The 269,106-nt window shown below is 44.6% G+C and overlaps 6 protein-coding genes, 3 long non-coding RNA genes, 3 other non-coding genes and 2 pseudogenes across 21 annotated transcripts; 5 read left to right on the forward strand and 9 right to left on the reverse strand.

Moving 5' to 3' along the window:
- The first annotated feature begins 20,582 nt into the window (after positions 1-20,582).
- On the forward strand, positions 20,583-77,823 carry TMC2 (transmembrane channel like 2). Its single transcript, XM_065583658.1, has 19 exons — positions 20,583-21,942; positions 27,604-27,937; positions 29,998-30,153; positions 32,041-32,131; positions 33,138-33,219; positions 33,356-33,462; positions 41,656-41,754; positions 46,525-46,667; positions 48,114-48,261; positions 52,103-52,291; positions 54,552-54,731; positions 56,521-56,673; positions 58,284-58,412; positions 63,510-63,577; positions 64,550-64,789; positions 67,430-67,555; positions 72,226-72,304; positions 73,444-73,564; positions 76,586-77,823. Exons 1-19 carry the CDS (start codon positions 21,879-21,881, stop codon positions 76,816-76,818), a joined length of 2,742 nt encoding a protein of 913 aa, XP_065439730.1. The 5' UTR covers positions 20,583-21,878; the 3' UTR covers positions 76,819-77,823.
- A 15,533-nt stretch (positions 77,824-93,356) lies between these two features.
- On the forward strand, positions 93,357-98,280 carry LOC135981390 (uncharacterized). Its single transcript, XR_010598382.1, has 3 exons — positions 93,357-93,605; positions 94,333-94,529; positions 95,311-98,280. It is a non-coding gene; the product is annotated as an uncharacterized LOC135981390 (long non-coding RNA).
- Positions 98,281-100,676: 2,396 nt separating this feature from the next.
- On the reverse strand, positions 100,677-109,529 carry LOC101950039 (small ribosomal subunit protein uS2). Of its 2 annotated transcripts, none has more exons than XM_005278575.4 (7): positions 109,375-109,529; positions 107,262-107,430; positions 105,039-105,157; positions 103,174-103,419; positions 102,021-102,149; positions 101,623-101,806; positions 100,677-100,818 (listed from the first exon to the last, which is right to left on the reverse strand). In XM_005278575.4, exons 2-7 carry the CDS (start codon positions 107,392-107,394, stop codon positions 100,727-100,729), a joined length of 903 nt encoding a protein of 300 aa, XP_005278632.3. In that variant the 5' UTR covers positions 107,395-107,430; positions 109,375-109,529; the 3' UTR covers positions 100,677-100,726. The 2 variants fall into 2 exon arrangements, with proteins under 2 accessions (XP_005278632.3, XP_005278631.3); XM_005278574.4 differs by having other exon boundaries at positions 100,677-100,821.
- LOC112060325 (small nucleolar RNA SNORA62/SNORA6 family) lies at positions 102,819-102,978 on the reverse strand. The gene has a single exon (XR_002889645.1). It is a non-coding gene; the product is annotated as a small nucleolar RNA SNORA62/SNORA6 family (small nucleolar RNA).
- On the reverse strand, positions 104,050-104,208 carry LOC112060331 (small nucleolar RNA SNORA62/SNORA6 family). Its single transcript, XR_002889652.1, has one exon. It is a non-coding gene; the product is annotated as a small nucleolar RNA SNORA62/SNORA6 family (small nucleolar RNA).
- On the reverse strand, positions 105,240-105,399 carry LOC112060327 (small nucleolar RNA SNORA62/SNORA6 family). The gene has a single exon (XR_002889650.1). It is a non-coding gene; the product is annotated as a small nucleolar RNA SNORA62/SNORA6 family (small nucleolar RNA).
- Positions 109,530-114,354: 4,825 nt separating the features above from the next.
- On the reverse strand, positions 114,355-125,214 carry SLC25A38 (solute carrier family 25 member 38). 8 transcript variants are annotated; one of them, XM_005278571.5, is made up of 8 exons: positions 124,813-125,214; positions 124,095-124,171; positions 120,987-121,108; positions 119,883-119,967; positions 119,118-119,297; positions 117,836-118,004; positions 116,906-117,072; positions 114,355-115,563 (listed from the first exon to the last, which is right to left on the reverse strand). In XM_005278571.5, exons 2-8 carry the CDS (start codon positions 124,161-124,163, stop codon positions 115,441-115,443), a joined length of 915 nt encoding a protein of 304 aa, XP_005278628.1. In that variant the 5' UTR covers positions 124,164-124,171; positions 124,813-125,214; the 3' UTR covers positions 114,355-115,440. The 8 variants fall into 8 exon arrangements, with proteins under 8 accessions (XP_005278628.1, XP_023963818.1, XP_005278629.1 ...); XM_024108050.3 differs by having other exon boundaries at positions 124,095-124,240; positions 124,813-125,093; XM_005278572.5 differs by lacking the exon at positions 124,095-124,171 and having other exon boundaries at positions 124,813-125,192.
- On the forward strand, positions 125,088-136,660 carry LOC122173199 (uncharacterized). 2 transcript variants are annotated; one of them, XR_010598381.1, is made up of 4 exons: positions 125,088-125,224; positions 130,966-131,121; positions 131,501-131,687; positions 132,286-136,660. It is a non-coding gene; the product is annotated as an uncharacterized LOC122173199 (long non-coding RNA). The 2 variants fall into 2 exon arrangements; XR_010598380.1 differs by having other exon boundaries at positions 130,966-131,687.
- A 4,893-nt stretch (positions 136,661-141,553) lies between these two features.
- Positions 141,554-163,940, forward strand: LOC101949152 (caspase-14-like). The gene is made up of 7 exons (XM_005278570.5): positions 141,554-142,207; positions 144,278-144,375; positions 147,283-147,438; positions 152,762-152,990; positions 154,776-154,898; positions 160,898-161,007; positions 163,722-163,940. Exons 1-7 carry the CDS (start codon positions 141,781-141,783, stop codon positions 163,827-163,829), a joined length of 1,251 nt encoding a protein of 416 aa, XP_005278627.3. The 5' UTR covers positions 141,554-141,780; the 3' UTR covers positions 163,830-163,940.
- A 5,148-nt stretch (positions 163,941-169,088) lies between these two features.
- Positions 169,089-170,882, reverse strand: LOC101936377 (C-C chemokine receptor type 8-like; annotated as a pseudogene).
- A 14,041-nt stretch (positions 170,883-184,923) lies between these two features.
- Positions 184,924-186,970, reverse strand: LOC135981952 (uncharacterized). Its single transcript, XM_065587131.1, has 2 exons — positions 186,394-186,970; positions 184,924-185,399 (listed from the first exon to the last, which is right to left on the reverse strand). The coding sequence occupies exons 1-2, from the start codon at positions 186,968-186,970 to the stop codon at positions 184,924-184,926; spliced, it is 1,053 nt and encodes a 350-aa protein (XP_065443203.1).
- A 405-nt stretch (positions 186,971-187,375) lies between these two features.
- LOC135981953 (uncharacterized) lies at positions 187,376-193,355 on the forward strand. Its single transcript, XR_010599170.1, has 2 exons — positions 187,376-188,594; positions 192,982-193,355. It is a non-coding gene; the product is annotated as an uncharacterized LOC135981953 (long non-coding RNA).
- Positions 189,360-192,365, reverse strand: LOC101936113 (C-C chemokine receptor type 8-like). The gene has a single exon (XM_005278707.5). The coding sequence runs from the start codon at positions 192,327-192,329 to the stop codon at positions 191,262-191,264; it is 1,068 nt and encodes a 355-aa protein (XP_005278764.2). The 5' UTR covers positions 192,330-192,365; the 3' UTR covers positions 189,360-191,261.
- Positions 193,356-216,538: 23,183 nt separating the features above from the next.
- On the reverse strand, positions 216,539-218,257 carry LOC101948597 (C-C chemokine receptor type 8-like; annotated as a pseudogene).
- Positions 218,258-269,106: the final 50,849 nt, after the last annotated feature.

Consider the following 269,106-nt stretch of genomic DNA (forward strand, 5'->3'; position numbering starts at 1 on the left):
ACCTTTCTACAATGGCAATGCCACTGAAGTCCAACACAGATTCTCTTCCTAAACCCAAATCAAAAACAGGGGTTTGAGTGGAGGGGGGAGGAATGTCTGGCTTTTCCTTGTTGGACTTTGTCATTATGATCAATATGACAAATAGGAGTTTGGTAGGGAATGGATCAGAAGGGATTACGTATGCTAGAATGTAATAGGGATGGGTGTATCCAATGGAACTTAAAGTTCTGAAACCTTCCAAAATCATTTTTGGTGTTTGCAAATCTTGTTTGAGTTCATGAGCCTTCCCCCTCCCTGCATCATTCAAATCCATGGGGACTTCCCCCACTTTCCCAAGAGCTTAAATTTAAATGAACCACAGCAACACATTTTATTACCTAAAGGGAAGCCTGTGCTCTTTATTAGGCTATAAAGAATTCCACAAGGGCTAGACTACCAGAAGTGAATACCTTATATATGATATAGATTTATTTATTTTCCATTAAATTCTCTCTGTAATTCCTCTGCACTTCTTCCCTCCCCAATAGAATGTGAACCAAACCACTTCTGAGTGTGACTCCAACTCATTATTGTTCCAGATGTAAAGAAATTTGTTCCATCTACAAATGACTTTTTGTAGATTAAGGAGGAGAATAACATGATGTAAGTGTCCGCTGAAGAGCACAGTGTGTGGGTGAAATAAATTTGATACAGGCTGCAGCAATTCCAAGAATTAAATGGCTGCAGCACTCTGTATACAAGCAGAGTCCTTAGATACTTAAAGGTTCAATACTCCATAAACAGAAGTATCACATTTGCTGATGTAAGCAGGGTCTGAATGAGTTCTCCCCTGACAGCTAGCTGGGAGGAGGAGAGACTTCAGGAGCAAACTGTATTTACATTAACACACCTACTCTGCCAAGATATCCAGCAGATAGAGGTGTGTTGCTCTACTTTGATCAAAGTTGATCAACTTTGGCTAGTGTTGGGTTATAAATCACTTTAGTACTGAATGCAGTGGTAGTGAAATGTTATCAAAGTTGTTGCCTTCATTGTATGAATGAAGAGGAGCAGAACTGTGCTTAACCTGTCCCAAATGAGGGGGTCACCCTCAGCTGAAGGGACCTCGTTAAGCCAGGGGCTTGAATGCCAGTCCCCTGTGAAAGTGAGGGGGTGGGGACAGGTGCCCCAGCCAGGAGGTGTGGACTTTCCCTAAGCTTCCCCGGTCTGATTTAACTTGTTCCTCCCCACTGTTCAAAGATAAATAGGCTCCACTAGGAGCCTTTTATTATTTTGAAGTGCTTAAATGAGAGCTGAAATCACTTGTGGTGGGACTGTGTTTCTGCCCAGCCTGCAAAGAGTTGAAAAATCACTAAGGCTTGGTCTACACTAAACCCCCAAATCGAACTAAGGTACGCAACTTCAGCTACGTTCGAAGTACCTTAGTTCGAACTTACCTCGGTCCACACGCGGCAGGTAGGCTCCCCCGTCGACTCCGCGGTACTCCTCTCGCCGAGCTGGAGTACCGCAGTCGACGGCGAGCACTTCCGGGTTCGACTTATCGCGTCCAGTCAAGACGCGATAAGTCGAATCCAGAAGTTCGATTGCCAGCCGCCGAACTAGCGGCTGGGTATAGTCGTACCCTTAGAGACTGATATGCAGAGGTCACAGCAGAGAGGCAGGTGGCAGCAGAAGGTGACCGACAGTCAGCTGGTGAACAGAGCGGAATGAGTGGCTGGCGGATCGGCCAGCCAGCACAAGTGCTCAGATCGCGGAGCTAGCAAGGTGCCTCCTTCCACAGGTGGGAGGTGAACTCACACAGATGCACCTCTGAACCCCGTATCCTCACTGACCAAGGACAACCACTGTGAGTGGGGTATGGTGAGGGAGCAGAAAGGGGCACAGAAAAGGAACTTAAACTCAAGAACATGAGGCAGAAGACACTGCCCCATGCACTTTGGGGTGGGTGTGCTGCTCAGTTTTATGATTATGAATCCTGCTTGTGGCATTTTCCCTAATTAATGTTGGGTGATTTTCCTCCTTTCATTAAAAGTTTCTTTTCTACACTCACTCTGGTGCTTATGAGTGGGGAAGTATTGCCTCTCAGAGGTGCCCAGGGGTGGTGTGTAATTTTCCTAAGTTACTGGGGTGGCGCTCGAGATGGTTCTGTGTTGTATTGTTGAAAAGGAATCCCTAAATATTGAACCCGGCCCTGGTTGCTGCCAGCTCCTCCAGACAGAAGGGTTACACTTAAGAATTTACACATCCACACCAGAGAAATTCTAAATCCTGTATGTTCAAGTGGAAGCAAAATTAACCACTTGATGAGTTGATGGCTGTCCCAGTTTGGTAATGCACTTTTTCATATTAGTGTGGGTCTCAAAGTGGACATAGAGCGACTGACTTTAAGAATATCCTCCCCTTCTCTGAAAAGAGCCTAAGTTCTTTTCCTACTGAACAGGGAATGATTCTGTGAGCTGGTGCTATGTACCCTCTAAACTGAGTTATCAAAGGAGCAAAAGGAAGCAGCTGTGCTACCACCACTTTCTGAAAGCTCAAAATAAATTAATTCCTGTTGTCTTTAATGATGATTGTGTCGAACTATGGGATCAGCCTGGTGTTTCAATATCTGCATTGTTTGTTTTTGCCAAATTTGACCTTGAACACTTAATTATGAACTCTTAGCCTGTGCTCAGTATCTAGACAAATTATGGAAATTGGTGCCGGAGATCTCTCCTGAACACCAGGCATTGTAGAAGAGCCATTTGCATTTCACTCTCTGCAGCTATGGGCTAGCTGGTGTAAATCAGTGTCACTCCATTGAAGAGAACAGTGATAGCCGGTGTAAATTGGGCCAGGCTTTGAGGGACTGACTACCCTAGGCTGCAGTGTCTGGATAGGTGGGAAATGTGATGAACAAAAAAGGGAAATTTTTAAAACAATCCTAAATACCCTTTTGAGGTGTAATGGATGGAATAGATGCTTGGGACAGGAAGAAATGTCTCTACACAACAATACGATAAGGTACATCATTAATGTGCAACTGACAATTTCTCCCCCCCCCCCTTTTTTTTTTTTGCTGGAAAACTTTGCCTTCTAGTTTGACCAGCTTCCCTAGAAGAATTGGATTCCTTTTATAAAGACTAACTGATTGGTTTGAGTGTTAACTCTTCCCCAAGCCCTAATCCTTTCACACTTCGACTTCTCTCTGGTCTCAATGACTCCAACCACACACCCCACTCAAAAGGAGGTCACCCTCTAAGTTTCTTCACTGGCTCCCTCTCTTCTAGTGCATCAAACACAAACCTCTTGTTGTAATTTTCCAAGACCTTCACAAGTTAGCCCTGCTCTACCTATTATCACAAAATTGACTCCTTCCTTCACTCTGCTAATAATGCTAGCTTCAATTACCCCCTTCCCTGGCAAGCATTTTCATACTTTCTCCCATGCTGCCTCTGTCCCTTGTGAGTTGGAAAAATTCCCAGTCAAAATCTAGAAGGCCATCTTGTCTTCTTTCAAGTCCAAGTCCCTCCTCCAGCTCATCTCAGCAGTAATGCTACAGCAAAGTACAACCTGATAATGGCAAGGTCGAAAGAGGGCTGTGATCACAACTGCCGACTGGCTACAAATTGTGCACATTTTTCTTACCTTCCCTGCACACCTCATCCCCCGACCTGCTTGTTTGTCTCATCCACATATTACATCTTGCCTTTTGGGCTGAATGCTCTTTGGGACAAGGTCTGTCATTGTTTTGATGTTTGTACAGTGCCTAACTCAATGGAGTAGGGTGACCAGATGTCCCGATTTTATAGGGACAGTCCCAATTTTGGGGTATTTTTCTTATATAGGCTCCTATTACCCTCCCCACTCCCGTCCTGATTTTTCACATTTGCTGTCTTGTCACTCTACAATGGAGCATCAACCCTGTTGGCCTTCAGGTGCTACCACAATATAAATGTTAAATAATAATAGAATAAAAAGGTGGTCTGTGCATTAAGGTTCAAGGAGAATCTAAATATCACAGCTTTTCTATTTGTGTTTTTCATAGGTTTGTGGGTATGTGTTTCAAGGTGCCATTTATGGGGATAAAATAAATGCTAGATCGGTCTTCTTATGGTATTTGTACCATTCAGATAAAGAAACCCCATACGAAAAAGATCTTGTGACTTTCCACCCCATAAATTGTGCCCCGAGACATTTTTAAAATACATACAGAACCTGCACACCTGTTCACCGATTTCATCTCTTCTCTCTCAAACTGGAATTATCTCTGTAACTCAACTAAAAAGAAATTCAAGTGTCATTTGAGATTCTCCTGGGACAAAAACATGCATCTGTAATAGATACATCCTAGTACAACAGCCATCACAAGTTTAAAATTTATGGTACTGAAAGGAAGAATTCACCTCAGAAAGGTTTACTTTCTAATGGGCATAGTTGGCATATTTTGAAGCGTAGGATACAGTAACGTAGTTATCTCTTATGAGCTTTAAGAATCAGAATATCTCATAGTCAAAGCAACATTAAAATAATGTTCCTTAAGACAGTGCATTGGAAACAGAGCTGCGTGGCTAATTTAACCTTCAACACAGCCAAAAGCAGTGCAACCAGTTCTGAGAGAAGAGGCTTTGAATTACTGCTAACAATCTCAAAAGAAAGCAGGTATTTGAAAAGTCACTTTATTAGAAGTAAATATAACGGACTCTGTTATCCTCAGGTTACAGTCACACACAAGAATCCCAGTCCTCTTTGCTGAGGCCTGGATCCCACAGCCATAGCCAATAAGTAGCCTTTACTACTCAGTGTGAGCAAGGGTGCCAGAATCTGTCCCTCAGTCTTTTTGTGCCTTAGTTCTGTTATTTATAAAATGGGGATAAGAAGACTTCCCTGCCTCGCAGGAGCATTGTGAGGATAAACTCATTAACATTTGTGAGGCTCTGAGATACTACTGTGATAGGGAGCAAAGAAGTGCCTAGACACTCATGTACTGTAGCGAGTATGTTTTCAATACTTCTGTCTTTAAACCCATACTTGGAGGTGCGGCCATTGGTTTCTTTGGTGATTACAGAAACAAGCAGCCGAGTTCTGTGCTCCGTTACATGGTTGCAATTCTGGAGTAATTCTATTAAAATAAGCAGAGTTACTCCCAATTTACACCAGTAGAACAGATCTGACTGTGGCCCTAAAGCTCTAGAAAATGCTCCTTTTTGGTATCAGCGCAACTTCCAGAGTGCTACAAGTAATATTGTCTTTACATGCTAATTGCCCGGGGATGCCAAAGCATAGCTCTGTGTGCGCGCGGGGGGGGGGGGGGGCTCTTTTAAATCTTCAGTTTGGGGTGTTAATTTTTCTGTATGCTATTAGTTTTCAGACTTGTGTTGGAGCTGTAGAATCATTTTCTGGCATAGATGCAGTGCATTTAGGGGGTAATATTCATGGCATCAGAATAATATTGCTATTGTGTATTTAAGTAGACATTTAAGGAATGTCACAGGGTGGCAGGCCTCTGCAATTCAAGTAGGTGCAGTTCCCCTGTGTCAGAGCAGATAATCCCAATTGGGCCAATTAAGGGGGTGGAGCAGGAAGGGGATCTCCAGAGAGAATCTCCTATCGTGATCCCAGAGGAAGGGAGTTGGGGCTGGATACAAAGACCCAGCTTAAAGTTGTGTTTTTCTATTGGGAAGAAAACAAAGAAAATAGACCAGGCCCTGCATCTTCTCCAGTGCTCAGACAGCAGGAAAGGACAGTATCTTAGAAATGAGGGACTGAGCAAAACTCTTCCACCCAGCCTTAAATTTGGCAGTTTGCTTTTGAAACTGTTATAAACTCAGACTGCGAGATGGACTGTGATCGAATGAGACAGACTGTGTGGGGTTGTTAAGGGGCCCTGACGAGGGGAAACAGAGAGTGCCACAGAGTGACCTCTGGCCATGAGGGGGTGCTCAGGAGATGGCTTCCCTGGTACAGGGAAGAATTTGAAAGAGCGCTTCACAAAATAGTAAGGGGGATAAGCTTATACCAATTTTCAAAATGGGTAAAATTGCTGAAGCCCACACAAAGACCATGGCAGAGCTGGGAATAGAACCCAAGGTTCTGGTCCCCAACTCCAATAACTAGCCCATACAACCTCCCATGCCACTGGGATATGCAGCTTTTGTGTGTGATTAGACAGGTGTCTGATAACAGCAGAATATCACTAATTGCAAGTATACACCAATGCCAGGAAAAACTATTCTCTCAAAAGACAAAAGATTGTTAAAACTGCTAACATTTTTAAAAGGTTTTAAAACCAGTGAGAATTTGAAATTTGTGTGCTGCTGCGTCTTGAAATTTTTATCAATGTACTCAGATTGCAGATGCAAAGATGAAAAGCCATCCAGTGCATTGGAAATAAAGGATGACACAGAAAAGCTTAACGTACACTCAGATCAAGTAGCCAATTACACCATTGTTTATAAATTCTGAAAGACTTTTGTATCCATGTTATTTCCCTGTTGATTGCAAGTTATTTCACACACCTTGATTTTCTTCCTTGTCTTTTAAGAGAACAATCAAATATGGCTCCGTTTTATTTATTGATGCCTTGGGGCTCCAGCTTCATCAGCTGTGTGTGCAGGAGTCTGCATAGTGCAGGGAATAATGTGTGTTAATTAACTGATACTGCGGAGAAGGCAGAAGCAAAAACAGAACACATTGTTTACTGATGCCCAGCAAAACATAGGGCCAGATCTTCAGGTGTGTAAGTCAATGTAGCTCCATTGACTTGAAAAGGAGATACACTGATTTACACCATCTGATGATCTGGCCCCATTGTACCTATCTTTAAAATAATTCTTACCGATTTTAATGCTGGATTTAGATATTTATTTAAATGAGACTGTTGGGTTACAGTCATTTCAGAATAGGAGAGATGTGTGAGCTAAGGTATTTGACAGTGTCCCTTGAAAAGGAGCATTTTGATTCAGGGAAAATGTTTCAGACAACAATGTTTCAGACAACAATATTTCACTCTTACCTTGTACCTTTCATCCAAAGATTTTAAAGACCTGTACAAACAGCGAACTGAGCTTCGCTACATGCTTGTGAGGTAGATAGTTTCTCCTCTGTAAAATGGGGAGAGAACGTGAGGCAGAGAGCAGTTAAGTAACTAGCACAAGTGTAACCCACTGGTCAGCATGTGTTACAATTTTCCCTCTGTGCCCAATTCACAGACAACGTGAATCTGTTGTAGTTCCTAGCTATAGAGCCTCACTGTTTAGGTCAATCTGCATTTAGTTAGGGAGATCCCCAGTTCAATACCCAGTGCCAGCCAAGATGGCTGACATCACGTAAGCATGGTCTCCTTTAAGATTTGAATTGCTGTGGACTTCAGATGCACTTCCTCTGTCCAAAGGAAATGCATGACTCACTTAGGGTTGCCTCCACTGAGGTACAAAAAACAGGACCTTAAGTTTTTCATAATTTTTCTTGCCATTTTCACTAATTGTTAAGAGTATTTGTGTGTTTGTTTGTTTTTTAAAAAGGTTTTGATCCTTTCTAGCTCATGTTCCCTTCCAACTTGGTCTTTAATGCTGTTATACATTCCTGGAGTGACAGATTGCAATTTCATAAAAACAGGAGTTTGGCACTGTTGCAGGTGCTCAAGCAGAAGAAAGAAGTTCTTATTCAAATCACAACATCAATGGGAACAGAAAATATCTGACTGGTCAAATACAGAAAATTGCCTTTTGTAAGAATGTTTTGAAGCATATAAAAACAGCTTTATGAAATCACAAATGTGGGAGGTAAAAAATTGCTGATAACAGTAGGTATAGTAGTGTGACTATGACACAAGACTGGGAACCGAGAGATCCAAGTCCTCATCTCAGCACTGACTTTCTGGAGTAAGTCATTTCATTGCCCCGTACCTCAGTTTCCCTATCAAAAAAACAACAGTTTCCTTATCAGATGTGTGATGTTAGACTAAATTCATGCGTTTCACATACATGTAAAGTCTTAACAGCAGTATTTTAGGAACATAAAATACCACCTATTAGAAACTATTTTAGCACAACTTAACGGGCTAAAATCTGAAGTCTTAGCTAAGCCCAAAAGGGACACTAATTCAGCAGGTCAAAAGGAGGGCATTTCAAGTTCCTTTTGTGTGCATAGAGGCACACGCCTCAGAGAAAGTGCTTTACAATTCCATAAAGCCAAATAAAACAAAATGTTCTGGTGTTTGTGGAAGAGAGAATGTACTTTAATAGCAAAGCTTTTTCCAACCGGAGCTACCAGAATTTCTCATCCTCTTACACAGAGAGGATGGAAACTCCCAGCCAAAAGGGAGAGAGTTTAATGGGGGAGGGGGATTTCAGAACCCTCATATAGAGTGCTTAACCCCTTCTGCCGAGCTGTACTGGAGGATTCTATGAGCTCACAGCAGTGCTGTCTGATTATAGCTGTTTTCACCAACTCTGCCTGTGTGGACTGCTCTCTCAGTTTAATGACTAAAACTAGCTCAGACTGGTTTTGGTAAGAGAGAGGCTTGTATTCACAACAATCCTTATACTAACAACAAACCCACAGGCATATTATAAAGCTAAAAGTGTAATTGAATGTTTCACCGCAAACAATTGTTTGCTAACAAATTGCACCAAGAGCAAGCCAATGCAGTGAGAGTATAAACGTTGGGGGGGGGGGGGGAAGGGAGCCGCAGCTCTCCATACATTCAATGCAAAATATAAAAGATGGCACCTGGGGTAACAGGTTTTCTGAAGTGACCTGTGTCATGTCTCAGACCACCTCCTCCTCTTCTACCTTCCAGATCTTCATAATTACCTCAGCTATTGTCTAACCCACTGAACAGAGACACAACAAATGGAACTGTGCTATAAATGGAAGTGCCTGCAGAATAAATCTCCAATGCAGGAAGTGCAGCCAATTGCCCTACAAACTGAGTGAATGTGACAACTTCATTCAGGTAACATGTAAAACATGGGAATAGATTCATCTACTACTACAAAGTGGGTTTCAGCAGTGTAAATTAAAGCACAATCTGCCCCATCATTCTGCAATACATTTCTCAAAAAAAACCTGTTAGACACACAGAGCTAAGCCAGGGATTCACAACACAACCACAAGCTGCTTGAAACTGATTTAATGTCATGTTTTGTTACAAATGGTTAGATGACCCAAAATTCATAGAAAAGATTTGTAGAGATTCACCAGCCTCTCAAGCAAACCTGAGCTGATTCATTGTCTTGTATCAAAATTGTGCAAAATTCAGTTTCACATCCTGAGTAACGAAGTAAGGGCCATTTACTTTAGATGTTAGGGTCATTCAAACCTGAAATTCAAAGTGAAACTTTGGGGTGCAAACCCTTGAGGATGAACCCCTCCCCCCAAAAAACAATATTCACAAAAAGCAAAACTTCTGAGTTTACTACTTTCCTAGTCACAAAGTTTGCAAAGCTCTAGTATGGCAGATGCATGGCAGTGTCCATTGCCTATAGCTCAGACTGGAAACCAATGCTTAGTTTCTGCCTGAAGATGAATATTTTTGGTAACTATTTTTCATTCACAGAGTAAAAAGTAATTGTATAAACATGTCTCACTATTAAATGGTGGACTTCAATACACATATAGTCCCACAAACTGTTAGAAACCATACGTGCATATGCCATCAACAAAAAATAAAAACAGGAAATCCCTACTTTAGTTCTCATCCAACCCTGACAACTACAAGCAGGATTTCACCTTCTCTGTATTACCTCAACCACATCCACAATACAGATACCCCTCCCTCTGCCAAAAAATTTTAATTAATTTTTAAAAATAGGTTAATATGGTGTCTAGGTTGTACATTAAAAAAAAATCACAAAAAGTCAGGGAATGCAGGAGTTCCAACAGTAATATAAAATCAGTTGCTGTGCACGTTGTATTTCTGTATTATTGCATTTCTGGTTAAAAAGAGCAGTGTAATATAGTACTGTTTATATTTTTAAAATAAAAAAACAGGCTATGCAATACAAATCAAGATAATCCTGATGAACCCTCACTTTTGCATTTCCTGATTATTATTATTTTTTAACTGTGCAACATGAACATTGCATTAATTATACACACACACACATTCCAGTATGATTTGTTGAAATTAATATGGAAGGGAAATGATCAAATCATTAATTTCCCCTATGATCCAGTGCATTCTACTGGTAGAGCAAAGAATTTGGGGGCTGGATTCCTGAGTTCTAGCCGCTCTGTCACCTATTCACTGTGTGATCTTTGGGCAAGTCAGTGTCTCTCCACTTTAGTATATTTATAACATAGGGCTAATACTGCGCATCTCCTCCGGAGCATTGCAAGGCTTCCTATGAACATGATTTGAGGGTTTTGAACAAAAGATGCTATACAAGCACAAATTATTAATACTAATAACAAACTATTCTTGGGCCTATAAATAGAAAGCTTTTTTTATTGGAAAAAAAAGAATCAAAGGACAATGAACACAGTAAGATATTCAGCTTCCCTGCATAACGTCCATATAGAGCAAGGGCTTTTCATAATCTAGTCACATCCACAGACAGCAGCACCCCTCAAGAGTTGTGAAAATTGGTCTCTCTCTTATCATAAAATCTCCGCAGGCATTTTTGGTTCATATGCACAGAATGAAATGACTGCTCAAAAGCAGGTAGATGCATACCCTGTCAGGGAAAGCTTTTTCCATTGGACATTTCGTAGATATTTGATCTGCTGCTGAATCACGGCAGCACAATTCCCACTGAACTGTATTAACTGCACATCATTTCTGTGGATATCATAAACAATCTTGGAAGACTGCTCAGGCAAGCAGACATGCTGGTCTGTTGTCTTGAGATCTGATACCACAGCTCAGTATTAGCACATTTAATGAAGGAAAGGGAAGGGATGATGACAAAGGAAACCAAAGTGTAGAGGCAATTTAGAACATTGCCCTCTAACCTCTCTGGGCTAAATTAACCCCATGACTGCAATGGAGTTAGTGCTAAATTCATTTCTGGTTTGTCACCTGTCCCTAAGTGTTCCATTGAGTCAGCAAGATACTTAAGCCCATGCCTAACTTTAAGCATTTTAATCACCTCTCTGAAATCAATTGAGCTACTCAATTGCTTAAAGTTAAGCATGTGCCTACCCTTAAGCATGTGCCCTAAATACCTTGCTGAACTATGGCCAAACTTTCTGCTCACGGACAGTACTCTCCCCTTGTTTGTTGTATTTTTATCATTTGATGGCTATGCTGCATTTCTGACCTCAGTTCACAGCTTCAGTGCCTCTAAAAATCCCACATTTGCAGCCTTCAGTAGTGATTTCTTACTGTGTATCTAGCTCAATCAGGAGACAAAGAAAATGGGGCTCTTCCCACTCACCCCATTCCCAGTGTTGCCTCCATACAAATTCATTGAGCAAATAGGGTCTCTCCAGAAAAGGGATTGTTTTTATATATTTCAGCATTCAGCAGGAACATCATCTCCTCTCTCGCTTGATGCTGAAATAGAATACAGGCCTTGCCTGTATTTTGTTAAACACAATGGAGGCAAGATGCAGTTGGGGGGAGGGGGAGGAGAAATATAGCTTGAGATAGTGAGATTTTTTTAAGTGTTCTTGCAAAGAAAATTAATATTAATATTAATTAATATTTCATATACTGACATATTAAATTATCCCTATATTTTAAAAGGCCCTCACCCAACCTCTCAATGTGTGTGCAAACAACTGCATATGCCAGAGGAGAATGGTCTAGCAGGGCAAGGAAGCATCAGCAGTTATCCTATGGGGTGGCAGTCAAGGATATTCTTTGCTTATGGCCTATTCTAAATGATAAAACTACATTTCAATCAGTCAGTCAGGGCTTGATTAAGGCATAAGCACTATAGGCCCATGTTGAGGAACCCTGGAGTCATGTGATTACATCAGGGTCTCAGCTTTTGTTTACACCCACAGAGAAAAAGTTTTGCCCCCTTAAGAAAAGCTTGAAAAGGTGACCTGAATGTAACCAATTCAGGAACATCTTCCTGAGTCTGCAGTCAGCCTGAAACAGTAGCTCAGAAAGGGGGAAAATGCCCCATGCTTCTCTGTGCTAACTCCAAGGCACCTCCACCCACCTGCCCTGCTCTGAGGTGAGGTGCCCTACCCTCTTCTGCTGCTGCTACTCTACCTGTCCAGTGAGGAAGGGAGCCTTAGACTGCCCAAATAAGTGTGATGGATAGGGGGGTTTACAGCAGACAGTTGTTGCGTGGGTGGCACTTACCACTCCAAATGAGGGGCAGGGCCATGGGATCCCCCTTGTTGTGGCAGGCCTAGAACCCCAGATTGCCTTAATCTGGCCTGGTTTATGCTGTGTCTTTGTCAATAATGGGTGGAAACAGGGAGTCAGAGAATTGGTGGTGCATAGTTCTGGAACGTATGTTGCGCAGAGATGTGCGTTTTAAAAGTGAATTGACTCAATAAGAAGAGATGAATAAATAATTCTTGTCTGATTAATTTTACCTCACTCTGTTTGGGAATTGTCCATGAGTTAAATCACCATGGTACTGAATCTAACTGGAGGGTGTAGTGCTGGCCATCCCTGACCCAATGTCAACAGGGAGACAAGCCACTTTCCTGTCAGAGTGTGCACTGCTTAGAGGCTTGATTTCTTTGTTGATTTAAGTCCAACTGCTCTCAACTAGCCTTACATGGCCTGACTGGGCTTCCACAGTCACACAACATTCCCCAAGTGGCAATGTGTCAGACACTCCATCAGAGACAGGGTGCGAGCACAGCCCATGCCAGTTATGTGCTGCTCCCCCCATGGGCAGATCAGTGTCCCCCAGTTCCACTCCCAATGTCAATTTTGGGGGTGGAGGGGATATAGAGTAATTGCCAACAAAAAGTTGTCTCTGGAGCACCAATACACCGACAGTTAGCCTGAGGTTTCTGGCCTTTGACAGAGTTGGCTAATTAATCTGAAGAAACTAACGCAATGGAATGCAAAAATCTCTCTAAGGCTGGGGAATGGGAAGTGTGCCAGTTGCCAGCATTACCTCATCAGTAGCCAAAATGAAACATTCACTGTCTTGGGCAGGTTTTCAGATTCCTGCTAGTGCACGTTTTAGTAATGGAGGAAAAAAAGCCAGGGATTGTTTCCCAGTTCTGCCTTTTTCTGTTGTACAGACTCTGCTATTACTGATGAATTTTGTAATTCCTTAAAATCAGCAGGGTGAAAACAACACTGCTTTAAAGGATGAATAAATAGGTTTATAATAATCAATAGAACCCAAAGTGCTATGTACAAAACACCAGGCACTTGAGGAACTGCCAGACTCTGACGGAAATAATAGGTGTGAGAGGATGGATTATGGAAGACGAGAGGCTTATTTAGAACTAATGGGCTGAGAACGGATGGGTAGCAAAAAAGAAAACAGCAGGAAAGCACATTTTGAAAGGTGAAGGTAAACAAAGAGGAGTAAGAGCATTAGATGAAATTCCCTTCAGAGTAATTTCTTTGGCCTTGTGTACACTAAGGAAATTATCTACGAATGCCCTGCCATTGCTCACACCAGCTGAGTTCCCTCAGTACTAGCAACAGTGGGATCCCTGGTGTGAATGGTGCGCCAACCACAGCAGCAATTTTAACAGACCTTCTCTAAGCAGGTCTAACTAAGTGTTGATAATGCTAGTGGCACCTGCCAGCATGTCTACACTAGGGCTTCCCACGTTGCTAACACTAGAGTTGATCTAGTATTCAGCTGTGTGGAAAATTTTCAGAGCATGTCCCTAGTGTAGGTGGGGCCTGAGAGTCACTGCCATGTTACTCCTGCAAAGCAGCAGAGTTTCTGTTGTTTTGCAAAGATGACACTTTTCCTGAAAGAACAAGTTAGCTTTAAGGAACAAAATCACATCAGAAGTTAAGAAACAAAATAAAGAAGGAAGGGTGTAGTTGTTTCAGGTTCTACACGTTTAGACTTCCAAGAGCCAGGGGTTCAAATCCTGGCAGGGCTGATTTAAGATGAAATCTTAAAAAACAAGGTACTGTCTGCTCTGATTGGATCTTTCCTGTGGTAATTTTTGAAGAGATGTTGTGCCTTTTTGGCCAAAGTTTTCCCCAGACTGCCCACTGTTGTTCAGTGCACGATACTCCATTTACTCCTACTCTCCAACTCTGTGGTGGCTGCATTTCACTGGTACTATCAGAACTTGCCATAGTATTTTTGGGCCTTAGCTGCAGAACAGATTTACTGGCCCACCTTCCCATTCCCAATTATCTCAGGCAGCGGGATTATTCTTTGGAGTACCCTCGAGCTTTGTTAGTTTCAAAACAAAACAAAGAAGGGGTGGAGAAAAATCTTTGAGTAGCTCACAGCTGCTCCTTGTAGTATAGGTGGAGTCCAGCTGCTTATGCTGAGGTCTGAGCATAGTTCCTAGCTGCATTCAAAAAATACATTCAAAGAACAAGTTTCCAAATAAGCTAGAGGTCTGAAATCACTGTAACCCCTAGAGGGTTGTGTGTGAGTTTTAGCACTTAAATAGTGGCCCTTTACAAACATTCAAAATATCCCTGACTCTGATCCTCAACTTCTCTAGGAGCTCCACAGAGATTATGTTGAGCATGAACAGCAACTTTTTGTTTCTAAATTCATGTTCTAAGTAGGCAACACCATCTTTGGACTCCCTTATTTCGGTCTATCTTATTTCTAAATCAGTTGCTATTGAAATACCCCCATCAGTAAGTTAGATGTGATGCAGCAAGTGGGGAGAGCTTATGGGGAGTAATAAATAGATCTTTTGCACTTTAAAAAACAACAACATTCCTTTAAAAAGAGAGCCTCAGGTCTCAGAACACATGACAAATCTTTCCAAATTGAGTAACGTGCTATGTAAATTTACTGCCACAAGAGGGAACTCTTATTGCATTATTACAGGGTTCACTACATGATTAGCATTGACCAGACCCATCCGCATAAAGTGCTAGAAATACACTCATGTTTGTTCTATACCGGTATCATTTTAGAGTCTATCACATTCCTCCCCTTTCTGTGAGTTAAAGGCTTGCGACAGATTCACAGCCCTGAAGGCTGAAGTCCTCTCTCTGTGAAATAGGTACAGTAGCCAGGCAGCCTTCTCTCTATCATCTTCCCAAAGCGAAACGTAAAGATCAGGTTATACATGAACAGCGCATGTACAGAGCATGTTGTACAGGGATTCGTTCCTACAAAGTAACCAAGCCAATCCCAAAATGTGCAATGCAGTGTATAGCAAATGCAACGTAATGTGTAAGTGTATATAAAGGAAGAGTTTTATGTGCAACTTTGGATGTGTGGCACACTCTATACCCACTCCCTACGTTTCAGTCTGATCAACTCAGTATAGCTTTGCTGTCTGCCAAATAAAGATAAATAAGTGATGAAATCTGGAGACCAACTGAGTTTTTGAAGGCCAAATGGAAAAAGAGGTCTCAAAAGGGAATCCCAACAAATATGTGCCAGAGATCCCTGTAATCCCAGAGAAAACATATGCATTACATATATCCTTATGGACACACACACACACACACACACACTCCTTTGCATCAAGTCACAGCCTACAGTCGAGGTAGAATAACAACACCCTGCTCCAGCAGGAGCTTCTAGAATTCTTGAGGCAGACCCTCAGCTAGTGTAAGTTGTAATATCCCCACTGAAGTCAATAAAGCTTTGTCAGTTTACACCAGAGTCTCAGGCAGGCATTATGCCTTCAGGAGCCCGAGGGAAGCACAGCTGCAGGGCTGCTCTTGGCAGAGGTGCAGCGTGTGCTTCTTCTTTTGAACCCCTTATCCCCGCCATTCCCACAGTCAGTAAGCTTGCCCTATGCCTTGCTATGTAGAAATATTAATTTTCCTGGGGGAAAAAGCTTTAGAGAAAAATGAAGAAAAGTACTGTTCGTTTTCATATATTTTTTTTTTAAATGCAGCGGCATATTTAAATGAGGCAAGAGCAGCCAGCCTCCTCTTCCTTCCCCAGGAGAAAGTGGGGAACTATAGCAGCAGGGCTCTTCACTTCCTGGGAGAACTGGGGTGGTGGGGTTCAGCTGCTGTTCCAGGAAAGCTCAGGAAGGAGGCGAAGTGGGGCTCTTGCGCTGTCCCTACAGCATCCATCATCCGTCTATCTGAGCACCTCCCAGGAGTTAACAGAACAAAACCAACTCTCTCCTGGGAGACCCAGTGAGCCCTAGCACTGGAGGTTTCCTTCATTCCCCAAGAGATCTTATGCAAATTAAGGAGGAGCCCCAGCATAAGAATTCCTCCAGTCGGATGCTTCCTAATGGGACGTTCTCGCACAGAAAAAAGCGTCTAATTCAGGTGTTTCTATTTAAGTTTTCTACACAAAAGAGATTTCTGCATATTATGTTTTCTACATGTAAATCCCTCACATGGAAAGTGTTCTACACAAAAACCTTTCCACATGAGTCTGACTCTTCATACATCATGAATACAGTTTTCCCACACAGAAATTGTATACAGTCAAGTCCCTCACATGGGGGTTTCTTTTCATTTACTAGGAGATCTGGGGAGCAGTCTGAATGGTTTTCATCATTCCTTTATTCTCTTTCTCTCCTGGTACTTTGGAGCTTCATCAGCGGAGTTTTTAAATTCTTCAAAAGGAAGATAAGGGAAACTTTAGGCCAAAAAAGGAGCTTCTTACAAAGTTAGAGGGGAGAGTGGTGAGTGGTAGTGATGAGTGAATGGGTGTCAATATCCGGCTGAGAATGGAAATGTTCATACCAACTCCAATTAATTAACTATAGCACGGCACCATAGACCGATAATGGAGAGTGCTTTGCAGCTAAATACAGCTCCCTGAGCACAAAATCTCTTCCCCCACCCAATATATCCAGATCATGACTTCTATTCATTTAAGTCCTAATTCAGGAGAGCATTTTCACTGTACACTTAAGCCCATGCTGATTCAGGACAGCTCTTATTCATGGAGTTTAAACACATACTTAAGTTTGCTCTGAATCAGGAGGCTACGGAGGCTAACATCTTCCAAATGGATGTGAAGTGAAATCTAAAGGCATCTCTTCATGTAGTTATGTCATTTCAGACAGACAGCAATATTAGCAATAAAAGTGGGGGGATTTTTTAAAAGAGAAATAACTTTATCATAGCCTTCCACATACAATAAAATGGGGTTTTGTATAATTTTGTCGGGTTACATTTAACAAATGATTTATTTCTTCCTACTGCTACTATTCCAGTGCATGCATGTACCACCCTCCCCCCCCCCCCCCCGTTTCTTTTTTGTTTGAATTCTGCCAGACTATCTGTATTGACATCTTTCTAACTGTAATTGTTATTCAAATAAAAGAGACAGTAATAGATTATACTGGAGCTCACTTTCCTTTTATTGTTTTCATTCCTAGGAGGTTCTCAGCTGCTCTCTGGATGAGATGAGCTAGTGACAGGAACAACAACAACAGAAAAGGCTAACAGAAGAGAAAGGAAGTATTTGATGGCTCCCCTTGTCTGTTCCCTGCCCTTTCTCATCAGTCCTAGAATTTTGTGACTGAGTTGTTTCCACAGAGACATATGGCACAAGGAAGTAGGGATTTGGGAACTCAGCTGTTATTCAGAATGCAGCATTTTTAAAAAGCTATACTAGCTGCTCTTAATCCTCTCAGTGGAATTCACTGTGCAATCCATAGAGGTAATTTAATGCCCACAATGTACAAACAACATATATCATTTATAAGAGAATTTTGAGTATGCCCTTTCTACAAAGCTTCCCCCGCCCCCTCCACAATGCAAGTCAGTTGTTAATAGGCAATGATTCAGGTCTCCAAAAGGAAAGTTCTAAGTGCTAAGAGCTCAGAAATTTCGTTGTCATATTCCGCTAACTTAATCTGACTCTCTACCTCCACGTATACAATGAACGCCATTAAAAAGTCAGCATTTACCAAGAGTTACCATACTGTTATTTCTGAGATAATTTCAGGGTCATTTCTAATTCTAAGTATAGAGAAATATAACAGCATATCAGACATTACTGTATGTGAAGTTGGCAAATAATGACTTTTTGGTGATGACCACTGTGAATATCTGTACATGTGCACATGTACATGCACCCCAAGGCTGGTTTTGCAAGACTCAGTCAAGATTTGTTTTGCAAAATCCAAGCAGGACCTGATCAAATCTAAATTTCATTTTATCCTAATAAAGTTCAGGGACATTTGGATACATGATTCTGCCCATCTCCAAACACATGTATATTTAATAGATATTCAATAATACATCACGGTTTACATGTAACAAGGGAAACAGCCAAAAACTGTTTCCCTTGTTACATGTAAACCGTAATGTATTAAATGTGTGTGTGTTTGGAGAGGGACATAATATATACGCATGCGCAATATGGCTGAGTTCATGTTGAGGAAGCATTTCTAACTTTTGAAGTGTCTGGACTTTGGAGAGCTTGGTTTCTCAAACTTAACAAGGCATTAATGCTTGCTTTTGCATTTTACAACTTCAGTGCCTCACCAGAATAATAGTACGCACAAATCAAGTATTATTGGGAAACCTTCTCAAGCACAGATCACTTATGAATGAGATGAATATTGAATAAATATAACAGGGATTAATTAGCTAAAGCTCTCTGTTTACCAGACAGAAAGGAAATACTATCTCATTAAATATTAAGAGGCATGTTACATGTGTTTCCAGGATCCAGTTACGCTTTCTTCAAAACACAAACAGTTTTTCATTTAAAACTTGGATGTGGGTGCAAAGTCTAATGTCCCAGTATATTAAACCTATAATGTCACAAGTTAAACATTATTAGTCATCAAAAAGGAGAGAGACACCTAAGTAATATCAAGCAGAAAAATTAGAATTCTATGAAATGTTCATGCTCCATTCACAAGACTGACATTTACATAAATAATTGTTTAGGTTCATGATTGTGCATTACTAATTTATACCTTGTGCGGAGCAAACTTAGAGGTAAAAGAACAATCCTTTCATTTCCCAGCCCATAATTCTAAGGAAGAAATAAAGTATGCAAGACATTTTATCCTCTTAGGGAAACCAACCCAATACACTAAGAAAAATAGAGGATTCAAATCCTCATTACTACACAAATGTAAAATAAATTAGCGACATCATACAATATACATAGAATATTTTGTGGTCTGTTCTCTACTCTATGATTCTGTAACGCATGCACACCACTGTAAAGTGAATCCTGGTATGCAGGGTGCCAGACCTTTCGTTCCCGGATTTATGCCACTTCATACTGCTAAAATAAATTAATCCTTCCTCTCTCAAGGTCTTTGACTGCTAACCTTGTGACGCCTTTGCGTCCATGTGCATACTATGGAGATGCTCATAGCACTTCCCCTGTCACTCTAGTAGGAAAGAGATATCTGTAATACCTAAGTACTAGCAAGAGGGAACCCCTGGATATCAAGTAGTCTGTCAAGTTATTTTTGTATGTGAAGCAGTTATGGATTTTCTCTGGGTAACCCTGGAGATGCGTTAGATTCTCAGGCAGAGGTGTAGCTACAATTTACACACACACACTAACCAATCTGTAGCATAGCACTAATCTCCCATGGCCAACGTCATATTACACACAGTGTGATCACTAACGCAGCAGGTGCAGTTGGACTGGGAGCTTGTGTGTGTTAATCAACAGCCTCATAGAGAACAAAACCAACAATGCTCCCAGGAGATTAAAAATTGTGCTCACACCCCAAAAGGGACAGAACTCTTCCATTTTTATCATGCTCTTGCCGCTGCATTTCAGCCTTAGGAAAAAAGCTTGCTCTAATTCACGAGGAGGATAATACTGATCAGGACATGATTATTTTCTTCATGCAAATCTGATCCAACGCTGCTAAAGCAAACGAAGTAGAAGATCAGGTGAAAGGGCCATTGTGACGCGGACAAAATCATGGAGGGGAACTCGATTAATCTGAAAGGGAGGCAATCACTGAGGGGTAATCACTCAGATAGCGATTAATAAATCCCTTTGATAAAAAAAGTAATTGTGTGCCATTGCCTATGCCTTCCTACACACGCGCTAACAAGTTTAATGAGGCAGATACTGCAATATATGATGATCACTAGCTTTGAGGAGAACAAGACTCCCATTTCTAATGTGTGATTACTATTGATGTGAATTGGATTCTGGTATTATTTCAGTTTATAAAATCATCAGATGACATAGGCTAGGCTAAGCCTCTTTCCTCCTCACAGCATGAGGCTGTGGAATTACCTAACTTCGTAGTTTAATACATTTGCACGTCTTTAGCTTAATGACTGGAGATGGTACATGCGCACAGAGAGAGAGAGGTGCAGCAGGTGCCATCTATGAGCAAGAGAGTGAGCCCTTGAATTGCTGCTTCTGTGAAAGACAGCCCTTCTGAACAGCCGCTTTCTCAGGAAAAGGTTATACAGACAAGCCCTGAAGACATCAAATCAAACTGCATTTCTAGTGAACCTTCCATGCCATGTATTCCAAGGCACTTTTGAAAAATATGTAATTAGATGTGGCTGTGCCAAAACAGAGCTTGAGCCTGCAGCTACATTTTAGATGATGAATGAATTATCAGTTACTGGCTATGTGATTAGGTGGAAATCTTGATGCTTAACCCAACAGTGAGGTGGTCATATGACCCTGCTCTCAACAACTATACACTCAATAGACACCACCACCATTAGGCAGAACCAGTGATACACCCAAAGGAGTATATGTGGGGCCAGTGCTTGAAAATAGATGGTAGGCATCCATATAGGCACCATCTTGTTCTCCAGAATCTCAACTTTCATTTTAAAAAGTTAAGGCTCTAGTTGTTATGGTTGGGAAGAAGACACTAGGTTCACATTTTTGAGGTAACGACGCAGAACCTGCAGAGAGCCTGGAACAATAGCTCTGAGAGGCATGAGTGGAGCCCCACTGCTTTAACGCCCAGTCCTGTGCGTCAGTTATTAGACTACATGTCCTCTGTAGGAATGTACATGGAAGACAATAGGGGACCCAAGATGTGTGCCGGAGAGGCAAAGCATTGACAGGGTTAAGATGGCCATTTCATGTTTCTCCCTTATAAATGGGGTTACATAAGTCGATGCAGGTAAGAAAGATATTGCAGTTTGGAACTAGGTACTCCCAAAGCTTTAGTGTACATGCTTAGGTCAAAAATGGACATGACTTGTGTCTGCATTTCATAGGATACTGCTGAGTATCCATCAAAGGGCTTTCCTTCATGTTTAAATAATGTGATGTAATGTAATGCTGACAGGTGCTTTTCACACCGAAAAAGGATCGGAGCAGAAAGTGTTTGGATTGGATTGTTGCAGAGTGTGTGTCTCCCCTTCCCCCAAGTTCAGACCCTGAAGTTGCTGTCTAGCATGCAAATGATGTCAAAGTGAACTAGCTACAGCTTCATGGACTGCTCCCTTTACTGCGCAGCAGCATGGAGACAAATAATTGGGCACTGAAAGAGGGAAAATAACCTACTGATAATTGGTGTGTTCACAGCACTAGGGCTACAGTGTTTGTGGCAAAAAAATATATATATATATCATGGGGAGGAAAAAGAAATGTGCATTACAGGTCATCATGGAAGATGGTTAGTATGAACACCAACCATTTCAGTTTTGCAATATTGTACCAGTTTTACCAAACATTTGTAAAAATGTGTCTTCGGGCTCCACTTTGTGTGTGTCAATACAATTGATATTCTTTTGTGTTGGGAACTTTTATTAATTCACTTGCAAAGAGTTAAGAAATATTACGGACTTCATAGCATAAAATACAGTAGCATATAATTAAAGAGGGCACTCTGCGGTCCTCAGCCAGTACTTAAGAACTACAAGCGTAAAACATTGTATGTGAAAATCCCAACAACAAATTCAATTATTCAACATGCTTTGTCTTGCAGTTGGAATGGAGATTGACGGACAAGTGGAAAGTGACTCAGAGAGCGAAGGTAGAGTGGAGAATAATAGCTGCTGTCTTATTTGAAATACACGATGAGAGATCTTTTTTCTCCAAAGGTTCATTTTGTGATTTGACTTGCTACACAGTGGTAATATCTAATGAGGTATGCATGGTTATATTCAGTGTTGTTGTAGCCCTGTTGGTCCCGGGATATTAATGAGACAAGGTGGGTGATGTAATAGCTTTTAGTGGAGTGAAAGCTTCTCTCTCACCAACAGAAATTGGTCCAATAAAAAGATAACCACACCCATGTTGCCTCTCTACTATGCATAATTAGATTTCCTACCTGGGTAGTTGACTTTGATGAGGAGGAGGAGGATGTTGTGCAAGAGAATGCTCCTAAACCTGGCTGTCCCCTTCTCTCCGTGTCCCTGAGAAGGGATGAGAGCTGGAGTGAAGCTTTCCTTGGTCTGACACAGTAAAGCAGGCAGCACTGTGTTCCATGTGTGGTGCGATGCGAGTGAATTTATAGGATAATGCAAACATCTAGAAACCGTCACCTTTCACTGCTTTTTTATGTAATTCTCGTCATTACAGTAAGGTTGAGTCTTTGTTACATATGACTATGTGAGGAGAGAGATAAAGCCAAGATAGATTTAGGACAGACTAGCAACTCATGGCAAAAATCAGGAAAAGCCATAGACCAGATTTAAAATAAAATAAAAAATACCCTCACAAATACAGTAAATAAAGAGACATTGCTAAGGGCTAGCATTGCTGGGGTAGTGGATGGTTCATGGTGATAGACAGACCCTTTAGACCACAGTTCAAATCCAGCTTAGGTAAATAGTAACTGAAAATAATCATCTGATGGCCTCTATGAAATCAATTGATGGTCTCAGTCTAGTTTCCAGTGGACAAGGGAGCCCACTAGAGCTGGTTGATTTCCCCTCCTTCTCCCACCCCCCACCCCCCCATTAGAAGCAAGAAGCCTTTTCAAAAGAGTTTTTGGTAGTTTCACAATTTCCCAGTTTTTCATCTAAACCAAAAATGTCAATATTTTGAACTCTGTTTTTTACCCTTTCTCCCCACTATTTTTTTTTATTTTAATTTTTGTGTGCGTACCACTAAATGCAGCAAAACAGGTGATCTGTAGGCTTTTGTTTTACCACTTCGTCTTTTCTTCCTCTCCCTCCTTCCTCTCCCTCCCCCCATTTTCCCTTCTGCCACTCTAACTTTTCAGAATGTTTCCACCTTTGGAAACATTCTAGAGAGGCAGAGTTTGTTATACCAATAAAAACTAGCAGGATCTTATTAAAGGGGACAAGATAAAGATGCCACATTTATTATGATAATTTGATTTATGACCAATAACTAATATCTTAATCCTTATACACACATTATACCTAATATCTATACACACACACACACATTCACACACACACACACATCCATCAGATGTTCTGCAGCTGCTGCATAGTTACCAGTCCTGCTTGAGTCTGTAGCTTGGGTTCGTAGCTTGTGGCGGCTAACTGGCCAGGAAAGCCGGGCACAAGGACGAGCTGGGTCTCTGTTGGGCATGCATCGATGCCCTTCCATGTTGGCAGCAGAATGTTACCCTCCTCCAAAGTTTTCCATCTCACCCATCCTTTTTGTAGGCTTTAGTTTGAATCCAGAGTCTATAGGTCTTGCTGTGTCACGCTGCCTTCAGGTTTGGTGATTGATCACCCGTCAATTGCAGACATGACTTTCAGCCTTGGACCGGGCTTTGATCTTCCTTCTATTGTACCTTTTCTTTTTAGGGTGGATTTTTTTTTTTTTTTAACTTTGTTAGGGCTCTTGTCTGCATTTTCAACCATTGGTGTTTGAACTCTGTTTCATCAGGACAGGCTGGGGCTGGAGGTTGATTCCATCATCCATACATACCTCATTCACACATCTAAACTAAACTAATAAGATTACAGCAGGGTTTGCAAAAATGAAGGTTGCAGCAAGCTCTTACAAAATGGAGTAAGCGTTTTTAAAATGGGGTTTGAATTACAATATGGCAAACAGTGAATAGAAGTTACAATATAGGCAAGTATAATGGATGGCAAACAGTGAACAGAAGTTACACTGTAGGCAAGTGTAATAAATGGTGAACAGAAGTTACAATACTGAAACAGTGCAAGTCTCAGTGATTTAAGCAGGAATTGGATTAATAGTGAAACTTACAAAGGCAGCTGACTGAACAGCTATGGCTCTTAACAAGCATCTTAACTGTTAATTAGCCAGTTATTGGGGTAACCGGTTTTATGAATGAATATTGTTTCATTCATAAAACTTTACTTATGAAGTTACATTAATAAAGTGAACAATTAAAAACAATTTCATTCATCAGTTCTACAAGTTACAGACTTTTCATTTTTCCTTTTGCCACTCTAACATTTCCAGAGTTGGAGACATTTTGAAAATTAGTGGCAGAAAGCAAAAATGAAAGTGAATGAAACCTTAGAGAGTGTTTGTTTTAATCTTCTTTTTGCCACTGAGACAAAAAGGGGCTGGAGGAAAAAAATTAACAATGTTTTGGGGAAGATATGTTGCAATATTAAAAAAGAAACAAACGTTCTCTTTCAAACGCTGCGAAACAGGAAAAAAAAACTTTTAAATTATATTTTTCTTTTTTGCAAAATAATTTTTTGATCAGCTCTAATATCCACATCACACCTGTCACAAATTAGTGTGTCTGTTGACAACATGAACAAGAAAATGAATAGCAGCAAAGAGTCCTGTGGCACCTTATAGACTAACAGACGTATTGGAGCATGAGCTTTCATGGGTGAATGCCCACTTCTTCGGATGCATGTATTCACCCACGAAAGCTCATGCTCCAATATGTCTGTTAGTCTATAAGGTGCCACAGGACTCTTTGCTGCTTTTATAGATCAAGACTAACACGGCCACCCCTTCGATACAAGAAAATGAATGTGCATAGAGACTGGTCTACCTTTTCCTCCCTAGATCATTCCCCTCCAGCTTATTGAAGGCAGAGCATGGAGAAGCTTCTACTGCCTATACTGCATTTGTTCTGCACTGACATGGGACTTAAGTCTCCAGGGCTAAGAATCAAGCCACTTTCATGTGCACTAAATTAACATGCTGTTGTCTAAAGTATAGCCAATTGGTTCACCACACTTGAGATTCGATATTAAAAATGTTCTAGAGACCAAATCAACAAGCCTAGCCAATTTCTTGTCTAGAAACAGCAGTACAATACAGGAAAGAAAGAGTTAATATGTAACCAATGCTTCCGAGAAGCAGTTCTCACAGCATGCACTCCACCTTACATAGAAATATGCTTTCAAAACCAGTCACATATATTGTGAGGTTGTTTACAAACTAAAAAGCGCTTTATAATTCACACAAGACCAAAATTCACCAATCAGCTTTTACCTTGTTTTTTTGTACCATGATGTACCCTTCTCATTTTCTGTTTTGGAACCCATATTCCAAGGGTTAGGGTGATGAAAGCACTCCTTACCTGCACCAGGACATAGAATGAATGTGTCTTGTGTTTGATAGCTTTGGCAAATATGAAACCTAAGTTCAGCTTTGCAAAGTGTTGTGGGATACTTGGCATGGATGAACAGAATTATTGGAAGAACATGATACAAGTCAGTTAGCATAATGACCCAGCACTCATATTTAACATAACATATACAATATTAGAACCATGCACATAATACCTATTAATGTGTGTGGGGAGATAATCTATAACATAGGTGTTGGCTAACAATGCAATTTTTAAAAAGAAAATTAGAGTAAATTAAACAATTTGCTTTCACAATTCTGGCATATATTTAAAGGTCTATAAAGGTGGATAGAAAGCTAGCTAGATCATCAGGCTCAATGGGTAGTGATCAATGGCTCCGTGTCTAGTTGGCAGCTGGTATCAAGCGGAGTGCTCCAAGGGTCAGTCTTGGGGGCGGTTTTGTTCAATATCTTCATGATCTAGAGGATGGTGTGGACTGCACCCTCAACAAGTTTGCAAATGACACTAAACTGGGAGGAGTGGTAGATACGCTGGAGGGTAGGGATAGGATACAGAGGGACCTAGACAGATTAGAGGATTGGGCCAAAAGAAATCTGATGAGGTTCACCAAGGACAAGTGCAGAGTCCTGCACTTAGGACGGAAGAATCCCATGCACTGCTACAGACTAGGGACCGAATGGCTGGGCAGCAGTTCTGCAAAAAAGGACCTAGGAGTTACAATGGACGAGAAGCTGGATGAGAGTCAATAGTGTGCCCTTGTTGCCAAGAAGGCTAATGACACTTTGGGCTGTATAAGTAGGGGCATTGCCAGCAGATTGAGGGACATTATCATTCCCCTCTATTCGACATCTGGAGTACTGTGTCCAGTTTTGGGCCCCACACTACAAGAAGGATGTGGAAAAATTGGAGAGAGTCCAGCAGAAGGCAACAAAAATGATTAGGGGGCTGGAGCACATGACTTATGAGGAGAGGCTGAGGGAACTGGGATTGTTTAGTCTGCAGAAGAGAAGAATGAGAGGGCATTTGACAGCTGCTTTCAACTACCTGAAAGGGGATTCCAAAGAGGATGGATCTAGACTGTTCTCAGTGGTACCAGATGACAGAACAAGGAGTAATGGTCTCAAGTTGCAATGGGGGAGGTTTAGGTTGGATATTGGGGAAAATGTTTTCACTAGGAGGGTGGCAAAGCACTGGAATGGGTTACCTAGGGAGGTGGTGGAATCTCCTTCCTTAGAGGTTTTTAAGGTCAGGCTTGACAAAGCCCTGGCTGGGATGATTTAGTTGGGGATTGGTCCTGCTTTGAACAGGGGGTTGGATTAGATGACCTCCTCAAGTCCCTTCCAACCCTGATATTCTAAGGTCAGAAGAGACCATCATGATCATGTAGTCTGACTTCTTGTACACTGCAGGCCACAGAATCTCTCCCACTCACTCCTGTAATAGACCCCAACCTCTGGCTGAGTTACTGAAGTCCTCAAAATGATGATTTCAAAACTTCAGGTTACAAAGAATCTACCATTTACACTAGTTTAAACCTGCAAGTGACCTGTGCCCCATGCTGCAGAGGAAGGGGGAAAAAAAAAACAGGGTCTCTGCCAATCTTACCCAGGGGGAAATTCCTTCCTGACCCCCAAATATGGTGATCAGTTAGACCCTGAGCATGTGGGCAAGACCCACCAGCCAGACACCTGGGAAAGAATTATCTGTAGTAACTCAGAGACCTCCCCATCTAGTGCCCCATCTCCAGTGGCTGGAGATATTTGCTGCTAGCAGTCACAGACTGGCTACATGGCATTGTAGGCAGTCTCATCATACTATCCCCTCCATAAATTTATCAAGCTCGGTCTTGAAGTCAGTTAGGTTTTTTGCCCCCACTGCTCTCCCACTAACTCTGTAAGAACAGGGTCTGGAAATGATTTCTAGCTTTCAGCTCCTAGGATCCATTGATGCACAAACATGAGTTTCACAATCATCAGTGGACACTGTGTGCACATGACCAATGCTAAATGCAGTTCTCAGCCTGCTTCTCATCCAAAGTCTGTAGAGGTCAACGTTAGCTTGTTCAGACTCCAGTGGGGTTTGGATTAGGCATTCTGTCTGTACTTTTTGGATAAAAGGCAAATCTTTATTGCACCAATATAGAATGTTTCCAAAAATACTTGTTTTCATCAATTGCAGAGGATGAAGAGGGGGAAAAGGCAACCAGAAAGCAGCACTCCAAGGAAGCTATCAAGTCAAGTGGACGTGAAAGGAAAAAGCAAAAGAAGAATGGGGAGGAAACTGAGCTTGAAGAGAAAGTTGAAGCCCCAAGGCAAAAAAGAACTACTAAGAAGAAAAGTCACAAAATGAATGACAGTGATGGGGAAAGTGAAGCAGGGGAAACAAGTGGGAAGAAAAAGAGAGATAAAAAGGCTTCTAGCAAAGACCAAAAGGAAGCAGAAAATAAAGAAAAGCAAACAAAGAAGAAAGGGAAGGAGCAGGATAAGAAACAGAAGAAAAACCCAGCAGAGAGGTACTCTAACAATCCCCAGACAGAAACCTACATAGTAGAATCTCATTTTTGTTGAATGTCAGCTTCCTGGGTAGCAGGTTCATGAACCTGTGGCATATTGGTGTAGGTTACTAAAAGAACAGTAAATTGTTACTTGTAACAAAAATGTAACCCTGAGAAACAATAGAGTTGTTTTTCTGGTTAAAATACAAGCTAGATTCTTTTCAGAATCTTCTTCTACCCCAAATATGATCATAGAATTAAGTATGTAATGGATTCCTAATGTGCAAGTATTGGAGCAAGAAAGAGTCCTTTTAAGGAAGACAATTGAAAGTAAGCCAGAATAGGGCACCTTCCTTTGGCTGGACACATGATAATCCTAAAAGGTTAGAATGGATCTCTTAGGTTTTCCAGACTATTCCCCTATTAATTTTCCTTTGTTCTAATCCTTTTCTTCTTCACCCAGACTTTTTATTTGCTGTGATGCCTGGCTATCATATTTCTCACCGTGATCGTATCTGGTTAACTGTAAGAACCCCACTGGCAGTCCACATGATACTTATGAAGATGGTTGAGTCACTTTACAACAACAAGAAAAGATCTGCAAGACTGAATTGGAGTTATGGTTGAATCCCCAAAACCACACCTGTTTCCACTAAGTTTTTGTTAATGTCAGCTCATGTGATGCCAACTCATGTGCTGCCAGTGAAACTTAGGTTAGGTGACAATAAAACAAATTCATTTAAGGTCTGATTTTTGCAACACTTCCTTTGAGCAGTTCTTAGGCAAGGAGGGTCAATAGGACAACTCAACATCAAGGCTCTAGAATTGAGCCTTTTATAAGTGAAGGCCAAGACAAGATGCATGTGCCAGATTCTCAGCTGGTATAAATCAGCATAACTCCACTGAAATCACTGGAGCTATGCTGATTCACAGCTGAGGAGCTGGTCTGGGACTGATCTGGATCAGGTGTTTATATAAAGCACACACATCAACTCCGAGGCCACTGTTCTGAGAGGACTTGTGTCCTGGGTGAAGGTGACTATTTTTATAATTGAAATGTGGCAGGCAATGTCTTTCATCTGGTAACCTGAAGCATGTGCCCAAAATCTTCTCCTTGACTTGAGCATCTTAAAGAAACTGGATCATTTTGACTACCCCATCACTGTGTGGATTTATTTGGTAGCACTGTCACATTTGAGCCAGAAAGGCGTACGTTCAAGTTTCCTCCCTTGGTTTGGGTTCATCACATGTAGTGTTGATATTGAAGGACAGCACTGAGTGGGGAAAATATCATCTGAACTCTCACTAGTAGATATCCAGATTGAAGTTAAAGATCCTGGAGAATTTTTCAGAGAGACAAATAAATCAGTGTCCTAGGTAGAGTTTTCCCATGAAAGTTTCATATTTCAAAAAAATTTCCCATCACACATGGGACAAAGTCAAAAATTTCAAATGAACCAAAAATCAAAACCAAATTTGGATCAGATAATTCAAAGTGTTTTGTTTTGATCATTTCAAAGTGATTGATTTCAATTTCTTTCCTTTTAAAAATGTTTATTTAATAACTTACCATAAATTAACTTAGATTTCAAAATGAAAGCTGTTTTGAACCAAAAAATGGAACTCCTTGTTTGGAAAAATGTGACATTTCAGCAATTTCAAAATATTTAAAAAAATAATACTACTACTTTTTTTTTTTTTTTTTTTTTAAAGAAACAGGCAATTTGTCAAAACCAACCCTTTCCTGAAAGTTTTGAATCTGCATTTTCTGAAAAATAAAAATAATAAAAAAAGTAAATTTTGTCAAACAATTCCCAACCATCTCTAGTCCTGACCAACATTCCTCCCTCCCACCCCCAACATGTTATGGCATACAAAGTTCTCTCTGTTATTGCAGAGAACATAATGACTGCTCCATTTTTTGTTCAGTTATCGAACACTGCCTACGTCTAACTCACTGGTCTGCAGAGTGCTTTATAATCCCTGAAGTATATGAGGTGCTATATACAACTACATTTTATTACATTGTTTTTGTGATTCCCCCCCCCCCCCCCCATTTTACTCTACTTTCGTTCTAGCTCTTCTTCCTCATCTGCTTCCAACTCATCTGATGAAGAGTCTCTGTCAGAGGAAGAACTGACGAGGCTAAAGGAACAGGTAGAGGAAAAGAAAAAACTAATATCTACCATGAGGAACAAACCTTGGCGTATGGTGAAGAAATTAGCATTGCTCAGGTAGCCCAGTGCATTCCCAGCTATTTATCGTTTTCACAATAGGAACCACTGAAGCTAGAGTGTGTGTTTAATAATTGTGGATGCACATAACGTTTTAGAATTACAGTTTGCTGCTGTTATCATCCCAAGAACCCAGCTTTGGAAAAGCAACCAATGGGACTTAGCCAGCATGATTTGGTTTAAATGAGAAGCGCTTAGAGGCAGGATTCTGTTGTCAGTCTCTGTAACTAGAGAACAGATGATAAGCAAAATCTGTTCAACTGATACCCAGGCTGGGATCATTCTGCCCTTTTATTTAAAGGCAGAGAATGACTTTCAGACTCCTTGTTAAAGCTAACTCTGTGCCCTTCTTTGCTTATTCATGCCTACTGTTATATAGCAATCAGAGCAGCTTGTCTCCATCTTACTTTACACTTCCTGGAGCATTACTGCTTGCAGGTGACTTGGAAAAAATACAGTATTGTTTACAGCCAAGAGAACATTGCCTGTCATCCCACACTGTATGGGTTAGCAATGCAGATTTCACTCCTCACAATAACCTTGCAAAAAGTGCCATGAACCCACTGTAGGGTGAGAAATTAGTTCACTATCTTGTGTTTGCCTAGAGGCTATTCACAGCCCCAGCCACTCATGTTGCCAAAGCAGACAGTAGCTGTGGCATCTCCCCTCGTCTGCTCCTTTCTTTCACTCTGAAGAGCCAATCTGACCTTCAGACACCTGGCCCCTCTCATATCAGTAGCATACAGTTTGATTACCACAGGGTAGTTATAGCAGCCTGGTCCTTCCCTTTGCCTCTCCTGACCTGGGTTCTTGGGGGAGGTGGGAAGGGGACTTCAGCTCTCTGTACTTAAATTTCCTCATCTGTAAAAGGCGACTGACTAATCATTTTTGATCTCTCAGGTGGGTTGGGAGGGTCAGTCTATTAGTTGTAAAGACCTGGAGACCCTCAGCATGAAAGTTGTTACAAAAAGGCACAAATTATTACATTATTATATAGTGTCCTAGCAGCTGAGAGGTTGCCTGGAATCATGTTTGACTGCACACTCACCTCTGTCCCCAAAAGAACTGCAAAGAACAACTGAGAGTGAAGGAGGACACATATACCCACTCTAATTTGCTTAATCAAACTGCCCTATTACCTTGGCTGTGCAAGAATATTTAATGAATAGGTTGCAGTACATAATAATAATAATACTAGTCTATCCAATGATCTCAGAATGCTTTACAATTAGTTAATTGGAACTTATAAACAGCTGCTGTGAGCTAGGTAAGTATTAATCCCATTTTACAGATGAGGAAATTAGAGCATAAAGAATATAAAGTCAACATTTTCAAACATGGGTACCTAAATACAATTTTGGGGACCTCTCTTTAGGCATCCAAATTTTGAAACATATCTACAAGTGACTGGCCCAAGACTACACATTAAGAAATCCAGGAACAGAACCTAGACCTCCTACCTCCCAGGCATATGCATGTAACTACAAGATCATCTTTCCTTCCTTCCTTCCTGACAGCTGCACTGTTAAGAAAGTATAGAAGGAAGAACCAGACTTCTTTCATTGATAGGGAAGGAAGACCCAGAATATGAATGCTGTTGGAAAGGGAACCAGGTGACCTTAGGTCTATGTATGAGGAAACTCAAACAGGGATATTAAGTTACTTTTTCCAAAAAACACACCAGAAATCTTGACAAAGCTGGGAATAGAATCCAGGTCACCTGACTCTCACTGTCTTCCTCCCTTTGATAACAGCACAATTCACAGAAATTAAAAGTGACTATACAACATTCTCTGCACCCAGTGCCATCTTGGGGAAGATTCTTTCAATGTTTTAGATCAGGGCCAACCCTAAGCAAACACAATCACTTTTGTATTTTTGAATTAGGGAGGCACAAGCTTTTGTAGAGAAGTTTGAAGGAGCATTGGGAAAGGGAAAGGGAAAAAAATTCTACGCATACAAGATGATGATGGCAAAGGTAAGTGCTGTCATAATGACAAAAAGAAGAGTGGATGCTTGGTCACTAGTGTATTTTTGGCTACAAGCAATAAACTCACATTGGGCAAAATAGCCACCATTACAGAAGCTGAGATAGCACTCCCCATATGTATTTTAATTCACTGAATAGCTGCATTTTTCATGGTTCCTAACCAAATTCATGCAGGATATGAGCCAAATTCTGCCCCAACTTAAACCGCATGCAGCCTCCCTACAGTACAGGAGGATGCAGAGCATGTAAAATCAGGGCAGAATGAGGGTCTCTGGGTGTGGTCTCTGACAGTTTAAAGTATTGATTGCACTAAGGATTGGAGACACAGCCAAATCCAGGCATAGTACCATTCGTTTCAGTGGAATTGCACCAGTTTACAAATTGGACCACTGAATGGGAAGATGACCATGGAGAATTGTGACTTCATTGCAAGACTGGAGTCAGTAATTAAGTTATTGCTTCCATGGAGATTCCACTGATTTGAGACTTTTAAAAAAAATTGATCATGTCCTGTTCCCATTGATGTCAGTGACAGTTTAGCCAGTGAGAAAAGAATCAGACTTGCTATTTGTCAAACAAATCCTTCTTTTAAATAGAAATGGGCCCAAACCAAAGCCTCACACACAGATCTGGGTCTGCAGCTTCAACCTCTCTCTCCCTCTCTCTCAATGGGTTAAATCCCAACACTAACTCTGATCCTGCAGAAACCTAACAAAGTTAGGATTCAGGACCTGAATTTGAACACGTGAATTTGGAAGCGTTTGGATTCAGGGTTTTGATGTGGATCATTACAGAAGTAAAAAAAGGTCAGACCCAGACCGAAAACTCCAGAATTTGGTTCAGGCTCACCTCTGGCTTTAAAGTTTGCCACCAATTTTTAATAACTCAACTAATCACTAACTTTAGAAACTCCTTAGAGAAAGCAACCCCAGAGGCCTCTCCATGACCAGCCTAACATTATATCTCTAGTTGCAACACTGTTTTCTTATTTCAGAAATGGGTGAAATTTAAGAGAGACTTTGACAATTTTAAGACACAGTGTATACCTTGGGAAATGAAGATAAAAGAAGTGGAGAGTAAGTGCAACTTCCATTTAGACTGAGACATGACTAAAATATTTTGTTGTACAGTTTTGTGTTACTTCAAATAATCTCTTGGTCACAGAGAATCTTACCTACCCACAGTACTAACCACTGCCTCTTTTTGTTTAAGGTCACTTCGGTTCCTCAGTAGCTTCTTATTTCATATTTCTGCGATGGATGTATGGAGTAAATCTGGTCCTTTTTGGTTTAATATTTGGACTGGTTATAATTCCAGAGGTAAGAGCTTAGGCCCCAATCCTGCATTCAGGTTCATGCAAATAGTATCTTCTCCATAATAAATGTCAAAATTAGATTGATGGCATATTGTTACTTGTTATTTCCAATTGTACTTTGTTACTCCCAGTGTTATCGCATCTGGTAATGTCACATCCAGTCATGTCATCATCCTTATCTTAACTCTTGATCAATTTCTTATCTTCTGCATCATTCTCATTTTGACATTCACTAGGAGCAAGATACTGCTCATGCAGGCATAGAGACCTTGGGCTGTCTTACTGATAGATCTGTGGATAATGTCACTTCAGGATGCTCTATCTTCCTGGAGTGGCAGAATAAACTTCAGTTTTACTTAGCCTTAGTTAAAATATGGTAAGAGATACACCTTATGCACCTATTTGGATTTATAGTAGCAAGTTAGGGTCCTATTTTTGAAAATGTTGGGTTTTGTGACTATGTCCCTAAATCCATATTTATCACCAATGGGAGAGATTTTCAAAAGGATCTTAAAAGCCTTAAGAGCACAATTCCCACTGAAGTCAGTGCCCCGTAATCATTTAAAGTGCTCTGATGGGCTGCTCCACTCACCACCAGGATGGTGCCTCCTCCTGGTTACTCTGGGGAACAGCTCACAAGTTCATCACCCCTTCCTGTGGTTTCATGGTGTCTCTCAGTCTCTCTTTCTGGGTCAGCAGCCCAGACCCTGCTCTCACTCCACAAGCTGCTGCCTCTTTGTGACTTGACCCTTTAGCCAGGTCACCAAATGTTTCCCCTTTTGGGGTTGGAAAGTCTCTTCCCACAAACAGGCTCAGGCAGCCTTCCCAGTCACTGCTTTGTCATGCCACTCCCTCAGTGGCTGGCAGGGGAAACTGGGCCCACCCTCTACTCTGGGTTCTGGCTCAGGGACCCTCTAGCCAGCAGTCAAGGCCTCCTTTCGACCTTACTGACTTTCCCTGACCCCTCTGCTTCCTTCCTGACTCTCCCTCTGTCCCCAGGTTTGCCAGCCCAAAAGTGCCTCCCTTCTCCCAGGGAGTAACTGCAGACTTTCCCAGCAGCCCCTTTTCTGCTGCCAATTTCCTGCCTTTATAGTCCCAGCCCAGCTCATTCCTCCTCACCTGGGCTTCCTCATTCAATCAGGGGATTGCTTAACCACTGGATTCCCCTCAGCTATGACCTGTTGCGTTAATTAGCCCCCTTCTCAGTCTGCATTAATCCTTTCAGGGCAAGTGTGGGGTGAATACCCTTTGAAAAATCCCACCCTTAAGCAACTAAACATGGATTTGGAAGCCTAACTTTAGGCTCATATTGCTGTAATTTTTGGGCAGAGTGAAAAACAGAACTCAGGAATTCTATTGGCTTCAAGTATAGGCCATCATATCTCTAAGAAATCCAGGATGTACATTCCCAAAAGTACATAAGAAAACCATAGTGACAATACGATACTGTCAAACACATTTCTTAACCCTGACATTCTTGTAAAAAAAAAAAAAAAAAAAAAAAAAATCACAGTAAAGGGAATATACTGGTAATATTTAATTACATGATTGCCTATTAAGGAGTTATAAAATGTAGGTACAAAATACTTAATGATGTGGTTTAAAAGTTCTTACTGGTACTAGTGTTTTTACTGGTGTTGATTTGACATGGCTGCTTGACTAATAAAGTGGTAAGTCTGACCAAGTTTTGCATAGTTTCTCAGGTGTTTCCAAATTAAGAGGATGCATAAAATAAATAAGATTTGCCAAATCCTCTAACAACCAATAATTGTTGGTTTCCAAAATACCCGTTTTCCACATCTTAAGTCAGCCAGTTGTTTCTTCGTGAGAAAGTTTTCTTGTTACTCTTTCCCATTGTTATTTGGCCAAAGAAGAGTATTGTGGAAACAGTTAGTTATGACCCTTTTAAAAATAGATGTGTGTATTTAGCTATATAACTTAGAGAATTTTTTCACTTGACCAGAGCTCGGAGAGCTGGGAAGCTCAGTTTCTGTGTGTTGTGTCTTTAAGGGCTCTGCTATCCACCAAGACTGCCAGATGTTCTTGTTCAATGCAGGTTATTACAGAGGAAAGACAGTGTGTGGTCTTCTGATAGATATTGCACTTTTTTCCCCTTCTTTAAATTTTGTTGTTCGCTTTATCTAAAATAAAAGCCATTCAGATTGAAAGTATCCTCTGAGCACGGAAAGGCATAGCCATTAAAAGTGAATAATACAAATGCATTTTCTTTCTTTACGAATTGTACATTTCCGTACGATGAAGTAGTTGTGCCGGTTGTTTATACAGTATGTATTTTATTCATGGTGCATTAAACTGTTACAGTGTATACAGGGGATTGGCAATAACCATTTAATTATAAATGGCTTTAAAACTAAGTGTACAACCCTTGCAAAACAAATGCATTAGAAGCGATTGACGTAGTCCGTCTGCTTCGTGCTGCAAACGTATTCCAAACCATTTATGAGGCATTTAGACTTTGCTGTGCAGTGGCCATATCCTACTTATAAATATATTAACTCTTTAGGACTCCTTCATAGACAACCCTTAAATTAAAGTGTTGCCAATCAATTCTGATAAACCCTGATCTTGCTGCAAGTCCTACCCTGCAGAATGCTATTGGGAGATGCCATGGAATTATTCTGTTCTCATGTCACCTTCCTGATGCCAGCTGCCCTCCTGACCCCTGCCATTTACAACTGCTTAATGTCGAGATTATTTCATAACTCAAGAACTGTATAAATATAAAGCCTATCTGTAAGCATGAACAAATGCCCCTCAGCTGATCTTGGCTTCTCTTGAGGGAAGAATACTGCATCAACTGATCAAATGAATCCCTTTGTTGCATTAGAGAGATGTAACCCATGAAGTTCAAGGCAAAGGAGCCTTCTATCCAATAAGTGAAGTTTAAATTGAAGTTGTTGCTGTGCAGACATGCTCCTCTCTCTACCAGCTTCCACTTCCCAGGCAGTATTTAGCCAGACTCTCAGTGTTTTCAGATGGTGCTCTGACATGGAGAAGAAAAAAAAAAAAATTCTAAAAGGTACGGTATATGCTATTGGTAGGATTCTATGAAGCACTCATCATTTGTCTTAACTCTGACATCACTGGGTGTTATGCTCATACAAAACACACGGGATCTTTATAGAGGAAGGTAAATACACACAGCGTTTATTGAGAATACCACAGTAGCATATGCTTTATAGCCACACACACACACACACACACACACACTCCTGCAGTGATGTTTATAGTTACCAGTCCAGAGTCTGGATCAATCTAGTGGCCAGCCAGATTGGTCGCAGAGGGGAGCGGGGTTCTATCGGTCGCGATCCGATGCTCCTGGAGTGTGGCAAGATGAACCCAAAGTCCTATGGCAAAGCACCCTGTTCTTATAGGATTTCTTCTCTGTTGAAGCCTATGGATTCTGCTGTGTCACTTTGTGACCGGTTACTTCTTAATTGGTGTAAACATTCCAATACACCTCCGAGAGGGTCATCCTGTTCTTTGTTCCGATTTAATCAATTGTCTTTAGGGGTGCCAGCCTTTACCTCAGGGTCGTCAATCTGCCCTTCCTTATGGATGCGTGTTGATGATTCTTTGATGTCCTTTAAGTTTCTTCACTCCTTCTTCCTTGACTCTGGCTATAACAATGGCCTTTACACCTTATCTTTTTCTAATGCATACATTCCTCATTCACACAAACAGATTGAGAATACAAACAGTAGTATTTTATATTGAGCAAAAGGGCATTGCAAATTAAACCTTGCTAAGTTTTACAATCAATAACCAAGCCAATTTACATTGAGACCCAGGCCTTCAATGTTCCTCTAAGCTACTTAACATAGACACAATAGAGAATCCTGTCTCTTACTTCCCAATTTGTAATACATATAGGAAACCATAGTAGCTTTATAACTTATTCTAAAACAAAAGGGTGACCATAATTAGTCATAAGGATTGTTCTGGTCTGTCATTCCTTTCTGCTATTCAAAAAGGGTGGCTGACAGGATGAAATCAAATCATACATTAATTCTCATAGTACATTATAAAATTCAGCTCCTACATGGGAATAGAGTTAGGCCAATGCTGAGCATTTTGAAAATATAACCATAAAAACTATCGATATCTTTGCCAGTCCAAGCCCAACCCCAGCAATGCTCTGCTTCATCCTCCACTAACAATTCATTTGTGTGCTATTCCACCACTACATCATAGAAAAATTTTGTTTTAGATCAGGGCCAACCCTAAGCAAATCCTTTTAAAGGGGCATCAACAGAGAAAAGTTAGATGAAAGGATCCATAGCATCCCCCTGTCCCCAAACATTGCCATTCCTTCCATTCCACCACCAGGATCTAGAGAAGGCAGTTCTGGAATTCTGGAGCACTAGAGACCCAGATCAAGCAGTTTTCCTGATTTACAACACAGAAGAAAGAGCTGAATGACACCAAATATAGCCAAGCAACATGAAGAAACATCATCTATCCTCGGGTTGCACTTTACACCACCAGTTTAGTAACAGATGAAAACAATAAAAAAAAAAAAGGCAAGAAGTTAAACCATCCCATTCGTAGTTGCTGCATTTCATAATCTGTATGTTCAGAAAGCATTAAGTCATTTTCACAGTAGCCCTAAACCAACTCCTGGTTACCAGTGTTCATGTACAGAGATGTGCCAACAATGTCAGCATCTCTGAACAATGAAAACAAAGGAGTATCTGGAATCCTGCACGTACTCAGATCAGGTTTTGACTACCCAGGAGCATTTGATTATCCATGAGTCATCTGCATGGCAGCCAATGACTCTTATTGAATGAGTCTAGTTCAGGTTACATAGAGAACATTTTATCCACAGCATCACCACTAGATTACTAAGAGAAAAAAGGGAGACAGAGGGGGAGGGCAAATTCTGCTCTCATATACACTGAAGTAACTCCATTTAAATAATTGGAATTGCTCTGAACATAAGAACAGCCGTACTGCATCAGACCAAAGGTCCATCTAGCCCAGTATCCTGTCTACCGACAGTGGCCAATGCCAGGTGCCCCAAAGTAAGTGAACCTAACAGGTAATGATCAAGTGATCTCTCTCCTGCCATCCATCTCCACCCTCTGACAAACCGAGTCTAGGGACACCATTCCTTACCCATCGTGGCTAATAGCCATTAATGGACTTAAACTCCATGAATTTATCCAGTTCTCTTTTAAACACTATTATAGTCCTAGCCTTCACAACCTCCTCAGGTAAGGAGTTCCACAAGTTGACTGTGCGCTGTGTGAAGAAGAACTTCCTTTTATTTGTTTTAAACCTGCTGCCTATTAATTTAAGTTGGTGACACCTAGTTCTTGTATTATGGGAATAAGTAAATAACTTTTCCTTATCCACTTTCTCCACATCACTCATGATTTTATATACCTCTATCATATCCCCCCTTAGTCTCCTCTTTTCCAAGCTGAAAAGTCCTAGCCTCTTTAATCTCTCCTCATATGGGACCCTCTCCAAACCCTTAATCATTTTAGTTGCCCTACTCTGAACCTTTTCTAGTGCCAATATATCTTTTTTGAGATGAGGAGACCACATCTGTACGCAGTATTCAAGATGTGGGCGTACCATTGATTTATATAAGGGCAATAATATATTCTCCTTCTTATTCTCTATCCCCTTTTTAATGATTCCTAACATCCTGTTTGCTTTTTTGACCGCCTCTGCACACTGCGTGGACATCTTCAGAGAACCACAATGACTCCAAGATCTTTTTCCTGATTTGTTGTAGCTAAATTAGCCCCCCATCATATTGTATATATAGTTGGGGTTATTTTTTCCAATGGGCATTACTTTACATTTATCCACATTAAATTTCATTTGCCATTTTGTTGCCCAATCACTTAGTTTTGTAAGATCTTTTTGAAGTTCTTCACAGTCTGCTTTGGTCTTAACTATCTTGAGCAGTTTAGTGTCATCTGCAAACTTTCCACCTCACTTTTTACCGCTTTCTCCAGATCATTTATGAATAAGTTGAATAGGATTGGTCCTAGGACTGACCCTTGGGGAACACGACTAGTTACCCCTCTCCATTCTGAGAATTTACCATTAATTCCTACCCTTTGTTCCCTATCCTTTAACCAGTTCTCAATCCATGAAAGGCCCTTCCCTTTTATCCCATGACAACTTAATTTACATAAGAGCCTTTGGTGAGGGACCTAGTCAAAGGCTTTCTGGAAATCTAAGTACACTATGTCCACTGGATCCCCCTTGTCCACATGTTTGTTGACCCCTTCAAAGAACTCTAATAGATTAGTAAGACACGATTTCCCTTTAGAGAAACCATGTTGACTTTTGTCCAACAATTTATGTTCTTCTATGTGTCTGACAATTTTATTCTTTACTATTGTTTCAACTAATTTGCCCGGTACCGATGTTAGACTTACAGGTCTGTAATTGCCGGGATCACCTCTAGAGCCCTTTTTAAATATTGGTGTTACATTAGCTATCTTCCAGTCATTGGGTACAGAAGCCGATTTAAAGGACAGGTTACAAACCCTAGTTAATAGTTCTGCAATTTCACATTTGAGTTCTTTCAGAACTCTTGGGTGAATGCCATCTGGTCCCAGTGACTTGTTAATGTTAAGTTCATTAATTAATTCCAAAACCTCCTCTAGTGACACTTCAATCTGTGACAGTTCCTCAGATTTGTCACCTACAAAAGCTGGCTCAGGTTTGGGAATCTCCCTAACATCCTCAGCCATGAAGACTGAAGCAAAGAATTTGTTTAGTTTCTCCGCAATGACTTTATCATCTGTAAGTGTTCCTTTTCTATCTCTATCATTGAGGGACCCCACTGGTTGTTTAGCAGGCTTATGCCGGTGTAAGCAAGAACAGAATTTAGTCCAGAGAAGACATTAATTGGTTGCACGTTACTTTAGATTCCTCCATCCTGTGTTTATTCCTGGAGAATAGACCTTACTTGCGATAGTCTCCAAATCCATCTCTCAGCCCTTTTTAAGACTTTCCCCTTTATTTAGGGGTGGTGGTGGTTTGGTTTGGGTTTTTTCTTCATTTTTAACAAAGTACCCATCACAACTACAACCACATTTTATGGACTTTATGAGATATTTGGTAGATGAACATCAAAATACACCTCTACCCTGATATAACACGAATTCAAATATAACGCGGTAAAACAGTGCTCTGGGGGGTCAGGGCTGCATACTCCGGCAGATCAAAGCAAGTTCGATATAACGCGGTAAGATTTTTTGGCTCCCAAGGACAGCGTTATGTCGGGGTAGAGGTGTAGTAGCAGTAAAAGGGTGGTGGTTAAATAATACAGGGCCCAATTCTCATCTCACATGAGTTTTGCGCTGGTCTAGTTCTAGGAGTTACTCCTCATTTACACCAGTTTGAGATCACAATCAGGTTCTTAGATGAAATCCTGGCCCCAGTGAAATCAACGGCAAAACTCTCATTGACCTCAATAGGACTAGGACTTCACTCTTTGCCTCTAGGCATTTTTGTGAAAGTGTTCATCTTCTTCACTCATGTCATTCACAGTTGATTCCAGATCTGGAAGTTTTTACCCTTCCTACAAGAACTAGCAAAATCAGGGCCAGTAAAACTTCAACCTACTGCTTGAGAGAGTCTCTCTTTTTACTACTATTTTTTAAATTGTAGAAGAAGTCATTCTAAAATCTCCCCAATTCTCAGAGTAATTTGCAGCAAGTCATTGTAACATGGCAGCAGAAAAAACTCTCTCACCATGTCAAATCCCAATTCAGCAAAGCACTTAAGCTCAGTTAACTTGACTTCAATGGCACTATTCACATGCCCAAAAGTTAAGCTGATGTTAAACCAATGTGGTGAATCAGAGCCATAACCTACAGTATACACACACACACACACACACACACACACACACACACCATGAAACACCAGATTTTTTTGCACTTTTGATAGTCCTGGGAAGCATTAGGAAGCTTATGGGGATCATTAAATGTGCATATGCTATTTCAGGTTGAGTCACTACTTGCAATCGGAGTTCTACAACTTTTGCTAAATAATCCTGTTTGTGAATTTGTTCCACGTTTTAAAAACTTCCCTTTGTCCTATTGTATCTTATTACAAGAAAAATATTTAATAAATGGAGAAATGAAAGGTGATATACACTCTGCTATACTATAAACATGTCTTCATAAACCTCTCCTAGATCTTGATGGGAATCCCATATGGAAGTATACCTAGAAAAACTGTACCCAGAGCTGAACAAGCTACCGCTATGGATTTTTCTGTCCTTTGGGATTTTGAGGTAGGTATTGTACATTTAATTCCAAAGTAGATAAGATGTGTTAATATGTAAGGGAACAAAATTCATCCCTGATGTAACTCCATTGAAATTGCTAGGTTTACAGAGATTAATTTGGTCCCAGATGTTGATTAAATCATTATTTTATGGTTTCTCACACACACACTTTCCCCCGGACAAGGACATGAAATGACTCCCATTGACATCAATGGGCTTTGGATCAAGCCCCAAAACATTTTGGATCAAAATCTATTGTGTGTGCGCACGCGCGCATTTGTTTGCATATGGATTTAGCAAATTTCCATACATAAATGTGTTTGGAATGCACATACTGCACATCCATATGCAATTGTTGGTTCTGCAGGAAAAAGCTGCTGCTTTTTTTAAAATTCTAAAATGGGTGCACGTGCACAATTCCAGAGCACGTGGCTGTTCAAGTTGTAGATTTAATTCTCATTTTACAATAAGATAAAACATAAATAAATCCACTGAAGTCAATGGAATTACATCAGTCCTTCACTCGGAGAAGTGAAATCAGAATCAGACACCTATTCTCTCCATCCCTTAAAAAAAAAATTATCTGTAGCCCTGGGAAACTGAAGTTCTATATATCTCAATCCTTGGCTTCTTCTATTGGAATTACAACAGGCAGGCCTATTAGTTTGATTTGCAATAATAATTTTGTAGTGAGGATAATTGTCCACTAATAAGTGGAGTGAAAGCAACTCATTTCACATATGCCATAGAATAAATCATCAGATAGTAGTGACTTTTCGCACTACTGACGTAGGTTCACATAAGTGACCTAGACTTACTGGCAAGGAAAGATTTTGGAAAAATAAAGACAGCTTAATAATTACATCTCTGCTGCACTGCAAGTCAATATAGACCAATTATCACATAATCATCATTTTACATTTATATAGTGACTTTCATCCTGAAAAAAATGCAGAACTTCTGTACACACAAGAATCACTTCACCAATTACTAGTGCATAGGTTGAGCATTGATTCAGAGGGAAGAGTTCCACTTAGTTACCAGCACCACTTCCTATAGCAGCTCAGGTTTTCCCATTGGGGCCAGAATGTCAAACTCATGTGTGCACTGACTCTAAAATTTAGGTATGTCTAAGCAGAAAGCATCTTCACATAAATGGCAATGAATGGAGAAAGTTAGCCATGAAATGAGGGGCCAAAAGAAGATTGGGGAGGTGCTCTTGCCACTTATCAGAAATAAAGTGGCAAGCACTATAGGAAGTTGCTGAATAGACAAAGTGCAGCAAACTAGGAAATGAAATATTCATTATTCTAAATTTCCAAGTGTGTCTAGTGAAACGATGCCTCTGCTTTTTGGTGCCCAACCTGAGGCACCTGGGAGGATTCAGTTTTCAGAAATTTCTGAGCCTCCATTCTCTGAAAATCAGGCCCCCTGAAAGGAGTTTGAAGTTGGGCAGCCAAAAATTCAGGTGCTCAAAAAACAAAACAAAACAAAATCAGTAGTTCCACTTGAAAATTTATGCCAACATGCTTATGTGCCTTTAGGAAACCATCAAGGTACTAAATCAGTCCTCAGAGAAAACTAGCAGGAGGGTGACTAGGTTCTGTTCTGTATGATACCTTTCCTGAGGTCAGATAACAAAAGATGGTATTTCTGGATGTGTTTTTGAGATACTAGCCAATGCTGCTGAGAACTACTATTGAAGGTGGTACTTCCAGAAAGATCATCATTAAAGTTTTCTAAAAACCACTAATCTGAAAGTAGGTCAGGTAAATGAATCCAGTTTATTAGCAGGTCTTCAAATGTCTGTTTTGAGCAACCTGATACAGCTGTGATATTGTCTCACTCATTTTTAATTGAGGATCTTACTGGAGTTTTAGACTTACTCTCCCCACTCCCTAGCATGTAAAACTTACTGAAGCTCAATGCTAATTATTGGCAATCTGAGTATGTTTGCGTAGAATGAGCAGTGCATCTTTAAAAATTAAAAAAGGAAGGTAGCAGCAATCTTTAGTCTGTCTTGTTAGGGGGATAAACCCACTTCAAGACAGAGGGTAATTTTTTGCTGACCTGCAGCTGGTATTTTTATCTGAATGTCTATAGGTTCTGCACATAACAACTAAGTAAATTTGTTCTAAGATGGGGCCATATGTGACCATGCTAGGACAAAGAGCAGATCTACATTAAGCTTCCAAATTTTTGCCTTTTGCTTGGCACACATCTACACTGTGCTGCTGTGACTAACATCCACAGAGACTCACCCTTTATTACTATAGTGTGCACCATACATGTGGTGCAATGGGGGGGAAAAAAAACTTGAGTACATTTAAAATGAAGAGAAGAAGCATCATCACCACCAATCCCTGTAAAGTAGATTTCTAAACAGAAAAATATTTTTCAACACAGTAACGAATAAGTGAATATTTTGGCAGCAAATGGGTTACATAAGTGATGACAGCAATAGAAAGGAATAGATCTAATTTGAACATAAGACTACATGTATCACAGAAGGAAAATAAAAAAAACCCAACAACATGCAGTGTGATGTTCTGTACAATTTTTGACCAGGGACCAGAAAACTAAAACATTAGGAAAGTTATTTTCAGGCTCGAGTTTCACCCTGCACTAATGAACTCCAGAATGGTCCTCTTTATATTTTACAAGGCTTTTTACTCGAATCCTCCCCACCATACACAATATAATTGGTTACAATTTCCAAGGGACTGTGTTGCTGCCATACCAGCTGCTGTGTTGCTGCTCTGCTCTCAATAGCTCCTCAGTAATGGCAGAGACATGCGAAAGGTCGTGCTGTACCTATGGCATTATACTCAGATTTGTAGTGTTCCCACCACCTGCTGGAAATCATGCAGAAATAACTCTGCAGCCAATGTTGTGGCCTGGATTACTAGAAATCTCCCATTAATAAACACATGCATAACTAACAACTTTTACTGAATGCATCCAGCTCAGCTGGGGATTTTACAAAGAACTGATTAAACTGGGTCTAGTGTACAGCCTAGGATATTGCTTTAGTTGTTCTGAAGTCCTGGTCAAAAGCACAGATGGGAGCTTTCCAGAATGTTGTAGCCAGGCAGGGCTGGATTAATGCAGAGGCTTTAGGGGCTGCAGCCCAGGGCCTCGGGGGCCCCGCAGGCCGGATGCAGCCCGCTGCTTCTTTTCATCCAGCCCGGCAAGTCTCCGTGCTGCGGGCAGACACTGGTCCCCAAGCCTCAGTGTCCTCCTTCCCGCCCCCCCAGGGGCTGGAGCCGCAAGCACTGGCTCGCCGATGTGTCCCTGCGGCCCCTAGGTGGGGGGCATTCAGGGAATCTCTGCGCACTGCCCCACCCCCAGCACCGGCTCTGCAGCTCCCATTGGCTGGGCACCGCAGGGGTGGGGGGAAGGGGGAGCCCATGTCGGCCACCTCGGGGAGCAGAGCAGCACGGAGCCAGGGATCCTACCTCAGCCCTGCTGCGCCGCCACCCAGGAGCTGCCCAAGGTAAGCACCTCCCGGCTGGAGCCTGCACCCCACACCCCCTCCTCCACCCCAACCCCCTACCCGAACCCAAACTCCCTCCCAGACCCCCACCTGCAGCCCAACCCCCTGTCCCAGCCCTGAACCCCCTCCTGCACCCAAACTCCCACACAGAGCCCATACCCTGAACCTCCTGCTGCACCCCAAAACCCTGTCCCACCCCAGAGCTCACCCCCTGAGATGGAGCTGCACCCCCTCCCACAACCCAATCCCCTGCCCCAGCCCTGAGCCCACTCCAAACCCCCAGGGGCCCCACAAAATCTAATAGCTTCGGGCCCACAGGAGAGTTAATCCAGCCCTGTAGCCAGGTATCTACTATCCGGTAAATATTCAGCTAAAGGGCAGAACAGCCAAAGCAGAAGAGATGTACAATATGCTACAGTACACGTCAACATGGATCGGCGATTATAGAAAAGTGGGGAAGAATCTGCCAATGCCCAAAGAAATAAGATTTTCTAGGAACTCAATGACTGTCCGCTTGTGTATGTAATAAAAGACAACTCCATTTCAGAAGAGACCAGAACATTTCCTGAGAGCTGATAGTCCATCAGAGTAGTGGTTTCATGGAAAAGACCAAAGATCATTTTGATTTTAGACTTAGTGCGTAATTCAAATTCACCTAAGCCATAAAAGGAGATGCTCTGGGGTTAAAGTCAGTCATTTTCCAATTAGAAGAAAAGGTTTCAAGTGGGTGTGATGGGACCTGGGGGATGGGAAGACACTACTGTTTTGGATTCACCTCAGAGTTTTCAGAAAATTGGGATGTTTGGTCCAGGATTATGTTAGTAACCAAGAGTGACATGAACTATGAACTACATCAAAGAGGCGTGTAAGACAGGGAGAAGAGAGTCATCCCCAGACAGGTAGACAGGTTCAGCTCAGACCTCAAATTTCACCCTCTGACATGCTTCCACTCACCTAGGCAGGTTCTTCTGGTCAGGAGAGAGAGAGAGAGAGAGAGAGAGAGAGAGAGAGTGAGTGAGTGAGTGTGTGTGAGAGAGAGAGGCATTTGATAAGGATAGCAATGGAGTGGTGTTTCAGAAGCTAGTCGCTAAAAAGCCAAGATTAACTCAAAAATGAGGAACTAAAATACTTCATCATTAAATTGACTATTTTAACTTGCAAAATTTACAAGAAAGGGTTAAAATAATCCAATGGCCTTCATTCTTGTATGAGAAATGCACGTAACAGACAAGGAATCAAACTTACTGGTGGGATTTTTTGTTTGTTTCATTTTTCTTTAGGGTTATATCAAATATTCTGCTCTTTTTTATGGCTACTACAACAATCAACGGACAATCGGCTGGTTAAAATACAGGCTACCGATGGCATACTTCATGGTTGGAGTTAGTGTATTTGGCTACAGCCTAATGGTTGTTATAAGATCGTAAGTATAGTTCTTTGGTTTTAGTGTTTTTTCTCCTCTTTCTCTGAAATTTAAACTAATCTCTATTGCATTTCACCTTTCTCCTCCACTTATTGTTAAAACAACAGATTTAGAGACATGGCATGGCACTTTCAGTCCAGTTCCCAGGTGATTAGAATCCATATGACAATTTCAGAAGACTTTTAGGGCCTACTTCACCAAAGAGCCTACTCTTGCATTCCTTGCACCCCCAAAACCTCACACTGACGCCAATAGGAGCTGTGTGGTCTTCACAATGACTACACATTAGATCCTAACTCTAATGAGCAAAGCAGATGCATACCCAAACCAACCTGCATTGGGCAGAATAATAATGTTTTGCACTAATCTATCACCTTCTAGTCAAGGTTTTCAGAAAGATTTAATTTAGCCTCCCGAAACACTGGAGATAGAGGTTATTGACCTCATTTCACAGATGGAGAGTTAAGTGACTTGCCTGTGGTCACACAGAAAGAAGTTCTATTCCTGCTTTTGAACAGATTATTTGCTGACTCCACATCATGGGAGTTAACCACAAGACTACCCTTCCTCCCCATAGGAAAGTGTAAGCTAAATGGATTTTTATGTTTATTGAAACAGGCATGTTGCTATTCAGTGCACACAAAATCTTGAGTCCTTTGTTGGAATGAGGCACAGAAATATATCCAGACACTCAGATGTGCTGTACATTTACAATATTACCATAAAATCTCAACATCTGTTGTCTCATCTATACTGGAGGGATTTATGCTAGAAACTCTAATAGGAATCACAAAATTTTTCAGGGATCAAATAGAACAGAGGAAACAATAGAAGACATATCTGCTCCTGTGTTGATTAACAAGTATGCTTCCCTCCCACCCCCACATTGGTTTACTGCAAGTACTCTACTCCAGCATTGTGTAACCATTGAAATCTCTCTGGAACATCATGTAATAGCTGGTATATCTGACAGCACCAGAAATTTGTTTTTCTTAAAATAAATAGCATGCAAAATAGCTCAGATATAGTTTGATGATGATGGTGATATTTATTTGTATTGCCATAGTGCCTAGGCATGAACCAAAACCCTATTGTGCTAGACACTATACAAATAATTCCTCTCCTGGTCCATTTATGAATCCTCCTAAATTTCATTGAAGTTACTGTTATTAAAGATCCTCCAATATAGCTATCATTTTGTAATAAATAGTGGATCTGCATCATGATCTATGGACTCAGCCCTCCTTAAACCAGAGGTATTTATTTAAAGAAAACAGCTACAACCAGACACAAAGCAGATACTGTCACATAACTTGAGTCCCAGCTTTGTTTTCCTTATTTACCAGGAATCACAACTTGTCTGAATTTCTATATAGCACACTGGGGCATCTAGTGGCTGAATAATATACTGCAAGTAAACACATTGCCATTTGTGTCATCGCACAGGATGGCCAGAAATGCCAACGAAAACACAGGAGATGGGGATGACAACAATTTCACTTTCAGCTGGAAAATGTTCACTAGCTGGGATTACCTCATTGGCAACCCGGAGACTGCAGACAACAAATTTGCATCTATTACAACCAGCTTCAAGGTAATATCCAAATGACATACACTTTCTCTACAGGGAGTTCCCTGCCTCTGGAGATGCTACCAGAATCCACCTTAGCAGAATTTCAAGGGGAAAATTAGACAATAACCTGGATACCTATATAGCATCCCAAAGTGCCCCCTGGGATAAAATGATTAATCATGGTGATTCTAAGTTCATATGTTCTGTGCTGAACGGATCTCCATATTTAGGGTTTGGAAGACTATAGCTGTTTTACTTTCCTTTGGAGAATGGAGTAGGGAATATCAGTGAGGAATAAGTGAGTGGTTTACAATTGCAAGGGACGGAGATACTCTTGTGGAGCTTGATCTTTCCTATATGCCCTCTCCTGTGTTTCAGTTAGAGATGCAGCAGAGTTGAGAAGTTTGGTTTCAGATGCTAATTTCCCCCAAATTCAACAACAATATAGGATCCTCCACTCCTTCCCAACTCAGCATGCAGACGATAGATTCTTGCCCAAACTCATGCTCTTGCTGGCATTTGCTTTAGTTTGCTGCCTTGGAGACTCCGTTTAAGAAATAGGATTTTGCTTATAAACAGTTCTATATTGAACTTCAGCCTATGAAGGAGCTTGGATTGTTATCCCCAGGGGTGCTGGAACAATTTATATAGTGAAAGCTATTGAACCAAACTGCAAACCCTACATATGATGAAAATCACTTTAAGCCGGGGGTGCAGCAGCAGCACCCCCTAGTTCCAGCACCTATGGTTATCCCTAGGGCTTTTGCCTACAAGGCTTCTTGTCTCTCCTCCTTGCTCTCTCTCACCTCCAATCAAAGGTCTTATCTTCCTGAGCTAAAATGAGACCCAGCTGTTCTGGCTGCCAAAAAGAGCCTGTGGAATTGTGCTGCACATTCACACAAAGTACTAAATCCTGATACTCTATCACAGAGCTCATTAGGGAGATTAGCCCTAGCCATGATGCATTAATATGAACTTTCCTAAATGCAATGGGATTCAGATCCAAGGATCTGGTTTGGAGTCCAGCTCTAATTCCAATATAGAGGTTGTGTTTGTTTTTATTTCTAATATAACTCTCACAGTCTGCCAGTACACAAGCTGAACTTGAATGAAGGGGATTTGGCAAAAATTCTTTGTTTAGCTTATTACATGGTTTATGTAAAAGAGAAGACAGACAAGGAGTTTGTGTACATTTGCATTTGGGTCTTTGCTCCTATGTTACGCAATACCAGCCGAATTCTGATTCAGTTATACTGGTGTGAATCACAATAACTCCACTGATGTTAATGGAGTCATTGTGAATTTATACTGGTCTAGTTGAGAACAAAGGTTGGCCCATATTGTATTAATTCCAAAGAAAATTGTTATGGAGAAAGCAATTATTGAGAAGATCCACTATAGAGCTGGTTGAAAAATGCCAATTATTTGCAGAAAAAAAATTTATATCCCATGAAAAGTTTTGGTTTTTCCAATAAAAATCCAGAAGCCAAAAATGGAAAAAAAGTTGTCCATTTTTCAAAACCATTTTCTATTTTAAAACATCAGGCATTGCTAATCATTTTTGGTTTTGAAAAGCAAACATTGAACATTTTTACTGAAAACCAAACCAAAAAAAGATGATTTTTTAACTGTACATTGTTACCCCCCAAAAAATTCAGCTTTGGAGTTATGGAAAATTTCCATTAACATTTTGGTCAAAAAGCCATTTTTTCATTTAACAAAGTTTCAATAAAAAGAAGTCAAACAGCTAAGATGAACTCTGTGCATAGAAGAGCCCAATATAAAATGTATTGGGTAAAACATTTCTAGAATTCTTGAGGAGCAAAGAGCAATTTAGGTATCAGCACACCTGAAATGTTTTTACACACTGAGAAAACCAACTGCATAGATCATTGTGGAAGGAGAAGTCAGTAATTAAAGGTTATGTTCAGTTTCCTAAGATACAAATTCTTGAGCTGAATCCTACATCACAAAGTCCTTGAATTTCTTGAACTTAATCGTCTGCATTACTCACACTCAAAGTAAAACCTTGGAGAAGGAGGGAGATCACATGTGCATCAAAAACAGAAGGATTTTTGCTACAACAGAAGAGCCAATTTTAAAGGTGTATTGATTTAGGGCTTATAACGTCTAACAGTAGACAAACAGCATCTGGAGTGCTTGCATTAGTCATTTTAGTCTTCTTTATTTTAATATTTGCTGTTGAAAAGTTCATCCTTGAAGCTGGTAAAACTTTTGGGAACTCTCCAGAGAAAATTATTGGCTCAGGCTGCCAAAGTAGTGGGTTTTTTTGTTTTTAATTTCTTTTGGCTCAATCCTGAAAAACCTGGACCATTTCCTTTATTGTATGAGTAAGCAGGTAGGTAGGAAAGATTTAGGATCCTAACAATTCAGAAAAATGCAACATCAAGTCGGGGTAAGTGGCTTTTAAAAAAAGATCGAGTGTGGGGAAAATCCCTTGTAATGCTTTGAACCAATGGTTTTACTCAGCTATAATTGAAGCAAACATCTTGGACAGAAATGTCCCTGGTTTTGAAAAAAACAAATTTGTTCCACAAAGTGGTCTGACAAGTGCCCATACAAACATTGCAGTAAATGAATAAGGCAAGGGGAGGGTGCTAAGAAGGCAAATGTGCTACAAACTCAAACTCAGACTGTGGAGAACAAACTGAACTAACGTGACAAAGAATCTGAAGGAAAGACATTTTTCAGTTGCTTAGATACCAATGCTAGGAGTCTGGGCAACAAGCAAGAGGAATTGGAATTTCTCATTGATGAGCAGAAATTTGATATAATTGGAATGTTAAAATCACTGGTTACAATCTGTTTAGGAAGGTCAGAGTGGGTAAAAGTGGGTGGCACTCTACATTAATGACACCTTTTTTAGTTGATAACTCAGAAGGGCGGGCTCTTGAATGCATTTGGATTAATATGCTAACTAACAAAGGACAGGAGCGGGTACTGGTGGGGATCTGTTACAGACCACCAAATCAAACCAGAGAACAGGAGGAGTTACTCCTGAACACCCAGCTATAATGTGTGAAAAGAAAAATTGTGCTACGTATGCTGGAGGTTCCATGTGACCAGTAGTATAACATTATTAGAGTTTCTAAAAAATATATTTATAGAAAATTTTCCAATGCAAATAGTATTGTACCCAATGAGAAGAAACTTAATTATGGACCTCACTATAACAAAAATAGAATTTCATTCTTGGACTGGAAGTTGGTGGTTGCCCAGAGACTACTAATCATGATCTGATTACATTCAATCCAGGCAACCCACCCAGAAATAAATATATGCTTCAGAAAGTCCAAATTTTTCCCAAAGCTGAGGAAAATTTTGAGTAAAATTGAGAGGAAATCTTTAAACATAAAAATGTAAATGAAAATTAGGAATTCTTTAAAAAGAGTTTATTAGATGTCCAAAAAACCATGATTTCACAGTCATAGCTCTCAAAAATAAGATTGAGAAGTGGCTTGATTAGAGGGTATGAGTACCTTTGTGGGGAGGAAAGGGTACTAAACGGTTCTTTAATCTAGACGAGAAAGGCATAATGAGAACCAATGGCTGGAAGATGGAGGCATAAATGTTTAACAGTAAGGGTTAACAACTACTGGAATATTGGAACAAATTCTCCATCTCCTGATGTCTTCAAATGAAGCTGGGATGCCTTTCTGGGAGACATGCTTTAGTCAAACACAAGGCATCATCCTCAATAACAGCATAGGGTAACTGGATGAAATTCTATAGCCTGTTATATACAGGAAGTCAGAGTAGATGATCTAATGGTCCCTTCTGGTTTTAAACTCAATGAACCTATGTATCTGCTACAATTCTTTAAATGTATCTACTTATAAAGGAGTCTATTGTGGATGAGCAAGAAAGTAACAAGGATGAGAACATCCATCTGAGAAGATTCCTTCGGGTTCTGGCGAATGTGCTTATCATATGTTGCTTGTGTGGAAGTGGCTACCTCATTTATTTTGTGGTTAAACGGTCCCAGACTTTTTCAAAAATGCAAAACATTGGCTGGTATGAAAGAAATGAGGTAAGAAGAGTTTGTTTCTGATTTTCTGTAATATTGACTTTCCTTAGAAAGAAGTGTAATTGTTAGCATGAAGATAGCTGCTAAAACAAAAGATTGTGGGTTCGAGTCCCACATCAGGATTAAGGTTAAAATGTTCAAAAGAACCAAAGTGTACATTTAACACGGGGCCAGGGGAGTGTGTCTCAGAGTTTGAATCTTGGGCCTGGTCCACACTAACCCCCCACTTCAAACTAAGATACGCAACTTCAGCTACATGAATAACGTAGCTGAAGTCAAAGTACCTTAGTTTGAACTTACCGCGGGTCCAGACGCGGCAGGCAGGCTCCCCCGTCGACTCCGCATACTCTTCTCGCGGAGCAGGAGTACCGGCGTCGACGGCGAGCACTTCCGGGATTGATCTATCGCGTCTAGACAAGACGCGATAAATCGAACCCAGAAGATTGATTGCTTACCGCCAGACCCGGAGGTAAGTATAGACGTACCCTTGGGCTTGTGGTACAGGGCTAAAAATAGCTACGTAGACATTCCTGCTTGGGCTGGATCCGAGGCACTGAGACCCACACACCTTGCTGGATTTCAGAGCTCAGATTCCAGCTCAAGTGGGAACGTCTACACTGCTATGTTTTAGCTCCACAGCCCGAGCCACACAGGCCTGAGTCAGTTGACCCAGGCGCTGAGATATTCTGCCACAAGGTTGTTCCCTCCCCTCACCCCCAGTGTAGACATAGCTGAAGTGACTTAAGTAACTACGTCCCATTCATTTTCAATGGGGCTTACGTGACTTAGGTGCTTTGGAAAATTTTACCTCAAGTCTCACACCGGGTATTGAGATGCAGTATTGTACTAGAAGGGTTCCTGGACTGTTAGAAGTGTCCTCCCTTCAGATAAAAAGTTAAACGGAGATCCCTTCTGTCCATTGCTGATAGAGCTGGTTGAAAAATAGAATCTCCACCTCATGGGAAATGCCGAGATTTTTGACATTTGGTTTTGTTACCTTTTGAGGCAAAAAGTTGAAATCTTGGAATTTTTCACAGAATGAAGTATTCCTGGATGTGTTGTGACCTTATCAAAATGTTTCATTTCAACTTCATCATTTCAACTTTTTTGTGTTTTCAGCTTTTGTTATAATATTTATAACATAAAAAAGTTGAAATGATGAAGTCCAAACTAAATGTTTAGATCATTTCCTGTGAGAATTTTGACAAAACTGATACATTCCTGCAAAACATTTCAATTTAGTAGAATCAGCATTTTCCAACAGAAAAATTTTAACCAGCTGTAACCTCTGAGGCTTTTCTGCTGATATTTTAAGATCTCATGGCATTTTTCCCCAAAAGAAAAAGGGATATTCCTGATGCCCAACTTCTGGCCAGTGTTCCCTCTCTCAGTAAGGTAGGTACTAGAAAAACCTGTATATTCTGTCAGGGACTACACAAATGCAACTCCCCCTAAACTCATTGGGCGTTGTACATGTGTGACCAATGGCAAAATCTGTGCATCATTGCTGAGTTCATAAGAAAACTGAGTTCCATTCGAGTTTCCATGTTTCCATTCGAGTCAGCAAAATATTCTTTAAAAAGTGTGAAGGCACATTTTTAAAAAAAATAAAAGATTATTTTACGCACAAGCTGACAGCTTAGTTTCTATGATATTCTTGCTACATTAAAATAGGAGCATTGGACCTCATTCTGAAAGGCCTCAGCTCTCTAAAGTAAAAGGAAGTTGTGGTTAAGTAAGCTCCTCACAGGACTGGGGTCACAGGAGCATCTTCTGTTGGCCTCATCCCTCTGATAATAACATAAGTGTCCTGGCAAAATGCACAAGTCATCCCAGGTTATTCAGACTCTGGGACTGTAGGAGGTAAAGTAATTAGATATGCCAGGAATTGAAGTCATTTTAGCTCAAAACACCTTCATAAGCCCATCAAAAGCTCCAATCACTTGCTGACTAACTGCCTGCAGCCGCTGAATTGTGCAGATGTGTCACTGTTTAAGCCTTATTACTGTAATTGGACTTTGTTAATAAGGAGCAGGGACTAATTTGGTGACATGCTACCATATAGCATAACTGTTTCAGCACTATATATGTTAATATATTTCCTGACCTGCATTAATGGAAAATCGCAAACTCTGAAAAGAGATGTCAGCTTCCTCTTCATAGGAAGTGAAGTGGCCTTGATATATGAAATATTGTAAGACCTATTTTGATAAGTGCTGAAAATAACATTGTTGTTATTAACAGTAGTATTCTCATTTGGCAGGTTGAAATTGTTATGTCCTTGCTAGGAATGTTTTGTCCTCCACTGTTTGAAACCATTGCTGCCTTAGAGGAGTATCATCCTCGCATTGGATTGAAATGGCAGCTGGGACGTATCTTTGCTCTGTTTCTCGGGAACCTCTATACCTTTTTATTGGCCCTAATGGATGATGTCAATGAAAAGGTAAAAAGCATTACAATGAAAGAGAAAACAAGACTCATAATACTGTATGTTCTAGAATTCTTATAGCTAACATGAACAAAAGGCTCCCTTACAATAGGATATTACTGATTTTTTTCCATTCATATGTATATAAAAGGTATTTCACAATCATCCCCTCTGAACAACTGGTTGGAGTTGCCATTAATCTAAGACTTTCATGCATGGATTCCAGTTCATTCATTATTCCAAATGAAAGTTTTAAACCAGTTTGGAAATAGAATTTTACATTACCATTCTCAGAAATGAGTAACTTTGAGTAACCCTACTGAGCCAATCCAGGCTACCAGAGATGCACAAACTTCTATTATGCATGTAAACAGAGGGATTGTCTTCTGTAATTGCTGAAGATTAGAACAACTTGAATATTTTTATCTGACACTGTTTGCAGTTTCTACTAATGCACCACCTCAGTTATAATTTTTATATCTATCTTTAATGTTTTCCTATTAGAGTGTTGCTGGCTGATAAAGAGCATAGAAGGGGATAAGCATCTAAAAATGATCCACTGAAAAGCACTTTAAATTGAGAACAATAAAAGGAATCTGGAAAGTTTATTCTGCCCTGAAAATGATAAAGTGAGCAATCATAAATGTGAAAAATCAGTAAAGACTCCCTCTGAATCCTTGTGAACAACATCCACAACAGTGCAATTTTTCTGTTAACAATGGCCAGATTCTGATGCCTTTACTCACCTTGCATACAATCTTACCACAGAAGAAATCCTGTTCACAACCAGAGAGCTGCCCATGGAGTAAGGTGCTAATTAGCATGAGCAAGGGGATCAGAGTTAGGCCCAATATGAGCACTGCCAGCAGCGGGCTCTGCAAAGGCAACTTTTTATTCATTCAAACCTTATTTCCAGCTTTCTCCATTCACACATGACCTGTTTAAAAAAGTGCTTTCAGTGAAGGCAAAAATCCACCCTTCTAAGCAGAACACAAGGCCTATGCACCACTTACGCCCTAGTATGAACTTTTCAATTATTGTGCTGAACAAGATTAATTATATCCTGAGCTACAGTGGTTCTATACAGCAGGGGAGACTGGAACCATCTCTATTAATCATCAAACTGCTATCCATCCTGATAAAAAAAGGAAATAGAATGAGTTCCCTAGGACAGTGGTCTCCAAACTTTTTTGATCGCACACCCCTATCAGTAAAAAATTTTTGAGCATGCACCCTCTGCCGCGCCGGCTCTATCATTTTTGCCGAAGCAAAAAAATAAATAAATAAAATGAAATGAAATGAAGCCGCTCGGACTCCCGCCCGAACTGCCGAAGCCACGCAACCCCCAGGATCCTACTGCGCACCCCACTTTGGAGACCACTGCCCAAGGACTCATCTAGTACTCCCGTTTCAAATGCACTACAAAATTTTGTGGGCAGTAGCAGGGTCCACACAGCCAATTAGTGCATGGCAGGCTAGTGTGTTGTAAATTCACAGCTTGGCTTGCTGCACACTAGGTTTCTACATAGATAAGCCCAGATGCTATTATTATTTGCTTTGTGAACTACTGCTAGTGTTGGAACCCAGAGGCTACATTTGTTGTAGGTCACTATTTACATTAAAGATGGCACCTACATATCATGGTGGTAGCCATATTAGATAGATTAAAAACTATACAGCTTGAGCCTATCTGGATTTGGGCTGGAGCCTGAATTTGCCCTACATGTAGGCCTGCTCTGATCTGGTGTGTTGGTTTAGGCCCAACACTAGAGGTTTTCAGCTGCATGTGTCTCTTCTGTTTTAGCTGACTGAAGAAGTAGTGATAAAGAACATCACACACTGGACCCTGCTTAGCTACTATAACTCATCTGCAATGAATGACAGTGCGGTTACTCCACCTCCCATTGATCCCGCAGACATGCCTAGAGGTCCTTGCTGGGAGACAACTGTGGGCATTGTAAGCAGTTTTGGGGACCTCGGCTATGATAATATGTAGAAGTTTCTTAGCGGATACTTTTTTGGTTGTTTTTAATTTTACCAAAGTCTTTGAAGTTTTCTGCCCAAATGACCAATATGGGGTGCTTTAAAAAAAAAAGACTTCCATGCAGCAGCAGCATTCATTGGCTTAAAACCACCTTCACCAAAACAAGGACAGTACACCAGAGAAGTAGATCACATCATGGAACAGACCACTCTAATTCCCCACAGAACCTGGTTCAATACAGCAAAAAAGCCACTGACCACACATCCCTAGTTGTCAACCACCACCCCACACTGGAGCCCATACAAGGTATCAAACAATTACAATCCATACTTGATGGGGACCACATCCTGAAAGAAATCTTTCCTGAACTCCCTCTCCTGGTCTTCAAAACAACCCCCCAACCTCCTCATCATCTGAAGCAAGCTCTCCACAGACCAGGACCCACCAACTCAAAGTGCCACCAGCCCCTGCCATCACACCACATGCAAAGCCTGCAGACATATTTCCATTGCTATGATGATCAATACCCACCCCCCACAACACACCTTTCAAGGTCCATGGGTCCTACACAAGCCTATCATAATATATAGTGTACCTCATCCAGTGCATCAAATGCCCCAACAATTATGTAGGTGAAATGAGACAATCGCTATGCTCTCAAATGAACTCACACAGAAAAATAATGCAAGACAAAACCAGTATATCACCTGTGGGTGAACACTTTTCACAAAACAATCACTCTATATTGGACCTCTCAGTTCTCATCCTCAAAGGAAACCTGCACAACACCTTCAGAAAATGAGCTAGGAAGCCCAAATTCATAAAAAAAACTCTGCTAGACACAGAAAATCATGGACTCGATAGAGACCCTGATTTTATGTCTCATTACAACAATCTGTAACCCGCTAACTCTCCTTTGTGCTACAACTGCAGAGGTATTACCTGCCCACTTAATTTTGAGTGGTTTCTTGCAGTGTGTGTTAACTCCTTATGCTTAACAATCAGTACCACCTTGTATTTGGCTCTGACAATCTGATTAACTTTCCCAGACTTCCAGAAGAGGTTCTGGGGAGCTCGAAAGTTTGTATCCTTCACCAGCAGAAGTTGTCCCACTAAAAAGAGAATACCTCACCCAACTTTTCTCTCTCATATCCTAGGCCAAACACAGTTACAACAACACTGCAAACAATACATAAGGGAGCCACAGAATTTAGATGATCTGATGGTCCCTTCTGGCCTTTGTCTGACCTCCTGTATATCACATCCCACCAACAGCGCCCAGCATCTGCTCTCTAAAGCCAAACAACCATAATGAGAACAAACAACTGAAATTAGACCTAAATCAAAATTAGACCAAGAAGGCCAGCCAGCAATTGATAGTTGGTGGCTGTAATATAGCCTGTGCTTCTTGAAAACACACAGATGGCGAGCATTACCAAAAGTCAGAAGACAAGGAAAAGACCCAACTTCTATTCTGTTTAAAGGTCACTCATGGAGAGAAACAGATTAAGGGAGGATACAGTCTTACGATGCACCACTTAAATTACAGTAGCTAATTTCTCTTTCCTTGTGTTCAATTGCAGGAATTTGTAAGACTCACTGTGTCTGATATTATGGTGACCTACGTAACCATCCTGGTGGGAGATTTTATTCGTGCTTGCTTTGTCAGATTTGTGAACTACTGCTGGTGCTGGGACCTTGAGGCTGGATTTGTAAGTCAGAGCCTTAAAGCTGAAAAGATATAAGCAATTTTTAGCCATTTATTTACATTTTATAATGGTGTTTTTTTAAATGCATCAAGCCTTATTACAATCTAAGTTGATATTTTAATTCATGAAGTGTGTCCATGCAACATTTCTCTGCAGGTCAATAAAGCTCACCTTAAAAAACAAAAAACAAACCACCCTACTCTAGTCCTACTAAGATAAGGACTGACTGAGCCCTGCAAGATTCAGTCCATTTTGGTGTTCATGAACTAAACCATGCAATTGAATTCACAGGGAATCAATTATGTGTTCACGTGCAGATTGAAATTCACTGAGCTGAACCTTCAAGTCCTCCCCATTTAGATCCCCTTCTCAAGCCCCAGGACCTCCCTATTGATAGTGCCCACTATGGATGAGGCAGGATATCTTAGTAACAGTATGAATCCTATGCAATATTATTTGTCCTTGAATACAGTGTTCCTTCTGCGGTATGTACACATGCAGTTTCTTCCAAGCTGAATAAACAGTAGGTGCAAGAATTCACCTCAGGCAACATGGAGGAGCATAATGCACACCACTTATATCCAGCCTTACTTAGACCATTGGAAACTACATCAGCCATGGCAAACCACTCCAGTAGCTAGCCCAGGGACCAGCTTAAAAACTGTGTGTGTAATGGCATGGATTTACCTAAACTATAGAAGCAAAAAACAACCAACCACTAACAAAGGAACTCTGAGGTTAAGAAAACGTACAATCCAGAATCACTTTGAGCTGAGAGGAAGTCTCCCAACTTACAGCTAGCCACAAAAAGAAAGGAACTGAGGCAGTTAGGACTGCCTGTCCTTTTATAAGCCCAGCTTTGGTGCTACAAGAGTGCTCATTTGGCCTGTCAGAGGCTGGCTAGCTCTTAAAGGCAAGCTGGACTCAACCTTGACCATGGTCTAGTAACTAGTGATCCCAGCTGGTTGTGATGGAGCTTAATTAGAATGACTGACCCCGGCTGCGGAGGACAATTTAAACAGAGCTGAACTCAGGTCAGAGGGAGGAGACTCAGGAGAGAGGAATAAAGAGGGTTCTTTCCCTGGGGAAGTCAGGCTGGAAGAGACCCACAGGGATCAGGTTAGGGTCCTGTGATCCCTGGGGAAGACAGGCAATGTGGGGAATCCTGCTGGGGAAGGAGCAGCCTACAAGAAACTGTGTAGGGCCCAGGAGTAGAGGCAAAGCAGAAGAACAGAGTGGCCTGAGAGAGGCAGAAGAAGTTATTAGTTTAGAGATTTATTTTGAATTTGTTATCCTGGAAGGGAACTGAACTTTTAATTGACCTGGCTAGAGAGCTAGGCCATGGAAGACCCAGACAGAGAGAGGCCATTATGGGGCCAAGAAAGTGGACTGCCTGCAATGCTGTTTCTAGGCACAAAGGGGTGCACAGGAGGTAAGGGCACACTAGAACATGGCCCCAAAGACAGTGCTTTCCAGAATGTTCTTGAAGCTCAGCATTGCTTCCCACACCTGTGAATATGCCAAGGCAACTCTCTCAAACTTATCAGTTAGTGATGAGTAACTTCTCTGTCATTGAGCTCCGATTGCCAAGTGAATATCAAGGGATTGGTTCCCTTTCATCCCCTCACAGCTCATTTCACAACCACCACAATGAGCTGAACCCGACAAGGTCTCAAAAGCCCTAACAATTCCAATAGAACAAAGAGCAGATTTCCTTCTACAGTGCACTTTCTGCTGGTCAACAGACACATTTCACTAATTAAACTTATGAGGGTATCCCACTTACAGCACAAACCCTTAGGGGTACAGTCTATACGCCACGGGGCTTAGCATAGCTGCCACTGCAGTGAGACAGAAGTGTTTACCTCTCCCACTGTCCTGTAGAGTGAAGTTGGGGTTAGGGGGAAGGTTGCTTTCTGCTTATCCAATAGCCCCTTAGGATGATTTCTGTGGGGAAGGGTGCAGCACTCCCTCCTAATGCAATCAGAAGAGAGCAACATGGGTGACCGCATATTTTTAGACTACTAATAGGTGCTTGAATTCCCCTTGCCCCATAGTGCTTTGCACTTATGGGACACTAATAGGAACATTCTTAGTCTTTCAGCTCTCAAGGACTCTCACAGTTTCATTTATGTCCATCCTGTGATTTTTGCACTTAAACATCTCGTGCCATCAAGATTTTCCTCCCAGTCTCGGCAAACTGCCTCCCTGTTCCTTAAAGTTTCCCATATGTGTGGCTTGATTTATTACGACTGGACACTTTTTATTCAAACTGTATGCCATGGAGCCATCAGTTCTGCATTTAAAAAAGGGATGTGTCAAGGCTTCAGTGCCTGCTATAGCAGGTCATACTTTACCCTAGGCCTTCTCAATCTCCCATCCAGTACCCTTCCTTTGTGTACTCTCTTTCAATAGTAAGGAAGTGATTAAAGTTTTCCCAGAGTTAAATACCCACACTTCTCTTTTGCTGCCACTCTGAAAAATTTGCCCTGCTATGGAATTTGGGCAAAGAATAAGCAATCTGAAGAAGCCAGAGATTCAAACTGTGTGTGTGAACCATGTTCATGAATCTTGATTTTGTGGAAATCTCAGCTTTTATGCCCCAGCCTCCATTTTGACTCCCCCCCCCCCCCCACTTTCTTTTTGTTAGACTTGTTTGATTTCCTGAGAGTTTTCCTCAAAACAACCTCTAAAATGCTATTTGGGGGGTTCCTTTTATCCTTTCGGGCTGCTTTATGAGAAGCCCTCCAAGAAAGCTATGAAGTACGTCTCTTACATCCTTCAGGCACTTTTTAATAAATAGATGTAAAAGAAGCCATTTTTTTCCTATTCACCATCTCTCAGTGACACTTAAAAGTTAATTATATGCTCCCTACTTTCTTTGTCTCTGGCCCTTGATACACTCATGCTACGGACTGGTTTTGTAACCCAGAAACAAACTGCATTCAGAATTCATCACACACTTACCAGGCTTAACAAGCTAAAGCAAGTGAACCTTCAGAGGCTTGGGGTCTAATCCCTTGCCCACGGAGTTCAGCAGGATCAGTACAATGCCCTTGTTTGCCAAGGGCAAAATTGTGGCTTTAAGCAACCACCCCTAAAGGAGGCGCTGTGTTTTGTAATCATGGCTCCTGCTACAACCCTTATAGCACTCTGTCCCTCATGTCATGCTAGCTCCACTGCTGGGTGCAGAAGGAGGGCAGGGCCGTGACCCTGTTTTCATACTCTTTCTCCTGTCCCAAGCCTTTGGGAGTTTCTTGAGCCCTATGATGCTAGAAACCGTTGGTTCTTGGACTGGGATTGTTCCTGGCCTTTGCACAGGGGCAACAAAGAATGGTGGGTGCTTTTTCACACTGCCCTTCCCACCCTGACCTCTGTGCAGTGCCAGACACAATCTGGCCCAGGAGTTGGAGCTTCTACTTTTTGTTTGTTAGCCATAGCCACTGAGAGATATTTCACTATGATTAAAAGGAGGTCTTATAATGCAAATAAAAATACAGGTTCTTCCTTCTTATTGGTACATGTTGGCTTATTTCATTTCCATGAGTACCTTACCAGTCCTATATTGTGTGGAGTTTATGCAGTGCTAACAGAGCCAACCAGTTTCTGTTTGGAAAGCACAGGATGAGATGCCCCCTTAGACATGAGCGGTCATCAGATGGCTAAAAGACTATTTCCTTCTCAAGCAGTATACCCCAAAGCAGTCTGTCTCTGGAGGACAGCAAAGAGGAGGAAGACCATCAGGTAATTCTTTGTGCCTGATGCACACTACTAAAACAAGATCATTTACCCATAAGTTCAAAAAAAACCGCTCCCTGAACCACAGGAACTGAATATGAAGTCCAAGAAGAACCTGCTGTTGCTCACATGCTCCTCCTTTTGTTGTCAAATTCAGTGAAACTTAATATTCAATGCAGAGGTTGGGGTTGACTGAGAGTTAAGCATCCTATACCAACCTATGTTACCAGATGAAAGGCTGGGACATTTATCATTCTTCAAAAGATCAGAGCTGTAACTAGATATTTTAGTGCCCAGGATGAGCAATCATATTTGCAATGTTTGGGGGGCTATGGGGGTATGACATGTGCCTCCCAAGATTTCTGCCTTCCATTAGATGCAGAGGTTTTAGGGCTCACAAGTACTGTGCAAGTTCATGGGGAAATTTAAAATAGGCATGAAAATTATGGGACAGAAAAAACATTGCATTATTGGAAGTTGACCCCTTGCTCCCAGTCACTACTGAGTGAGTCATTTCTGTCCCACTATGTATTGCTAAAACTACCCAGAACACAAGGCAATTCTATCTTGTCTCTCTAAATATCAAAGGGCAGGTGAGACGTAATATCTTCTATTGTACCAACTTCTGTTTGTGAAAGACCTGAAGAAGAGCTCAGTGGAGCTTGAAAGCTTTACTCTTTTGCCAAAGAAGTTGGTCCAATAAAAGATATTACCTTACCCACCTTGTGTCTCTCAGATCCTGCAACCAACATAGCTACACCACCACTGCGGACAACTTTGGTATTTAGGTAGTTCAGTACAAAATGACACCACATATTGGACAAGCCACAAGTCCTCTCAGAACTACCCCTCTCTCTGCCGTTCCTCTCCCCCGCCCCCCAACCCTCACCTCACATCCTGCTTCTGGAAAACCTAAGCAAGTGGTTGTAGTCAGGGTATTTTTCACCCTCAACCTTGTTATAACCACTCAAACATTAAACATCTTGCCAAGATGTAACTAGGCCAGTGGGCAAATACAGCAGCTGGAGAAGTAAAATAAACCCACACACTGTGTAGACCTTTTCCTCATAGCTGACTGTATTATTCAAAGATTCAAAACAAGAGTAGAGTAACTCCAAACACTTGGTAACCACCACCAGAGGCCTTTCCAGCTTTCAGCGAGAGAGGAGAGGTGGCCCACAATGTACAACTTCCCCTTTGTTTTCATAGCTGCACAGGTTACCTACTCAATAGACAAGCAATCTGGGCTGTGCTTGGAATCTCCTAACACACTAGGACTTAATGAGCACCTTTATACCTTGGCAAACCAAGCAACAGCAGATAATTTATGTATAAATTATTTTCCCCTCTCGTTTCATATAGCCCTCCTATGCAGAGTTTGATATTAGTGGTAACGTGTTGGGCTTAATCTTCAATCAAGGAATGATCTGGTAAGATATCTTTGCTTTCCCCCCCACCCCACCCCCCGCAACCAATCAAGAGATTGGTAATGCAGCTAGACTTTCCAAACTGGATGGACTGATTTGCATGGGTTTTTGTTTGTTTTAAAGAAGTTTGACTTCTGTTCCTTGCTATTAAAAAACAAAACAAAAAACCCAGCTCATTCCTCACCTTCACGTACAAATATTTGGCCGATTTTAAATGGAAATTAGTACTGCAGACCCTGACCTACTCCTTTTATAGGATTATTTTTGGATGATAAAATTGACCTTCCCCCCCAGATTATAGATCTCTTAAGGATGACACGATAACCTAGTTTGATTTTTCTGTTGGGGAGGGAGATCTGCATGCTTTGAGCGTGTTACCAGGTGGTACAAGTTTGACCATTAACAGATGCATCAATTGGGTGGAGCTTGGGCTGGAATAAGGCAATCGGGGGCCAGAGGCACAACCCAACATGGGGGACCCACACAGCCATCACCAAGCAGTGGCCCCCTTCTGCCTTCACAGTGTTGGGAGCAGTGGCAGGTGTCCCCTCAAAGCAGCAGCGGAGGAACCTCGTCTGCTCTGGTGATAAATAGCTGGCTCTAGTGGTTACTACTGCCCCCTCTGCTGGAGGCAGTCTGCAGACTTAGGCAGATATCTCTGTACTAGTTACACTCCGTTCACATTTTCATGGTTTTCTTTCCCAACCATGAAGGCTAGAAACTTTGTTTTAAATGAAAGGTTAGATTCTGATGCACCCATGTCTCTACACATATGCCAGCGGAGGGTGGATGCTCTTTCGGGAGTGGTCATTTTCTGCATGTGGGGGGTGGAAGGGAAACGAGAGCAGCATAAACTGACCTAGCTGGAATCATATCCATGTATACCTGTCACCTACGCCAACGTGTTTGCTGATCCTGAAGTAGAACCCTCGTCTAGGTAATAGTGCTCTCTGTTTTTTGTTTTGTTTTTTTTAGGATGGGATCCTTTTATGCGCCTGGACTGGTTGGTATAAACGTGCTGCGCTTACTAACCTCCATGTATTTTCAGTGCTGGGCAGTTATGAGTAGCAATGTCCCTCATGAACGCGTGTTCAAAGCATCCAAATCCAATAATTTTTATATGGGACTCTTGCTGTTGATCCTGTTCCTAAGCCTACTGCCAGTGGCCTACACCATAATGTCCCTCCCTCCTTCCTTTGACTGTGGACCATTCAGGTATGAAAGAACGACAAGCCTGAATTATTCTTCTGCTTTTATGCAAAAAAAATAGTGTAATAAGTTATACGGTCCTTGTTGGGCAACATGCCTAATATTTTTATTCTGGTCTAGTTACATTCTTCTTTAGAACATGCACCAGTGCATCATGACCAATACTGAGTTGCAAACAAACAGTCATCTGGGGTGACAAACCTACTCCTAGATAGCAGAATTCACTGAGTCTCCTGCCATCTCCAAAACCAAAGTATCCCATAAAACCCCGACACCTATTCCTGACGTTCCTCCTGAAAAAGTGCAATGGGAACCAACAGAGGATTTTAGAGCATATCCATGGAGGATGAATGTCTGTGTCTGAATATGATGCCCTAGAATAAAAAGTCCTGGACACACATTTCAATGTTATGCAAACAAAGAGGAGTCCCAAACACCATCTTTCAAGTGCTTCCCTATAGTCAATAGCTACCGCAACATGTGATCATTTTTGTATTTGGTGGAGGAATAACAGAAACCAGATTGTTCTGAGCTTCTCTGTTGCTACTTCATTAATAGTATTTCTCCCTGTGTTTCCAAACCAGCACCACATAGAGTGTTCAAGGGACTGGATTAATATGCCCATGAGCTTGGATTTGATTTAGTAACATTATTTCCTGGTGCACACTGAGCCTGACTCAGCAAGGAGCCAGATTGGAACAAATTGTTTCTTTAGTTGCACTGTCTTAGCTTCTTCAATTGCTAATGGAGAATGTCAGCAGAAATCTGTGAAGAGCTGGAGAATGAGAGAAAATACCAAGATTTTCTTAATTTAGAGACCAGACTAGCAGGATTTAATTATCTTGCCCTTTAAAAGTACATCACAATATCCAGCCCTGTGTTCTCAATCCTGCCCGCACGTACAGAAACACCCATTATTATGTAACTTGCATATCAGCAGCTACTAGGTGGCTAAGGGGAACAAGAGAGGAGATACAGAAGCTTTCATGTTGAGGTTGCCAGTTCAGTCTAGCATAGAAAACCAGCAACTGTGACTTGTTACCATCTGATGATTGTTGAGTCGTTATGTTGAAATGAGTTAGAAATCTTCTCCCAGGCAGGGCTCTAGATCACAAAAGCTACCAGACTATCTGGAAACTTTTTGGCAGACTCAGGAGAGATGACTGAACTACTTTCCCCCTTTTTCCTCCACCCGCCCCCCTGAAGTGGACCCTCTGTTTCCTAGGCTGATTTATGTTAGTGGAACAGTGCAGGAAACTTCATTCCTCATGCAGTACCTGGTTTATAAAAACACGAGTACTTCAATCCCCAGAGCCACTGAGCCAACACCTTTCACAGACATGACAGTCACATGCAGGGCAGGCCCTTGGTGTTTTGCTGCCCAAGGTAGAAAACATTTTTCATGCCCCATGAGCAGCCAAGTGGGGGGGTCCCCCCACTGAGTGGACACATGAAAGTAAAAAGTCCAATAATATCAACTATGGTACTTGCATACAGTCATGCACTACTCTCAAAGACAGAATCTGTATATAGGCAGATGTGAGTGGTGTACCTGAACCATAAGAGATTTTTCAAAGTCCATAAATCAATTCACAACAATCCCCAAGCGTTGTCTGAAGCATTAAAGAATTATTTCAAAACTTGAAGCCTCTCTTTCAAAATTCACTCGTATCTGCCTTGTTCAACCCTCTCAGCAAAGCTCCCACCATAATGTTGAGGATTTGGCTAGTAATGTACCATACTTGACTAATGCAGATGGGTGAAATTGTGGCACTGGTTCAGCTGGTCTGTCTGTCTCTGTTGACACTTGTCATGAGGATGGACTGTGACTTCTTCCAAATTGGAGTCCAGAATAATTATTTTAGAACTTAAATAACCAAGAATACAGTGAGTCTAAGGATTATGAGTAGGGCTAATACTACCCACAGAAATGGTCACTATTTGAATCCAACACTGATTCGCAGAATTGTAAGTGTTGAATTCTACGAAAGAAACCTCCTTGCTTATCTAGCCCATCCCCTTTCCTGTGTATGATTATTTCATTTGCACACAGCAGATTCTCTAATGCTTTATTCAGTCTAGTTTAAAATTACTCCTTCAGTGGGCTTCCTATTAAGTGATAATCACAGCTTGCTATTTTTGATCTTACTTAGCCGTTCTTGAAGTTGGCTCATTAGTTAAGAAAGCATTGATTTGCATAAGCAGAGCTATCTCCACAACAAAAAGGCCATCTTCAATGTGATATGAAAGTCACAAATCTCCGATTTTTTTTTTTAAGTCTGTAGGATTTGTGTGGATTCAAGGGAAATAAATAAGTAGAGCTCATGAAGTAACTTGGAGAGGTAACATATACTTATATATTAGTGCTTGAAGTAAGTTACCTTTGTAGAGGTCATTCACAATCAATACCACTAAAGACAGGTAATTATAACTCAAGAAAGAGTGGTTGGACTGAAAGATATTTGTAAATAAGTCACTTCAACAGTATTTTAATATCTAAAGTCTGAGTAGCAAACAACATGTTGACAAGACAATGAAAGAATTTTATTGTTCTTTATAAAAATCTTTTAAAGTTGTTTAACACGGCACTACTGTGGCCTTTCAGTAACCAGCTACAATGTGTAATTGGTCATTTTATCTTTCCAGTGGAAAGAAAAGAATGTATGATGTCATCCAAGAGACCATCAAGCAGGATTTTCCACTTTTTATAGCCAAGATCTTCAGTTATGTGGCAAATCCGGGACTGATTATACCTGCAGTTCTGCTCATGGTGTAAGTTATATTTGCAATAATACAGGTAGGAGGGAAGGGAGACTTGAGAAATCATGTAAAAAGCGACAAAAGAGTCCTGTGGCACCTTATATCCTAACAGAAGTATTTGAGCATAAGCTTTTGTTGGTGAATACCCACTTCATCAGATGCATGTGGTGGAAATTTCCAGAGGCAGGTATAAATATGCAGGCAAGGATCAGTCTAGAGATAACGAGGTTAGTTCAAATCAGGGAGGATGAGGCCCTCTTCTAGCAGTTGAGATGTGAACACCAAGGGAAGAGAAACTGCTTTTGTAGTTGGCTAGCCATTCACAGTCTCTGTATAATCCTGAGCTGATGGTGTCAAATTTGCAAATGAACTGAAGCTCAGCAGTTTCTCTTTGGAGTCTGGTCCTGAAGTTTTTTTTTTTTTTTTTGCTGCAGGATGGCTACCTTTAAATCTGCTATTGTGTGTCCAGGGAGGTTGAAGTGTTCTCCTACAGGTTTTTGTATATTGCCATTCCTAACATTCTGACTTGTGTCCATTTATCCTTTTACGTAGGGATTGTCCAGTTTGGCCGATGCCAGCAATGCCCCTCTGCTATGTACAGTCTATAAAGGTGTCACAGGACTCTTTGTTGCTTTTTACAGATCCAGACTAACACGGCCACCCATCTGATACTTGAGAGATCATGAGGTTTTAATGAGATACACAGCCTTTTACCTCTAGATTGCAACTAGATAGCCTAGATCAGCAGTGATTAGCACATGTAGCTTTAAGGACCGTTGTGATTATTTGTGGTTTCTATATTTTTAATGTCTGGAACATTCTGCATGGCAGAGTTCAAAAGATTTGCTGCTTGAAAGCAGCTGGAGTTGGCTGCAGTTGGAATTTAGGAATGAAGTAGCTTGGAACTAAGAACCCTTCTCACTGCTTTAACTTGACTATTTTTTGTTGCTTTATTGCTTGGGTGTTTTTCTGAGCCAATTAAAGTGGCATATAAGCCAACTGTGCCTTTCAATTTATCGGATTTTCAGAGACATAGCAGCTACCATCTGAAAGTTTTTCAGTAGCTAGTGTGAACAAGCATCTACATAGCTAAAACTACCACTGCCGTTGATTGTGCCATAATTAATGACTGCAAGTGGCCACAGCCTTGGTTTAATGTCTCATCCACTTCTTTCTCAGGAATTATTAGGTAGCCTTGAATCATTTATAGTCACTGATTTCCTGCCTCCCTCCTTATAATCCATTAGCTCCTACCACGCCCCCTGCTATTGTACATACAGTTAGATAGATCCAAACTGGGGCCAGTCCCTTACATTGATCCTGCTCCAACATATAACAAGATTAAAAAGAGAAAATGCAGCTGCCAGCATTTCACTTAGCTCTGAAATATACTGCATCTCTTCCTCCTAAATGAAGCAGATAAGGCAACCTGCAATGCGGCCTTAATACAAAAAAATAACCTCTGCAAACAGTAGCTGGTGAATCATAAATTTATATTAGCTTGGTTTTAGTGGCAGGCAGCCACTCATAAAATGTGCTCTCCCTTTCTAAGAACTGAATTAGTTTGTTCCCTCTCCACCCCCTCTCCTCTCACAATTCCCCCTCCTTTTCCAGAAACAATTTTAGATGTCTCCAATTCATTTACACTCTGTGTCTCAATTGCCAGAGAGTACATTGTAGATATTACACTTTAAGTGAAATTGTTGTGTCTCGGTTTCCTCTCTCCTTCTAGTTGCCTCATTTTTCAGGGGGAAGCTATTTTACATAAACAAGGTTTATGGATAGGTAACCAACCCTCACTTGGGCCAATAGTAGGATTTGAACTCAGGACCTACAGAGCTGAAAATCTGACCTTTACTGCTGGAGTTAAAGAACTCACCCCCTTATGGAACGCAGTAGCAGACTCAAACCTCTAATGTGGACCAGCCACTAGCTTGGGAGAGCAATCCACACACAGCTAGTGCAAGTTACTTATATTGCCACAAAAATCAACTGGGGGATGAATCACATGATGTGTAAGATGCAGTTTCTCAGAGATCCTACTCCACCACCCTTTTTCCATGGTATTCCTCCGCTTCCTTCCCTCCATCAAGTCCCCTTAAGTGAGGATCAAAAGCTGTATGATCAGATCAGTCCTAAAATGCCCACCATAATTTCACTCAGAGCCATAAGGTGCAGTGAGGAACTGGAGCAAATCCAGAATAACTGCAACAAATATATGAGAGAGGGAACACAGGCTGACAAAATGCCCCAAGTAGCATGGGAATGCATTAATATCCTGATGTGAACTTGGTTAATTTTTTTTCCCCATCTATTGATTCACTTGTTAAATAAGTTGCTAAACGGGGAGAAGTTCCAAGATTTGAAGATGGTTACTGCTATTAATGAAGGGATTGAAAAGGAAACTGGAATCTGCAGAAAGGAAAATTGATTTACTCAGAGTAACTCAAAGATCTGGAGAATAAGGGACAGAGAAAACAGAGAGCCTGTGGAGACCACAAGGGCCCTGAAGGAGCAGATTCCAGTGATCTTTTCCAAAAACATGGTTCCTTCAGGCAATTAAGTGCAATCAGGTCAAAACCAGACATGCATGGAGGGCCTTAGAACCAAAAGCAACAGATTAAAAAACAAAAAACCCCTAGGTTAATCATAAAATTCAATTGTGTAGCTATGAAACTATTATCTGCTTACAGATAACCAAAAGATGTTTCCATGAGCACAAGGAAAAAAATTCATTTTCTAAAATGCTTCATCACTAATCTACAGTAGATGGAGGTTTGCTTAATTACGTAGGAGAGAGCTCTGCAAACTTAAGTATGTTCTTTCCAGACAGACCTTTTATATACACATTATTCCCCCACCCACCCAGGAAGCATATATAAAAAAGGCTTCAAAAGAAACTAGTCATCCTCGACAGACTTGCCCTGTCTAGCAGTGTTTGGATTCACTCTTTTTAAATCTACCCTACAAAAAGCCGCCTAACTTGGTTTCCAGCTCACTGAATCTGAGCCATAGCTACGCAGTCAAATTATGAACTGTCAGGAAGCTTTGCTGTTCCAATATTACTTGTTATAAACTAGAATTTTTTTTTAAAAGCAGTAGCAGCAAATTGATGGTGCTTTTCCAGGAATGATTTGGAGTCACTGAGCAGATGATGTTTGGATTTTAAAGGAATAAAATCATTCTACAAAAGCAGTAGGAGACATTTTTGACAACCAAAATATTACTGGCTGGCTGGCGGCAGTGGGGATGAGACAGTCCCAGACATTTCAGCATGTTTTAAAATATGTGCCTCTCTGTGAGCCAAAGGCTGCCTGCCACTGCCAGTACATCTCCTCTGATCCCTTTGACTTTTGATTCCCTCTAGTGTGGCTCCTACCTTTAATTTTATTTTATTTTGGGGGGGGGCTTGTCCTCTTTGTGAGAGAAAGAATCAAGCCCAAAACTCACGACTGTACTCAAAACTGGCTCTAGTTTACACTGGTTTCCCAACCTGTGCCTATTAGTAAGAGTTCAGTTGCAGGCTGTGGACTGGAGCAGTGCCCTGTAGAAGAGGCAAGACTCTTCAGTGGCTAGCCTCAACTTGGAAGAGCTTGGCTCAGTTCCCTGCTTTGCCACAGACTGCCGGTGTGACCTTGGGCAAGTCACTTAGCCTTTGTGTCTCCATCTGTAAAATGGGGATAACAGCACTGCCCTAACTCACAGGGATGTTGTGAGGAAAAATATGTTAAAGACTGCGAGGTGCTTGGGTACTACAGTGAAAGAAGCCATACAAATATCCACAATGGACATCAGCACACTATTGTTCTCTATTATACTGTGTGTGGGGCTGCTGTGAAAGTAATGACCGCTCAAAACAGGCCATGTTCATCCCTAGTGTGAGACTCTCTTGAACTTAGCAGAGCTACACCAGAGAGAGTCCTTTGGCGGTTGGTCTTTATCACAAGATGACTGGGAAGAAGATACTGAAGTTTTCACTGGCCCACCATCACTTTTGCACAAGAGCTGCGGGCTTTTGGAACCCACACAGTCTGTGACAGGGAGGCTTCCTTTATTGCCTGGGGGAAGAGGCAATTTGTATAACAGTTTCCAATTTAACTCCCATCTGAGTGCAGTGGCTGGGGAAGGGATGATGGAGCGAGTCAGGGGAAAACAGATTGAAGGTCATTTGTGGAAGGTAGAATAGGGAGGAAGGGTTTTTGAGACTTAGAGTGTTGCCAGTGAGTTAGCCTTTGTGCCCCCCCAAATCCTGTTTGTAGCCAGGGATAACTTTACAGCTTTTTAACTAGCGATACCTAGTATCTGTAAGATATCTAGTAAGTGCCTCCTCCTCTCTCCCTCCCACCCAACCACAAACACACAGCAGTGACTTGACCATGAGCATTCTCCCAGTTCACAGATATTGCAGCTGTTCCCGTTGGTCCTGCTACTTGTGCTGTGCATCAGACCGCACCCCGATTCTAACACAACTCTTAGATTTTCCAAAATTGGCAAGTAACATGTCAAATGTAGCAAACCCATGCAGCATTGCTTATTTGGGAGGTTCTCCGTGTAATTCACGCCTTTGAAAAATATCTTCAGTGTTTTTTTCATTTGAGCACATCCCTTGATGCATGCACATGCAGTAGCTGTAGGAGTTCTCTGCTTACCTGTCAGTATAAGATCTTTTTTTTTATTTGTAGCCTAGCCATCTACTATCTGAATGCTGTGGCTGAAGCATATCAGCATGCTAACACCGAACTGAAGAAGAAAATGCAAATGGTATGTATGTGATTTATTCAGTACAGATGTTTCTAAAATACCATGCACTGGCATTTTGACCTAAAGTATTATTTTTAAATAGCTTTTCATTTTAAACCATGTTATGGAACTGCACGATTAAAAAAAGTGAATTTTCTTTATTGTGCATTTCACTTTGGCAGTGTTCAGTAGCTAATTATAATACTGTTCAGTAATGCTTCCTAATAAGTGAATATTAACTCATGCTAAAATTACAATGAAATTTCCCCACAACTGTATATTATGCCCACATAATAAATTCAATGCCCAAATAATTCAGTGTGATTAATGTTAGTATAGTGAATGCCAAAAGGAGGCAGAGATTCGCCAAGGTAGATAAAGTGCTACCAACGTAACATGTAGGCTTTATAAAAATTACAAAGCAAACAAAGACTTGCTAAAAAGAACAATGACACCTAGGTCTTTGTTATATAGCACCTTTGACCTGTTGCTCTCCAAGCACTTTACAAAAGGAGGTCAGTATCGTTAGCTCCATTTTACAGAAAGGCAAACTGAAGTACAGAGCAGTGAAGTGACTTACCCAGCAGGCCAGGAGCAGAGCTAGGAATAGAACCTGGGTTTCTTAAGACCCAGAATTAGAGTCTAGCCCTGCAAGAGGCTGTATCTGCCATTTTACTGGTACAACACAGAATCTTAGTCAGAAGAAGAATAAAAATTGATGCCACATAAGATATATTCCATGGAATACACCTAGGGATTGATGTAACATTAAGGGTGAGAGTATGAGCACTCAGGAATCAGCAGCCTCCAGAAATTAAGGCTAAATGTCAACTTCAGCTGTGCCCATGGCTTAAAATACAAGCTATATGTGTCTATAGAATTTCTCAAATATGATATGGACCAAACCTCAGATACACTGTATGTGGCCTTTAGAGGTACATGAGCTCCTTAAAGCTACACAAATCAACTCCATAGCGGGACAAGTGATCATGAATCAGTACAGAAAGGGCCATGAAAGAAAAGGCATTGCTACTCAGAGAGACAGAGACCTCTCTTCGTGCATAGGTAACTCCCCCTCAGGAAACACATGACACCAAGCAGCTATTTCACAAATCACGTCTCCAACTGCAAATGAAATCTAACCACTTTCATTTGTGCAGCAACGCGACGAGGAGAAAAACAAGAGGAACAACAAACCTACTACTAGTTCTGCAATGCAAGACTTAGACGACTTGCTGGCTCCAAGTGCAAAGAGTGTGAGTCAGCCCAAACCAACAGAAGGTAAAACATATTAGAGAGATTTTTGTCACAGTTCAGGGAACTGCATATATATATTTCCCCTCAGTGGTCCAGCAAGAACACCCACTCTCAGGCTCCCCGGGCTGCTGCCGCTTTTGAGCGAGACATGCATCTCTCTCCCCTTGTGACCAGCAGGGCCGGCTCTAGCTTTTTTGCTGCCCCAAGCAGCAAAAAAAAAAAAAAAAAAAAAAAAAAAAAAAAAGCATCGCCCCCCGAGGGCCCCCGCCGAGCACCGCGCCGCCCCCCCCCAGCCAAGCGCCGCCGGAACCCCCCCCCCCGAGCGCCGAGCCCTGCGCTGCCCCCCCCGCCGAGCGCCGTGCCGCCGGAGCCCGCCCCCGCCCCCTGCCACGCGCCGCCGTAACCCCCCTCCAGCACCGCCCCCCCGCCGCCGAGCGCCGTGCCGCACTCCCCCCACCGCCCCTTACCAGGTGCCGCCCCAAGCATGTGCTTGGGTGCCTGGTGCCTGGAGCCGGCCCTGGTGACCAGGTATCTCCAAGCTGAACAGTTCCCTGCCTGCACGGTGTTATTCCCAGCAAGAGACAGATTGAAGAGAAAGCAAGCAGGTATGCTTAGGCAGAGACTGATAGTGTAACTGTGGGCAGTTACACTATCACACGGCTTTTTCTAAGCAAGGTAGAAGCATTGCAGAGGTAGGTGCGTTACAGAGAAAACATCAAAAACCACCTTACTAGAAATCATCTCCCTCCCCCCGCAATCTCCATCAGTCCTTCCAGACCTTCCCTAAGGATTGGGGCTGGCCCTGTGTTAGTTTAAACTCAGACTATTGATTCAAAAGTCCTTCCTCTGTCTGTTGGGGCCTGCAGAATCTAGTTTGTGTCTTTGAACTGTGCTCCTGTAACAAGTGATCAGTAGACAAAATGTCATGCCTGGGAGTAAAGCTGCAAAAGGCTGAGCTAGTTGGTGGGAAGCTGCAATCCCCTCCTCCCCAGTACTTCCTAGGAAATCCACTTCACACATATTGTCCCTAACATTTCCCCAAGGTTTACATGAGTCAGTCTCCTAGAAACGTTACATACAACCCTACAATGCCACATAAAAATGGACTCCTAAAATACTTAAACTTAATTCAATGAGGTTTGTCCGGGCTATTGCTGGAAATTGCCATCGGTCACAATTTTTACCATGGAATGGCTGTGAACATAAAGAAATTGAGCTGAATTCTGTCCTCAGACACACTAGTGCAAGGGGGTTGGATGAGCATAACTAAGGGCAGATTTTGTCTAAGTTTCCCTGCAATACTGGAGGAATAAAGAAGTATATTTTTAATGGGCATATCCTGTGCAACCTTAGGCTATATCTACACTATGGACCTTACAGTGGCACAGCTGTACCGCTATAGCTGAAAGGTCTCCCATGTAGCCGCTCTATGCCAGTGGGAGACAACTCTCCTGTCAGCATAATTAAACCACCCCCCAACAAGCGGCGGTAGCTATGTCAGCAGGAGAGGCTCTTCTGCCAGCATAGTGCTGTCCACACCAGCGCTTTTGCCGGTGAAACTTATGTTGGCCGGGGTGTATTTTTTCACACCCATGACCAACACAAGTTTTCCCGACAAAAGTGGCAGTGTAGAGAAAGCCTTAAGAAAGGTCTTGGAATCCCTCACCTTAGCCCAGTGCCTGGGGAGAACTGCAGAGGAATCCTTTCAACACAGCTTCTCAAAGGGAAGTTATTATTGCGATGCTACTGATACAAGATGTTCCCACTGGGCAGCAGTTTGACGACTCCACAGCAATCCCAGCTCCTCTCAGACTGGGCAGTAAAAGCAGAATTAGGAATCAAATCTGGATGGGTGAGAAGAGTTTCTAAATGTCCTCCAGTATTGCAGAGTTTCAAAAGAAGTTACTTCTATGGAATAGAACCATTGAATGCAATATTACTTATTGAGGATTTAAAACACATAGATTGTAAGGCCAGAAGGGACCACTGTCACCATGTCGTCTGACCTCCTGTATAACACAGGCCATAGGAATTCATTGAATTAGAGCATATCTTTTAGAAAAAGCATCCAGTCTCCATCATACTGCCTGGAAGTGTGCCAGCAGAGCAAGCTAAGCCTATGCATACAGCCAGCTATTCCTACACATGCCATAACACAGGTCATTCTGGAGAAGTACAAATGAGTCTTAATACAGAGGATGGGCCCCAAATCACAATGCTTTGATCTGGAGTTGCCCAATATTTTGGAGAGTTTGGATTGAGGGTTTTGATTCAGGCCCAATCTCTATTTATCGTGTCAGGTGAAATTGCCTTGAGAATATTCTGGGGGAAAAAACCCAGTGAATTCTGAGCTAGGCAGTATCAAGAATTTGAAGTGGAAACATGTTTTAAAACTGCTAAAAAGAGGTCCTATGCCAAGCTGAGTAACTCTTGATGAAACTGAATGGAGCGACAGTGCATAAAGAAGGTTGATGCTATTGATCATTTTAACTTTAGCTGGTGGTTACAGTTAAACACCTTAGCATCTCTTGGATCTCCCCCCCTCCCCCTTCTGTCCTACTGAATTTGAAATTTCTCAATCAGTTTGATATACATCCTTCCTTAGAGGAGGGATTGTGTCTTTATTTAGGTTAGGAAAGTACCTTGCATGTTGTGGATGTTAATGAAAATAGATAAAAACCCAATATTACAAATGCATAATAAGCACAAAGGTAGAGGTGTATTATTAATGATGAAGTAAGGACACTGGAACTATTGCCTTTTATAACTGTCAAAATAAAACTGCAAAGGGAACTTGGGCAGACAGGCTGTAGGTACCTAAACTGGATCTTGGCCGGAATACGGGTGCTAACATCTGCACTTTTGGTTTCTCAGTGTAGACTTCTACAAGAACACAAGTGCATACAGATAGGTTTATTGTGTATAAATAGGGTGATGGCAGGAGCAACTATTGAGGGAGGTGAGGAAGGAGTGTTTGCTTTAAATGAAATGATTTTAATCATCTTGGCTTGTGTCTTTAATCTTTTTTTTTTTTTTAAATACAAGAGAACAAATCAGACTCTACCAGAAGAAACAGCCCTGCAGGGAAAGAAGGAAGTATGGCAAGAAACAGCAACCTTACCAGCTCTGGGAGAGGAGAAATGCTGGCACCACCACCTTGTGTGACAATAACACGACCGCCGAGGCCTAGTTTAAGGGCATCTCACCATAGACAATCAAAACCCAGGGCTTACCAGCAGGGACCGTACCCTGGAATGGGCAGGGGGCAGCTGCATTAAAACATCTAATGTAGTTTTGTTTGAGGTATAGGTGTATTGTTTATTTCCATTATATCAGGCATGTTATTCAAACAATTCTAGTCTTATTCAGAAATTATTGCACATGGAGCCAACATTTAATGATCAGTCTCCAACCAGCTTTATTTAATAATCAGGTAGCACATTTGAGGCAGACAGTATTGATAATTCTTGCGTGGCTGGTACCTATCCCCAGGTTCAAAATCACCTGCATTGTGGGTACATCTTTTGGTGTTTGATATTTGCTCGTCTCTTGACCGACTTTCAGTTTGTAGACCTAGTAGGGGTTTTAACTTCTCCCCTTGTTATTTAAATCAAAATTCCCCTCCCCCAGAGCAGTTCAGTTCTGAAATAAAAAAAGAACAATGTCTTTCTAACTATAAAGAAGTCCATGGTAAAGAAAGAAAAATCTTGCAAAAGTCAGATTGGCGCAAGAGGGTGTCCTGTGTACAGTATTTTATCTAGTACAGTTTCTCCCCATCTCCCACCTCCTGGCCCCTCCTCTCCCTGCTCCTCCCTCTACTCCTTTTGGTTTTCATTCTTCCAGCTCTCTGCTCAGTTTACACCCTATTTCCCACCACCATCGTTCCCTCTCTGCTCCTCTTTCACAGTCTTATCACACGCTGTGCTTGCAATTTGCAACTGCAAATGGGCAGGTTCACTTCTCACCTGGAGGAAAGGCAGAGGTGGACTAACCCAAGATGTTTGGGAGACTGGAAGTGTCCTGGCCGGTTTCAAAAATAGTCAGCTTTATTTTTTTTGTTTAATCAGAAATGCCAGTGGCCATTTCGGGGTCAGCTAGACCATGATCCACCAGAACTAGAAGTTCCCTAGATTTGGTGGTTGATGTATCATATACTTGCATGCCTGCTGTGCTGCCACTGGGCTTACAGAATCCCATCCCAGCCTGTGATTCAGGCAGTCTAGCTGTGCACAGGGGTGGCTCCAGGTACCAGCACTCCAAGCGCGTGCCTGGGGCAGCAAGCCGCAGGGGGTGGCCTGTTGGTCGCCGTGAGGGCGGAAGTCAGGCTGCCTTCGGTGGCATGCCTGCGGGAGGTCCGCTGGTCCCACGGCGGGTACGCCGAAGGCACAGGACGGCGGACCTCCCGCAGGCACGCCGCCGAAAGCCGCCTGACTGCCCTGCTTGGGGCAGCAAAATACATAGAGCCGCCGCTGGCTGTGCAGAGAGGGCGCTCTGTGTGTTGTTGTTTAAATCCTGTAGAAAATAAACCCATGCTTCTGAGTAACAATAGAATCCTAACATTTCTTGCTGCAAGTTTTACACTTGAATCATCAGAAAGGCTCAGGCTTAAAGGCCTCCCCCTGCACCCCCTCGTCCTGGCTCTGCTATTGCTCCTCAGCCCAGAGACAAAGAGTAACTCTTGAAAGCGGGGAGGCAGGTGACCGCCCCATGTATCGCCTCCAGGCTAAGGAACAGCAGCAGAGCCAGGACCACCAGTGCAGTGGCAAGCGAGTGCCTTGGGGACCATCTCCTGGCAGTCTTGCTCCATGGGCAGGGGCAGTCTCCAGACGGAATAGCAAATCCATTATTTTTCAGAAATGGTGATTATCTAAGGCAAAGAGTAGCAAGAAGAAAATAAGTCAGTTTTGCCGTCCCCAAATACATTGTGATGGCGGAGAGATTACAGTCTCCCAACAGCACTGTGCCTTTCCCTAGGAAGTGGGAGGCTGTTTGCTGAAAATCGGATCGCTAACTCGCTCGCAGCTCTTTGAAGCAAGTTGCTCTGATACAATGTTGATGAAAAATCTTCTTTCGCCCCATTGTCACAACACCACCAATCGCAAAGCAGCATGGCGAGCCTTTCCTACTGCACAAAGTCTGCAGAGATACTTAATTAGCTAAGTGCAGAATAGAGCCAAAAGAAAATGCCTAAAGAGCACAGTCAGAAGAAAAAAGGCTCAGTCATGAACACCTAAATGCATCTAAAACTCTCACAAATGCCCCAGTTAAGAACAAAACAAAATTGAATTCTGAACCTTATGGACCTAATCCTGTTTCCACCAAAGTCCACAGGAGGAATCGGTTACATTTAGCAGACCCGCAAACAGCCCACCTAATCTGAATTAGGATGTTTTAGGGTTAATTTGTTAGCCTGATTTTCAGTCCAAAACCTAAGCTCCTCTTGAGTGGTAACAACTCTCAATACAGGTGACCCACAAAGGGAAAAAGATGGATTAGTGTCTCACTCCCCCTTTAGTAGAAGCCCCATTTGATGTATAAAGAAGATTGAGGACGGGATGGCGAGGGATGAATTTGGTTCACTGTTTTGAATAAGTGTTTTAGGTTACCATAAGCTAGCAGACACCATACTGTCAATGTTTAAAGGGGTGCAATACTTATGTCTCTCTTCTTGCAAAGCATAAAATAATGTGAAAATTAAAATCTTGTCATTTCTGACCAAAGGAGACTGTTTAGTCCTCACCACAGGACTGAGACCTTTCCTCCAAAGCAATTCCAAAATATGGCATAGAAGTAACCTCCCACTTATTCTCCCATTATGCAGTGAAAAGATGCTTGTCTGCTTTGGAGAAGTGGGGTCTTCATATCACAGCACCAACCACAAAGGTAATATTGACTGTATGCGTGTGCGCACACACACACACTAATATGTGCATCTCATCCATATTTAAACAAAATCCTTTATTTTGAGCCTAATATCCCAGGTTAATGATCAGAGAATTCATTTTGTCCCATATTTCAGCAAAGTACGCTAAATGATACTAAGTGTTTGAATTCTCACTATGTGCAATTTTTACCATGAATAAAAATCATACAGACAAATGTCCCTTGAAAAATCAATGTTGTCCTCATACCTTTCACACAGTTGCCCTTTTATTTCCTTGAAATGCGAGTGGTCACCCTAGTTCATCTGGGAAACAAGCATTTTCTGCAGTGTAACCCCCATTCCACTGCACCCAGAGGTTTGGTAGTTCAGTAGACTGATTAAAGGAAGGCTGGAGGCAAGGGACAAGGAGGAGAAGAATACCAACAAATTTTGATGTTTGTTTGTTTTTCCAACGTCCTTTCTGAATTCAGCATTGTGAGCTGTTGGCAAAAGTGAGCATGCAAAATTCAAATGCTGAATTTTTTCCTAATTGGTTGGGAAAGTGAGATGCAGTGGGAGCTATCTGGTCACACACCACTGAGCTTTTTTTCTGCATAGAGTGAGCTTCAGGGGAGGCTTGGGATGGATTTGATTTTTCAACAAATACCAGGGCAGGGGGAAGGAATCCGTGTTGGATTTTTAGTCAAGCATTTATTGCCATCACTAAGAATATACAAATGGGGACTAATCCAAACTCTGCAGAAGGGTCTAATTATTTGCTGTTTAACCTCCAAGTGGCATTTGCATAAATGGCAAGTAGATTTAAAGCTAAATTATTTTTTGTTCAATAAACTTGGTTATTTTTAAAAGGGCTTTCCAAATGGGGAGATGAAATAAATGGCCCAGTTTAGAATCAGATTAAGAGACTGCTTGCGTTTGCTGCAGTCACTGAACAGCTAATGCATCCAGTACGGCCTGAAGGCTCTGTGCTAAAGATATTGATCAATTAGTGATGGGCAAACCTCAAAAGATTAATTAGTTAATGTGAATCAGGTGCTTTGAAAATGATGAAATGCTTTAATTGCTGTTTTTATTAAAAGGGTTAGTGGCCTGACTCAGATAAGCACTCAGACATTGGGATGGTTATTCAAACCTTAGCTGAAGTGCTCTAAACCACTCAGGTCTGCAGAACTGGGCTCAACACTCCAAGCCGTCTCCTAATACTTCCTACTTCCAGTGCTCAGAGAAAAGTGCTGGGGGAAGGAAGGAATTTGCCTGAACCTTAGAAAAGAAAAAAGAAAAAGAAAAAAAAGTTGTTCTATTTACTTCAGTGGGCTTTTAATCCAGTCCCTGGTGTCCATGCCACTTCCTTTCCTTATCAAGGTTTCCCCACGGTGAGCTAGCTGGCCATAAAAACTTTGAGCTTGAGACTAGCCTGGTTCAGCTGAATCTGCAACATGCTGCTTTTTGGTGGGAGAGAGAGAGATGGGTTGCGTTGCTTATTAAAAGAAAAAATGTATTTCTGCCTGGGTCAGAAACTGCCCCAATAAAATGGAACTCACTGCTGGCAGTGTAAGTGGAATATCAGAAGGAGGAGGAGTAGTAAATAAATGTACGCAAGAAAGAGACACAGATAGAATATATGAGGGCATTCACAAGAGAGACTCCAATGTTGCTGGCACAGTATTTGTCCTGTGGACGACAATAAATCAAGTGGAGTCCTATGCTCTCCTACCACTGATGCAGGTCAGACTTAGACCTTCACAGTCAACTTCACTGAATTTCTAGACTATGTCCCTTCAGAGCAACTCTAATCCTTCTGAGTAGTGACAGACATGAGAAAGAGTGGTCAATGGGTATTTGAACCAGTGCTTGAAAGAGTGCTAGCATCCCTTGCTTGGATTCACGCTGCATTCCTCTGGCAGAGCATCCTGCAATGCTGGCTGGTCTCTGGACTGAAAGCTTCAGGGAATTCGCTCTAACTATGTCCACTTTTTTTTGTCCCTTGTTTATATGCTGCAGGAGCTTGGCCTTTGGCAGGTGTTAACCCGTTTTCATCTATATGCCCCGACTTGTTATTCCGCATTTGTATATACACCTCTACCCCGATATAACGCTGTCCTCGGGAGCCAAAAAAATCTTACTGCGTTATAGGTGAAACCGCGTTATATCGAACTTGCTTTGATCCACCGGAGTGTGCAGTCCCGCCTCCCCGGAGCGCCTCTTTACCACGTTATATCCAAATTTGTGTTATATCGGGTCGCGTTATATGGGGTAGAGGTGTATTTAACAACATTCGCTATTTCTTAAATCAAAAGGCAGAGCCACATGACTCAAGACTTTCTAGATCACACTATAATCTCTGCTATTCAGCCTCTTCCAATAATGTGGTCTGAAATATTTAAATTAAACAGATGTACTGTAAATAAAAACACATCAACCCAACCCTGTGCCCTATAATGCCCTTCTAATATCTGTAGGGTTTTATTTGTTTACAGATTCCCCTCCCGCCCCCATCAGTTCTCAGTCGCACGAACGAACTTTCTCCCTACTCTTCTTTCTGCCAATTAGAATAAGATGAAATGGTGGTGAAGGTTTCCTTTAAAACCTTGGAGCTGTCCAATGTGTGCAGTTACATTATGCATCACACTGCCAAGATGCCCCATAAGATGATTTGCCACATTCAGCCAAAAAAATGGATTGCATTAGGTTTCATGCAGAGAGGTTATTGTAGGTAGCATGATCCCGACTGCACCAAAATAAGAGATTGGATCCAGTACATGGAAGAAACTGCTTCTTTTGAGGTGCTGAGATAGATCATTGTTCAGATGCTGACAAATTTCAGAAACTTCTGGAAATAATATTTTATGGGAGCAGACCAATACAAATTGGGGAAGTAAATGTTCAGTCAGAGAAGAAGAAAAGGAAAATTTAGTCTTCTTTCTTTAGCTCATTTAAATTCTCTCGTTCAATCCCTTCTTGGACTCAAATTTCATACACACATCTAGATCTTTCTTTATGAAAGAGTGTGTGTGTAATATATATCACACACATGCACCTGTATGTGTGTAAAACAAACATCTCAGTCCAAGAAGGGATGGTGGAGATAATTAAAGTAAACTAAAGAAAGAAGAGTAGGACTAAAACCATTCTCCCCCTCTCATCTATTTGCATCTTACCTCCCTGATTTATGCTGAAACCGAAATAAGTGTTGACTCCACGGAATTTTTGATATGTGACTGATTATTACTTTGAGAGTGTCTTCGTATGTTTTCCTATGTTGTGTGATATATGCACGCATACATTATTTCAATAGGTATAACAACAAATGCTAAACAGTGCTGGGACACAGTAATACCAGGGTACAAAATATATCAGAAGGACAGAATAGGTCATGCTGGTGGGGGAGCGGGATTATATGTGAAAGAGTGTGTAGAGTGAAATGAAGTAAAAATCTTAAATGAACCAAACTGTATCCTAGAATCTCTATGGCAGTGGTTCTTAACCTGGGGTGCACCCACACCCTGCGGGTGCGAGATGCCCTTTCTGGGGGTGCGAGACATGCCAGATATTTTTAGAAGGCAAATCACTGGAAACACAAATTAAGCACAGGCACATAAGTACAACTATTTTGTTTCATCAAACCTATGTATTTATTAACATTATCCATTTAATGATTACTGTAATATACAAACAAATATATATCTAGGTTTAAGGGGTGCAAGAACATTTTTATTGTTGATAAGGGGTGCGAGAACATATTTTGAGAACCAAAGTAAAGGTAAAAGAACCACTGCTGTACGGATAGTGATTCCATGCTCGAATAATAAGAAAATAGCTCTAAGGATATATTACTGACCACCTGACCAGGATGGTGATAGTGACTATGAAATGCTCAGGGTGATTAGAGAGGCTATAAAAATAAAACACTCAATAATAATGGGGAATTTCAACTATCCCCATAGTGACTAAGTACATGTCACCTCAGGACAGGATGCAGAGATAACGTTTCTAGACACCATTAATGACCGCTTCTTGGAGCAGCTAGTCCTGGAACCCACAAGAGAGGCAATTCTTGATTTAGTGGAGCACAGGATCTGGTCCAACAGGTGAATATAGCAGAACTGCTTGCTAATAGTGACCATAACATAAAACAATTTAACATCCCTATAGGGGGTGGAGGGTAACACCACCACAGCAGCCTACCACTGTAACATTTAACTTCAGAAGGGGGGGGGGGACTACACAAAAAGTGAGGAAGTTAGCTAAACAGAAATGAAAAGGTACAGTGCCAAAAGTGAAATCCCTGTGAATATCCAGTGGTTAAGGGACTGGACACCACAGGGGGAGGTCTTGGCGGTTGGAGCACGCCTATCGCTAGCGTTGCCTGTGGCTGGGAGCGTCAGGGAGCCGACCCCTGGTAGGTACAGACAAGACTACTGCACACTGAGCGCAGCTGGTAGCGAGGTGCCTCACAACAAAGTTAGTGGACATTTCTAAAAACTTTGGCCTTAATCATCTTTTGCAGGGCTGTAACCAGGGCAGGGCAAGCAGGGCAGAAAAAAAACATCCCCCCACACCCCCAATTTCTTCTGCCTTCCATTCAATATGGAGGTTTTTAAACTAAGTGGTGCGCCTCACCTAGAAGGGCACAACCCACAGTTTGAAAACTGTCCCCTCCTACCAGGAGCCAGCAGATTGGAACCTGGTGGGAGCTGCCCGGCCCACTTGGGCCCCTAGCTCTCTGTGCTGTGGGAGCAGGCATGCTGGCTGGCTACCTGGCAGCCCTCCCTACCCTGCTCCCCCGAACCAGGCCGCCTCTGCATGGTCAGGCACTCCTCAGGCAGGGCGCATGGCACAGCTCTAAACTGCACCCTGACGCGCTCTTGCCTCTTCCCTGAAGGAGCCCGTCACCAACTGTTTTTATATAACAGTTTATATTTTACTTGTATACAAGCTATAACCCTAGCATTAAATACAGCGTTAAATACAAGCCAGTAGATGAGAGACCTCAAAAATTATGGAAAATGGAAGTGTCATGATGACAAAAACCCTAATGCTGAGGTCCTGTGGGAAAACTGAAAAGGAACAATTGAAGAATGGGGTTAGCAAGGGGAAAAACAGATTATGGATGACAGGAAGGCAAGAATTAGGTATTAAAAACTACAGGTTAAAAAGGTAATCACTGAGAATGGAGAGAGAGAGAGAGTGTCACTTTTCATCTAGTCAAGCAGCAGCAAGTGTGACCTAGCTTGCAAATTCTTTTCAGCATATGTTTGAAAGGGCCTGGAACAATGGGACCCTTAATCCCTGTTTGGGGCCTTATGCACTATTATAATATGAATTATTATTAACAATGAAATGTTTTCCCTGGGAAATGAGTGGTAAGCATAGCAGGCCGGAATTCAATACATGGCTGAAAGTCAATTATAGGTCTTGAGAAAGAGATTATTGGAAAGACTTGGACTGGACTTGTAATAGTTATATTTTTTGGTATGGCGGGGGGGGGGGAAGCTTACTAGGAAATAGCTGCAGGATACAAGAGTTACAAACCATGACAACTTTTGGAGGCTTGAAGCAGCCCCAGAAGGAGTAACGGTTAGAGTAGGTTTTTCAAAGGAGCTAGGTATCAACAGAACAGTGTTCAAAGAAGATGCCAATGTTAAATTAGATCTCTTCAGGCAGATAGCAGGGGTGGGTGGAAAGCAACTGAGCTGAGCTAAAAAGGAAAAAGATATAGATTTGGCTAGACAGCTCCACCATCTGGCCTGTCTGTAGGTCGGTGAAAAATAACCAAGCATCAAAGATCAGGTATGCTGAAAGTGCAATGAAGTAAGTGATAGCAAGATCTTAATTAAAATGCAGTAGGGCTGAGTAGGCTATTAGCACATTTTATTGGGGAATGACTGCTTCTGAAGCATCCTAAATAGGCATGTTTTCCCCACAAAACAATGCTGTTTATTAATACCTTTACACAAACACGTCATTGTTCTAATTAAGGAGCGCTTCACAGATGAGAGGTTATTTTTATGGTATGTGTAGTAAATAATTCACTGTCTAAGTAGAGGTTTATGGTCTTCAGTATATGAAGGGCTATATAACTGATTCATAAAGTATATACTAGGGGCCATAAACATCCAGTCAGAGAGCAACTGCTTTTATAATAAAACATTTTATACAGTAAATGGAGCACATTGATATACCCAAACCTCGTAAACAATGTAAATGCCACCTGAATACAAAAGGGAAAGGAGATTGCACTAATACAGCAATACAGACACAGACGTGCTGTAGCTCTTGGGATGTTTATATTAAAATATTGGACAGAAAAAAATACATTGATCATATTGCTTGAACACCTCTTTTTTGCGGGTGGGGAAGCAGAGTTCCCAAAAAAGAGACTGGAAATCTTGCTTCTGAGGGCTACAAACGAGGATATTCCAGTAAAAGGTGCGACACCAAAACATGTTTGCATTTTTCCTAAATTGTATCTTTTATAGACACTGCACCCTAAGATGATTCACGCAATTAAATAATGCAGGTATGTAATATAATAAATACCTAGATCTTATATTTTGCTTTTCATTAATAAATCTCAAAGCACTTCACAATCTTTAACGTATTTATCCTTTAATGTATTAGTATTGGTCAGGGAATATGTCGGTTTTATGATGAAAGATAGCAGAAATTTTTCAACAAAACTTAAAAAAAAAATTTGATTTCCTACCAGTTCTAATAAAATAAATGCATTCCTTGTGGGAAGACAGTATATGTACCACTGCCCTCTACTGGTCATGATGTACTAGAACATCTCACCTATGGCAATCATGTTATCCTCATCAACTGGTGTTATGCTTTAAACAGGCTACCCTCACAAAAAGAAAAGAAAAGAAAAGAGAGAGAGAGGAAATCTGAAAGTAAATGAAGAGCCTTGAAGGTAGAGGAAGGCTGTCCCTTCTGATGGCAAGATATGCATGTATAAATTAGGATATATCTTTTAATGCAGCCTTGCAATACGGTCATGATTTTCTGAGAGGAGCTGCAGCTGCTCAGCACCTTAGAAAAATCATCCCACAAATCTAGTCACCAACCTTTGCTATGATTGATAGTAATAATGAAAAAGTTAACATTCTACTTACCCATGGAGGTCCCCGGTGGTGGGGCGGAGGGTAGGGAGACCAGACAGCAAGTGTGAAAAATTGGGACGAGGGTGGGAGGTAATAGGTGCCTATGTAAGGAAAAGCTCCAAAAATCGGGACTGTCCCTATAAAATCGGGACATCTGGTCACCCTAGCAGGGGGGGGAGGGGGAGGGCGGAAAAGAGAAATTTCTCACCTGGGTGGATAGACAAGTAGAATTTTTCTAAACTGATTTAGCATTAGATCCTTTCTGCCAGTACTAGTGGCCATATAGGTGGAAGATCAGGCGACAAGGGTAATCTTATAAAAGAGAAGAGGACAAAATTCTATCTATCTTTGGGGCATTAGCTGTCTCTTACTTCAAGTGCATATAAGGAGCCTAGCACAATGGGTCTCTGATCTTGGTTGAAGCCTGTGGGTGCTACCATAATGCAAATCAATAAGAATAAATAAATGAACCAAATTGTTTGAGGATGAATCTTACACAATATAAGTCAAATACATTGCAGGACAAGAAACTTATCTGAGCAGAATTCTGAAAACAAGAACAGTTTGAAGGAAAAACAGAAAGATCTCACAGTAGTGTCTTGGGGACATAAAAAGATTTGGTGCCCTCAAGTCTCAGAATAACAAAGTAGAGTGTTTTTTAATAAACCAGTGTGCACTATTGTGCTGATGGAGAGCATGGGATAAGAATGAGCTACTGGCATTTAAACACAGACTGGGGCTATTATAATCATTCTTTCTCCTCCTGGGATGATTAGCATTCAGAGATAGGACACAGGCACCATAGTATACAGCACTAAGGAAGTATGCTTCAACTGCTGAACATAAACAATGTACATTACTGTTGTGAAACACCATTACTTATCAGGGAAAGGTTAGCTGCTAGCAATGTCTTGACAATAGCACCATAGCACTGTTGGCAGTGCCTTACAGATTGCAATTGATTTCTAGCTGGCAGGCAGATCTGAATAAAACTACAGAAACTGAATCTTTAGCCCAGCATCTTGGCAGAATGCCAGGGTTTGGGACCACATGTATTTGCCTTGGTGTTGTTCAAACCTCATATATTATACAGATAATTCAATCAAAGGAGTTCAGAAGCACCATCCTTTCCACTGAACAATGCTCATGAGGAGGCTCATCTGACAGCTTGTCATAGGAGCATTTAGAAATGGTGCACAGGATTTCCAGGTGGACCATATACAGAACTACATCTTAAACATGACGGTTTATCTGATAAAAAAAAATAATGCAAAGCAGTGAGAGCTGAAATTCAAGACCCAGTGGGCCAAATCCCAGTCCTTATTTAAGCAAAATTCCTACTGATTTAATAAGACTACTTTTACAGATGAGGAAACAAACGCAGAGGCTAAGCAGTTTTCCCAGGATCACCAAGCAAGCCTGAAACACAGCGGGGAATGATTTTGCAGCGCTCCCATCACGAGCTCATCCTTTAACCACTACTAGCCTATATTTCCATGTGTACTTACAGTAGCCTCACAAAGCATTTCAGCAAAGCCCCCTACCCAAGTTATGTTAATCAATGGTTTAACTGGCTATACTTTTACAAGTGGAGAGTCACAGATCCCCCAGTATCACCTCATGTGGGGAGAGGGAAGGAGAAAAAGTACAAAGCTCTGTTCAAATGAATGAGTGAGGGGAAGGCCAGGGGAAACCATGCCCTTCTGAATAGAGTGTATAAACCATATTGCCATATTTTAATGCTGGCTCAGTGCAGGTGCTTCTCCTCTTTGGAGAGAATGTGGTTATGCCTTTGGGAAGGAGTTAGAGATGAATTACAGGGCATCCTCCACGGAGTGCCTGAGAAAATGCTTGACCATAAGCAGGGCATCTTACAGGCTGCTTGGGAGCTGACTGCTAGTCTCCATTTCCTTCTACTGCATACTATATAAGGGCCTGATCCTGAAACATTTACCTGTGTAGAACCAGTGGAGTCCATGGGGCTGTCTGCAAGAGTAAAGACTTGGAGGATCGGTGCCTGTAGCAGAGTGCAGTGATGGAAAGCTGTTAAAGGGCACTCGTGCTCAATGTTCGGTGTGCTGCCTTAATCCTGTGAAGATGCTAAGCATAGCAAAGAGGGCAAAACAAACGTTCTACTCCTTTCTGGGGGGGCCACACATTAACTAGGACTTAATTTAAAATTTCAGAAGTTTATATCTCCCCACACCATTCACACCTCTTACAATATTTACTAGTATCTATAAAGAACTACTGAAGATTTTCCCTTCCATCACAGAACCAAAATTTAAACAATGCCACTTCTGGGGTGGAACACAGCAGTTGCATACCACCACGAAGCACCATTACAATGCACTTTAGACCAGAAAAAGAAAGCCATACCAAACTGGAAATGCAGGGGAATTTCAGGTAGGCAGAATAAAGTTACCCAACCTCGAATTTTGCTGGGAAAGAAGAGTTAACCCCACAACTCTAACAGAAAGTAACACAGCATCTTTAAAGAATACTCGGAGACAGGCCCTCCAATTTTACATTTCTCCCTAAAAACATCCTTCACCAGCATCACAGTATCGCCTAGCACAGTGGTTCCCAAACAACTGGGGTTCATGAACCCCTGGGGGTTCACAAAATGTTACAGCAGGTTCTCAGGAAAAAATTCCCTAATGGCGGACAGAGCTGTCCCTAGGGATCCTGGGCAGCACGGGGCGAGCAGCACAGAGCCCCTGGACTTCCAAGAGCTAAGCAGATTAAAGCACGTATATCTATCACACTGAGGAGATTGAAACTTCAAGACTCCTTATAAGAAATGGAAAGGGAGGTGGATATTTTTTGCTGTTTTTAAAATTAAATAGGCAGCTAGTATTGTTTTTAAAATTATTATGAAGAACAAGTTTAAGCTTTGTTGTAATGTGCGTTGTTTGCCTGGACTGCTCAAGACCTAAATGCTTGTGTAGGAGGAACTCTTTGAGTTGGATTCTTGAATACCCTCATGCTGTTTCACATCTGATACTCCTTGATGAAACATAGGAGCCTTGTCTTATAACAGGCTTATTCAAAGTGATACAAGCTACGAAAGTGAGATCTTGGAAGAGTGTTGCTGTTTTCATAATGCAATAAAAATATTGCAATGATAAATAATAATAAATGTGCACTAATCATGTCGTAAAACCAATTTTATATTTCCAAGATCACTGCTTTTATAATTTTTATTCAAGTAAAGTAGAAAATCCCTGGAAACATTCATTTTTAGGAGGGGGTTCGCGAGACTTGACATTTTAGTGAAAGGGGTTCACAGGTTGTTAAAGTTTGGGAACCAGTGCCCTAGCACTATGCTGGGATGTTCGCAGCAGGTACTCCTCCTTCTGAATCAGTGCAGAACTAAGCCACAAGCACGGCTTCCAGCAGCAAGTGGATGTTGCTTGAATATCTCGCTTCCAAATATAGACCCAGCCTGACCCACTGCAGCCTCTACTCCTCTTAGTCACGGCTCATTTACTAAATGGGTTTAGAATCGGTCTCTTCCATGGGTTAATTGTAGCTGGAACAAAGCCAGCACTAAGACATCTGTCTTCACAAACCGTCTACAGATAGCACAATAATACCTATTTCCGAAGGCATTTGGGCCTCACCCTTAGAGCTGAAAATAAGATGTGTACAACTGCAGCCTTTTAAAACAAAACGTATTTAAAATAATGATTTCCCCCCACCTACCCACTACATTAAAGAGACTGCCAAGGACAAGAAAGGGCTTACACTGTATTTCTAATGAGAGCTGGCAGGGAGGGCTATTCACCAGCTACCTGAGTTATCAGCCTGAAGCTCAACGCATCTCTAAGGAGACCGTCTACTGTACTCAGGAGGAACAAAAACTGTTTGCATGTTGCATGGCTCCTTTCTAGGCTGTAGACAGGGCCGCACAAAAGTTATGGAGGCGCTCCCACCCCCCACCCAGGTGAGGCCAGGGAAGGGGTGTGTGTTAGAAAGCAAGCTCTCCCCACGGTGGTAGCTCGTGTCCTGGCAGGGTAGGGGGCTGTGGAGCTGGGCCTAGTTCCAGGAGTTGCAACCTGGAATAGGGGACGGGGTGGGTCACAGCACCAATCACTCAAATCAATCAAATTTGGCCTGGCTGGGGACGGAGAGACTACTGGGCCAAACCTGAGTAGAGTTGCAATCCTGCACACCGGGTCACCCTGCCACTCACTCATATTCGGCCTGGCCACCAGCCATCACAATAAAGAAGTGTTCAGGCCAAACCAGGGGCTGCGACTCCTTTATGCCAGCTTACACTGCCACTCAGTTTGGGGCCCTCTCAAATGACAGGCCTGGGACAAACTGCCCTTTTGCCACCACCCCATCTGCATGGCCCCTGCCCCTTACCACCATTCCAGGTACTTCTGCTTAGCTAGAGATCTTGCTCAGATACTCTGAGCTCACACACTGTAAGAACGCCCTCCCGGTGCTGAAATCAGGAGACAGCTGGGCACATGTATGGAGCTGTTGATAATTATCACATAGGGGCTGTTGAGAGCAAAGAAGCTGAGCCCATCCAGGGTCTGTAAAGAATCTGGGTGAAGGGAGAACTTTTTTAAAGCTACATCTTAAAGACCTGGATTCCTGACTCCTATGTTTGGGGGACCTCACTGGTATGGTAGGTTTTCCTTCTCCTATAGGGGCAGTGTCTGGGGTACAAAATGAGTGAGGGCAAGTACATCAGCTCCCTAGAGTCTGGAGAGCTGAGGCAGGAAGGCCTGCCGCAGGATCTTATAGGAAGAGAAATAGAGAGAATAGAAAGAAACAAATGGAAAGGGGGAGAAAAAATACCAGAGAAGTGATTTTTTCAAAGAATAGTTTTGGACCCATTCCTCAAATATACTCCCCTCACAATACTGGGGAAAAATATATGTATCTTATATGGCTTTTCATCAGTAAATCTCAAAGGGTTTTACAAAGGAAGTTCGCATCATTATCCCTAATTTACAGATGGGTAAATTGAGGGACAGAAAGGTGAGTGGCTTGCCCACAGCAGGCCAATAGAAGTTCTGGGAATAGAACCCAGGTCTCACTAACTCCCAGTCCAGTGCTCGCCCTCCTAGGCCTCCACAGGTATGGCACTGCCTACCAAACAGGCATGTCGGCCTTCAGCTGGCAGTGCCAATTCAGAAAGCTTTGATGAAGGCTCCATGCTGAATACCAGCTTTTACTGACAGGAGACCTTGTGTGAAAACTGAGAAACCGACTGGACCCTTCTTTGTTTTACAGTGTGCTTTCTGGCTGGTGACACATGGGCAACTTATCCCCAAATCCCATTGTGATGAGAAGCCTTTTTGTCCCTTTAGAGTTTTTAGTGAAAAGAGCACCATACATCAAGGACTCCCTCTTTTGCCAGCTCCAGGGAACCCATGAGACTGATTTCATTGGTAAATCACATCCTATTTGCATTGTTAATGTGTCAGTTATAGGCAAGTCCTTAAACATGGCACTCTTCCATCATCTCTCAGGAGTCACTAAGCCTTAACTAATGATGATGCTAAAACAGTCTTCAGGAAGGTACCATACCCTTTAAAATCTGAATGGTTCCTAAGCAGAGAGATAGCGCTGGGGAGAGTGGGGAGGGAATTGAGTATTAGGCTATATTAAGGAGACTACAATGCAGAAAATACATCATAAATCATCCTGCATCTTAAACACCAAGTTCATTTTTGGTCACCATATCTCAGAAAGACAGAGCAGGGTAGGAGAGGAGCAAAAAAGGGCAACAGAACCAATCTGAGATATTGTACAGAGCAGGAGAGTCCAGATAAGGCCATAGAACTAGTTGGTTTAGAAAAGAGCAAGAGGTGCTATAAGAGGCATTGTCATAATCAGTTCCCTACAATTACCACTCCTGGTCTCTAGATTTTTCCCTCTGTCCCAGTGTGACTATGTACCTTTAGGGAACAGGTACCCTTCTGTCCAAAGCCAGGACTCTACCCTCTCCCAGTAGTCAGAGATTCGCTTTCCTTCGCTGTGGAACAGCCCCCAATCATTTGCCCCAGAAACAATCCCTAAACCAAGACTATCTTCAACAAAGTAGCATTCTTGTCCCAAACTAGCACTAGTTCATCAACACAAACTAGCTGTGTTACACATACACATGAAGAACCCTTCCTAACGTATCTGCAGTAACAGGATTTCTTCTGAGGGAGGGAGATAAAAGTGAATGCTATAAAGAAGGCCAATCAACTATTCCTCAAATATAACACCTGAAATTTTAAAATAAAATATAAATTAAAACAGATGCAAAGACCCACTACTTACCTATCACCGGTGGGTGCTTCTTCTGTTGCAGGAGTCATACTGTCTGCTACCACCAGATTCTAAGGTGCAACAGTCATCCAGAGAGCTAACCCATACCACATATTGTAGCCTCACAGGAACTGAATCCCAGTGCACCCACTCCATAGAACTGTAGCTTAGCTGCAAATTCTCACGATTATATTGGGTCTCATGATATTTGATTTTTTTTTCTTAAAGGCCCAGCCCCAGGTCATGTGATTAGGTGAGAATCTCTGCTTTCATTAAAAAAAAAAAAAAAAAAGTGTGTAACCTTGATGGCTGCAGAGAAAAGCTTAACAATATGACTTGACCTGAAGGCTCAAAAACACCCCAGAAGACTAATAAACTAGATCCAAAATGTATTCTAATTTTTAAAAAATCTCCTGATCTTTTGAGGCCCAATTCCTGGTTTTTCAACACTTGGGATTGGCAATACTGGTTGCTGGAGATCCCAAACTCTCAAAATGAGCTGGTGGAGCATATTTGGCTGCCTACAATGTCCAAACAAGGAATCTTTAGCTCACCTAGTTTAGCTAACAAGCTAGAGAATCACCACTACCTGTGGTTATATTAGGATAACAAGCTAGTACATCAGTTCTGGGGCTACCAGAAGCCAAGTTAGATGGAGAAAAGGACATTTCTGGATCCAGCAAAACATTCTACTCCTAACTTCTACCTGCCAGCTCTCTTCCCACTGGAGAGAAAAGCCACACCTAAGGGAGGGGCTGAAGAGCTACACCCAGTCTATAGCACCTGGAGAGAGGTAAATGGCTGCACCCAAACACACAGAAGAAAAAAAAAAGGCTTTAAAGGAACCTGCAGGGAGGACTAGACCTTAACTCAGGGGTTCTCAAACTGGGGTTGGGACCCCTTAGGGGTTGTGAGATTATTACATGGGGGGTCGTGAGCATGGCCGCCGAGAGTGGGTTTGGGCCCCAGTGAAAAAAAATTTTCAGGCCCCCCCAGCAAGGGCGGACCAGATAAACAGGGCCGACAAGAGGGGGGGAAGCCAGGCCCCCTTCTGGACCACCGGGCCCTGCTAATTTGTACCAGCTTCCCCCCGGTCGTCGGCCCTGGTCGTGAGCTGTCAAGCTCCACCCCAATATATTAAATATATTTAAAAGTGTGTTTAATTTATAAGGGGGGGGTCACACTCAGAGGCTTGCTGTGTGAAAGAGGTCTCCAGTAAAAACGTTTGAGACCCATTGCCCTAACTGCACTGTGAATGAAGGCTATTTACTTGTAGATGGTAAGGCCTAATTTAAAGCTTAACTGCAGGCTGTGGTCACCTGAGTTTCTGGGGGAAAACCACTGCCCCAAAGAAGCCACCTCCGTTTCCCTTGACATCCCCTCCCCTTCCAGAATGAAAACTCAGGACCTGTTACAGCAATATGTCTCTGTTTTTTTCCTTCTCTTATTTCCCAAGTATTTCCCCCCCCCCCCTTCTCTTTCACTCACAACCAGTCATTTTCATCTTTCCTTCCCCTTAGTTACAGTGGAAAGGAGCCTAAAGGATCTGTGTCTTATGAGTGGACAAGCAGGCTGAAGAGGAGCCTACAGTCCTGACTAATGCTCTCCCTTAATTTACAAAGGGAACAATGATCTCCTTCCCCTCCATTGATATAAAGGAGAGGGGTGACACCTCTGGGGACAGTCAGCAGGATGAGCTTTCTAACTATAAGGCTTGGTAAGTTCTGCAATAGGTTAGCACGGTTTGTGGAATCCCCATCATTGGAGGGTTTTTAAGAATAGGTTAGATAAATACCTGTCAGGGACGGTCTAGGGCAGTGGTTCTGAACCAGGGGTCCAGGGCCCCCTGGGGGGCTGTGAGCAGGTTTCAAGGGGGTCTATAAAGCAGGGCCAGCATCAGACTCACTGGGGCCCAGGGCAGAAAGCCAAAGCCCCACTGCATGGGGCTGAAGCCTGAGCAGCTTAGCTTCATGGGGTTCCTTGTGACATGGGGCCCCAGGCAATTGTCCTGCTTGCTACCTCCTAACACTGGCCCTGGCTTTAATATGCAGAAAATCAGTTGTTCTGACACAGGGGGGCCATGGAGGTTTTATAGCATGGGGGGGGGGGAGAGACTCAGAAAGAAAAAGGTTGAGAACCCCTGGTCTAGGGGTCCTGTCTCAGCATTGGCGAATGGACTAGATGACTTCTCAAGGTCCCTCCCAGCCCTGCATTTCTATGATTCAGTAAGAGCCACAGTCAACGTCTAAAAACTCCTGTTTTTTTGTAATACCAGCAGGGTAAGCTGAGGGAAGGATAAGCTTCCCAAGCAGGGAAATTGTTCTGATCACCCAAGGCAAAAGAGAATAAAGGAAGGGAGACAGTCGGACTGGGAGAGGGAAAACAAAACAAAACAGCAGTGATTGTACTGGGGAAGCTGAGACTAGAAAGTACAAAGGAGGAGCTAAATTAAAGGGGGAAAAAACTGAGTCAACAAGAAAAAATATGTTTTCAAACAGGGCCCAAAGCAACCGTTTTGGAGGAACCAGAGAAGAGTAAACAGGGCCTGAAATGCAAGGCAGACAGATGGTGCCAATCAATCCAGGTAGCAAACCACTGTGGTCTCTGGTGCTCAACCTGATGGAAATGGCACCAGAGACCTTCTGCTTCAAGGACTTTCCACCTCAGCTTGTGAGTACTATGGCTACAAGGAACTTGAGAACTGAATCTGGGAATGCTTGAAACAAAGCTGCCGTGCTTGTTATCAACCCTTTGTAGGTTCCACTTTCTCCCACAGATTAGAGAGAACCTAGGGTGGCTTAAATTAGGAATGGAAGTGTCAAAGGCTCTCTTCAATTTCTAAGGCCAATGACCACCCATGTGTCCTCTATAATGGAAATAAAACAATGTAAATTTTACAGCAGAACATTGAGAAAGTTTAATATTCAAAATGTGTCTAGCCAGAGTAGCATCGGCAGTTAAATAAATTACAGTATCCACTGAGATGCCTTTTATCAGGATGAGGGTTCTACTGGGAGATGGTACTCTTTACATTTGATAAAGATGCAGAGCTGGGTGTAATCTACTTACTGATGGAACTTTATGCCATATTCTCACCAGCTCTCCCAATGGTTTCAGAGATGTTAAGATGAGGAGAGGACTGAACCTGGTGAAGTGAGAGTGTTTGAGGTGGAGAATCAGTTGCCCAAAGCAACTCTCGGGGTTTTCAGTGAAAGAAAAGACCTGAAATTTTTCAGGGTGTTTCTTTTCAATCTCTTGGAGGTAAAACAGGATTGTATAAAAGGTGACAAGTCCATTAGGAGGATTACTGATGTACTCTAGCCTGCAGACAGGGCAGCTGCCAGAGCCAAGTGCTGTCTATAGCCCTGACTGAAAGGGGCCAGAAGGCTGACAAGCTGGGACTGAAGCCTGTCTTTCCAGCTTCTCAAATAGCTAACAGTTATAAAATAGTTAATAATGGTTTCTTCAGTACTGCTTGGAGAATGGCAGGTTTGAGGATGGGTGATAGTCTCTTGGAGGAGGGGAGTCTTATCAGGCCCTTACTGAACCCAGAGGCAGATTTACCATGAAACCAACAGTGCGGTGACAGGAGTACCCCCAAAATGCAGGACAAATCTCATCTGACAACCTGCCCCCGAGACTTGGCCAGCAGCACAGAGGGCTTAGCGGCTGTGGCCCAACAGCATGCCCAGAAGTAGCTGGCTGATCTCTGTGTGCCCCTGGCAGGGGAGAGGCAGATCCACGTGCTGTCCCTGCCCCAGGCAGCACATGAAGACCTGCTGCCCCCATTCCCCCAAGGGGTGTGCAGAGACATGCCAGCAGCAGTACCAAGGCTGACCCTGACCAGGCCACCTCCTGGGAGGGGTGGGGGGGGGAGAAGGGGAAAGAAGAGAATGTCTCCACGTTGCCCCCCGACCAGAGTGCTGACTCTGCAGCTCCCATTGGCCAGGAACTGCAGCCAATGCGAGCTGTGGGGGCGGTGCCTGCAGGCAGCAGCACAGAGACCCCCTCTCCTCCCCTGGGAGTGTGGGGGTGTGTGCGCGCGCGCGCTGGTCGCTCTGGGAGCCGTGCTGCCCAGCTGACCCAGCCTAGAGCCTGCACCCCTTGCCCTCTCCCACACCTCAACCCTTCGCCCAGCCGAGCCTGAACCATGCTCCCCAACTCCCTGCCCCAATCAAAGTACTTCACTTTATTTTCATTTACTTCCTATTTTTATAGAAGGATGAAGAAAAAAAATGAAAAATTGTGGCAGGAGGAGGAGAGAGTGAGTTTGTTTTTTCTTGGCTGGGGTGTGAAAATAAAGCTGTGCACAAAATCTGCCACTGACTGAACCAGTGGAATCCCAGTTTCTTCCACCCAGGTACTCCTGTCAAGCACTTGTTTTTTCACTGTGTTGCACTGCTGGACTCCTAAGCAGACTAGGTGCAACAGCACCCCCTAGTGGTCTTGCACAAATCAAGGAAAATAATCCAGCTCTGGGGTTCCCCAACTGTGCGTAGGCCACAGGCACAACTCCAATCAAATCTAACTCCAACTGATTTATCTAATCTAAGTAAAAGATGTATAACTTGAGCTGTATATGCTGGAGTATAGAAAATTGAAAATGGCTTGTTTCTCACAAGTACAATGGTGTGTTTCACTTCAAGATAACCTAGCACAACATACACAGTCCACCATTTACAACAGTATAAAATGACCCATACTATTTTAATCTGACATGGATATTTATTTTTCAAAAAAAAAAAGTGGTGAAGATATTTACTAGATCAGATGAGTACCCACAGCCTTAGTGTTATTAGAAAATCAAATACTGTAAATAAAAATTAGAGAATAGAGGTGTCTTTACTTACATAGCATTCATATTTTACATTAAAAATTGAAAAAAGTATTCAAAGTTGAATGATTGTTTTAAAATCAATGCATGTTGAACAACATTGTGTTTATACATTGTACATTATATATAGTGTTCTCCCTCTTTGAATACATTTTGCTCTCAACTTTAAAAAAGTTTTAGAACCATCTTGTTTCAAAGATCTTGAATTTGAGTGAATAGTGGTAGGGATTTCTATTACAACTGTTTACATTAAAATGAAAAGGAAATGTACATTGTTTAGTTTATATGTAATTTTCCTGCAGTAGGGGAGCCTTGATCTAGCTGATGGGAACAAAAAACCCTCCCAAGCTGCAAAGTTTTGAATGTGCATCATCCCCTCAATCAGTTGGTTTTTAAAAGTGCAACTGTGTGTATATGTAAAACTTCAATGGCAGTTAAAACTACCTCATCCCTACCTTATACTAAGTGTTACATCCCAACATTATCAAAATGACCAGGTGAGGGATTTACAATAGAGGCCGTGATGAGCTTCATGGTCCACAGAGAAAGGGACAAATTCTCGCTTTCAGCTCTGGTTTGATTTACCACAAAGGCAATGGAGCTTTCTGAACTAGTTTCATACCAGACATTGTGCTGTAGCAGAATTGTGGTGGCATTTTAGAGACAGTCCACTATGTCAATGTGGGGATCCACAAACCATGATCATATTGTTGAGGATGGCAAAATGACAACTTCCTGGAGGTCTTCATACCTTGAACATTGTTGATAACACCGATGCTTGGCTTGACAGAATTCCATACATCAAATCATCATGCACTGCAACCTCACAAGCCTGGTGGCTCTAGTGCATAATCCATTCTAAACAAAGACACTCATTGGTTTATCAGAGCACCTAAAATCAGCAGCAGCGCAGCTCCATATAAACAGCTTTACAGCCACTAGACAAGAACTATGCATAGACTTGTCTGTACTCTTGCTAAAATGGTTGTATGTGAAATTAAACAGCTGGTGGGGTCACCTGCTTCAAAGTTGATCTTCAGCCCTTTCAGATTCACTCAAAACATCCTTCCATTCCCACCACCACCCCTCCCCAACAGTATTATGCTTAAGATACAACACAGCTTGGATCAATGCCCCCACAGTGAGAAAATTGAATGCTACTTAAGTTAAAACCTGCACTTGTTTCAGGAGCATTTCTCACTGTTGGGCATGTAGATGTATAACAAAGGGGCACAAGCTCTTCCCAGTTTGTGTGTTTAGATACAATTTTCAGCTCTCCTTAGCATCAGGTCTTAAATATCTAACTCCCAGCACAATTTTAATATGCAATTGATGAGATTCATGGATGCATTCAGGAAGTGGTCTGAGGTGGTAGTTTGTGCAACATGCATGGATATATCCCCTTTACTGCTATCATCCATTATTTGTGATTAAGGAGTTACACCTATATGATGGGAGACAAATGCACACCAGCTTATTTTTGTATCACTTCAGCTTTCCATCTGTCTGGGATTCAACAGCCCCCATCCTACCAGCTATGGAGTTTAGACGCTATGGCCAGTTAAATGTGAATATAGGCTTTTAGTACTGACAGCCAGTGAACTTCTGTCTTTAGATTATTTGAGTCAAACTAAGGAGTAGAGACAATCAACCTGGTTACTTCCACTATTAATTCATGGCTCACCAGCCCTGTAAATTGCCTCTTGAAATTATTCAACTTAGCAGGAAATGGCTTCTCTATATTGCTTGTTTTACAGATCCATTAGTCACTCACACCAGCCTAAAGGAAAATCAAATCAGTGCCCAAACATACATTTACTTGTTGGCTAGTATTTTATCATAGCCAGTTGCCTGTAATGGAACCAAAGCCAATTAACGTGATTGAACTTCCCCCTTCGTCCTTCTGAAGTACTCTGACTTCTCTATTTCCTTTCACAGCTGCATTTTTTGACTATGTATAACAAGCTACCGGTTATGAGACTTCCTGTACTGTGGGTCTCTGCTTCATGATGATCTATAGAGCGATCAGAAAGGGAAACTTGAGCTGACAGTTGCTGGAGATCTTAAGTGAGGGGCCTGGAAGCAAGTCTTTACTCTTCCCCAAACTGTTGTCTTGGAAGGTCTGAAGACCCTTAATATCACCCTAGGAGTGGATTGGGGCAACTGCTTTCTATGGAGTTCTTCTGTCCCTCTTCCCCTTTGGGGAAAGGGGGTCTCATGGTCTGGCTTCTCTTGCCATGAAGGATCTGGGAGCACTTCAGGCCTCAAGATTTCTTTATACTCCCTGGCTTTCCCTTGAGTGGCTCCTATTGTGCTCTTGGCAAAACTCTACAGATGGCAGCTCAGGCCTGAAGCAGTTCTGCAGGTCATGCTGCAAGTCCACACACACATTCCCAAATTGAAGATGAAGATTGCTCATGGGATAGAAACTCTAAATATGCATTTTATAATAGTCAATTTGCATTAAGTATTCCCTGTAAGGCAGTGAAGTTCTCATAGGAAGTTACCCTAAATGTATACAAAATAAATTTGTGAGGATGATTCCTCAAGTGGAAGATCTCAATTGCTGCCTTTTAAAGTGGACTTAGTGTCTGAAACATCTCCATAATTTCTGGGCACCTTTCCAACAGTATGTTTTAAACCTACGGTACCAACAGTCCAAAATGCCTATCAATCACTAACTATAGATAAAGAGTCTTCAGTCCCACCATAAAACAGGTGATCTAGATGTAGAAGACCTCATCCTCTAACATGTCAAGGGAGTAGCTATTTGAACATCAGTTATGTACAACCTTCCCCATGCACGAATACTTTTCTGATCAGAACAAGCTCTATGAAGCATTTGTTTCTGAAAAGCACAAATAAGACTTTACAAAGTGAAAATTATAGGTTACATCTTGGGCTTCCCAAATCTTGGCAAGTGCCCCATCAAGTTTGCTTATGTCTAAAGAAACTAACTGGAAAGTAAATTGAGATTTCAGAAAACACCAATATAAATATACCAGAAAGGAGGACCAGAAGAGCAAGGTGTAAGAAACAGATCTTTTATTTACTTCTCTTTCATTGTACTTGTATTGAAGTTAAGACCATTCAGTGGCAGTCCCAACCCACTCAGTGGCCTGTGCTGTGGGAGCTGCAGACCAGTCTTCAGTGGCAGGCTGGGCACTCCAATCTTCTGAAATAATAAAGTGACTATCAGGAACTTCTACAGCAATTGTACTCACGTCCTATGCACCTATTAACTAGTTTCACATGCATATCTAATCATGCATTTGAATAGGCAAGAACACTTATGGAAACAAAAGTGTGGTCGACTGTTCGTGTATCCCATTGGAAAACAATTTGTGACCATTAAGAAGCACCAATCTAAAGGTTAAGGGCTTGTCTACACCATGCAGCCTTTAGTGACAAGGCTGTGTCGACACAGCCTTGTCGCTAAGAGTCAGTATGCATGAATGCTCTTTTGCAGTATTTTGTCGGCACTTTTGCCGACAAAATACGTCCAGCCCCATGAGCAGCATAAGCTGTCGGCAGGAGAGCGCTCCTGCTGACAAAGTCGCGTTCACACTGCTGCTTGCATTGGCAAAACTTGTGTCTTTTGTGGGGGGCTTTAAGTACCCGCGAAAGACAAAAGTTTCGGCAACAACGGTGCAGTGTAGACATACCTTTAGGCTCTTAAGACAGGGAAATCTATACAAATTTCCTAGATGAATACAAAAAATACTTCCCCAATACTCAGCCATGCTAACCAGAGGACATCTGCAGGAAATGTTTGGCAAATACTATGGAACTGCACTCTAATGAAAATCTGAGGAAATTCACTCAATGCACATGAAAGCTAGTCACAGCTCTATGTGCATCTCCAAAGTTTCATACCGTTGACTATCACCAAGTCAGGTCTTTAAAAAAAATCCCCCCCATAAGAGCTTCTATATCTGCCATCAGTTTTTCCTTCCAACATTTCTGAAAAACTCACCAGTTGGGAATGGCTGGATTGGCACAGATGGTACCTGCACCCCCTCAGACCAATCTGCCACCTCAGGCTGAGGGGCAGGAGCAGCAGCAGCAGCAGTGAATTCAGGTGCTGGGGCTGTCCATTCTCCCTGGAACTCCTCCTTGGTAACTGCCTTCTCAGCTGCAGCCTGCTCCTCCTTTTCAATCTACCAGATACAAGATGGTGAGAATCTCGGAGGGAGTACATTCCTACATTAGCCAACTAGCACTGATTGAAGACAATTTAAAATTGAGGTTAAAGTGAGGTTCTAACTATTTTAGTGACTGTATTACAGATGAAACTGCCCTCAAGTGACCCGCAAGGTTGTTTCCATATCCTCCCCTACATGCACACTCCCAACCCAATCCAGAAGTTTTTACCTCCTCAGGATCTCTGTAGAAGTAGAGGTCAGGCATGACCTCCCATGGGTGTTCACGGGAGATGGTGCCACGCATACGCAGGACCTCACGGGCAAGCATCCACCACATCAGACCCACTGAATGGGCCCCCTGAAACACAAACTGGTGTCTAACCTTTGGTTCAAAACCAGTCCTTTAAAAAAGATATATACATAGCTGAAATCTATAAAAGAAGAGCACAAAATGTACACACCAAGTCCAAACCTCTTAAAAGCACAAGCTCTTGGAACGGACTAATGCTTGTTTTCCCCCTCAAACCCTTCCTGAGGGTCCTTCAAAGATAAAGGCAACTCTTTTGGGCACTGCTCACTTTTCAGATCAACAGTGAAAAGACCACATGAATGTAGAAACAAACAGTTGTACAATTTAAGGCAGACATTAGTATGGATCAATCACTAACACCTGGGTGTACTGTACATGGCTCAGTGAGTGTGTCATCCTTGTGTCAGACCCCACAGGCACCCCATAAGCATCAAGATTTTAAGAATACAGATATGAGTAGTATGTTTATGGGGTAACTGAACTGACATAGCTAGGAAAGTCTGACCAAATAGACAATTTACAGCATATTCTGAATATGTTCAAGTTTTGACTTGGGTATGAACAAATTTCAGAGGTAAGGGTCTAAGCAACATCCTAGACTCCTGCCCCCTTAAGCCTCACCAGTGGGGTAGCTCCAGAGAAGTGCAGATGTATTCCAGAGCAATTTCATCAGCTGGAAGACTCATCTTGGTGCTGCACTTTTCTCTCACATTTCAGAAATGTTGCAAGAATCACTATCAAACTCCACTCATTGGACCACAAAGGCCCTTGTGGCGTTAGCGAAAAATCCTGCCATGGTTACTGTAGCACACGTCCTACACTCGAGAGTTCATTGGCCAGAAACTGACCTCAGCTCCAAGCTCTAACAGTGTGCAGTTCAATCCCTCCTTCACACCATCTCTCCTCCCACACCATGCCAAAGGCTTTAACTGGTTGTTACCAAATTAGATATGCCAATACTTTCTAGCCCTTCTCTGCAGAAAGGGTTTTGAAAGAGTGCATACTAAGGTTTCCATACCATGGATCTAGAGTGAGTGCCAAAGGGAGAAGCACTGAATACTAGAGCAATTACCTTATTATTGCATGGAATAGCAATATCCACATAGCGCAGTGGGGAGTCTGTGTTGCACAGAGCAATGGTTGGGATGTTAACGTAAGATGCCTCAGTCAATGGCTGATGATCAGCCCGGGGATCTGTAACCACCAAAAGGCGCGGCTCACGGAAGGCAGCCTGGATCTGATTTGTGAAGGTACCAGGGGTGAAACGTCCAGCAATTGGTGTAGAGCCGGTGGCAGCAGCAAACTTCAGAACAGCACGCTATCAGGGGAGTACAAACAAAACCAGGGTTAGACAGCTGGATCAACAATCTCTCTATCATGGTACTGTGGCAATCAAAGGATATGTATTTTTGAATCATCCTCTATTTTAATTTCTATTATCGGACTGAACTCCTCTGGCAACTCAGCTCTGGCATGAAACAGAATGGAACTGTAGTCACATTCACAATTATTCCCAGCTCCGCAAGACTGAAATGGAGTAAAGCCCCATCTGTCAGCGAAATAAGCAGCCAGCCCAGGACTGTGGAAAACATGGGACTACTTCCTAATGCTAACCATATGCGACTCCTCAGAGGCCTTAACTCTACTTAAAAAAAATCTTCTCTTAAATGTCACTAATAATCTAGCTTTACCATTTACCTAGCCTCTGTATTTACACTGATCCTCTTGCAACAAATACAGGGTGAGGGTGGAAGGAAATGGAAGAAAGAGCAAAATATTTCTCCCCAAATTTCTACAGTATTTCAACTTCCCATATCTGGCTGCAGCAAAACTTTAATCACAGGTGAAAAAACAGTTAAATTTACCTGTGTCAATGTCTCAGGAATATACCACCAAATCGAATTTATTGAAACATTCTTTAAGCCCATCAGATCTCTCAGTTAGGCTGGCATGTGGCAGTGATTGCCATCAAACTCCAGTCATGGAGAGACCATCTTCTGGTCTTAGCAAACATCCTGCCATGCTGCTCCACTGTAGCACACTTTTGGCACTGGAGAGGTCATTGGCAAGAAACTAGAGTCAGCTCCAAGTTTTAACAGGTTGCAGGTGAAGTATACAACAAAATCCATTCATAACCTGAAGGCCTTCTGCTTACATCTTAGACCTATACAAGACCTACCTATCATGGCACTATGAATTTGAACCCACAACTTTGGCCCATCTCTACCAGTGCAGAGAGGCAAAAGCCAACAGTGGCTAGGCTGGCCTTAATTTGAAGGGTAAATTCCCTGCTGTATCATCACTGCTTTTATGGCAGCATCTCTAGATTTGGAGAATGAAAGTAGGTCCTATAAAGAGCTTATTATTAAAATAAAACGTGAAAGCATTGCAATGCAGGAAACCCAGACACCATCTCATTCAGCAACAACCCCTACCAAGGTGCAATGTTGACCGATTCCCAAGTGATTTGGGAAAAGTGACAGCTGCAATACCAGGCCTCCAAAAGGGATGTATAATGCAGGAGCAGGTTTTCCCCCAAGATTACAAGAAGTGAAGAAAGAAGAAATGTGCACAATTAGAATGCATGAGAACCCATCTAAAACAAGTGATTTAGTCACTAATCTGTAGTTACCATCACCTAGCCCCTCACATCCAAGACACTTGCTCTAAAGGAACAGAACAGCACACTATGAACTATTCAACTTGTATCTGCAGAACATACAGCTCTGAAGCTTCTGTCTGTGTGTGAAATTTGCTGAAAATGGACACTCACATACTTCCCAAGCCCCAAATGCAAAGAGTCTATGCCCAAAATAAGCATTAGATTTCGGGTCACCTGCTTCCATTTACCTAGTGTCACAGCCCTGCATGCAACATATGCTCAGTGAGCATGACCCTACAAAAGCAGGCTTTGCGCCCCAGGAATAAGGTCCATACCTGTCCAGTATTTCTGGAAGAGATGACGCTCACATCAGCTGGGTTTTCAATGGCAACGATGGCACGGGCTGCTAATAGGAGCTTCTCCCAAGTCCTCTTCAGATTGATTATGTAAATACCTAACGTTAACATCAGCATCCACAATCAATAACCAACAAGTATAAGCTCTCATTGGAGCTGCACTTTTGTGTAACTAGATTGTCATGTGGCAGCGATTACTATCAAACCCCAGTCACGGAGGGAACACCTCTCCTGGTGTTAGCGAATATCCTGCCATGCAATTCACTGTAGCACACTTCCGACACTCAAGAGGTCATTGGTCAGAAACTGGCCTAATCTCTGAGCTTTAACAGTGTGCAGTTCAGACTTATAACGAGGAAAATAAAACAATGAATCACCACATATGCACAAAGCAATTGTGTTATTCAAACCCAGAGCTGTAGAAATGTTCTGAATTTCAGTTCCGTCATTGATTTAACAATTTGACAAAGAAAGCATTTTTGGATCAACACTATAGCTGGGGCAAAGATTGACAAAAAACTCAGAAGTTTTGATTTTCAAAAACCAGTTCCAAATTTAAAAATCCTACACAACACCCCCCCCCCCCCCCCCCCATTTTTGACCAGCTCTATTCAAGCCATTCCTGCACATTTGGCACATCTTTGTGTTGAGAGATAATACAGTAAGGAAAAAAGATACTTGGTAAATTCTATTGGTTTGTGATTTGCAAAAGAAAAAACTACACTTGGGTCTTTATTTGCCCTTTTTTGAGGTATAGGTGGAGGCCTGGGATTTTGACATCATACCTACCTAAAATGATAAAGCTGAACAACTTAGAAGGGACAGGATATGGAGTCAGACTGTTTTTGTTAGCATCTATTTAACTGCTGCATTGATTAGTATTTTGGCTAAAGGATGCCTTTGTTAAACATCCCTAAGACCTTCCAGATATCGTCCAGCATAATCAGGTTACTAGACTATTTCTAAGGTAAAACCATAAGCAGCAAATAAAGGTTTGTGAAAGTTTATGTGCCCCATAAACCAGAAGAGGTACAAACCCAAGTTTTAAGATATGCAGGTTAACTTTCAGTCAAATATACATGTCAGGGGTAGGCAAACTTTTTGGCCTGAGGGCCACATTCAGGTATGGAAATTGTATGGCAGGCCATGAATGTTCACAAAATTGGGGGTCAGAGTGTGAGAGGGGGTCAGAGTTGGGGGTGCAAGCTCTGGGGTGGGGCCAGAAATGAGGAGTTCAGGGTGCAGGAGGGGGCTCTGGGTTGGGGTGCAGGCTCTGGGGTTGGGCTGAGGGGTTTGGGGTGCAAGAGAGGACTCCAGGCTGGGACCAATGGGTGCAGAGAGCAGGAGGGGGCTCAGGGATGGGGCAGGCTGCTGGGGCACAGAGGATGATTGCTTTGACTGGGGGCGCAGGCTCTGGGGTGTGGCTGAGGACCTTGGGGTACAAGAGGGGGCTCTCAGCTGGGATTGAGGGGTTTGGAGGATGGGAGGGGGATCGGGGCAGTGGCAGCGGATTGGGGTGCAGAGGGGGCTCAGAGATGCAGGCTCTGGACCACGCTCAACGCAAGCAGTTCCTGGAAGCATATCCACCCTCCGGCTCCGGGGCACAGCCAGGCGACGTTACCATGTCTGCAGGCACCACCCCTGTAGCTCCCATTGTCTGGGAACCGTGGCCAATGGGAGCTATGGGGGCAGCGCACAGAGCCGCCTGGCCGCGCCTCCACATACTACATAGAAGCCAGAAGGGGGTCATGCCAGCTGCTTCCTAGGAGCCGCACGGAGTGGGGCAAGCCTCTAACCCCACTCCACGGCTTGAGTGCTGGAGCAGGGCAAAACCCCCACCCTCTCCCGGTGGGAGCGGAGGACTGGATTAAATGGCCAGACAGGCCGGATGTGACCCGCAGGCCATAGTTTGCCCACCCCTGCTCTAGGTACTCAATGTTGCATAAGATGATACAGAGCCCAGCTCAGCTGAGGGTAACACTTAGCTATGAACGGGTGACAAGGGATGAATCACTTGGTTACCCATTCTGTTCATTCCCTCTGAAGCAGCTGGCATTGGCCACTGTCAGAACACAGGCTACTGGGCTAGATGGACCTTGTCTGACCCAGTACAGTCATTCTTATGTAACCCTGTTAAACACCATTGCCAGTTGCTGCTACTAAACATCCATTATAAGTCCTAAAGCACTGCCACGTACTTACCATCACTTTTCCTTTTGTAGATGTACTGTTCCATCTGAAAGTCTAGATTGGTGCCTCCCAAGTGGGTTCCTGCAGCGAGGAATTTGAGGACATCCTCCTCCTTCATCTGCAGGACATCGAGACCTCCGGACATTGTGAAAGTTCCCCTTTTAAAGTAACGGCAGGGAACCTGGAACAACAAATCAGTTCACTCTATCACAAACTTACTCAAGTAATTGTGTGAAGTAACAAAACATTGGGGAATCCTAGTCACTGGAGGTTTACAACAGTTTGTACAAACATGTTAGGGATGGTCTAGATCACATGCAGTCACCAGGGACTTTTCTTGCAACTGAAAAGTCTAAAGTAGGACTGTCGATTAATTGCACCCTTAACAACAGAATACCAATTTAAATGTATTAAATATTTCGGATGTTATTCTACATTTTCATATACTGTATTCTGTGTTGTAACTGCAATCAAAGTGTATAATGTTTACAAATATTTACACTGTAAAAATGATAATATAGTATTTTTCAATTCACCTCACATGAGTACTTTGTGCAATGTATCGTGAAAGTGCAACTTACAAATGTAGATGTTTTTTGTTACCTAACTGTGGTGCATGCTTTCAGAAGTCTTCAAAGAGCAACACTCCAACGTGAAAACATTGTGGGTAAAACTGAGCAGAGGACATACAATTCTCCCCCAAGGAGTTCAGTCACATTAACGCTTTTTTTTTTTTTTTTTTTTTTAAAGCATCATCAACATGGAAGCATGTCCTCTGGAATGGTAGTTTAAGCATGAAATGTTAAACATTCATATGCCCCATTTGGCAGGTAAATATCTTGCAATGCCAGCTACAAATGTGCCATGAGAATGCCTGTTCTCACTTTTGGGGTGACATTATAAATAAGAAGCAGGCAACATTATCTCCTCCAAATATAAACAAACTCGTTTGTCTTAGCAATTGGCTGAAGAAGTAGGACTGAGTGGACTCGCCGGCTCTCAACTTTCACATTGTTTTATTTTTGAATGTAGTTTTTTGTACATAATTTTACAGTTGTAAGTTCAATTTTCAGAATAAAAAGATTGCACTACAGTACTTGTATGAGCTGAACTGAAAAATACTCGTTTTTTGGAGTGCAAATTACATGTAATCAAAAATAAATAGAAAGTGAGCACTGTACACTTCGTATTCTGTGTTGTAACTGGAATCAACATATTTGAAAATGTAGACATCCAAAAATATTTAAATAAATGGTATTCGATTATTAACAGTACGATTAATTGCAATTAATTTTTTAATCGCTTGACAGCCCTACTAAAAACACACAATCATAAAAGCAAAAGAAACAAAAAAAGAGGAGAACATGCAAAGCACTTTTGTATTTCTATACTGTTTAGGCTCAGTAAAGAAATAGACAGTACATTATTTTTATTGTATTTGCAAAAAAACCCCAACATAAATAAATAACTATGAACCGCACAGGTCTATGGGCATAATTAACTTTAGGAAAAACAAATAATTATTTTAGGGAAAATTGTCAAGAGCAGCCACTAGCAGGAGTTGGTATCCACATACCGGGGCCACCAAAAATTTGCTGAGAGAGCCAGTGGTCTAGATTTATTTGGTCCTGCCACAGTACAGGGCTTGACTTCTTGAGGCCCCGTCCAACCCTACGTGACAACCCCTAGCGTGGGGGTGCGATGTAAGTAAGGTGGGAGTGAAAACCCGCAGCTAAAAGGAGACAGAAAAGGAACCTCCCCATTCTGCCATCAGTGACTCCTTTGGCTTTTGCTTAAATTACATACAGTGCAGCTGACCCGACCCTACACGAGCGCCCCCCCCCCCCATCCCACCCGCGCACAGCACGGGGCTCGCAGCGGCTGTGCTCAGCGCGCCGCCGCCGCCGCTTCCCGAAACAGCAGCAGCGACGCCCAACCTCCCCTCGCCAGCGTGTGCGGGGGGGACGGGAGGGGGGACGGGAGCGACGCAAGAGCAGCGCGGCCGGCGGGGTTCGCGGAAGGCCCCGATTGCCCGAAACCGGCCCAGAAGCTTCCCGATTCCCACCCCCCGCGCGGACGGTCCCCCCGGCCGGCTCCCGCCCCGCTGCGCCCCCGCAAGACCCACCCGGTGACAACGCCGTATGGAGACCACGTTAGGCTCAAAGAGAGAAAGAGGGAGGCCGCGGGAAGTGACGTTCTTTTATATAGTCCCCTCGGCCAATTAGCGGCAGCCACGTAGTCGGAAGTGAGGCAACGGGTTGAAGGTCATCTGGTTCCTAAGGGGCGGGAGGAAGGCCCGGGGACTTAGCAGCGGTCACGTGGGAATGGCCCTCAGCCGCGGCGTCTGTGCCGGGCAGCAGCCGGCAGGTGGCAGCAGAGCCGCGAGTGCTGAGGATCCCCGGCCTAATGCGGCTGGGCTGGGCGAGCCCGGAGCGGGCCGCGCTTTGGGCCTTGCTTAGGGAGGGCTGTGAGCCAGGCGTGCCCGGGGCGCTAAGCTGTAGGAGGGCTCTGGGGGCAGGGTGAGGCAGGGCCTGGGATGGGGCCTAGAGCAAACACGTGGCCATCTCTTCTCTAGTGTAAATCACCCCCCATCCCTCCTCCCACACTGCTGCGAGCTCCCACCATATTATCCCCAAGCCCCAGCTGCTGGAGTCCTTCGTTCTGCCCAGACCCTCAGCTTTCACACCCCATACCAGTAAGGGTCCCAGCCCTCCTGGTTGCGGAGAAGAGCTTGTAAACATGAAGCAACTGCACCCTAACAGCTCAGAAACCGCTACTAGGCAAATGAACCCGACCGATGATTTGTGAATTATTTGCGATTAGCAGTCCTGCTGTCTGCATTGATCGCTGCAGTGCTGAAGTGCTGCACATGGGTAATCATAGGGAGGGCCTACCAAATTCATGGTCCACCTTAGTCAATTTCATGGCCAGAGGGTTTTTTAATTGGTCAATTTCATGACTTCAGAGGTTTACATTTAAAATATCAAGGTTTGTAATGGGGTGGGGGAGGGGTCCCGACCTGAAAGGGTATCATGGGGCAGGGATGTCACAGGATTGCCACCCTCTTCTGTACTGCCTTCAGGGCTGGGCTCTGAAGGCAACAGCCATGGAACTTCCTGCAGCTGGAGGAGGTTCCCAGAGGTGGAGGGGGGCCCGATCTGCCCTGCTGCGGGGAGTGCCCCAGGCGGGGGCTCCTAGCTGCTAGTCCCAGTGAGTGGCAGATTAACGTATGGGCCCACAGGGCTTGTGCCCAGGGGCCTGGCCAATTTGGGGGGCCCCCAGAAAAATGGGCACCCAGATCCCGGGCAGAAGCCCAGAGCCCACCCACCCTAATCCCCGGCTCCAGCCACAGGGGGCAGAAGCCCCAAACCCAGGCTGGACCATGGGGCTGAAGCCCCAAGACCCAGTTGGAGCCACGGTGTGGAAGCCCCGAGCCCAACTCCAGGGCTGCTGCACTGGAAGTGGGTCTGATCTCCCCACTGAGAGCAGCCATGCAGGGGAAGGATAAGTTTTGTCCCTCCACAGCCCAGCTCAGACTAGTTGCTAGGAGCTCCTGGTTGGGGTGCTCCCAGCAGCATGGGGATATGGATTTCATGAGGAAGGGCTTATTTCATCGTCTGTGAAATTGATAGGGCCCGATATAGAAGTGAAGGGCTGGAAGGGACTGAGGCAGGACTGAGTACACCTAGACCATCCCTAACAGGTGTTTGTCCAACCGGGCCCCCTCAGTTGGCCAGGGCCCCGGGGCACGGCCCCCATAGCTAAAGGATTGGCTAGGGAAATGAGACTCTGGAGTTCAAATAGCCCCACAGCTCTGTGCAATACCTACTACCTGTGATGTGTATGCAGGTAGAGATGTATAATTTTGTGTAACCAGAGGTTATTCCATAGTAATTTACAAATCCTTTCATAATCTTCACAGCAGTATTAAGTATAATGTTCTGATATTAAGGAGTTTATAAAAGTAGATATAGGCATTGTACAATACACAAAAGGAAAGGCCCTGATTTGAAGCACTTAAGACCTAACCCCCTCCCCATATATATAGAAATGAGGACACAATGAGACAATGGGTGAAAATATATTACAGCAATTGGGGAAGAGTTTAAGATGTTACTGCCTTTTTCCCTGCTCCTAGTCTGTGTTTTCTGTTTTTGATTGTAAACTCTTCAAGGCTGGGATCTGTCTTACAATGCTTGTACTGACAAGCAGCCTTTAGGGCGGTATAAAAATAATGGTTTTATAATTCACACAGCGAGCATAGAGTAGTTGAATCCTGCAACAGCCTTGCTTTTACTGTGCCAGTTAGATGTTGTCCTTCTCCTTAGCCCTTCTATCACAGGTGTTGGTTTTAGATGCACACAGCCCGAGGCCAGGGACATTAGAATGATCTTTCCATAGCCTGAAGGTGACTTTGTGCTTCGGAATTACCTTGACCTGCCACTTTTTCCTCTGGTCTATTTCTATATTAGGCAAGGGTTTTGAACCTCAAAAAGCAGCAACTGTGTGTAGCAGATAAGAGTCCAGCTGTTGACTCCACCCCATGATCCTTCTGATCCACGGCTGATGCTGAGCCCTACAAAAATCTCTTTCTTTTGTGACAGCACTAGCAGAGCTAGGTTAGTAGAGCACATTGTGTGGAGATGGGGAGGTAGGCCTAGGGTAACCAGACAGCAAATGTGAAAAATCAGGATGGGGTGGGGGGGGTAATAGGAGCCTATATAAGAAAAAGACCCAAAAATCAGTACTGTCCCTATAAAATCAGGACATCTGGTCACCCTAGGTAGGGCTGGAACCACTTTCAAGGGCCTAACGTAGGCAGAATCTAGAATCAATGGGGCTCTCTTGTAGATCAATCTCTGATAATTTTCATATGACTTTACATTGTGCCTCTTCATATAAACTTGTGGTGGGTCTACCCACTTGTGACCTCTGTTTTCATGGAACTTTGTATCAAAGCCTCATTTAGAAACTTTGCATTGCCCTTGGTATAATATTATAGCCCCTCAGGATAGAATAAGATAGAAGAAAATTTTCTTTTTGCTAGCAGTAGAACAAGAGCTCTCCCCCACCCACTCTTAATCAATTGCCCTGTTGAATGAATGAGGTGTGGATGAGCAAGGCATGGAAGGCAGCACCTCCAGACAGCCTCAACCCTTGGAGAGGGGCTGGGAGCCAGACCCAAGGACAATAAAACGTGTCAAGTGGGCTCATTAAAGACAAGCAGACATACTGACGGCCTCGGGGGTTAGAAGCAAGCACCTTCTTTTGGAAACACCCTCTTTGCAGCATTGGGACAACACTCAAAAGAAAGCAGCACAAAGGACCAATGGACACAGACACAGAGTTTGAATCTGGTATAGATTTGCATAAGAGGAAAGCTGCTATAAAAGTGAGGTGTCTTGCAGAGGACCCCGGGTCTCGTCTTGTCAACATGGGAGCATCGATCCGGATTGGCAGAAGCCCGGCTCCACTCCCTCCCCCATCTAACTCACCTGGCCAGTGAAGTTAAGGGGAGCAACTAATTGGTAACAACAAGACGGAGTGTGTTTGTGTGTGTGTGTGAGTGTAAGTGTAATATATTATATGCATATAATACAGTGTTAATGAATACATGTATTACTAATAAATGTGGCGTTTTGCCTTATTCCCCCTGAAAAGATCCTGTGCAGTACTTTAAGTACAACACTCTGTAGTACACATGGGAATTGAATCATGAAAAGCAGAAGGCTGCGGACTTTTATACCATAGTAGCACATGTCCGTGCTTTTACGATCTACAGGTTTCTCCTGGTAATTCCACTTACAACATTTGTAGTAAAATCAGATTTACAAAAAAAAATTTCACCATAAGCAGGTTCCATTGTTGAGGCTGTTTGTCCTCATTGCTTTAGTAGAAATGGTCCCCATGGAAGTCAATTGAGCTGTCTCGCCTCATCCCCCAAGTCTTGCGTCTGATGAAGTGGGCATTCACCCACGAAAACTTATGCTCCAATACTTCTGTTAGTCTTAAAGGTGCCACAGGACCCTCTGTTGCTTTTTACAGATTCAGACCAGCACGGCTACCCCTCTGATACTCAGCAGATAAGGTGTCTGCAAATCGCCCAGTCATGCTCCTAGGAGACCGATTTCATAGGAGTGGCAGATATCAGCTGTAGCAGGGAGTTAATGTTTTTGGCAGCATCCCCTGAGCAGCGGGCTTCCTCAAGCAATAGAGGCTCCTGTGTGCCCTTCAGTCAGTATCTAGGCTCTCTCCTCGCTGCAAGGGCAGTCAGCTTAAATAATCAAGTGTTTTTCTTGCTATAAATGTTTACTGGAGATAGCGCACGGTACACACACTTAAGCAAGTGCTCAAAGCTAGGGGCACTGAAGGGGAAATGCGCTCCTCCCCGTACACAGACAGGAAGCTTTTTGGGGCAGGAGCTATGGTTTGGTCCTGTTTATACAACATCTGGCACAATGGGGTCCTGCTCCATGAGTGAAGCTACGAGAATAATAATGAAAGTTCTCAACAACTCCTTTGAGAGCAATACTATGCGATTCTTCTGGGGTGCACCTGCTTAGGAAGCAAAAAAACCAAACCAAAACAACAACAAAAACCCCCTGCAGCACCAAGTCTCAGAGCTCAGGTTACTGACTCAGGCTTATGCTATAGGGCTAAAAATAGCCCGGGAAGCGTCTCAGAGCTCAGGCTCCAGGAGACCAAGCCCAAATGCCTACACAGCTATTTTTAGCCCCAGAACACAAGCCTACATCACTTCAGCTGGGCTCAGATTCGCTGTGGTGGTTTTTTGTTGTTGTTTTGCCATGTAGACGTAACCTGACTGTGCCTCTTCTACAGTTTCCCACAGGGCTGTTTGTCCTCATTGCTTTAGTAGAAATGGTCCCCATGGAAGTCAATTGAGCTGTCTCGCCTCATCCCCCACCCCACACACTAGGGAGTTTGTTTTCCATCTGTTTCTTAGGTGTCCTAGTGTTTTAAAAAAGAGAAAGGCACTGAAACTAAGACCAAAACATTCCCTTCCCTCCCTTGGGAAGAAAGAGAAAGGAGATGCTAGTCCATTTTGCAGCCACAAATGTAAATGACGGTGTAGAATACAACCTTCTTGCATGTTATGTTTTATTACAGACGCATTTACATCCTTTGGAGTTAAACCTGGATAATGGTCCAAAGCTACAGCTCAATTTAAACAGTGCAAGAAAAACAGCTGGTATAGAAAGGCTGCAAATGGAGTTTCAAAAAGAGACTCCATTTCTCAAGTCCTTTTTCTGGCCTTCCATCTCTCTTAGCTAAGTCATATTTCAAGACAGTCAGTGCTTTTGCCCTGCCATGGTAGTCATGTGGGAAGGCATAACAAATGCCTATAGACAAAGAATAAAGCCAGTGGAAAATGTCTTCTTCCAAGACATTGGGTCATGCTGTGGGAAATACAACCTAAAGCACAAGGGAAGAGGCGTAAAGCCCTTTCCTGTAAGCCACAACAGAGATGTCAGTTAGATTCCCAGCTACATTATCCATCATCAAAGCTACTGTGCAAGGTATGGTAAGACTGCATTTCCCAGCATTCTTTTCAGATACACATTTCCCCTTTTCTCACTCTAATACATGTATTAATACATTAAGCAAACTCTGAAACAAATGGTTACATGGTGCCCCTCGTAGCATTCTCCTCTATGCCTTCCCCATGGGTGCAGAAGCAAAATACACTGACAGATAACAGGACGAGTGTCAGGTGGCATATGGTGTGCCCAGTCTATGATCCCAGGCCACCACGGTAGAAAGTTGCAGAGTTCTGTAGTCCAAGTCCAATCACTTCTTCCCCAAATGCCTCAGCTAGCTTCTGTGCAAAGGCTTCTCAGGGCACATAAGACTATTCTAAAGGGGTTTCTTTCAACAGTCTTTACCGTAACCATGTAGTTCGTAGGACACTGAAACCCTCCCATCTTCCAAGGAAGTTGAATGATACGGTCCTCCTGGAATGCTTTACTCTGAAGATGCAAGGTCAAAACCTTCTCTCTCCTACCTGCATTTGTATCAGAGAGGGCATGTTTTGCAGCCTAGTCCTCTGGATCAGAAATCGTCATCGCTCTACCACGGTGGAACAAAGATCCACCCGCGCAGAACTGGGAAATCACATCTCACCAGCTGAGCAGGAGAAGGGCTTAGGCTGGTCTCCTCCACTACAAGCCCTTCAGGATTTCAGCCCCATTTTTGCCATCATCTGCTCATATAAAGTCCATGCCATCGCTGCCATCAGAGTGCGCCGCAGGGCACGGGGGACGCCGCCACGGAAAAAGCCAACTAGTCCATAGTCCTACAGGAGGAGACAAAACAAACACCAGCTGTGTCACTTCATGTAATTCTTAGACTTCTACTGGATGGCATAATCCATGGCTGTACTGAAATACATTCTGTACTAGTCCCTAGTGCCTGAGAACTCTATGCTCACACAGCACTCAGCCAGAGGGACAGCCACAGAGAAGGGATCTCTAGCATCACTCAACTGCAGTGACTCCGGCTGATGAAGGAACAGCAGTTACTGGACAGCTGCTATACCATGAGGCACAGTACAGAACAGTAAGAAGAGGGAGGGGAACCACAGGGCATGGAGGGAAACCCCCACCTCTGTCCAGACAAACAAACAAACAAGACAAGAAACAAACCACTTCAGGTCACTTAATATACTCACCAGCCTCACTTCAGAATTTTGTGTCAGTTAATATCTACAGAATTGCCAGGGGTAAAAGTAAGGCGGTAAGGCACTTCTTGCTAATGTTCAAAGGACAGATAATTGTTTTATATCCCATTTATCCTTGAAGCTTGTGTTTATAAAGCAGCATATTACAAAAATCCTTCTGCCTCAGTCTGGCAATCACAGGAGTACTACAGTGATAAGCCATGGATTCCAGCAGCCCAGGACTGGGTACAAACAGATCCTGCAAGGTTATTTGCTAACACAATTGAAGTGAAATCAGTAAGTACATTCAATTAACAACAGTCTAAGGGTAAAAGTGCTCTATAATGGAGTGAAGAAAGGTGAAGTGAAACCTCTAGTCATACGATGGCTCAGGATACAAGTTAGATTACGTGTGAGGGGTGAATGTAACATGCCCAAATGTGTATGACAGTCATCCTCTTTTTATTCACTCACTCCCCATGCTCAGCTAGAGAGAGTGTGTTTGCTTTTCCAAGGGATTTGTCCTGTGTACATAGGTAAAGGAGGGTGGAGCACCAGGAATAACCAGGTGGTGGTGAAGTTAACTATCTAGCACATTAATTTTCATACCGCTCAGAAGGAGCAAGAAACAACAGTAGCATGTTGGGAGCTGTCTGTTCCCAAGGAGACTGATGTGGATATCTGCCCCATGGGAACTGGATTCAGACCACCAACCAGTCATCAGATGGGAGTAACTTCAGTCACTACTGACCCAGACTGTATGTGAACCAGTGACCAAGAGGTGAAAAGTTCAGTCTCCCATAGCATAACACAGAGGAAGAATTTCAGAAGCTACACTGCGTTCACAGTGGTATATACCTAGTAATACTCATTTGAAGGTCTGCTTTAGAGATGAAGGCGAGAACCTTCTTATCAAATCTGCATCTCTGATGAAGTGACCAGAACTGAAGTTACATTCACACACTCCTCTCAGCCTCACCTTGAAGATTAAGGCAATGGCCTGCCCCGTCCAGCGGTATTTTTCAGGTGTCAGCTGCATGTGGGTTTTGATTACATCAGCAGGCTGTGTCGCCAACGAAGCCAGGATTCCAGCAAAGATTCCACAGCTGAAGTTCACTAAGGGGCGGAGCGCTGGATCAAACTGGTCTGGAATGAAGCAAGACACAGCTTAGTCAGACATAATACAGTACAATTCTGTTCTGTAGATAGTGACTTTCTTAGAAGCTGTATCCCAAACTAAATAGTTACCAAATTATAAAGTAGATAACTGAGGAAGAGACTTTTCAAAGGAGATTAGCAAATAGACACACCGATGCTAATTTTGGCTAAACAAATCACTTCCATTGGGACTGAATTTGACAGACACACAGAGCTAAAGAAAGGCTGTTTTAGAGGGCAGAAGCTGCAGAGGAGAAGGCTCTCACACCAAAATCAGGCAAGTCTCAATTTAGCAGAGATGGCAGAAGTGTTGGGGAACTATACAATGTGCATGAAAATGAGCAACTGGCAATGTCAGGTGTTGAGCAAGTTTTCCCCACACACAGCTCTGCCAACTCCTCATCCCCAACTCACAGTACCCCTTGCTTGGTAACTGCATCCCTGAAGTATCTGTCTCATACTTTGCTCATAGGCAAACACCAGATCACCATGAAGCGTGATGCATTCTATGTGCAATCTAGACCAGAGTCCCCTGAGCACCAATGTGAGGCCCAGGTCATTTTCATGTAAGAGTCCTCCAGAACGTGAACATCCAGTTTTCTAAAGGTGGAACACTAATGCCCCACCTTAGCCCTACAAGGGATTGATTTAATCAGAAAAAGGCCAAAGTAAAGCATGTGGACAGAAAGGAAAGGATGCTGGGAGTGAGAAGAACCACATTCTGTGTTATTACATCCACATTCAGCCTTACCCTGAGGTATAATTTTTTTGGTCTGGGTGTAGAACATCAAATAGATGCCAGAAAAGGGTGCATCACGCAGGAGTGTTGCAGTCAGCCCACAGAACAAGCCCCGGGCCCCTTCTGTCCGATAGATATTCCTCACGGCTCCATACACACTCTCATAGCCATACTTCCCACTCTGCGGAGGATACACAAAAACGGTTTACCTACATGTCAGATATAGGGCCCCTTGTGCTGGGACATCATTACTGAGCAAGCCTTGAAGTGAAATCACCTCTCTACACACAAAAGGGTTAACACTTACCTCTGACTCCTAAATGCTTCAAATACACCACCACAAGGGCAACCAGACAGATTTCTCTTTTCCCAAGGCCAATTATATATTGTAGTTACAGTATATTTTTAAGTATATACACAAGATGAGATGACAGGAGAGGGATAGCTCAGTGGTTTGAGCATTGGCCTACTAAACCCAGGGTTGTGAGTTCAATCCTTGAGGGGGCCATTTAGGGATCTGGGGCAAAAATCTGTCTGGGGATTAGTCCTGCTTTGAGCAGGGGGTTGGACTAGATGACCCCCTGAGGTCCCTTCCACCCCTGATATTCTATGACATAAGAACTATTCCAGTGACATCACAGCAGAGCCAGAGAGTGACTGTCTTGCTACATTATCAGCAACAGAGCTTCCCACACACTTTAGCACTGATATTTTATTAGCTACTTTTTCTATAGCAATTTACTTCTCCAACTCCATCCACTTCCACTGGCTGGAAGATTCAACCCCAGTCTCCTCGCAGGGCTAAGCATGGTGCCTCCCCAGCAATCCCCACCAAGAACGCAAGAGGTGAGGAAGTGAATTTGAACTTTATCTCCTGCATGGCAGATCTGTGAAATGGAACTAACACATATAATATAAATATACACCATACAATTACTAGATATTACAGACCAGCCTTGCAAGAGTGTTAACAGCCCAAGATACAGCCACTCTACCCCACTTCTGCCATGATGATGATGATAAAAATATTATTTCTTGCTGAGCAAGTAAAATATAGAAGTTACTTGCCCCAGGTGTGTGAGCGTGGAGAATTTTTCAGTCCATCTAGGTTTCAAACCATACCCATCATTGCAGCATTTAAGCACCTTACTCAGTATAGAAGCAGTATATAGGATCTCAGTTTCTCAGTCCCTGATACCCAAGACAGACGAATTTTTTGTGCTATAGGAGAGGGTATGAAACCACAACACAACACGTCAGAAAGTTCTAGAAGTATGAAAATTGTGACACTCACCTCATATCGTGTCTTCACCACAGTTATGGGCAACATGCAAACCCCTGCTACTGTACGGGAGCTAACGCCCAGAAAGACAGACTCTAGGGCTGTGGGGGAGCGGTCCGAGAAAAAGTACTGCTTCATCTTGTACAAGGTGCTGAAGTAAATCCCGACTCCAGGGATGCATCTTGCGAAGGACTGCAGAAGAGTGAAAAATGGAGAAAAAACACACTACAGAACACTAAAAAAGGGAGCTTTAAACCGGCTGGGAAGCTTCAGGCCCTGGGGCGGGTCACTGAAAAGAAAGAGCTGGTACTCTGAAGAAAGGAGAAGAGGTTTAGGGCAAAATCATGACTCCACTGAAGTCAGAGTTTTGCTATTGACTTTAATGGGGCCAAGATTTCACCCAAAGACTCCGTCCCCAATTACATGCACATTCAGGAACTGAAACAGGCTTAGGCCGGTGCACCAGCCATTACAGATATATAGGCTGAGATTTTTATAGATATTTATTAGACACGGCTTCCCGTCAGTGTTGCATGGCCTAAGTAACATAGACAACTACCTCCCAGTTTCAAAATTGACTTGGGCACTTAGGAACCTTAGACCCACTGCCCTTAGGCTCTTAAGTGCCTAAGTCACTTTTGAAAATAGGACAGACATCTAAGTCACTTTGGCCTTGCAACACTGAGCGGAGCAACATTTAAATACCTTTAAAATTCTAAACCATACTTACTAACACATGCTAGGTAAGAAAAAGTCAGGGTTAAAATAATCACTTACTGGTGAGACCCCTTTCCAGAGCCCTAGGAGGCTTTCAGTGCGAATAACCCTAATGAACAAAGCTACCATCCCAACATGACCTGACCTAGAAGGAAAACAAGAAAAGAATTACATAGATATACTGCAGCTGTTACCCCATGGGACCAACCCTACAGCCCTGCTCTAGTCCTCCCTCACCCACCCAGAGCGCTCCAGAGATGTACCTGTGTACTAGCTATAGCACCTTTAGAAGCTCGCTCTCTCTATTCAGCCGGTTAAATAATTGGAGATATCCTATCTCCTAGAACTGGAAGGGACCTTGAAAGATCATTGAGTCCAGACCCCTGCCTTCACTAGCAGGACCAAATACTGATTTTGCCCCAGATCCCTAAGTGGCCCCCTCAAGGATTGAATTCACAACCCTGGGTTTAGCAGACCAATACTCAAACCACTGAGCTATCCCTCCCACATATTTTTCCTTGTTCATTCAATTCTGCCTCCATCCATGGTTTACAATGCCACAATCACTCCCACTGGGGTTATCTATGGATTTTGACAGCATAGTTAGCATCACCACTATGGAAGCAATTATGATATCAGAGTCTACTATTAGTGACATCATAGTTCATCACCACCGGCGCGACAGTAGATTAACAGTGGATGGGATCATGGATGAATATATCAAGCAAGAGGAGGAGGTTGATTAGATATTGACACACCAGTTCTCCATGGGGTAAAGGTATGTAGCAGTCATGGGATTTTCCAAAGCATGGTGGGCATCAGTGAAACCACATGGGCCTACCTAAGACAGCTGCTTCAAGAATGAATGCAGCACTCTCAGCTATATACCTCCCAATGCTATGGCTGAATATCACTAGGGTAGACTAATGAGAATAGGGTCTCACTACCATCTTTCATTCTGTAGGCTCCTTCAAAGTACCTCCCCTCCCACACACATACCCCATTCCATAAAGCTCTTCTCTCTCCTCTGCCTGCCCAACTGTTAGCAAGACCTAACTGAGATCCTGCCCTCAACTCCAGGGCCCGGCCAGCAAGAAAGTGAGACACCCCACTTCCCCCTCACCCACTCACTCCCCTCGGATAACAGAAGCTTCGAGCACTTACCCATTGATGGAAGGCTGCAGGGTCTGCAGCCGGGTTTTAAGCAGATCTAGGGGCTGGAAGAGAAGGGTGGAGCAGGTCCCACTGATAGAACCACACACAAAGGCCTTTAGCACTGGATGCATCTGAAAGAGAAGTCCTGGCTTTAAAAAATGTCTTATATGAAGACTTAACTGGAAACAGCGCAGGAGGAGATGAGTATTCACTAGTTCTGTGGGTGATTTCTGAAGACAGGGGGAAGCATTTGGTGGTTGAACACTGAGCAGTAGCAATTCAGTGTGCAGGAATAGTTGCCTAAAACCTTCTGAAGTGCGTACATAAACATTGTGTGAAAGGTGCTACAAGTGCTTTTTAATTTATCTTCATGGATTTCCTCTTCACTGTTGTGTACTCATATACTACAGTGGAGGGTGCAGTATAAGGACCTGAACAGAACAGAACAGAATAAAAGCATGTATTGGCATAAGAACATAATAGTGGCCACGCTGGGTCAGACCAAAGGGCCATCTAGCCCAGTGTCCTGTCCTCTGACAGTGGCCAATGCCAGATGCCACAGAGGGAATGAACAGGTAATCACAAAGTGATCCATTCCCTGTCACCCATTCCCAACTTCTGGCAGACAGAGGATATTGACACCATCCCTGCCCATCCTGGCTAATAGCCATTGATGGACCATGAATTTATCTAGTTTTTCTTTTCTTTTTTTTTTTTTTAAACCTTGTTATAGTCTTGGCCTTCACAACATCCTCTGGCAAGGAGTTCCACAGACTGACTGTGCATTGTGTGAAAAAATACTTCCTTTTGTTTGTTTTTAAACCTGCTGCCTATTAATTTCATTTGGTGACCCCTAGTTCTTCTGTTATGAGGAGGAGTAAATAACACTTCCTTATTTACTTTCTCCACACCATTCATGATTTTATAGACCTCAATCATAGCATCTACACAGATGAAAGGGACAGCTGCAATGCAAAATACAGAATACATAGCAAACTAGAGAAATCCAAAAATAATTCTTGCTCTACCAAACAGATGCTAAAAAGTGAGGAGTTACTTGGAGGGTGTTGGGATGTGCTCAAAGCAAAGTACAATGTCTTCTCAGCAGAAGATTGAGAGACTGCGGAAATGCAGAGTTAATTAATTTTCCTCTCTTTCTCCTCACCCCACTCCTTCAGCTCCAAATCTTGCTCCTGAGGCAGGTTCTTTCCTGATCCAAAGAGGACTTAAGCATAAGCCACAAAGCAAGCCACAGGCTTACTTTAAATAAAACCACCTCACATGATTCCCAAGAAACAATGCCCTCCACACAGAGCCACGTCAGAGAACACATCCTACTAACATAACGCTGCCGGATACACCAGAGAACCTCATGACTAGTGTTCATGTTTTCAGCTTCTCTTGATGTGTGTTTAGCTATAATAATAAGTCTTTTATATCCAAGTGGTTTCTAATAATTTAGTTTAGAACATCTCTCTCTCACTAATGGATATCACCAGACTCCCATGTGAAGCTCCCAAGCATGATCATCATTAGAGTATTAAATGAAGTACAGACATAAACAATAAGCTTTCCCCCATTCTGTCTTGGCAGTGGCCTAGCTGAGGCATTACGGTAACTACCAGCTCTTTTGTGGGGAACGGAAAAAGACTACACACCATGCACTTGAGGTCCCTTAAGGACCTGGTTTTCCTGTACACCCTGTGTGGCCCAGCACAAGGCACTGGAAGAGAGCAAAGGGATTCTCCCCGCCAAATACAGACCCACCCACTCCGCTTAGCCAGGAAAGGAACACGCCCGGCTGGTCCTGGCAGAAGATCACGGCAGAGGACTGGGGTCTCCCATCCACGTACCGGCCCAGCCTAGCCCTGCTTAGCTTAGGAGAAGGGCTAGGATCGCAGATCTGGAGCAGCCGTAATTTTACAGGCTCCGCCCCCAGCCACACAATCACTCTCCTCATTGCCACTTGCGGGCCCGTCCCGGACATTTACGGCAGAGGCCGGCAAAGGCAGTGATGTCAGAGGCACGCCTCCGAAGCCAGCCAATGACGGTGGGAGCGCTCCAACCAATCAGGAGAAGGGTGGGACCAGAGTTCTGTTAACTCTTTCCCTCCCGGTCTGAGCGGGAGAAGCGGCCGCCGCTACATGCCAGGCTCGCTCCAGGCCGGGCTGCATTCTGCTATGCGGTTCAGAGCGCCCCAGGACAGCCTGTAGCACCCCGCCATACACACTGCGACAATCCTTAAATGCCCCGCACCCTCCTCTGCTCCCACAATACACTGCACGGCCCTGGTACCATTCACCACCCCCCTGCACCCATCTGTGTATGCTGCGTTACCCTCCAGCCTGTACCATGCAGCCTCCCCTCTGATCTCCTAGTGCACTGTCCTGTGCATCATGCAGTACCACACAATCCTCCCCATATACTGACACTCGACTAACAGCACATCCTTCCCCTACGCTGCATTCCCATCCATGCTATACCTTGCAATCCCCAATACATTATCAGTATGCTTCAAAGCCTCACCATGTGCCATGCAGCCTCTACAAGACATTTCATTGGACTTATCCCCATTATAGACCATATACTCCCCGTGGTATTGCAACTCATTGCTATACAACCTCCACTGCTCTGCACTGCCCCTTTCTGTATGCCATGCAATTCTCCTACTGCATCCCAGTACCAGGCACACCAATTGCACTCCACCATATGACACACAAGTTCTCTGACTCCAGTCATGGTGCAGCCTTGCACATATCACACTGCATATTTCATACCCTCTCTACACACCGTACAACACTCAGCACTGCTCCCCACTGTAAGCCATGCAACCTGTAATAACGAACTGCAGCCCCACCATGCAACAACCCCAGTGTGATCTCTTCCGAACTGAAAAGACTGAATTTCTCTACATGAACTCGCTCAGTTTCCAGTTAGAAAAATCCTGCAATGCCCAACACAAGCATGCAAAGCTGCCTCTTGAAGGGATAAATATACACTGGGTTTTTCAGGATGGTAGGACATCACTGTCATTCCTTCCCTTCTCCAGATTTTTTAATTCCAGGGATTGTGACATTCAAACAAAACCACACCCATCACCCATTTCCATTTCCTTACCATTAGTGTTTCCATCTTGTCTCCTACATCTTGAGACTGGAGTAGTGGAGGCCTTGTTTTCTGGATCATTTAAGAAGCTGGACACAGAAATGACGGGATGATGTTTTATAAATAGTTAAACAGATGTTTCTCCCACCCGCTCCTTCCTGGAGATAGGAAAGAACTGGGTCTGACAGGGGCCAGCAAGCAAACAAGGTTTGTGAGAGTTTAAGTGATCATAATTTCTGATAAATCCTCTTCATATCTGGGAGGAGCCACTTAATTCCAAACTCAAGTAACATTTGGTGATTATATTTTTAAAGAAAAAAGGTCCATCCGCAATTCAAGAGCAACACAGGAAAACAAAGCACTTCGGATTTGCCAGAAAAATAGAAACTACCCTGAAAAATGGGAACTATTTTGCTCTCTTTGTTAACACGCTATTTAAATATATATTTAGCACACGCGCGCACACAAAGTTCCTTGATTTCTCTGCCTTTTCTGCTCTTTGCAGTTTCTTTCCCATCTGATTATTTCCTCCCCCATTAAGCAGTTCCACCCCCATGAGGTGTCTGCCTTTTTAACAGTCTTTGTATTGAAATTCTTGTAAATCCTTCTTGTTTTAGAATACTTCCCACAGAGGGTTACCCAAACGCTTATCTCCTCAAGTGCTCCTTCCCAATCTTTACCTGGCCTTTCCGAAGTCAGATTTTACAACAAAACAAATGGCTATATTCACCTTTAAACTCCAGGAATCCTAGTTTGTGTGATATTACATATGCATTTCCACAATAGCAACACCTAACACGGTAGTGGCTGGGCTTTCGTTAGTAGTCCGCATACAGGCTGCTAGCCTTCACAGTTGGCACTCTGCTTTCCAGGAAACGCGAGATTGCTAGTCTTTTCCCCCAGTGTGCTTCCAGGTTGCTCACTTTGCTCTTCCTTGTGTTGGTGGGTGTATACAGGAGAGTGTCGTTATAACAGCTCTGTCATGTCAGCCTCCTCTGAATCAACGTAAGATCCCTGAGCCGGAGCTGCGTATTGGCAGCCAGTCGGCTTCCGGCGTGACAAAGCCAGCTTCACGCTCCATGCCGGAGTCACTCCTGCTATAGCACTTGGATGACACCAGCCGGTTAACGCTGAGTACTGCAGTAAGTATGACAAAAAAAATTCAATTTAACAAAACAAAAGAAAATGTTTTAATTTTGTTTCAAAATTTGCCATAACACTAAAAAATTAATTGAACATTACATTTTCCTGGAAAAAAACCGTTTTTAAGACAACCCCAGTTTTTGCTGGGATAAATTTTCAGTTGAAAAATTTCTAAGCAACAGCTTCTGTGAACTCTGTGCAGAAGCTAATGAGGAAAGGGGGGTTGAGGCACTGTAGAAATGTGAGTATTTTACATCAGCTACAAAAGGAAGCTTCAGTCACATCTTTAACATAGCGACAAACCGTCCTTATAGACTAACAGAGGTATTGGAGCATAAGCTTTCTTGGGTGAATATCCACTTCATCAGATGCATGTGACTAACACAGCTGCCTCTCTGATCTTTAACATAAGAAATCAGAATGATAGAACAAAATCAGGAATATCAGGGATAAGGTCTTTTGGATAGTTTTATTAGTGTCCAGAGTTGTGTGTGTGTGTGTGTGTATATATACACACACATTTCACATTACTAGTGTAAAAACAAATCTATGTTAAACTTGCTCAAACCTCATCAAGGCATAATCAACCTCTTACCGCTGAGCGTTAAGAAGAAATTTCCCCTTACACAACTTGTTCCAAGGCAGTAGGAAGACAAGCAGGCTAAACTGTAGATTTATTTGGGTTTTATATAGAGAAGTTTTAGCTGGTTTTTAAGAAGAAGTCTGTACTTCTACAAACACAACAAAGAGGAGATGCCCTTTAGAAGGCTGGTAAAGAAACAAATGATGTCACAATAACTTCTTGAAAGGTGGTGTTTGATTTTATTTATAAGTGAAGGAAAATATACAAATCTCAAAGAGCTGTTTTTCTTTGATCTTGTAACAAAGTGCTTGATAAGAAGTAATACAGAAAATAAAATCAAAACATAATAGAAAATAGTTTCCAAAAGTACTATAATAAAGCTAACTAGTTAAAAGGAACATCCTAAAGAGCCTATATATATATAATTTGTAGAACGTGACTTAACTGCTATTGAATAGGAAATGAGGTGGGTTTTTTGTCTGTTTGGGGGGGTTTTGATCAGCCAATTCAGGAGCATGGTATATAGCTTTTCTAGGTTGAAAGAATCCCCCACAACCCGGATCCTCTCCCCTTGAGGCTTGGGCTACACACAATTTTTGTACCAATTTAACTATTTCAGTTTACACACACACACACACACACACACACACACACACACACACACACACACACACACACAGTCACATCCCTAATCAAAAATAGTTAAATTTTATACAAAACCTGTTTATCCCAGGCCTGATATGCTGCTTAAGTCTTATGTGGCCTTCTGCAGAGGGTGAATTTCACCCTTCAGAGTCTTCCAGTGGAGATAGGGTCTGGATTCCTAATGTAAAAAACAAGCTGAATAATAACCTATAGAACTTTTTCAGGCTGCACTTAAACATCATAAACAAGCTAAGTGCAGAAGACCAAACAGTTTCCTTTGCAGGCCACATCTGAAGTACTATTTAACCAGCTATCCTGCACATTTATATCAATCCCTAATATGCCACTCCATGCCATATCTGCGAAGATTTCCTTCATTGTTTTAATCATTACAGAGTCTTCTGCTGGGTCATGCAAAACAAAATCTTGCCATCTCCTTTTCCATCTCCGGTATAACAGCTCATCAGAGAGTTCTTTCTGACTCCTGCTAAGTGTTAACTGGTAAAATTAAACTTAAGAAAAATGTTTTAGATGAGGAAATAATTTATTTATATGACAGTAGTGCCTGGAAGTCCCAGCTCATTGTGTTATGCTGTGTACAAATACACACTGAGATAGTCCCTGCCCTGAATATTTTATAATCTGAACAGGAAAGAGAGATCAAAGGTAGAAGAGATGAAGTATTATCACACCCATATTACAGATGGGGAACTGAAGCATGGAGAGATTAAGTTCTTGCTCAGAGTGATCTTGGGAGTCTGGCCAATCTCCAGTTTGGTACCTTAACCACCAGACAATCCTTCCTAATCGTGGTGACTGAGGACCAAGTTTTGCTGCCATTTACCCTCCTTCAGTCCCATTGATTTCAGCTGGGCTCCCAGAGTACAACTGAGAACAGAGGACCTGATCTTGCAGGTTTTGGGACAGAATTTAGCACTGAATGTGTTATGGGACTAGTTGGGGAAAAAAACAAATCTGTTTGTTAGCTCAACCTAATTAGACTAATCAAGTTAATTCCTCCCTCCCCACACACACACCAAGGGAGACAGTGAAATGGTATCATGTAAAAGTTACTTAAAACAAAGGAAGAACAGGAGTACTTGTGGCACCTTAGAGACTAACAAATTTATTAGAGCATAAGCTTTCGTGGACTACAGCCCACTTCTTCGGATGCAAACAAAGGGTCAGCTGCCTCCTGAGTGCCCCCTTGTGGCCAGAGGCAATTGTGTGGCACTTATCTCTGTTTTCCCCTCATAAGGGCCCCTTACAAGCAGTGCACAGGCTCTAATGTGGATAGCAGCTCCCCCTGCTGGGGCTAGTTTAGAACTGAAACAATTCTTTACTGTATCACCAGCACCCTGCCTGAGACCAGTTTAATATCAGAACTAGTTCTGAACAGTCCTCAAGGCCCCAAAATAAAGTCCATCTCCACATTACAGACCATACTTAGCTCTGGTGTCTTCCCACGTAGCCAGAGCTCTTCTGTCCTAGTCTGTTCTCAGCCTGTCCTCCCAGATCTTCCTAGCTGGAGCTCAGCCTTCTAACTTAGACCTTAGGCTTTATAAAAAGCAGTTTAATAAAAATATCAGTATTGCCAACCACAAGCATTCAATAACCATGAATCATGCCCTCAAAAATCATGAGATTATTTTAAAAATCTCATTATTTTTAAACCATATACATTTGGGGGTGGGGTTTCTCCTGGTTTTTGAGCCTTCTGGGTTTACTCAGGGCACATTTTCAGGCTTTACTCCACAACTTTGAGGGCTTCAAATTTATTTCTTTTGAAATGAAAGCTGAGATTCTCCTTCGGTCTCTTAATTCCAGCAGCTGGCACTGTAACAAAAACATATATGAGAGTTGGCAACACTGAAATAAAAATAACCTTAATGAAGTAGTGTCAGAGGAAATTAGAGAAGAATCTGTTTAATGTATTACATGGCTCTGGTTTCCTTCTCCAGACCGGAGGAAGAGCTCTGAGAAGCTCAAAAGCTTGTCCCTTCCACCAACAGAAGCTGATCTAATAAAATATATTACCTCACCCACCTTGTGTCTCTCTCACATCCTGGGACTAACATGGCTACAACAACACTCAACAATAGTGAAGTGAAACAGATCAAATCTATATCTCTAGAACTGTTTGAACCTCCCTATGCCATTTATATAGCCTGCAAATCTCTTTTCTTCAAAATCTCTGGAGTGTGATGAATAGCTCTCATTTACCATGGAGTATCTCAGGACAGATTTTCGGAAATGTATTGTTTACAGCCAACTCTGCTCTCTTAATCAGTTTCCAAAAAGGACATAAAACGGAAGTTTTAAATATTGGTTATATGGCACTGACAAATTCCAAAGTAACCTAGTGTAGATCTGTCACATTCCAGGTGTAATCCAGACCAGTGAGGGGTTGTGTCACTACCTGTCCTGCAACCTTGGGTGCCTCACAATGCTTTGCTGTTGTAGCTCCCATAGGTGCTGACTCTGTGGGTGCTCCAGGGCTGGAGCATCCATGGGGAAAAAATGGTGGGTCCTGAGCACCCCCCGGCAACCTCTCTATAAGCTCCCCTCTTACGCCCCAGTGCCTCCCACCCGCCGGTAAGCCCCACAGATCAGCACCTCCTCCTCCCTCCGCCTCCTGCAATCAGCTGTTTCGTGGTGTGCAGGGAGGGAGGGAGAGGAGTGAGGATGCGGCGCACTCGGATGAGGGGACGGAAAGAGGCAGGGTAGGGCCCTGGGGGAAGGGATGAAGTGGGGGCTGAGGCAGAGCCCCGGAGTCGACCACCCCCCGGCACATCTTTGAAAAGTCGGCACCTGTGGTAGCTCCCAATCTAGGCCACTCACAAACAGCCTTCAAGCATACAGGTCACAGCTTGAGTGTCTGTGTATAGCTGTAGACCTGGTCCAGCAGCTGTTATCCCAGCAGCTTGTCAGCAACACACCAATCACACTCTGGATTCCACCAGCCTTGGTTACTACTTGCAGGGTGACTCCAACACAATCCCAGTCCTGAATTTTTCCAAAAACATGTGTTTTGCACTGTCCACCCCTCTCCAGGACAGTTCAGATATCAAGGTTTCTTGCTCCTGAACAGTCAATATTCAACTGTTTTATACTTTAATTGGAGTCACCAAACAGTTCAAACACAACACTGGATTAGTTTAGATTAAAAAATAATACAAGTTTATTAACAAAAGAAGTTAGGATTTTAAGTTAATTCAAGAATGGTTACAAGCAAATAAAAGTGAAAACACATCTAAAAGTCTAAAACTTAAACAAAGCCTTGAACCAAAACTTGCTAGTTTAAGATGGTCTGTCTCACCCACAATCTTCCAGCAAGATGGTGACTGTCCCTTTCCTTAGTCAGGAACTCTCCCAAAGATGGTGGTGCCTTTGTCTTCTTAGGTGAGAGAGAGAGAGACCTGTTTAACAACTTTTGCCTAGGCAGGGCTGTGTACTTTTGAATGTGTGCTAACTACATCATAATTTTACATATAATGTTGCTACATACAATTCACCATGATAGTACTGACCAGTTATTAGTTTTCAAATGATACCTCACAAGCATATTTTGTATAAAGATTACTACAATAGTGTGTAGGGTGTGAATATAGGGGTGCTTTCAGTCACCGCATCCATTGCCACAACTTTGATTTAGTTAATTTCTTTATATGCTCTATCACATAAACCACTGAAATATCATGTCTTAACCACCACAGATACCAAGTTACATAGATAATATATCTGATTTGTCTAAAAATGCTTAAATAATAATAAAAGTCAACCCTAGGTCCTACTGAAGTCAATGACAAATCTCCAATTGGCTACAATGGGAACAGGATTTAGCCATTACAACCTGTGGGCCCTGTCCTGAGAGGTGCTAAGTGCCCACTGATGTCAATGAGAAGAGAGGACATTCAGTATCTCGCAAGGTCAGGTCCTACATGAGTTTAGGAACATCGGAAATGTCATAATAAATCAGAGCAGTAGTCCTGTAAGGATAAGGCCTTTGTCTGCAGCCATATTGTAAGGCCTAAAGCCTAAGGCCTTCATCTGCAGCCAGATTAAAAGAGCAGCCATTCCATCTAAGTTACATTAAAACAATGTAATATCAGGCTGTGAAGAAGGAGACCCTGTCCTAATGGCACACACTATCGCCAGATATAGAAACAGACCTTAAGATGGTTGAAGAAAACTTAGTTTGATAGCATTCTGTCTGTCAAGAAATCACAACCACAACTATTGATGTGAAATCCTCATTTCTTTATTGTTTTGTCATTATGGTCCTCGCTTCCCTATTGTTTATCTGTATGGTCTCTGTCTAGTTCTTTAATTGTTTCTGTCTGTTACATAATTAATTTTGCTAGATGTAAATTAATTAAGGTGGTGGGATAGATTGGTTAGAGAATTTTGTTACACTATGTTAGGATTGGTTAGTAAAATTTTAGTATAATGATTGGTTACGGTATAGCTAAACAGGACTCAAATTTCACTATATAAACTGGGGTCCAAAAGGAAGTTCTTTGGAAACCAAATCCAGGACCCAGCCCCAAGATCAGAGCTGCCAGACCTCAACACACTGCCAATAACACCGAATAGAAACTGGAGTCCCACATATGGACCTGATCTTGACTGGCCATCAAGAAAAGTTCATCTGTCTTATTGGGAGTGGTGAGTACTGTATGTGTAGCGTGTGCAGTCTGTTTTGGCAATTGTTAATAAATAGAGGTTATGTAGTATATTACTGTGTAGGCTCTTTCACTGGTAAAAGGTCCTACACCTGCAGAAGTAGTATACATCTGTAGCCCTACGTATTGGGAAAGGGTGTGGGTACTTAAATTGACCAGGTTAGTTACACTCTGAGCCCTCCGAATTGGGTAAGGGTAGTGCTTTTCGCCTGGAGTCCTACGAATTGGGAAAAGGTGGGGGTGCCTAAATTAACCGGGTTATGCCTGGAGCCCTATGGACTGGGAAAAAGTGGGGTACCCTAATGTGTGCAGGTAACAGTCCATCTAGTCCAGTGTCCTGTCTCTTCAATAACCAACACCAGATACTCCAAAGGAAGGTGCAGCAAACTTCACTGTAGGACAGACTGGTAGGAACGACAGTAGGACCAGCAACAGCCCAACCGGGTTATCAAGAATGTCCAGACCTGTTGACTGGAGATATTGCTGCACCTGTTAATGCTGTAAAGGAAGCTTGGGTCTCTGCCACTGCCTTATTAAAAACCAGTTCAGGTACTTGCTTGCTATGGATTTTTACCAGGTTGGGTGCCACTTTGGGGCCAGTATCACATTCAGTAACTCCTGGAACTGGGCTGTGCTAGACACCCGGGATGAGGAGCAGTTCCTGCAAAACTTCCGAGTTTGAAGACCTTTCTCTGTCTCCAGAGGGCTTGCCCCAACATTGGAGCTCTGCTCACTGTAGCCAACAAGTGAGGGTTACTCAGCAGAAGCTGACAACCCCAGATACAATGTCACTCACTGGGACGTGCATTCAGGATTGGGAAGCCCATGTTGGAGGCTGACACGTTGCTGGCGTAATGGCAATACATAAAGTTCTGCAGGGCATTAAATCTGTAGCTAGGTTTGCAGCTGGCACAGGAATCTGGCCACTAACGTGATGTGGGAGGTGCTGACAGCAGGCTAATTCGGGACAAGAGGGTGGGGCCTTACAGGAAGCTATAATGTAAATGCCCTTAAGACAAATTCAGCTACAAACAGCAAAAAAGTTAGCCAATTTATCTGTCTTCTCTGATCTTTGCAAATAATGTGATGCAAGATTCTTTTGATCTGGACCTGTTTTGAACTGACTGCCCTCTTTTATCCCCTACAGCCAGCTCCAGGACCAACTGAGCACCCCATCTCCTCCTCCTGTCTCATGATGGCACTGACCCTTCCCCCTTCTCTGTCCCGAACTAGCCCCGAGGGACAAACTGACCAAGCCCTGCCTCTTCTCCCCAGCCAGCCCCATGGACCGATAGAGCCCCTGCTCCAGGGACAACTGATCCCCTATCCATTCCCACCCCAGCCAACCAGCATCAGGGCCCCACTGACAGGTTGTTGGGACCTGCCAGCAGAGCCCCCCTGCGCTTCCCTACTCCAGAAGACCATAGTTGCCTTTCCCCTTCCACTATCGCTCAGCAACTGTGCCCTGGATGCTACTGTGACGTTACACTCCATATGTTTTATGGAAATAGGGTAATGAGTGTGAATATAATGTAACTAGAACATGCTTTATGCAAAAGGTGTCTTGTAAGGTATCATTACAAAGCTTATAATCATCCTGAGTGTTAATCCTATTTGTATGAATGTATCATTATTGTATCTGAAACTAGGAATATGAAATATAACATTGGGGTCCTATTGTAATTATGCAAAGTGTGGGCCATTAATGGTGGTTTGGAATCTGGATGGCCCCCATTAACTGGGACAATTGCCTGTAAATAGCTCTGTTTACTTGCAAACCTTCCTGGGTGCATGTGGGCCAGCCCTGGAAGAATGGAGGCTGGGGTCTCACAGGACATGTCACCTGGTAATAAAATCCATCTTAAATCTGGTACTTTTCCATTTAGAAGGAGGGGTGGGGACCCAGAGAGACAAAAAATTCCCGTCCTGTGCCAAAGCTATAAAAGGGGTAGAACAGAACACAGGGGCTGCCAGTCATGAGAAAACCCCTAGTTACCAACTGAGCTGGAACTAACAAGGACTGTATGAGGGGCAAGGATTGGGCCCAGACTAGGAAGGAGTCTAGTCTGTGAAAGAAGCTTATTGGAACATCTGTGAGGGTGAGATATTACCTGTATCAGTTTCTTAATATATTAAGCTTAGACTTGCATGTTTTTGCTTTATTTTGCTTGGTGACTTACTTTTTTCTGTCGGTTATTACTTGAAACCACTTAAATCCTACTTTTTATACTTAATAAAATCACTTTTGTTTATTAGTAAACCCAGAGTAAGTGATTAATACCTGGGGGAGCAAACAGCTGTGCATATCTCTTTATCAGTGTTATAGAGGGCGGACAATTTGAGTTTACCCTGTATAAGCTTTATACAGAGTAAAATGGATTTCTGGGGGGGTTGGATCCCATTGGGAACTGGGTGTCCAGGTGCTGGAGATAGGTGACCTGCTGAGCAGTTTTTGGTTAAAATCTGCAGCTTTGGGGACATGAACCAGACCTGGGTCTGTGTTGCAGCAGGCTAGCGTTGTTATACCAATAAAAACTAGCAGGATCTTATTAAAGAGGACAAGATAAAGATGCCACATTTATTATGATAACAATTTGATTTATGACCAATAACTAATATCTTAATCTTTATACACACACACATTCACACACCTAATATCTAATACCTATTCACACACACACACACACATCCATCAGACGTTCTGCAGCTGCTGTATAGTTACCAGTCCTGTTTGAGTTTGCAGCTTGGGTTCGTAGCTTGTGGCGGCTAACTGGCCAGGAAAGCCAGGCACCGATGCCCTTCCATGTTGGCCATGCACCGATGCCCTTCCATGTTGGCAGCAGAATGTTACCCTCCTCCAAAGTTTTCCATCTCACCCAGCCTTTTTGTAGGCTTTAGTTTGAATCCAGAGTCTATAGGTCTTGCTGTGTCACTCTGTCTCTGGGTTTGGTGATTGATCACTCGTCAATTGCAGACATGACTTTCAGCCTTGGACCAGGCTTTGATCTTCCTTCTATTGTACCTTTTCTTTTTAGGGTGGATTCTTTTTACTTTGTTAGGGCTCTTGTCTGCATCTTCAGCCATTGGTGTTTGAACTTTATTTAATCAGGACAGGCTGGGGCTGGAGGTTGATTCCATCATCCATACATACCTCATTCACACATCTAAATTAATAAGATTACAGCAGGGTTTGCAAAAAATGAAGGTTGCAGCAAGCCCTTACAAAATGGAGTAAGCGTTTTAAAATGGGGTTTGAATTACAATATGGCAAACAGTGAACAGAAGTTACAATATAGACAAGTATAATGAATGGCAAACAGTGAACAGAAGTTACCCTGTAGGCAAGTGTAATAAATGGTGAACAGAAATTACAATACTGAAACAGTGCAAGTCTTAGTGTTTTAAGCAGGAATTGGATTAATAGTGAAACTTATAAAGGGAGCTGACTGAACAGCTATGGCTCTTAACAAGCATCTTAACTGTTAATTAGCCAGTTATTGGGGTAACCGGTTTTATGAATGAATATTGTTTCATTCATAAAACTTTACTTATGAAGTTACATTAATAAAGTGAACAATTAAAAACAATTTCATTCATCAGTTCTACAGCGTGTCTGGCTCAACAAGGCAGGGTTCTGGAAACCCAAGCTGGCAGGGAAAACGGGCTCAGAGGTAATTCCAGCATGTCAGGTGACAGTCCCAAGGGGGTCTCTGTGACTGAACCCGTCACAGTGGTGTAGTCGGTAGGATCTGTGCACAGCTGATTGCTTTGAGACACTGGTAGTGATTTTAAGTGAGTTTTAAAAGTGGTGGCTGGAGAACAAACAAAGTAGTTACTGGTTTGTTATTTTCTGTTTGCTTATTTCCCTCACTCGAAATAAACAAAAGAAAGCAAGAAAATGACTACCAGTGAGGCAGCTACAAAACTAGAGCTGAACAGATTGGAAGTGGAAGAGAAGGCAAAGGACCACGAGTTTCCAATGTGGCAGGCAGAAATGAGGCTCAAAGCAGCAGCTGCGGCCACGGAAAACATGGAGGCAGACACAGCCAAACAAAGGGCTGCACACCAGCAAGCCCTGGACTTAAAGACAAAGAAATTAAAGCACATAAAGCTGCTCAAGAGGAGAAGGAAAAAGAGAGGCAGCTAGCCCTGGAGTTAAACGTCAAAGAAATTGAGGTCCGGATTGTGACCCAGAAGCATAAACTGGCTGTAATGATGTGGAAGAGACAACACCTTTCAGCAGCTGGCTCCACTTCCTCAAAAATCCACAAATGGGAATGGTTATGCCCGCAATATGATGTATCCAGTTATATTGCCAAATATTTCATCATCTTTGAGAGACTGTGCACTCCCCATGCGATTCCTGAGGGTCAAAAAATGACGACTTTGGTTGCAAAATTGACTGGGAGAGCTATGGACATATTCAATAAGATGCCTATTGCTGATGCTTCAAACTATGGTAAATTTAAGGAACTGGTTTTTAAACAGTTCCAGATTACACCTGAAACCTACAAGGTAAAATTCAGGAATCTTAAACGGAGATCTGGATTAAGTAATGTGGCCTATGTAAATGAAATGAGAGATTTGTTAGACAAGTGGATGAGGGGAAAACGCATTACAAGTGTTGTCCCACAAACTTATACAGGATCGTTTTAGGGGTCAAGACAAAGATGCCACATTTATTATGATAACAATTTGATTTATGACCAATAACTAATATCTTAATCCTAATACACACACATTATACCTAATACCTATATACACACACACACACACATTCTTACACACATACACACACACCCACCCATCCATCAGATGTTCTGCAGCTGCTGCATAGTTACCAGTCCTGCTGGAGTCTGTGGCTTGAGTTTGCAGCTTGGGTTCGTAGCTTGTGGCGGCTAACTGGCCAGGAAAGCCGGGCACAAGGATGAGCTGGGTCTCTGTTGGGCATGCACCGATGCCCTTCCATGTTGGCAGCAGAATGTTACCCTCCTCCAAAGTTTTCCATCTCACCCATCCTTTTTGTAGGCTTTAGTTTGAATCCAGAGTCTATAGGTCTTGCTGTGTCACGCTGCCTCTGGGTTTGGTGATTGATCACCTGTCAATTGCAGACATGACTTTCAGCCTGGGACCGGGCTTTGATCTTCCTTCTATTGTACCTTTTTTTTTTTTTAGGGTGGATTCTTCTTACTTTGTTAGGGCTCTTGTCTGCATCTTCAGCCATTGGTGTTTGAACTCTATTTAATCAGGACAGGTTGAGGCTGGAGGTTGATTCCATCATCCATACATACCTCATTCACACATCTAAACTAAACTAATAAGATTACAGCAGGGTTTGCAAAAATGAAGGTTGCAGCAAGCCCTTACAAAATGGGAGTAAGTGTTTTAAAATGGGGTTTGAATTACAATATGGCAAACAGTGAACAGAAGTTACAATATAGACAAGTATAATGGATGGCAAACCGTGAACAGAAGTTACACTGTAGGCAAGTGTAATAAATGGTGAACAGAAGTTACAATACTGAAACAGTGCAAGTCTCAGTGATTTAAGCAGGAATTGGATTGATAGTGAAATTTACAAAGGCAGCTGACTGAACAGCTATGACTCTTAACAAGCATCTTAATTGTTAATTAGCCAGTTATTGGGGTAACTGGTTTTATGAATGAATATTGTTTCATTCATAAAACTTTACTTATGAAGTTATATTAATAAAGTGAACAATTAAAAACAATTTCATTCATCAGTTCTACAAAAGCCTTGAAGAGATGTGTGATTTGGTTACTCAGGAACAGTTCCTGAATATGTGCAGTGATGATGTAAAACAGTATTTGTGGAACAAAAAAGGTGAATGCAGTGTGTGAATTAGCTGGGTTTGCAGACTCTTATGAGCAATCACAAGCTGCAATTAAAGATAAACCACTGGTAGAGGGGTACAGGGTTGGTGGAAAGCAGAATCATCGTTTTACCCCTGGGAAAAAAGGAGGCTGGGCGTTCACCTCCCCGTTCCCGTTCCTCATCCCAAGTCTCCTGTACAAGCAGAGAAGCCCAGAAGGTGCTATCATTGTAAGTCCACTGAGCACCTGAGGAATAAATGTCCTTGGCTGAGTGGGAACAGACACAGGTAACACATGAAGCTGCTGCATCTCAGAGCACAGGGGTATCCCAGACTACTGCCTCTAACCACACAGGATTTGTAAAAGTTGCTTCTACCCAACCAAGCAGTGAGCATATGCATGCTGTTAAGCTTCATGAAAAAGTCCTCCAAGGTTGGAGGGATACTGGTGCAGAAATTTCTGTGTTCAAGAGGGACCTGATCCATGAGAAGGATTTGTTACCAGGAAAAATGGAAGAATTAGAATTGGTGGGAGGTTACAAAGCCCTTGCACCTTTAGCTAAGGTACACATGGAAACTGGTGATTTGCAGGCTCAACTAACTTATGCAGCAGTGGCACACAATTTTGCACTGTTTCTACTGGGGAATGATTTTTTTGATGTGGCAGAATCTGTCCCAGGGTTTGTCAGCAGCAAGACGGAATCTTATGCTGAAAGCCTCAGAGGGGAGGGTTAAGTCACATGTGCTGCTAGGGAAATAGGAGAGTGTCTCTTTAATTCCTTGGTAGCAGTGGAAAATTGGCCATTGGGGGCAGGGATGATCTTAACCAGATCCTGTAGCCTAGGATTCAGGGCAGGTCCCTGCGGGAAAGGCTGGATAAAGCGAGCTCCTGTCATGTGATCATCTCCCTGGGGGAGGGGGATGGTCCACCTTGTAACAGGGAGGCCTTCCCAGCTGCTGACTGCCAGGAAGTTGTAATTCAGCAGGGGACAGGCCCGGACCTAGGGTGCACAGAGACATGTATCCTGAAGTGGAAGTTGGGGTCCTGGTGACTGCTGCAGTGGGAACAGACCCCAAGGACTCTGTAGCTGGAAGCAAGCCCAATCTGAGTGAAGGGGGCAGGAGTTGCTGGCCAGTGAAGGGTCTGTCATAGCTGGTAGCTATGAGTCCACAGCTGGATCAGGGTCACCTTCCCTTTTGGGGAACTCAGGAGTGTCTGCCTCAGAGGGGAGCCCAGAAAGGGAAGTCCAGAAGGAAGGTGAGGGGGAACAGGAGGGTCTGCCCACCTTTTGTAGGAAGGCTTTTCCCCAGGAGGAGGGTGAAGGATCTGCATCTGAAATGCCAGACCCCCTCACCTGTCGATCAGGTTTTAAGGGAAGACTGGGGGTCAGATCTTCTGGAGGCGAGAGTCCACCCAGCTGATCTTTTGGGAACAGAGAGTGGAGTGACCGAAGGGATCTTACCAATCCAAAGCACTCCATTGAAAGATGTTGTTCCTGCTATGTTTGTAAGAGATAAAAACCTGTCTCTTCAAGGCAGGAGGAAGAAACTTTGCATTTGGGAAACTTCACAAGCGGGTGGGGTCCAACACAAAGAGATTCCAGAGGGAGGGGCGAGGGCAGGCATGTTTGCGGTCCACCCTTTCCTTGCCAAATCCTCAAACACATGCCTTAATTGAGAGCCTTCTCCAAAGAGACAGAAGAATCTGTGTCTAAACCCCTACCACGGTACACAAAGGGGTTGGGAAATGCAACAGATGCTGAACAAGCTGAACTGTGTGAACAGAGCCTGTCCACCATAGATTTGCTGCTTATCTCATGTCTTTTGCTACTTCATCTATGGGTCAAGACAAAGGAGTTGATGCTAATAACAAACACTGAAAATGTGTGACATACCTGATTTGTGGAAAAAGCTTTTGTACATGCTAGGGATGGTGACAAGACAGTCCCACAAACACGTTGCTTTTCAGCTTATACCTGTAAACAGGTTGGAAGCTTGGCACAGCAGCAAAAACATAACAGGCCTAAACTACTGTGTGGAAGGGGAAACTGAGGCACACCGCCTCATGGATTGGTGGCTAAATGCCAAGACACCTACACTTTAACAGATATTGCTATCTGCATTCTGCTAGCAATAGTACACCCCAACATTTTTTCAGGCACCCAGGGACCAGGAACCCCAAACCTTGCTAGGACACCTATGAATGACATCAAAGGGTTTAAAGGTACTGGAAGGGGGTGTGACCAGAAACGAACAGGGATTTTACACATACTGCCTCCGCCATGGACAGTGTCCAGGACTCTGGCAGCAAGTTCGGGAGGAGGGTGTTACGTTGCATTCCATATGTTTTATGGAAATATGCTAATGAGTGTGAATATAATGTAACTAGAACATGCTTTATGCAAAAGATCTCTTGTAAGGTATCATTACAAAGCTTATAATCTACTGCGTGTGTTCATCCTATTTGTATGAATGTATCATTATTCTATCTGAAACTAGGAATATGAAGTATAACTCTGGAGCCCTATTGTAATTATGCAAAGTGTGGGCCATTAATGGTGTTTTTGAAGCTGGATGGCTTGCATTAACTAGGACAATTGCCTGTAAATAGCTCTGTTTACTTGCAAATCCTCCTGGGTGCCTGTGGGCCAGCCCTGGAAGAATGGAGGCTGGGGTCTCACAGGACATGTGACCATGTACCTGGTAATGAAATCCATCTTAAATCTGGTATCTTTCCATTTAGAAGGAGGGGTGGGGACCCAGAGAGACAAAAAATTCCCATCTTGTGCCAAAGCTATAAAAGGGGTGGAACAGAACACAGGGGATGCCAGTCATGAGAAAACCCCTAGTTACCACCTGAGCTGGAACTAACAAGGACTGTATGAGGGGCAAGGATTGGGCCCAGACTAGGAAGGAGTCTAGTCTGTGAAAGAAGCTTATTGGAACATCTCTGAGGGTGAGATATTACCTGTATCAGTTTCTTAATGTATTAGGCTTGGACTTGCATGTTTGTGCTTTATTTTGCTTGGTGACTTACTTTGTTCTGTCGGTTATTACTTGAAACCACTTAAATCCTACTTTTTATGCTTAATAAAATCACTTTGGTTTATTAATTAATCCAGAGTAAGTGATTAATACCTGGGGGAGCAAACAGCTGTGCATCTCTCTCTATCAGTGTTATAGAGGGCAGACAATTTATGAGTTTAACCTGCATAAGCTTTATACAGAGGAAAACGGATTTTGGGGGGGGGTTGGATCCCATTGGGAACTGGGTGTCTGGGTGCTGGAGATAGGTGACCTGCTGAGCAGTTTTTGGTTAAAATCTGCAGCTTTGGAGGCGTGGACCAGACCTGGGTCTGTGTTGCAGCAAGCTAGTGTGTCTGTCTCAACAAGGCAGGGTTCTGGAAGACCCAAGCTGGCAGGGAAAACGGGCTCAGAGGTAATTCCAGCACATCAGGTAACAGTCCCAAGGGGGAGGTCTCTGTGACTGAACCCGTTACAGCTACCTCCAACCCATCTATCAGGTACTGGTCAAGGCCCCTGCTTCACCCTCCAACACGTGCACCGTAGCAGGCTTTGCTGCTAGATTGGTATAGTGAAAGTTACCTAAAACCATAAAAAATGGCCATAGAAGTCAGACCAATAGTCTATCTAGCTCAGTACCCTGTCTTGTGCCAGATGCGTCAGAGGGAATGACCAGAACAGGGCAATTTTCCAGAGATCCATCCGCTGTCGTCCAATCCTAGCTTCTGGCAGTCATAGGCAGAGACGCTGAAACTTGGGAGGCCAAGGGGCCATAGCCCTCCCATTTTTGAAAGTGGACGGGCCTGTCCTGTCCCTTTTTGCCCAGGGCCCTCCTCTTCACCCACGAGGTCCTATACCCCGGCCAGGCCAGAAGCTGGAGCCCAGCCTGGGTAAGAGTGGCCCAGGGAGCCGTGGGGAGCTGTGGACCCTCTGTCCGCCTAGGGTGAGTGGGGTGCCTGAGAGCGGCCCCTGACTGGTGTTCCCAACCCCCTACCCAGGGCAGATGGAGGATCCCTGGGTCCCCACACCTGCCTGCGCAGTTTTTCATGGCCTGGCTGTGGTTCTTTGGTCCCCAAGGCCCCATCCTCAGCCAGAAGCTGGAGTCTGATTGGGGTAAGTGCCAAGTGAGCAACTCGTATCAGAGGGGTAGCCATGTTAGTCTGAATCTGTAAAAAGCAACAGAGGGTCCTGTGGCACCTTTAAGACTAACAGAAGTATTGGAGCATAAGCTTTCGTGGGTTAGAACCTCACTTCTTCAGATGCAAGTGGGCAACTGTGGGGAGCCACAGACCCTCCATCTGCCCTGGGCGGGGGACCCATGGACACAAGCCAGGGGCTGCTCGCAGGCCACCCCCACCCTGGGGGGGATGGAGGGGCCCAGGCTCCCCAGTCCAGCTCCGCCAGGGGGTAAAGCCTCGGGGGAAGAGAAGGGACAGGGGGCCCTCAGACCCCCCTCACTTTTAGGAAGAATCGGTGGCCCCTGCTCAGAGATTTAAGGACACTCAAGGTATGCAGTTGCATCCCTGACCATCTTGGCTAATAGCCACGGAGGGACCTCTCCTCCAGGACCGTCTCTCATTCTTTTTTTAGCCTGGTTACGCTTTTGGCCTTCACAACACTTACACCGAAGGATTGGCTGCATGAGCATCTCACGCGGTACCCACAGCGCCCATTGATTTCGATGGGACTTCTAAGCACACAGAGAAGGCAGGGTCCGCCTCGCACCGAAAAGGGGCCGTTGGAAACCAGCGAGGAAGCCGCCAGGCCGGAAGGGAGACGCGTGCATGGCGTGCCTGGAAAAAGCTGGTCAGGGTTTCGCTGGGGTGGGTGGATGGGTGGGGTGCGGTTGGGGCGCGGCTCTCGCCGGCTTTCCCGTGCCCACAAATACCTGCTTCGACACCCCGGCTTTTCAGGCTCCGCCGTGCGGACGCTGCTTGCCAGAGCGGGCGGGCGGATCCCGGACCGAGCCAGGGATGGAGCGGCTCGTCCACGCCGCCTTGGCGCGGCTGAGCCAGGAGGAGCTGGCGCGCTGCGCGCTCTACCTGCGGGGCTCGGAGCCGGCGCGCGACGCCCGGGCCGAGCTCCAAGGCGCAGATGGGAGCCTGGCGCAGCGCTACGCGGGCCGGGCCGCCGAGGTGCTGAGAGAGGCGCTCCGCGACACCAGCGAGGCGCTGGCCAGGCAGGAAACGGCGGGAGCAGCGGCAGCGCCAGGTAAAGGCAGCTGGCGAGGGCGGAGCGTGAAGGGGGTCGGGCTGCAACCGGAGCAGCGCCACCGAGTGCGAGCGAGGCGCTGATCCAGGCTAGGTGGCACCCGCCACAGCCCCCTCCCCGGCTCACCTGCCGCAAGCCCCGATCCACGCCGCGGCGAAGGGCCTCTCGGAGCTGGAACGGAGCCGGGAATCCGCCCCCCTGCCCAGACAGCCCCCACCGTCGGGCTAGGGGGGGGGGGGCTGCAGGATTCCAGCCCACTGCCTATCAGCTCAGTGAGCAACCCCCCCTTCAGTGTGTGTGTGTGGGGGGGAGTGTTAATATTAAATACCGAACAACAGCTTTCACCCCCCAGCCACAAAACAGGGGTCTATGTTTAAACAGCCAGGGGAGCCATCCAGCTCCCCCTGCCCTGTCTGTTGAAGTGGGCAGCTCTCTAGTTTTGCTGAAGAATGAGACTAGACAGAGGGAAGCACGGCCCTGTGTTTCAAAGCATGAGAGAGGTGAGTGAAAACCCAAGAGATTTGTTAAAATAGGAAACCCAGGGGTGCGTGAGTAGGTACTGACAGTGCTGGAGATAAAGCTCCAATAGTACGTGGTCCCATTCTCACAGTCGCAACAGAATTATATTGTTCTGGCAAGCTAGCCCGCCGGGACTCTATTTCTTTCCTGTAGGCACAGCCCCGGTACATTATCTCTGGATCACACAGATTCAAAGCCAGTTCATACCCGCAGGCACTATCAACCATTCACACTGAAAACTAGGACATCTAACCAAGTGAATTATGTAATCCACAGGTTGAATCGGCTGCTAGTGAAAATGATGGCAAAACTCCCACTGACTCCAATAGGAGCAGGATTTCACACCACACCTGCAAAACTAAGCAAGGCTCATGAACAGACATTTGTTAATAAGAAAGACTGTGCCCAGCCTGGAGATTTACATGGCCAATCCCAGTATTATAGCTTTCCTTTTGTGTTTGAGAAACTAAACTGAAAACTTAAAAAGAGGATCCCAGAAATAGACTGTAAAGATGCACTTCACCTGACTAAGACAGTAATTGAGAGAGACAGGGTGGGTGAGGTAATATTTCTTATTGGACCAATTTCTGTTGGTGAGAGAGTCAAGCTTACACAGAATTCTTCTTCAGGATATTACCTCAGCTACCTTGTCTCTCTAATGTTCTGAGGCCAACACAGCTACACCACCACTGCAAACCACAGCAATGACAGAAAATAGATACCAACCCAGGAGCTGGAATCAAAATGTTTTTCCAGTTTTGTTTATATAATCAAAGTTAATATCCTATAACTTGGCAGGTTGAGAGCTGATAGCCAATAAAAAAAAATTAATGTAAACAGGACATAAGCCTGCTATCCTCAATTTTTATATAAGTCTGACCCAAACAAAATCACTATTTCCTTCAATGAGAATTTTACATAAGTAAAGCCCATAAGCCACCAGATAAAGATTTAGAAGTTAGTTTCCAGTTGAGGTAAAGTTCAGCACAGCAAGTTTACAGTGTATGGGCCAGGGTGAGGCTCTATTTTGGGCTTCTCTCCCCAAGTCCTTTTTGGCCAGAGATTTTGTATTGGTGCTGCCTGCCACTGTTTCAATTTAAATGGTAGTAGCAACAGTAGGAGAACTAGTGTAGATAAGGCACTGGCAGTATTTTAACCATGGTGTCAAGTAAAGTTTATGTGAGTAGTCTTAGATAACACTGTGCTTAATATACTGACAGCTGCCTTAACTCCTAGTCACTGTTGCCACGAGTGGTAGAGTTGGAGCAACACTGAGAAACTTGACAAAAAAAGCTAGTTCGGACACAGGCTTAACTCACCTGGTCAAACTGCAGAGCAGGAGAAGCTTATTCCTAGGCCTGCAGTGATGTGTGCGTTTAGCGGGGGGTGGGGGGAGAGGAAGATTCTGAATCTGGTTTGTCTCTATAGCAATGTGTCAATTGTGACTTACAAAATATTAGGAAAGAAAGATATTAAAAAGTCATACAAAAACAGCTTTACCTGTCATTTGAGCTGCACTTATAAATTACTTGTTTTTAAATATCCACACAGCTGCTGTACCGAGAACTGGTGAACAACAAACCGGGAATCAGACAAGTGATACAAGTTTTAAAGGAAGAAGAACTGAGCAAAGTGACTATGACGAATTGGTAATTGTACTTATTTTTCAGTTTTCTCAGAACAGTTCAATACCCATGAAGCCTCTGGACCAAGTTCTCCTCCCAGTTTTATGGGTGCAACTTCCCTGGACTTTAGTGGGAGCTGCCCTTGTGTGACATAGAGCAGAATCGACCTGATATTTGTAAATAATTGAATTTTGCTGAATTATGCAGTTCTCTCAGGTTAATAAAGAGGACATTGAATAGTTTGCTTAACCCTGCTATACTGTGGGCTGGAGCCTGAGTACAGCCAGGTTAAGCAAAATTTCCAAAAGGGGATCTCCCTTGGGATTGAGGGATGGAAAGCTTCCCTTGGTATGCAGGTCATGGCCCATCCTATAAACATGATCAGCTGTAGGGCTTACTACCATGTAACCCCATCAAAATTAATGGGCTTATTCACAGCAGTAATCCATATGTGAAGATATGTTTGCAGAATTAGGCCATTAGCTATTTCATGGCTGTAACTATAGCCCCTGGACGATAGTAGTAATTGCTTCCCCTATGCTCTGTCTACAAGAGGGATTATGGGTAGTGAATTTGCATGATTATGGATCAAGTGGCCACTCTCCTTTCCCTCAACCCAGGATCAGGCATTGTCATGGAGAGTTAGCATGGAGCATTTCTCCTGGAGCAGGATAATATCCTGAGAGAACTTTGAAAAACAGGAAAAGCTTGGAAGTAAATCAGCATCACGTGCAAAATTAAAGGAAGCTATACTTACACCTAAGATATGAATGCTGGAAATATACCTGTCAACTTTAATAAATTCCCAAATAAAAATAATGAGAGAGGATACAATCCTGGAGCTCTCAGGCTCTGATCCATAAAGGTATTTAGGCTTCTAACCTCTATTGACTTCAATGGAAGTTAGGAGCCTAGATATCTTTGTGGAACTGGGCCTTAGAGCTCAGGTATAGCCAGGGTGACCAGATGTCCCGATTTTATAGGGACAGTCCTGATACTGCAATTAAGAGCAATTTTTTTTTTAATGGCACTGTTAAATAATAGAATACCAATTGAAATTTATTAAATATTTTGGATTTTTTTCCCTACATTTTCATATATAGTGTTTGTGTTGTAATTGAAATCAAAATATATATTTTTGTTTACAAATATTTGTACTGTAAAAATGATAAAGAAATAGTATTTTTCAGTTCACCTCATAAAAGTACCGTAGTGCAATCTCCATCATTAAAGTTGAATTTACAGATGTAGAATTATGTAAAATAAACTTGCATCAAAAATAAAATGTAAAACTTCAGAGCCTACAAGTCCACTCAGTCCTACTTCTTGTTTAGCCAATCACTAAGACAAACAAGTTTGTTTACATTGAAGGGAGATAATGCTGCCCTCGTCTTATTTACAATGTCACCGGAAAGTAGGGTGACCAGACAGCAAGTGTGAAAAATCGGGACGGGGGTGGGAGGGTATATAAGGAAGAGACCCAAAAATCGGGACTGTCCCTATAAAATCAGGACATCTGGTCACCCTACCAGAAAGTGAGAACAGGCATTTGCATGGCACTTTTGTAGCCAGCACTGCAAAGTATTTACGTGCCAGATATGCTAAAACATTTGTATGCCCCTTCATGCTTTGGCCACCATTCCAGAGGACATGCTTCCATGCTGATGATGCTTATTTAAAAAAAAAAAAAAAAAAAAAAAAAAAAAGGCATTAATTAATTTTTGACTGAACACCTTGGGGGAGAATTGTATGTCCCCTGCTCGGTTTTACCCTCATTCTGCCATATATTTCCTGTTATAGCAGTCTTGGATGTTGGCCCAGCACGTGTTGTTCATTTTAAGAACACTTTCACTGCAGATTTCACAAAACGCAAAGAAGGTACCAATGTGAGATTTCTAAAGATAGCTACAGCACTCAACCCAAGGTTTAAGAATCTAAAGTGCCTTCCAAAATCTGAGGGACACAAGGTGTGGAGCTTGCTTTCAGAAGTCTTAAAAGAGCAACACTCCGATGTGGAAACTACAGAACCCAAACCACCAAAAAAGAAAGTCAACCTTCTGCTGTTGGTGTCTGAGTCAGATAACGAAAATGAACATGCATCGGTCCACACTGCTTTGGATTGTTATCGAGCAGAACCCATCATCAGCATGGATGTATGTCCCCTGGAATGGTGGTTGAAGCATGAAGGGACATGTGAATCTTTAGTGCATCTGGCATGTAAATCTCTTGTGACACCGGCTACAACAGTGCCATGAGAACACCTGTTCTCACTTTCAGGTGACATTGTAAACAAGAGGGGGCAGCATTATCTCCTGCAAATGAAAACAAACTTGTTTGTCTGAATGATTGGCTGAACAAGAAGTAGAACTGAGTGGACTTGCAGTCTCTAAAATTTTAGTTTTGAATTAAAAAAAACAAACCAGTTTTTTGTACATAATTCTACATTTGTAAGTTCAACTTTCATGATGAAGAGATTGCACTACAGTACTTGTATTAGGTGAATTGAAATAGTATTTCTTCTGTTTTTTTACAATGCAAATACTTGTAATCAAAAATAAATATTAAGTGAGCACTGTACACTTTGAATTCTGTGTTGTAATTGAAATCAGTATATTTGAAAATGTAGAAAACATCCAAAAATATTTTTTTAAAATGGAACTCTATTACTGTTTAACAGTGCGATTAATTGCAACTAATTTTTTTAATCGCTTGACAGCCCTTTTTGCAACACATCAGTTTGATGTTATAGACAAGGCTATAGAAGCCCAATCCTACAGAGGCTCCCCCAGTTAGTGGGATTTCTCTTAGTAGAGTAGTTGCAGGATTGGGCCCTCAATCGTGTGTTACGTGTAGAAAAACCATACTGTGTTAGAATGCTGTTGTTCAGTTAAGCTACAGATCATTCATCAAACAAACATTTTGAATTAACAGGATACGTATGACATGAGCAAAACCCGTGTGGCTTTTATGATGTGTGTGACAACAGGCAGGCACGGTGCAGAAAAGGATATTGAAGTAATGAATAAGTGGTTTGACAAGTACCAGTTTGAAACGCCTTCTGGACAGTGCATAGATCCTAATGGGCAGGTAAGTCTTAAAAATTATACCATACCAGGTAGATAGCTTCAAATGGAATGCCTTCCACACCCCTAGTAAGGGCTCACTTGGTGCTATTTGAAGTTGTACTGAAGCAGAAATCAGTACTGTAAAATGTTTAGAAAATATTTCCCCACCAGAGCCCAGAGGTATTGATTATCTTTTATAGACAGGGCTTGGGTTAATTGAAGTACCTGAAGCTATGGATGTGGATCCCTTGATAGCTGATCTCCCCAGGGAAAGGGACAGCCTAATGCAGAAAATGTTTAAAACTTTAGCTCCCTGGGTGGCAATAGAACTTCTGCAAATGAGCTCCCCTCCTCCAATACCCCACAAATCCAAATGCTTGGGACACTCAGTTGCCTTATCTGCAGCTGTGTGGCTATAGGCTGGCTCAAGTAACCTCTCTGAATGATTGATTCCAGGCTTGACTTGAGACTATCTGAGCCAAAAAAAATAGTAGTTAATTATTTAGAAGGTTTTTTCTTCCTTCCCCTTTTACCTCTTAATTGCCAATCTGCTGTACATTATTAGGCTATGGGGCTTTTTCCCTACCTTTGATTGCCCTTTTGTGGAAGGGCTAATCTTTAGGCCTCATGATCTTTGTAAGGGACCGAGGCATAGGCAGTGTGGCCTAGCAGTCACAGCTAGGCTGGTATCCATCAGGCAAGGATGACCAAGAGGTGGTAATCAGTGAGCAGGGATCGGAGTAATTGCCAGAGTGAAGATCAGTAAGGAAGAGTCAGAGTCAGGCAAGGGATGGAGTCCAGTGAGCTGTCAGTCAAGGAGATCTTGATAATGCTGTCATTACAGCATTGCTGAAACTGGCCCTTTTTCTTCCATAATTCCTTTGTGTGTTTCCTAAGAATTATAAAAATCAAGTACAATATTTGGGTCGGATTCTACCTTTGCTTACACTTGTGCAACACTATTGATTTTAATGGCAGTTGTATCTGTGTAACGGAGTGCAGAATTTGGCCCAACAATGTTATTTCTGTGTGCCTGAGGTAATGTGAATAATTTCTAAAATACTGTTGCACCAACTTCCTGCAAAGTTTTTGTACCATATCATGTTGAAAAATCTATGAATTTAAGAAAACATGAATGTATTTGAATTTTAAAGGTGCCAGTATAGACTGCATTGAACACCCAAAACGTAGTACAGTATATGAAGTAAAGCGCTTGACAGCTTTCATATTTGCATTTACATGCTAAAGTTATCATTTCTCAGGTCGGTTTCCTTTGTGCTCAGATCCAGTGGTACAGCACCACAAAATCTGTATCTGCAAAAGGAAATGCTTGCATTTTAGAATTCAGGCTCATTCCTGGTATTAAAATGCAAGGCTGAAAAAGCTAATCTGTAACCCCTATTTACAAATGAACCCACCCAATCTTGGTCCCATTCAAGTCAATCTGAATTTTGCAATTGATTTCAGAGGGAATAGGATAAGACCTTAGGGATTTCAGTGGGAATTCTGGGGGCACAGCTGCAGAACTGACTTCTAAATACTCTCATAACTCTTCTTTTAAGGAGTTGAGTAAAGTTAGACTTTCCATCACCACATCCTCATTCTGGAGCATTTTTAAATTAAACAAAATACATGTTTTGAGGAATCAATTACCCTTCAAAACTCTTCCTTTGCCATTGCTCCCATCATTTCTTCAGTTGAGATATATTAACTGGAACTTGAGAATATTTACCAGGAAAAAAAATACACATGCCCAGATCTTTGCCTTGTATCAAAACCTGTAATTCCTTGATATATTTTTGTAGCACAGTGGGCACTCACCGCCGTGACACCTCCTGCTGGTCATCCAGGAATTAGCTCAGTTCCAGCCTCAGAGCACCTCCTGCTGGCTGGTATCTTCCTACCAGTGCCTGCTTCCTCCTGATCTCCACCACTTATAGCACTTCAGGTGCCGCATCCCTCTTAGACCCCAGTGTCCCTTACCTTTGGGTGCTGCCGCACAGCAGTGCCCCCACACTCTGGGTCTTCCCTCCTTGGGGAACCCCAATCCCCTAAATCCACCTCACCTCAGTAACCCTCTGCTAGTCCTCATCTAGTCCCTTTCCTCAGGAGCAAACTGCCGTCTGAAGTGGTGACTCATCATCGTCCAGGGGGTTTGGACCTGTTGCCTTTCAAGCCCCAGCTGCCTCCCTGCAACCCTAGTACCTCCCCTGGCGTTTAGCAAGGCCTCAGCCTGGGGACTCACCAAGCCAGAGCTCCTCAGCTCTGCCTGCCTTTCCCCCGCCCTGCTCTGTCTCAGGTACCCCGCTTGCTGTTCCTGGCAGCCTAGTCCTCTCTGATCCTCAGCTGGAGCATGAGTCTTCTCTCATTCCCTCAACCTGCCCTTTTATCAGGGTCAGCTGGCCCCTAATTGGGTGTGGCTACACCTGTGGCTGTTTACCCAACCAGCCTCCCTTGGCTGCTTTTAACCCCTTCTTAACCGGAGTGGGGTGACCGCCGTGCTACAATTTTAGATGAATAATATCAAGTGTATTGCTCAACTACAGCAGTTTAAATCACAAATCCTTACAGGTCTGATTATGATCTCACTTTGCAAGCATAAATGAGGATCAATTTTTATGAATTTGCTGAGGTGCCAATTAGATTTTAAAGATGAAATCTAACAAACTAAATTTGTCAATTTGACAAGTTTTATAGCTAATATAGGAATGGAATCTAGTTAGGATAACTCCTTTTTATTGAGTCCAGGGAGCGTAACTTACTAATTTTAATGCAAGGTTCTATTCACGCCAGCTTTTATTTTGGACAGTATTTCTCAAATCAAGACACGTGATGCTCTTAACCAATCAAGATTTTGATAATTCACCTAGAACCACATATGTGTACAATCAACAGTTCATCAATCAAGTGTAGACCTAGCCAATGTTCTAGGCATGTACTGAACACAAAAATAAAGTCTTGCAAGCAACTGTCATAGACGAAGGTTGAGATTCTGCACTTATCTCATATACCAGTACAAATCATCAACATTCCTAATTACACTTACTTATGAGCATCTGTCATCAATTCTTCAGTACCTCCAACACATTTACCGCTCTTCCCATATTTCTCCAAGTAGTAAGGATGCACTTGTCTTAAAGATACTTTTAAGAATCCCTGTTGTTTGAATGGGGTGACATGGAGGGGACAAATTTAAATTTTAAGAACAATTATATAAATTATAGTTTTAAATCTCTTAGGCCAGTTTGCATGGGCTTACAAAGACGAGCATGCTTATAGCAATAGTTAGTTAATATGCAACATTATGCAAAACTTGAGGTCTCACTAAAGAGTGTAGGCTCAAGATAACTTTCAGTTATTTATATTCAAGATCAGAAAGAGACATACAAGCTGAGGTGAAATCTCACCATTTCTTTGTCCTGTAACCCAAGAGGAAGTGAGAACTGTTCACCATGCTGCTCAGTGTCCAATAGCACATCTGGGTTCTGCAGCTAATCAGTAACCTCTTCTTCCTGTAACCCTGGATGAAGGGAGAGGCTGTTTGAAGGGGATAAGCAAAACTCTGTGGTCCCATAAGGTGACCCAGTTTATGTATCCTGTTTCAGGGTCTGTTGGAGAAGGGCAATCCTCTGATTTTCTATCTGATGTTGTCCAACTGAGGGCTCAGATTTCAGCTATTTCTCTTTTGTTTCCATTGGTATCCAGTAGATGGCATAAGCATATAACAAATTTCTTCAATCCTTTTCTTATCGGAAGCTTTTTATGTTGGATTGATTTCAAGGATTTTTACTTCAATTCTCTACAGACTAACCTGTTTGCCCTGCAGCATGGGGTCACAGCGCTACTCAGGTTTGGCAGAGCCACCGGTTTCATGACAGAGGGGTGGCCGGACAAAATTTGAGTGAGTAGCGTTTTGATCTGGTGCACAGGGTCACACCACCATTCAAATTTGGCCAGTCCCCTGTCTGTCATGATGGAAGGGTGGCCAGACCAAATCTGCCATGCCACGCTGCTGCCCAGAAATCTGCCATCCTAGTCAGCTGCCTAGTTTCCCTGTAGCTAGTGCAGCCTCTGATGATGGGCATATATTGATTCTCATTATCTTTAGCTCCAAGAGGAAGCTAAAGGTTTGGAATATGCATAAGGGCAATTGGTGTCAGTCTTAGGCTATGTCTACACTGCGCAGCTTACAGTGGCAGAGCCGTGCCGCTACAGCAGTGCTGCCGTAAGGTACGCAGTGTAGTCACTCTTTGTCGGCAGGAGAGAGCTCTCCTGCCGACAAAATAAAACCACCCCCAACGAGGGGCGGTAGCTTTGTTGATGGGAGAATGTCTCCTGCTAACAAAGTGCTGTCCAGCGCATTTTGTCGGTAAATTTTTGTTGGGCAAGGGTGTGGTTTTTTTCACACCCCTGACCGACAAAAGTTTTACAGACAAAAGTGTAGTGTAGACATAGCCTTAGTTGCTGCAGACAGAAGGGCAGAGTGAGAATTGTAGCTGTTAACAATGTTTTTCAGGGCATGTTTGATACCTCTGGCTTCTTACAACGTATAGTAGCTTTATATTAATATAACTCCAATGACCTTTACAATTATGTGAGTAGTATCTGAAGCAGTCTCTAAGGCCCCAATTCAGCAAGGTACTACCTGGGACCTCACTGTCTACTTATTGGTTGGTTAGCACAGGCAGGCAGAGTCCCTGGAGTAATGACAGATGCACACAGAACATCTCTTTATTAGTGGATGAGGGCACAGAGGCAGCTCCCCTCCTACCAGTAATGCTGCTGACCAAACACAGTTTTGTTTTCTCCCTACAGCAGGAAGCACATTCGCCCCTGAACTACCTCTCAGAGTTACTTTCTGCGTCAGGGGCCTTTCCCTGCTGGGAGGAACCACTCACTTAGGAGCGATCTGTTGGTGTGCTCAGAAACACCCACTCACCCACCAATACAATAACTGTTACTATGTTTAAGAAGAAAGTGACAGACTTTATGCATGTGATTAGTACCATTGATTTCAATAAGACTTTTTCACATGCCTAATTTTAGGCATATGCTTAAGTACCTTGCTGGTTTGGGCTCTAGATCAAGAAGGGAAGAAATCTAAATCACTTAATACAGCTTTTTGTTAGCTATTATTATTTATTTGTATTATAGTAGCATCTAGGAGCCCAAGTCATGGACCCACTATGTACCGTTAATGATACTGCAAGGTGTAGTATGGCTTTAAAACTTTTTATGGCTAATTAAATTGATCTTTTAGCCTTATTATTTCATTTGTTAATAAATAATCTCTTTTGAGAATTAATTGTTTTGATCAGCGTATCTAACACAGCTGTTTATGACAGGAAATATTGCCAGCACTGGAAGAGTTCCGGGATCAAATCAATCAATCTGAGGATGAAATTAGCTGCTGCCTCATTACTCTTATGAGTCATGGGAGGAGTCACGGCCTCATTCAGGGGAAAGATGGTGACACAGTTGACCTTGATGATATATTTGCGTTATTCAACAATATACAATGCCCAAAGCTCCAAGAAAAACCTAAAATCTTTATCATTCAGGCATGCAGAGGAGGTGAGCAGGACATTAAGTAGTGTTTGCAGGAGTAGTATTGAATTTCAGACTCTTTTTATGAAGGTTTCATTTCAGGTCTCTATAAAGGGCTTACAGTATGTATTATTAAATCTAGCCCAGTGACCTCAGCAGTTCTCTGTACTCTGGTGTTGGACAGCTGGATTCAGGCCCAGTTCTGGTCTCTCAATCTCGAAGCAGCCAGCATTGAAAATAACATAGAGAACACGTGTTCCACCCAGAGAGGGCGGCAATGCCTTGTGTTACTGCACAGTGATACCCTGGCCTGTAAAGAACACCCCATTACAAAATGCCAAAATGAATCTAACCTTTCCTCCTAACCCAGCAGAATGGTGGAGGTGACAAGGGCCTCAAAGTTAGCAAAACTTATGTAATGGAAAATGGGATAGTCCTCAGGGCTCTGATGGGAAACTGAAGACAAACCCCTTCCTCACAAGAAAAGGTACATAAGGCCTGACTTCAATTAGTGCCTGCTCTTATTGGGCAACCTCCTGGCTTAACAGTTTGCCCCCACAGTATCTTCTTAGAAAGGCCAGCTTTGCCAAGCAACAGACTTTTTTCAGTCCATTTAATAGTCCCATAAGACTGATTTCACTGATGAAATGCTTGTAGGGATTTGCTATATATAAGATGCAATATTTCACAAGTTTTATTAAAATTGATACACAGAGTCAGAAATAATACACTGCCATTTTTTACCAGGAGATTGTGTTTCCTAATTATTAAAAGAAAGGGCTGGGAGCCAAAGAGGAATCAGGTTTCCAACAGGCAGACAGGCTCATGGGGTCCTAATAGATTCAGAGAGGCACCTAAAAGAATCTTATTCTAATCATCTGAACCTCATAGATCTCCAAAATGGATATAGAAAGCTCCCAAGAACAGTCTCTTTCATGATATTTTGTGGGGCTCTGGGAAAGATGTAACCAAAACCTGAATCCACCCCGGTTCAGAGCAGACTTTCGGTTTTAACGCAAGTCAAACATCAACCGAGATCAATGGTTCTTTGCAGACTTGAGCTGTTGCTATTTGCACAACTTTAGACATTATTGTCCCCCATAAGCCACTTCCCCCCACAGCCAGGCCGCACCTTCCTCCCAGACATTGAGACCGTCTAGTAGAGTTGGTTGATAAAATTATTTTCTTTATCATTACAATATTTGAAATTAAAGTGTTGTTTTAGTTCTTCAGGTTACTGAGATACATGATTTTTGTTTTCAAAATTTTAGTGAAATTTTCATCAGTTTTTGGTTTCAAAATGTTTTTCAATATTTTTGATTTTTGATTTTTTTGTTTTTTCTCTTTTACCCCCTTTTCTTCTTCTTTTCCAATTTTTTCCAATTTGCAGTGGATAGAGGGAGGGGCAATGGAAAAAAAGAAGGGAAAATAAAGGAAGAATGACAAACTAGAAAATTGAATTTAAAAAAAAAAGGAAGAAAAATCCTGTTATTCATTTTCTAATTTTGAGTTTAAAAAAAAGTAAGAATTTCTGATTTTGATAAAAATAATATATTTAAACAAAATGTATTTTACTCAAAAAGTTTCCTCAACTCTGCTATCTAATAATCCAGCTAGCTAGCTAACCCCATTACCACCATATCTCAGTCCCTGCATTCCTTCAGTAGCTATAGGTGGGAGTGCCAGGATGGGAAAATATTCGGATACCTTGTAGCTTTTGTACAAGAGAAACAAGTGTATAAACAGCGCATGTATGGCAACAGGCAGTGATTTTACAGTGTGTTTAAACATATTTCCTTGTCATAAAAACAGGAAAAGAAGACCATGGAGTTGAAGAGCATGAATCCAAGGAAGCTAATTGTACTTATAACTTGATAGCTATCAGGAGGCTGCCAACAGCTAGTGATTACTATGTCGTGTATTCCACTCAAAAGGGTAAGAGAGAGGAGGCCAAGTTAGGCCCCAGTTACATACATGAATTGTGGTTGATTCCAGTGGGGGTTTGTGTGTGAGAGAGTAGAATTTGGCCCTTTATAAATGCAATTTCTGACTAATATTTTTTTGGGTCCAGTTCCAATTTAGTACAGTAGTTGTTATCCCCATTCTACAGAGAGGTTAAATGACTTGCCCAAGGTTACACAGTAAAGCCTGTGGCAGAGCTAGCATCTCTTAACTCTAAGCCCTGTTCTTTAAATACAAAAGTATTTCTGACATAGGCTTTGGGGTCTCTCAATAACTTGTATTTCATAGTAAGGGGAAAAGGGTAAGAGATTTATACTGAGGAAAATACAATTTTTCTCTATTGGGGCCAATATCCATACAGGATACAGAAGGAGAATGTGAATTCACGCCAGTAGTCGTATGGGGAACAGAGACTTTTCAATTCCCCAAATGGTGAAACTGGGCCTAGTGGAAATGCTGATGTAACCTCACCCTGATATGATAATGAACTCTAACAGCTGGAAGGTGGCCCGGAACAATGGCCTGACGAGCAGGCCCTAGACCAGTGGTTCCCAAACTTTAACAATCTGTGAACCCCTTTCACTAAAATGTCAAGTCTCGCAAACCCCCTCCTAAAAATGAATGTTTCCAGGGATTTTCTCCTTTACCTGAGTATGAAATATAAAAGTAGTGATCTGGGAAATATAAAAGTAGTTTTTATTACATGCTTATTACACACTATTTATTATTAATTATTATTGATAATTACAGTATTTTTATTACATTATGAAAACAGCAACACTCTTCCAAGTTCTCACTTTTGCAGCTTGTATCACTCTGAATAAGCCTGTTCTAGGACAAGGCTCCTATGTTTCATTAAGGAGTATCAGATGTGAAACAGCATGAAGGTATTTAAGAAGCCAACTCAAAGAGTTCCTCCTACACAGTCATTCAGGTGTTGAGCAGTCCAGGCAAACAACGCATGTTACAACAAAGCTTAAACTTGTTCTTCATAATAATTTTAAAAACAATACTAGCTGCCTATTTAATTTTAAAAACAGCAAAAAATATCCACCTCCTTTTCCATTTCTTTTAAGGAGTCTTGAAGTTTAAATCTCCTCAGTGTGATAGATATGCTTGTTTTGATCTGCTTAGCTCTTGGAAGTCCAGGGCTCCGGGCTGCTGGCCCCCTGCTGTCTGGGGTTCCTAGGGACAGCTCTGTCCGCCATTAGGGAATTTTTTCCTGAGAACCCCCTGTAACATTTCGCAAACCCCAGTTTGGGAACCACTGCTCTAGACGGAGAGAGAGATCTCTGGCACACAGTAGGGAGAGGCGGTCTCAGGTTGTCCTGACAGAAAGGGGGTCAGTAAATGGACATTGATTTCAAAAGATGTAAGATTTTCTTTTCTCTACGTTTAAAGGCTTTTCTATATGGGAAAGTTATACTGCTCTAAGCCATGAATTTAAACCAATATAGTACTGCTGGTGTAACACCCCATGTGGACACTCTTATTCGCCTAGGAGTGCCTTTTTCAGTTTAGTTTATGTCACTTGGAAAAACTAAAGCAAAAAAAGCTTTTCTTTACTAGAATATATGTATCCACACAGGGGGAAGGGTGTCTATGTAGTGCTGGTAAAGCTATACTGGGAGTTAGGCGCATTTAAAAAATCCCACTAGGTTCTCATCTGCTTCTTTAGGAATCTAAATATCTTTAAAAATTTGGCCCATGGTTAGGAAACCAAGTAAGTGGCTGTTTTTTCAGAGATGCTGAACCGCTGCATCCTCCAAAGAAATTAGCTGCTGCTGCAGTGAAGACTGACATGGGGCTATTAATAGCAGTGTTCACCACTCAGAAAACGGAAACCTATCACACCTCCAGTTTACTGAAACCAGGCAAAAGAATTGTCAAACACAGCTTCTGATGGAGAATTTTACTTTACATTAGTAACAAGATGGGGGAAAATCCACTAAAATGTGGTGTCACGTGCGTGGACTAAGGCACTTGTGCTATATCATGATGGAATGAAAAAAAAAAGCGTCAAATTCTTCATTGGATTTTGAGCTAGCATTGTTCAGTTTCATCTGTGACTAGTATATTCTGATCTACTGAGCGGCTGGCGGGGGGAGCAGGAGTGTGTGTTTGCATTTCTTTGTCCTGATTTCAGTAATGATGATTGCATTAATTTTAATGAATTGCATATTTTTTTAAAGAAATACGACAGTGGGAACTGGAGGTGTGTGAGGGAAAACAGGCCTTGAACTGGAGCTTCCTTTCTCTGGATCTTTTCTTGTCCTTCTACCTTTCTTTTCCAAATTAGCTCTCCCCGCCCTTCCCCCCAGAAAGACTATATTGTTCAACATGTATAAAAACAATAAAGATTTGAACAGGGCTTTCTTTTGTGGGAAGGGTTAGAGGTGGCCTATGTATGGAGTTCAGTAGAGAACATTTCTTGTAGTTGCAGGTACAAAAGTCCCTTACGTCGCAAAGAAGCATTTCCACTAATGCAGTCAAAATTACATATAAGTCTCAGATATTATTTGACCTTAGCAAGTTTGAACTAACTCGAAACCACAAAAACCAAGGCAGTCAGAAAAAAAGCCACACAACTACATACATCCCTTCACACTCATCTATATCCACTTTCAAATACACATCATCCCTAACAACCGAGTAAATCAACCACAGTCATCAAGGCAGTGGCAGTTTTAGAGTTAGTGGGCAGCTTCATTTTCGGCACACACACACACACACACCCCGGGACCCAGCCAAGAAAAAGAACATTCTCTCTTATCCTCCCCGCCCCATTTTTCATTCTTTTTTTCTTCATCCTCCTCTTATATTATAAGTAATAGGAAGTAAATGAAAATAAAGTGAGGTACCTTGATTGGGGTAGGGGGTTGAGGTGCAGGAGGGGGTATGGGGATTAGGTTCCGGGACGGAGTTTGGCTGCGGGCTCTGGGCTGGGGCAGGGGGTTGGGGTGCAGGAGGGGGTGCGGGAGTGAGGCTCTGGGCTGAAGTTTGGGTGCTGGGTGCAGGCTCCGGGTTGGGGCAGGGGGTTGGGGTGTGTGGGGAGGAGGGGTGCGGATTCTGGTAGGAAGTTCAGGTGTGGGCTTTGGGCTGGGGCGGGGGTTGGGTGCGGGAGAGGTCGGGGGGGAGTCGCTTACCTTGGGCAGCACGGCTCCCAACGTGACAGACACACCTCTCTGGCAGCAGCTCCTAGGTGGGAGGGGCCGGGGGGGTCTCTGCGTGCCGCTCCCGCAGTTCCCGGCCAATGGGAGCTCCAGAGACGGCGCTCGGGGCAAGCGCAACATGTGGGGCCTCTCCCTCTTTCTCCCCTCTCTCCCCCCCCAGGCCGCAGGGACATGTCAGCCGCTTCTGGGAGCAGCACAGAGGGAGGGAGGCAGCGCAGGCAGGGAGCCACCTTAGCCCTGCTGAAGGCACGTCTCTGCGTGCCCCTTGGGAGGAGTGGGGCAGCAGGTCTCCGTGCACTGCCCCTGCCAGCACACGGAGCTGCCTCCCCCCCGCCAGGGGCACACAGAGACGTACCAGCAGCCAGCCACTTCTGGGAGCAGCATGGGGCCACCAGCCACGGAATGCAGGCAGCCTGCCTGCCTGAGCCCTGCTGCGCTGCCGGCCGGGACTCGGGGGAGGTTGTCAGATGAGATTTGTCCTGCATTTTAGCGGCCCCCCTGTCATTGGGGACCCCGTGCCACCACACTGTTTGTTTCATGGTAAATCCACCTCTGCATCAAGGGATGCCCGACAGCTTTCACTGTCCCCGTGGCATGACAGAATTCCTGGGGGGGGAGGATTTCTTAGTTTGTATTTGTATTGCAGACCTCCCAACAGTCCTGGGTTTTGTGGGGCTGTCCTGCTTTCACCCACAAAATCCCCTGTCCCTGTTGAAGCAGCTTCTGTCCTGCACAACTGGCTGGGCTTGTCTCCCCACTCGGGGCATTTCAACCTGGCCCTGGCAAGAGGGGTTGCAGTGCCACACAGGTTTGACCTGGCCACCTGACGGGGTGGCTGGGCCACATTTGACTGAGTGGCATTGCAATTCTGTGCACTGGGAGCCAGGTCACAATGCCTGGAGCAGAGTCAAGCCCAGCCAGCCCTGCAGGACAGGAGGCACATGAGCTGCTACTGCTGTGAGGTGAGCATGGGGTGGGCTAGCTCTTCCACTTTCTTCTCCCTCCCCGCCACTTTAGCTACTGGAAATGTTGGCAGATATGGTATTGGCTTTAGGAGCTATAATACCCTGCTATTTGTGAGCAGCATTCAGTCGTTGGGTGGTTTGTAAAGTAAGTGTTACAGTTTGTTAGGTCAGGAAGAGCCCCATTAAACTGGTGGTGTTGTCTGGCTTGCCACGAGGGTGTGCAGCCTACTTTCCTCCTTCACCTCCACCCACCTCAGTTTAGGGTGACCAGATGTCCCGATTTTATAGGGACAGTCCTGATATTTGAGGCTTTTTCTTATATAGAAGCCTATTACCCCCATCCCCCACCCCAGTCCCGATTTTTCACACTTGCTGTCTGGTCACCCTACCTATGCATTTGTTATGCAGACAAAACTACACAGGATCATTTCAGGGGGCAAGACAAAGATGCCACATTTATTATGATAACACAATTTGATTTATGACCAATAACTAATATCTAAAACCTATGTATATATACACACACACACATACACACAGACATCAAATGTTCTGCAGCTGCTAGATAGTTACCAGTTCTGAATTTAGCTTGAGTTTGTGGCTTGGGTTCGTAGCTTCTGGCGGCTAACTGGCCAGGACAGCCGGGCACAAGGACGAGCTGGGTCTCTGTTGGGCATGCACCGATGCCCTTCCATGTTGGCAGCAGAATGTTACCCTCCAAAGTCTTCCATCTCACCCATCCTTTTTGTAGGCTTTAGTTTGAATCAAGAGTCTATAGGTCTTGCTGTGTCACGCTGCCTCTGGGTTTGGTGTGATTGATCACCCGTCAATTGCAGATGTGACTTTCAGCCTCGGACCTGGCTTTGATCTTCCTTCTATTATACCTTTGTTCTTTTCTTTTTAGGGTGGACTCTTCTTACTTTGTTAGGGCTCTTGTCTGCATCTTCAGCCGTTGGTGTTTGAACTCTGTTTCATCAGGACAGGCTGGCGCTGGAGGTTGATTCCATCATCCATACATACCTCATTTACACATCTAAACTAAACTAATAAGATTACAGCAGGGTTTTGCAAAAATGAAGGTTGCAGCAAGCCCTTACAAAATGGAGTAAGCGTTTTAAAATGGAGTTTGAATTACAATATGGCAAACAGTGAACAGAAGTAGACAAGTGTAATGAATGGCAAACAGTGAACAGAAGTTACAATGTAGGCAAGTGTAATGAATGGCAAACAGTGAACAGAAGTTACAATGTAGGCAAGTGTAATGAATGGTGAACAGAAGTTACAATACTGAAACAGTGCAAGTAAGCAGGAATTGGATTGATAGTGAAACTTACAAAGGCAGCTGGCTGAGCAGCTATGGTTCTTAACAAGCATCTTAATTGTTAATTAGCCAGTTATTGGGGTAACCGGTTTTATGAATGAATATTGTTTCATTCATAAAACTTTACTTATGAAGTTACATTAATAAAGTGAACAATTAAAAACAATTTCATTCATCAGTTTTACACATTGGGAGGCTGGGTAGCACCATGGTTCTGCCAACTCGCTGCCCTTTTTCTGTTCACTTGCTCATGGTGGTGAGCAGTGGCAATGCAGGGACTGCACTCCACAGGAAACTCAGAACCACAATCGATTCTAGCTGATCCTAACATGGCTGCACAGGAAGGAGGACAAGAACCATTATTTCTCCCTTTTCCTCTAGGTGCCCATGTTAGGACTAATGATCACCTGGTGTTAATATGTCTTTAAAAGTTCTTAAGTTGCATTTTGACAATCAACTTTTATTAGGAAAAATCTAAACTGACGAGCTGTTCCTGCTTTTTTCCATCTGTAGGTTATGTTTCTTTGCGTAACACGGAAAAAGGCTCTCGGATGATTGAAGCAATGGATGAGGTCTTTTCAGAGCAAGGCATGAAGTGGCATATAGGGGATTTGTTTACTAAAGTAAGTATGCAACAAAACTGCATAAAGAGTATGTTCAAGGTGACTTGCAAAGGAAAACTAATTGGGTGTCTGCTCTTTATTGCGTCTTTGCAATGTGTGAAGATAGGCTATAGGGTAGGTATTTGGGTGTTTTAAAGTTTTTTCTCCTTTTTCACTTCAGAAATTTGGATTTTGTTTACACTGAAGGGCAAAATTCACTCTTGTTCTGAGGACCAGCATAAGTTCTGTGCAGTACTCACATCTTTAAAATAGCGCTCCAGTGGTATTTAAGGTTTCAGAGTAGCAGCCGTGTTAGTCTGTAGCCGCAAAAAGAACAGGAGTACTTGTGGCACCTTAGAGACTAACAAATTCATTTGAGCATAAGCTTTCGTGGGCTACAGCCCACTTCTTCGGATGCATAGAATGGAACACACAGAAAGAAGATATTTATACATACAGAGAACATGAAAAGGTGGAAGTAACCATGCCAACTGTAAGAGGCCAATCAATTGAGATGAGCTATCATCAGCAGGAGAAAAAAAACCTTTAAAGTGATAATCGAGATGACCCATAGACGGTGTAAGGAGAACTTAACATGGGGAAATAGATTCAATTAGTGTAATGACCCAACCATTCCCAGTCTCTGTTTAAACCGAAATTAATTGTATCTAATTTGCATATTAATTCAAGTTCAGCAGTCTCTCTTTGGAGTTTGTTTTTGAAGTTTTTTTGTTGCAAAATTGCCTCCTTCAAGTCTGTCACTGAGTGGTTAGAGGGGTTGAAGTGTTCTCCCACTGGTTTTTGAATGTTATGATTCCTGATGTCAGTTTTGTGTCCATTTATTCTTTTGCGTAGAGATTGTCCGGTTTGGCCAATGTATATGGCAGAGGGGCATTGCTGGCACAATGGTATTTAAGTGATACATACACCTTGTGCTGTCATTCTGCACAGGGGTGAATTTCACCCATATGCAGCTGATAAAATAGTGGAATTGTAATATCTCAAGAAACAAGAGATTGACAACCAAGCAGCTGGAGAGGAGAGGGGATTTTTAATCCGATTGTTTTAAAACTCTTTGAGTAACAGCTTATTTACCATCAACACCTGAGACATACTTGGAAGAAAGGATGGTATGATTAGAGTCACCACAACTGCCCAGTTTGAGAAAGCTCCCAATATGGGCCTGATACCTCCAGCAAAATCAGGGAAAACTAAACTTAGCATTCCTGATATTTACAAGGCAAAAGCCCCAAATGTTAAAAAATAAGACACGTTCAGGTTTTCTTTATATAAATAAGCAACTATAACAACAACAAAATGGAACAACCTCAGTATTTTAAATTTCCTTTAGTGGTCACCCTTAATTACTGTGTATGTTGGGCCAGATCCTCAGAGCTACACCAGTTTACAGGAGCTGAAAATTTGGTACATTAAATACATCTAAAGTAACGAAGTTAATAGAGAGCATATACTCTACATGCACATGTGATATTATTACTGAGTTGATGCAAGTGGCTTTCAAACAAAAAAATAACATCATTTTCACTGTACACACACAAATCAATGAAAAAATATTTCCATTGATGATCATCAAAATGTAGAGGTAGGCAAAGTAAGAAAAATGCTCCTTGAGAAGTCAGAAATCCAGTGATTTAGACTTTTGAATCTGGCTTGTTACAAATGGACTAGCAAATGAATAGTAAAAACAGGTCTGATTTGTTGATCTAAAGATATTTACCTTTTGATATTGACAATTTGTGTTTTTATATACTGTTAAAGTTTAACTTTTTGAATTTCAACATCTGTTTTCATTAAATAATTGTCTGATTGCTCCCGATAATTTCACACCACTGTGAAAATTTAAATTGATAAAATCTTTTAAAAATAAACATTTGATATTAGCCATTGAAATGATTAAAAAAAAATAAAAATTGAATTCTGACAAGGCTAGCAATAAGATACTAAGAAAAGGTCTGCAAAATAAAAAACAATAAAATAATGTACAGGACTGAAAACAAGCTGATTAAAATCATAGGATGCAGGATGGGAGTGGAATACATGGGGGTGGGGGATGCCCAGCCAAGGGCTGGGGTGAGTTGATTTTCATACACACTCACTAGGGAAATAGTTGACATTAGGTCAGAGCCCAATACTTTTCACTGTGGAGGCTTGTGTTCAGTTAGGTGACAAGTGGGCAGAAGCCAGTTCATTCCTCCCTGTGGTTAAAAAACTACAGCTAGAAGGGCTCAGTGAACACTGCAGAGTTCACCTCAGAGAGTTTCCATTTAATGCTCCCTTAAGGAGGAAGGGATTAGATGAGTCTCTGGCAGAGGAAACAGCTTTTAACCCCTCACCAATCCAAAGGGAAAGGAACCATTAAACCTTCGGAGGGGCCTCTCCATGGTGTTGTTGAGTCTTGCCAACTCGCTAGACAGGAAGAAGCCACACTGTCACTGGCTGCTCCTTCCATGCAGTTCCCCCTCCCCCAGATGGGAGTGCAGTAACAGGTGCTTTGCCTCAAGTAGAGCTTTTGCTTCTTGTTCAGTTGTAGATGAAGATTTAGACAAGACACAAATGCTCCAGGACCCAAAGATGCATGGTCTGCCTTAGGGCTCAGCCTACATTCTTCCGCCCACCCCCCTCAGCCCTCAGATTATGTGTGTAGTAGCATCATTCACCAGTGAAGGTTTGGATTATGTTTTTATTTATTTTTTGATTAAGGTTTTATTTTTCAGATCAATAACAACCTGGTGCAGGAAACCTTTAGTATCCATGGATGCCCTGTGAAAGAGACAATAGTCGTGGAATCAACTCTGACCAAAGCTGTATACCTTGCACCGTAACTGGTTGATCAGTGGAAGACTCACTGCCTTTTGAATTGCGCAAAATACAGACAGTGAATAAAAATAAAATAAATACAGATAATAAAGTTTAAATAGTCACCTTCTTCCAAATTATGGTGAAATTCTTAGGATGTTCCTTTTAACTAACCAGCTTTATTACTGCATTTTAACAGCTATTTTCAACAGCATGTTTTTTTCAACAAATAGTCCCATTTTTAGAGAGCACTTCTTTACAGGATCTTTGAAAAAACCCACTTTAGGCTCTTCTATTTGCCTACATTTATAAATAAAGTCAACCAGTACAAAAAGTTTTATGTTAAGAAATCACTGGCTTCTTTTCCAGTTCTCTAGAGGGCATTTTCTCTTTCCCTGTACTACTTCTTAAAACTCCACCATAAAATCTACCCTAACATCCAACAAATCTCTTACAACAGCTTAGTCCTAAGTATTAGCCTGGGGAGTCTGTTCTACTAGCAGCAGAGTGACAGAGTTGTTTGAATGTTACCAATAATATGTCCAGTAATCTCAAGTGTGTGGTGATGCACATCATGCATCTGAAGAGAATAATGGGCCCAACCATAGGGTTACCATATTTTGTGCCTCCAAATGGAGGACACTCCCCGGGGCCCTGGCCCCGCCCCCAGCCCCGCCCACGCCCCAACTCCGCCCCCTCCCAAAGTCTCCGCCCCCTCCCCTGCTTCCCGCGAACATTTAATTCGCGGGAAGCCTGAAGCAGGTAAGGGGGGCGGGGGGAGGAGGCGCGGCCCAGGCTGGCCCCCCGGCGGCTCCAGCCTGGGTTGGCTCGGGCCCTGGGGTGCCGGCCCCGACCGACCACCCCCCGCGGGCCCGGCGCCCCCCCCGGCTCCCCGCCCCGCAGGCCCGGCGCACCGACCCCGGCCCGGCTCCCGGCCCCGCGGGCCCGGCGGACCCCCCGGCTCCCAGCCCCGGCCCCGCGGGCCCGGCGCACTGACCCCGACCCCGGCTCCCGGCCCCGCTGGCCCGGCGCACCGACCCCGGCTCCCAGCCCCGCTGGCCCGGCGCACCGACCCCGACCCCCGGCCCCGCTGGCCCGGCGCACCGACCCCGACCCCGGCTCCCGGCCCCGCTGGCCCGGCGCACCGACCCCGACCCCGGCTCCCGGCCCCGCGGGCCCGGCGCACCGACCCCGACCCCGGCTCCCGGCCCCGCGGGCCCGGCGCACCGACCCCGACCCCCGGCCCCGCTGGCCCGGCGCACCGACCCCGGCCCCGATCCCGGCCCCGTGGGCCCGGCGCACCGACCCCGGCTCCCGGCCCCGCGGGCCCGGCGCACCGACCCCGGCTCCCGGCCCTCCGACCCGGGCCCGGCTGCCGGCCCCCCGACCCCGGCCCCGGCTGCCGGCCCCGACCCGGGCCCGGCGCGCCGGCCCCGGCCCTGGCTGCCGGCCCCGCGGGCCCGGCGCACCGGCCCCGGCCCCGGCTGCCGGCCCCGCGGGCCCGGCGCACCGACCCCGGCCCGGCTGCCGGCCCCGCGGGCCCGGCGCACCCCCGGCCCGGCTCCCCGACCCGGCCCCACGGGCCCGGACCGGCTCCCCGGACCGGCTCCCGGCCCCGCGGGCCCGGACCGGCACCGCGCTCCCGGCCCGGCACCATGCCCCCGACCCCGGACAAAGAGGCCCCGGCCGAGCCTCCCGATTTTCCCGGACATGCCAGGCTTTGGGGGATTTCCCCCCGGACGGGGATTTGAGCCCCCAAAAGCCGGACATGTCCGGGAAAATCCGGACGTATGGTAACCCTACCCAACCACTCTATTTCCAAGGCAAAATAAGCCTGCTCTTCAAGTCCATGGGAGTCTTTCCATTGGTTTCAGTGGATTTTGGATGAAGTGCTTAAAGAGGGGTGCTGTTCTCTAAGGTGCCACAAGTCCTCCTGTTCTTCTTTTTGCGGATACAGACTAACACGGCTGCTACTCTGAAACCGTTCATAACATTGGAAGGCAGGGGGAAGAGTCTTCCTATGTTGCATAGGATTTACTGTATTGGCTCAGACCAGGTACCCACTTATTCCACAGATTATTTGTTAATATACTTTGCTTTATCTTTACCCTGTTTAAATTTAATCTGTTCCCACGGCACCCAGGCCCAAAACGTGTTTGGTTATCCTGAATTTTGCACTGTCAGTAAATTTTATACCGAAATATATTAGTATTAAGAAGTTGAGATAATTATAAAGCCATTACATTATATAATGGCATAGTCTCATCATAAGGAAATGTGTTCAAATTTGGTCACTTAATCTTTTTTTTAAAAAGGGGAGGCATAGCAGTAGTATATTATCATATTGAACTTTACTTTTTAAACTTTTTAGCTGTATTTATTTTATTTTTATTCTCTGTTTGCATTTTGTGCAATTCACATAAAAATTGTAAAGGAAATAGATACCTTGATGCTGAAGAAAATACCCAAATGTTAAAATGTTTTAGTCTTTCCCCGAGGCTGACTGTTCCAATGATCTTATATGTATATGGTTTCCTGTTTGCATCCCTTCTCTGTTTTTCTCTGTCACGGGAAGAAATGCAAGCATATTTTAAAATGAAAAATATGGCTTCTAATTTTGAATTATTAAACCTAATTAATCCTTGTATAACACTGGGGAGAGGGGAGTTATTTTGGAGACAAATTTGATCCATGGTTTGTTTTCTCTGCAAGGTATTGCTGATTTTAGTAAACCAAAGAGCCACCAATATATGTTCCACCAACCTGAGGAGCCTGGTACCTTGTGATCTATGGGGCTTGAGAAGCAAAAAATGAGGAAAAAATAGAAAGGCATTAAAACACCCAGTCTATTTTTTTTTAATCAACTGGGAAAGGAAAGAGAATAGAAAGACAGTAGAGGAGATGACAGAGATGAACCAAAACAGAAACATAAATAAAGTGGCCCTACCTTTTTTAAAGGTTTAGTACCACTGAAATACAGTGTGTACTGACTGTTCAGTATGCCATTGAAATGCTGATTCTACCAGCCATAAGTACCATCTTTAAGGCTTTAGAGCCTTAGGATATGTCCACACAGCAATAGACACTTGCAGCTGGCCCATGCTATTCAACTCAGACTCGAGAGCTAGGGCTATAGGGCAGTTTTATTGCTGTGTAGACTTCCAGGCTTGGGCTGGAGCCTGGGCTCTAGGATCCTGGCGGGGGGGAGGGGGGGGCAAAGCGGGGGGAGAAGGGAAGGGTCCCACAGCGTGGGCTCCAGCCCAAGCCTAGAAATTTATACAGCCCCATAGCCTGAGTCTTGTGAGTCCTAGTCAGCTAGCATGAGCCAGCCGTGGATTTTTTTCATTGCTGTGTAGACATACCCTTAGATATGCTCCTTCTTGTCATCTTATTTAGAGCAATTTCTTGAAAACCTTTACTTATACAAGTTGCCTCAATGATGTAAATTAAACTATTAACAAGTAAAAATGATTCTTAGGAGTAGGCATACTTGCATTACCCTAGTGCAGGGGTGGACAACCTATGGCACGTGTGCCAAAGGTGGCACGCGAGCTGATTTTCAGTGGCACTCATACTGCCCGGATCCTGGCCACCGGTCCGGGGGGCTCTGCATTTTAATTTAATTTTAAATAAAGCTTCTTAAACATTTTAAAAACCTTATTTGCTTTACATACAACGATAGTTTAGTTATAGATTATAGACTTAGAGAAAGAGACCTTCTAAAAACGTTAAAGTGTATTACAGGAACGCAAAACCTTAAATTAGAGTGAATAAATGAAGAGTTGGCACACCACTCTGAAAGGTTGCCGACCCCTGCCCTAGTGTTTGTAGCAAGTATATAACATCAAATACATGTTCAAGAAGAGGGCCTATTTAACTCAACTGGAAAAAAGCTCCTCAGCCCCGCGGGCCCGGCCCGGCTCCCCGAGCCCGGCCCGGCTCCCAGCCCCGCGGGCCCGGCCCGGCTCCCCGGCCCCGCGGGACCGGCCCGGCACTGCGACCCTGGCCCCCGGCCCGGCACCGCGCGCCCGGCCCGGCTCCCGGCCCGGCACCATGCCCCCGGCCCTGCGACCCCGGCCCCGCACAAAGAGGCCCCGGCCGAGCCTCCCGATTTTCCCGGACATGCCCGGCTTTTGGGGATTTCCCCCCGGACGGGGATTTGAGCCCCCAAAAGCCGGACATGTCCGGGAAAATCCGGACGTATGGTAACCCTAATGGAAGTGCTATTCTGAGGTGCAGTTTCACTGATATAGAAATATAAGGAACAGAGGGAGTAATGCTGATGTTAGCTTAATACTTTGTATTTTATTTAAAAAAGTAAAAACAAAAAAACTTCCTTGAGAACTGCTATACAAATACAAAGCTGTTGATTACAGCTTACAGCAGGGGTTGGCAATCTTTCAGAAGTGGTGTGCCGAGTCTTCATTTATTCACTCTAATTTAAGGTTGCGCGTGCCAGTAATACATTTTAACGTTTTTAGAAGATATTTCTATAAGTCTATAATATATAACTAAACTATTGTTGTAAGTAAAGTAAATAAGGTTTTTAAAATGTTTAAGAAGCTTCATTTAAAATTAAATTAAAATGCAGAGCCCCCCGGACCGGTGGCCAGGACCCGGGCAGTGTGAGTGCCACTGAAAATCAGCTCGCGTGCCGCCTTCGGCACACGTGCCATAGGTTGCCTACCCCTGGCTTACAGGTTCAAAGAGGCAAACTGAGAAGTTAAGTGTGTGATGAACTAACATAAGACCACAGGATGGACACACTGTAGATTAGGGTAGTTAGGATTTTTGGATAAAGGGAATTTGGATAACTGGAATTATACTGTATTACAAAACCTAGATAATAAATTAAATTGATAGTTACATGTCCATAGGTTCCTGAGGACTTGAGTGAGATGTAGGATTAAAAATAATATTGATAACAGCCTTCCTTTTAAGGAAGTGTATTATATATATGAAGCTCAAATTAATAAATTTAAGGACACAAATTATAACATTGTATAAGCTTTTATACCAGAGTCACTACTATGATAACTGAGATCTTTAATTGAAAGCTAAGTCCTCCCAACTACAATGTGAAGTAATGTATTTACTGAGCTGCCTGGAGTATTTTCTTTCAAAGTCACTGATACTATATCACATCAAATGCACCCCTGAATGGTTGTATTTGGCCCACTCTATTTTACAGGACAGGGTCAATAACAGAAGAACGCAAGGACTGGGTTCTCATGGAAGAGGTGCTTATAGTGACTGTGACTGTGGTCTTTGCAAGTCAATAAAAATCATGCATGTTTTCTGAATATTTCATGAAGGTATTTCTTGAATTTTTCACCCACAAAAGCATAGATCACTGGGTTCAGGCAGCAGTGGATGAAGGAGATGGTTTCAGTCACCTGCAGGGACAGGTCTAGGTTTTTACTCATCTCGCAGTCATCTATGATGCGCAGGCTTTGCAAAGAAGCCAGAAAAAGTGCAATGTTGAAGGGCGCCCAGAAGAGGAAAGACACAACTACAACAACAAAAAACAGCTTTATACTTGTTTCGGTTCACGCATCTCTGCAGGTTTTACAAGATGTGGGAGTAGCAGAAAATGAGAGTGCCAAATAGGATCAAGAAACCCAATATATTGACTTCAAAATTGGTTAAAAGTTTCCAATGGTCCTATTATCCTGGTAATAAGAAGCACACTTCACAATGCCATCTTCATTACATTCTTGGATAAAGAAGATATTTGGAATTGAAGATATTTCTCAAACTTTTTGATACCAGGGACCAAGCTAAAATGGCCACTGACCAAATGGCGAGGCTTATAACAATGCTGAGCAGGGTTGTTCGAACTTTCCGAGCGTACACAGCGTGAACGATGGCTAAGTACCTGTCTATGTTCCTGAGGGTTATGAAGAATATGCTGCTGTAGAAACCAATGTAGTAAATTCCACATATTAATTTACATATTGTGTTTCCAAAAGTCCATTGGCCTGAAGCATAATGAGCCAGGAAGGGGATGGAGAAAACATAAAGCAGGCCAGCAATGGCGAGGTTCAGCAAATAGACATCACTCAGGCTGGTCAATTTCTTGCAAACTACCAGAACACAGATGACCAAGCTGTTTCCCACCAAGCCGAACACGAACACCACACAGTAAAAGCACACCACACAGGAAAAAATACTGACCCAAAGATCTTAATATTCTGTGTGCTGCAGGTGGAGCCCCACTTGGAATAATAATCATAAAAAGTAGAAGACTTGTCTCAGTTGAATAATTCATCATGAGGTGACTTGTTCAAGAGCACAGAATTTAATACAACCCAACAATCCTATTGTTTAGTTAGTAATCTAGGCACAATTGTGCCCTGACACATCACACTAGTTAACAAGATTGCACAGGCTGTAAAGGGGTAGAAATTGGCCATGAGGACAGGCTAGCCTGTTCAGGTAAAAGAACATTTTGTCCTCAAGCCTCACACAAGACCTGAACCAAATCAAAGCTTTTTTTGAAGTTTGAAGATATTTGGCTAACTTTGGGGTTTCATTAGATTTATTTTTTGTGAGCATCTCCGCTTTCAGTTATTATTGTCAAAATCCCACGAGAAAGGTTGTTCCTTAGTGCTTAATTTGTGCCAAGGCTTGCCAGGGCTGAGCTTCGGCACCTGTGGGCTTGGCAGTTCGTAGCCTCAGCATCTCTGGGCTTCCTCTTTCAGTTATGAAAGTAAAAAAATGCTTGCACCCCAGCACCTCTTTCATTGCAAATTAAGCACTGCTCTCCTCAAACCATTTCCATGAAAATAAAAACAGGAAATACTGGGAAACCCATGAGAGAACAGGCTAGCATTGGGGAGGCAATGGATTTGTGACTTTCTTGGGTGGTGTGTCAGGGACATGGTGTGTTTCCATGAGAAGCGGAACAACAAATAGTATATTAGCGAGCAGAAGAATTTTGAGAGTCCGATTAACTAGATAACTATACTCAGGCCCAAATCCTGTCCCCAGTGCTCAGCCTGAATGACTGGTACTCATGGGGATTCCCATTCACTGTGCATCCTGTTCAGTGGGTTAAGGAACCAGACTGACTTCATGGTGCATAATTAAAGCACCAATAAAACTGAGGTAGTGAACATGCTGAGCACCCTATTGTTTATCATTTCCTTGTTTCTATGTTTTCTTCAGAAAGGGCAGACAGCCATGCTCACAGAGGACTGCACACATCCAGCCTGAGATTTCACACAAAGTCCATTTAGAATTATGAGTGCAAAAGAAAAAAAAGCATCTGAATTTTTTTCTTAGTAGGTGACAACCACTTTTCCCCAGGACTTCAGCCTTGCTAGTGCCACGCTATAATATGCACCTTTCTAATTTACTAGAGACAAACAGTTAACTTGACAAATATATTTTGTAAATTACAAGCTCTGCTTATCATCACTGCACGCTGGGTGCAATTATCTTTTGCATCTATAGTACGTGTGGTGTTCCTACAGAGTCAAGGTGTTAATTTGAACGCACTCGCTCGCCCTCTCACTCGTTTAGGCAGAAACAAACACTAAATCTGCAGCTGCCAAGTCTTGTCAAGAATGTTTTTTAAACATGCAGGGCCAAAATTTTTGTCCGTGGGTGCCCAACCCTTGTTTGTATTTAGGTACCTAAATAAAAGTAGCCGTTTTTCAAAAGAGATGATCGTTGCTCACTGTTCTGGAAGTCAGTAAGAATTGTGAGTGCTCAGCAGCACTGCAAACCTGGGCATTTTTATTTAAATATAGCTAAATAATGATGTAGATGCCTAACTTAAGGCAAGTTTGACCTATCTAGCTTGTTTATTATACTGTAATCCCCCAGATGACCCAGTCATGAAGGAGGTTCAATGTAAACACATCTGCGTCTGAATTTCCAAGGTCTCCTGAAGTTACTTCATGCACCTAGCCCCAATCTGACTACAGAGCAGCAACGTATCCGCTTGGCAAATAAAAATAAAGGTAAAGGCCTCGATTCTACATCACGTCCCACCTATGTTTGTAATGGAGAGTGGCAGCCTCAGGGAAGGTGTTGCAGCTCCCTAGCCAACCAACCTGCATGAATGTTAGAAGAGCAGGGGGCCAACTCTAACTTCTGCCACTGGTGTAAGTTACATCACTGACAGCTCAGGAGTAACGGAGGCTCTGCTCTATCATGCCTCCTGCAGCCAAACCAAATGCCGCTTTCCTGCCCTTATATCAAGAATGGGAGGGGAAGGGGAAACACAGTTGATGAAGAAGGCAGCAGACTCTCCTCTGACAGTTTTCCATCCACTTGAAGAGTTCCTCTGTACAAGGGGGGATGTTGTTCCAGCTCTCTCTCTGGCCATTTTAAGGCCATTTTGTATCAGGCTGCACAAAGTGGCCTTACTAGAGCAGAGAATCCAGGTCAAAGTGTCAAGAGAGGTGCACTATATTGTGTTTCTCAAACTTTTTGATACCAGGGACCAGTCTGCTGTCTTCATAAACATGAAGGAGATCGCAGGGACTAGCACTGGTCCACAGACCAGTTGTTGAGAAACACTGCACTATAATATCAATGTAGATCAAATGTTAAGGGCCTCACCTACAGAGGGGTCACTTTTCCTTTTATGGGGGCATGCTCTAGAATTCCTGCCCTTTTGCCTCATTAGGGTTACAATTTCAGGGAGCTGAACTCAGGAAGACTATTAGAGCCTGATTGTCAGATTAGCTGAGCACCTGTCAGGCCCAGTGGTGAGGATCACCGTTGAGGATCAGGTTTGAGTGACCTTGAACTTGGGTGTGGGACAGAATGCTGAGAACCAGCCCTGGTCACTGCAAGCTGATATACAGCAGCAGCTACTCCCAGGTGTGATGAATCCTGTGGCAGGGAACAGCAGCTGGGCAGAGGCGCTAGGCCTCTGTAAGATGAGCCTGCAGATGACTCCAATGCATGTTTGGTCACTTTTGAAAGAGTAGCTATGAGCGCAGATTGGGAGAAGGGAACCTGGGCCCTATGGCTACACCCTATTTGACAGGGGATGCTCAGGTGACCGACCTGGCTCTAAATGACGAGCAGGCACAGGATTATGATGTGGTTAAGGTGGCCATCCTAGATCAGGTGGGCTTATCCCCTCAAAAGTGTCAGCAAAAAATTTTGGGCCACTAGATGGACTGGCAGGCAGGCGGGAGGGGGGATTTACAGCCCAGGGCATTTGCCCAGAAACTGATGGATTAGGCTACCTGCTGATTGAGGCCAGATGCTCCGACGGTGGGTGAGATTATGGATGCAATAATTTTAGAACAGCTCCTGCAGCCCATCCCTGAGAACACTCGGGGGTGGGTCAGGAGGCATCAGACAGTGACCCTAAATGACTGCAGTCAAGCTCCCAGAAGAATTCATTGAGGCGGATATTGCCAGCAAAGAAGGGTCATAGTTCAAGGGACTGACTCTGGGGAGGAGAGTCAGAGAACTGCGGCTGGAAAGGTGGCAAAAAAGAAGAGGGCGGAACCTAGGGTGACTCCAGCTGGCTGTCAGGGTACCATGTGTTATTAGTATGGGTGACAAGGACACATAAAAAGCAGCTGCCCACCTATGGAATGTGGGTTTGCAGAGTTCTGCAACTGGACCAGGAGTTTTGGACATGGAAGGGGAAAGAAACTACCCACGGTTTCTGTAAGGCTGTGAAGGTGGATGCCTCTGAACAAGGCCCAAACTGTGACTGGGGTGTGTGAAAGAGAAAAACCAATATTACTGTCATTTGCCCTGGCCCTCGGTGGGCATGATGGGTAATTATGCCTGTTGCTATGAAAAGGAACTTATGGGTTAGCAAAAGCTCTGGTTCCAGTAACTGGAGGCGGCTGAGGCTCAGATCTCCAGCAGCCCATAATTTTTGAGAAAAGCCCAAAACAAACATTCCAGCCTCGTGATCATTTCACACTTTCTATCTAAATACTCACACACCCCCTCTCACCAGGGTATCTGAGTAACTAACAGAAGTTATCAGCACAACATAAAGGCCCTCAAATGATCCATTTTGAAGGACCTTTTCTCAAGAAGCACTGATAGAAATTCTTTTTATAAAATCAGTACAGCTCAATTGCATACAGCCATGAGGATCAGATAGCAGAGGCTTCAGCTAGTAGGAACCAAGCAAATTTTCTCAAGACATTTTCTTTTCTGTAACTTTTTCTGAGTCTCCTGTTTATTGTGAGGTGGTGGTGAGGAATACCATTCCTGTGCACATTCGAGAGCCTCCTTGGACAATTTTCTCAGAGTGAATAACAAATTCTTTAGTATTTGAAACCCCACAAAAGAACATTTAAGAGACATTATCAGATGCAATGTAGGCATCCAGTGACACTACATAAAAACTTCCAATAACTCCAACAACATAAGCCAACACCACAACAAAATAAGGCAGCTTTTATCCATTAATATATTCCAGATAGATGAAAAACAGATCAGAAAACATTATTTACAATAGATATTACAAATAACAATTAGCATCAAAGTACAGTTGTCTGAAGAACCTTAATTATGAATTTCCTCTCTTTCATTTTTTCCCCATAACTACAACATTCTAATAAAGTTGTTTTGACTTAATGGATTTGGGACCATAGTCTTTGCTGATGTAATCAATGGAGTGATGCCAGTTTGCACCAGGGAGAATTTGGCACTTTAATGTTTTGTTATTTTTGTCTGGAATTGTCTTTGCTTTTTTGGGTGGTTGGTTGTTTTAAGAGAGGCCACATGGAAACTGAAAACTGTACTGATCATGTCAGTGGATTTTGTTAAGCCAAGTGAGTGCTATGTTGGATAAAATGACTACGACTTGGGAGCCTATAGTTAGCTAGCTTGATATTACTTGTTTGTGGTGTAAATGTTTGCTTTAAATATTGTGATCTATAACTGCATGACAGGAGGTGTTCCACAATGCCCCATCTTGACCACTCTGGCCACTGTTTTGAACTCTGCTGCCATGGGCCAGGAACACAAGAAACTGTCCCTCCCCTTTAAAGCCCCCTGAATTTTTGAAATTCCATTTCCTGGTTGTCCAGCTCACCTAGGAAAGCTCACCTAGCAACTCTCAAGCACACCTAGCAACTGCCCAGCTGATCATGCCTACTCCACACTGCAGATACACTCCTGCCTGGTGTACAGAGGAGGTGTTGGATCTCCTGGGTCTGTGGGGAGAAGAGGCTGTGCAGGCACAGCTCCGATCCAGACACAGAAACATCAACATCTACGAGCAGATTGCCTGGGACATGGAGGAGAAGAACTACAAGACAGACCTGCAGCGGTGCCACATGGAAGCCAAGGAGCTGCGGCAAGTGTACCAGAAGGCAACAGAGGACAACAATCACTCTTGTGTGGAGCCGCAGACGTGCCGCTTTTACAAAGAGCTACATGTCATCCTTAGGAGAGACCCCACACCATCCCCAAGAGGCCTGTGGACACTTTGCAGGAGCCAGTGTCACAGGCCACCACTGTGAACAGCAAGAAAGTGGACAAGGAAGAGGAGCAGGATTATGGGGGACAGGCGACTAGGGGATCCAGTAGCACAGCAACCCAGAACATGTTTTTGAGTCCTGCACAATCCAGCCAGTCCCTACAGTTGAGCATGGAGGAGCCTGATGCAGGGGAAGGAACCTCTGGTAAGTATGCAGTTTGTTTTGAAATTACAGGGATGGAACCCCCAAAGTAGCAGGACACATCTGTTCATGTACTCTTTAACTTGTGCTAGAAGAGGTAGTTAAATAACCAATACAGGTTGAGGTCCTATTTGCTTTTCATTCCCCTGTAGAGTTAAGCAGAGGTGGCCCCTGTTTGTTTGTAAACTGTTTGTTTACATGCACTGGGATGTCCCATGAATCCTCCATAGATATCCTGATGAAACTTTCCTGCAGGTAGCCTGCAATTTTCTGCTGAAGGTTTATGGGGGAGGGGAGCTGTCTTAGTTCTTCCACTGCAATAGGACACTTTCTCACACTACTCAGCAATTACTTCAGCAAGCACCACTGCAGCACACACAGGCAAGTATCATACGGTCCTGGTGGCACCTTGACACCTGCAGGAGCTGTTCCCTTTCAGCCTCTATTACCCTCAGGAGTGAGATATCAGCTAAAAACACCACCAACTGTGGAAAACAGTGCCAGTATTCAGTTCAGTTGCCCTATACACATAAACTCATCCCCCCAATGTCCTGGGCTGTACTCACCATGGCTGGGACTGCCGCCATGCTGTAGAAATCCCAAGGGGCTTACCTAGATTCCTGGGGCTCTGTGTGCTGGTAGCTCAGGGAGAAGCACACTGTCCCTGGAGGAAGTGGGACCCAAGGGCAGACTCAGAATCTGCTCAGCAGCCAAAAGGGAGAGAGGAGAGACACTAGTTAGAACAACACGGGTCCCTGTTGGTTTGGGGAAAGATGGCTGGCGTGCCTGCTCAGAGGAAGGGACAGACTCAAATGACTGACAAGTGAAAGCCCAAGAAGAAGAGCCAGCCTGACCAATAGGGAGTGAGAAGCCCTTCCCTGGGAGCTCAGGGATGGGAGAAGCCAGTTTGGAGCAGTCTGGAGCCAGCCAGGGCAAGGGCAGGACTTGCTGTGTCGGGAGCTGGTGAGTTCCAGGCCTGCATGCAGGGCTCCCGCTGAGAACTGGCCTCTGGGGACTTGACAGCAAGATCCCTCAGCTTGAGCCTTTCCGGCTCCAAGGTGACTCTTAGTTTGTAGAGCTTTGTTGGGAAATTTCCCCCCCCGCCAGACTGAGTTAAGCTTCCAGCTCTCTAGGTGAGATCAGTCACCACATGGCACCACTGCTCTGGGTGCTACTCCAGGGCTGCCCACCTGCTGTAAGTGTGTCTGAGCACTGGGGCGGGAGATTAGGATCTTAGTGTAGTTTTGTAAGCCGCACCTTGAGCCCTGCACCCGTTGGTGGTGAGGAGAAATCCTGGCACCAGAAGCAGCCTGACTCCTGCATGAAGAGGATGCCTGCCAGCAGCGATGGTCAGCCCTCTGCAGTGACTGAGGAGCTCAGAGCCATCTCTGAATCTGAAGATCCATTACAGAGTTGTGAGTCACCATTTTTTAGTTAGTTGGTCAGGAAAAATGTTTGGGAGACCCCTCACACCCTGAACTGTGTGCTCAAGCCAGGGGGTAAGGGTTTGGGGATTTTATTACCTGGTGCCCTACTAAATTTGCGGAAGGACTTAGCACCTTATCCCACTTGTGAGTCTACTGCTGCACAGATGATATCGTGGTCACAGGTCATCCAGGGACCCTACAAAGTACACATACCAATGGGACACTAATTTTACGTTTGCTATATTAGGTCACGTGACTGGAGAAATTCACGGGTATTATAAGTAGGGTCACTGGTGATCCTGAGAATAGTGTTTTACCCTGTTATGTTATATTTATCTTCTCTTTAATATAATTTCTATGTTAAATATATTGTACAGTAACTCCTCACTTAACATCCTCCTGGTTAATGTTGTTGCATTGTTTCGTTGTTACATCACTGATCTATTAGAGAACATGCTTGTTTAAAGTTGCGCAATTCTCCCTTATAACATTATTTGGCGGCTGCCTGCTTTGTCCATTGCTTGCAGGAAGAGCAGCCCGTTGGAGCAAGCTGGTGGGAGCTTAGAACCAGGGTGGACTGGCAGCCTCTCTATTAGCTCCCCTAAGTTCCCTGTGCGGCAGCCGCCCAGCAGGCTATCAATTGCCAGGCAGTTCAGCTGTCTCTCCCCCCACTGCTGTGTGCTGCTTCTGCCCTCTGCCTTGGAGCTACTCCCGGGAGCCTTCTGCTTGCTGTGCAAGGGGTGGGGGAGAAGAGGGGTGCTGATGTCAGGGTGTCCCCCTCACCCCGCTTAGGATGAAGGGAGTTTGCTGGCAGCAGCTGCTCTCTAAACTTGCTGATCTACTTAAAAAGGCAATGTACTTAGAGTGGGGTCAGTGTACTTAAAGGGGCAATGTGCGTGTCTCTCTCTCTCTCTCCCATTCACACACATGCACCACCCGACACTTTGAAAGTGGAGGGAGTGGTGCGCTCCAGTGGGATAGCGTGGGTTCATCATCACGTTCAGTTTCCACAGGGACTGTTTGCAGCCACTGCCATGAGTCTGTTGTGTCTCCTCCCTCCATTCGTGCTGCCTTGTAGAGTGTGAGGCTACATTAACAACAATGGGTTAACCCTTGAGGGCTCAGCCAATTGCTAGTTCATCATTTAGCAGCGAGACATTCCCTGGGAAATATCCCACCCTCTAACACCTCAACCAAGCTTCACAATCATCATTGCTGTGTACGGTATTAAATTGTTTGTTTAAAACTTATGCTGTGTGTATATATATGTCTTTTGTCTGGCAAAAAAAATTCCCTGGAACCTAACCCCCTCTATTTATATTAATTCTTATGGGGAAATTGGATTCACTTAACATCATTTAGCTTAAAGTAGCATTTTTCAGGAACATAACTACAACATTAAGGAGTTACTGTATATGTTTGTGTTATTTCTTGGAAGCCTCCAACTATCTGGCAAATAAGTGGGGGTTACTCTGTGATTTGTATTTTCCTCCCACGCTGCCAAGGTGATCCTGCCAGGAAGGATCATAGGGGGTGGAGGCACTGCTAAATAAATTAATAAGGGAAGAAAAAGAAGTTACACCCTGCTGAGTGGTGGCAGGATCCAGAAGAAGCCAGGTCTGTCCACCAAAATCCGTAAGGAGATTGGCACTAAAGGAGGTAACCGGGTGGATAGGGGATGCTACATTGGAGGCATCGCTGGGATCCCGTCTTTTAAACTCAGATCTTAAATACACCTCTGCTGACTTCCCTGGGAACTTGAGTAAATTCCCAGTATGGATTACCAGAAGAGGCTTTTAATTTGGTATAAGCTGGAGGGAGCTGACCCTGAATGCCGCTTCATGTTCATTAATATACTTACTGAATGGGAAGTTAGACAAATTGAAGATGAGATTGCCCACGTCAGAAAATGGGAAACCTATGTGGTTCGGAGTCAGATGCAAGTGAAAGGGGAAACTACTTTTTCTCTCCTTGTAGAGAGCAAGATTACAGGGGCGGCAGGTTTGTAGAAATTTTGGTGGTGCCCAAAGCCCAGACTCCGCCCCCCACCTCCCTAAAGCTCCCCCAAACTCCGCCCCCCACCTCCCTAAAGCTCTGGGAGTTTGGGTGGGGGGAGGAGGTCTGGGGTGCGGGCCCTGGGCTGAGGCAGGGGATTGGGGTGCAGGAGGGGTGCAGGCTCTGGGAGGGAGTTTGGGTGCAGAAGGGGTGAGAGGTTGGGCTCTGGGAGGGAGTTTGGGTGGCGGGGGGGTCTGGGGTGCAGGCTCTGGGATGGAGTTTGGGTGTAGGGTCTGGGCTGGGGCAAGGGGTGGGGGTGCAGGTTCTGGGAGGGAGTTTGGGTGTAGGCTCTGGGCTGGGGCAAGGGGTGGGGGTACAGGCTCTGGGAGGGAGTGTGGAGGGCTGGGGTGCAGGCTCTAGGAGCGAGTTTGGGTGCTGGGTGCAGGCTCTGGCCTGGGGGTGGGGGTGTAGGCTCTGGGTGGGAGTTTGGGGGTGGGAGAGGTGTGTGGAAAGGGGTTGGGGAGCAGGCTCTGGGAGGAGGTAGGAGGGGTGCAGTGCTTACCTGGGGCTCCTAGGCAGGGCGGGCCAGTGGGCCTCTGTGCACTGCTACCCCCAGGACTGCCCCTGCAGCTTCCTATTGGCCGCAGGAACGCTTGGGGCGGGAACAGCGTGTGTAGACACAGACACAGTCCCACCCCGCCCAGGGGCTGCAGGCAGGAAGCCAGGGGACATGCATAGGGGAGCGCCCAGGGGCAGAAGGCAGGGCTGAGGGAGAGACCCAGCCTCAAACACTGCTGGAGCTGGGGAACATTAAGTTTTTCACTTGCTGTGGCCCATGCAATACAAGGAAGTCCCTCAAGCTACTGCTCAAGTGGGTCCACAGTCCTGGATCATCTAGACTTAAGGAACTAAACTCAGCAGCAGCAGTTTCTTGCACCTCCACCACACTCTTCTCTGATCTACACTTTTCTTCAGGACTGTGCATGGTTACATCCATTTGAGATGGAGATATGGATGCTGCAGTAGCTGCCAGGTCACCTGCACTCTGACTAACTGGAAGATCAGGCATCTCCTCTCCATTCACATCCTCACTGGGGCCGGAAGGCTCACCGTGAACATTTGTGTCTATGTATCTCAGGAAAGCTCCTTCCTGCTAAGATAGAAAAGCTTCCTTTGCTTTCTTTCTTTTTCTGAATACTGCCCCAGAGGGGCGTTTTCTTCTTTCACTCATGACTGCTGTTCTGTGCCAGCTATAGTGGCTCTCAATACTCAATTGAAGGGGACAAATAAGCAGGCTGGTAGCAGGGCCTGAGTGAGGGAAGATATCAGCGTCTTAAGGGCCTAACGGGCTCCTACTACTTCAGTTGACTGCCTGTTTCCTCAAGTGGGTTCAGGGAAGCAACAGGAAACAGGAAGCTCCCTGAGAAGCTGGTGTTAATCAGTCCAGGCTCCTGGGGGTGCTAGAGAGGTACATAAGAGGCTCCTCCTCCTCTCTCTCTCTCTCCCTGCAGCTCCTGCTGCTTTCTGTTATTCCCTCTCTCCTTTTCTCCTGTCTGCCAGTTAGGTCTCTTGTGCCCTCCTTCCTCCAGCACAGCACTCCACCATCGCTGTGCATCTAGAGCAGAGAGAATACACATGCACCAGCAGCAGACACAATTTTCTACACTCTGGGTCCTAGTGGCAGTCCCCACCCCCCACAGTCTGGCACCTGAGGCAGGTGCCTCAGTTCACCTCACCTGTGGGTAGGGCTGGTAAGGCCAGCCCTACCCACAGCATAGCCTCATGGGGGGTGCTGCCTGCCTCTTGCCCCGTGGTTGCGGGCTTGGGGGGGCAGGATCACAGGGTCAGACACTCAAGGAAGCCCCAGCAGCTGCTCAGGTGAGTGAGGTCCAGAGGTCTCTTCCAGCGTCTCCTCCCGGTGGGTGCTGCCAATTATGTCTGCACCTCCTCCCCCTCTTCCAGTGCAGTAGCAGCCAGGTGCCTAGGCCTGTTCTTGTGCTGTTCCCTAGCCGTAGGTGGCAGCACAGGCAAAGGAGAGCAGTGCGGAGCGACAGGGAAGCCGCCCGCTTTTAATCAGCCAGGGACACTCTGAGGCCCAGGGGAGGCGCACAGGGGAGCAACAGGTGGAGGCCCGGGGACACTCCAGGCAGGGCCAGGGGAGAGACCCGGCTCCAAACATTGGTGGAGCTGGGCCCCCGGCCCTGAATATTGCTGGAGCCCGGGCACCACAGGCCCATGTAACTCACCGCCTCTGTCAGCGGGAGAGCTTCTCCCACTGATCCAGGTACCACTGCTCGTGGAGGTGGTTTCATGATGTCAATGCGAGAGCTCTCTCCCATTGACATGGAGTGGCTACACAAGTAATAATCTTAGAGCAGTGGTACAGCTGTGCCGCTGTAAGCTCCCTAGTGTAGACACGGCCTTAGTGAATGCACTGATGTTTACTTGCTCCAATTTACTGCCATACATTGTGGTACTAGGCATGAACTAAACATGTTGCAGTGGAAGGAAGAAATTATGGCTGAGAAAATTTTAGCCCAAGCCAGAATGTACCACATGTTGGCCTGAACCTGAAGACGGTCATTTATAACATTAAAAATAAGAATGGTTTCTAAAAACATTTTCAAGGCATTTTTGCACCTTGGATAAAAGGGTAACTAACATGTCACACCCATGATTTCTGAGGTCTGGTCTACACTACAGACCTATATTGGTATAACTATGTCACTCAGGGGTGTGAAAAATCCACACACCCCCTGAGTGACATAGTTTCACTGACCTACGCCCCTTTATAGACAGTGCTATGTCGGCGGGAGAGCTTCCCCCATTGACAAAGGCAATGTCTATACTACATAGTTAAGTTGACTTAAGTTACCTTGACGTACAGCCACTGCTGTAATTAAACCGCTGTTGCATGTCTACACTAGCTCCTTCTGTTGGCGGAGCCAGCGCATCCACAGTAGCAGCTCTTGCATTGACACAAAGCAGTGCACTGTGGGTAGCTATCCCACTGTGCAGCTAGCCGCAGGTTGTTTTGGGAAGGGTTTGCAATGCTTCATGGGGGCAGGTTCAGCATCACAGGATGCAGGTTTCTCAATCCCATCATTCCATGGGCATCATACTAGGTTTCCAGCTGATTTTCAACTTCCCCGGATAACCTGCGAGCCAGCCATCCAGAGGTGAAAGTAAGCCGGTCCGGCATACCGGCAAGAGCCAGTACACCGTGCCAGACTGTACCGGCTTCCGCAACAGTGATTTAAAGGGCCCAGGGCTCCAGCTGCTGCGGGAAGCCCCAGGCCCTTTTAAGCACCGCCGGAGCTCCAGCAGCCAGGCTCAGGCAGGGAATTAAAGGGCCAGGTGCTCCTGCTGCTGCGGGGAGCCCCGGGCCCTTTAAAGCGCCGCCGGAGCTCCGGTAGCCGGGCTCGGGCAGGGATTTAAAGGGCTCGGTGTTCTGCTACAGAGATCCCCAGGCCCTTTAATTCACCCCTGAGCCCCGGGGCTCCCAGCCACCTCTGAAGCTGCTAGCTCCAGGATGATTTAAAGGCCCTGTGGCTCCCAGCCACAGCGGGAGTCCTAGGGCTTTTAAATCTTGAAAAGCCCCCACCTCTTCCGGTTGAGGCCACGCCCCCGCTCTGGACTCCGCTGTAAGGGTAAGTCCTTTAAGGCCTTGTCTACACTACGAGAGTAGTTCGATTTTACTTGCATCGAATTTTTGTAATCGATATTGCAAAGTCGAACGTGTGTGTCCACACTAAGGACAGTAATTCGACTTTGTGCGTCCACACTAACGGTGATAGCGTCGACATTCGAAGCGGTGCACTGTGGTCAGCTATCCCACAGTTCCCGCAGTCCCCTCTGCCCATTGGAATTCTGGGTGTAGCCGGCAATGCCTTCTGGGTAACAAAATGAGTCGAGGGTGCTTTTGGGAAACTGTCGTCATCCGTCCATCACTCCCGCCCTCCCTCCCTGAAAGCGCCGGCGGGAAAACAGTTCGCGCGCTTTTCCAGTCATTGACAGCGCGGACGCCACTGTACTCCGAGCATGGAGCCCGCTGCGACCATCGCTGCAGTTGTGGCCGCTCTCAACGTTTCGCAGCTTATCATAAAGGTTTCCCTGAGGCAGATGCAGAAAAGTCAGGCGAGGAGGCTACGGCACCGCGGTGATGTCCTGAAGTCTGAGAGTAGCACAGACCTGTCAGAAAGCAGGCGACCCAGCGCCGAGGACATCACAGTGGCAATGGGTCATGTTGATGCCGTGGAACGGCGATTCTGGGCACGGGAGACAAGCACTGAGTGGTGGGACCGCATAGTGCTGCAGGTCTGGGATGAATCCCAGTGGCTGCGAAACTTTCGCATGCGGAAGGGAACTTTCCTGGAACTTTGTGAGTTGCTGTCCCCTGCCCTGAAGCGCAGTGACACCCGGTTGCGAGCTGCACTGAGTGTACAGAAGCGAGTGGCCATAGCCCTGTGGAAGCTTGCAACGCCAGACAGCTACCGGTCAGTCGCGAACCAGTTTGGGGTGGGCAAATCTACCGTGGGGGTTGTTGTGATGCAAGTAGCGAAGGCAATCGTTGATGTACTGCTGCCAAAGGTAGTGACCCTGGGAAACGTGGAGGCGATCATAGATGGCTTCGCAGCGATGGGATTCCCAAACTGCGGTGGGGCCATAGATGGAACTCACATCCCTATCCTGGCACCGGACCACCAGGCCACCCAGTACATTAACCGAAAGGGATACTTTTCCATGGTGCTGCAAGCACTGGTGGACCACAGGGGACGTTTTACCAACATCTACGTGGGATGGCCGGGCAAGGTTCATGACGCTCGTGTTTTCAGGAACTCTGGTCTGTTTAGACGGCTGCAACAAGGTATTTACTTCCCGGACCGCAAAATAACTGTTGGGGATGTGGAGATGCCTATAGTCATCCTCGGGGACCCAGCCTACCCGCTAATGCCCTGGCTCATGAAGCCCTATACTGGCGCCCTGGACACTGAAAAAGAACTCTTCAACTACCGGCTGAGCAAGTGCAGAATGGTGGTGGAGTGTGCTTTTGGCCGTCTCAAGGGGAGATGGAGAAGCTTACTGACTCGCTGTGATCTCAGCGAAACCAATATCCCCATTGTTATAGCAGCTTGCTGTGTGCTCCACAATCTCTGTGAGAGCAAGGGGGAGACCTTTATGGCGGGGTGGGAGGTTGAGGAAAATAGCCTGGCTGGTGATTACTCACAGCCAGACAGCCGGGCGATTAGAAGAGACCAGCGGGAAGCGCTGTGCATCCGGGAGGCTTTGAAAGCAAAGTTCCTGAGTGAGCAGGGTAACCTGTGATTTTATAGTTTGTGTACTGAGAAGCTAAACCTGCCCCCGTTTCTTTACCCAGGTAATGTTGACTATCCTATCCAGTTACATACCCCCTTCACCCCCCCTCCAACACACGTGTCGAAATAAAAATAGTTCTACTTTGTTAAAGCACACCGTTTTCTTTAATACTGTTTTCGCGGGAATTTTTTAAAACTGGGACGCAGACTGTGGTGCGGGGCGGGTCTAGTGTTGTGATGCGAATGCAGCTTCTAAACTCAAGGATTGACAGGCTCCGCTGCGGTGGGATGCTTGTTTCAACGGAGCCTGTCACCCCTCCTGATCGGGACTGTGTGTATGGGAGGTCTATTTGACTTTGTGGCAGGGGGAGGACGGTTACAGATCCCATGCTGTGTGGCTCTGTGATCCTGTCTAAGGACCGGCGCTTAAGATCTGTAACTGCCCTCCCCCGCCACAAAGTCACAGAGCAACCCACCCCCCCCAACATTACATCAAAACAACCTCCCAGACTAACCGGGGCAACTAGTCACTGCATCACTGCACTGTGTATGTGCCCTGCTGCTGTGCCTGCCCCCGACTATGTACCCTGCCAAAGGAGACTGTCCTGTCCAATTTCCAACCCCCTTTCCCCTCCTCCTCCAAAAGAACATGATTGAAACAGTAGTTAACAGAAACGAATTTTTTATTATCAACTACACATGGCATTGGGAGGTGAAACTTGGACGTGGGCTTGTGTCAGGCGGGAAGGAAAGAACTTTTCAAATTTTGGGAAATGAGAGCCTTCTGCTACTAGAGCTCTCTGCAGGGGTGGAGTGAGAGTTAGCAGGGACTCTGCCGCCTCTCCTTCTTTGCACTTTGGGTGAGGTGGGTATGGGACTTGGTGGCGGGGGAGGGCGGTTAGAGATGGACTGCAGCGGGGCTCTGTCCTCCTGCCTCCGTTCCTGCAGAACATCCACAAGGCGCCGGAGTGTGTCCGTTTGCTCCCTCAGTAGTCCAAGCAGCGTTAGAGTCGCCTGCTGGTCTTCCTGACGCCACCTCTCCTCCCGATCCATGTTGGCTTGGTGCATTCGGGTCAAGTTCTCCCGCCACTGGGTCTGCTGTGCTGCCTGGGCTTGGGAAGAGGCCATAAGCTCAGAGAACATGTCCTCCCGTGTCCTCTTCTTCCTACGCCTAATCCGCGCTAGCCTCTGGGAGTGTGATTCCAGGCTAGGTTGTGAGACAGTCGCAGACGGGGCTGTGGAAATGGGAAAAAGGGAGTGAATTCCTCTGAAAGATAAATGTAGTTGTGAACAAAGAACATAGTCTTTCTCTGTGAACAAGACCATGCACAGCACCTTTCACATGCGCACTCAGCACAAGGTCGAATTCTCGGCCTTCGCATTCTGTGCCTGGGGTCTTGAACAGCACATTTGAGAAGCGAGGCAGCACAACGGAATTTCTGTTGCAGGCAGACATGGTAAGCCGTACACTTGTGGCAGTTTAAAACTTTTATATTACCACTGTCCTCATTTCACATTTAAATCAATGTCAGTCCCTGCTGCCAGCAATCCGGCAAGCGGGAACTCTGCCCCTGTCCCACCCCCTCGCGGCTGTCCCCGGGAATGATCCCTTTCGGCTGCCCCTCTCCCGCCTCCACCGCGTGGCTGCAAACCAGCGGTGACAGTTCTGTAAAGGAACGGGAAAGCAGTCCCAACACTAACATTCCCCTACCTAATTAAAAGCAGGTCACCATGGCCGACATCACCCTGATGAGGATCTCCGAGAGCGACAAAGAGAGAATGCTCCGGGAAAGCCTCCAAAGACCAGGGCCGTATGCCGCCCTGCTGTGCAGAGCAATGATCCCCGAGTACCTGATAATCTCGTGGCGCGGCAACGTGTCGTACTTCGGAGGACCCAATAAGGCCGCTCTCCCCAAGAACCTCATGCAACGGCTTTCAAGTTACCTCCAGGAGAGCTTCATCGAGATGTCCCAGGAGGATTACTGCTCTATCCCCGCACATATAGACCGCATTTTACTGTAGCTGCAGTAGCAGGGAATACACAGTAGAGCGGCTTGTGCAGGACAATCACTGAAAACCGGACATTGCTAGATTTCTTTTCAAAACTTGCACTGCCCCTTACTAAACCGTTAAGCGCCTAGGGCACACTAATCATGAACAACCCATTCTTTTAATTGTTAATATTCCTGTTTTGTTAAAAATAAATGTTTAGATGTTTACAACACTTACTGGCTGATCCTTCACCAGATTCTGTGTCCGGGGTAATGGCTGGGGACGCTTCGTAGGGGATCTCTGTAAGGGTGATGAAGAGATCCTGGCTGTCGGGGAAATCAGCGTTGTGAGAGCTGCCAACTGCCTCGCCCTCCTCATCTCCTTCCTCATCTTCCCCGTCCCCTAACATGTCTGAGGAACCGGCCGTGGACAGTATCCCATCCTCAGAGTCCACGGTCACTGGTGGGGTAGTGGTGGCGGCAGCACCGAGGATGGAATGCAGTGCCTCGTAGAAACGGGATGTCTGGGGATGGGATCCGGAGCGTCCGTTTGCCTCTTTGGTCTTCTGGTAGCCTTGTCTCAGCTCCTTGATTTTCACGCGGCACTGCGTTGCATCCCGGCTGTATCCTCTCTCTGCCATGTCTTTAGAGATCTTCTCGTAGATCTTTGCATTCCTTCTTTTGGATCGCAGCTCGGAAAGCACGGACTCATCGCCCCACACAGCGATGAGATCCAAGACTTCACGATCAGTCCATGCTGGGGCTCTCTTTCTATTCCCAGACTGCATGGCCATCACTGCTGGAGAGCTCTGCATCGTTGCCAGTGCTGCTGTGCTCGCCACGATGTCCAGACAGGAAATGAGATTCAAACTGGCCAGACAGGAAAAGGAATTCAAATTCAAATTTTCCCGGGGCTTTTCCTGTGTGGCTGGTCAGAGCATCCGAGCTCGCACTGCTGTCCAGAGCGTCAACAGAGTGGTGCACTGTGGGATAGCTCCCGGAGCTATTAGCGTCGATTTCCATCCACACCTAGCCTAATTCGACATGGCCATGTTGAATTTAGCGCTACTCCCCTCGTCGGGGAGGAGTACAGAAGTCGAATTAAAGAGACCTCTATGTCGAACTAAATAGCATCGCAGTGTGGACGGGTGCAGGGTTAATTCGATTTAACGGCGCTAACTTCGACATAAACGCCTAGTGTAGACCAGGCCTTAGTTACTTTCACCCCTGCAGCTATCTCTGCCAGAAAGCATGGATCCTGCACTGCCCTTCTGTATTGTTCTGTGAGTTATGAACTCCAGGCTATAAGAGGAGTGCAATGGGGGTGGGGAGGGGCTATTCATCACCACGCTGACCCCAGACCCCTCCTTGTAGAAGTGACATGTCTGCAGCTGTGCACCAGAAAGCAACTACTTGCCTCCCTTGCCTTCTGCTGTGCCTGCCACAGCTCTTTGAGTTTTACACGGCACTGGTGCTTGTGTCCCTACCATAGCCCTTCCCCTCCATTCTCCAAGCAAGTTCCTGCGACTGGAGCGGAGCTGTACCTGCACATGCAAGGGGACGCATGCAAGGGCAATACTATCTCAGGGCTAAGGTGCTTAATTTTTGCACCTCTGGGCTTGGCAAGTCATCTTCCACGCCCCCTCTGCGGGCTGGAGGCAGGGGAGCAAGGAGCAAGGATAGGTGCCCACATGACTCTACGTCAGTTTCCCCACGTGGGTGCAAGAAAGGGGTACAGGATAGGGGTACAGGGTGAGGGGCGCAGGTGAGGGTGAGTGCTCTCTAGCCACGCAGCCAGTGCTTAATTTTTGCAGGGACTTGCTTCTTTCATACATGGGCTATAAGCTGCAGACAGCTGCTTCTCCGCTTTCAAGATCCTATATTCCGTCTTCCCTCTGTATACAGAGAAAGGGGAGGTGATATAGATCAAGACAGGCAGCAAAATCCCCCATGCTCCTATCCGTGCAGTTAAAGCAGCCAAACAATTTAGGAAACCTCTCCCGATGGGCAGTCGGAGGGGGAGGTAGCTGCTTCTGCAAAGTAAGTCAGGAAGCCACACTGACCTACTGTGCTGAAGCCTTCCAGAGGCTTGGCTGCTTAAACAGCAGGGATCACGGATAGGAGCATGGGGGATTTTGCTGCTTGTCTTGATCTGTATCACCTCTCCTTTCTCTGTATACCGGGCGGGAGGTGGGGAGGGAATATTTAGTCTTTCTTTCTACGGGGAGAGGGGTGGACTTAGCTGTGAGTTGGTCTATGTGACACTTCTCTCTCTTTGGGAATGGGGATTTTTTGTGTCTCTGAAGTACACGCAGGAATCTCATTATATCCGCATCTGATCGGCAAACATGGTGGACAATACAATTGCATCCTCCGATATAAAGTGGATATCCGTGGATTTGCAGGGCTCTAGTGCTCCTGAATTCTGCACAGTCCTCAGTAAGTTTTATATCATAATATATTAGCATTAAGAAGTTGAGATTAGGTAATATGGAAATAATATATAAATTATATTATATAATGTCATATTCTCATCATAAGGAAATGTGCTCAATTTTGGTCACTTAATCTTTTTAAAAAAGGGGGGGACATAGGAGAAGTATATTATCACATTAAACTTTACTTTTTAAACATATTATCTGTATTTATTTTATTGGTATTCACTGTTTGCATTTTGTGCAATTCACATAAAAATTATGAAGAAAATAGATAACTTGTTGCTGAAGAAAACACCCAAATGTTAAAATGTTTGAGTCTTTCCCCAAGACTGACCGTTCCAATGATCTATCTATGGTTTCCTGTTTGCATCCCTACTCTGTTTTCTTCTGTCACGGAGAAAGAAATACAAGCATATTTAAAATGAAAAATATGGCTTCTAATTTTGAATTATTAAACCAAATTAATCTTTGTGTAACCCCGAGTGCCCGAGGGTTATTTCAGAGACAAATTTGATCCATGTTTTGTTTTCTGTACAAGGTATCATTGATTTTAGTAAACCAAAGAGCCACTAATGTATGTTCCACCAACCGGAGGTGCCTTCTGATCTATTGGGATGGGGGAGCAAAAAATGAGGAAAAAATAGAAAGGCATTAAAAGTACACAATCTATTTTTTTAATAAACTGGGAAAGGAAAGAATAGAAAGACAGTAGAGGAGATGACATAGATGAACCAAAACAGAAAAAGAAATAAAATGGCCCTTTCTTTTTTAACGGTTTAGTATCACTGATATACAGTGTGTGATGAATGTTTAGTATGCCATTGACATGCTGATTCTACCAGTCATATGTACCATCTTTAAGGCTTTAGAGCCTTAGGGTATGGCCACATAGCAATAGACACTTGCAGCTGGCCTGTGCTAGCTGACTCAGGCTCACAGAACTCCGGTTGAAGGGCTGTTTCATTACGAGAAGTGGGCTGTAGTCCACCAAAGCTTATGCTCTAATAAATTTGTTAGTCTCTAAGGTGCCACAAGTCCTCCTGTTCTTCTTTTTGCGGATACAGACTAACACGGCTGCTACTCTGAAACCTTGTATAGACTTTCAGGCTCAGGCCGGAGCCCAGGCTCTAGGACCCTGCGGAATGGGATGGTCCTTGAGCTCAGGCTCCACTGCAAGCCCAGAAATCTACTCAGCAATGGCACAGCCCCACAGCCTGAGCTCTGCGAGCCCCAGTCCCAGCCATGAGGTGTTCTTTGTTCTGTAGACATACCCTTAGCTGTAATCCGCCTTGCCTTCTCATTTAGAGCAAATTCTGAAAACCTTTACTCATACAAGTTGTCTCAATGATGTAAATTAAACTATTCACAAGTAATTAATCTCAGGAGTAAGCATACTTCCATTACCCTAATGTTTATAGCAAGTATATACTATCAAAGACAGTAGAACCTCAGAGTTACAAACACCTCGGGAATGGAGGTTGTTCGTAACTCTGAAGTGCTCGGAACGCTGAACAAAACATTATGGTTGTTCTTTCAAAAGATTACAACTGAACATTGACTTAAGACAGCTTTGAAACTTTACTATGCAGAAGAAAAATTCTGCTATTAACCATCTTAATTTAAATGAAACAAGCACAGAAACATTTTCCTTGCCTTGTCAATTTTTTTTATGAACTTTCCTTTTTGTAGTAGTTTACGTTTAATACAGTACTTGTGCTGTATTTGCTTTTTATTTTATTTTTTTGTCTCTTCCACTGCCTTATTGTGCACTTCTGGTTCCAAATGAGGTATATGGTTGACCAGTCAGTTCATAACCTTGTTGTTTGTAACTCTCAGTTTCTATTGTACATGTTTAAGAATGGGGGCTATTAAACTCAACCAGAAAAAAAGCAGTATACAGCAGGAAACTTTTTTTTTTAAATCATCAGTGACAACGTACATTACTGTTAAATCCCATTTGGTTTGGGGAACACCTCAATCTTTTGACTAACCAGGTGTTTGGATAAATGAAAGTGCTATTTTGAGGTGCAGTATCACTGTTATAGAAATACAGGGAACAGAGGGAGTAATGGTGATGTTAGCTTAATACTTTGTACTTTATTAAAAAGAGTAAAAAAATAATTTTCTTGAGATCTGCCATACAAAATACAAAGCTGTTGATTAGAGCTTACATGTGCAAAGAGGCTAATTGAGAAGTTGTGTGTGTGATGAACTAACATAAGGCTGGACACACTGTAGATTTGGGTAATTAGGATTTCTGGATAAAGGGAATTTGGATAATTGGAATTATACTATAAAACCAAGCTTATAAATTAGGTTGATAGTTACATGTCTTATACATGTCCATAGGTCCCTGAGTACTTGAGTGACATATAGGCTTAAAAATAATAATATTGATAACAGCCTGGTTCTCCTTGTAAGGTAGCATATTATATATATGAAGCTCAAATTAATACAATTAAGGACGCTGAAATTATAACATTGTCTGAGCTTTTATACCATAGTCATTACTAGTGTAACAGAGAGCTTTAATTGAAAGCTAAGTCCTCCCAACTACAACTTGAAGTAATGTATTTACTGAGCTGCCTGGAGTATTTTCTTTCAAAGTCACTCATACTTATATCACACCAAATGCATCCTTGAATGGTTGAATTTGGCCCATTCTATTTTACAGGACAGGGTCAATAACAGAAGAACGCGAGAACTGGGTGCGCATAGAAGAGATACTATAGTGACTCGGAAAGACATTGTGGTCTTTGCAAATCAATAAGAATCTTGCATGTTTTCTGAATATTTCATGAAGGTATTTCTTGAACTTTTCACCCACAAAAGCGTAGATCACTGGGTTCAGGCAGCAGTGGATGAAGGAGATGGTTTCAGTCACCTGCAGGGCCAGGTCTAGGCTTTTGCTCGTCTCGCAGTCATCTATGATGAGCAGGCTTCGCAAAGAGTCCAGAAAAAGCGCAATGTTGAAGGGTGCCCAGAAGAGGAAAAACACAACTACAACAACGAAAACCAGCTTCATTGCTTTATACTTGTTTCGGTTCACGCATCTCTGCAGATTTTTCATGATGCGGGAGTAGCAGAAAATGAGAGTGCCAAGTGGGATCAAGAGGCCCAAAACATTGACGTTGGAATTGGTGAAAAGTTTCCAAGTAGCCTTATTATCCTGGTAATAAGGAGCACACTTCACACTGCCATCTTCACTAAGTTCTTGGATAAAGAAGATATTTGGTATTGAAGCTAAAATGGCCACTGACCAAATGGCGAGGCTTATAACAATGCTGAGCAGGGTTGTTCGAACTTTCCGAGCGTAGACCGCGTGGACGATGGCTAAGTACCTGTCTATGCTCATGAGGGTTATGAAGAATATGCTGCTGTAGAAGCCAATGTAGTAAACTCCACATATTGTTTTACACATTGCATTTCCAAAAGTCCATTGGTCTGAGGCATAATGAGCCAGGAAGGGGAGGGAGAAAACAAAAAGCAGGTCAGCAATGGCGAGGTTCAGCAAATACACATCAGTCATGCTGGTCAGTTTCTTGCAAAGTATCAGAACGCAAATGACCAAGCTGTTTCCCACCAAGCCGAACATGAACACCAGACAGTAAAGGACTGGAAAAAATACTGATCCAAAGATATTGATGTTCTCTGTGCTGCAGACGGAGCCCAACTCAGGATAATAATCATCATAAAAAGTAGAGAGAAGATTGGACTCAGTTGAATTATTCATCATGAGGTGACCTGTTTAAGAGCACAGAATTTAATACAATCCAACAATCCTATTTTTTAGTAAGTATCTAGGCACAATTCTGCCCTGATACCCCACACAACCCCACTGAAGTCAACAGGGTTGCACAGGCTTAAAGGGGTAGAATTTGGTTCTGAGGACAGGCTAGCCTGTTCAGGTAAAGGAACACTTCGCCCTGTGACATTATCTAATTAAAATATAATCATGCAAATCATTATTTCTACCACAGTTATATACTTGCAACAAATCTTATAAAGGGTGTAACATATGGCCGGAAAGGGTTAAGCATCCTGCAGGCTAATTAACCCAGAGTCAGCCTGTAGAGATATGTTAGAAATGGTCATTAAGGCCATTTGATGCTAGATAGGCTAGAACTTTGAAATGGAAACCTATATTGTTAAAGTTAGGGGTGATACTAATTGTATATGTGTACTCATAAATGTTAGCCATGGAAACAGACAGTTTCTGTCTGTCACTATAGCTATGGATTCAGAGATGAAAGGGAATATGAACATTTAGATAAATCTTGAGTGAAATAACGTCATTGTCTATATGTCTCTTTGAAGTTTGTGATATACTGCCTAATGAATAAATTGCCCTATGTTAATTTGTGTAACTAATTATTGGTGGTGTTTAGGAAGCAGAAGGTTACATCAAAAACCTATTGTTTGCCCAGGACAGTATGGTCAAGTGGATGCTAGAACACTGCATAAAAAGACCCTTGAGTCCTGATCCTGTCATCTCAGATCTCCTTGATGCTTCAACACAGAGGAAGCTTAAGCCACAAGATTGAGATCCCAGTGCTGACTGGTCCACCCTGAATACAATATTGGACATTGGACTATAACCTATGGACTAAAATCTAAAAGAGCTCTTTGCAACTATAAAGCTTACCATCTCTGCTATGAATCTGAACCTCAAGTATTGAACTCATGTCTGTACGTATATGGATCTTTTAACCATACTCTCTCTCTTTTCTTTTTAAATAAATTTTAGTTTAGTTAATAAGAATTGGCTGTAAGCGTGTATTTGGGTAAGATCTGGAATATGTATTAACCTGGGAGATAATGTGTCTGATCCTTGGGATTGGTAGAACTTTTTTATGTGATGAAATAAGTAGGGCTGTCAATTAAGCGTAGTTAACTCACGTGATTAACTAAAAAAAAATTAATTGCGATTTAAAAAATTAATTGCGATTAATCGTACTGTTAAATAATAGAATACCAATTGAAATTTATTAAATATTTTTGGATCTTTTTCTACATTTTCAAATATATTGATTTCTATTACAACTCAGAATACAAAGTGTACAGTGCTCACTTTATATTATTTTTATTACAAATATTTAAACTGTAAAAATGATAAAATATATAGTATTTTTCAATTCACCTCATACAAGTACTGTAGTGCAATCTCTTTATCATGAAAATTGAACTTACAAATGTAGAATTATATACAAAAAATAACTGCATTGAAAAACAAAACAATTAAAATTTTAGAGCCTACAAGTCCACTCAGTCCTACTTCTTGTTCAGCCAATCACTCAGACAAACAAGTTTGTTTACATTTACAGGAGATGCTGCTGTCTGCTTCTTATTTACAATGTCACCTGAAAGTGAGAACAGATGTTTGCATGGCACTTTTGTAGCTGGCATTGCAAGGTATTTACATGCCAGATATGCTAAACATTCATAGAATATCAGGGTTGGAAGAGACTTCAGGAGGTCATCTAGTCCAACCCCCGGCTCAAAGCAGGACCAATCCCCAGACAGATTTTTGCCCCAAATCCTTAAACGGCCCCCTCAAGGATTGAACTCACAACCCTGGGTTTAGCAGGCCAATGCTCAAACCACTGCCCATTCATGCTTGGGCTACCATTCCAGAGGATATGCTTCCATGCTGATGATGTTTGTTAAAAAACAATGTGTTAATTAAATTTGTGACACAACTCCTTGGGGGAGAACTGTATGCCTTCGGCTCTGTTTTACCTGCATTCTGACATACATTTCATGTTATAGCAGTCTTGGATGATGGCCCAGCATATGTTTGTTTTAAGAACACTTTCACAGCAGATTTGCTAAAACACAAAGAAGATACCAATGCAAGATATCTAAAAATAGCTAGAGCACTCGACCCAAGGTTTAAGAATCTGAAGTGCCTTCTAAAATCTGAGAGGGATGAGGCATGGAGTATGCTTTCAGAAGTCTTAAAAGAGCAACACTCAGATGTGGAAACTTCAGAACCTGACCACCAAAAAAGAAAATCAACCTTCTGCTGGTGGCATCTGACTCAGATGTTGAAAATGAACATATGTCGGTCCGCTCTGCTTTGGATTGTTATCAAGCAGAACCCATCCTCAGCATGGATGCATGTCCTATGGAATGGTGGTTGAAGATGAAGGAACATATGAATCTTTAGTGCATCTGGCACGTAAATACCTTGTGACGCCAGCTACAACAGTGCCATGCAAACACATGTTCTCACTTTCAGGTGACGTGAACAAGAAGCGGGCAGCATTATCGCCTGCAAATTGTAACCAAGTTTGTTTGTCTGAGTGATTGGCTGAAGTAGGACTGATTGGACTTGTAGGCTCTAAAGTTTTACATTTTTATTTTTCAATGCAGTTACTTTTTGTACATAATTCTACATTTGTAAGTTCAACTTTCATGTATGAGGTGAATTGAAAAATACTATCTTTTGTTTTTTACAGTGCAAATATTTGTAGTAAAAAATAAATATAAAGTGAGCAATGTACACTTTGTATTCTGTGTTGTAATTGAAATCAATATATTTGAAATGTAGAAAACATCCAAAATATTCAAATAAATGGTATTCCATTAATGGTTAACAAGGCGATTAATCACCATTAACTTTTTAAATTGCTTGACAGCCCTAGAAATAAGATTTTCATTAATCTTCATCTTATCTAACTTGAGTAACTAGGTGAAGGCCTGAGGCTGGGTTGCTTTAAGGGAACTGTGTTGTTGGCTTCTGAGTAGCCAGTGAGGTATTTTAGAAGCTGTTTAGTGCTGACTTGGTAAATCTAAGTATTAGAATATCCACCAGCTTTGGGGATTGTCAGCCCCATTCTTTGCAGTTCACCCTAATTGAGTGACCTCAGCTGGCTCCCCCTGGGACTTCGGTCACACGCCCTCATATGATGCCTAAACCAAATTAAAGCTTTTTTGAGGTTTGAAAATATTTGGCTAGCTTTTGGGTTTCATTAGATTTATTTTTTGTGAGCATCTGCACTTTCAGTTATTATTGCCAAAATCCCATGAGAGAGGCTGTTCCCCAATGCTTAATTTGTACCAGGCCTGCGTCCTGGCACCTCATAGCCTCCACACCTCTGGGATTGTCGCGTCATTTATGAAAGGAAAAAAAAATTACTTGAGCCCCAGCTCCTCTTTCATTACAAATAAAGCACTTCCATTTCCATGAAAATGAAAAGAGGAAATATTGAGAAGCCCATGAGAGAACGTCTCATGGGGTTTCCTACTCAGTTTTACCAGTGATGCTGCGAGGGAGACAGGCTAGCATTGGGGAGACACTGTATTTGTGACTGGGTGGCGTGTCAGGGACATGGTGTGTTTCCATGAGAAGCGGAACACCAAATAGTATGTTAGTGAGCAGAAGAATTTCGAGATTCTGGTTATCTAGAAAATTGCACTGAGGCCCAAATCCTGTCCCCAGCGCTCAACCTGAATGAATGGTACTCAGGAGGATTCCCAGTCACTGTGCATCCTGTCCAGGGGGTTAAGGAGCCAGGGTTATTTAATGGTGCATAATTAAAGCAGCAATAAAACGGAGGTAGTGAACACGCCAAGCGCCCTATTGTTTATCATTTCCTTGTTTCTAAATTATTATTTTTTCAGAAAGGGCAGAGACAGCTGTGCTCACTGAGGACTTCACACATCCAACCTGAGATTTCACACAAAGTCTATTTCAAATTATGAGTGGGAAGAAAAAAAAAAAGCATCTGAATTTTTTTCTAGTAGGTGACGACTATTTTTCCCCAGGACTTCAGCCTTGCTAGTGCCATGCTATAATATGCGGCTTTCTAATTTACTAGAGATGAACAGTTAACTTGACAAATATATTTTGTAAATTACAAGCTCTGAACTCTGGATGTAATTATCTTTTCTTCTATAGCACGTGTGGAGGAGTTTCTATAGAGTGAAGATGTTAATTTGAACTCAATCGCTCTCTCTCATATAGGCAGAAACAAACACTGAGTCTGCAGTTGCCAAGTCTTGTCAAGCATTTTTTTTAAAACATGCATGGCCAAAATTTTCACATGTCAGTGCCCAAACCTATGTTTGTATTTAGGTACCTAAATAAAAGTAGCCATTTTTCAGAAGAGATGAGCATTGCTAATGTTCTTGAAATCAGTGAGAGTTGTCACTGCTTAGCAGCACTGCAAACCTGGTCATTTTTATTTAAATATACCTAAATATTGATGTAAATGCCTAACTTAAGGCAAATTTGACCTATCTAGCTTGTTTATTTTAATGTAATCCCCCAGATGACCCAGTCATCAAGGAGGGTCAATACAAACAAACCCGAGTCCGAATTTCCAAAGTCTTCTGAAGTTGCCTCATGCATCTAGTCCCAATCTGACTACAGAGCAGCAACGTATCATCTTGGTAAATAAAAATAAAGGTAAAGGCCTCGATTCTACACTGTGTTATGCTCGTACTGGAGAGTGGCAGCTTCAGGGAATGTGTTGCAGCTCCCTGATGCTTGGCCAACTGACCCCCTTAAACATTAGAACAGCAGGGGGCCAACTCTAACTTCTGCCACTGGTGTAAGTTACATCTGTGGCGGCTCAGGAGTAATAGAGGCTCTGCTCCATCATGTCCCCTGCAGTCAAACCAACTGCTGTTTTCATGCCCGTATATAAGAATGGGAGAGGAAGGGGAAACACAGTTGATGAAGAGGGCAGCAGACCCTCCTCTGACAGTTTTCCAACCACTTGAAGAGTTGGGGGGAAGCTCCACCAGCTCTCTCGCTGGTCATTTTAGTGCCATTTTGTACCACACTGCACAAAGTGGGCCTACTGGACCAGAGAATCAAGGTCCGAGTGTCAAGAGATGTGCACTATAATGTCAGGGTAGATCGAATGTTAAGGACCTCACCTATGGAGGAGTCATTTTCCATTTATGTGGGAGTGCTCTAGAATTCCTGCCCTTCTCCCTCATTAGGGTTACAATTTCAGGGAGCTAAACTCAGGAAGACTATTAGGGCCTGATTGTCAGATTAGCTGAGCACCTGTCAGGCCCAGCGGTGAGGATCAGGTTTGAGTGACCTTGAACTTGGGTGTGGGACAGAATGCTGAGAACCAGCCCTGGTCACTGCAAGCTGATATACAGCAGCAGCTACTCCCAGGAGTGATGAATCCTGTGGCAGGGAACAGCAGCTGGGCAGAGGCGCTAGGCCTCTGTAAGATGAGCCTGCAGATGACTCCAATGCATGTTGTAGAACTGATGAATGAAATTGTTTTTAATTGTTCACTTTATTAATGTAACTTCATAAGTAAAGTTTTATGAATGAAACAACATTCATTCCTGAAACCGGTTACCCCAATAACTGGCTAATTGACAATTAAGATGCTTGTTAAGAGCCATGGCTGTTCAGCCGGCTGCCCTTGTAAGTTTCACTGTCAATCCAATTCCTGTTTAAATCACTGAGACTTGCACTGTTTCAGTATTGTAACTTCTGCTCACTGTTTGCCATTCATTACACTTGTCTACTTCTGTTCACTGTTTGCATATTGTAATTCAAACTCCATTTTAAAACGCTCACTCCATTTTGTAAAAGCTTGCTGCCAGGGCCGGCTCTAGGTTTTTTGCCGCCCCAAGCAAAAAAAATTTTGGCTGCCCCCCACACACCCCTGCCTCCCCAGCTCTGGGTTCCCCCCCACCAGTGCTGACTCCACCCGCTCCCCCCTCGCCTCCAGCCGGTCCGGCGCTGGCAGGGTTGGAGTAAGCAGCAGGGCTCCTGGGCCGCGCCTCAGCCCAGGGCCCTTCCAGCCAGGCCTCCTGCCTCCAGAACCGGCCGGGATCCAGGAGGGCAGAGCTGGGGGACTGCCCCGGCAGGGGACTGAGGAGCTGGGGCAGGGTAGCCCCAGAGGGAGCGGAGCCCCGGAGAGCGGGACGCAGGCCCCACATGGCAGCGCCCCGGACACCGGTCCCCACTATGGCCCCGCTGCTGCTGCTGCTCCTGGCCGCCCTGCTGCAGTTCCTAGGCGGCTTGGGCCGCTTCACCCAGCCCCGGCTGCGGCGCTGGGGAGCGGCTGCCCTGCGGCACCTGCAGGCAGCTCCCCCCCCCCCGGTGGCCCCCAGCCCGAGTGTCCCATGCTCGGAGCCCGCTCAACCCAGCCACAAGGTGCGGGCGCTGCTCCCCGACATGAACCGCAGCGGTCCCAGGGCGCCCCCCCTGCGCTCCTGCTGGCAGGGCTGGCTCTAGGCTTTTGCCACCCTAAGCAAACAAACAAACAAAAAAAACAATGGCTGGAATGCTGCCCCCGAAAATGTGCCGCCCCAAGCATGTGCTTGGTTTGCTGGTGCCTAGAGCCGGCCCTGCTTGCTGCAACCTTCATTTTTGCAAAACCCTGCTGTAACCTTATTAGTTTAGTTTAGATGTGTGAATGAGGTATGTATGGATGATGGAATCAGCCTCCAGCACCAGCCTGTCCTGATGAAATAAAGTTCAAACACCAACGGTTGAAGATGCAGACAAGAGCCCTAACAAAGTAAGAAAAGTCCACCCTAAAAAGAAAAGAACAAAGATACAACAGGAGGAAGATCAAAGCCAGGTCCGAGGCTGAAAGTCTCGTCTGCTATTGACGGGTGATCAATCACACCAAACCCAGAGGCAGCATGACACAGCAAGACCTATAGAGTCTGGATTCAAACTAAAGCCTACAAAAAGGATGGGTGAGATGGAAGACTTTGGAGGGTAACATTCTGCTGCCAACATGGAAGGGCATTGGTGCATGCCCAACAGAGACCCAGCCCTTCCTTGTGCCCGGCTTTCCTGGCCAGTTAGCCGCCACAAGCTACGAACCCAAGCTGCAAACTCAAGCCACGGACTCAAGTTATGTTCAGGACTGGTAACTATACAGCAGCTGCAGAACATCTGATGGATGGATGTGTGTGTGTCGAGGGGGGGGGGGGGGGATATGTGTATGTATGTAGGTATTAGGTATTAGTTATTGGTAATAAATTGTGTTATCATAATAAATGTGGCATCTTTGTCTTGCCCCCTGAAACGATCTTGTGTAGTTTTGTCTGCATAACAATGTTTGGTCACTTTTGAAAGAGTAGCTATGAGCGCAGATTGGGAGAAGGGAACCTGAGCCCTATAGCTACACCCTATTTGACAGGGGACGCTCAGGTGACCGACCTGGCTCTAAATGACGAGCAGGCACAGGATTATGATGTGGTTAAGGTGTCCATCCGAGATTGGGTGGGCTGGAAAGGTGGCAGAGAAGAAGAGGGCAGAACCTAGGATGACTCCAGCTGGCTGTCAGGGTATCATCTATTATCAGTATGGGTGACAAGGACACATAAAAAGGGGCTGCCCACCTATGGAATGTGGGTTTGCAGAGTTCTGCAATTGGGCCAGGAGTTTTGGATGTTGAAGGGGAAAGAAACTACCCACAGTTTCTGTAACGCTGGGGAGGAGCTGTCAAAGGGGTCTAGTTGACATTGCTTCAGCCTGCTCATCAGTTAAGAGGGAACCAGTGAATCCCCACTGGATGCTCCTGGGAGAAAGGTTGTGGCTCAAATGCATCCATGGAGATAAGAAACTCTGCCCCATGGCCGAGGTACCTCTGGAAGTTCAGGGGAAGTTTAGATGGAAAGGGGTTGGGGTGGTGGTGACCATATCCCACCCCATTTCACTAGGCACTGACTGGAGCCCCTTCCCATTAGGGAATCAGATGGGGATCCGGGGACCCCGTTGGAAAAAAATAAAACCATCGGGGAAGGGGAATGCAAAGCTAGACATGGGGGAATGGGGTGTGGAAAAACATTAGAGAAACAAAAGCCAGGTAGAAAGAGACGGGAGAACCCCTAGAGAAAGTGGGGGAGAAGGAAGAGAGGATAGAATTAGCCTTGCAGGATAAGGATAACCAGCGTTCATGAGCGGGGGTTGGGCGATCACTGGAACCATGCCATCTGAACGATGGGAGGAGGGACAGTAGGAGCAGTTTGGAGGTCTGGGAGAACAGGAGACCCTGGGTAACCAGGAGGGCAAGAGGTACCAAGAACCCTGCCACAAAACAAAGGGGGCAAGAGTGGGGAGAGTATACCACTGGGTTGCCCCAGCGTGGAGACCTATGGGCTGAGACAGAAAACCAATGGTGGTTTTTGCCGGTGGAGAATGAGCAAACGCCATCAGGGGACCTTGGAAGAGCATCCTGGGGGCAAAGGACGACACCAGGAGAGCATCACATCCAGTAAAGGAGTAAGAATCCAGGGAAGGAGGAACTTTTCTGCCAGACAAGGGGGGAGGTGTGGGACAGTGTGAGAACCAGCAGCTGAACCAGCACTCTGGTTACTGTAAGTCCAACTAATTTCCTTGGAGAAGGGCCTGATTGAGGGAAGCTCGGGTTAATCACGAGATCAGTCTGCGCTGGGGAGAGTTAAGGCGCTAGTTAACCCATTAACTGGAAGAGTAGAAAGGCACACAGGAAGAAAGTGCAAGGGGGTGGGGGGAGAGAGGGAAATGCTAGCAAGACCAAGGTAAAAGGAAATCTCGTAGTGGAGAGATATCTCTCCTTTATGGCAAGGGGTCCTGATGCTGGTATGTCACTGTAAAGATAGTTGCTACATGGGACTGTAAAAGGTGGTGTTTACAAACCAGAGGTGTTAGAGCCAGTAGGAGAGGACATGAGCAGAGACCGGTGTTCAGGATCCGGGCAGTGTGAGTGCCACTGAAAATCAGCTCGCTTGCTGCCTTTGGCACACGTGCCGTGGGTTGCCTACCCCTGTTCTAAAGAATATTGTGAGAGATTGGATGTCCTTTCTTGCATACCAGCAGCACTATCTTCAATTAAAGACAATTCTTATTAAAGATTAGCTAAGCCACTCATACATTCCGTTTTAGGGTATGACGACACTACAAATAAAGGTGTGTTGTGTTCTTTGCTTGGGTTAGCTCACCTGGATTAAAACAGCAGAGAAGACACAGCAACTTGTGTTAGCAGCTCAAGTTCAAGCATAGGCTCCCTCATACATTTTAACATGAGCTGCGATTGCCAGTATTCACTGCTGTTTGAACCCAAGTTAGCTAACGTGAATTAGCTAACCCAAGTTAAGAACCCCTTTTTGTTTAATATGTGTAGACACACGCTTACTCGCTCTCTTCACCAGCATGCACAAAATCACATGAAGCAGCCATAGAACTGAATAAATTAAGCACAACATTGATCCAAGTACTATCATAGCATTTGCCACAGCAGATCCAGCCACTTGTCCATCAATTCCAGTAACCTGCCTCCCACATTGCTAAAACCTGGTAGAAAACACCACATAAGGCATCCAGCTACCTGTGCAATCAAACTGTATCTGTGAGTTTTCTCTTAGCCATAATGAGGTATCATTTTATGTTTGTAATTTTAACTTCACAAAATATTCTAACTCCTGCTCCTTTTCTGATACTTTGGGTACATTGTTCCACTGACACTATTGACACTGAGGAGAATACATTAATTATTAGGCAGCTGGCTGTAATTTTTTGCGCCCCCCCCCCTACCATCCATACTTACCTTTGCAATTGAAGTTTTTCTTTCAGTGCCACTTCATAAATGAACTCTTTATCTTCACAATTAAAAATTATAAAGTCTTCTTCTTCCTTTATCTATTACTTGAGTACCACAGCTATAGAATTGGGATAATAGCTATCCAAATAAGTTATCTTTTACTCTTCAGCAGTTAGAATATAAATACTGTACCGATTTGACTGAAGAATGTGAGTGTGCACCTCAGAATCACACCTCTATCTGTTTAAGATCTTGCAGATAATTTTGCTCACTAGCCAACCTCAGAAACGTCATGGGAAGTAGTGTTTTAACTCATTTTCCGCAGGTGTAAATGACACCCACAAGGTGCTGGCCCATAACCTTTGTGGCTCCCTTTACTCCACACTTCCCCCCCCCCCCCAACAGTCTCTACAAGAGCTCTGCTGTCCTTGCCCATTCCATTAAAGGGAGGCAGAGCGCAGTATTTGGTGCTGGGCTCCAAGACCGAGCCTCTCCCCCTCCTCCCCTCCGATTAGCAGGGCCGGCTTTAGGCCAAATCCACCAATTCCCCTGAATCGGGCCCCGTGCCTAAGAGGGCCCCGCGCCCAGTGGCAGAGGCGCCAGTGTGGGGGCAAGTGGCCGAGAATCCCTTCCCTGGCTAGAGGCTCCTTTTTAATTTTTACTCACCCGGCAGCGCTCCGGATCGTCAGCGGCACTTCGGCGGCGGGTCCTTCACTCACTCCGGGTCTTCGGCAGCACTTCAGCGGCAGGTCCTTCAGTGCCACCGAAGACCTGGAGCGAGTGAAGGACCCACCGCCGAAGACTAGGAGCGCCGCCCGGTGAGTACAAGCCCCACGTGTTTGTTTACGTGGTTTTTGTTTTTTAGTCATCCCTGCTGGGGCCCCGTCGAAACTGTTCGAATCGGGCCCCGCACTTCCTAAAGCCGGCCCTGCCGATTAGATTATCTGCATTGCCCAGTGTGAGGTGCTAATAAAGAGGTAACTGAAGCCGATGATACTCTAAATAGTCCAGATAGTGCAAAGGACAGAAAGTCTGTTCTCCCGGTGGAAGCATGTGTAACTCCCCCTTTCCTCCCTGGGTTACTCGGGAGCAGGCAACACTCACCTGTGTGCCTGGACGCCTGATGTTGTTGACATTAAAGGAGATCCTGGGTATCCCAGTGGTGATGTTGGATAGGTGGGTATCCTCTATCCACCCCTCTGCTGCAGTCCCTTTACTCCTAAACACTCAGTGGTGTGCCTTGGGAACCTCCAGGAATAAACCTATTCTAATAATAATAATAATCTGTGGGATGGGTCTAACTCAAACATACCAATTATAAGTAATATACATCCAAGATACTTAAATTTGAGTTTTCACACCTTTCCTTAACAACTTAAAGAAACAGGATATAACAGACTAAAATTAAATGTCACTACTAATTTAAATCCATGGGGGGCAGTTGAATAAAATCAAATAACAAATATAGGATACAGTGATAAATGAAACTTATGTAACTGGTATTTACACTGCCACCAGTTGCCCCACTCCAGAGTGTACACTCCTCTGGATTTCAGAGTCCTAGACACTTGCTGCGTGGGCACACTTGAAGATCTGCAGCTGGAGACAGCACTCTGTTGGTTCTGTGTATCAGTCCAGCCAAGGCAACAAGCTGCACAACCCCTCTGATAACTGGAGCTGGCCCCACCAAATGTCAGCAGCTCGGGGGCCTGGTTCAATGGGAAGATCACTCTGCCTCTCCTCAGACTCAGTCTCTCTGCTGTGCCCCTTCCCTTGCAAGTACTTTCCCAAACAAGAGTGGGGGTTACTCACAATTCCTTCACGGCAGGCCCACCTCCGTCAGCTCCAGGCACAGCAATAGTCTCTCCCCGGCTCCAGTGAAGCCACCAACCATCTCTGAAGCTCCCTGCTCGATCAAAGCTCCTGCAGGCTCTCAGCAGCAGCTTCTGGCTTCCTGGCTGTAGTCAGCAGCAGCTCCTAGTGTGTATAATACTCCTGGGGGAATTCGGCACCAAAAATTTAAAATTATGTGCACAATATTTTAAAATTCTGCAAATTTTATTTGTCAATAAATAAATGTGGCTCCAGCATGGTAGTGGGGAGCACAGGCCACTGGCTGAAGCTCCCACCTCCTGTGGCACAGGGACTCAGCGGTGAGGCTGCACCTGACTCTGACACAGTGCAATGGCCTGGCCTGCCCCAGAAACACCCTGGGGCCCTGCCCCTCTGCGCCAGGCGCACTAGGTGTGGGTGGGCAGGCTCAGCCCAGCAGGATCCCCAAGTGTGGAGGGGGTTGGTGTGGGGTGAGAGGTTTCTGTGGGGGGCAATCTGGGTGCCGGTGGCTCAGTGGGAGATCTGGATGCCCAGGGGCTCGTTGGGGGTTCCGGGTGCAGGGGCAATGGGATTCTGCAGGGGATCCAGGTGAAGGTGATCGGGGCTCAGCAGGGGCGGTCTGTGTGTGGGGAGATGGGGCTCAGCAAGGGGGTCTGGGTGCTGGGGGGACGGGGGTTGATGGGGTGGGAGTCCAGCTGAAGCTGGTTGGGGCTCAGTGGGGTAGCCACATCCAATCCACGATCTGCAAACATGGTGAAGAACACAACGGCTTCGGATGCGGATAGCCATGGATTTGCGGGGCTCTACTTGTTCCATCTCTTCAGGCGGGCAGAATTCAATGATTGTTAGTGCTTTTGCTGTGTCTGGATCGCCGCTCTTCTCAGGCTCATTGCAGGGTACTTCTGTATTCAGCTGCCAGCAATGAGAAGAGACCTTGCGATAGCCACGGAACATATTTTATGGCAGTTTTAATAAGAAGGTGAACAAGGCAATCATAGTTTTCTGAGATCGGCTTAATACGATGTATCCCGTCTTCAGCTTCTACGGTAAATATGCAACCCCGTTCACTTTGCGGAAATTCCGGTGTGGTTAAAAGCATTGATTTAGTCAGCAGAACTCCAAAGCCAACATGTAGAATAATGGGGCAGTGTTAGCTGCAAGGAAAGTTTCCAAGCACTATTCGTGAAGCTCACAGAAGTACCTTGTAATTCTCTTTCGTCAGAAAAGAGAGGTCAGGGTTATGTTCAGTATTCCATCTGCCTGAGCAAAAAGTCCCAGGCTGCGTAGGTGAATGCCTAAGAACTTGGCCGAATGTGTGACTGGGGTGTGTGAAAGAGAAAAATCAATATTGCCGCCATCTGCCTAGGCCCTCGGTGGACATGATGGGTAATTATGCCTGTTGCTATGAAAAGGAACGTATGGTATTATCCTTCTGCCAGGTGGAGCCAGAAGCAACCAGGCTGGGTTCAATATCGAAGGGGTCCTTTCCATTGATACAACACAGAACTGGCTCGAACTCTCACCCAGTAACCTGGGAAATTTACATACCACCCCATGGCGCCTCTGAGAGACAATACTTCCCCACTCGCAAGCAGAGTCTGAGTGTAGAAAAGAAACTTAATAAAAGGAGGGAAGTAACTCGGTGTTAATTTGGGAAAACATCGCAAATAGGGTTCATAAACATAAACCATGAGTAAAAGACCCACCCCTCAAGTAAGTTGGGCAGTGTCCTTTTCCCCTCAGGTTCTTAAGTCCAGCAACCCAAAAGTTCCTTTCATGTGCCCAACTTTTCTCTGCACCCCACTCACAGTTGCTGTCCTTGGCCAGTGCAGACCCAGAGTTCAGAGATGCATCTGCAGAGTTCACCTTCTTCCCTGGGTGGGGTAAAGGGGTAACTTACTTGCTCTGGTGCTCAGGCACTCGCTCGCCGCCCCTCTCTGCTACTCGCCTATTGACTCCTTCTCTCTCTCTTCCCCCTCTTCTCCCAACAGGGGAGGGTTTAAAAAGGTCTCAGGCAGCCCTTAGTTGGAATCAGCTGATCCTAATTGACCTCAGGTAACTTGCTCTCTGCTGTGGGTACGAGCACCATTACCTGATCTCCCACCTGGAATTTTCGGATCGTCGCTCGGCGATTGTAATATGTCTGTTGGGCCCCTTGCACCCTCTCCATGTGTTCCTGCACTATGGGGGCGACTTGGGCTATCCTGTCTTTCATCTGCAGCACATACTTGATGATGTTTCTCCCTGGGTTCGGCTGTTCTTCCCAACCCTCTTTGGCAATGTCCAGTATGCCACAGGGGTGGCGACCATACAACAGCTCGAATAGGGGAAACCTAGTTGAAATCTGAGGAACTTCCCTTATAGCAAACATTAGGCACGGCAGCAGGGCATCCCAGTTCCTCCCGTCCTGGCTCACCACCTTTCGTATCATGTTCTTTAATGTTCTATTAAAGCATTCGACGAGGCCATCAGTCTGCAGGTGCTAGACTGAGGTTCTTATGGTCCATATGTGGAGCATCGCACATATGGACCATAATTTAGACACAAAGGGCGTTCCTTGATCCATCAGGATTTCTTTGGGTATCCCGACTCTAGAGAAAATTTGGATTAATTCCTTAGCTATGGTCTTGGACAGGGTGTTTCATAGGGGTATGGCCTCAGGATATCGGGTGGCATAATCTAGCACAACCAGTATGTGCTGATGGCCCCAGGCTAACTTCTCCAGTGGGCCTATTAGGTCTATAGCTATTTGCTCAAATGGGACTTTAATAATTGGCAGAGGTACCAAAGGGGCCCTTAAGTGTGGTCGGAGGCCATGTAAGTGGCATTCAGGATAGGAGGCTTAATATCCTCAGACCACCGCATAAATTCCGGGCCAAAAAAAACCTGCAGAATTCAATCGAGGGTTTTAACTACCCCTAGATGCCCCCTGAACAGATGGCTGTGGGCTAGATCCAGCATGCCCCTCTGATGCGTCTGCGGTACTAAGAGCTGTTCCACGACTTGCTCTTGGACCCGGACTACTCTGTATAGCAGATCCCTCTTTATCATATAAAATGGCTCTGTGCCTTTGGCTCTCTCTTCCACAGTGACCCTATTCACCTCAACTACTTCTTTGTGAATATTGTTATATATTGGATCAATGGCCTGATCCTAACCAAAATTCTCCTGCAAGGGTCCCATTTGCCCAAACTCAGGGGGATCTATTTCCGTCTCCCTCTTGAGGGGGGTCCCTGGGGAACTGGGTCCAGCTGCTGGTTCGTCGATCCCCTGCATAATACCCTTGTCAGTTGGGCCAACTCTTTCCCCTACGAGTGTAGGCTTCTGGTTCTGGGCCAAGATTCTTGTTCCCCTCTTCTTATCTGCCCTCCTTTCTCGCCAAGTCTTTCTGGGCTTCCTGGGGGAGAGAACAAATCCTGGGCAAATTCATGGAAGACCCGGCGGGTGCTAACTATCAGGGTCATCCCATTGCTCTCGGGATTGTTACCTTCTTCTGACCCCTCTCCAGGGAGTAGGCTGTCAAACCCTAGGAAGTCTCATCCTATGAGGACTGGATATAGGAGCTTTGGGACCACCCCCACCATCACCTTAGTTGGGTTTCCCAGGACTTCTATTTTTACCAGGATGGTCGGGTAGTAATTGACATCCCCGTGTACACAGGATATTCCTGTGCGCTTGGCCCGGGATAGTTGGTCTTGCCCGACCAGCTTTCCCGAGACCAGTGTGACTGCACTTCCCAAGTCCACTAACGCGGTGGTCTCTACGCCATTCATTTTAACTGGTCTAGTATACCTATGTGGGACCATCACAATCCCTACTAGATTTATTAGGTCGCATGGTCCTCCTAGATCTCCCAGGTCACATTGCATGGGCTCTTTTAGGTTCAGGCATTGGGCAGCTATATGCCCTATTTCCCCACATGCATAACATCTATACCCTGCTCGAGGCAGCCCCCTATTTTTCGAGCTGTTGGGCCTTACCTCCTGAGTTTTTATCCCCAAGTCCCTCCGCGATCTCTGACCGCTCTTCAGCTTCCTTCCTCCCCTCCATAGTTCTGCCTGGGGCTACAGCAACTCGGGCCCTTGGCGCAGGGACTTGCCTCCTATTCCGGTGCATTCCTTCCCCAGTGGTCCAAGAAAGTTCTTGGGCCACTAGGTGTCTCTCTACGAGGGCAACTAGCTTGTCATAGGAGGAGGGATCATTTTGACTGACCCATCCTTATATGTCCAGTGGTAACCCTCTCCCATACCTGTCCAAAACTATGATTTCCACAATTTTCTCCGGGCCATGGGTCTTGGGGCATAACCATTTCCAGTCTAGGTGGATCAGGTCAAACAGCTGGGACCTTGGCGCTTTACTGTCCCGGTATTTCAACTCGTGGAACCACTGGGCCCTTATCTAATGCATCCAAGGATGCTGAGGGAGTTGGCTGATGTGATTGCAGAGCCATTGGCCATTATCTTTGAAAATTGTGGCAATTGGGGGAGGTCCCAGACAATTGGAAAAAAGCACATATAGTGCCCATATTTTAAAAAGGGAAAAAAAGAGAACCCGGGAAACTACAGACCAATCAGCCTCACTTCAGTCCCCGGCAATCATGGAGCAGGTCCTCAAGGAATCCATTTTGAAGCACTTGGAGGAGAGGAAAGTGATCAGGAACAGTCAACATGGATTCACCAAGGGAAAGTCATGCCTGACCAACCTGATTGCCTTCTATGATGAGATAACTGGCTTTATGGATATGGGGAAAGTAGTGGATGTAATATATCTTGACTTTAGCAAAGCTTTCGATACAGTCTCCCACAGTATTCTTGCCAGCAAGTTAAAAAAGTATGGATTAGATGAATGGACTATAAGGTGGATAGAAAGCTGGCTAGATTGTCGGGCTCAACGGATAGTGATCAACAGCTCGATGTCTAGTTGGCAGCCGGTATCAAGCGGAGTGCCCCAGGGGTCAGTCCTGGGAACGGTTTTGTTCAACATCTTTATTAATGATCTGGATGATGGGATTAATTGCACCATCAGCAAGTTTGCAGATGACACTAAGCTGGGGGGAGAGGTAGATACGATGGAGGGTAGGGATAGGGGTCCAGAGTGAGCTAGACAAATTGGAGAATTGGGCCAAAAGAAATCTGATGAGGTTCAACAAGGACAAGTGCAGAGTCCTGTACTTAGGAAGGAAGAATTGCATGCAACGCTACAGGCTGGGGACCGACTGGCTAAGCAGCAGTTCTGCAGAAAAGGACCTGGGGATTACAGTGGATGAGAAGCTGGATATGAGTCAGCAGTGTGCCCTTGTTGCCAAGAAGGCCAACGGCATATTGGGCTGTATTAGTAGGAGCATTGCCAGCAGATCGAGGGAAGTGATTATTCCCCTCTATTCGGCACTGATGAGGCCACACCTGGAGTATTGCGTCTAGTTTTGGTCTCCCCACTACAGAAGGGATGTGGACAAATTGGAGAGAGTCCAGCGGAGGGCAACGAAAATGATTAGGGGGCTAGGGCACATGACTTACGAGGAGAGGCTGAGGGAACTGGGGTTATTTCATCTGCAGAAGAGAAGAATGAGGGGGGATTTGATAGCAGCCTTCACCTACCTGAAAGGGGGTTCCAAAGAGGATGGAGCTAGGCTGTTCTCAGTGGTGGCAGATGACAGAACAAGCAATGGTGTGCAGTGGGGGAGGTCTAGATTGGATATTGGGAAACACTATTTCACTAGGAGGGTGGTGAAGCACTGGAATGGGTTACCTAGGTAAGTGGTGGAATCTCCATCTGTAGCGAAGCGTGACTCACCCCTGTGGCGCCTCCTGCTGGTTCAGTATAGGAATTAGCATTCCAGCCATTGGAGTGCCCTCTGCAGGGCAATGTCCCGCTGTCGCTGGCCCCGTGTCCCTCCCAGACCCTGGTGCCCCTCTTCCTTGGGTGCTGCCCCCTGGCAGTACCCCCACTCTCTGGGCTCCCCTCCCAGGGGAATTCCCACCCTCTATCCCCACCTTGCCTCAGTGTTCACTGCCAGGTCCTCATCTGGCCCCCGCACTCTGGGGCAGACTGCAGTCCATATCACTCATCATCGGCAAGGGGGGTTTGAACCTGCTGCCTCCACCTACCCCTAGGCTGCACCTCTGCAACCCCAGTACCTTTTCAGGCCTTTGGCTAGGCCTGCAGCCTGGGGGGTTTCCAGGTGGGAGCTCCCTGGCTCCCTTGCCCTATTCCCCAGCACTGCTCTACTCCGGTACCTTACTCAAGTCCTAAGCAGCCAGGCCCTTCTCTCTCTGCGCCTAGAGAGAGACTGCCTGTGCTCCCAGCCCACAGCCTCTTTATAGGGCCAGCTGCGGCCTGATTGGGGCGTGGCCCAGCTGTGGCCACTCCCCCAATCAGCCCTGGTTTTCCCCTATCACAGCCCTCTCCCAGGGCTGTTTTAAGCCCTTCAGGGCAGGAGCGGGTGGCCACCCCGATACACTATCCTTAGAGGTTTTTAAGGCCCGGCTTGACAAAGCCTTGGCTGGGATGATTTAGTTGATGTTGGTCCTGCTTTGAGAAGGGGATTGGACTAGATGACCTCCTGAGGTCTCTTCCAACCCTAATATTCTATGATTCTGTAGCTATCGTCACACCAAACCTCGCCAGGATCTCCGCCTTCAGCTGGGGGTAATCTGTAGCTGCTTCTGTTGTCATATCAAAATACGCCTTCTGGTCCTCCCCACACAGAAAATGAGCAAAGATACTGGCCCACTGGTCTTGGGGCCAGGCCTCCCTCAGGGCCATTCTCTCGAACGCGAGGAGATATGCCTCTACGTTGTCGTCCACCGTCTTCTTCTGTAAGTAGCTGCTTGCCCACAGGGGCCGGTCCCATGGGGGCTGTGCGTCAGAATGGTCAGAGGCTTTAGCCAGTTCACAGCCTCATGCAGGGTGGCTTGATCCTGGGCTGTCTGGCTCATCAGTAATTGATTCATCTCCTGCTGTATTCGCACTGATTCCTGCTGGGTAGCCATCTGAACCCTGGTAGCCTCTTGGTGGTCTGCACCAACGCCTTCACTACCTCCTCCATTTATTTTTTCTTCTTGTTGGCGTGATTTGCCCTGCCCTGAGATGGTTCACAACGAAGTCTCACTGAAACATCCCGCCCCTGACACCATGTGTGGCAAAGCACCTTCTCGGTCTCACCAGCCTGCGCTGTTTTTAGCCTTGGTGAGACGGGCTTGGGGTAAAACCAGGGCCATCTCTAGTCATTTTGGTGCCCTACGCAGCGCCCCCCCCCAGGGGGGGATGTGTGGGGCCCCAGGCCTCCTCGGGGGGCGGGCCCCAGGCCTCCATGGGGGGTAGGAGCAGGTTTGGGGAGCAGGGGGGAAACCACCACCAGCACGAGCTGGTGGAGTGGAGCGGGTTGGGGCCTGATCACTCCACTTCCTGCTGCCCGGTGAGTGCAGGGCAGACCCGACCCCGTACTCACGGGGCAGCGGGAAGTGGAGCGACCTGGCCCCAGCCCACTCCACTCTGCTCTCCTGGCTCCCAGCCTTGGGGGCAGGGGAACCATCCCCCAGCACTCACCGGCGGTGCAGCTGGGATCCGGCGGCGCAGAGCGGGCTGGCTCACTCAACTTACCTTAGGGTTACCATATGTCCGGATTTTCCCGGACATGTCCGGCTTTTTGGGCTTCAAATCCCTGTCCGGGAGGAAATCCCAAAAAGCCGGACATGTCCGGGAAAATAGGGAGGGAGGGGTCGTGGGGCTTGGGTCCGGGCTGTAGCTGCTGGGGCTGGCGGTGCTCGGGCAGGGCTTGTGCCGGGCCGGAGCCGCTCAGTCGGAACCGGGGCCCGAGCCAAGCTGGGCCGGAGCCGCTGGGACCGGGGCCGGGGGTACTCGTCCGGAGCCGCTCAGGCAGAACCGGGGCTGGCGATGCCCGGGCTGCTGGGGCTGGCGGTGCCCGGGCCGCTGGGGCCGGCGGTGCCCGGGCCGCTGGGGCTGGTGGTGCTCTGCCAGGGCCGTTGCCGGGCCGGAGCCGCCGGTGCTCGGCCGCCGGCCAGCGATGCTCAGCCAGGGCCGGGGCCGGGGCTGCCGGGACCAGGGCGGGCCAGAGCCACTTGGCCGGAACCAGGGCCGGCGCCCCAGGGCCCAAGCCAAGCTGGGCGGGAGACGCTGGGGCCAGAGCCTCTTGGCCGGGGCCGGCCGGCCGCTGGAGGGAGCCACTCGGCTGGGGGGGCCGGACTGGCCGCACCTCCTCGCACCCCACCACCGCCCCAGCCCCAGCTTACCTGCTGCCTCCCTGTTTCAGGCTTCCCATGAACATTTGATTCGCGGGAAGCAGGGGAGGGGGAGGAGCAGGGGGCGGAGCGTTCGGGGGAGGGGGCGGAGACTTTGGGGAAGGGGCGGGGGTGGGGCAGAGTTGGGGCGGGGCGGGGCCCCGTGGAGTGTCCTCCTTTTTTAAAATTAAAATATGGTAACCCTAACTTACCCCCACCGGTGAGTGCAGGTCGCCCGACTCCTTCTGCAGTCCTCAGGGGAAGAGCTGGGGTCTGGGACGGAGCAGGGGTGGGAAGAGGCAGGGCGGAGGCGGAGCAGGGGCTGGAGCAACACGCAGCTGTGTAGGGCACCAGGAAGTTTGGTGCCCCAAATTTCCTGGTGCCCTATGCAGCTGCGTACTTTGTGTATGGGTAGGTATGGCCCTGGGTAAAACAGTCCCTCTTGGCTGCACAGGGGCAGTCCGTCCTTCTCTCAGCCAGTCTTTTGGGCTTATTTTTCTCCCTTATGGGAGGGAATGCAGCCTCCCCTCCTGGTGAGGCTCGCTCTCTTGCTGCTACTCGCCTACTGGCAGCTTGACTCCTTTTCTCTCTTCTCCCCTCCTCTCCCAACAGGGGAGAGTTTAAAAAGGTCTCAGGCAGCCCTTATGTAACCCTTCTGCCCGTCTGAGTTGGCAGCAACAAGGGCCGCGTTCAGTATCTAGGGGTTCTGTTTTAATAACACAGTGCAAAACCGTCTCGAGCCCCCATCCAGTGACCTGGGACAATTACATACCACCCCCCCGGGCGCCTCTAAGAGGCAATACTTCCCCTCTTGCAAGCACGGAGTCTGAGTGTAGCAAAATCCTTTTAATAAAGGAGGGAAACAATGCAGCATTATGTTGGGGAAACACCACAAACAGGATTCATAACACAAACCATGAGCAAAAGACCCACCCCCAAGTAAGTTTGGCAGTATCCTTTTCCCCTCAGGGTCGTAAGTCCAGCAACCCAAAAGATCACCCAAAGTCCCAAAAGTCCAACACCCCAAAAGTCTCTTGAGTCCAGCAACCCAAAAATCACCCAAAAGTCCAACAACCCAAAAGTCTCTGTCCCTGGTCAGTGCAGCCCCAGAGTTCAAAAGTTTATCTGCAGAGTTTTACCTCCCAGCCTGGGGGTTGGGGGGCAGCACAGCAGTGTTAAGGGGCACCTTACGTGGTCCGAGGCCGACTGCCCTGCCTCTCCATGGGGTTCTGCTGCAGCCTTCACCACGAGCCACTCCAGCCGCTCCACTCTGCCAGCTGTCCCACGAGCCGCTCCAGTTGTCCCACAAACTGTTCCGCTCCGCCAGCCACTCAGCAACATAGCTTCAGCCCCCCACCCCAGCACTCAGTAACTTTAGCTCTTTAGTGATTTTAGCTTGTAGTAGGTGAGGCTCAGTGCTGGTGCACCATTGGCCCAACATGAATTCAGCTGAGCTGTCTGTACCTAAACTCTCAAAGGAATTAAAATTAGTTCTGATATTCCACAGCAGAGAAAGAAGAAAACAGTACAATTGGAAGTCTAGGCCCTCAAAAGGGGCCTATGCTATCAGGTACAAGTACCTATCCCCAGCCTCTCTCCATTCACTGGGAGTTGGAACCCATGTCCCTTGTCTAGCGAGTGCTACTTAGTTGATGGCAAGTTCCTCTGTCATAAAACAGTTTCATTGTCCTTGATTCACATAATCAGGGTAACAACACTTTATTCTTCCTGCCCCAATAACAAAGAAACTGGGGATCCCACAGCAGCCAAAGTGACCATTTGGGCTGCTGTGGGTTCATGCTAGGCAGAGTGGGTGTGCCTATGCAAACAAGATTAGCCCCTGAAGTTCTTTTCCACAACTCGCCACAATTCACCACCAGATGTCTGGGTAGAGCTCATCCACTCCAGACAGCATAACATATGGCATAGTCGTGGCAGGATTCACATGCCACAAGTCAACTGGATTTACAGATCATAACCCAGTGCTGTCAAAAGTTTAAACTTGATATTGAGAGTTTTAAATGTTCACGATTCGTCACACAATAAGTGAATCAGAGTCATATGATTGTCTTGAGAAAAAAAGACCTTGAAAAGTTATGTAAGGACAGGGGACTATCCCATGAAAAGAAAACCCCATATCTGGAACTGAGAGCTTTGCTCATAAGCTCTGACCAGGCGTCCAAGGACCTTCCTGCCCCAGGTGACACAGAGACCACTGCAATGGAACTGGCCCAACTGCAGCATCTGAGAGCCCGAGAGGACAGGAGCACAAGAACCTGATGGCAGAAGGGAAACCAAAAAAGTCAAGGCAGCAGAAGAGAGAGCCTGATGGAAGCTCAAGCAATACAGCTCAAAATACTGGAACAGTAAAAAGAACTTCTCCATCTAGTGAGCACCCAACCACACAACACTAGGGAGTGGGAGAAAATCTGCCCAATTAATCTAGAGACTGATGGTATAGAAGAGTTCCTGTCCACCTTTGAGACACTGTGTGGGATCCACAAGATCCCAGCGAGTAAGTGAATCTTGGTCAGATTAATGGGGAAGGCGAGACAAGTTTTTAAGGACATGGAGGAGGGTGATGCTATGGTGTATAAGAAATTTTAAGCAAAGGTAAACCTGAAAGGTTTACGATTACCCCTGAAGCCTATCGATTGAAGGATAGAAATCCTAAAATGTTTGACCATATCACTCATGTTGAATATGTGCATAAAATGTGTAATTTTATGAGAAAATGGATAATGGTGGTGGGGGCAGAAGGTGATAATGAAAAACTGTTTGCTCTGACCTCTCATCTAGTCAGTGACATCAATGGAATAAAACAGGTGTGTGAGGACACTCTGTCCCATTGGCCTTAACATATAGTACAACACAACACGGAAAAGAATGATACTGCTGAATACCATGCAGCGTTTGCAGTATTCTCTCGGCACAATTTGTATTTCATGACTATGGTCTGATGCTGTTGTTATTACTCAGGCAAAACTCCCATCGAAGCCAGAATTATCCACACCTCTGAGTAACATACTAACCTAACCCCCAGTGTCGACAGGCTAGGTCAATGGAAGAATTCTTCTGTCGATCTAGTTACCACCTCTCAGGGAGATGGATTAACTACAGTGACAGGAGAACCCCTGGTGTGGCCAGCGCTATGTCAGCAGGCGAGCTTCTCCCACTGACCCAGTACCACTGCTCATGGAAGTGGTTTTATTATGTCAATGCGAGAGCTCTCTCCCATTGGCATGGAGCGGTTACACAAGTAATATTCTTACAGCAGTGGTACAGCTGTGGCACTGTAAGCTCCCTAGTGTAGACATGGCCTTAGTGAATGCACTGATGTTTACTTGCTCCAATTTACTGCCATGCATTGTAGTACTAGGCATGAACTAAACATGTTGCAGTGGAAGGAAGAAATTATGGCTGAGAAAATTTTAGCCCAAGCCAGATTGTACCACATGTTGGCCTGAACCTGAAGACGGTCATTTATAACATTAAAAATAAGAATGGTTTCTAAAAACATTTTAAAGGAATTTTTGCACCTTGGATAAAAGGGTAACTAACATGTCACACCCATGATTTCTAAGGTCTGGTCTACACTACAGACCTATATTGGTATAACTATGTCACTCAGGGGTGTGAAAAATCCACACACCCCCTGAGTGACATAGTTATAGTGACCTACACACCTGTGTAGACAGTGCTATGTCAGCGGGAGTGCTGTGTGTTATGACAGTGCTATGTGCTGTGAACACCAGGAGTGCAATGGGGGTGGGGAGGGGCTATTCATCACCACGCTGACCCCTGACTCCTCCTTGTAGAAGTGACATGTCTGCAGCTGTGCACCAGAGGCAACTACTTGCCTCCCTTGCCTTCTGCTGTGCCTGCTACAGCTCTTTGAGTTTTACACGGCACTGGTGCTTGAGTCCCTATTATAGCCCTTCCCCTCCATGCCCCAAGCAAGTTCCTGCGACTGGAGTGGAGTTGTACCTGCACATGCAAGGGCAATACTATCTCAGGGCTATGATGTTTAATTTTTGCACCTCTGGGCTTGGCAGGTCATCTTCCGCGCCCCCCTTGCGGGCTGGAGGCGGCGGAGCAAGGAACAAGGACCGGCGCTCCCATGACTCCGGATCAGTTTCCCCACGTGGGTGCAGAAAAGGGGTACAGGAGGGAGGTACAGGGAGAGGGGTGCAGGTGGGGATGAGTGCTCTCTGGCTGCCCAGCCAGTGTTTAATTTTTGCAGGGGCTTGCCTCTTTCATACATAGGCTATGAGCTGCAGACAGCTGCTTTCCCGGTTTCAAGATCTTATATTCCGTCTCCCCTCTGTATACAGAGAAAGGGAAGGTGATATAGATCAAGACAGGCAGCAAAATCCCCCATGCGCCTATCCATGCAGTTAAAGCAGCCAAACAATTTAGCTTAATACTTTGTACTTTATTAAAAAGAGTAAAAAAATAACTTTATTGAGACCTGCTATACAAATACAAAGCTGTTGATTAGAGTTTACAGGTGCAAAGAGGCTAATTGAGTGTGATGAACTAACATAAGGCTACTGGATGGACACACTAGATTTGGGTAATTAGGATTTCTGGATAAAGGGAATTTGGATAATTGGAATTATACTATAAAACCAAGCTCATAAATTAGGTTGATAGTTACATGTCTCATACATGTCCATAGGTCCCTGAGCACTTGAGTGAGGTGTAGGATTAAAAATAATAATATTGATAACAGCCTGGTTCTCCTTGTAAGGTAGCATATTATATATCTGAGCTCAAATTAATACATTTAAGGACACCAAAATTATAACATTGTCTGAGCTTTTATACCACAGTCATTTATTATGGTAACTGAGAATTTTAATGGAAAGCAAAGTTCTCCCAGCTACAGTGTGAAATAATGTATTTACTGAGCTACTTGGAGTATTTTCTTTCAAAGTCACTCATACTTATATCACAACAAACACATCCTTGAATGGTTGTATTTGGCCCATTCTATTTTATGTGACAGGGTCAATAACAGAAGAACGCGAGAACTGGGTGCGCATAGAAGAGATACTATAGTGACTCGGAAAGACATTGTGGTCTTTGCAAGTCAATAAAAATCATGCATGTTTTCTGAATATTTCATGAAGGTATTTCTTGAACTTTTCACCTACAAAAGCGTAGATCACTGGGTTCAGGCAGCAGTGGATGAAGGAGATGGTTTCAGTCACCTGCAGGGCAGGGTCTAGGCTTTTGCTCGTCTCGCAGTCATCTATGATGAGCAGGCTTCGCAAAGAGTCCAGAAAAAGCGCAATGTTGAAGGGTGCCCAGAAGAGGAAAAACACAACTACAACAACGAAAACCAGCTTCATTGCTTTATACTTGTTTCAGTTCACGCATCTCTGCAGATTTTTCATGATGCGGGAGTAGCAGAAAATGAGAGTGCCAAGCGGGATCAAGAGGCCCAAAACATTGACGTTAGAATTGGTTCAAAGTTTCCAAGTAGCCCTATAATCTTGGTAATAAGGAGCACACTTCACACTGCCATCTTCATTAAGTTCTTGGATAAAGAAAATATTTGGTATTGAAGCTAAATTGGCCACTGACCAAATGGCGAGGCTTATAACAATGCTGAGCAGGGTTGTTCGAACTTTCCGAGCGTAGACCACGTGGACGATGGCTAAGTACCTGTCTATGCTCATGAGGGTTATGAAGAATATGCTGCTGTAGAAGCCAATGTAGTAAACTCCACATATTGTTTTACACATTGCATTTCCAAAAGTCCATTGGTCTGAAGCATAATGAGCCAGGAAGGGGAGGGAGAAAACAAAAAGCAGGTCAGCGATGGCGAGGTTCAGCAAATACACATCAGTCATGCTGGTCAGTTTCTTGCAAAGTATCAGAATGCAAATGACCAAGCTGTTTCCCACCAAGCCGAACACAAACACCACACAGTAAAGGACTGGAAAAAATACTGGTCCAAAGATCTTGATATTCTCTGTGCTGCAGACGGAGCCCAACTCAGGATAATAATAATCATCAAAAGTAGAGAGAAGATTGGACTCAGTTGAAGTATTCATCATGAGGTGACCTGTTTAAGAGCACAGAATTTAATACAATCCAACAATCCTATTTTTTAGTAAGTATCTAGGCACAATTCTGCCCTGATACCCCACACAACCCCACTGAAGTCAACAGGGTTGCACAGGCTGTAAAGGAGTAGAATTTGGTTCTGAGGACAGGCTAGCCTGTTCAGGTAAAGGAACACTTTGGCCTGTGACATTATCTAATTAAAATATAATCATGCAAATCATTATTTCTACCACAGTTATATACTTGCAACAAATTATGTAGTGTAACACATGGCCTGTATGCTCAAAAGGTCAGTTATACTTTCCTCCCCCCTCCTCCTCCCTTTTGTCTCCTCTCCCTCTTTGAAAACCTGTGAAGTGGCTTTCACCCTCCCGCTCCCTCCTGGAATGCTTGTGGAATGAATGGGCTGCTTGAACAGCTGGAAGATCAGAAGAGCTGTGAATGGCTAGTCAACTACAGAAGCAGTTTCTCCTCTGTTGGTGTTCACACTTCAACTGCTAGCAGAGGACCTCACCCTCCCTGATTGAATTAACCTCCAGACTGATTCTTGCCAGCATATTTATATCTGCCCCTGGAAATTTCCATTACATGCATCCGAAGAAGTGGGCATTCACCCATGAAAGCTTATGCTCCAATACATCTGTTAGTCTTAAAGGTGCCACAGAACTCTCTGTTGCTTTTTACAGATCCAGACTAACACGGCTACCCCTCTGATACCAGGTAGACAAGGTGTCTGGAACTCTAATTAGGCAGCGATCACACACCCAGTGCATGGACGCTGCCTGAGGTGGAGTGTGACCAACCAGACGGGGCCAAGTCATCTCTAGTTGCAGGTCATGAGGAGCAGGTCCTTAAAAGGGGAAGAGGCCATGTGCTCAGGAGTGCACTCACAAGCTTGTACCTCCTGTAAAGGCTCTTCGCCCAGACCGCCTGGCCAGTGGTTTGCTGCGTTGCATTTCACTGTGCCTCGAGAAGACTTATCTTCATTGCACCGTCCATCGCTGCGCTGTGGGACACTTACCTTGAAGGATCCTGACATCTCCAGTGCGTGCCTGTCCTGGGAGCGTGAGTATGCGAGTGTGAATGTGACACCCCCCCACACACACACTTCTTTTGAGCTTAGCTATCAGTATAATAAACATGCTGCTTTCTGCCAAACTCTGGTGGGTCATTAGTTCTCCCTAAGTTTACTAGCTGGCCCAATTTCGGGTAACACTACTGGTGGAGAATGCAGGCAACTTAGTGGAGGATTTGACCCAAGAGTAGAGGTTCTCTGATGCCCCCCAGTAGTCTCTTGAGTGGATCTGCCTCGAGCCTGCATAAAAAAGTGGTAGGTTAGCAACCCACTGCAGGGAGAAAAGGACGCCATTGTTGAGTGCCGGTGTAGGGCAAGGGAGAAAATTAGGTGTAAATCCCCTAGTGCCCCCTAATAGCTCCTTGAGCGGATCCAGCTCGAGCCTGTTTAAAAGGTGGTAGGCTACCAACCCCCTGCAGGGAGAAAAGGACGCCACTGCTAAGTATGCCACTGTGGGGCAAGGGGAAAGAAAAGGCGAAGCAGCCCGAGTGAGAAGACACTCCCGCTTGAGGTGTTGTTAGAATGGCTCCAAAAGACAGGGGCAGACCCCTGGATGCCAGGTTCTACCTGGGAGTACTATTCATGCGTTGGAGAAGGAACGGGATATGTGGAAGGTGCAGGCTTTGACCTCTAGCATCCAGGCATCTTCCCTCGCTGTAGCTGCAGTACAAGTGGCGGCAGCAGAGGAGGAGCGGGAGCGGGTGGAAGTAGAGAATGCCGCTCTGAGCCAGGCAGTTACCTGCCTGAAGGATCTGGTCCTGGAGGGGTCCGCCTGGGAGAACAGGGGCCGGGGGGCTTATTCAGCCCGGGTCACTGCCGTTGGGGTGAAAGCCCACGGGGGGTGTGGGACCGTATGATGATTGGGATGGGGATATCTGGTATGATCTGGATCCCCCGGATCCTGACCCTGGATGGCCGGACCCCAGACACTGTGTTGCGGCAGTCCGAAGGGTGGTCCAAAATTATGGGCCTGCGCCCGCAGGGGGCGGGACAGCCCCAAGTACCGGACACACTGTGGCAGAGACCGAGTTGACTCCCGCGCAAGAAATAGAGTTAGAAAAAACCCTGGGTGGCATAGATAAAACCCCAGAGGGAAATGGGTACACCGCGGACAACTCAAACGAGCAGGGTCTGCCATGGTGGGAACACTGTGCTAATTTGTTTCTAAACTTCTATCTTTCAGTCTCCGACCTGGAACATCAGGAGAGCTGGTACCAGCTGAAGAGTTGCAGAAATATCATGGTTATAGTGTCGCGACAAAGTTTGTGTTCAGTGTTCTGTGCTGCATGTTCTGTGTTCCATGTTCTATGTCTGTCTCTGGTGGACGTCCTGTGCTAGCACTGGGTCCAGAGAAAGAGGGGATACTACACTAGACAGGGTAAATGCCTTTTCCTCTCTCAACTTCCCCCATCTCCAACCAAATTATCAATCACATCCACCACTATCCAAAAGCCTTTGGTCCCCAATGCATCAGATTTATTTTTTGTTAGTGTCATAACTATAAAAGGAAGGGTAACAACCCTCCTGTATACAATACTATAAAATCCTTTTACCTGTAAAGGGTTAAGAAGCTCAGGTAACTTGGCTGACACCTGACCCAAAGGACCAATAAGGGGAAAAGCTACTTTCAAATCTTGGGGGGGGGGGGTTTCGGAGGGGGGGGGGAAGGCTTTTGTTTGTGCTCTTTGTTTTGGAGGGTGTTCGCTCTTGGGACTAAGAGGGACCGGACATCAATCCATGCTCTCCAAATCTTTCTGAACAAGTTTCTCATATTTCAAACTTGTAAGTAATAGCCAGGCAAGGCGTATTAGTTTATCTTTGTTTTTCTCAACTTGCGAATGTTCCCTTTGCTAAAGGGAGATATCCCTGTTTTGCTGTAACTTTGAAACTAAGGCTAGAGGGGGTTCCTCTGGGCTCTTTGAATCTGATTACCCTGTACAGTTATTTTCCATCCTGATTTTACAGAGATGATTTTAACCTTTTCTTTTTAATAAAATCCTTCTTTTAAGAACCTGACTGATTTTTCCATTGTCCAAAGACCCAGGGGTTTGGGTCTTTGACCACTTTGTAACCAATTGGTTAGGATATTATTCTCAAACCTCCCCAGAAAAGGGGGTGTACGGGCTTGGGGGATATTTTGGGGGAAGAGGAACTCCAAGTGGTCCTTTCCCTGTTTCTTGTTAAATCACTTGGTGGTGGCAGCGTACCAGGTTTTAACCTAAGCTGGTAGAAATAAGCTTAGGGGGCTTTTATGCGGGTCCTCACATCTGTACCCTAGAGTTCAGAGTGGGGAAGGAACCCTGACAGTTAGGTTCTCTAATAATCATTTTGTCCAGGATCCGCCCTCATGTTTTATCTGTATCCACATCTGCACTGCACCTGTACCAGCACGCTATCACACAGTCTCTCAGGAGGAGCATCTGTGTGCGTGCATTTACTGTATAAGAAAGCTACATGGCTTAATAAATGCACACACTATTATTATTGTTGGTATTATTATTTTAAATATCAATCGTATTATACAACAGGCATCAGATAGTCTTTTACATAAAAATAATAAACATCTCAAGTCAATAACGCTCAAAACCACAAACTGAACTATAAAATAAAAAAGTTGCCCATCTAGTTGTGACATAATGTTATCACACTTACAGCTCAGCAATCCCAGTTTCTCTGCACTACCCACCAGCTCTTTGCTGTAGGGCTGATTTCCCCCCTGCAACGGTTTGTGTGTTTAGGAAATTAGAGGTGTGTTTTCATCCAGACTCCTGCCCTTATCTCTTGGGGTTTGCAGTCTTCTCCCAACAGTGGGAATGTCAGGGGCTGAGAAGGGAGCCTTCACCTCCTTGTCCTGTAACTGTCACTTCTTGCTGTGGTCTGCAATATTCCGTTGATTTAAAGCCCTGCTGAGGTCTCAATCAATAAAGCTGTTTGCTGCAATGTGTTACTGGTGATGTTGAAAAAAAATGCCATAAGTACTAGTTCCTCTGGTGAGCTGGAAAAGTTTACGATTACCCCTATCGATTGAAGTACAGAGATCCTAAAATGTTTGATTACATCACCCATGTTGAATATGTGTAATTTTATGAGACAATGAATAATGGGGGTAGGGGCTGAAGGTGATAATGAAAAACTGTTTGATCTGATGGCCCAGGAGCAATTGCTATGGATAGTTACAGATGAGGTACAAGCAGCCATCTGTGACAAAAAAACCTTCCACCCTTTTGGAGGCTGCAGAAATTGCTGATGAATATGTTAAATCAAGGATTGATGGAGGGCATAAATCCCTGGGGAAAGGAAGTCTCCCTGTTCCCCAGGTTAAGAGGGAAGAGAGGTCTGGGCATAAACTTAATCCCAACTTTGATTTAACAAAACAAAAAACAAAAAAACAAACAAAAAAACAAACCAAGGGAGCCCAGGTTTTAAAACCTCCTACCTTAAGGGAAGGCAGGTAGTCTGCTGTCTCTATAGGGCTCCTGGCCACATAAAACCAAATTGCCCAAAACTTAAAGGAACCCCACGATCCACCCACCCCCCCATGTGAGTGTTGCTACCATAGCTACAAATGTACCAGCAGAGAAGGCGGAAGACCCAGTGAACTATATTAAGACTGAGTCTTGGGAAGGTGGTGAAGAATTTATTAAGGCTACTAAAGTAAATGGCATAGACTGTAAGGAGGGACACAGTGTCCCAAGTCATTAAGCTCAAGGAAAGGTTGGTAAAGAAGGAAGATAAACTCCTTAGTAAGAGTTCAAATATTTTAGCTTTGGCTGAATTTGGTGTAACTGTACTTCTGGGTAAGGTTCACCTCAAGAGGGAGGATTTTAAGGGAGATGTAGACATCAGAAATCTGCTTCCTGTGGATATTTTAATAGGCAATAATATTTTAGCCATGTGCAAGCAGGCTAACGTCATAACTCATAGCCAGAAAGAGTCTAGATCTGCCTCACCTGCTTTATCTGTGGACAGCAGGGAGGGCTGTGAGGGGGAGGGAAATACCCTCAGTCCTCTGTCAGCTGAAGGTAGCAGCCTGTCCTCAGAGGAGAGGTTTGAAAATTCCACTGTCTTACCAGAGTCTGCTCTGAACTTAAGTGAAACTTAAAAGGAGTTTCAGGCTCAACAAGCTGACCCTTCCTTGCACCAGGAGAGGGTTGCTGCTCCGAATACTACCTGGCTGGGGAAGGGAAGGGTAGATTTTTTTCTTGGAGGTTTGTTGTACTCAGTGGCTCCCAGAGGTAAAAAGAGGCATCCTGGTGAGATTAGCAAGTGCTTGTGCCTGATAAATATGGAACAGAGTTGCTGCAGTTAGCCCATGAGTGCCCATTTACTGGACATTTAGGAGTAGAAATAACCTATAACAGGCTTAAATAGAATTTCTATTGGCCTCACATGTTTAAGACAGTACAAAATTACTGTCAGAGTTGTGACTTATGTCAGAAGCATGAGAGGTTAAAAGGACCCTGCAAATCACCTTTGCAGCTATTGCGCATCATTAAGGCAGTGTTTGCCAGAGTGTCTTTAGCTATGGTAGGGTGCCTCTCCAAACCTTCCAGGATTAGAAAGAAATATATACTTGTTGTGGATTCTGCCACCAGGTACCCTAAAGCCACAGCGCTATCTAATGTAAAAGCTGAGACTGTGGCTACTGCCCTATCCATCATTTTTAGCAGAGTAGGTTTCCCAGAGAAATCTTGTCAGACCCCGCTGCACATTTCATGTTGGTAGTTTTCAAAAGTTATTGGAGTTGTGCAGAGTAAGGCATATAAAGGCTGCTCCATATATTTTAAGGTTGCAGGTGCAAAGTTAATTCAAAATAAATATTTGAAATTAGACAGTCATCAATTAGTGTTATAAAATCTGCATGACAATCAGTCTATAGAAATCAATGACACGTTGGTGCTACTTTCTGCATCAAGCCTGGGGAAATCCTGAAGCAAATTTGGTAAATTCTGTGACATTTAAGCAGCAGCGACTAAAGATATATTGACTTATTTTTAGTATGCCCGTAACCAACCAGAAGAAGGTCCTAGATCACTGCTGTAACATAATGCCATCAGATGCCTGAAATCTCATCTTTTCCAAAACTTTTTTGTGTGTTTTATAAAATAAAATTGGGAATGACCAGAAGATTTATTATTAATTTGTATTGCAGTAGCCTCTAGGAGCTCCAGTCATTAACCAGACTCAGTTGTTCTCAGCACTGAATAAACAGAACAAAATAACAGTCCCTGCCTAAGAGAGATTTCAATTATGCTTTGGCTGTTTTCTTCTTTTTTACTTGATATTTAATGCCAAGATCTTCAATAGCAGTTGCCTAAACTTAGGTTTCCAAATCCATATTTAGGCCCAATATAAAAGGCCCAATTTTCAGAACTGCTGACCGTCCAGCACTTCCACTGAATTCAGTGGGAGCTTCTGAGTGCTCAGCACTTTTGAAAAATCAGCCCATTTATTTAGGTACCTTTAGGCCCTATGGAAAATACAAAGCTAGACATCTCAATTTTGGAAAATCTTTGGCCTAGCAAGCTTAAGCATGCACTTTAATCATTGTGCTTTTTAAAAAGCAAACGACATTAGCCGACTCTGCATTCACTGGGCCCAAGTCCTGACCTCAATATGCAGACGTGCAGCTCCACTGACTTCACTGCAGTTGTTGGGGTCATATTGCAAGCTTTTGCTGATGCTCCACTACACCAGTGACATAGGGCTTTAGTTCTCGTTGGCTGTGCACGTCTGTACATTCTAGAATAAATGTACGTTTCTCTTCACCGCTGCTACGTCACAAAATGTACTGAGATGTGCAGCAGAAATCCCCAACTTTTTACTCAGAAGTCAGCATTGACGTGATGCTGATTCCACCTCCCCTGCTGATTATAGATTAGAGGCCACTCCTGGCCCAGAAGTTTCCTTGGTGGCTGGTGACAGAATGTGGCATCTTGGTTCACCGCTTCTCTCAGAGTCAATGACGTCAATGGAATAAAACAGGTGTGAGAGGACACTCTGTTCTATTGGTCTTAACATATAATACAACACAATATGGGAAAGAATGATACTGCTGAATACCATGCAGTGTTTGAAGTATTCTCTTGGCACAAGCTGTATTTCATGACTATGGTCTCATGCTGTTCTTATTAATTGGGCAAACTCCCGTTGAAGCTCTGGTCTCCACTACAGAATTACTTTGTTATAACTACATCGCTCAGGAATGATCCACAGCCCTGAGCGATGTAGTCATGCCAACCTAATCCCCCCACCCCACCCCACATGTAGACAGTGCTATGTCAACGGGAGAGCTTCTCCTGCCCATATAGCTATCGCCTCTTGGGGAGGTGGATTAACTATGCTGATGGAAAAGCTTTCTCCCATTGGTATAGAGTGTCTTCACTGAAGCGCTACAGTGGCTTAAAACATTTTAAGTGTAGACCTGCCTTGAGAAAAGCCTCAGTTGCTAAATTTGTTTCACAAAGTGTTGACCATTTTGTCACCCTGTCACTCCCAAGCATCATTTCAACATTAATTAGTACCACCATAGCTCTCCATAGGCCCAATCAATGAATGTGACATGAATGGGAATCTTTGCACACTCCTCTGCTACTGTTTCTTGCCACAAGGCCAAATCCCCCAATCCTTTTGAATGTCTTTGGAGTTGCAGTGCATGTCTGCTTCCTCCCCCTCCTGCCTCCCGGTCTCACTCCTCCTCCTCATCCCACCCAAACACACACAACGCTCAGCCACATGGGACGCAGTGGTGCTGCAGTCTTCTTAGCGTATTGGCAACGTGCCTTAGGTGGCAAGTGACCAGAATTAATCACCAAATTTGGTCAACTGGTTGGATCATTAGCTTCCCCGGGCCAGGCCGGGTACTGATGGGGAGTGTGATGTGAACGCTGACCCATGCCCCACATGTGCAGCAGTGAAGGTAGGGTGTGGATCAGAGGATCCAATATTGAGCTGGGAAAGCAGCAGCACAGAGGAAGGGAGCTTCTACTTCTCTCATTCCTACTGGGTCCTACCACTTTTAGGTTTTGCTGAGGTTATTTGGTTCTCAACCAGTGGGATGTGACCCAGTGACCATTCCCTCTTGAGCCACCTTTATGTGACATCCCACTTGTGGGGAAATAACCGTTACCAAGCAAGGCCACAGTCTAGTGTTAGTAGAGGTTTTTCCTGTCATATAAAAGATACAAAACCAAGGTCCTAGCCATTAACATTGGTCCTTTTCTCCAGAGCAGAGATATCAGCCCTGGAGTTCTGTCCAGGTTCTCTTCTGGGTAACCACATTTTGCCTCCCTAAAGTTCTCCAGGATGTTGTAATTAGATACAGTATATAATGCTTCATTTTCTGTTCTAAACTACTGCTGAGAGTTTCTGTGGGCTGTTAAACCTTGAGCAAGTCACTTACTCTCTCTGTACCTCAGTTCCCATCTGTAAAAATGGGACTATTATAATGCTACCTTTCTCGCTTTATTTTATTTCTCTTCTCCCATCTTTTGTCTGCCTTGTGTAGGGCAGGGACAGTCTCTTCCTTGTGCAGTACCTAGCACAATGGAGCCCCAATCTCACTGAGGACCCAGAGGCCCTGTTGTAATAATAATCATAAACAACTGCCATGTTCCATACCAGAAGTGACTGCATTTCAGAAGTGGGTGAAATGAATCACTCATGTATATTTATATGACCCTTTTTCAAGCATAGAAGCCTTAAAGGACATCAAGACTCTGCAGCTGCTATTCAAAATTGACTCTGTAGACATGTAAAATAGACATTTAAGCTCTTGCTAAGTGTTGATCAGTCCAAGTGCAGAATCTGGAAATCCTATTGAGAAGTTCCCACTGAAAACTGAGCTAATGGTTTTTAAAACACCTTTTGGAATTCTTCATGATTAAAGGCAACATAAGACATTAAGATGGGGGTGAAAAGAATTGGTTTATTCTGATGAGAGCTCCTGAAGAAAAGGCATTACCATTCCAAAGATTTTAATCAACTTGAAGAACAGAGAGATTGACACCGAGAAAGAAATAGTGTGAGATTTATTAATAATAAACACCAGCAGGAAATCAGGCAGCAGACAACAATGGTTTTTCTTTACCGCTTATCTACCGTTACATCTTTCACTGCAGCTATCATCAGGAAAACCTCATAATGAAAACCTTTGCAGAAGAAACTCAGGTTTAATTTCAGCAGGCAAGGCTAACTTAAAAGGTTCAAGGGCTGACCAAAGAAAATCTATCTTCTAGACTTCTTAGTTTTGGCAGAATGGGAAAATATACATATCCTGGAATGGCACTAGTTGGTGTTATTTTCCCCATCTTCCACTTGTTCTATTGGGTGTGTTGTATTACAAAGGTGAACTATAGCATTTGCTGAACTATAGCAGGGAATAAAATAATCAAATATGGCTAACATTTTGGTTGAATATAGTGCCTGATTTCTAGTGATGCTTTGTACACTATACTACAGCTAATCACACCCAGAAAGAGCAATATGCAGAAGAACAACATTACTGAAATCTGCAAAGAAATAGTTCACCAAGAACACCCAATAAATAAAGTAACTAAATAAATAAAACCAACCAGTAGCTTCAGAAAATAGAGCAGTATAAGAGAGGCACATAGTTAACTAATCAGAACTATTACCTAGGTCACTGTGAGAACATGAGCTGGAAAGATCACAGTGTTCTCAATAAAAAAAATCTGAACCAAACTAACTAAAATCCCTTGACAAGCAGGTGTGATGTTGCCTCTCAAAAAATCAAAGGTAGTTGTCATCCTGAACAGAGATACTAAAGGGATTGGTATTCTAAGCAGAGGCCATTTCAATGACTATACAAGAGCCTGTAGTAGAAAGAGAGCCTGAGACATAAGCCCTTGTATCAGAGGCCTGGTATGAGGCCTGAGGCCTGGGCTAAAGTAGTAGTTGAAGCTTCACTGATATAAAGAAAAGACAAGCTGTGAGTAAGAGGCAGAACCTTCTCACAGAATCTGGCAAGAATAAGGCTGATATACACATTCCTAAGAAGTACTAGGCACAGAATAATCATGCAAACACATCCCGATATCAAGGATGGTACAAAAACATTCTCCAAGGATAACAGGAACACTCTGACCCTTCCTAAAAGATAAGGATGACAGTACATAATAGAGATGTTTTGATCAAACCAACATGTACAAGGAGATGAGTGATAATAGCCACTTCAGGGGGCAGTAACTAACTATGTCTGAGGGTAGTATGTAACTTGTTTGTATCAGGGTAAAAGATGTATCTCAGAGGGAGTGTCTTTGTCTAGCCTAGGGAGGAACGGAAAGTCCTATCGTTTACAGAGCTGGTCCATTGTTACATGTATTAGTGGTCTGGTAGAGTTTGCAGGATACTAGTACCGTGCTTCGTCGACAATAAACCTGGCCTCGTGCCTTCGTACCTTTATGAATTTTGTGGTCATTGGGTGGTTTGCTTGACGTCTGCTGTGCTGTCTGTCTGTGCAGAGCTGAGGCAGCACAGAGGGAGAGCACAGAGAGAATACACACATGCAGCCGAATATCTATCAACAGAGTCCTCTCCCTTTTTCAGATATTAGGTCTACTTCAGCCCAAGAACTTCCATGGAGTTGTACCTACCTACACATTTACTGAATTTGACCTGTTCTTTGCAGTTTACTGAGTAAACAAGTACGTTAATGGAAATAACTGCAAGTGGATAGATGAGAAGTGGGGAGGAAAAAACTACCTACTAATTATCGGAGGAATTTTCAGTTTTTATTTAAGGAAACAAGTGTAGGAGCTTGGTGCAAAGCAGAAAAGAAAACTGTTATCAAGTCACTAGGCAGCCCTATGGAGATTTTAAGTATATTTCACAGTTGGCAACTTCAAGCTACCATCATGCAACTCAACATTACACCGCAGGATTCCTAACTCTGACCTGACATGGTATTGCATTCAAATGTACTGAATAATGTGTATTATTATGCATTAATTATTATTGGATTAGAAGGAAATGGAGACAAATAAGATCATTTGGGGATTTGGTTGTTACTCAATTTGCCAGCATGGCCTACTTATCATTAGCACATGTATCACTAGCACCTGTTCTTAAATAAGGTTTCTGCTTCTGGATTTCTGGCAACATGCAGCCTATACATGTCTAGTGTTGCTGTGTGCTCTTAAATACAGTGTGCCTTATTCCACAAGAGACCGGAGTCAGTTCTTGGTGAAGTGATTTCTGCATATAGTTTGGGGTCTTTCTGGATGAAAGGTGCTACCTAAATGTGAGATATTATCTTCAGCAATTATTAAAGCACACTTCAGTCCTGCATAGGGTACTAGTGTAGCAATAGGAAGAGACCTGGATCAGCAGCTTGTGATCTCCATGGTCCTGGAGAATTCAAGAGGGGACAATAGGCAGGGAGTAAGTACATGGATTAGCAAAGCAAATTTAAGGCTTGAGTCAAAGCCTATCAAAATGGATGGGAGTCTTTCCATTAACTTCAGTGGGCTTTTGATCAGACCCGGAGAGATCATAATCCTGCTTCAAAATAACTTCCAATTGGTCTGATTTCTATCTTCAGCTCATGATGTGACAAAGTTAAGATCTTTTTTTCTAGTGCTCACCGGATAACATAGCTAGCCCCTCATTTCTGACACCTTAAATGTTTGATGAGAGTTGCGGTTATCAGTCAGGAAGTCTGGTAAGTGGTAGGAAATAAGTATGTTAGTGCATTGGTAGTACACGCACATGGGTGATAAAAATGTTAAATCCATTCGCTATATTGTGATTCAAGAGGGGTGCCAACTGGAACCTCAACTCTGAACCCATTTTCCACCTGTGAAGTTCAGGAGAGAAGCGTGATTCAGCTCCCTGTATTCTAGCCAGCCCATACGGTTTAAAGTTCTGGTTTTGAAATCTGTATTCAAATCAACATTTTCTCACTTCTGTTTTTAACTGCAAATATGTGTTAAAATGGAAACAGGCTTGACATGCTGGTACTGTCTGGTTCCTATGGAGAGGCTTCATAACAGGACAAATTTTGCTCGAAGGTGCATCAGTGAAACTCTGGTGAAGGTTATACTGATACAAACCGGGAATAGAATTGTACTTAATGACCAGCCACGTTATAAGGTATCTTTCCTTTCAGGAATCAGTAATAACTCTCTATATGTTTATGGAGCAGTGCCTTTCTCCTAAGGAGTTCAAAACAGTTTACCGATATCAATTAACTCTTACAATACTCCTATAGAGGTAGAGATTGTTATCCTCATTTTACAATAGGGAAGTTGAGGCACAGAGAGGTAAAGTGACTTGCTCAAGGAGATCAGTGAGTTCATCGTAAACTTGAAACAGAACTCTGGATTCCCAATTCTTCATCTCCTGCTCATACCATTAGACCACAGAAGGAAAGGCCTGAAGACATTGTTCAAGCTAACTCTGTCCTTTATATACATCAGCAGGTAGAGAAGGAAAGTTCATCATTTGTACATGTCTGTTATGTGCCTCTCTCTGCCTGATGTGCAAATGACCAGCAACTTGAGTAGAGAAAGGAGCAATGTCAGAGAAAAATATGGCTGTAGCATCTCCAAGGAAATCTAATGAGAGGACAGAGTTAAGTAGAGCTTGTGAAGATGTAAAGTGCCAAGTATTATTTATGGTCCATTTACCGCATAGTCTGGGGAATCTAGTGGAGTAGATTGGGGGAAAGAGAGATCCAAGTGGATGAACCCTGAAGGAAACTTGGGCCAGTGAATGTTATAAATTTCTATAAAGTCCAAAATGGCCTAAGATCCAGCAGTCTCAGAGACCATCTTTCTCCTCCTATGGCCCCTGACAGCTGCAGGACTCTGGCTGTTAGTCCCCTGATTTAGTTTGTGTTCTTATAGATTGGATTAAATCTCACTGCAACTGGTGAGGATAATAGCTGCTCTTCACTTGGGATAAATGTGAAAAAAAATTTAGAGGCCTCAAACCATGGCAGATGTGAGTCTGCTCAGGATTTAGAACTACGGGGGTGGAGGATTTTTTGCTGGGTATTTTTTGGCGCAGGTGTCTGCGTGGGGGAGAGAATCACCAGAGAAATGGCAAGGAAACTCCAGACAGCCTGAACAAGCACCAGTGGTGTGGCTCTGAGAAAACCCTAGAGAGAACTATTTTGGGCTGAGTGCTGGCTGAAAGGCCCTTGGAACTGTGAGCAAAGAAACTGTCAGCTGCTGTTTGGTTCCTGCTTTGTTCAGGGAAACAGGACTTTGGACAGTCTTTGTAAACAGGATTGCACCAAAGACACCTGACTGCATCATCAGTTTCTCTTCCTAATGGAAACAACCTGCAGGGCCCCAAACTTTGACTAACAACTTGGGTCAAAAAGGGGTTAAAGGATATTCTTGGTGTGAGGTCTTTTTTCCTGCTCTGTAACTTGTTTCCTATCTGTGCCTCAGAGCTCATACAAGAGCCATTTTAGGGGTTGGCAAGATGCATCTTTTTCAATGGTTTCCTCTTGGATTGTTGTTTTCAGCTGGATGAGTATAGTCTGTCCATGACATTCACCCTGTGCAGAGGGCCAATACATGGTCTTGGTGCCACTTTAAGACCTTTGGATTTGCTGAAAATTATGTGGAATTTGTTACATTTCCCCCCAGCTGCATCTCTGTGCTTTAGCCTCCTTATCTGTAAAATGCAGCTAACGCTATTTACTTGTATCACAGCGTTGTTTTGTGATTTAATTCGTTCATGTTTGGGAAGCTCATTGGTATTCTCAGATCAGACAGAAGGTGTTATACTTTGTGAGTGAACTGAACATAATGTAGCACGAAGCAGGATCCAGGGAGAGGGAAATGCACTCTTGGCCCATGCGGCTCCACTCTTAATGACATGACCCAAGTGAAATGCATTAATGGCGGAAAGCAGCAGCTGGAAGTCATGTAACTCCAACTACTGCATGCAGCACATACAGTGCTTAATTTGTGCCCGGGCTGAGCCCTGGAAACTCTGGCTTGCCACGTCAGTTATGGAAGTAAAACAATTGCTTGAGCCCCAGCACCTTTTTCTTTACAAATGAAGCACTGAGCACATACTGGAAACTAACCCATGGCGCAGAGAGAGTTCGGGGGAGGTGGGGAGAGAAGAGTTGTATTAGAAATGGGCCTACTAAGTTCTAAGCTGAGCTGTGGTGCTGGGAGGCATTGTGGCCCAGTCGATAAGGCATTTGCTTAGAACACAAGAGACCTGGGTTTTAGTCCCAGTTCTGCCCATGGCCTTCTGGGCAGTTGAGACCTTGAGCAAGTCACCTCACTTCGCTGTAGCTCCATCTGTAAAATAGGGATAATGATACTTATCTCCTTATAAAATGCTTTGAGATAAACAGGTTCCAAAAGCACTGCACAGGAGCTAAGCACGGGTTTGGAGGGGGTTTAAAATGTGAATGCTTTGAAGATACAAAAGTTTTGTGGACCTGGCCCTTATATATATTTAACCCTTTGAGCATTTTTACTGTGGATTCTCTCTTGAGAGAGAGGGCATTAAGAGTTGTACCCTACAAGCTCCTGCTCTTTATTCCACAGGCATCAGGCTGAAAAATGCTTTCTCACCATTTAATGTTATAAGATAAGAAAATGAGAGGAGTCGGAAGGCTGCTTTCCACTTTTACGAGGCACAAAGACAGATCAGTATCGATAGCACTCTGCTTCCATCCATGCAGGAAGTGACGACTCAGACTCATTCTCGTTAACATTTTTAAATATTCTGGGCCAATTTCAGCCATCACTGTGGTGTAGATCTGGAGTACCTCCATTGACACCCCTCTGGAGTTACTCCAGATGTACAGAGGTGGAAGTGATAGGAGAATCTGGCCCTGTGTCTTTGGTTCTGACTTGGAGGTGATATTAATGGCACTGTAGCAGTGGAAATAATCTTTCCCCTTGATATACTTTGTCTATCACCCACTGGCGCTTCTATCATATCGACATCTAGACTTATGGGGACATTTTCCTACCACAGTAGAATTAGTGACACATTGCTGTAGGTTGGTGTCTAACATGGATACCTCATTTAGATTAACTGGATCCCTGTGGCATAGTGCCAGCATAGTGGGTGGCTTTAACATAGGGATGAATTTGACCTATTAGCATAGAAATTCTATGATACTTAAAGAACAATTGATTATTATAAACTAGAGGCGGGCCTGAACCCAACAGATATAAACATCCCCGGATTGGGCCAATGAGCTGAACCAAACCCTCCATCTGATTACTCCCTAAATTTGGAGTGTTTGCAATCCATGCTGGGATTTAATCTTTCTGTTGTGATCTGTCAGCAATTTCTTTGACTCTAGTGGCATGACAACTATCTACTGTAGACCAGATGCTTAGGGCGCTTTTGAAAATCCCTCTAGGTGCCTATCTGCATCTTTAGGAACCTAAATACCTTTTAAAAACTTTTTTCAGAGGCATTGAGCAGATATAATTCTAATGGAAGCCAATGGGAACTGTAGGTGCTCAGCACGTCTAAAAATTAGGTCCAAGATGCATCAGTTCAGGCACTCCAATGTGGGGTACATAAAATTAGAGTAATTAGGAAGAAAGGACAATATTTTTTGATTATCCCAGCATTTCAAATAACGTCCTCCAGATGCCTTCAAAGTTACTATCAGCCTATGAATGCTTTTGTCATATTTGAATGATTCTGAGAGGAAATAAAAGCTATTTTTGAACTATTAGCCGTCTGATCATTTTCTCATGTTTTATTATTTCTTTCTTAGCAATCAACATGATGAGAACCACCCAGGTAATGCTGTCTTTTGTTCCCATTGAATTGTAGTTAGATTCTGAAACAGGCAGACCTGAGCAATTCCAAAATAGATTCATAGACTCTAGGACTGGAAGGGACCTCGAGGAGTCCGAGTCCAGTCCCCTGCCCTCATGGCAGGACCAAATACTATCTAGACCATCCCTGATAGACATTTAGCTAACCTACTCTTAAATATCTCCAGAGATGGAGATTCCACAACCTCCCTAGGCAGTTTATTCCAATGTTTAACCACCCTGACAGTTAGGAACTTTTTCCTAATGCCCAACCTAAACCTCCCTTGCTGCAGTTTAAGCCCATTGCTTCTTGTTCTATCCTTAGAGGCTAAGATGAACAAGTTTTCTCCCATCCATGTAAATATCCATGTAAACTTTGCATTTCTATAGTACCTCCCATCCAAGGACTCTGGGCACTTTACAAAGAGTAATGACTAAGCCTCACAACTCCTCCCCCCATCCCCAAGGTAAAAAAATTATCCCCATTTTTTCATATGGGGAAACTGAGGCACCCACAGTCACACACAGAGTCTGTTAATGAGCCAAAACGAGAGCCCAGGTCTCACCTCTCCTAGTCCTTTGCCCCAACTATCACTACCCCAGGATCTTCCATCACCCAGGCATTCCCAGATTTTGGTTGATTTTTCAGGTGACTTCTGCATGAGAGTCACTATTCAGACATTCCCTGACTGTGCTTGAGCTCAGCCACTAGGGGCAGGGAAATCAACAGCTAAAGGCACCTTCCAAGCTCTCAGATCCCCGCTGTTGTCCCTCTCTCCCCCAAGGTGGTGCTGAAACACTGTGCTTTGACCCTAACATCATGAGTGAGGCCATAAGACTCAGCAATTCATTTCCTGTCAGCACAGCGTGACAGGGTCAGAGAAGACATGCATATGAGCCCTACACAAAAAAGCAAGAGGAAGGCATGAACCAAACAATACTGTGGTAAAATGAAAAGCCTGAAGAGGTTTTTCTTAAGAACAATGCCAAAGAAAAACAAGCACCTTAAAAGAAACACATTCCAGCACACAAACTCCCATAGCCCAAGCATACACATGTCTATAGAAGGCAACTGTTCAGCTCATTTACAATTTCTGTCAATATCTGCTTTTGCTCGGGTTTACAGAGTTTCTTACAGGCTTACAACAAAATTATCAGACTGTTGCAGACTGTTGCATGAAAGAAATAAGGCCCCAATTCAACCACAGGTCACTGGAATGACTGGAACAACAATAGTCGTTTACACTAGTGGTCAGCTGAGAGAAATAAAGGCCCAATAACATTAGGGTCACACAATGTAGGGCTTCCTAGGCTAGTGTTAAGGTTCCAGCTGGTAGGAGTCCTCAGGCAAGGGTGAGGGTTACAGAAGGTAGGACTAGGCTTGGCCTGGTATTGCTCACTGGGTTAGGATTAAAAGAGGTGGGGTGCCCTGGACTTAGGTTAGGATGAAACAGGGTGGGATCCCAGTCTGGGGTTAGGGTTAGAGACCAAGCTCTCCCGAACAAATTCATTGCTGTTGAATGCATGTACAGATACATCTACACTTTGAATGGGAAAGGCCATTGCCAGCTTGGGTAGACACGCACGCGTTAGCCTTGATCAAGCTAGTGTGCTAAAAATAGGATTGTAGCCAGTGGCATGAGGGGCTAGCTACCCCCCACACCAGTTCAATCCTGTCCAAAACCCTAGGTATGAATTTGGGTAGCAGGCCCCCTGCTGCTGCAGCTACGCTTCTATTCCTAGCAAGCTAGCTTGAGCAAAGTTAGCATGTGTATGGCTCCCCAAGCTGGAAATGGCACTTCCATCTCAAAGAGTAGACATCCCCTGAAACAAAATGCACCTTGGGCAGGGCCGGTGCTACCATTAAGGCAAACTAGGCGGTTGCCTAGGGTGCCAAGTTTTGGGGGCACCAAAAAGCGGTGACCCCCATTTTTTTTATAGCGTTCCTGGGCTGGGCTGCTGGCAGCACGCTGACACATGAGGCTCAGACTCCCTCTTCCAGCACAGCGGCCGCCCCATGCAATTATTGTCATTGCCGGCGGGGGCAGCGTGCTTGGGGAGGGGGAGTAGCAGAGGTGAGCTGGGGTGGGGAGCCCTGCGGCAGCTCCTCCCCCTGCCTTGAGGCACCCCCCCTCTGCCGCAGCACCTCACCCCCCTGGCCCGGGGAGCTGTGCGGCAGCTCCCCACCCCAGCTCACCTCTGCTACGCCCTCTCCCCGAGCACGCCGCCTCGCTCTAATTCTCCTGCCTCCCAGGCTTGCAGCGCCAATCAGCTGTTTGGCGCCGCAAGCCTGGGACGGGAGGAGAATTAGAGCGGGGGCGGCGTGCTCGGGGAGGAGGCGGAGCAGAGGTGAGCTGGGGGGGGAGCTGCCGCACAGCTCCCTGGGGGGGGGAGAACTGCCGCGGGGGGGGGTGCCTTAGGGCGGGGGAGAGCTGCCGTTGGGGGGGGCGCCTCAGGGCAGAGGGGGGGCGGGAAGCTGCCGCAGGGCTCGAGGGGGGGGGGGGCGCAAGGTGGAAGTTTCGCCTAGGGCGCAAAACTTCCTTGCACCGGCCCTGACCTTGGGTCTGACCTAAAGTCCCTCAAAGTAAATGGAAAAGATCCTATGGACTTCAGTGCTATCCCACGCACCATGTACAATACAGGCACATCCCCTGGGCTCATATAGCCTAGTGGGGTTGTCAGTCTATTCCTGGTGCCCAGAAGTCTGAAAAACCCTTTCTTCGCTCCCAAGTCTGTCAGGGGGTTAGCATGGAAACCCAGGCCCACCCACTCCACTGTATTCCAGCTCAGGGCCTCGAGCTAGATAAGCATGATCATGGTTCTTCGACTCCGACAGTGCCCTGTGCTTCTTCCTACCCTCCCCTGGGTCTTTGCAGGCTCTCCAGCCTATCAGGCAATTCATCCCTTCCCAGGTTGTTGTCTCTGGGCAACTCTTTAGTAGCTTGCTGGCAGGAGCTCCTTTCTCCAGACTGCTCATTCCTCTGGGGGCCATCCCACCCCTCTGCTTCCCAGCCCTTTTATCCTCCCAACTGTTGTGAGGCTTCCAATCAGCAGTGGCTAGCAGTGCCTGTATTAACCCTTTGGTCACTGGGCCAGCATGGGGTACATGCAGCCCAGGACAATCCCCTTTGAAGTTTTGGACATTCCAAAGGGCCATCTCAGAATTCCACAGACAGCCCGCAACACAGTCCAGCACTAAAGGGGTTAATTGTAGTGTAGACCTTTTCTCCCTCAGATTGCTCTAAATGGGAGAGAATCATAAATTGGACAAATCAGAGAATCTGGCCTGATGAGCATTTGACCCATGAGTAGTGGGTCTATTCCAACTATTAATATTTCATTATTTTCAAAAACGGTAAGAATGAAAATAGAGATCGTTATATGTAAGAGCTAACCTTGAACAAAGGCATGTTAATGAAGTAGTCATATATCAGAGGCCAGAATAATGTTTGAAGAACAAGTCTGTTTCAGTATGCATCAGAAAAAGAGGCCCGATCAACCCTTCCAGCAGGAAAGCCTACAGTAGATGGTTTGAAGGGGAAGGAAGACTTGTCAAAGTTTCCTTTCACATAATTAACTTCTGATTGTTCTGCCAGGGGTCAGGGTTTCTACCCCTTTTCCCTATCTGAATAAGCTGAGTTTGGATACTAAATCCCATGGATTTCCCAAGATGGGATAAATCCTGGGGGATCCATAGGGGATTAGAGCCACTTGTATGGATGCTCTGTGCCTCTGCACTGGCTCTGTCCACACCCTGACAGTGAGCGCTAATGGTTCAGCACTGTTAGGCACTCCTTTAGCTGTAGCTGTGCAGAGACCCCCAAAGGCGACAGGGCTGAAGAGTGTCTCAATCTGTACTGCTTTGTGCTGGAGGGGAGGGGAATGTGATGTGTGTGTCCCCTGCCCCTGCTCTTTTTCCTCTCTGCAGATTCCATGTGAAAAGCCCTCTAAGAGGTCATGGCAAGGGAGAAACAGTGACAACTAATTCCACTTTCCTTCCCTCTGTGCTCCTGTATATGCATAGATTCAGAGACTTTACGGCCAAAAGGGATCATTATGATCATCTAGTCTGACCTCTTACATAACACAGGCCAAAGAACCACTAAGCAACTTGGTGAGACAACATGGGTGTAAGGGTGTTGACTCACCCCTGCGGCGCCTCCTGCTGGTTGTCTGTGAATTAGCTCGTCCCAGCTCCGGAGCGCCCTCTGCAGGCCAGTGATCCGCCTTACCTCACTCTGGCCCCCATGTCCCTCCCAGGATCTGGTGCCCCTTCACTGGGTTTCTGCCCCCCTTGCCATCCCACCCCTCTGTCCCAGGGTCTCCCCCTCTCAGGGGAACCCCCACCCACTATCCCCACTTTGCCTCAGTCTTGGCTACTGCCCAGTCTCCTTCTAGCCCCCGTTCACTGGGGCAGACTGCAGTATAAGCCACTCATCACAGGCAAAGGGGTTTGGACCTGCTGCCTCTGCCTACCCCTGGGCTACCCCTTTGCAACTCCAGTACCCAGTTGGCCTTACCCTAGGCCTGCAGCCTGGGGGGTTTCCAGGCCAGAGCTCCCCAGCTCCTCTTGCCTTCCCCCAGCCCTGCTCCACCTTAGGTACCAAGGTACGCTCCCTAACAGCCAGGCCCTTCTTCTTCTAAAGGCAGAGAGAGAGTGTTTGTTTGAGTGCCAGGCTCAAACCTTTATAGTGCCAGCTGGGCCCTGATTGGGGCGTGGCCCAGTTGAGCCTGCTTCCCACTCAGCCTGGGCTGTTCCCCCTACCACAGCCCTCTCAAAGGGCTGTTTTAAGCCCTTCCGGGCAGGAGCAGGTAACCACCCTGCTACAACGGGCTTCAATGTCAATAGCACGCAGACAACACCCAACTCTATCTGTCCTTTCCAATTAATGATACCACCACTGTCTGCCAGCAGGCAAAGGCTCCTACTCTGTCTGTACAGTGCCTTGCACAGTGGGCATACCAGATTGGCTGTCCCTTAGGTACTACCGTAATAAACATGACCAATAATAAGATCAACACAGGGATGAAGAGGAACTGGCTGAAGCTAAGCTCTACCAAGACTGAGGTTATGTTTGTTGGCAGAGGAAAACACTTCAGCGTTCCCACAACTAGTCAAGTCAGTGGGCAGTATAAGAGTCCCATCTCACTCCTCGGCAATGGTGTATTTCCACATAGTTGCATCCATAATTAATATGCTCTACCATCTCTGACGGGCCAGGATACTGCAGGCCATCCTTGTGGATGATGGCTCAGCTTTGATGATGCACCTTACTTCTCAAGCAGATTGTAGCAAGGGACTCTGCATGGGCACCGGCTCTGAAAAAGGCACCTCTGGTACAGAATGCAGAAGTGCTCTTCCTCAGTAACCCAGGCTACTGCAAGCCTATCAGCTCTGTCCTCTGCTCACTGTACTGGCTCGCCATAGGCTACAGCTTCAGAGCCAAAGCCTTGGTCCTTATTTTCAAGGCACTTAGTGGTTTGGGACCAGGATTAGTCCCCAGCCCTTCCCCAAAGGAAAATTACCTCACTGTCTAGATCCACAACTAGCACCTCTAGCTCTGCTTTGCCGGTCCAATGAAATTGTCTGCACCAAAGGAAAAGCTTGGTTTGTGCAGGAGCCAGCTTTTGCTGGGACTGGTTTCGCAGGAACTGAGACTGAGGGTCTGTCTACACTACGAAATTAGGTCGAATTTGTAGAAATCGGTTGTTTAGAAATCGTTTTTATAAGGTCGAATGTGTGTGTCCCCACACAAAATGCTCTAAGTGCATTAAGTCGGTGGACTACGTCCACAGTACTGAGGCTAGCGTCGACTTCTGGAGCGTTGCAGTTCGGGTAGCTATCCCACAGTTCCCGCAGTCTCCGCCGCCCATTGGAATTCTAGGTTGAGATCCCAATGCCTGATGGGGCAAAAACAGTGTTGCGGGGGATTCTGGGTACATATCGTCAGGCCCCCACCCCCTCCGTGAAAGCAACGGCAGACAATTGTTTCGCGCCTTTTTTCCGGGTTACCTGTGCAGACAACATACCACGTCCACGGCAAGCATGGAGCCCGCTCAGCTCACCGTCACCATATGTCATCTGGGTGCCAGCAGACGTGGTACTGCATTGCTACACAGCAGCAGCTAATTGCCTTTTGGCAGTAGACGGGGCAGTGTGACTGGTAGCCGTCATCGGCTATCTGGGTGCTGGCAGACGTAGGACTGCATTGCTATACAGCAGCAGCTCCTTGCCTTTTGGCAGCTGATGGTGTATTACGATTGATATCCGTCATCGTCGTACTCCTCAGTGAGTTCGGTCAGAGGCGCCTGGGCAGACATGTTTTGTCTCCTGGAGACTCAGTCCTGCCGGCAGTCCTATTGAACCGTCTTGACAATGATGGCTAGCAATCATAATGCAGCATCTTCTGCCAAGCATCCAGAAGATGCCGATGGCTATCAGTCATGCTGCACTGTCTGTTGCCAGCCTAAGATGTAAAAGATAGATGGAGTGGATCCAAACAGGAAATGGACCAGATTTGTTTGGTATTCATTTGCTTTCCCCTCCCTCCGTGAAATCAACAGCCTGCTAAACCCAGGGTTTTGAGTTCAATCTTTGGGGGGGCCATTCTGTGTGACAGTTGTTTGTGTTTCTCCCTGATGCACAGCCACTTTTGTTGATTTTAATTCCCTGTAAGACATGTCGTCACTCGCCCCTCCCTCACTCCCTCCGTCAGACAATAGTTTTGCGCCTTTTTTCAGCCCAGATGCCATAGCACTGGGATCATGGAGCCCACTCAGATCACTGCAGCAATTATGAGCACTATCAACACTACGTGCATTGTCCTGGAGTATATGCAGAGCCAGAACATGCCAAAGCAAAACCAGGCGAGGAGGCGATTGCAGCGTGGCGACGAGAGTGATGAAGAAATTGACATGGACATAGACCTCTCACAAAGTACGGGCCCCAGCAACGTGCAAATCGTGGTGTTACTGGGGCAGGTTCATGCCGTGGAACACCAATTCTGGGCCCGGGAAACAAGCACAGACTGGTGGGACCACATCGTGTTGCAGGTGTGGGACGATTCCCAGTGGCTGCAAAACTTTCGCATGCGTAAGGGCACTTTCATGGAACTTTGTGACTTGCTTTCCCCTGCCCTGAAGCGCCAGAATACCAGGATGAGAGCAGCCCTCACAGTTGAGAAGCGAGTGGCAATAGCCCTGTGGAAGCTTGCAACGCCAGACAACTACCAGTCAGTCAGGAATCAATTTGGAGTGGGCAAATCTACTGTGGGGGCTGCTGTGATCGAAGTAGCCAACGCAATCAAAGACCTGCTGGTATCAAGGGTAGTGACTCTGGGAAACGTGCAGGTCATAGTGGATGGCTTTGCTGCAATGGGATTCCCTAACTGTGGTGGGGCGATAGACGGAACCCATATCTCTATCTTGTCACCGGAGCACCAAGTCACTGAGTACATAAACCGAAAAGGGTACTTTTCAATGGTGCTGCAAGCCCTGGTGGATCACAAGGGACGTTTCACCAACATCAACATGGGATGGCCAGGAAAGGTACATGATGCTCGCGTCTTCAGGAACTCTGGTCTGTTTCAAAAGCTGCAGCAAGGGACTTTCTTCCCGGACCAGAAAATAACCATTGGGGATGTTGAAATGCCTATAGTTATCCTTGGGGACCCAGCCTACCCCTTAATGCCATGGCTCATGAAGCCGTACACAGGCAGCCTGGACAGTAGTCAGGACCTATTCAACTATAGGCTGAGCAAGTGCAGAATGGTGGTAGAATGTGCATTTCGACGTTTAAAAGCGCGCTGGCACAGTTTACTGACTCGGATAGACCTCAGCGAAATCAATATCCCCATTGTTATTGCTGCTTGCTATGTGCTCCACAATATCTGTGAGAGTAAGGGGGAGACATTTATGGCGGGATGGGAGGTTGAGGCAAATCGCATGGCCGCTGATTACGTGCAGCCAGACACCAGGGCGGTTAAAAGAGTACAGCAAGGTGCGGTGCGCATCAGAGAACCTTTGAAAACCAGTTTTGTGACTGGACAGGCTATGTTGTGAAACTGCTGTTTGTTTCTCCTTGATGAACCCCCCCGGTTCACTCTACTTCCCTGTAAGCTAACCATACTCCCCTCCCCCGTTCGAGCACCGCTTGCAGAGGCAATAAAGTCATTGTTACTTCACATTCATGCATTCTTTATTAATTCATCACACAACTAGGGGGATAACTGCCAAGGTAGCCTGGGAGGGGTAGGGGAGGAGGGAAGCGCCGGGTGGGGTGGGGGAGGAGGGAAGGACAAGGACACACTGCAGTTTAAAACTTTAAAACTTTAACTCTTATTGAAGGCCAGCCTTCTCATGCTTGGGCAATCCTCTGGGGTGGAGTGGCTGGATGGCCGGAGGCCCCCCCACCGCGTTCTTGGGCGTCTGGGTGAGGAGGCAATGGGACTTGGGGGAGGGCTGTTGGTTACACAGGGGCTGTAGCGGCGGTCTCTGCTCCTGCTGCCTTTCCTGCAGCTCAACCACATGCTGGAGCATATCAGTTTGAAGCTCCAGCAGCCGGAGCATCGACTCTTGCCTTCTGTCAGCAATCTGACGCCACCTATTCTCTTCAGCCCGCCACTTGCTCTCTACAGCCCGCGATTCAGCCCGCCACCTCTCCTCTCGTTCATATTGTGCTTTTTTGCACTCTGACATTGACTGCCTCCACGCATTCTGCTGTTCTCTGTCAGCATGGAAGAACATCTGGAGCTCCGAGAACATATCATCCCGAGTACACCGTTTTCTCCTTCTAATCTTCACTAGCCTCTGCAAAGGAGAAACATTTGCAGCTGGTGGAGGAAAAGGGAGAGGTGGTTAAAAAGACACATTTTAGAGAACAATGGGTACACCCTTTCACGTTAAATTTTGCTGTTCACATTACACAGCACATGTGCTTTTATTACAAGGTCACATTTTTCCTCTTATATTGAGGGCCTGCCGGTTTGGTGTGAGAGATCACTCAGCAGTGCCAGGCAACAGAATTTGGCTTGCAGGCAGCCATGGTAAGCCACAGTCTTTTGGCTTTTTTAACCTTCATAACATGTGGGAATGTTTTCAAACAGCAGCACCCTCATTTCCCATACCAAGCACCCGTTGGGTTGGCCATTTAAAATGGGTTTGCAATGTAAAAGAAGGGGCTGCGGTTTCTGGGTTAACATGCAGCACAAACCCAACTAACCCCCCTCACCCAATTCTCTGGGATGATCACTTCACCCCTCCCCCCCACCGCGTGGCTAACAGCGGGGAATATTTCTGTTCAGCCGAGCAGGAACGGGCACCTCTGAATGTCCCCTTAATAAAATCACCCCATTTCAACCAGGTGACCATGAATGATATCACTCTCCTGAGGATAACAAAGAGAGATAAGGAATGGATGTTGTCTGCATGCCAGCAAACACCGGGACCATACGCTGCCATGCTTTGTTATGCAATGATTCCAGACTACGTGCTTCTGGCCTGGCGTGGTAAAGTGTCCTACCATGGAGGACGGGATAAGGCAGCCCTCCCCAGAAACCTTTTGCAAAGGCTTTGGGAGTACATGAAGGAGAGCTTTCTGGAGATGTCCCTGGAGGATTTCCGCTCCATCCCCATACACCTTAACAGACTTTTCCAGTAGCTGTACTGGCCGCAATTGCCAGGGCAAATTAATCATTAATCATTAAACACGCTTGCTTTTAAACCATGTGTAATATTTACAAAGGTACACTCAGCAGAGGTCCCTTGTGTGCCCTCAGGGTCTGGGAGCACGCCTTGGGTGAGTTCGGGGGTTACTGGTTCCAGGACCAGGGTGATAAACATATCCTGGCTGTTGGGGAAACCGGTTTCTCCGCTTCCTTGCTGTGAGCTATCTTCATTGTCTTCATCATCATCTTCCTTGTACCCCAAACCCGCTTCCCTGTTGCATGATTCTCCATTGAAGGAGTCATAGCACACGGTTGGGGTAGTGGTGGCTGCACCCCCTAGGATCGCATGCAGCTCCGCGTAGAAGCGGCATGTCTGCAGCTCTGCCCCGGACATTCCTTTTGCCTCTCTGGCTTTATGGTAGGCTTGCCTTAGCTCCTTAATTTTCATGCGGCACTGCTATGCGTCCCTGTTATGGCCTCGGTCCTTCATGGCCTTTGAGAACTTTTTCTAATGTTTTGCCATTTTGTTTACTGCAACGGAGTTCAGCTAGCACTGATTCGTCTCCCCATATGGCGAGCAGATCCCGTACCTCCCTTTCGGTCCATACTGGAGCTCTTTTGCGATCCTGGGACTCCATCATGGTTACCTGTGCTGATGAGCTCTGCGTGGTCACCTGTGCTTTCCAAGCTGGGCAAACAGAAAATGAAATTCAAAAGTTCGCGGGACTTTTCCTGTCTACCTGGTCAGTGCATCTGAGTTGAGAGTGCTGTCCAGAGCGGTCACAATGAAGCACTCTGGGATAGCTCCCGGAGACCAATACCGTCGAATTCCGTCCACACTACCCCAAATCCGACCCGCAAAGGCCGATTTCAGCGCTAATCCCCTCGTTGGAGGCGGAGTAAAGAAACCGGTTTAAAGGGCCCTTTAAGTAAAAAAAAAAAGGGCTTCGTCGTGTGGACATGTCCAGGCTTAATTCGATTTAACGCTGCTAAATTCAACCTAAACTCGTAGTGACTAGGCCTGAGAGTTACTGTAACATTTCTGCCAGGTGGAGCCGGCTGCAACCAGGGCTGGGTTCAATATCTAGGGGTTCCTCTTCAACAATACAATACAGAACGGCCTCGAGCCCCCACCCAGTAACCTGGGGAAATTACCTGTGTGCCTCTGAGAGGCAATACTTCCCCACTCGCAAGCAAAGAGTCTGAGTGTAGAAAAGAAACTTTTAATGAAAGGAGGGAAGTCACCCGACATTAATTAGGGAAGATGCCACAAGTAAGATTCATAATCATAAAACTGTGAGCAGGACACCCACCCCAGAGTGCTTGGGGCAGTGCCTTCCGCCTCATGTTCTCGAGTTCTATAATCAAAAGTTCCTTTTCTGTGCCCCTCTCTGCTCCCTCACCATACTACACTCACAGTGGTTGTCCTTGGTCAGGAGGACCCGGGGTCAGAGGTGCATCTGTGTGAGTTCACCTTCCACCCGGGGAAGAAGGCACCTTGCTTACTCCATGATCTGAGCACTTGTTCTCGTTGGCCGACCTGCCAGCCGCTGTTCCTGGCCAATTCCTCATTGCCTCTCCAGCCACTTGTTCTGCTCACTGCCTCACCAGGTCTCCAGGAACTAAAGACAGTGGAGGGTGATTAAGGTAGTATGTTAAAATGCCCAAGGGGACTATGAGTGCACACCAGCAGGGTCTACATGACCAGTTAATGAGCAAAATGTTAGCGCGCTTTAAAAATCACAGCCTTGTAGTGCGCATTATCCTTCTATGTAGTGGTGCCCTGAGTTACAGGCATTCCTGCTGACAACTCAAAACCAGATCTTTTAGCTCTTCATCTTGCTGTAGTTTGCTGATGTCATTCACTCTAGGTGCAACAAAAATAAAAGCCGAAGGTCTATTTTAGTTGTTCTCACTCGGGTGCTAATCTAACACCCTGCTGAGGCAGCGAGTGTAGCACTCAGAAATTTAACCCTAAAGGATTTTTCACACCTCAGTCACACCCTTCACACTCTTGTTTGATCTGCACATCCAAACAAAGCACAGCTTCAGTGTACCCAGCACAAATGTGGGTTTTCTCCCTGAGACCGTGTTTCACAGCAGGCAGGAATATTTAGATAATACTGAATAATTTGTGCCTGCACTGGTCCTAGACAAGCCTTAATTTATAGTGGAGACATATGTGAAGACATACGGATGCCTAGGCAGTCCCACCCTAGTTATTCTCTGCCACCGCCCTTCCCACACACAGACGCACCCGCTTCTGCATACTCGTGATTACTCCTATCCGCCTCTTGCCTGTCTGTGATCCACTTACAGGCTGGTGTGTGTTCTTCTTTCACTACTTGATGAAGTTATATGGCTTCTGGTGACGCCTCTGTGATGCTGGCAGCTCTTGCCAAGCATCTTGCCAAGGCTGCAGGCACTATCTAAGAACGGACAAACACCTAGCTGGAGACCAGAGCAGTTCACTTGTGTGTTTTGAATTGCTCAAAATAGGTATCAGTTTTATAAGAATGTATGTAGTGTTTAGTCTCTATACAATGTTTGTCACTTGTTGCATACATCCATCTTATTTATAATGTCGGTATTCCATGCTACAAGGAAATATGTAAGTTTTGCTTGATAACTTTTTGAAAATGTGATATATCTCGATTTTAGTAAGGCTTAGACCCACATGATATTCTCATAAGCAGCTAGGGAAATATGGTCTAAATGAAATTACTATAAGGAGGGTATGCAACTAGTTTAAAGACTATATTCAAAGAATAGTTATCAATGGTTCGCTGCCAAACTAGGGAGATGTATCTATTTGGATCATGCAGGGGTCTGTCCTAGGTCCGGTACTATTCAACATTTTCATTAATAACTTGGAAAATGGAGTGAAGAGTATGCTTATAAAATTTGCAGACGACACCAGCTGGGTGGAGTTGCTAGCACTTTGGAGGTCAGGATTAGAATTCAATATGGCCTTGATAAATTGGAGAATTGGTCTGAAACAAGATGAAATACAATAAAGACAAGTGCAAAATACTACACTTAGGAAGGAAAAATCAAATGCACAGCTACAAAATGGGCACTAACTGGCTAGGTGGTGATACTGCTGAAAAAGATCTGGGGGTTATAGTGGATCACAAATTGAATATAAATTAAGAATGTGATGCAGTTGCAAAAGAGGCTAATATAATTCAGGGGTGTTTTTTGGGGAGTGGAATGTAAAGCAGCAAGGAGACATGGAAGGGGGTGAAGATAAGAACAAATAAGCAGGGTTGGAAAAGGAGAGTGTGACAGAATGTATCCTTGTGTCTATATTCTATACTGTACTAATAATCTTTGTACAAAGTATACCGTGTGAGGTATCATTTGAAAACTCATAATTTGCTGGTCATTATTGTCCTGATAAATTGTGTGTGGCAACATTGTATGCCATTGTATGTTATAAGATTCCACTGTATGGTGTTAACATGTGTTCCAAACTGAGATTGGCATACAGGTCTATCTCAAACAAAGGAATGTATGCTCAGCTTAATTTGTGTTTAAGTAGTAATCAGAGTCTTCAAGCAGGAAGGGAAACAAAAGGCGCTCAAAAAGGTGAGGAAGATGCAGCAGGGAACTTCCTTCCCTATAGACTCTGTCTCCTGAATATTAGCTGGAAATGTTTTCCAAGAGAGGACTAACACTATAAAAAGGAGGGACAAACACCCCAAGACCTCCCCCCTCCCTGTTCATCACATTCATGGCAACAGAAATAACAAAAGAAGCATTCGTGGGATTGAAGAAGGCAGAGGCGTAGCGAGTGCCCTCCATACCCTCCAACCGGAGGGGGCCCCGCAAGGAAGGGGGCCCCTAAAAGTGGCAAAAAAAATGTAAGGTATAACTAGGTAAGTGACATTTATTGACGCTATTGCACAATCCATGTTGGTTTTACTGACAAAATCGTGAAGTCATTATGATACATCATAATGCTATTGGCTACATCAGTTGTCTGTCGGTCAGTTTCGAATTTTAGTTGGAGCCATTCAAAGAATGTGTATTTGCGTTCATAATGGCGATCGGCGGATAAATGTTATTAATTTAGTTGTTTAATTTTTTATCGTTTGAAACTATTCGTTTCCAAAGCAGAAGCGTGCTTTGTGATGTCTAAGAGAACGTATAAGATCGGAGCTAGTAAACGAAAGGCAGCAAAAGATGCCGAGAAGGAACTTGAGAAAATTCCAAAGTTGTCAACGTATTTTGCGCTGCAATCCAACATACAGGTACAGGCACATGAAACGGACAGCGCTAGCAGCGACGAATCGTATCCAGAAGTATCCAGAAGTGCTTCAAGTGAGGTCGAAGGTGAAGCCAGTTGTTCTACCAAACAAACTGTGACAGATATTCCAGCTGCTGCCGGGAAAGAAGTATCTGAATCTGAACCACTGACTGATGATCCAGGAGATTGGCCATCTATAAAATCGGACAGGCAAGTGTGTGACATTGTTGCACGTGGCCCACCGCAGCAGAATGAAAGTTACGAATTTCCATTTAACGTGGAAAGACGGAGGTTCACAAGTACTCATTTCTATCGAACCATGGCAAATGGCGAGAAAATAAGACGTTCATGGTTAATTTACTCAGTTCAGAAAGATGCCATTTTTTGTTTTTATTGTAAATTATTTGGCACTGGCGACATACCGCTACGTCGTGGAACATCTGCTTGGAAAGCACTGTCAAAAAGACTTCAGCAGCATGAAACAGGCAAAGGTCATCAAGACTGTATGGTGAAATGGTTTGACCTTCGGTCAGGCATAGTAAACCGTACATCTATTGACCAACTCGAATTGCAGGCTTTTCTGAAAGAAAGAGATTTCTGGAGAAATGTTGTCAAACGCATGGTTGATGTCATTATTTTCTTGTCCAAAAGAAACTTGGCATTTCGAGGAAGTAATGAAAAGCTCGGCGATCCTTCGAATGGTAACTTTTTGGGATTGTTTGAATTGCTTGCAAAGTATGATACTGTCCTCAGCGAACTTTTACAGAGGATTAAGAAGGCAGAGACACATGTTCAGTACCTCAGTCTACAGATCCAAAACGAGCTGATTCAACTTGTTGCCAGTAACATTCAAGAGGCCAACATAGCGCAGCTTAAAAAAGCAAAATATTATTCAGTTATTTTGGACTGTACTCCTGACGTGTCACATGAAGAACAGATGTCTGTGGTGTTACGCTTTGTTGAATGCAACGGTGAAGATAGTGTCAATATTCGTGAAGCGTTCGTTGGTTTTCTTAATGTTCATGATACAACTGGTGAGGGCTTATTAGAAGCGTTTCTTGAAAAGGCAAACAACTTAGGAATAGACATTGCTGACGTGAGAGGCCAAGCTTATGATAACAGCGCAAATATGAGAGGAAAGAATAAAGGAGTTCAAGCCCGCATGCTAGAAATAAATAACCGTGCCTTGTATGTACCATGTGGAGCTCACACTTGGAATCTTGTGATCTCAGACGCGGCAAAGTCATCGAAATATGCCGTTGACTTTTTCGGTCTGATTAACAGAATATACGTTATCTTTTCTTCTTCACCTTCACGTTGGGATATACTTCAAGAACATATGCCAATATCTGTTAAAGGGTTATCGGACACTCGTTGGGAGTCGAGAATTGATGCTGTGAAGCCATTGCGTTATCACCTTGAAGAGTTGTGCAATGCTTTGTCATCTTTGCGAGAATATGCGCTCGAAAAGGAAGATGGCAATACAGCAACAGAAGCCGGTGCGCTTTTAGACCATGTTACTACATGGCCTTTTGTTCTGACTGTGTACACGTGGTATGATATACTATTTCACATCAATAAAACCAGCAAATTAATTCAGTCACCAGATGTGTCAATTGACGTGCTCCAGGCAGAAGTCGGTGCTACAAAGAAGTTTTTGGAAAACTATCGAAATACAGGATATATCTCTGTGGTCACAAATGCACGTGAAATAGCAGAGCATATGGGTATTGAGCAGGTGTTTCCAGAAACCAGGGTGCGATGTAAGAAGAGAATGTTTGATTATGAATGTGCTGATGATTCGAGTCGTCTTTCTGCTGAAGAAAAATTCAAATCGCAGTTCGTTCTTGTTCTCACTGATCAGGCCATATCTTCTGTTTCGTCGCGATTTGACCAACTCGTGGAGTGGTATAAGTTGTTTGGATTTCTGTACAATGCTTACAGCCTGAAGCAGTGTCACAGAGAACATGAACTGGAGAATCACAGCAAAAATTTTGAAAGAAAAATGGGAGACATTGATGCCAACGAACTCATAATGGAATTGAATCATTTTATTTATGTCATCGAGAAAGAGAGAGGACTTCTCACGGCAAACAATTTTTTAACGTACATATACAAGAACAGCCTTCAGGAGATCTATCAGAATCTTTGCATTTGCATCAGAATTCTTCTGACCACACCAGTTACTGTCGCTGGTGCTGAAAGGAGCTTCAGCAGAATGAAACTGATCAAGAATATCCTGCGCTCAACCATGACAGATGACAGGCTTTCTGCGCTTGCAGTTATCTCAGTCAAAAACAAGATTGCCAGATCTCTGGACTATGACGCATTGATTAACCAATTTGCAGAGAACAAGGCTCGAAAGAAGCACTTTGCGTAAATACGGAATATATGTACACTGTAGGCCTATGTATACATAATATGAACCCTGTATATTGTATAAAATAAATACCGCATTCCAGTTTCTGCATTGTAAGGGGCCCCGCCCAGACATATGTTCGGAGGGGGCCACGTTCTTTGTTGCTACGGCCCTGGAAGAAGGTGTCCTGACCTAAGAAGTTTAATCAGTAAGACTGCTGAAAGCCATAGGCGTGCACAGCCCATTTCATTAGGGTGTGCACCCAGGGAGCACCGCCCTAGCCCCACCCCATCCACTCCCTCCTACTTCCTGCCCCCTGACTGCCACCCTCAGAACCCCCAATGCCCCCACTCCTTGTCCCCTGACTACCCCCTACTGGGACCCCTGCCCCTAACTGCCCCCCAGGACCCCACCTCCTATCTAAGTCTCCCTGCTTCTTGTCCCCGACTGCCCCCCTAGGACCCTACCCCCTACCTGTCCCCTGACTGCCTTATCCACTTCCCCGCCTATCCAACCGCTCCCTGCCCCCTGACAAGACGCCCAGAACTCCCGATCCATTCAAACCCCTCTGCTCCCTGCCTCCCCCAACCCCTCTCCACACCCCTGCCTCCTGACAGCCCACCCCAGAAATCGCAACTCATCCAACCCCCCCCAGCTCCTTGTCCCCTGACCACCCCCTCCAGAGGCCCCCCACCCTAACTGCCCCCCCAGGACCCTCCTTGCTCCCTGTCCCCTGACCCCTATCTACCTCCTGCCCCTTGACAGACCCCGGGACTCCCATGCTCCATCCAACCCCCCCGCTCCCTGATTGCCCCTCCAGAGACCTCCCGCCCCTAACACCCCAGCCTGGGATCCCACCCCCATCCAACCCACCCTGCTCCCTGTCCCCTGACTCCCCTCACCCCTTATCCAACCCCCCTGGCCCCAGACTCCTTACCATGGCATGAGATGAGGCTCCTAGCCTCCCTGTGGAGCCAAACGCTGCCCAGCGGGAGTGCGTGCAGCCCCGGCCCCCAGAGCACTGCACATGCGGCGGCAGGGCTCCGGGGGAGGGTGTCTGCCTCCCTGCAGAGTCAAATGCTGCCCCGCAGGAGCATGCGCAGTCCTGGCCCCCAGAGCACTGCACATGGGGCAGCATGGCTCCAGGAGAGGGGGAGGTGTCTGCTCCCCGTGGAGCCAAACCCTGCCCCACGGGAGCGTGCAGCCACGGCCCCCAGAGCGCTGCACGCGCGGCGGCAGGACTCATGGGGAGGGAGAAAGGCGGGGGAGGAGCCGGCAGCTTGCTGTGCTCGGCTGGGCGCTCCGGCCAGGGAGCGCAGACCCCACGGCTTGCCGCGCCTGGAGAGAGGGGCCATTTGCCCACCCCTGCATTAGGGTGTGCCCGGGCACACCCGGCACACCACATGCGCACGCCTATGCTGAAAGCATGTGATGAGAAACTTTGCTTGAATCTGTTACAGTTTGCTAAATTAGGCACCAGTAGCATTTGAACTTCATTTTCTTATAAACATTTCTGACTTTTATGCCTCTTTACTTGGACTCACTTAAAGTCTCTCTCTTTGTAGTTAATAAATTTGTTTTATTGTTTTATTTAATCCAGTGTTTTACATTGAAGTGTCTGAGAAATGCCATTTGGGTATATTATTTGTATTAAAGCAATAACGGACTATATATAAATTTGGATTGTGCAGGAGAGGACTGTGCAGTACAAGATATACATTTCTGGGGGGAAATATAAGACTGGGGGGTGTTGGGGTCACCCTGAAGTATAACCCAGGCTGGTAAGAGCCAAGGTGTGACTGGCTGGCTGCAGTACACACACACACACAGCTGGGAGTGGTTTGCATGCTGGAGTCTGTTTGTGAGCAGTCCAGGCTGGAGGCTACAGCAGTAAAACATTGCAAATGTCACTCCAGGTTAGAGGGCAGGGGTGACACAGCTACTCAATCTGGATTGTAATCCGGGTATGTCACGGAGTCAGAGAACAAAATTCATCAGCAGTTTGAGGAAGTGAGGCACCATTGGAATGTGTAGGGTCAGGGAGTGTAGCCCTGTCTGTGTCCCTGTCTGAGAGATTAGAAAAAGAAAAAAAAAGGAGAGAGAACAACACAGGATAACAATATGACAGAAAGATACAAGAGAAAGAAAAGATACAAAAGAAGACTACATGCCGCTTTGGAACTGGTAATAGAAACATTCCAGGAAATTAGCTATACAAGGCTTTAACAATATCAAAGACGAATGATGCAAAGGATTGAGGATGCTAACATACCAAGAAGCAAGTCAGAAACATGTAAGAAAAGACCAAGAAAATATAAGCTGAAAACGTTCATACAATGGGAATCAGTGATACACTGGGCCATAAACTTAAAAGATTTGTGGAAATTAAACTAAAAGAAGCATATATCCTTTTTTTTGGTTCAGTGCATGATGCTACCAACTCCAATACATCTGAAACTGCAAATATATGCAGACTGTGAAGACAACAAACTCTTAAGTGTGAATAGTTGTCAAGGCTGGCATTCGATGTGAAAAAATTCTTGATTAAAGGAAGAATACTGGTTTCTCACTCCTGCTGTGGACGCAGCAATTTCAGGGCCTTAGGGATATCACAACACATATCAATCACTCTGACCAGTTAAAGAGAAGCACTGATGGCCCCTTTCTGATCACATCCAATCCCCTTTATCCCACAGTGGAGGACTCAATGCAGGGCCTTGAAAATTGTGAGTATAAAAGTAGCACTCTGAGAAGGTCAACGAGAACTTCTGGGAGTGAGAGGAGAAGAAAACAATAGGGCAGGTTTTCCCAAGGGACCTGATGATCATCTCCAAGTATATTTGTTTGCAAAGTTGCCTCAGATGCTATGTACTCCATCAGATATTGAGGAGGATGAATGAAGTTTTAAGGCCAAATCATCCTGCAATTCTCACAAACACGAATAAAAGTTTTACCTCTGTGGTTCTAAAGTCAGTTGGATGGCTCACAGGACAAAAGTTACCCTGCAGCCCTCACATGGGTAAGTGACATAATTTGCAGTTTTAGTGGTTAAAAGGCAAGTAATCCAGCGATGCGCACCATAAGTATCTTTATGGTAATGGCCTAAATTTCAGAAGTGCTGATCATCCGCATCTCCTACTGCACTGAATGGAAATTTATAGATTCATAGATTCATAGATTCTAGGACTGGAAAGGACCTCGAGAGGTCATCAAGTCCAGTCCCCTGCCCTCATGGCAGGACCAAATACTGTCTAGACCATCCCTGATAGACATTTATCTAACCTACTCTTAAATATCTCCAGAGATGGAGATTCCACAACCTCCCTAGGCAATTTATTCCAGTGTTTAACCACCCTGACAGTTAGGAACTTTTTCCTAATGTCCAACCTAGACCTCCCTTGCTGCAGTTTAAACCCATTGCTTCTTGTTCTATCCTTAGAGGCTAAGGTGAACAAGTTTTCTCCCTCCTCCTTATGACACCCTTTTAAATACCTGAAAACTGCTATCATGTCCCCTCTCAGTCTTCTCTTTTCCAAACTAAACAAACCCAATTCTTTCAGCCTTCCTTCATAGGTCATGTTCTCAAGACCTTTAATCATTCTTGTTGCTCTTCTCTGGACCCTTTCCAATTTCTCCACATCTTTTTTAAAATGCGGTGCCCAGAACTGGACACAATACTCCAGCTGAGGCCTAACCAGAGCAGAGTAGAGCGGAAGAATGACTTCTCGTGTCTTGCTCACAACACACCTGTTAATACATCCCAGAATCATGTATGATGCAGATGTTCACAACCTCTCATTGGTTTCAGCGGAAGTTGTTAGGTGCACTGGGAGTTCAGCTTCTGTCCCTTAATTTGCATTGTATGTTCTTATTGTAGATTTCTATGGTCCCTGGTTTCTAACAGAGTTTAGAGAAACAGATGTAACTCAGCAAATTATCCAAACTCCTGAGTTTCTGTTTTGGCAGATTTCACTGTTTGAGACACTGGATTGAAACATTCTAATATTGTCCCACATATTCTCTGCTTAGACAAGCTCAGCTGAAGATCAAGACTAGTCACATGAGTAAAGGTCCATAATCTGTATTTAAGATTGATTTACAGAAAATAATGTAATTTACTCACTTATCTTCCCTTAAGGACAGTCAGGACATCTTCATTATTCATATAGACACTAGCCATTTCCAAGTACCCCAGGCACCTAATTTCCATGAAAGCTATTATATACGCAACAAAGGGAGCATAGATCCCTATAACAGCTATTGCCGTTTAAAATAGTCTTCTATTTCAAAAGAGGGTTTTTTGTTTGTTTTGTAATTTGTGGACTTTCAAAGGAAATCAGAGAAGCCTGTTAGAAACGATCATGCAGAGTTACCGACTGATTACTAGAATCAATAGACGTTTAGCGATTCATTTTGTACACGATACAAACACAGCTAAAACAGCATGATAAAAAGGATCTACTGTGAGCAAAATTCACTCTTTCTGAAATGAAGGCTGTTTAGTTGTCAAGCAGTTACTCTCTTTTTGCACGTACATGGCCGATAAGTCTGTAAATTGGTGATGCAATTTTATAAAGCAAAATATAGTACTTACAGTTGTGGTTGCGCACATAGTTAATGAGTTCACATGGCTGCAGAGCAGAAACAAAACAAGGAGAAAGAGGAATTCTTAGCTGATGAGTGGTTTATTTCTAAATGTATATTGAATATAGAATATGCCAGAGATACATACCAAAAAAGGGTGCTTTCCCTTTGCTCCTTTAGCATCCTAGAAGAACAGCATTGCAGATTACTAGATAATTTAAAGTTTTCAACTGCATTGATAATTATGATAATTAAAATGCAAGAATGGCTTGTAAGACAAGACAATCATAGCAGAACTTCACCATACTATGTATTTTATCGCTTGTGATTTAATATATATTGTTCTATTGTGGCAATTTAAGTTCCAGAATGGTGGGATCATGATAACTGTTACTGTTTCTCTTTAGGTGTTTTATTTAAATAGGGTCTGGGAAGAGAGAGAAGAATAATTAATTAACATATATGGGAATCAAAGTGCTCAGCACCTTTGAAAATCAGGTGTAATGTTGCTGCTGAAGGGCCAAAATCCATTTGCTGTGGATGTAAGATCTTAACTACAGTTTCTGCTAAGGCCCGGATAAAGACTAGCTAACAAAGAACAATACATAGCTCAGAGGAAGCTGGCGTAAACAGATGTGTGTTTCAAATCAGTGAGCGGAGTCAGCATAACTCCGAATGTAATTGGCAGGGGCAGCGCCAGGCACCAGTGCACCAAGTGCGTGCCTGAGGCGGCAAGCCGTGGGGGGCGGCCTGCCAGTCACCATGAGGGCAGCAGTCAGGCTGCCTTCGGCGGCATGCCTGCGGGAGGTCCGCTGGTCCTGTGGTTTTGGTGGCAATTCGGCGGTGGGTACGCTGAAAGCGTGGGACCGGCGGACCTCCCGCAGGCATGCCGCCGAATCCGTGTTACCAGCGGACATCCCGCAGGCATGCCGCCAAAGGCTGCCTGACTGCCGTGCTTGGGGCGGCAAAATACATAGAGCCGCCCCTGGTAATTGGGCATCCTTATCGCAAATTATAGACAAATGAAGCGCTGAGAAAGGCCTCATGGGTATTCCCTAATGCAGGGAGGAGATAGTGGTACCCCTCAGATCCCAGACAGAGTTCAGGGAGAGGCCTAATATAATTGACATAAGTTAGGACACCCTCGCCTCACAGATGTATGCCAATCCTAGCCCACAGAAATGCAAAGGTAAACTTAAGTATCAGAGGGGTAGCCGTGTTAGTCTGAATCTGTAAAAAGCAACAGAGGGTCCTGTGGCACCTTTGAGACTAACAGAAGTATTGGGAGCATAAGCTTTCGTGGGTAAGAACCTCACTTCTTCAGATGCAAGACTTGCAGATGCAAAGCTTATGCTCCCAATACTTCTGTTAGTCTCAAAGGTGCCACAGGACCCTCTGTTGCTTTTTAAGGGTAAACTTATAAACAATTGTTATTGTAAAATACTAATTACTGCTTTTTTGCTTTACATCTCCAGGAATGTACCTGTTGGTCAACCGGGAGAGCTGCTACCTCATTCCCCCGGACCCCAAAATTAGAATTTAACCTATACACTTTAATAGACATAGTTTGGGGGTAATTACCTGTGTGTCAGCCATATGTTAATTTGAGCCTTGGGCGGAGCCATTAAGTAATCTTTTAGACCATTGGCTTATTGTGCTTATCTTGTCTTGCTGCTAGAGCCCTATCCAGGGGCTTGGGAAACCCATCCCCGTCGCTTCTCTCCGCCCAATCAGCACCCTATATAATCTATTGTAATTAATTGTTCTGCAGTGTCTCTGAGCCTAATAAGCAAAGTGACACTCCACCAGCGCTGTGCATAATAAACTCCTGTGCTTGACTCTACATGGTGTGGATTACTGTCCTTCAGCTGCCCCTAAGCATCAGTCCAATGTATCTTTGTACCACCCTACTGGGGCATAAGCAGCAGTAATGATTACAAATAAGAATTAGATTTGAGTGGAGTCCAGGTTTAATTTCTGAGATGAGTGACAGCTCAGCTCACTTTTATTATGATCTTTTAATTCCAGCCTGTGATTACAAAACTATCTGAAACTATCCTAATTTTTTAAAAATATTGCAACAAAGAATGCCAAACATGTATTGTTCTTTAACTGCCAATTTTCAGGAAAGGCCCAAGGTCCAAATGAAAAAGGTGCACCTATATTTTAAGTACAATTAGATACTTAAATAGATGTCTAAATTGGCATGAAAAATTAGATTTGGGCATCTAAATAGTTATTTGCACATGCAAATACCTGATTTATGCTCTCAGCTGCAGTAGTGTGGAAATGTAGACACACAATTACGTGCATGGACTTTGGATCTCTTTTTTTCTGAAAATCTGACCCCTAGAATTTTAGTTCAAAGTATTTGTAAGATAATTTGATATACATACTAACACACAAACTTATTTTCATATTGCTGGCGAAAATACAGAAGTAGCATTTTCAAAGTGACATAATCAAGCAGCTTACAATATACCCACCCCCAGGCCTCCAAAATGTATCAATGATTTAGGCTCTTGAACACATACTGTAGCCTGAGACAGGAAAAAAATCACCAATCCTCACCTTCAAATTTAAAGTGAGTAGCTTTTCATGCAAATGAAATTACATACCACTTTTTGTGGTCAATTCATACCTTGTGTCCTTGATGTCCCTGGGTACCCTTCTGACCAAGATAACCTGCATCACCCTGGAAACATTGGCATAAATTACAGACAGACAATCTACAAATGGTATATAGAGCAGTTATGACACCATTGCATACTTCTCGACTCTCGGGCCCAATTCTCTGTCTCATTAATGCCAGTTTTACACCAGTTTAACTCCATTCAATTCAGTGGATATACTCCTAATTTATAGTTGGGTGAGAAGAGAATCAGGCCCCATATATTTTCACATATAACCATTTTTAAAAGACAAAAAATAGACAGGATGGCAGCAGGGCCAGCACCAGGGTTCTGGTCGCGATCTGCGGCGGCAGGTCCTTTGCTCCCAGCGGGAGTGAGGGACCGTCCGCCGAATTGCCGCCGAATGCCTGGACGTGCCGCCCCTTCCAGAGCAGCTGCCCCAAGCACCTGCTTGCCAGGCTGGTGCCTGGAGCCGGCCCTGGATGGCAGCATACTACTGCTTTTCTTTGTGCGGTTCAGCTGAATGCTAGCAATGCTTACTGCACAGTGACTCAGGAGATAGGGATTCTACTCCCACCTCTACTATGGACTCTGTGTAACCTTGGGAAAGTCACTTAACTTCTCTGTGACTCAGTTTCCTCATGGCAAAATGGGAACAACAACTCTTGCCTGCCTGCCTACACCTCACAAAGACATTGTGAGGCTAAATTCATTCAGATTTGTAAAGTGCTTTGATATCCTTGGATTGGAGGTGCTACATAAGTGTCCCACCCCCTCTATCCCTAGCTATGCCCCCCTAACCAATTTCAGCCATCCCTGACACACCCTCTGCACCGGGGGGCAAGTACAGTGGAAGTAAAGCCAGCTATGCTGCTCCAAGGTTCTCCTCCCATGCTGGCACACCATTTTAACACCGTTTTAAGGTCATATTGCACAGCTCCAGCAGCGCACAGTGACCTTTGCATGACCAAGATCTGGCCCTTGGCAAGGGAACTGACCGTACTTCAGAAAAGCTTCTTCTGGCACAGAAGTGAGAGTACCAGTTAAACTGTCCTACACAATGTATAACACAATGTATAACCCCAATGGCGTACAGCTTTCATTGCCTAGCCTAGTTTATTAATGTCTGTTGGCAAAATTTTCATAAGGCTCTAAGTTCTTTGGGAGCATGAATTTAATTGACTTTCAATGGGACTGAGGTTCCGAAATCACTCAGGTGCTTTTGAACGTTTTATCCTGTGTTAGAAATTAATGGATAATGGGCACCATGTCATGTGTAATATAGTATAAAATAGCTAATCAATAACATTTTACAAGTACACAAAAAAAGTCAAGGCTCCCATTGAAGTTAAAGGCAAAACTCTCCTTGATTTCAGAAGGAGCAAGATCAGGCTGAAGTGAGGTCATAGTGTGATAACTACAAAAACAGGAGTTGAAAAAGGTGAGCAATATGCCTGGCTGACTTAAAATACAAAACTGCTACTACTACTAAGGCTATGCCTACACAGCGCACCTTACAATGGCACAGCTGTGCCACTCCGGCAGCGCTGCTAAAGTGCGCTGTGTGGCTGCTCTTTATCGCTGGGAGAGAGCTGTCCTGGCAACAAAATAAAACCACCACTCCATAAAGGGCGGTAGCTTTGTCGACAGGAACGCGGCTCCCACCGACGAAGCGCTGCCCACATCAGCACTTTTCGTCGCTAAAACTTTTGTTGTTCCTGGGGGTGTTGATTCACACCCCTGAGTGACAAAAGTCTTAGCACCAGTGTAGACATAGCCTAAGACTGTGCCCTTCCTTTGTCAGCTGAAAACACAGTTCAACAGGAAACAATTACCACAAAACCAGTGTTTTGTTTACTTGGCCTATTAAATGAAGAGGACTTGGCCATCTATCAGACTCTTTCAAACTAGTAACTATGAGGTACCTTATTCAGAGCCAGCTCCAGGCACCAGTCCACCAAGCATGTGCTTGGGGCGGCGCCTGGAGGGGGTCGGCGCGGCGGGGCGCTCCGGCCCGAAAGTGGGGTCGCGACTGGGCTCGCCGCCCTCCCCCCGGCGCTCTGGCCGGTCGGGGAGAGCGGGCCCCGGCCAGGCTCGCCGCCCTCCCCACAGCGCTCCAGCCGGTCGGGGAGAGCAGGGCCCCGGCCGGGCGCGCCAGCCAGTCGGGGAGAGCGGAGAGCCGCGGCGGGCTCTCCACCCTGCTCCCGGCGCTCTGGCCGCTGGGGGCTCTCCGCCCTCCCCCCGGCGCTCTGGCTGCCGGGGAGAGTGGAGAGCCTCAGCCGGGCTCTCCGCCCTGCTCCCGGCACTCTGGCAGCCGGGGAGAGCAGAGAGCCCCAGCCGGGCTCTCCGCCCTCCTCCCGGCGCTCTGGCCGCTGGGGGCTCTCCGCCCTCCCCCCGGCGCTCTGGCCGCCAGGGAGAGCGGAGAGCTCTGGCCACCGGGGAGAGTGGAGAGCCCCAGCTGGGCTCTTCACCCTCCCCTGCCGCGTTGGGGGTGGTGGTGGGTGGCGCGTGGCTTTTCTGCCTAGGGCGGCAAAAAAGCCAGAGCCGGCCCTGACCTTATTTATCATTTCAACTTAAAATATAAAATCACTTATAAGAGATAAGAGAAAAATTAAACTTCCTGCTCATAAGGAGCAAAATACAATAAGAAATGTTAACATCTCAGCCAGTAAAAAGAGCAACAAAACATACCACCGCCCACTCCACTGACTTCCCCATAACCTCAGCCCGCCATAGGATTTCTATCAAATAGACTCTGTATTTTCCTTATCTGGAGCCAGCTCTGTGCCACACGAGTCTTTCAATGTAAACTATTCAGGCTGCCATTGGTACCAAGAGAGATAAGGGGGGGGGGGGTGAGGACCAATGAAAGATATTCTGCGGGTGAGAGAGAACGACAAGCTTTCAAGCCACACGGAACTCTTCTTCCGGTCTGGGAAAGGTACTCCCTGTGTCACAGCAAAATGCATGGTGGAACAGCTTGTTTAGCATAAGTAGTTAGCACATATTGTAAGGGACCATTCAAGGTAGTAGCCCATTAGACTGGTCCCAAGAGACAGACATGGCATCCAGCTATAGGCCACTGGAGGCCACCTCTTGCACTAGGTTGATCTTCCATAGCTGGCTACACCAGTTTTAGACGTGCTAGTGGTATACAAAGCAACTGCAACAGAGTGCAGGATCTGGACTATTGTGCTTACAATAGATGTAATACACATATATTCAGCATGTTAAAAGATATCCATTCAAAACAGATTTCTATCACCTGAGTATGTAAAAAGATGTGATTTCTGCAATAGATTAACAAGCCAACCTCAAGACAAATCAATATTCATAAAAGACTATAAAAGGGTGCTTGCCATTTTTCCTCTGTTCCCTTTTGATGCAGTGGCTTGAGCATTGGCCTGCTAAACCCAGGGTTGTGAGTTCAATCCCTGAGGGGGCCATTTAGGGATCTGGGGTAAAAATCTGTCTGGGGATTGGTCCTGCTTTGAGCAGGGGGTTGGACTAGATGACCTCCTGAGGTCCCTTCCAATCCTGATATTCTATGATTCTAAGATTCCCCTGGAACACCTGTTTCTCCGATTTCACCCTAATTAATTGGATGCAGCAAAATTAAAATGTGAAAATGGGTTATTACATTAAAACAAAAATGTGAATAACTCAAGAAATGATTATTGCTGTTTATTCTTCCATTCATACATTGCGCTTTTAAGGACACAAAAACTGGTATGAAATAGGTATATACAAAAAATACACATACATACAAGTATCACTATGTGTTGTGTGTGCTCTCTCTCTCTCTCTCTCTCTGAAACCCAAACACACACAGAATGATTCTTTCAGAACGTACACATTTTGCTGAGTCAATGGGAAACATTTAAGTTCTTGTTCCTTCCTTCCTCTCTGCCAACACTTGACCGATCATGTTTTTTGCTGTTACTTAATAATTTAAATAATTTTTATCTGACTCTCCATAATTTCTTGCAACTGTGAAAATTCAAATTGATAACAATAGAAAAAAATGCTTAAAAATAAACATTGATATTATCAATGGAAATTATAAAAAAATAAAAATTTAATTCTACACAGCCTATCCATAACACTGCTCTACAGCCAAAATGCTTCTGAAATAAATGTAGTAAAACTTTACTAATTCTGGGTCACTGAGAACGAAAATGATGCTTAAAATTGTTGATTGGCTCTAGTTTTCAAGATATGCTATTGGGTCAGTATATACGACCCTTGACTTGGGAATGGCGGAGGATAAGTGAGTTATAAAGGGAAGGGATCTCAATTTAAACCAGAAATGACAAAAATACATCTTTGACTGGATCTATGAATAAATCTATGACTGGGTTTGGACAGTACTTGCTTTTTAGGCAAAACAATGAATGATGCAATCTGAAGCTGGTATTGCATCATACATGACATGAACTGCATCATGTTATTCCTAGAAGTCATGGATGATGCAATCATAACAAAGCTTACATCACTCTGCTGAACAAATTGCCCTATATCAACTCTAGAAATCATACAGTATCGTGCTCTCTTATTTGTCAGTGTTTGATTTTTGCAAAAGGACACATTTCTGTTTAGCCAATGTGAGCAGAGATGCCTTGTACTTGTGTGAACTGTGCAGATAACTTCTGCTAGGTTTGTGATGAAGTGACTTTTGCATCACAAAAGCGCAGTATAACCACTATGGTTAAGAGAGCCTATCACCTTTATTTTGGCTGCAAAATTGGAGATCAGGACAAGAGGTGGGCCCCACACATATGCTGCAACACTCATGCAACAAATCTTCGCCAGTGGTTGAACAGGAAAAGGAAATCTATGCCTTTTGCAGTGCCAATGATTTGGAGAGAGCCAACAGATCATACCAGCAATTGTTACTTCTGCATGGTGCCTCCAGTTGGGAAAGGTGTGTCAAAGAAGAAAAAATGGACTGTACATTATCCAAACATTCCATCAGCTATACGCCCAGTACCCCACGGAAAAGGACTGCCGGTTCCTGATGCACCAGAATCATTCTCACTTGAGTCAGACGAGGAAGAGGATGAAAGTTCTGGTCCTGAACCATCAATGTCACAGGACCCACATTTTCTCCTATCCTCCTTCTCTGAACCACACCTCATAACACAAGGTGAACTGAATGACCTTGTTGGGGATTTGGAACTACCCAAGAGTAAGGCAGAGCTGTTGGGCTCCAGACTACAGCAGTGGAATCTCCTGGCAGGTGATGTTAGGGTTTCTATGTTCCGTGACCATCAAAAGGATCTTGCCCCATTCTTCTTCATGGAAGGTGATCTTGTAGCCTGCAACAACATCGATGGTGTGATGGCAGCCCTCAACGTCGTTCACGATCCAGATGAGTGGAGACTGTTCATTGATTCATCGAAGACGAGTCTTAAAGCTGTTTTACTGCATAATGGCAATGTTTTGCCATCAATTCCAGTTGGTCATGCAGTCCATATGAAGGAAACCTATGACAACATGAAACAACTTTTGAGGCGCATAAACTATGACCAACATCAGTGGCAGCCTTGTGGCGATTTGAAGGTTGTTGCTCTCTTGCTTGGTCTGCAGACTGGATACACAAAGTACTGCTGTTTTCTCTGCGAATGGGATAGTCGTGCAAGAGATTCCCACTACATCAAGAAAGATTGGCCACTCCGACAGTCGTTGGAGCCTGGGAGGAAAAGTGTTCAGCATCCACCACTTGTTGAATCAAGGAAGATTTTGTTACCACCCTTACACATCAAGCTGGGTCTGATGAAGAACTTTGTCAAGGCCATTGACAAAACACAAGCAGCTTTCAAGTACCTCCATGGAAAATTTCCAAGGTTAAGTGAAGCTAAGATAAAGGAAGGTGTCTTTGTTGGTTCTCAGATTCGTGAACTTCTTCAAGATGATGCATTTGACCATGCACTGCGTGGCAAGGAAAAGACGGCATGGAAAGCCTTCCAGTTAGTGGCAATAAATTTTCTCGGAAACAACAAGGCAGACAACTATAGGTTGTTGATGGAAAACCTCCTCAAGGCATACAAAAGCCTTGGTTGCAACATGTCACTAAAGATACATTTTTTGCACTCTCATCTAGATTTTTTTCCACCGAACTGCGGAGCAGTGAGCGACGAGCACGGCGAGTGATTTCACCAGGACATTGCAACAATGGAGAAACGCTATCAGGGCAAATGGAGCCCATCAATGCTTGCAGACTATTTCTGGACAGTGACAAGAGATGCTCCATTTAATGAATACAAGAGACAAGCCAAGAAGCGCCGAGTAGACACTGAATAGGACTAATCTATGTACATACCGGTAGTAGTTTTTTGCCTTTTGTTTCATAATAAATTTTATTTATATAACCCTTTTGCTGATTTTTAAAGTGTTACATAAACAGGACAGGTAAAGCAACCTAAACACATGAAAAGACCTAGGTTTACAATTTATGATTAAAACTCTACTAGCTACACAATATACATAGACATAAAATGTAAAAACTTAAATATCTTAGAAACAGTAGCCAATCAGTTGTTTTAATTGTCATATTTGAATTCAGCACATCAAAATACCTAATAAATAGCACATTTTATCTCTGAAGCAGACGACTTCTCAAAAATTGTAGACCAGTGTAATTATACCCAGGGACAGCTCAATGCTGGGTTGCAGACCCCCAGCAAACACTCCCCATATCCTGTCATAACCCCTGTGCAGTGGAACCTTATTGGTCTGGCTGTGGTCACAGCTCCTGTGCCTGCAGAAAAGCAAGAGGAGATTTGCCCCTAACCTAAGTGCTCTGGAAAAATATTGATTTTTAGAGATGGACCCAAACTAAAAGTCTGGATCTGAACATGTCTGAACTTTGAAGGGGAGGAGGCAGGTTCACAGTCCAAACCCAGATAAGGATCCAAATTTCACAGCTGGTCTCTGTCTCTACTATTTGCTGAACCAAACCTGAGATCCTGTTCTGAATTTTGCAGCTTAGGCCCTTCTCCAACTTAATTGGATGTTGGCCCAGTACTGTCTTTATTTTAGTTAAGTTTTAATTAAATGAAGCACATGCTCCATATTGCAGGATATTACTGTATAAGAGTCATAGAGGAGATGTAAGAACTTTTTATCTTGATTTAACATGATTTTTCATTGGCACTTCCATTGAAAACTTTCTTTGTTTTGCACTGCTAAGATTAAAAAAAAAGACAATATCAAAATAGTCTTCATGTTGCTAGCATTAAGAAGGACAATAGAACTTTGAAGATGCTAATCTCCCACCTTCCTGAGATGGATTTGTTACCTTTGAGAAGGGTACTACCATCTTCGGATCTCAGAGGTATGAGGCCACACGAGCTTGATCAGTACAGGGTCTTTGTCTCACAAAAAAAGCACTGCATATCATGTCTGTCAGCAAATTTGTTTTTGTTTCCTTGGATCCTCCTTTGAACTTCAGCTTTGAGCTGAAGGAAAGAGCTCTGCTTCTGACTGGACAGTGGTTGGTTTTGCCAGTCGCAGAAATCTTTTCTCTTTTGGTCCAAAAGGGCTGTAATCTCAATGTTGTTGTTGTCCCAACCCCTGCCCAGCCCTGATTCCCCCTCCTGCCCTCCAAACCCCTCATTCCCAGCCCAACCCCAGAGCGTGCACTTCCATCCAGAGCCCTCACACCCCACTGCCCCAGCCCAGAGCCCCTCCCGCACCCTGAACTTCTCATTTCTGGCCCCACCCCCAACCAGAGCCCTCGCCCCCCTGCACCCCAACCCCAATTTTGTGAGTATTCATGGCCCACCATACAATTTCTATTCCCAGATGCGGCCCCCGGGCCAAAAAGTTTGTCCACCCCTGATTTAGAATTTCGGCCAGAATTTCTTGAGTTAAAGTCCCCCTAAAAGGATCTGTTTTTGGAATGGATGACAAAATTTTATCAAGGTCAGTGTAGAAGGATTCTATCTGTTCTTCAGCATCAAGAGTTGGTGCATATGCACTGATGATAGTGGCAAATGATTTATTTGGGTCATAGGGTGCTTGTTGCTGCTGACGGGGAGCTCAGTCAGGCGGTTGACTAGAAGGTTTTTGATTGCAGAGCCAACACCGTGTATTCGCCCGTTGCTTGCTGGTTTTCTTTTCCAGTACAGTTGAGGGACGCAAAACACCTGGGCCCAAAGTGCAGGGGAGGCTGCAGTCCTGGCCTGGCTCAACAGAAGCCCCCAGCTGGGACTGCGAGTAAGAGGATTAGCCCCTGGACCCGGGGGAGGCCACCCCACTGTTGAATGGCATCTGCCCAGGGACGGCTCACACACTTCTCGCTGGTGAGTGGGTGGAGCTCTGACAGAGGAGCTGCAGAGGGCTCCCTGCATGGCCATGGGCCCATTGACACTGGATCCCTGCAGGCACAAGGTGCAGGGGTGAGGCTGCAATCCCCTAGCCCAGCAGAGCAGAGACCCCTGGCCAGGACTATGAGAAGGAGGACGATAAGCCCCTGGCCAGAGCCATTCAGCAGCGGGGGGCCTCCCCTGCAGCCGGGGACTTCTCTTCCTCCTTCTCCTTGCACTCCTGGCCAGGAGTCTCTGCTCTGCCCTGCCACGACTTCAGCCCTCCCCACACCTTGTGCCTGCAGGGATTAGGTGTCATTGACCTCATGGCCATGCTGGGAGCCCTCTGCAGCTTCACTGTCACGGCCCCGTTCACTCATTCCCATGACAGCAGGCTGCAGAGGGTGCTCCGTGCTGCTTCGGGTGCTGTCGCAAGGTGTGGAGCTAGGCTGCACTCACACAGTGGATTTTTTTTTCAATTTCGCTGTGTCAGCTGAAATCACCATTTACTGATATCTGTCAATTAAACTCAAATCCTGCCAAGCCTCTTTGTAATGTTCCCATTATAATTCTCATTATGGCATTAAGCTGCACATCCAGAGGTTTGGTATGTGAGCTACCCTCCCAAACTGGTGTGCAATATTCAGCAGTCGAGTGCACTAGAGCTAAAGTCACTGTTCGAAGTGTGTGCACACCAGCACCCCATGCTACACCGGCCAGTTTTCACACAAGGCTAGTCCTTGCTTTTATCTTTTCATGGATCTTTTCCAGATCATAGTGGATCACAGCTAAATATGAGTCAACAATATAACACTGTTACAAGAAAAGCAAACATCATTTTGGGATGTATTAGCAGGAATGTTGTTAGCAAGACACAAGAAGTAATTCTTTTGCTCTACTCAGCACTGATTAGGCCTCAACTGGAATATTGTGTCCAGTTATGGGCACCACATTTCAGGAAAGCTGTGGACAAATTGGAGAAAGTCCAGAAAAGAGCAACAAAAATGATTAAAGGTCTAGAAAACATGACCTATGAGGGAAGATTGAAAAAACTGGGTTTGTTTAGTCTGGAGAAGAGAAGACTGAGAGGGGACATACAGTGTTGTTGGGGTCCATTGTTTTAACTGAAATGTTTACATATGATTGTGTTCTACTCCATGGGGGAGGGTTACCACAGCTCTCCAGGAACTGAAAACAGCCAGATTGTAACCACCTGTCCCTCCAGCAAGAGAGGTTCCATCCCCTGGGAAAGCTCACATATCCTAGTTCAGACTTGATTCTTCAGAGACCAACGGACACAGAAAGATCTTTTGGATAAATAGCCTGAGTTTAAACTGACTCGGGGCCTTTGTTCTGATCCAGCAAACAGACAGGAACTCCTGGCCAATGGGGGAGGAAGGGGCAATCTGTAGGGAAGTGTTGGAGGGCTTGACATCGACCAGAGCCCTTGTGGAGATGGGGGGGGGGGGATAATCTCTGGTAAACTTATTAGCATGCGTGCAGCAGGTTGTTTTATTGTTTTTAATATGTTTTCTCTATAATGCTTTTATCTTAAAAATAAATGTGCTTGCTTAGAAAGAGCTGGGTGGTAACTTACAACTGTGGCAATTATGCTGTTTGTAGCCTTCCAAGGAAAGCAAAGCAGAGACATTGCCTGTGTATGCCATCTGTCTTGCTGGAGAACTCACAGTGCAATCAGGGAACTGTGCAGCCTGGAAATACCCTGGTCGGAAGGGAGAGAGATGTGGGTCTCCACCAAGGGAGGTGATGGCTGGGGAGCCGGAAGCTTGAGAGCAGGTGCCCTTGCTGGACCAGAGAGGAGGAACACAGCTGCAGTTCTCCTGAACTGTGACAGGTTGTACCTGAGATTACTTCAGTGACTTTGAACAAGATACCGTATAGTCCAGGGTTTAGATGACTGCAGTATGCAAAAGAAAGGGGGAAAGCAGTGCCTATAAAATAGCTTAAAACATGGTCAGGGCACCATCCATTCTGCAACCTACCCCTTGCCAGAGAGTTGGGCAGCACTAAGCTTTCACTTAAAGAAAGTTTCACTTAAAATTTTCACAATAGGATTTTGGATTTGCACTCCAGAGGGGGTGTGCACTTGTGCGCTGGGCAATTTCTTAGCTAAAGCCTTCCCAGGCAGCACTGATCTTCGTGTTTGTGTCTTTCTGCAGCTGGATGTGGCCCTACCAGTGTGTGGTGGAGGAGGCTTGATGGCCTGGTTCAGCAGGGCAGTGTAAGGGAGCCCAGGCTGGTGGAACAGGTGAGCCCAGTGGGGCCCCAATACATCAGGTGGCACCCATGGTGGGGGGGGGGCAACCCGTCACAGGGGTCACTTGGCTAGTAATAACTGAGGTTCGTGGAGACCAGAGTGTGGCAGTAGTGTAACAAGCCATGATGGACTTATAATTATTGATGCAGGATATTATCATGACACTGATGTAACCATAAGTCCTGTTATTAAATACAAAGCCTGAATGGTATTTACACGATTGCTCTAAACATGCCTAAAAAGCTGAACTTACAAGCAATTTACTACGTCCGAACAGTAACAAAAGGTTTATAAGCATTCGATCAGGTACTTACAAATTGGACTAAACCCAGGGGTTCTTAGACCCTTGTTGGTCAGCTCCAACCTGATCAGGCAGGTATTAGTAATGAATCCTTTCCGAGTTTACTTTTTTATACTCTTTAACAAGCAATGATGTCACTGCCAATTACTGACTTCGGCTAAAAAACAATTTGAGAAAGTTCACCCTTATTTCCAGTATTAATCCAGATAAAATTTACCACCTCCTTTTCTCCTCAGGGCCTTTCCTCCCTCTCTCTTCCCTCCTCCTTGGTGACCAACAGTTTTTCCTTTGCACCTGGGTTCACATAGGCCCTGATATTTGAGATGACACTGTTAAGTGGGGTGGGAAGGGCCATGTTGCTCTTTCTAAGACAGATTCTCTGTCTTATTTAAAACCATCTTCAGTCACTGCTGCTGGTCAGAGGCCTTCTGTTTAGAAGCTTCTCTTTATTTCATTAGTCTTGGAACCAGACCTCCTCCAGACTTCTTTCCTTCTGATCTTTCAACTTATTACTTTCAAGGCCTTTTACTTGCTAGTTAGGGCTTTTCTTTACAACACACATTTCTCTAACCAAGTTTAAGCTAATTCTAATATTTTATATTGATT

This window comes from Chrysemys picta, chromosome 2, assembly GCF_011386835.1.
Source record: "Chrysemys picta bellii isolate R12L10 chromosome 2, ASM1138683v2, whole genome shotgun sequence".
NCBI lineage: Eukaryota > Metazoa > Chordata > Testudines > Emydidae > Chrysemys > Chrysemys picta.

What these genes read in the sequence shown, in the direction of transcription:
- LOC101936113 (XM_005278707.5), bottom strand. Translation starts at nt 192,329, where the DNA reads ATGATGAATAATTCAACTGAGTCCAATCTTCTCTCTACTTTTTATGAT.
- LOC101949152 (XM_005278570.5), top strand. Translation starts at nt 141,781, where the DNA reads ATGGCGTGCCTGGAAAAAGCTGGTCAGGGTTTCGCTGGGGTGGGTGGA. An exon ending in AAAGTGACTATGACGAATTG is followed by an intron (nt 144,376 to 147,282) that starts GTAATTGTACTT and finishes TTGAATTAACAG; the next exon opens with GATACGTATGACATGAGCAA. An exon ending in CATTCAGGCATGCAGAGGAG is followed by an intron (nt 152,991 to 154,775) that starts GTGAGCAGGACA and finishes TCATAAAAACAG; the next exon opens with GAAAAGAAGACCATGGAGTT.
- TMC2 (XM_065583658.1), top strand. Translation starts at nt 21,879, where the DNA reads ATGCTTTGTCTTGCAGTTGGAATGGAGATTGACGGACAAGTGGAAAGT. An exon ending in TGGATGATGTCAATGAAAAG is followed by an intron (nt 54,732 to 56,520) that starts GTAAAAAGCATT and finishes CTTCTGTTTTAG; the next exon opens with CTGACTGAAGAAGTAGTGAT. An exon ending in GGGACCTTGAGGCTGGATTT is followed by an intron (nt 58,413 to 63,509) that starts GTAAGTCAGAGC and finishes CGTTTCATATAG; the next exon opens with CCCTCCTATGCAGAGTTTGA.
- LOC101950039 (XM_005278574.4), bottom strand. Translation starts at nt 107,394, where the DNA reads ATGTCCGGAGGTCTCGATGTCCTGCAGATGAAGGAGGAGGATGTCCTC. An exon ending in CTATTCCATGCAATAATAAG is followed by an intron (nt 102,150 to 103,173) that starts GTAATTGCTCTA and finishes TTTGTGTTTCAG; the next exon opens with GGGGCCCATTCAGTGGGTCT. An exon ending in TCTACAGAGATCCTGAGGAG is followed by an intron (nt 101,807 to 102,020) that starts GTAAAAACTTCT and finishes TGTATCTGGTAG; the next exon opens with ATTGAAAAGGAGGAGCAGGC.
- SLC25A38 (XM_005278571.5), bottom strand. Translation starts at nt 124,163, where the DNA reads ATGATCCAGAAAACAAGGCCTCCACTACTCCAGTCTCAAGATGTAGGA. An exon ending in CTGCAGCCTTCCATCAATGG is followed by an intron (nt 119,968 to 120,986) that starts GTAAGTGCTCGA and finishes TTTTCCTTCTAG; the next exon opens with GTCAGGTCATGTTGGGATGG. An exon ending in TCTGGAAAGGGGTCTCACCA is followed by an intron (nt 119,298 to 119,882) that starts GTAAGTGATTAT and finishes ACTCTTCTGCAG; the next exon opens with TCCTTCGCAAGATGCATCCC.
- LOC135981952 (XM_065587131.1), bottom strand. Translation starts at nt 186,970, where the DNA reads ATGCAGAGCTCTCCAGCAGTGATGGCCATGCAGTCTGGGAATAGAAAG. An exon ending in ATCTGGTGAAGGATCAGCCA is followed by an intron (nt 185,400 to 186,393) that starts GTAAGTGTTGTA and finishes CCATTTCCACAG; the next exon opens with CCCCGTCTGCGACTGTCTCA.